Here is a 231221-nt window from a genome sequence, read left to right on the forward strand (position 1 = left end):
GGCCACCGTGGTCGGCGTGCATCTGAACCAGCGGCAGGACCGGCAGGTCGGTGTCACGTGACGGTCTCTTCCGGGCCCGGCGGCGGCGGCGGCCTTGGGGGTCTCCGGTCTCCCCGCGTGGTTTCCCGCTGGTCCTGGTCTTTCCTTCTCTCCCGTCCTCGCCCCCGCGGCGGCGCGGCCCGGCACCCGCACACTTACCCACGCGTCGCGGGCTCGGCCCGGGGCGCTGCAGACCCCCACCCCCGGCCGTGTGCGCCCTCGTGGTCCCGGCCACCCTCCCGCCCGCGGGCGCCTGGGAGCCCGGCCCTCGGCGCTGAAGTTTGGCTCCGCGAACGCACGCCCGTGGGGTGGAGAGCGGCCCCGTTTCCTAGTGGCCGCCAGCCGGCAGCCACTGAAAGACACGACCTTTCAGAATGTCACTGGGGCCGCAGGAGGTGGAGGAGGGGAGGCGTTTCCTTGGGGTGCGCTCAGCAGGTTATGTATGGCCTCTCTCCACCCCCGGGCCCGCGGTTGGTCCTGCGGTGTTTAAATGCTAATAAGACTTTATCCCACGATAAAGAAGCTTTCCTGCATCCGCCTTCGTGCCTTTGGCCTAGGTAATTTGGTGAGATGCTTGTATGTTCTGTTGGTTTTTTTTATCCTTATTGTTGAAAGCAATACACGTGTCCCTTTTCTCCCCTATTGACCCCTTCTAGCCCGTCCCTGCCCCCCCCTCCCCCCCCGCCCCCGGCCTTCGCCTCACTATTGTCTGTGTCCATGGGAGATGTATGTATATGTATGTATGTATGTATGTGTGTATACATACACACATATATACACACACAAGTTCTAGGTTGATCTCCATGAAAACTAGATTCTGTGAACGTTAACGATGCCAGCCTCCAAATTTTCTTTTTTTTGGTACTTACATCCCTAGAAATAATACCCTGACTTGCTGATCACTGGCCTGACCGACCATTCTGTGTCTCTCTGCTCATTCTTTCTTTCTTATTCAAGTTAGTAAACGCTTAATGACTGATCGCCAGGAACTTCTGGGAAACAAAGATAAGGAAGCAAAGCCGCCCCTGAGACAGACTAACTGATTGAAAACAGCGCTGCTTGTTGAGTGTGGGAACCGGAACTAGGGGGTTGGTGAACTCTCAGAGGACACCTGGGCGCGGGTATTGGTAGAACCTAGTTTGCCAGGGGTGAAAGCAATGACCCGAATCAATAGTAAAGTCACTGCTTGCATTGGACTGTGCTGTGTGCTCAGTATTCAGATATGAAGCAGATGAGGGCTTTGTCCTCCGGGTTCACAATCCACGGAAATCAGAGGAGGGGAAGCCTGTGAAGATACAAGAATTGTGTGGAGGAGGGAATGGGGTGATTAATGATGAAAGGGCATGGAAGAGACTAGAGATTTGGGGTTCTAAAGGGGTAGCTTTTGTAATAGAGGCAGGAATCTTCCTCCCAAGAAGGAAGAAGATGGTGATCCCAAGAAAAATTGAGAGGGAGTAGAGTGTGTCAGATATAGCTCAGATGTCAGTGAACATGGAATTTCAGTGTCAGGTAGGGCTGGATTATTAGAGCTTGGCTCTGAAACCTAGCCACACACCCGATGTTCCTGGAAAGTTTTTACAATGCAGCTGAGGCTGGGCCCTACTCCAGGCCTATTAAATCAGAATCTCTTGGGGATGGGGATTCTGCTTAGATATGTTTTGTTTATTGATTTTAGAGAGGAAGGAAGAGGGGGAGAGAGATAGAAACATCAGTGATGAGAGAGAATCATTGATCGGCTGCCTCCTGCACGCCCCACACTGCGGATGGAGCCCGAAACCCCCGAGCAAGTGCCCTGATCTGGATTGAAACTCAGCCACCAAGCCACACCAGCTGGGCTTAAGTATGTTTTAAAAGCGACCCAGTCCTAGCCTGTTTGGCTTAGTGGATAGAGCGTCAGCCTTCGGACTGAAGGGTCCTGGGTTCTATCCGGTCAAGGGCACATGCAGGGGTTTTGGGCTCAGTCCCCAGTAGGGGGCCTGCAAAAGGCAGCCAATCATGATTCTCCCTCATCGTTGATGTTTATCTCTTTCTCCTCCCTTTCTCTCTGAAATCAGCAAAAGTAATATTTAAAAAGAAATAAAAGTGACCCAGAGGATTCTAGCAGGCAGTCAGGGTTAAGAAACCCTGGCTGCCTGCTAGAGTGGAAGAACAGGTAGATTTAGATATTTGGAAGTTAGAGATGAAGAAAAGATTGACCAGAATAACCTGTGTTTATCTTATCTTACGTCCAATTATTCATGTGGGCTTACTTTCTAGCAGTGGGGAAGAGTTAGCCAAATGATTGACATGGTGGATATGTAAGAAGGTTCAAGGAAGCAAGAAATAAATAATGACTATTGTTTCTTGACTGTCTACTACACACCAGGCACTGTACCAAGCATTTTATATACATTACTAGAGGCCCGGTGCACAAAAATTTGTGCACTTGGGGGGTGAGGGGGGTTCCTCAGCCCGGCCTATGCCCTCTTGCAGTCTGGGACCCCTAGGAAGATGTCCACCTGCTGGCTTAGGCCCGCTCCCTGGGGGATCGGGCCCAAGCTGGCAGTCAGACATCCCTCTGGCAGCCGGGAGCCCTTGGGGAATGTCCACTTACCAGCAGGGAGCAGACCTAAGTTGCAGACCTTAGTGCTGCTGAGGAGGCAGGAGAGGCTCCCACCACCACCGCTGTACTGGCAGCCATCAGCCTGGCTTGTGGCTGAGCAGAGCTCCCCCTGTGGGAGCGCACTGACCACCAGGGGACAGCTCCTGCATTGAGCATCTGCCCCCTGGTGGTCAGTGTGTATCATAGTGACCAGTCATTCCCAGTCATTCTGCTGTTAAAGTCAATTTGCATATTACCCTTTTATTATATAGATCTTTCATCCTCGTGGGAACCCTGCAAAACAAGTAGTACTGCCCTGACCAGTTTGACTCAATGGATAGAGCATCGGCCTGCGGACTCAAGGGTCCCAGGTTCGATTCCGGTCAAGGGCATGTGCCTTGGTTGCGGGCACATACCCGGTGGGGAGTGTGCAGGAGGCAGCTGGTCGATGTTTCTAACTCTCTATTCCTCTCCCTTCCTCTCTGTAAAAAATCAATAAAAAATATATTTTAAAACACACACACACACACACAAACAAGTAGTACTTACGTGAGGAGCCAGAGTTCTAGGTGTTAGAATTGGAATAGTGGAGAAGCCTTAGTGGTTAGTAAGTGAGGTGGTTCGTAAGGTAGTTAAGTGGACCTCACAGGAAAGATGTGGGAGGCGGACAGCACATTGAAACTTGGAGGAAGATAGCAAATGATGGATTCAAGAGCAAGATCCTAAGCATGTACTCAAGTCTCTGAAAAGGGTAGGATCTCAGACAGTTGTGGAGGGATTACAGTGGAAGGTGTGAGCTTTGGGGGTGGGGTGGTGTGAGGAGCACAGGATCGGAAGAATTGGGGAGGGAGGAGTGGAATGAGCACTTCCATTTCTGTCTCTGGAGGTCTTGCCAAGGGTTCAGGGATCAAGAAAGTTGGTTTTCAGTTGAATTATTAGTCTTAGGACCCTCTACTCCTCATAATAGGGAATGAAGCTCTAGGCCTCGAGGTCCAGCAAGTAGATACTTGGTGAAAGTCTCTTAAATAGACATCATAATAATGAAAAAAAACATTCAGACCCCTGCCCCTTCCCCATTAATTCTGCCTCACAAGGCTGCTATTAGAAACTTATTAGAGCATTTTTGACCTGTGACTATAAAATGTTATTTATTAGTCATGACTGGATTGATGCTTTAAAAAGTCTCATCTTTGGTGCCAGATCCATGTTCTTTAGTACTTATCAAAGTAACTACCATTGATGGGCCTTTAATTTTTCCTCTGATAGTAGCATTCTATTTTTTTTCCTTCTCTCTCTGTTATGTAATTGATTAGTAATTCTGTATAATTTTTACTTTTTCTCTTTGTATACTAGAAGCTGGGTTTTTTACTTTTTTGCATCTACCTTATAGCTTGTTCATATTTTAGCAATCTTTTTTTTTTCTTTGATGTTTTCTCAGCTAGGAAAATTGCTAACAGGGAAGTAGTTCACAGAGTTACTCTAATGATTCTTATCAAATATTTTAAGTGTCATATATCAATTAAAAGTTTTAAAATTCAACATAGTGACAGTTTTTCTTTTTTAATTGTTATTTCCATTTAAATTTTCTATACTCAGTCTTCAGCAATTTCTTAAAAAATGGTCAATAGTCATTTAAGTGATAACGTTATAGCATACTCCAAGATTAATTTGATGGTTTCTTTATTACATTTTACATTTATAGAGAAAGTTAAAGGAGTAGTTGGATATTTGGCATCCGAAAGTTTTAAGTGTATTTTGGTAACACTGTTATTTGGTTTTGAATGTAACAAGGATGGGAACCACCTGTTCAGGGTGCTACTGAAATCTGTTTCTTACATTTTTAGAGGCTTCGTGACGGAGTGATCAGAGACATTGAGAGGCAAAATCGGAAAAAAGAAAACATTCGTCTTTTGGGAGAACAGATTCTTTTGACTGAACAACTTGAAACCGAAAGAGAGAAGATGTTATTGGCAAAGGATCTCAAATAACATGACTTGAAATGAATGTGAAATATTGATGGGACAGATAGTGTTGAATGTGTATGTGCATGTGAGTGTGTTGATGGAGAATAGCTTAGTAAGATTTTCAACCTTTTTTTGGTCACTGTCCTTTTAAACTCAGTCAAGGAAAAGGACAATGAATTATACTAAATTATTACTTTAAAAGTTCATTATATCTGAGTAGGGAATCGGGCAGACACTCTCCTGACGAGTTTTTGTTTGTGTAATCCTGATAAAGGCCTTTTTTAGCTTGGTCAGAGCTTAGGATTGTTACGAAAGCACTTCTGACCCTCTGAGAAAGAAGGGATGGATAGTAACATCCACCTAGGTAGTTTGATAAGTCGCCATGATGATGAAGCGACAAGAACCTCTACCTCAGAAGGACTGGAGGAGGGTGAAGTGGAGGGGGAGACTCTCCTGATTGTCGAATCGGAGGACCAGGCATCAGTGGACTTGTCTCATGATCAGAGTGGGGATTCCCTCAACAGTGATGAAGGAGATGTGTCCTGGATGGAGGAGCAGCTGTCCTACTTCTGTGACAAATGCCAAAAATGGATACCAGCCAGTAAGGAGCTTCTCGATTCCTTTGATCTGTCAGTTTCTGTGTGTTTGTTTTTCTAACCCATGGGGGGAAAAGAATGTAAAATAGACCTAAATAAAAAGATAATTATTATATTTTTAGTTTAGTTGATTAACTACAAATTTATATAAAACAGACACATTTATACTTATAAAAATTACTGTTGATATTTATCACATTGTTAAAATAAAGTTTTTGATGGTAACCCAATAAAGACTAGAAAATTGGATATCCTGTGTTACTTTAAAAAATTAGCCAGATTTTTCTAATAAGGCTATGTTAAGACTTTGGGGCCCAGTGTAGAATTAAAGTTCAAGTTCATAAAAATTACTCTTAGTATTTAACTTACATGGAAAATTCCTGCTATGGTAGGCTGAAGTAAGGCCAGAATTAGCAGATTAAAGTGTTTTGTGCTCTTTTTTCCTAGGATCATTCTTGTTTTCTCTTGTTGGCCTCTCTGATCTGCTGGCAAGAGATAGATACACACACATGCTCCCCTGATACTTTAATTTTTCAACTCAGTCTTTTCACCTGCTAGCTTCCTAGTTCTCAAGGAAGATATGCTTTGCCAGTCATCATGAGTCTTACCACAACAGGGTTTTCCTGTTAGGCAGAGACTAGTAAAGACGTATGCACTAGACTAGAGGAATTCTTTGTGTAATAGAATTTGTAACTAGGTAATTGTGAAGTGGGTTATTTTCTGGTATATGGAAATGTTTTTGCCAAAGATTCAACTATTCAGATTAATAGTTACTACTAACACATAACTTTTCACAGAAAACAAATCTAGACTTCATTATAGGTAGTTTTTGTTTGTGAGGTGTCTCTTTCTGCTTATTAATTCAGGGTCCTGCCTGAAAATCTCAGCGGCTTTCTCCTTGTCCTGACGGTATACATCTTAACCTGCCCTTTACGATTATGCCCCTGCTAACTTCTTTAGCCTCTCTCTCTAGTATCCTATTATCCTCACACATAAACAGACCTTTGCTGTTAGGGTGAGCTTTTAATTCTCTACAAACAAGTCTCTCTCATCCCTGTGACTCAGCACATTTTAATTTTCTTTCTGGAATATTCATCTCTAGTCTCCATGCCCTTCCCCCCCCCCCCCACACACACACAAGCACCTCTCTTCCTCTGGCTAATTCTAGTCATCCTATAGAACCCACTTTTTCTAGCTCTCCTATCTTCCCAGTATGGGCCGGGCATTCCTTTTATGTGCCCTCACATTGCCCTTACTACTGCAGTGGTTTTCATGTCTTCCAGAGCATGTGTCACTTTAAAAAATGCAGACCCCGGCTCCACTTCAGAGATTGATTTATTTCATGTGGGGTAAGCCAAGACATTAAAACAAAACCATTCTGATGTACAGTGAGGATGGAGAACCACTGTGCTGTTGTGATTACCTATTTCCTCATGTTTCCCCTACAGAATTTGTAAACTGAGAGCAGTTACTATGCCTGTCTTGGGCATAGTATTCCCAGTACCTAGCCCAGTGCCTGATACTCGGTGGGAGCTAAGGTATTTTTTGAAAGACTGTGTGAAGAGACCTGTAGGAGTCTGGAATGTTAACAGTTGGAAAATCTAGTGAGCAATAATAACTGCTTTTTCCAATATCTTTCTTCTAAAAGTTGGGAACCAATGATCTTCATGGGAATACATTGATGTTGGAAGAATAAAAATCTCTATTCCCTTCCCTGCCTCCTTCTATCATGAACTGGCTGAAATAAAGGAAAAACAGTATGGGAAACTTAAAATCTGATTGCTAAATGAATTAAACCTTTGAGTTACCCTCTTCTTAGATAAACCTATGATATACTTTTTTGTTTTTCTCCTAGGTCAGCTGAGGGAACAGCTCAGTTACCTTAAGGGTGATAATTTCTTTAGGTTTACTTGTTCCGATTGCTCAGAAGATGGCAAGGAGCAGTATGAAAGGCTGAAGCTAACATGGCAGCAAGTGAGTAAAGGCTCTTCCTATAGAATTCAGGAGGTTGGTCCTCCAAGGAATTTATTGGAATATCTACAAAAAGAGGAACTTATATGAGATTTTGAGCTGTTTGGAGGGTCACTTTTTATTTCCCCATCAAAATTATATATTGAATGTGTGGAGAAAGGAGTTCTTGGACGGGACTCACTGCTAACTTTGAATTGGGTTTGAGATTCTTAAAAACTTCACACACGATATCATTTTTATCTATAATACTAAATTTTGATTTTAATTGAAAATGAGGGTCACATTTTTCTGGCAGCCTTTTCTTGAACAATGAAACCATTTTAAAAATTGTAAAGATGGGCACATAGGAAATAAATTTGGAAGACATGGTTGATTGCAGAAACCAACATAATCCACTTTTCTGCATTTGAATGCAAACCTATATGAATATTTTTTGTTTGATGAATACTTATGTCTGCTTTTTAAAAAATCCTCACCCTATTAATTTAGACAGGAAGGGAGAGAGAGAATCATCAATCTGTTGCCTCCCGCATCTTAACTGGCGATCAAACCCACACAATCTAGGTATGTGCCCTGACTGGGAATTGAACCCACAATCTTTTGGTGCCCAGGACAGCACTCCAGTCAACAGCCACCCGGCCAGGGCCCTATGTCTACTTTTAACCATCTTCAGTACCAATACCATAATCCAACTATATAGTCTGAATAATAGCTTTTTATTGATCTTTGGTTATATTAATTTTTTGGTTTGTTTTTATATTAATACTAGTATATCTATAGTAGGCACAATGTACATATAGTCTTTAAGCTCTAAAAATGAATGAATTATGCATATTTTATGTTTATTGATTCAACAAATTTTGAGTGCGTGGAAACTACTGTGATGAACAAGACAGCTATAAACCCTGCCCCTGGTGTGACATTCTAGACATTTATTTTAGATTGTAAGCAGACAAATAAGTTAGTTACCCATAGCCCTTTTTTGCTGTGAAGGAAATGAACAGGGTAATGAGAAAAATTGTAGATTATACCATCTAGGCCACTTCAGGTGTTCCTTGTAAATTGTAGTTGCTTTAGCAGCCTTAGATGTCTTAGTTATCAGAGCTTTATTAGATAGCTCGTCATGAAATCTGTCATTGCTGAATGGAGAGAGTGAGTCTTTGACTTATCTGAAAATGTTTGAGTAGAAAATGAAGTTTGTATTGAGGATATAGTTTCATGAATATTGTAATTCCAATATTTTTCTCGAAGCATACATGAGATCTGCCTCTATCCAAGGTCAGGTTAATATTAATAGGTTATTCTGATGTGTGCATATGTAGGCAGATTTGCATTTGCCTGCAGGTAGCTTTTCAAAAGCTATAATATGGAAGAGAAAATATATGTATTTTTGTTATTTTCAAGAATGTGAGTTTTCTGTGAAGGTTCTTTTTAAAAGAAAAAGTAGTTTTTTATTGTATTGCTCAGAATATGTAATATTGGCTCAGTTTGCACATTTAGTTAAACTAACATCCCTTGAAAATTATTTTTTACTTCCAAAGACACATTGATGGTAGATAATACTGGTCTGATTAAATCATAACTTAGATCAGACACATCTGGTTCTTGGCAAGCTACTGATCAGTGTTTCTGTTGCATCTTAAAAACTCAGTCTCATTAAAGAGCTGAAAGAGACTCAGTTGATCTTGAGTAGATTCCATTGATGCCACCAAATACTGGTTATAGATATATTGGAATGTGAATTTTCTCTGTGTTTTTTTAAATCTTAAACTTTGTATTTGTTGATTTATCAAAGGAATAAATAGAAATGCTTGCTTGTATTACAAAATACCAACAGAAGTCTGGTCTCCTGACTAAAAGGCCTCTTTCTCCCATGCCCTCTTTCTCTCTCCTGCCCTCCTCTTTGGTGGCTTCTGAACAACAGTTTGAAATGCAGGAGAAATTTTATCATGTGCTTGGGAAGGAGAGTGTATTTTTTACATTCTTGTCCTGGACAGTTATCCTTACCTTGCAGGTAAAGAAAGAGACCATGTTGGTTTTTCAAGATGCTTGTGAAGTGCCTGCTGTGGCTGTGCCAGCCCTGGGCTAAGCCCTGGGATGCACTGATTCACAGGGCTAGCTTGGTCTGAGAGTGGGAGAGCAGAAAATTGAACTGGGATTCATTCTTTTAGATTATAAATTCCAGGACAGGAGGAAAACTATGTCCTTTATATATTGAATTTGTAGTTTCCTCAGAAAATATTGTGATAATAGATAAAAGTTGTTTTCAAGTAAGTATGTGAATTTTAACTTTTTAAAGTCATGAAATGTTTCATATATTAAAAAAAATAGTATCAGAAGTAAGTAAATTAATAGATACTTCTGTATTTACCACTGAGATTAACAGTGAATACTGTTTCTGGGTTACTCTGGGAGTCTGAGAGCGGCCAGAAGTTCACTTCATTCTTTCCTTAAAGTATTTCTTGAACAGTAACTTTTAAAAATTGAGGTAATATATACATAGCGTAAACGTTTAAAGTTTTAAGCATTTTTAAGTGTACAATTCAGTGGTATGAAGTATATTCACATTGTTTGGCAATCATCACCACTATCCATTTCCAGAATTTTCTTTTTTTTTAAATTAAATCTTTATTGTTCAGATTATTACAGTTGTTCCTCTTTTTTCCCCCCATAGCTCCCCTCCACCCGGTTCCCACCCAACCCTCTGCCCTTACCCCGCACCCCCCCCCCCCCCACTGTCCTCATCCGTAGGTGCACGATTTTTGTCCAGTCTCTTCCCGCATCTCCCACATCTGAATTATGGCACCCCCATAATTCAGATGTTGGTACGCTTGAAGTTGTCCCAGAGGCTCCTTACACTATCTTCATATTTTTGGATTCTTTTTTCTTTTTGTTTTTCCGGTTGGGTGTTTTTTGCTTCGTATTTCAAATCTTTGACTTGATTCTTGCAATCCTCTAGTCTGCTGTTGGTACTCTGTATAATATTCTCTATTTCAGTCAGTGTATGCTTAACACATTGTATGTGGGAAACGTATTTATACGTTTATCCGAACTCTTTATCCGAGTTCCTTTCTTGCTCCAATTTTTGGAGTTGCTGTATGTCTAATTTATCAGATTGCAACTTCGTTTCCAAAGGGATGGCCATTGTGATTTTAATTTATTTCCTAACTATTGTCAAAAGTCACCGATTTTGAGGAAAGGGTTTTGAGTCAGCTGCCCAAAGAATTGGAATCTGGTAATGAAAATAGCAGAAGACTTCATTGGGAAGCTTATGGAAGGCTCAACTCACATTTAAGAAAGTCCTTTCCTTTCAAGTCTGAAGTTTGGGGCTCACAACCTATTTTTCCCCCTCTTCTACCCTAATTTTTTTAAAATTGAATTTATTGGGGTGATATTGGTTAATAAAAATTATATAGGTTTCAGGTGTACAGTTCTACAATACATCATCTGTGTATGGTATTCTGTGTTACCACCCCAGGTCAAGTCTCCTTCCATCACCATTTATCCCATCTTCTACCCTTTCCCCCACAAGAATAGTCAGTCCACTCCTTTTCTATGCCCCTGATTCTATTATAATTACTAGTTCATTCTGTTCATCAGATTATTTATTCACTTGATTGTTAGATTCACTTGTTGATAGATGTGTATTTGTTGTTCATAATTTGTATCTTTACCTTTTTCTTCTTCTTCCTCTTCTTAAAGGATACCTTTCAGCATTTCATATAATACTGGTTTGGTGGTGATGAACTTCTTTAGCTTTTTTTTTATCTGTGAAGCTCTTTATCTGACCTTCAATTCTGAATGATAGCTTTTCTGGGTAAAGTAATATTGGTTGTAGGTTCTTGGTATTCATCACCTTGAATATTTCTTGCCACTCCCTTCTGGCCTGCAAAGTTTCTGTTGAGAAATCAGCTGACAGTCATATGGGTATTCCCTTGTAGGTAACTGAGTTTCTTTCTCTTGCTGCTTTTAAGATTCTCTCTTTGTCTTTTGCTCTTGGCATTTTAATGATGTGTCTTGGTGTGGTCCTCTTTGGATTCCTTTTGTTTGGGGTTCTCTGCACTTCCTGGACTTGTAAGTCTATTTCTTTCACCAGGTGGGGGAAGTTTTCTGTCATTATTTCTTCAAATAGGTTTTCAATATCTTGCTCTCTCTCTTCTTCTGGCACCCCCATAATTCAGATGTTGGTATGCTTGAAGTTGTCCCAGAGGCTCCTTACACTATCTTCATATTTTTGGATTCTTTTTTCTTTTTCTTTTTCTTTTTTTTTTTAAAATTAAATCTTTATTGTTCAGATTATTACATTTGTTCCTCTTTTTTCCCCCCCATAACTCCCTCCTCCCAGTTCCCGCCCCACCCTCCGCCCTCACTCCCCACCCACTGTCCTCATCCATAGGTGCACGATTTTTGTCCAGTCTCTTCCCGCATCTCCCACACCCCTTTCCCCCCCAAGAATAGTCAGTCCATTCCCTTTCTATGTCCCTGATTCTATTATAATCACCAGTTCATTCTGTTCATCAGATTATTTATTCACTTGATTCTTAGATTCACTTGTTGATAGATGTATATTTGTTGTTCATAATTTGTATCTTTACCTTTTTCTTCCTCTTCCTCTTCTTAAAGGATACCTTTCAGCATTTCATATAATCCTGGTTTGGTGGTGATGAACTCCTTAGCTTTTCCTTATCTGTGAAGCTCTTTATCTGACCTTCAATTCTGAATGATAGCTTTGCTGGGTAAAGTAATCTTGGTTGTAGGTTCTTGGTATTCATCACTTTGAATATTTCTTGCCACTCCCTTCTGGCCTGCAAAGTTTCTGTTGAGAAATCAGCTGACAGTCGTATGGGTATTCCCTTGTAGGTAACTGAGTTTCTTTCTCTTGCTGTTTTTAAGATTCTCTCTTTATCTTTTGCTCTTGGCATTTTAATTATGATGTGTCTTGGTGTGGACCTCTTTGGATTCCTTTTGTTTGGGGTTCTCCGCGCTTCTTGGACCTGTAAGTCCATTTCTTTCACCAGGTGGGGGAAGTTTTCTGTCATTATTTCTTCAAATAGGTTTTCAATATCTTGCTCTCTCTCATCTTCTGGCACCCCTATAATTCTGATGTTGGTACGCTTGAAGCTGTCCCAGAGGCTCCTTACACTATCCTCGCATTTTTGGATTCTTTTTTCATTTTGCTTTTCCGGTTGGGTGTTTTTTGCTTCCTCGCATTTCAAATCATTGACTTGATTCTTGTGCTCCTCTGGTCTGCTGTCGGGAGTCTGTATAATATTCGTTATTTCAGTCCGTGTATGCTTAATTTCTAGTTGGTTCCCCAATATAAGATCGAGGGTCTCATTAGTTTTCTTGTAGATCTCATTAAGTTTATCGGCGGCTTCTAAACAGTTCTTGAGAGACCTTAAAAGTGTGGTTCTGAACTCTATATCTTCCATTGACAATTTTGTCCTGTTTCTTTGTCTCCGCATTTTGTTATGCTTCCTTGGTGCACCCCCTAGTGGTCTTTGTTCGCAGTCTTATAGTTAAACCTTGTTGTAGCTAATACCAGGGAGGGTTTGACCTCCAGGCCAAGTGGTTATGAGAATCAGCTGTGTCAGCAGTGAGAGAACTTCTGTCCTCTAGGGAGGTGCTAATCTGGCGTTTGCCTGAGGCTATCTGGCAAATGCCTCTGTGCAGGGCTTGGGCGGGGCGGGTCGCACGGGATCAACAGGGTGGGCCGGAGAGAGCAGTTATGGCGGCTCTCAGTCCTGTCCCCAGGGGCTCTGCCTGAGTCCCAGCACCTGCTGCAAAGCTCGGAGAGAAAGCTGCACTCGCTCTGACCGAAGCCAGACAGTCCCGCTTCTCCCGTTTGAGTCTGGGTCCCTAAAGACTCGCCTGTATCTGGAGCTCAGAGTCTGCGACTCCCTCCCGATTGAAAACGCCAACCGCGCCCTCCGCCGCCAGCCCGCTCCACGCACTCCGCACCTCAGAATTTGACTTCAGCACTGTGCCTCCTCTGAGTGTCCGTATGCGTTTCTCTTTCCTCCTAGTTGTAGGACTTCCACTCAGCCAGCGTTCCTGTGGTTCTGGGTGATGTCCCTTCCGTTTTTTGGTTTCACTTTTGAAGTAGTTGTTCAAAGCAGCAAACTCCGGCGTTAACCTATGCCGCCATCTTGGTTCTCCTCTGGATTCTTTTTTCTTTTTGTTTTTCTGGTTGGGTGTTTTTTGCTTCTTCGTATTTCAAATCTTTGACTTGATTCTTGCAATCCTCTAGTCTGCTGTTGGTACTCTGTATAATATTCTTTATTTCAGTCAGTGTATGCTTAACACATTGTATGTGGGAAACGTATTTATATGTTTTACGTATTTATACGTTCTACCAGTGTAGTAGAGCGCGGGACACGTATTAATACGTTTTTTATAGACTAGCGGTAGAATGCGGGTAACGTATAAATACATAAACTAAAGTTATCGTAATTTTACTGAACGTTGCCATTTGCGCAAAAAATTAGCAAAAATGGCCCGCGCCACCTGTTAACGCACGATAAAAACTACCTGCAAACAATGTGTTAATTTCTAGTTGGTCCTTTTTCATATTCTCGAGGGTCTCAATAGATTTCTTGAGGGTATCACTAAATTTATTGGCAGTTTCTAGAAAATTCTTGAAAAACCTTATAACCATGGTTTTGAACTCTATATCCAGTAGTTTGCTTTCCTCCATTTCTGTCATTTGTGACCTGTTTCTTTGTCTCCGCATTTTGGCAGCTTCCCTGTGTTGATAGAGTGGCTTTCTGTGCTAGGTGTCCTATAAGGCCCAGTGGCTCAGCCTCCACAATTACCTGAGGTGGACACTCTTGGTGCACTCCTTTGTGGGCTTTGTGCACAGTCTTGTAGTTAAGCCTTGGTTGTTGTTGGGATCACTGGGAGGAATTGACCTCCAGGCTAATTGGCTGTGAGAATCAGCTGTGTCTGCAGTGGAGAACTTCTGTGCTGGAGACACCCTTCTGGGACAAGACTTGCTTCAGTGGGGCTTTGGTGCTCACTGAGTCTGTCCCCTTAGTGTGTCCCTTATGGGTCTGAGGAGTTGTAATCTGGATGGTCCCACTCTGACCACTGGGTACACTGGCTCTTGGATCTCTAAGGAGGTGCTAATTTAGCCTCTGCCTGAGGCTACCCAGCAGGAGCTATGGAGAGATCTGCAGATTCCTCTTCTTTGTTTGGGGTTTGGAGGTGCCCAGATGAGGCCCAGCTGTGAAGCAGTGCAAGCTGATGTGGGGCCTTGGGCCTTCTTTTGGAAGTTCTGGGTCTCTCTGACCCAGCTGCAGTTTGTTAGGTAATTTTCAGATTGCAAAGGGCCAGGCCTTTCATATGCAAAAGCCTCTGCGCACAGCTTGGGTGGGACAGGGTCTCAGGGGATCAACAGGGCAGAGCAAGCAGCTATGGCTGCTCCTCAGTCCTACCCTAAGAGGCCCCGAGTCTCAGTGTCCCAGTAATCGCTGCAAGTACCTCTAAGAGAAAGCTGCCCTTGAGTTCCAACTGATGCCAGACAGTCCAGTTTCTCACCGTATGAGTCTGGGTCCCCAGAGACTTGCCTGGAACTGGAGTTCAGAGCAGTCGGGAGCTTGAGACTCCCTCCCTATTGAAAAAGACAACCGTGTCCTCAGTTGCCAGCCCTTTCCATGTGCGCCTCCATACCTCTGCACTTTACTTCCGCACCTCCTCTGAGTCTCCGTGTGCTTTTCTCTCTCCTTCTAGTTGTAGAATTTCCACTCAGCCAGCCTTCCTGTGGTTCTGGATGATGTCTGTTTTGTCTTTGAGTTGTATTTTTGAATTGCGAGGCAGCAATTCCCCGTGTTTACCTATGCCGCCATCTTGGTTTCTCCTCCAGAATTTTCTTATCTTCCCAAACTGAAATTCCATATCCATTAAATAGTAACTCCTCATGAACAATTACTGCTTTTTGGTTGACCCAATGCAAAAATCAGTGAAAGAATTTGAAAAATCTGTTCATGGGGTTAATTATTTGTTAGGCCATCTGCAAGTTTTACAAGTTTAAGGATGGCAGAAACTGAAACTCAGTGGAAACAGCAGAATTGCCTTCATAAGGCATAAGTCTTCTCGTGGTACCATTGGGAGTTATGCTGTGGACCCAGATGATGGGGCATGAATTGCACTTTATTAGATTCCTTACAGCTTCAGGACACTCCTTATGGAAATAATTATTTAAGGATTAAAATTTTTTTCAAATATATATATATATTCATTATTGATAGTATTACAGATGTCTCCCATTTGTCCCCTCTTTACCCCCCTCCTCCCAGTTCTTAAAACCCCCCCAGGTCTTCACCATCCTAAAAAAATATTTTTATTGATTTTAGAGAAGAAGGGAGAGGGAAAGAAAGATAAGCATATCAATGATGAGAGATAATCATTAATCAGCTGCCTCCTGCACGCCCCCTACCGGGCATTGAGCCCACAACCTGGATATGTGCCCTGACTGGGAGTCTTAACTGTAACCACCTGGTTCATAGGTTGACACACTCAACCATTGAGCCACACCTGCCAGGCAGGATTTTTATCTTCTTCTCTTTAGATCAGTGATTCCCAAAGTGGGCGCTACTGCCCCCTGGTGGGTGCTGTAGCCATCCAGGGGGCGATGATGGCCACAGGTGCATTTGTTTTAACTTTTTTTGTATTACCTTTCTATTCTGAGTTCAATAAATAGTTTCATAATTTCAAACTTCAATGTTTCTAATTTACACCTTTCTTTACTATATTTTACGAAAAAGGTAGAAACATTAATACATATATCTTTCTGTTTAATTGCTATTAAAATTTTTAAAAAATTAATTTCCAGGGGGCGCTGAGTAATATTTTTTCTGGAAAGGGGGCGGTAGGCCAAATAAGTTTGGGAACCACTGCTTTAGATTCTCTGTCCCCTTTTCAATTTCATTGGCCCAAAATTAGTCATTATTTTTACTAGATTGAATTCATGGTTTTGAATAGCTTGTATAGTTTTGTTCATTTACATAAAATTACATAATTACAAAATTACATGTAGACACAAAAAGGAATGTTTGAAAGGACAGTCACTGAAAATGTTAAAAGTTATTATTTCTTTTAATATATTTTTATTGATTTCAGAGAAGGAAAGAGAGGGAGAGAGAGATAGAAATATCAATGATGAAAGAATCATTGATTGGCTGCCCCCTGCATGCCCCACACTGGGGGTCGAGCCTGCAACCCAGGCATGTACTCTCCTCCGTGACCTGGATGCTCAACCACTAAGCCACGCTGTCCGGGCTGATTATTTCTTGATTGTGGATTTAAAGTGATCTTTACGTACTTCTTTTCTCTTTTTTCTATTATTGAAGTCTTTTACAATGAGCATGTGTTATTTATAGTCCTAGAAAATACTTCCCCATTCGGGGCCATGAATTTATTATCTGTAAAATAACCAGGTTGTTCTAGGTTAGGAGTTTTCAGATTGAACTCTGGGGAGTGAGCCCTTTGAGAAGGGGCAGAGCAGCCAGGCCTTTCAGGTCTCTGCCCCTTGTTGATTGCTGATTTCATTTGAAGAAAGGTTTCCACAGCTAAAATAGATTAAATACTGAGTAGATGGTGTGTCACATTATTTTCAGCTCTGAAATTCTGAGTCATTTGTTTCTGCCCTCTAAAGAGCTTAGAAAATATATATGCAGGGATGATTTTCAAAATATTCAATAGAGTTAGCACTGTTGGTCAAGATGCTGGCTGGAGTAGATACGTGGAGGCCTTGTGATGGCCAGTAGTTAACACTTTTGTTAGTTCTGCATTGTGGAGGATGGAGGGGTACTGGGCTGGGGGTTCACCCCAGGACAGTGGTTATCTACACTAATAAAAGAGAAAATTGGTGTACGGCGCTACCCTTTTCATTGGCTAATCAGGGCTATATGCAAATTAACTGCCAACAAGATGGCGGCTAATTTGCATATGTAGGCACAATGCAGGGAGGCGAAAGGGAAAGCAGGAAGAAGCCCCCTGCCACCGACAGTGATCGGAAACCCAGGGGGGAGCTAAGAGCTGGGGGGCAGGGCAAAGGCGGCCCTGGGTCCGCCTTTGCCCTGCCCCCCAGCCATGATTGGAGAATCAGGTGCCTTTTCCACCCTGGCCAGCGATAGCAGGAAGTAGGGGTGGAGCCAGCGATGGGAGCTGGGCACGGTCGAAGCTGGCAGTCCCGGGAGCTAGGGGTCCCTTGCCTGGGCCTAAAGCGAAGCCCACGATCGCGGGGCCACTGCAGCTGCGGGTCCCCGCTGCCCAGGCCGGACGCCTAGGCCAGAGGCGTTAGGCCTGGGCAGGGGCGGAGCCTGCAACCGCGGAGAGCTGGGGGTCCCCTGCCCAGGCCTGACACCTCTGCCGCAGGCCTCAGGCCTGGTCAAGGGGCCGATCCGGTGATTGGTGATCAGAGGGTGATGAGGGTCAACTCCTCTGGCTGAGGCATCAGGCCTGGGTGAGGGTCGGAGCTGGGGATTGGGGGGATATGATGGTCCCCTTGCCTAGGCCTGAAGCCTGGGTCAGAGGCATCAGGCTTGAGCGGGGGGGTGGAGCAAGCGATCAGAGGGAGATGGGGGTCCTCTGCCCAGGCATGATTCCTGGGCCAGAGGCCTCAGGCCTGGGCGGGGGTCAGAGCCAGTGATCGGGGGGAGATGGGGCTCCCCTGTCCAAGCCTGACATCTCTGGCGGAGGCGTCAGGCCTGGGCAAGGGGCCGATCAGGCGATCGGAGGGTGATGGGGGTCTACGTCTCTGGCCGAGGCATCAGGCCTGGGCAAGGGGCAGAGCCAGCAATCGGAGGGGTCTGGGGGTCCCCTGCCCATGCCTGACGCCTGGGCCAGAGGCATCAGGCCTGTGCTGGGGGCAGAACCAGTGATGGGGGGAAATGAGGGTCCCCTGCCCAGGCCTGATGCCTCTGTCAGAGGCATCAGGCCTGGGCAAGGGGCCGATCCTGCGATTGGAGGGTGATGGGGGTCAACGCCTGAGGGCTCCCAGTATGTGAGAGGGGGCAGGCTGGGCTGAGGGACACTCCCCACCCCCCCACACACACACACCCAGTGCACGAATTTCGCGCACCGGGCCCCTAGTTTATCATAATCAGCCAACCACACATCAGCCCTGCGCATGTAACACGTAAAGAAAGACTGCACATAACTAAGTGGATGAGTCAGACTCATCTGAGAGCAAAAAGGAAAGTAAAATTCTATACTGAGAATATTCCAAGATATTATCCTTCCTTTTCCCCCTCTGTTCTCCAGCATTACTATTTAGGATATAACAACAAATTTTCTCCCTCAAGATTAACACCCTTAATCATGCTTCTGTCCCAGTCCTTGTTTGGTTTGTTTTTCAGGTTGTCATGTTGGCAATGTACAACTTGTCTCTGGAAGGAAGTGGACGTCAAGGTTATTTCAGGTGGAAAGAGGATATCTGTGCTTTTATTGAGAAACATTGGACTTTTTTACTAGGGAATAGGTAATGTGATTTTTAAAAAAATCTTATACTTGAACAAAGATATAAAGAATGAATATAAGATGTGTGCCAGCCTAGTGCAGCCCTCTAGAGCAGCAATTTTCAACCTTTTTTATCTCATGGCACACACAAACTAATTACAAAAATTTTGCAGCACACAAAAAAATACATTTTTGCCAGTCTGACAAAAAAAGAGAAAAGGTATAATTTTGATTTATTCACACTGGACAGCTATTGTTGTCTTTGCTATTGCCATTTTTTTTTTATTTGACAATCTAAGGGAAAAGAGGTCAGTGCCCCTGACGAAATAAGGTATTGCATGTTTTAAAAATTCTTGTGGCACATATGTAATACATTCAACAATAAAGAATTATTTTGAAAAATAAAAATAAAAATGCTTGTGGCACACTGGTTGAAAATCACTGCTCTAGAGAATTAGAGTATGCATTTGCTTGTGGCAATTACAGAGAATTTTGTAATCCAGAAAATGTTCCTTTTTTAAGTTAAAAAACTTGTTTATGAAAAATCAAAGTGAAAGTATATACTATTAAAAGTGTAGTCACTCATCCTATTTCGAGAAGTAACTTGATTTATACTGAGCATTAGGAGATTTTGAAGAGGTTTGTAGAACGTTAAAAAATAGTTTGATTAAATGAGGCTGTTTAATAGTTGAGTGAGTAACTATTTAATTGGAGGAGATAGCATTATTACTATCCTTTTAAAATCATTGCCTTATCAGAAGAAAAATAATGGCAGTTATTGACTGCGCCCATTTATATTTCTTTTCATTAATAGAGTCATTAGTTTGTATTTATTTTTATTAACTAGAAGGGAGAAACAGTTTTATACTTTTTGGTATGACAGTGCTTAGCAAGATCTAGATACGTTATACATATGGCTTAGTCATTCATTCCTCTTTTCACTTTAATAGTTTTTTTTTTTGTTTGTTTGTTTTTTTTGCTGCTAAGTGCACTCCTCCGTGGTGGCTGTTTTAGTTCATCAGACTTAGCGATGTCAGTGCACAGATATTGAGACCATATGGTGTCTTTTTGTTTGCTTGTGTTTTTTTTAGAGAAGGAGGAAAAGGGGGTAGAGAGAGAAATATACATTAATCGGTAATCTGTAGCCTTCTCTATGCGCCCCGACTGGGGATTGATCCTGCAACCTGGTTATGTTCCCTGATTGGGAATTAAACCTGACCTTCTTGTATATGGGACAATGCTCCAACCAACTGAGCCACACTGGCCAGGGCTTGAGACCATATGTTTTAACTAAATGTTCATGTGAATCTACTAAGATTTTTATTGCTATCCTTATTGCTATTTAGAGATTAACGAGTTTACAATTGGATTGGTCAGTTCTGTTTGAGATTCTGATTGTTAATTGCCATTTATGGGATTCATAAATCTTGCATATAGGGTCAGTGTAGACAAGATAGGTAAAGGCTCTGATCACAGCAGGTCAGAGCAGGGAGTTTGTACATGTCCTCTCTCTGAACCCACTACAGCCTCTATTTCCTCTGGTGCTGAGAAGTCACAGCTCTGCTAATGCTGCTAGGAAATCAGGGAAGGCATTTAAAAGGAGGGACAACATTCTGAAGGCTTGCTCTGAGGAAAAAATAGAATAGATTCAGTACATTTTTACAAAAGAAGTTATTTTTGTTCTTGAGTAATTTTAGTGGTACTAAGAAAAGAATTGACAGTATAACTGGTTCTTAAAGGAAATCTGTTGTCTTAGTTCAATGATTTAGCACTATTTGTGGGACTTAATACATCCCATTTATAAGGGACAAAAAAGAAAAAAAACGGATAAAATTAGATCTTGGAATGTTTTCATGATCTCAGTGCTGCTCTGTTTAATGGATTATCTTCTGGAAGAACTTGGATTTAAATTGCCTGTTTTTAAGGATATTGCCGTTATTTTAACAGAAGTTGTTAGTGTCATTTGTTCATTTCTAGAGCCTGTTCTTTTTAATATGTTTACCGAAAGGCATTAATTACTTTCCAGCTGCTGTGTAGTTTAACCATTGACACTAGTAGTTTGGGCCATAATAATGTGTCACTTGAATTGTCATTTACTTATTTAAAATTATAATTTACTTACTTAAAAAATACATTCACTTTAAAAAGAAACTTCACACCACCTTGGTGAGCAAAAAATAATATAATTTGCCATAAATACAATGAAACTATAAAAATAAATGCACTAAAAATAAAACAATGCCATTAAGTTGTAGCTGGAGCCCATGGCCTATTGAGTCAATCTGAGACCTTCTTTCTTGATCAAAAGGGGTGGGTACATGTGTTAGAATTTCAAGCAATAAACTTTCTCCTTGATCTAACCAGAAGGAGAAAGAGAAGGAAAAATTACTCTGATTCCTTGCCACTCAGTTTCCTGCCCAGTGCTGACCTTTACTTTGAGAACTCTGCTTTATTTTATTTTGTTTTTGTTTTTGTCTTTTTTTTCTGTTTGTGTTTCTTTTTTTTGGTCTTTTTTGTTTTGTTGTTGTTGTTATTGGGAACTCTGCTTTAAACATCAGTGATTGGAAAGTCACCTGAAGCTGCTCCCTGATGTGATTACCATGTGCTCAGATGTCTCTGTATATGAACATACACAGAGTTACTACACCCTAGAGGACCACACTGCAAAAGAGCACTTGCAGTCATACTTTTTTTATAACTACTAAAGATTTTAATTCTGCTATCCATAGACCAGTGATGGCGAACCTATGACACGCGTGTCAGAGGTGACACGCGAACTCATTTTTTTGGTTAATTTTTCTTTGTTAAATGGCATTTAAATATATAAAATAAATATCAAAAATATAAGTCTTTGTTTTACTATGGTTGCAAATATCAAAAAATTTCTATATGTGACACGGCACCAGAGTTAAGTTAGGGTTTTTCAAAATGCTGACACGCTGAGCTCAAAAGGTTCGCCATCACTGCCATAGACCATATTTTAAATTCCTAACAATGATACCGTTTCTTATTTGCCGTAAGAGCTAAGCGAATAGCCCTGGCCTGTGTGGCTCACTTGGTTGAAGCATTGTCTGGTGCACCAGAAGGTTGGAGGTTCGATTTCCGGGCACATACTTAGGTTGCAGGTTTGATCCTCGGTTAGGGCACATGCAGGAGGCAGCCAACCAATTGATGTATCTCTCTCACATCGGTCTTTCTCTCTCTCAAATCAATTTTTTTTTAAAAAAGAGCTAAGCAAATAGTATACTGTGTAATGAAGTTCTGAATTTGAATACATTTTCTTCCAGATATTTATAGGATTTGCTTTTATGCCTTTAATTTTTATTAAAGTTTAAGTGTGTAAAGGATTATTTAGGGTCAACCTAAATAACTTTATGTACTTATTGTAGAAACAAAAAGTATACAAAAGCTTTATTAATTACTATAGTTTAATTGCCATTGTGTGATCATTTAATTTGCTTTTACAATCCTAGCCTTGAATTCTTCCAGAAGATATAACTTTGATTATACCTTTGAAGAATAATTTGAATGCTTTATTCTGTTATCATATTTCATTGATTTTAAGATGCATAATAGTTCAAATTTTGATTTCTCTGACAGCTGGATATATCTTACAAGTAGTGATGATGTGTCAAAATTTGATAGTTTCCTTTCTTGTACATAAAATGATATATCTTAAAATCAGTAGATCTTATATTTGATGAAATATGAGACAGCACATTCGTAGTATTTAAAATTCAAAAAAATTATATATGACGATTCTGGGGAGATGGCAAAGTAGGAAGCACCAGAAATCTGTCTCCCTACTTAGAAAACGATTGGAATTGTAGAATCTGTCTGATATAACTATTTTGGAATTTTGGAGTCTGTTGAAGACTTGCAACTTCCAGGGGAAGGTTTGTACAGTAAATTGCTGTTAATTTTAATCACTTTCAACTCAGCACTGTAGCTTCTGCCTCTCCCACGCCTTTCAGCCTGTAGTAGGCAGCAATGTGCATGCTCTTAGAGCAGCTTGCACACAACTTATGGGAGCCAGGGTATACAAAAAGAACACTCCTCCAAGTATTGTGATCTGTGCTCTGGTCACTGATTGCTGCTGCTGATCATAAGGTTGCAGACAAAGGTGGGCAGCCATTGTTGCCCCTTCCCTATTGTGGCCAGCCCCTTTCCCTCTGGCTGAACCAACTTTACGGGATTAACAGGCTGGTGCCTTCTTCTCTCCCCTTTATTTTTCTCTTTGTTCTCCTTTTGGAGTAGACATTGAAGGCTAAGATGTTCAAAAGCAACTACATTTATATATACAGAGAAAATTAGAAAGTCACTACATGTGCTCAGGGGAAGGTGCAAGTTCAGAAATGACCCAAGAAGACCTTATACAACTCATACTGATATTTGGCACAGGGAAACAGCCCACAACAGTAAAAAAACAAACTTTGGGGAAGGATAGTGATCTAATTTCCAGAGTTACTACATTATTAAGTTAAATTTTCAATTAAAAATTAGAAAGAATACAAAGAAACAACAAAAGGTATGGCCCATTCAAGGGAAAATAAATAAACCAACCAGGACTTCCTTAAGAAGACCTAATGGATCTATGAAGGAAAGACTTTAAAACAACTGTCTTAAAGATGCTCAAAGAACTAAAGGAAGATGGGGAGAAAGTCTAGAAAACATTGTATGAACAAAATAGGAATATCAATAAAAAGGTAGAAAACCTAAAAAGAAATTCTGGAACTGGAAAGTACAATACTGTAATGAAATATTCACTGGAGGGATTAAAAGGCAGATTTGAGCAAGCAGAAAAAGATTTAGTGAACTTGAGGATGGGTCAATGGGAATTATAAGATCTGAGGAAAAGGAAAAAGATCAAAGAGAAGTGAACAGAGCCTACGGGACCTGTGGGACACTACCAACTGGACTAACATACTCATTGTGTGAGAAAGCAAGTAGAATGGCTTCCCCCTTGATCATATTCTTTGGGCAAGAAGAGGGGGCTTGGAAAGTTAGAAGAAGTTGAGTGGAGGAGACCAAAGGAGTTAGTGCTTGTGACCAGAACATTGCCAGTGAAAGCTAGGGTGTTATTTGCCCCATCACAGACAGTGCTTATGCCTATTAAAGTTTTTTCTTCTGTGTGTTCTAGTACATCTTTGTTCCTAAGAATACTTTTTTCTTTTGCCTCCTAGCAATATTTTGAAACTGTTAGTCTGGCCTTCTTACGAAAGTATTTCTGGTGATTGACGTATGTTTTCAAGGTGGAAATAAAACAGTTGCCTTTGAAAGAATTTTCAACAGGAAGAATCTGAATAGTTGACATTTAACATATTTAAAAATTTTTGTTATATACATTCTTTTTTTTGGCAGAGTTATTCCCCCAAAGTTCAGTTCTTTCTTTGTGGAACACACAATATAATTTTATTCCCACTCTGCTGTGTAAAGGCCAATAGGAACAGAGTGAGAGATGCATCTGATACCTGGGTAGAATGAACTATTTACCATGGCTAATGATTCTCCTGCATGCATTCTTGAGAGCTGTATTTAATTCACATATAAAAGCAGCTTGTTTAATTAAAATTATAGAACTTGGTATTCATGATGATTGTAATCAGAATTGTTTTATAAGCTTTGTTTGAATTATGTCATTTAATCCCCACAACGACCTAGTGAGGTAAGTTCTATGATCCTAATTTTAAAGATGAGGAAACTGAGGCAGCTAGGAAGTGGTAGAGGCAGGATTTGAAGCCAGACAGACCTCAGAGCCTCTCTTAACTTACGTTCCTTCAAATTTCTCAGGTTCAGAGCATATCGTAGGCCAGGAGTCATAGAGTATACATAGAGTGTATTTTCTATATAATGATAGAATTTTTTAAAAAATCATTTTTAAATTCTTGGACTCTCCAGGAAAAAAACTTCGACCTGGTGGAGCACAGTAGCAGGTTGCCTCAGCGTGGGAAGTCCTATGTACTTCCGTTCAGGTGCTCAGGAATTCGGAGAACCAGGATGGTGGAAACTTGTTCACAACAAGCCCCCGACAATGAAACCTGAAGGAGAGAAGTTGTCTGCCTCTGCTTTGAAAGTAAAAGGTACTGCTGTGAGAGCAGTGTAGGAGGTGCTAGCCAGCCCAAAGCCGTAAGGGTGAGCTCAGGAGATAATCCCACTTTACCAGGCATAGCTCATCTGCTGTGGAAGGACTCTGCTTGGCAGTTTTATGTGACACATTTTTTGTATCCTGTAAATAAATACTAAATAAAAATGGGATAATTTCCTAATTAAGTTACCAGTTTTAATAAATTTCCTTTAATATCTGAAAGGTTCTCTAGTTTAACCTGATTTCGTTTTTAAACTTTTTATTATGGAAAAATTTTTAAATGTGCAAATGTGCAGAGAATAATATAATGAATCCCCACATACCTTTCACCTCATTTCAACAGCTAACTGCTGGCAATCTCATTTTATCTAGACCAGGGGTGAGCAATGTCCAGCCCTCAAGTCGTATAAGGCCCACTTAATCATTTGGCCTGGCCTTGCCAAGGCATTAGGGGTGAGTTAATTAAATGTTTGACCAAATATAGCAGGCTAATTTTTAAGTTGATACTTTTGTATGGCCCATGAATGATGTTATAAATATCCAAATGGCCCTTGACATAAAAAGGTTCCCCACTCCTGATCTAGACCCATAGTACTTTCCCCCAACCCTCTACCCATCCCACCCTTGGATTCTTTAGGAGCAATCCTAGGTACCAACATAGCATTCTTAAAAATGTCAGTATGTATCTCTACATGGTGTGAACTCTTTCTTTTTTGTAGTCTAACCATAATACCATTTTCACAATTTTAAGAGAATTAATAGTAATTCTTTACTGTCATACATTGGTCTGATTTTTTTGAATCTAAAAAGGTTTTAATGAGCTTTTACATTTAAAAAATATATAATTGGAAAGAAAGTCAGGTAGGATTGAAGGATATAAGGTCTGGAAGTTGCTCCTCTGCACCCACCCCTTCCTGCAGTTTCACTTTCCAGAGTAACCACTGTTGACTCTTGTGAATGCATTTAGAAATCGTCTGAACATTTAAGCATTTTCTTATTTTTTTAAAAGAAAAACTGTAAATGGACTCACAATACTTATTCTCCATTTTTCCCTCCACTTACCAGTATACCTTGGATATCTTTCCATAGCAGTACATGCAGATCTGCCTGCCTTTCTTTCTTTCTTTCTCTCTTTCTTTCTTTCTTCTTTCTTTCTTTCTTCTTTCTTTCTTTCTTTCTTTCTTCTTTCTTTCTTTCTTTCTTTCTTTCTTTCTTTCTTTCTTTCTTTCTTTCTTTCTCTCTCTCTCTCTCTCCCTCCCTCCCTCCCCTCCCTCCCTCCCTCCCTCCCTCCCTCTCTCCCTCCCTCCCTCCCTTCCTCCCTCCCTCCCTCCCTCCCTCCCTCCCTCCCTCCCTCTCTTTCTTTCTTTCTAATTAATTTCAGAGAGGAAGGGACAGAGAGAGAGAGACAGAAACATCAATGATGAAGAGACTCATTGACTGGCTTCCTCCTGCATGGTACCCACTGGGAATCGAGCCCACAACCCGGGCATGTGTCCTGACCAGGAATCGAACCAGGACCTCCTGGTTCATAGGTCAATGCTCAACCATTGAGCCACGCTGGCCAGGCTGCCATGTTTTCTTTTATTTCATTGCATTCCATTGAATGGCTATATGATAATTTATTAAACCCCTGTTGATGGACATTTTGGTTATTTCTAGAACCTTTTATTGTTGTTATTTTAAACAACAATATGGCCCTAGCCGGTTTGGCTCAGTGGATAGAGTGTTGGCCTGCGGACTGGAGGGTCCCAGGTTCGATTCCAGTCAAGGGCACATGTCTTGGTTGTGGGCTCAGTTCCCAGTAGGGGATGTGCAGGAGGCAGCTGATCAATGATTCTCATCATTGATGTTTCTATCTCTCTCTCTTCCTCTCCCTTCCTCTCTGAAATCAATAAAAATGTATTTAAAAAATAAATAAACAACAATATAATTGTACAGTTTTGTGTGCATGTGCAAATTTTTGTGTAATTCCTGGAAGTGTGTTACTGTATTAAATGCATGCTCATTCAAAACTTTAATCAGTATTGCCAGGCTACCTTCCAAAAAGTTGTAATAAAATTTACGTGCTGGTATGAAAATGTTCACTTCCCCATATACTTGCTGAGCATTATCAGAATTTTAATGCTTACCTATTCCAGTTGGTGGAAGATAGTGTTTAATTGTTTAAATTTTCATTATAATTTTTTTTCTTGTTAAGAGATGTCTAAGTCCTCATTTAAGGCAGGGAGGGAGAGAGAGAAAAATATTGATGTGAGAGAGAAACATCGATTGGTTGCCTCCCATATGGTCCAGGGCTGAACACGAAACATGGTCATGTACCCTGACCGGGAATCTAACCGGTGACCTTTCAGTGCATGGGACCACGACACACCCACCAGGGCAAACATTCCTCTATTTTGAATGTGGTAGTACGTTTACAATAATAAATTAGTAAAAGAAACTAAAGTTGATTGGTTATTTAAAAATTGAGGTATTTATTCTTTTCCATCAGCCTCAAAACCAACTTTAGATCCCATCATTACTGTCGAGGGACTTAGAAAGCGGGCAAGTCGCAATCCTGTGGAATCAGCCATGGAATTAAAAGAGAAAAGATGTCGCACTCAGGAAGCGAAAGACATTAGAAGAGCCCAGAAGGAAGCTGCTGGCTTTCTTGACAGGAGCACTTCTTCGACCCCTGTAAAGTTCATAAGCCGGGGCCGCAGGCCAGATGTGATTCTAGAAAAAGGAGAAGTGATCGACTTCTCATCCTTGAGCTCCTCGGACCGCACTCCACTGACTAGCCCGTCTCCATCTCCCTCTCTGGATTTCTCTGCCCCCGGGACCCCTGCCTCTCACTCAGCCACGCCCAGCTTGCTTTCAGAAGCAGATCTGATTCCAGATGTGATGCCACCACAAGCCTTGTTTCACGGTAAGTCTTGCCTTTCATGGGTCTTTATTTTATGCCTGGCCCATGATATGAAAGTGTATGTTTTCACCTTGTGTGCGGTGTGCTCTATTTCTTTTGTCCTGTTTTATACTTCCACAGATGACGATGAGTTGGAAGGTGATGGAGTCATAGACCCAGGGATGGAGTATGTCCCGCCCCCTGCTGGGCCAGCAGCTTCTGGGACAGTGCCTGGGGGCAGGAAGAAGGTCAGAGTACCTGCACATATAAAGCAGGAGGAAGAGAGTGAGGAGGAAAAACCTGACAGGATGGACATTGACAGTGAAGACACAGATTCCAACACATCTTTGCAAACAAGGGCTCGAGAAAAGAGGAAGCCACAGCTGGAGAAGGACAGGAAACCCAAAGGGCCCAAGTACACCCCTGTTAGCATCTATGAGGAGAAGCTGCTCCTGAAGAGGCTGGAAGCTTGTCCCAGTGCCGTTGCCATGACACCAGAAGCTCGGAGACTGAAGCGTAAACTGATTGTCAGACAAGCAAAAAGGGATAGGGGATTACCACTTTTTGACTTGGATCAAGTTGTTAATGCTGCTCTTCTGTTAGTTGATGGGATTTATGGAGCCAAAGAAGGAGTTTCTAGGCTTCCAGCTGGCCAAGCCACATACAGAACCACCTGTCAGGACTTCAGAATCCTTGACCGGTACCAGGTGAGCTAACACACATGCTAAAGTGGAGGTGGGGCAGGCAGCACCAGGGAGTGGGCACAATTAGGCAGTGACTGTTCAAGTCCTGAGTAATTTTGGGAGAGAGAATAAAACAGCAAGAGAGAAAAATAGAAAAATTGCTGGGCTTTATTTTTTGAAATTGTTCAGTATGAATACCTCTTAATTCAGCTGGGTTATTTTCCTCTTTGGGCATTTCAGGCAGAACCTAGACATTTTCTTTGTATCATGTAGTCCCTAAGGGTAGCCGTACATGGTTTGTGTCATGACTTTGATTGATAGTTTTGTTGAGAACATAAGTGTACCAGACCCTGTGCTGAGCAGGATCTGAAAACATGTAACCATCTGTGGGTTAGAAGACAGCCTGGAGACATAGCAGCCAGGGGAGCAGTGTGGTGTCAGCGTGGCTCAAAGTGACTCAGTGGAACCCAAGGCTAAGTGTGCTCCTGGAACAATGAATTCCACTCAGAGCTGCCAGAACACACCTTCACACAGCAGGAATGAGAGGTCTTAGATTCCCTGTATCTGTGCTAGCACTGCTCTTAACCAGCCTCTTACTAGTAAGCTAACTGAGCTGTAAAGTGAAAACTTGTTTTTTATTTACTTTTCTTTGATTACAGGTGAGGTTACAACTGTAATCATGTTCCCTCCTTGTTTCTCTGAGAATTGCCTATTGGATTCTTTGCACATTTTTCTGTTTTGTTGTTCTTTGGCAACTAAAGTGGGCTCTTCTCTTTGTTGCCATTGTTCTGGTATTATTCAGTGTGTACCCTGTGTGGGGTTTTTTGTTTCATTGTGCTCAGCATTTGGTGTGTGGGCCCTTTGAATTTGAAAGTCCTTGAGTTCTGGAAAGTCTTCTTAATTTCCTATCTTCTGTTTTTTCTGGTTTGTCTTTTCAGAGCACTGCTATTAGGACAAGGGTTAGCAGACTTTTTCTGTAAGGAGTCAGATAGTAAATAGTTTCTGCTTTGCAAGCCACACAGTCTCAGTTGCAACTATTTAACATTGCTGTTGTAGTATGAAAGCAGCACAGGTAAGATATAATGAATGGGCATGGCTGTGCTCCAATAAAACTTTATTTACCAAAACAGGCTGGATTTGGCATATGGGCTGTAGTTCGCCCATGACCCCTACTCCAAATGGATCCCCTTAATTTTCTTTTTTTCTCCTATTCCTCATCTTTTCTGGGAAGTAGTAACCTGCCTGCCTGCACCTTAGGAGCCAAGTAAGGGAGGCCAGGAGCCGACCATTCAGCTGGAAAATTTCCATTAAGTGACCCTGTTTTAAGACAGTACTTCCACCCTTGGCTGTGCCAGGGCCCCTGTGTCCAGAATCTTTCTCCTTTGAGCTTCTGCAGAGTCTAGTCTTCTGCCCATGAAAGGGAAGATCATTTTTGGATATGGGCAGTGGGGGCTTTAACCTCTGAAGTAAAGGACTCTGAGCTTTAGTAGGACCTGGCCTTTCCTATTGCTGCCCTTGCCTGAGGCTCTGAGCTGCAAATCCTGCTGCTCCTGGCCTGGCCTCCCTGCTGCTTTAGGTTTTGTCTCTCAAGTCCACGTCATTTGGCACTTTTTCATATGCTTTTGTTGCCATCATCTGTTCGTTTGTTCTTTGTTCTCATGAGCTTTTCTTTTTAATATCTATACTTTATTTTTTAATTATGAAATGTGTCATACCCATAGAAGAATGCCCAAGGAGAATGCATGGAACATATGAGTATAGCTTAGAGAGTAATAAAATAAATGCCTGTGCTTCTAGCTCCTGGGTTTAGAAACAGCATTACAAACACCTGAGAAGTCTGTACACTGCCTGCTTCCCCCCAGAGGAAGTCATTCTCTTACTTATTGTTAATCATTCTTCTACTTTTTTAATGACTATATCCCTAAACACTATACTTTTATTTTTTAAAAAATGAAGTGGGAAACACTTAGCTGTGGAAGGAAATTACCTCTTAGATGAAGGTTTCCAGAAGATAAAGCTGAGTAGTCTGTGGGTGGTTATTGTAGATAAACTGTGTCCCACAAAAGGATATATTGAAGTCCTAACTCCTGCTACAGGTGAATGTGACTTACTGAGAAATAGGCCCCTATACATATAATTAATTAAGATGAGATCATGCTGGAGTAGGGTGGGCCCTTAATGCAATATGACCAGTGTTCTTACAAGAGATGAGACACAGAGACAGACACAGGAGGGAATACCATGTGACAAGGCAAAGTGCTAGGTCCACAGCCAAGGGATGCCAACGATTGCTGGCAACACCAGAAGCCAGGAGAAAGGCACGGGACAGTCTGTCCCCCAGAGTGTTCAGAGAGCATGGCCCTGCCGACACCTTGACTTCTGACTTCCAGCCTCCAGAACTGAGGGAATAAATTCCTGTTGTTTTGAGTCACCCTATGGATACAACAGCTCCAGGAAACTCATACAGTTATGTTCTGGCTGCACCTTCCATGAGCCCCTCCTGGAGAAGTCAGTGGTCAAGAACATTAGGGAGTGGTCAGTGGTCAAGGTCAACACCTGAGCTGCAGCGTATACCAGGGAACGTGACAGAAGTCTGGGCCATGGCAGTGGGGTCCTCTGCATTTCCTGTCTGGGCTGACATGCTTCCTTCCAACTTGTAGGTAGATCAGCAGTTATTTGTGGGGCAAGTATCCTCAGCTGATGCAGGGAGTAGAGTGTCAGAGAACTTGGTGAAGACAAGCAGGGCAGCTGCGATTCTGGGCTACTTCTCCTTAGGGTTAAAAGATGGTCCAGTAGTGGGCAGGGATTCTCATAGCCTTTGTGTTCCGTCTTCCCTCTCACTTTTTGACTTCTCCCAAATTGGGTTGGGGAAGGGAACCAACAAGCCACCTAGCTCCCCATTTTGTTTAGAACCAGAGGTTTGGAGAAGCTCATTTAACATTTTCCAAACTTATTTGACTTTGGGACCTCCCCCCTCCCCCAACCATTTTGTCATTCAACTAACATTGAGTACCTCATATATGCCAAGCACTGTTCTCTTGGGCAATACTGCAGTGAATTAAGACAGATAAGGTTCCCCACCCTTATGGAGTTGCCACCAGCGAGCATCGAGGTGACAGAACTAACTCCCTTAACAAACAGGATCACTTCCCACAAGGTGAGTCTGCAGTGAGATGGAAGAGCAGAGGGCAGCAGCCACTTCGGACAGGGTAGTTAGGGATGGTCTTTCTGTAGAGGGAACACTTGAACCAAGTTCTGATCCACAAGGAGGAGCTGGGCTGAGGAAGGTTCAGGGCAGAAGACTCAGGCACAGGACCTAAGGCAGGAGTTCGTTTGGTGTCTGAGGCTGGAACATAGTGATGGAGGAGGGCGATGATGGGAGATGAGGCCACAGAGGTAACAGGGCCAGATCCTGCAGGTCACGGCAAGGAGTTTGAATTGTATTATGAACTTATAGTGGAAAGCCAGATAGGAGCTTTCCTCAAGGGAGGTGAATTTAGTTTTTAAAAGGAGAATCTGGCTGTGTGGAGAATGGATGATATGGGGTAAGAGTGGCAGGCAGCAGGGAGACTGATAGGAGGCACTGGTAGTGATCTGGACAGAAATTGAGGGTGGTTTAGATTTGGGAAAGCAGTGGCAATGGAAAGAAGTTGGGGTCCTGTATAATATCCACAGAGTTCCACAGAACTCACCTTGAGACATTGAGTGGATAGTCTTTCGCGGGCTAGTGGTTCAATCGCTGGTGTTTCAGTTGTCTATTGCTGCATACAAATCATCCCAAAACTTCGTGGCTTAAAACAGTGACTATTTAATATTTCTTCTGATTCTCTGGGTCAGCTGGGCTCAATTGGGTGGTTCTTCTGTGGCTGTGTTTAGTTGAGAGCTGGGTCAGGACTGGAATGAACAGGACGGCTTCTCTTCCTCCAGAGCCTGTGTCTGTGGCCTCCAGTCGCTCAGTGGTCCAGCCTGGACACCATGGCAGCTGGACTCCGGGAGGGGAAAAGTGGAAGCTGCCAGTCCCCTTTAGGCCTGGGCTCAAAAGTCCCAGAATGTTACTTCTGCCACTTTCTGATTGGTCAGTCACAAGCCCACCAGATTCATGGGGAGGGGAAATTGACTCTGCCTTGTGATAGGAGGAGCCATGTGTACCCAGAGGTGGGGAAGAACTGTTGGGGCCATATTTGGAAACTGTATTACACAGCTTTCAATTTCACTTTGAAACTTAAAGTCCTGGAAGAATTTCAAAGTTGGCTTTTGAAAGTTTTGGTGTCCAGTTTGGTAAGATCATAAGAGAAAATTATAAAAGAAGAAATTTTTGCTCTTCTTCCAACAAAGTTATTTTCTAGGCTAAGAGCAAACTGATTCTACAAAAACAACTCAAGTTTCTAAACTTTATCCATTCCTTGGCAAACTACTTTATAAGTGTGCCTTTTAATCTTCCATTTGAACTCTTTGCTATAAAACCCTAATTGCACATGTTCTGTTACTACATGACTGCGGGCCCTGGAGCAGCACTCGCTGAAGAACAGACATCTCCGATGAGACTCCCAGGGCCAAACCTACCTGTTCAGTTAGGACACCTGCCTAAGGAGCAAAGACAAACCACATCCTCCTTGAACCTCTGGTAGGGCCGCTCCACTATGGTGATTTGTTTTAGGGATGATAATCTGTACGGTCCTACTTTTGTCAAATTTACTCAATGGAATGGAGACATATTTTAATAAATCCATATATAAGTATTGCAATAATTGGTCCCCATGGCTGTTTGGGTAACAAACTAAACTCATAAAACCCGACCCCGGTATATATGTTACCTTCATGTCACTGGTGCTGGTTAATATTTGATGAATTGACTGAAAGTGTAATATAGATAAAATGAAACCTATAGAAGCTATAAATCCTGTGCTCAATCCTGCATTTCACTCAATTAAATGACTTTAAACATTTTAAAATTACTTAAAAAATTTTTAAATTATTTTTATTTGATTTTTTGTTAATCCTCATCTGAGGATATTTTTTCCATTGATTTTTGGAGAGTGGAAAGGAGTGGGAGAGAGACAGAGAAACATTGGTGTGAGAAAGACATGTTGGTTGCCTCCCGCACATGAGGCCAGGGATCAAGCTAACAACCGAGGTACTTGCCCGTGATCGGAATTGAACCCAGGACCCTTGATTTTTTGGGCTGATGCTCTATCCACTGAGCCAAACTGGCTAGGGCTAATTATTTTAATTTGAAACTATTACAACAAGGATGAATTTTTCATGTCTTATTTTATACAATGACTTTGTTTTTAATCCTCACCCAAGGATATTTTTCCATTGATTTTTTTTTAGAGAGTGGAAGAGAGAGGGAAAGACAGAGAGAAATATCAGTGTGAGAGAAACACATCGATTGGTTGCCTCCTGCACATGCCCTGACCAGGGCCCAAGCTGGGGAGGGGCCTGCAACCAAGGTATGTGCCCTTGATCAGAATCAAAGCCCGGACCCTTCGGTTCAGAGGCTGATGTTCTACCCACTGAGCCAAACCGCCTAGGGCACAATGAAATTTTTTTTTAATGAGCTTTTCAAATATGTGATGTAAAAAGACCTTTCCAATACATAAAAATGTCATAAGTACTAATTATCTGTGGGAATTAAACCAATCTTTTGAATAATTTTGTTTTTATATAACCAGTGTTTCTTTCTCATAGACTGCCCTGCCATCCAGGAAAGGATTTCGGCACCAAACCACCAAGTTTTTGTACCGTTTGGTAGGATCAGAAGATTTGGCTGTGGACCAGAGTATTATCAGCCCTTACACTTCTCGGATCTTGAAACCGTACATCAGGTATATGGAGAAGAGCATGATGTTGAGTGTGTCATGAGAAGTAATGTTTGTGGTTTCTGCACTTCGTCTCTCTGCCGGAGTGAAGAAATACCAAAACCTGTGAGCAGGAGTCATCAAGGGCTGAGTCTGTGCTCTGTGTCTAGCTCAGCCTTGACTTGTTTCAACTGTACTTGTTTGCAGAAAGGATGGCCCTTTGGTAAAAACATAAAAAGCAAGGATAAGTTAACTCTGTTAGATATCATTATGATGATCATATTTATTGTTTCATTTAAAATTTTAAAGTTGTATATATTTAGTAGTCTGTGAAATAAAAAAATAGCAGCGATGTCTCCATCTGACCTATGCCTAGACTGGATGTTGGGACAGTTTCTAATGATGAGTCTAGGGCGGGTGAGGAAGCTTTTCCCTGCCAAGGGCCATTTGGATATTTATAACATCATTTTCGGGCCATACAAATTATCAACTTAAAAACTAGCCTGCTGTATTTGGTCAAACATTTAATTAACTCACCCCTAATGCCTTGGCAGGGCCAGACCAAATGATTTCGGGGGCCTTATATGGCCATTCCCCACTCCTGGCTAGGCTGTGCCACAAAGCTGAGCTGACAAGAGAGGCCCCCAGTGCTATCTTGGATGTGGTGACAGAGCACATGGTCTCCGTTGACGATACTTGTTCTGCAGCTCGTAGTCACCTGCTCCCTGCACAGCACTGCCTCCCAGGCAGACACGTGGACAGGCAGTGTGGAGCCTGCTCTGCTTCCCCTGGCACTAGTGGTCCGCAGCTGCCCTGGCAGGGTTGGATCTCCCCTGCCCTGGACTCTGTCTTGGTCAGAGCACTCAGAGGGTTAAATTAGGATGCTCTTTGTTTCCTCACTCTGTTCATAACCCTCGCCAGCACCAGTAGAGTTCCTGGCGGGTACAGAGGGGTTTCGTCTGACAAATGTTGAAAGAGTAAATTTTAAATTTATACCAAAAAGTCCTGTAGCTGTTGTCAAGCTAGTTGCCATATAAAGTAGTGCAAATTAACTCAAAATTTCAAGCAGATCAGAGTTTGCATGAATCAAATGGCTAGGAATAATATTGAGTATTTTTTTTACTTGAATTTGTTTATTTTCTGTGGTACTGGAGGCGCGATTATGAAACAAAACCACCCAAACTGCAGCTCCTGTCACAGATTCGTTCCCACCTGCACAGAAATGACCCTCACTGGATGCCGGAGCCCGATGCACCTCTCGATTACTGCTATGTCCGGCCAAATCACATCCCAACGATCAACTCTATGTGTCAGGAGTTTTTCTGGCCTGGTATGTTCCCCCTTCTCAAACTGGGCAGATGGGTTTTCAATAGAATACATTTTAATGATTTTTTAAATTAGTGTATGTCATGTAACCCTAACATTTTTACTTATGATTTTATTCAGTTTGTGTCTACTAATATAGAAATATTAAAATATAAATATCTCTTTCTTTTCTAAGGTCAAGGGAAAGCCTGCATTTAAATTAATAAACAGTGTTTTTGTTTGTTTCTCTTCCCTGTTTGTCTCTGCTTCCAGAATAAAAGATTCATCCTGTTTGCTTCTACATATGTTTAGATATCAGGTAATATCTATCAGCCAAACACAGACTGGTAGCGGGGCATTTGGATACTTTTGAATTTGCTTAATAATTCTGTATGCTTTGCTTACTTAGCTGTTCCTTAGAAAATATTAGTAGAGCCAAAAGGTGTTTTTAAAAAGCCAAATACCCCAATCATAGACTTTAACCCAATATGACTTGTCATTTTATCAGCCTTAATATACTAACTGTCTCTAATGACCAGAGCCATCAATTAAAGAAGAGCATTTTCATTGCTAAATATAAACACACTTTTTGTGGATCTGCTTTACCACTATGCTTTGAAATATAAAGTGGGAAATACGTCTCCAGATGTTAGATAAGATTCATTGGGATGAGAGCTTTGTGATCTTTTGTCTGGCAATCATGTAGTAGTGCGTGTGGTGGCAGAGCTGCGCGTGCTCTTTTGAGAGTGTATGGGGGCTGAAAGGAACATTCTGGGAGCATTTACTATTTCCTTCCTGTACACTAGGTGACTTTCATACGCTATGCAAGGACTCATTTTTTATTTAACCTTTTTATTGTAAAATGTAGAGTTTGTACAAAAGAGCTTATAAATTGAATATGTCTGAGGTAAAGAATACAATGATATGGACACTCTCATGGGATCTTTCCTCCAACTCTGTGAGGCGGTCTAGGGACTTTCACCTTAAACATGTAGAAACTAAGTCCAAGACTTTAGCGATGTGCCCACTGATACACATGGCCAAGGAGCCTGAGCTCAAAACAGGTGTGTTCAGTTCTGACCCTGTTCACTCTGCTACCCCCCCACCCCCCATCCTGCCTCTCCTTCTTTTAACAAGTACTTAGAAAAGATGGTGTTAAGTTTGGTATATTCTAAAATGCACTTTTAATTTTATGATCTGAATGTGTGGTATCTATGATAGTATCTTTGTCTCATTTTGTTTTGTGGGTTTTTTTTAGCATACAGGTGTAGCTGCAAGTACAGACTGAACAGCTTGGTGTTCATTAGTTTCAAAAGGCACATGGTGTGAATCTGATTGTTTCTTTTCTTTAGGCATTGACCTTTCTGAGTGCCTGCAGTATCCAGACTTCAGTGTTGTCGTCCTGTATAAAAAAGTTATCATTGCTTTTGGCTTCATGGTTCCTGACGTGAAGTACAACGAAGCTTACATTTCATTTCTGTTTGTCCATCCTGAATGGAGAAGAGCAGGGATTGCAACTTTCATGATTTATCATCTGATTCAGGTATGTATTCTGTGTTCATCTTCTACCCACTAGCTTCTGGGCCAGTGATGGCGAACCTTTTGAGCTCGGCATGTCAGCATTTTGAAAAATGTCGGGGTCCAACCCCAGCAGGTCGAGGGGTTCCCAAAGGTGTGGACAGAGTTGGCGAAGAAGGAATGACACAACAGCATTCAGTTGATCAGCAGCCTAGCCAGGTTCTCTAGTCAGGTTCTCCAGCCAGGTTCTGTCTTTATTCTCCTGTTACATCTGTATTTATACCAGTTGATTTTAATCCTATCCATTCTATTCCAAAGGTTAGGGCGTTTGTTATCTCCATTCCAAGGTCACTACTCTATTGTTCTGTTAAGCTACAAGGAAGTAACTGAAGGAGATTATCCTAAGTAAAGATTATGTAGCTTAAGCGTGATTGTTCATAGTTAAAGTGATTAACTAACTACCGGCCTGGCACTTAGTTAAGGGGTTTTACTGATTTATTCCCTTCCTTAGTCCTGTTAATCCCTAACTCCAGGGAAAAATCTCCACCTGGGGAAACAACCTTTTTCGGAGAGGTGACCCTGGTTAAAACACATAGCGCTAAGAAGGAGAGCAAACATATTAAGAACAACATGCCATATACGCCAGGTCCCTTGAAACATATGCTGTGCAGATGTTTCTTCCCTGCAGCGACTGTGTCAAGCGGCAAGGATGGACTGGCTTCCAGCAGAAAAACCCTAACTTAACTCTGGTGCCATGTCACATATAGAAATTTTTTTATATTTGCAACCATAGTAAAACAAAGACTTATATTTTTGATATTTATTTTATATATTTAAATGCCATTTAACAAAGAAAAATCAACCAAAAAAATGAGTTCACGTGTCACCTCTGACACACGTGTCATAGGTTCGCCATCACTGTTCTGGGCTCTTTGGAGGGAATTGGAGGAGGGGTGAATCTGAGCGGGGCCCTCCCAGCACAGCCCAATGGAATATGAGACCAAGTGACAGAAAGCCAGTCACCATCATTTGTGAGGTTATTAAAACACACAGACAAAAATCTTCACCTCTCTAAAATAAGATTGCTATTTATTTTTTTATTTTTTGTTAATCCTCATCCAAGGATATTTTTTCCATTGAATTTTAGAGAGAGTGGAAGGGAGGGAGGAAGGGGGAAAGACAGAGAGAGAGAGCATCAGTGTGAGAGAGACACATTGATTGGTTGCCTTTCTGCAAGCAGTGGCATCAAACCTGCAATCCAGGTACATGCCCTTGACCGGGAATCAAACCTGTGACCTTTAGAAACATAGGCTGACGCTCTAACCACTGAGTAGCACCATCCAGGGCTAAGATTGCTATTTAGACCCAGGTTTTAAAGAAGCCAGTTTGTAAATATGTGTAGTAAATAAAATGAGACAATGCCAAAGGGAAAGCATGAAGCACTTGTACTATCCATGTTGGTAATGCTGCTGCTCTTAGGATCAGCACCGCCGCGACGCCGACCTGGAGATGGAGCTATGATTTTTAGTTTTAATCAGTACCGCCACGACGCCGACATGGAGATGGAGCTATGATCTTTAGTTTTAAGCGGTTTAAAATATTTTAGCCAAGCTGTATCAGTCAGTAGTACATAGTCTGTAATTCTTGATTGTTTTTCATTTTACCATCACTTTATAACCTGGTATGAACCTTCAAAGACTTGATTTTAATAACGAATTATAATTCATCCTTTGATATATCTGGATCATCTTTGAAGAAAGTATACCATATACTTATATACTAACATCAGAAAAACATGCGAAGATTTTTGTTTTCACCCAGAATTTTCTGGTAACTTTTATTTAGAAACCAACTGGTATGGGCAATTTTGTGTTACTGGTCAAGATTCCTTTTTGGTTTTGGATTTTTTTTTTATTGAGGTATAATTGACATACAACGTTATATTAATTTCAGGTGTATAACATAATGATTTAATTTTTGTATATGCTGCAAAATGATCACTACATTAAGTTTAGTTACCATCCATCACCATACATATTTTAAAAATTTTGTTTTTCTTGTGATGAGAACTTTTAAGGGTTACTCTCTTAGCAGCTATCAAATATGCAGTGTAGTATTATTAGCTATAGTTGCCATGCTGCACATTACATCTCATGACTTATTTATGTTGTAACTGGGAGTTGGTACCTTTTGATTCCCTTCACCCATTTTGTCCACCCTCTACTTCCCCCCATCTTGGCAACCACCAGTCTGTGTTCTGTATCTGTAAGCTTGGTTTTCAGGATTCCTTTTAAATAGAGGATGGAATTGATAAAATATTTATCCACTTTTTAATGAGACTTGCTCAGTAATTCCCAAGTGTTGGCCAGAACCTTGAGAACCATCTTCTAGAAATTGCTTTCTCTCACCTCTCTCAGCGGTTAATATGTGCTACCTGTATTGTCTTGGACTGAGACCTTCTCAGTGATTTCTACCACACCCCCCTTTTCTCTGCCCACTTCACTCGCAGAATTAGCCTCTACTCTGTGTTCTCCTTCTAGCCTACCAGACTGCCTGCAGGATTTGTGCCTTTCCCTTCACTGCCAAGGGCTGGGGGCAGGCAGGGGTGACAGTTTGATGTGTCTGCTTGACACAGGCCTGGCCTGGTCAGTCCACACAGAGCATTTCCTGGGTTGGAGGAAGAGTGTTCATCTTCGTTTGCAGGTATTTAGCCCACAGCCAAAGCCCACAGCCCAGGCCCAGACACAGTCTCCCTCAGTCAGTAGCACTCAGTGATGGCCTTGGTCAGACTGTGCTTATTTGCAGTGGAAAGAACACTGGCCTTACCTCAGCACACGTTCTTGTCCTTGGTGTACTAGACGCAGATGTGAGTTCAACAGAGAATGGAAGGTAGCCGTCTGCCTTTGACAGAGTTCTTAATTCAGGCCTTGGGGGAACCATGGACTATGAAGTCTTAAGAACCCTATCAACTTCAGTATTTCGGTGCCTTCTTCACAAAAAGAAGTTCTTTATTTATATTACTTTTGGGCTGCTTCAGTCTGTGTACCTAATTACAGAATCTAAGGACTTGCCTTGTATTGGGAGAACGATTATTACTCTTTTCTCCTAGGAGTGGGCGATGGTAAGTATAGAAATCTCAGTTCTGAGAAGTGAATTCTGTCACTTTGGGAGGGGTGGGAGGTGGACTTTAGGATTTTGAAGGTCTGTATAGATTCTTCAGGTTTTATAATTAAATGTAAGTCCTAATATTTCATATTTGGTCACATAATTTAACATCTAGTTGTTAAAAGCAGAACTTACTTTTTCACTGTTTCTTCAAAATTTTCATGGAGTTTGGTATAAGTATGTTTGACATGTAAATGTAATTGAATTATAAATAATACAGTTGGTAATGAAATATCTCCCTTGGCCCTTTGCTTCAGAGAGAAAAGAATACTCAGCATGCCATCCGTTTCCTCGGTGTTGACGAATGCTTCAGGGGATGTTTTGATCAGTGGCAAAGTGTCATTCGGTTTCCAGCTGTTGCCAGGTGTTGCGAAGTCTCAGCTTCAGTCCCTGACATCTCTGGTTTCCAAAACCATCTACCTCCTCTTAGAAGAGTTTCTTCACCTACTCATTTCCCTCGGGCGTTCTCCTTTTCATCTTGTATTTTTCCGCTCTCTTGACAGACCTGCATGGGCAAGGATGTCACTCTGCACGTCTCAGCAAGCAACCCAGCAATGCTGCTGTACCAGAAGTTTGGATTCAAGACTGAGGAATATGTTTTAGATTTCTATGATAAGTATTACCCCTTGGAGAGCACCGAGTGTAAACATGCGTTCTTTCTGAGGCTCCGACGCTGATGGGACTTGAATAGAGCTCTTCACAGAGAAACACATATGCTTCTACAGACAGGTCTTCACATAGACCTTACTCATTTCACTGTGAGTCTAATCTCTGCGGTTAGACATTCATCCAAACTCTCAGCGAAGATGAGGAAAGAGGTGGGCGGTAAAATCGCTGTGTCCAGTCCTTTCTGGAGAGGCCTTCAACCCACATCTTGGGACTCCACAGTTAACTAACACTGAGATGCTGCTGTCCTCCTTCCATCAGACAGTTTGTAAGATTAAAAGTATCTAAACTGATACTCTTGGTGAGAGAGAATTCGTCTGTCCTAATTTAAAGAATGAGCAAATGTGATCGCTGTCAAAGATTCATGCCGAGTCCTGGGATGATGAGAGATTATGAAATGGTTACATAAAGGGATGCCAACCCTTTTCCCAGACTTGATGTGTTGTCATTGAACCCAGCAGGACTTTAAGTCACTGAGGTTCTGTTGTCGCTCTCTGACTTTGGTCACAGTCAAAATAAACTAAATGTTGTCTCTATACATTACTTCGCCTGTTCTGTTAGCATCTCACACCAGCGGTTGGCCTGGGAGTGGAGGGTCTCAGCCTCCCTCTGCCTGTGAAGTTGGTTTGGTGTTGGAGTGGATGAGCAGCCTGGATGGAGGTGTGCAATGGAGGTGTGCTGGGAGCAGACCTGTATGGTCTGCAGGACTAGGCTGTTTGGTGTGTGGGGTGTTGTTTATTTTTTCATTTATTCACAAAGTATTTACTAATAGTTAATACATCCCAGACATTTTGATGGTATTTGGAAGGTTAACATGATAAAAGTGAGTTCTCAGAATGCTCAGGTTAAGAGAGAATCATAAAAATGGGGAAATTATAGATGACCCCCTGAAAATTGGCATGAAATGTGTAACTCGTAAAGGCATTGCTCCCAGGGATACATTTGATACGAATTTCTTGGATTACACACTTCTGCCTAAAAGAGAATTTTTCCCCCAAAACATTAACACTGCATGTGTCGAGTTAATAGGTTTACAAAAGAAAAAGCATTTCCTTGAGCAGTTTACAGTTAAACAGCTTTTAAAAAAAATTTATCTTTATTGTTAAAAGTATTACACATCCCCCCTCCCCCAGACTCCCTTCACTTCGCTATTGTCTTTGTCCATGGGTTATGTACATATGCATATAAGTTATTTGGTTAATCTCTTCCCGCTGCCACCCTACTCTTCCCTCAGATTCCTCAGTCTGTTCCATGCTTCCATGTCTCTAGATCTGTTTTGTTTGTCACTTTATTTTGTTCATTATATTCCACCCATGAGTGTGATACTTTTTCTGACTGGCTTATTTCACTTAGCATAATACTCTCCAAGTCTCTCCATGCTATCTCAAAGGGTAAGAGAGCCTTCTTTTTCACAGCTGCATAGTATTCCATTGTGTACCACATCTTTTTTAATCCACTTATCTGATGGGCACTTGGGCTGTTTCTGGAACTTAGGTATTGTAAATAGCACTGCTATGAACATAGGGGTGCATATATTCTTTCTGGTTGGTGTTTCAGGATTTTTAGGATATCTGGGTCAAATGGCAGTTCTATTTTTTAACTTTTTGAGGAAACTTCCTATTGTTTTCCATAGTGGCTATACCAGTCTGCATTTCCACCAGCAATGTACTAGTGTTCCCTTTTCTCCAACACTTGTCATTTGTTTATTTGTTGATGATAGCCATTCTGGCAAGTGTGAGGTGATATCTCATTGTCATTTTAATTTGATGATTAGTGACTTTCAGCATTTTTTCATGTGTCTCTTGGCAATCCGTATGTCTTCTTTGGAGAAGTGTCTGTTTAGGTCCTTTCCAATTTTTAATTGGATTGTTTGTCTTTCTTTTGTTAAGTTGTATGAGTTCTTTATATATTTTGGAAATTAAGCCCTTATCAGACATATCATTGCCAAATATGTTCTCCCATACAATGGGATCTCTTTTCATTTTGTTGATGGTTTATTTTGCTGTGCAGAAGCTTGTTATTTTTATATAGTCTTATTTGTTTATTTTTTCCTTTATTTCCCTTGCCCTAGGAGATGTATCAGCAAACATGTTTCTATGAGAGGTGTTTGAGATTTTGCTGCCTATGGTTTTTTTCTAACAACTTACATTTAAATCTTTTCTCCATTTTGAGTTTATTCTTGTGTATGGTATAAGTTATGATCTAGTTTAATTTCTTTGCATGTACCTGTCCAATTTCCCCAACACCATTTATTGAAGATACTGTCTTTACTCCATTGTATGCTCTTGCAAATGGCTTTCTAGATGTGAAGAGGAAAGCTGTCCAGGCTTCCTGGCGGGAGTTGCTTTTAGAGCTCAGTCAGCAATGCCTGTTCTACACTGAGCACTGAGCTCAAGTAGAGCCTGGTGTGTTAAGCAGGTCTTTCACATCTGTCACCCTTCAGTAAGATGCCGGCAAGTATTACAGCATTCCCACTGCCACTGCAGGGCATAGCAGCAGTGTCGTGGGAAAGTGGAGGTACTTCAGTCTGGGGCCAGTTACTCAGTGTCTTATAGGTTGTGCATCTCAACATTTACCAGAGCTATGTGATAACAAAAAGAATAAGTAATATCTTTGCTATCTATCGCTACATAAGAAACCACCACAAAATCTAGTGGTTTAACACCATACCAGTTTATTATCTTGGAACCTGTGGGTTTTCTGGGCAGTTCTCTCCACATGGTGCCGGCTGGGTCACTGGGGCAGCTGCCATCACCTGGGAGCGCAGATGGAGGTGCTGGCCAGGGATATTGATTCTCTCCCAGGTGGGTCTTTTGGAATGGTGGCTGGGTTTCAGGAAGGAGCATTCTTCCAACATTCCAGGAGAACAAACCCCAATTGCAAGTGCTTGTCAGGCCTTTGCTTATAACGTGCTTACTACTGACCCATTGGCTGGGGCCAGTCACCTGCCCAAGCTTCTAGTCCACGTGGGAGCGCTTCAAAAGGGACAAATACCAGGATATGTGGTTCATGAAGGGCGCCACCAAAGTGCAGTCGACCACAAAAGGCCATTACAGAAAAGTCATCTAAAGCGCTAACACCGCCCCAGTCAGTTTGGCTCAATGGATAGAGCATCGGCCTGTGGACCAAAGGATCCCAGGTTTGATTGTGGCTAAGGGCACATGCCTGAGTTTCGGGCTTGATCCCCACCCCAGTACAGGGCGTGCAGGAGGCAGCCAATCAATGATTCTCTCTCATCATTGATGTTTCTCTCTCCCTCCCCCTTCCTCTCTGAAATCAATAAAAATTTAAATAAATAAATAAAGCTCTAACACCTAGATGGCATCTGCCCAGCTTAGAATAGTTCCCCTTTGGGGCCTCTGGGTAGGCCATTGCTGGTGGACACCTTATTCATGCTGGGAATTTTAGTGAGTGTGCGTGCAGCCGTGGGCAAACTACGGCCCGCGGATCCGGCCCGTTTGAAATGAATAAAACTAAAAAAAAAAAGACTGTACCCTTTTATGTAATGATGTTTACTTTGAATTTATATTAGTTCACACAAACACTCCATCCATGCTTTTGTTCCGGCCCTCCGGTCCAGTTTAAGAACCCATGTGGCCCTCGAGTCAAATAGTTTGCCCACCCCTGGTCTAGTGTCTCTAATCATGCAGGAGCTCTGGGGTGGCCACGGTCTTTTGTATTTTATTTTGTTTCTGGGTTAGTCTTAAAGAGAAATGGAACAGAAAGCATGAGACTGTTGCAGACAGACGTGAGGTGAGAGGCCTCGCTCTCCCTGAGGCCTGGTTGTGGTTCCTCCTCAGAATCTGAAAAGACACCTCCTTACACCCATCCCATTCTCATAGTAAGTGGCCTCTCTCCCCTTTTAAAGTTTTATTGAGATAAAATTTGCATACTATAAAATTTACTAATTTTAAATGTACAGTGCAATGATTTTTTTAGTGGATTATTACAGAGTTGTGTAACCGTCATCCAATCCAGTGTTAAAAACATGTGCCCAGAAAGATCCTGGTGCTCCTTTGCAGTCAATCCCCATTCCCACCCCCAGTCCTAGGTAACCACTAATCTGTGTTCTCTCTGTAGATTTGCCTTTTGTAGACACATCAACATGTCAAAGGACCTGTTTTTGCTTTACCTCAAGTTGGTTTCTGTTACTAGCTACCAAAGAGGCTTCTCTAACCCAGAAGAGCCAATCACTGTGGGTATATGGGTATAAAGCTTCCAAGGCCTTTTATGCACACAAGTCCTTGCATATACCAACTTTTTTCCATATACTAATTTTTAAAAAAATATATTTTATTGATTTTTTACAGAGAGGAAGGGAGAGGGATAGAGAGTTAGAAACATCGATGAGAGAGAAACATTGATCAGCTGCTTCCTGCACACTCCCTACTGGGGATGTGCCTGCAACCAAGGTACATGCCCTTGACTGGAATTGAACCTGGGACCCTTGAGTCCGCAGCCCGACGCTCTATCCACTGAGCCAAACCGGTTAGGGCTCCATATACTAATCTTTAAAATGAATTGTGATCATACTGTATATTTTGTTCTCTTATATGTATAATTTTTTAAGTGATCATAGCATTCCAAGTTATCAAACATTTTTTATGTATATTTTTATTGATTTCAGAGAGAGAGAGAGAGGTAGAAACATCAATGATGAGAGAGAATCATTGACTGGCTGCCTCCTGCCCGCCCCCTCCTGGGGGTGGAGCCCGCAACCTCAGTATGTGCCCTGACCAGGAATTGAACCATGACCTTCTGATTCATGGTCCATGCTCAACCATTGAGCCACACTGGTCGGGCATTGATTTTCTCTCTTAATCATCGTAGAGATCCTTCCAGGTCAAAAAGCATAGGTTTAGCTTACTTTTAAACAGAGCTGCAGAACATTCCATAGGTGTATAAGTATCACAATTTCTTCCACCATCCCCCCATTGATGGATAATCTGCCAGTTTCCCACTTGGAGTGACTACAAGCAAGGAATCAAAAACCATCCTTATACATATAGCCCATAGCATTTGTGCTGAGTACTCTGAGTCACTTCTGAAATTAGACTTCAAACAGAGTCAAGTAGCAACACAAATTCCTCCAGTCCATAATGTTCAGAGCTCCTGCAGAGGGAGTAAGGCTGGTCTCCAGGGACCATTGGCTCACACCTCATGTCCAGTAGCCCCTCACACCTCACGTCCAGTAGCATGCAGGCCTGGCATTTTCCAGAGCAGGACCGAAACATCTTCTAGGAAGCTGGCCACACCACATTTCTCTTTCAACACGAACAGACTGTTGAGACCTGTCTGCTATCTTCTAGCAGATGCCTCATCTTTATATGGCAGATGAGTCCAACATTACCACCTGTTGACCGAACTTCACACATCCCTTCTCAGCTAGTTCACGGGTGTCTGCTAATTATATACTTTAGAAAGGTTTTGTTAGAAATTTTAGGCAGAGCCCAGGCTTCTGTAGGTGGGACTACAGATGGTCCACAAGCAGCCAGTTGCAGGCTTAGGTGGAGTCAACTTATATGACAAATAATTTGAGATCATAATTTTGATCTTCAAATGAGGCACAATGCCTTACACCAGGAATAATAGTTAACATTCATGGAATATTGTTTCATGTCAGGCACTGAATTAAACACTTTTACATAAACCAACCTCATTTAATTTCCTCCACAACTCTGTTGTATAATCCTGGTCTGTTACCTATTGCCACGGTAATTCTGCATAAAACCATGCCAAAAATTGTGGCGTAATATAGCCACCAATTTTTTGCTTATGATTCTGTGAGTGAATAATTTAGGCTGAGCAGTCCTTCTGGTCTCATCTGGGCACCCTCATGGGTCTGTGGTCAGCTGCAGGTCAACTAGGGAGTTCAGCTTCTGGTAGTTGGCTGGCTGATAGTAACATTTTAAAATGAGACCAATTATTAGAAACTTCCAGTTATGGAAAAAAAAACAACTACCAATGAAGTGAAGAAGGGCAGCTACTGTCTAAAAGGGTGCAGCCCCACTTCTCCCTCTCCTAGTGGAGACCTCGAGTGCACTGTCTTAGTAATGATTTGGGAGCAGTAGTGTTAGGTGCCTGCAATATCACTAGAAGACTTCTAGTTCAACAAGTTGGTCAGCAGGATATAAGCAGACAGTTAACTGCAATCTGAATGACTCACACTCGAGAACTTTACACCCCAGGTTTTCAACATAATTTCCAAGAGAACAATAAACTCACAGGCTGAGAGAGAAGGTCATGAGTCAGGACTGGACCAAGACTAGGAAAGTATGTAACAAACCATCTCACATGGCTTGGTGTCTCATCTCTTCATCACCTTTCACAGCTGGGGAAACCAATTCACTAGATTATGTGGTGAAGTCAGATGGACCAGTCTCCTTCCCAGTGGTGGTAGCATCTGGGTACAACTGTATAGTTTTCTTTCTGCACTAATTTCATGGGTTTGTTTCCATGGAGAATACATTGGGGCTCTCTTATTCATATATATATGTATATTTACATATATTTTATTTATTTCAGAGAGGAAGGGACCTATGAATCAGGAGGTCAGGAATCGAACCTTGATCTGGTTCCTAGGTCAATGCTCAACCACTGAGCCGCACCAGCCGGACAATTTCTGCAAAAAGTGTCATTGGGATTTTGAAAGGGACTGTGCTGACTGTAGATCACTCTGGGTAGTATTAACATCTTAACAATATTGTCTTCTAATCCAAGAACATGAAATGTCTTCCCACTCACTTATGTCTTCTTTAGTTTCTTTTAGCGGTGCTTGGTACTTTCAGTGCACAAACTTTCGTCTCCTCGGTTAAGTCCTAAGTGTTTTATTCTTTCTGAAGCTACTGTAAATGGGATTATTCTTTTACTTTCCTTTTCAGATTGTCCATTGTTAGTGTATAGAAATGCAGTTGGTATTTGTGTGTTTGTTTTGTATACTGCTCTAGCTCTTGTGTGTTTTTTTTTAATAAATTTTTATTGATTTCAGAGAGGAAGGGAAAGGGAGAGAGAGAAACATCAATGATGAGAGAGAATCACTGATTAGCTGCCTCCTGCACGCCCCCTTCTGGGGTTAGAGCCACAACCCGAGCATGTGCCCTTGACTGTAATCGAATCCGGGACCCTTCAGTCCGCAGGCCATCCACTGAGCCAAACCGGCTAGGGCTCTATCTCTTGCTTTTAAAAAATGTCTGCATTGAGACTTTTCCACACAATCAATGTTTACACAAACCTCATCATACCCTGGATAGCATTTCACGGTATGGATATTCTAGCCTGTTTTTGTACCTGAGCGGAGAATAGTTTTAAAGTAGTACCCACTTAATTACCTCTATTTTGCCTCTTGGCCCACAAAGACTTTTAAGAAAAAATTTGTCAAAACCCATTCTAGAACACACTTGGCCAGTTTCCCATTGAAAGGACAGTTGAGTTGTTTTCAACACAATGCTATTATAAACAACTAGAGGCCTGGTGCATGAAAATTCGTGCACTTGGGGGAGTGGTTCTCAGCTCGGCCTGCACCCTCTCAGGGGATGCCCACCTGCCGGCTTAGGCCCCGCGGGGAGCCTAAGCCATAATCGGACATCCTTAGCACTGCTGCAGAGGTGGGAGAGGCTCCCTCCACTGCCGCTGTGCTGGCCAGCCATGAGCCGGCTTCTGGCTGAGCGGCACTCCCCCTGTAGAAGCGCACTGACCACCAGGGGGCAGTTCCTGTGTTGAGCGGCTGCCTTCTGGTGGTCAGTGCGCATCATAACAACTGGTCGTTCCTGGTAGTTCTAGGGTCAATTTGCATATTACCCTTTTTTTATATAGGATGCTTCTCTAACATTCTCTTCGCTGATTTGCCCTCAGATAGATCAATAGGGTAAATCTCTGGCAGAGGAATAACTGCTAGATCAGGGAATACATTTTAATTTTTGATAGTGAACCCCAAATGGACCTGGAAAAAACCACAGCCATTTTCCTCTCATCAGGAGTGCCTCTTTCCCTACATGTTTACAATGTGAATTCTTGATTTTTTAATTTACCAGCTCTCAAAAAGCAACAACACAGTTCTTTATAGTAAGGTAATAGAGCCTTTGTCATATGAGTAGCAAATATTTTTTCCATGTTAGTTGTTTGAAAAACTTTTAAAATAAATATTTCTCCCTAAATATCTGTATATAAATGTAGCAGTTGTTTCCTTTATGTCTCCTGGGTTTAATGTCTTACTTAGATCTCTTCTTGAAGATGATTTTTTTTTTTAAAATGCTCGAGTTTTCTTCTGGTACTTTTATGTTTTTAAAAGTACTTTCATCCATCTGGAATTGACTTTGGTGTAAGGAGTAAGGTATGGCTCCAGCTGGCACTCAGCTGTCCCAAAGCCATTTATTGAATAATCCATCTTTTTCCCCCACTGCTTTGAAATGCCACCTTTCCATATGTATTTGGCTCTATTTTTGGGCTCTCTAATTTGTCCCATTGATCTAGCTGTAAATTCATATGCTATTTCAAACTTCTTTAATTAAGTATAGTTTTATAATGCTTTTTATTATTTGAAAGAATAGTTTCTCCCTATTAGCCTTCTTTGTAGGATTTTCTTAGCTTTTCTTGCATATTTTACTTTTCACATGAACTTTAGAATCATCTTGTGTAATTAAAAAGTAGATCTTTTCATTGACTTTGCATTAAGTTCTTAGATAAATTTAAGGAGGAAAAGTATAATATTGGTTTTTCCTATTTGAAAATAGGGTATTCATTCAATTAAAAAAATTCTTTGCTAATGGTTTTGGTTCATATAAATTCATTTTAATTGAGTTTATTCCTAGGTATTCTATCTTTTGTGCACTGTAAATGAGATTTTTCTTCTATTATATTATTCTAATAGGTTTTTTGCACATGAAAAAATGATTTCTTTGCATATTAAATTTGCAATTAGCCACATTACTGAAATTTCTTATTTCTGTTCATTTTTCAGTTGACTCTCTTGCATTTCTCAGATATACAGTTGCATTGCCTGCAAGTAACAATTTTACTTTCTCCTAAAAATTAATTACATGTGTACTTTTACTACAGGATTTCATTGCAGGGCCATGTAAGGAGCTCCTAGTTCTGTCCTCCTAGAAGTCTATGTCTACAGCTGGGATATACCAGCTTCAAATGGCTCTTCTCTCCATTCTGGGCCCCAGTGGCTGATTTCCTACAAGCATAAAGCTTAGCAGAAAGGAGTTTTAAGCAAAGGAATGACAGGATCATATCTGGGGTTAGGAAAACCACCCTGGCCAGAGTGAACAGACTACCTAAAAGGACCGGCAGAGTGTGCAGAAGACTGGTAAACAGACCAGCACAGCCCTCATGATGAGAGGACCCAGCAGCTGGGACGTGGGCAGAGGCCAAACCTGAGGGAGATCAAGGAGGTAGAATTTGCTAAAGTTGTTATTACATGTCACATATTAGCACTTGAAGCCCAGCTGTCCTAGGATCATTTCCCATCACTTACAGATGGAGGAACTGGAGCTCAGAGCAGTAATGTGCCTAGGTCTCCTGGCTAGCAGATGATGATACCAACATTGGGCTTGGCTGTTAAACCCCTGCGTGACACTAGAGGGCAAGAGAAGGAGCCACTGAGGGCTGGGGGTTTTGGAGGCTGCCACCCAGCAGGAGAGCCAGCAGGAGAGCCAGCAGGAGCAGGGAGGAGATCTGGGGCCAGGGAGGAAGATTTCCACTCTGGATATGCAGTGTGGACAGTCTGACAGACAGTGGGGTCTCTACCAGGTACTGAGACACCCATCCTTTCTGCAGCCCTGAGGGTGGCTAACTTAAGATTAGGTGTCATTCAAGTTCAACAGTGGGAGCTGAAGTTCTCCACAACAGGCCATTCATTCCCCCTGCAACATGCCCTGGGCGCTGCTCCATCTGCCACACTGACCTTTCTCATGGCACCTGCCTGACCGCTCTGCCACTTGCTATCTGGGAGACTGTGGCCAAGTTTTTTAACCTTTCTATGCCTCAGTCTCCTCATCTGTAGAGTGTGTATGTTAATGGTACCTCCCTCAAAAGGTTGTTATGAGGATTAAATGAATTAATATTAACGCACGTGTAAGTGCTATTTAAGTCTTTGTTAAGTAAATAAATACAATGAGAGAATTTTGTATGGGATGTACTATGAGTATTATAGAAGGACAGTTTTATTTGGGGGTCGGAATGATGTCAAGAAAGATGATTTTGGGGTGCCTCTTACCTGAACTTCCTTGCTATGGGCCAGGTAGACCCAGAATTCATCTCTCCTTGACAGTCTATGGGGAAGTAGGCCATTTTATGATTCTAATTTTTTAGTTCCTTCTCCCACTAACAGCTATGTCAGGTCTTTTGTAATCATTTTTTTCTTGTGTGATATATTTTTATCATTAAAAAAGCTTTTTATGAGGCATATAAACTCAGAAAAGCATATTGTAAGTGTACATTGCAATGAATATTCCCAAATTGAACACACCCTGTCATCAGATCAAGACACAGAGCTTGGTCAGCCCCTCCCAGTCACTCCCACCCCCAGGGTCACCACTGTCTGAGTGGACATCTGACTGCGTGGATGTACTCTGCCTGTTGTCACACTTGATATAAATGGAATCCCATGCCAGCTCTGGCTTTTTGGGCTCCACACTACGTAGGTGAGATACATTCATGCTGCTGAGTGTAGCAAGAGTGTGTGTATTCTCATTGTGTGAATGTTTCTGTCACATATTTTCATTGCTATAAAAGATTGTTGTGTGAATAAACCACGATTTACTTATCCATCCTTCTATTGATGGACATTTGAGTTGTTTCTAGCTGGAGGATGGTACAAACAGATACAGAGAACATTCTTTGGGTGGTTCCATGCACTCATTTTTCTTACTATATCAGAGAGTCTGGGTGGAAATGGTGCCAAACAGATTTCCAAGGTGGTTGTACCAATTTACACCTGCCTGGAATTAGTTAACTTTAAGAGGTTGGACCTTTCTTTAATAGTTCCTATATTTGAGTAATTCAAATGAGTCCTGGGATGGCTTATGGTGATCCCAACTGTCTTCATTTTCAATAGAGGATTGTAAAATGGTGCTCAAGGAATATACTTTGCTTTTCATTTACTAACGTTAAAGAGAGAAGTTAATTTATTTACCCAAAGACCCAGAGAACAATGGAGACTAGTATTCTTAAGTCACTCTTCACTTTGTTAAGTATCTGTTAATTAACAGCATGCTGGTCAAGATCTGGGGCTCTGGAGCAAGCCTCTCAGGTGTAGGGGCTGGCTGCCCCACCGGCTCGCCGGGCATCCCAGTGCACGGGATTTGACCCCTGTGCCTCTGTGTCCATTGTAAAATGGGTATACAATAGTGCTTACTTCATAGGATGGTTAAATGAGATTTTCTATGTGAGATCCTTAAAATAAGACATGACACACAATAAATGCTCAATAAACATTAGTGGTGGTTGTTTTGGTATCCTCAAAAGTGGATCAATAATTTAAAATAAGAATCAAGGCAAAATGTATTAAAACAATGCTGTTAGCTTCTGTGCTTATTAACACATGGACCTCTCCTAGTGAGAAGCCAGGTATGCAGAAACACCACCTGAGAGAGCAAACACAGTGGGTTGTGAGAAGCCAAGTCGCCACACTAAGGCTCAAGTTCAAGACTGGAGCATAGCTTCTCACTCACCCCAGTACAGATGGTGGGCCCCTCGTGTAACTGAAACTAAGGCTTGGCTGCCTGCTGCCACAAAAACCAAACTCATGAGAGATGCTGGTGAAAAAGGAAAAAGGTTTATTCAAGTGCTGGACACCCGAGAAGATTGGCGACTCTTGTCACAAAGCCCAACTTAACATCTCAGTGTAGGCAGAGGTTTTTTTATTTTGTTTTGTTTTTTAATATATCTTTATTGATTTCAGAGAGGAAGAGAGAGATAGAAACATCAATGATGAGAGGGAATCATTGATTGGCTGCCTCCTGCACGCCCCCTACTGGGGACCAAGCCTGCAACCTGGATATGTGCCCTTGATGGGAATCAAACCCTGGACCCTTCAGTCCGCAGGCTGACGCTCTATCCACTGAGCCAAACCAGCTAGGGCGGCAGAGGTTTTTTTTAAGGAGAGAAAGGCAAAGCAGAACAAAGAAATAAAGGGGTAGGAGGGCAAAAAGTTCTCTATGTGCAGGTCAGCACCGTCAATTCTGATTAGGACCTCAAAACTGGTCAAGTGATGGTCTGATGTGCATCGCCCTGGTCTTCATCATCCCGGTTCTACATTTGAAGGTCAGCAAATCTGAAACTGGGATGACTGAAGGTCAGAGTCTGCATCTTCTGAAGTTAGTTCTAGGATTCTTATACAAACATGCTGTTTATCTACAAGCTACATATTATAGAGTCAGCATTTACAGAAACAGTGTCAAAAGAATGGTGGTGTGGCTTACAAATCCCCACTGTTACACAGGTCTGGTGAGCAGCTTGTGTCAGCCAACTGCTGGTTAGGGGAGAAAGAAGGCCGCTGCAGGCAGGTCTGGCCTTGAGGTGTGACCAAAGGATCACAGGAGCAGAGCAGAACAAACAAGAAGATTAACAAGACCTCAGTCAGCTCAGATTTTTATGGTAGGAAGGCGCCGAAAAGAATTCCATTGTAGCAGAGAACAGTATCTGACATTTTAAGTGATAATCCCAAGGCATCAAGAAAAAGACAAATATTGTCAACTATAATTAAAAATAAATTAAGAAAAGAAAGAAAAAGCCAAATAACATTCTCTACCCCCTGTCTAGAAAGTAAACAATAAGTATTTTTTCCTGATAAAGAGTATTTAGGGTTCTTCAACATTTTAAGAGGAGAAAAAGAGATGTAGGCTAAACTTTAGATTAGGGTACTTAAAAATCATAACACAATTGCAAAGTGAGGTTCTTATTTGAATCTTGATTCTCTTTAAAAATCTGCTAAACTGCTAGATGAAATAGCAGAGGAAGAGAAGGGTTCAAAACAAAAGGAATTTTATCTATTGCATAAGAGAGTCTGAATCTGAACAGCTCACTATTTTAGAGTAGGATCTGGGGTTAAAAGGTTGGCCAGCAAATAGAATAGAGCAGGCACATGAAATATATGAAGAGCATAGAGTAATGAGTTCCTCACCCCTAAAGAGTTTCTCTTTAAATGGTAAGGGGGCCGAAACCAGTTTGGCTTAGTGGATAGAGCGTCGGCCTACAGACTGAAAGGTCCCGGGTTCGATTCCGGTCAAGGGCATGTACCTGGGTTGCGGGCATATCCCCAGTAGGAGATGTGCAGGAGGCAGCTGATCGATGTTTCTCTCTCATCGATGTTTCTAACTCTCTATCTCTCTCCCTTCCTCTCTGTAAAAAATCAATAAAATATATTTTAAAAAATAAATAAAATAAATGGTAAGGGGGAGAGAGCAAAAGCTAGAGCAAGAATGAAAGAAAGAGCATATTACAAGATATTTCTAGTTCTCCATTTCCACATTGGGAAAAAATGCGCAAGCTCCTACAGGTAGGTATGAGAAAAGCACCCTGAGTGGAAACATGTTAGCAAAGGTAGATTAGCACCACCTATTAGAATACTAGGGGCCCAGTGCATGAATTTGTGCACCTTGAAAGGAATTGTGGGCCGAGAGGCTGCGGTGGGCACAAGGGCAGGTCTTGGCCCATCCTTTGCACCCCCACCTGGCCCCTCCTGCCGTGGCCGCCTGGTCCCTTGTCTGCCTGCAGCCCTGCTGCCATGGCTCCCACGCACTGATGGCACCCCCCCTGCTTGCACCCGCTGATGGTGCAAAACGATTGGGGCCAGCAGCGGGTGTAAGCGGAGCAGGTGCCGGCAATGGGTGTGAGCCGCGGCTGCCAGCCCCGATCGCCCCTCAGGAGCAGGGGGAGATGGAGAAGCCCTGAGGGGCGATCGGGGCAGCAACCGCTGCTCACACATGCTAATAGCACTGAGCTATTGGGGCCAGCGCCAGGCGCTGGCAGCAGGTGTGAGTGGCAACTGGCGCTGGCAGCGGGTGCGAGCAGGGCCAGCACTGGCAGCAGGTGCGAGTGCCGGGCAGGACTGTGACACATGGGAGCAAAGAATTTTCAGTAACCACCAGAGGCTTGCCCTGATGACAGTGACTGGTGCCCCACCTTGGTCTGGTGCCCCCACTCATTTGCTCCACCATCCCGCTGCAGCCGACGCCCTCCATGTTCCATGCTCTGCCATCTGCTGCCGACACCCGCCATGTTCTGTGCATGCCCCCTGGTGGTCAGCACACGTCATAGCAACCGGTTGGTTGGTCCACCGTTCAGTCTATTTGCATATTAGGGTTTTATATGTAGAGATATAGGTTTGAAATATTGTACTATTTCAAACCCAGGTTTCCTTTCACTTTTTTCATACTTATCTTTCATTATACAAGTACTGAATTCAATTTTCTACCTATATCCACAGATATTCTGTTCCACTCCTGAATAATTGTCTTTTAAAAAGTCTGCTAGCGACGGAGCAACTAAGATGGCGGCATAGGTAAACACCGGGAAATTATCGCCTCATACAACAATTGAAAATTACCGCAAAGGACTGAGCAAACATCATCCAGAAAAACAGGAAGGCTGGCTGAGTGTAAATTCCACAACTAGAAGGAAAGAAAAACACGCTGAGAGCCAGAGGCGCTGCGGAGGTGAAGTGCAGAGGTACGGCGGCGCGCGCGCGCGTGAGGAAAGGGGGTGGCGCCTGAGGACGCGGCTGTCTTTTTGAATCACAAACTCCCGACGGCTCTGAACTCCGGTTCCGGGAAGTCTCTGGGGACCCAGGTCTCATACGGGGAGAAGCTGGTCTGTCCGGCAGCGAGTGAACTTGAGGGCGGCTTTCCCTCAGAGGTGCTTGCAGCCGTTACCGGAACACTGAGACGCGCGACTCCGGCGGAGAATCGGCCATGGCCGCTTTCTCTGCCCTCTGACTCCCTGAGACCCCGCCCCACCCAGGCTGCGGCAGAGGCTTTTGCATGTGAATGTACCTAACTGCAGCCCAGCCAGGCAGACCCGGAACTTCCAAGAGAAGGCCCAAGGCCCCGCAGCGGCTTGCATTGCTTCACAGCTGAGCCTCTTCGTGGCTCCTGCTGTGTGGCCTCAGGCAGAGGCTGAATTACCACCTCCTTAGATCCAGGAGCCACTGTACCCAGTGGTCAGAGGTTACCAGACTGCAACTCCTCAGATCCATAAGGGACACACTCAGGGAGCAGACTCAGTGAGCACCAAAGCCCCACTGAAGCAAGTCTTGCCCCAGAAGGGTGTCTTCAGCACAGAAGTTCTCCCACTTTAGACACAGCTGATTCTCACAGCCAATTGGCCTGGAGGTCAATTCCTCCCAGTGATTCTACAACAACCAAGGCACCAAGAGTGCACCAAGAGTGTCCACCCCAGGTAACTGGGGAGGCTGAGCTACTGGGCCCTACAGGACACCTGGCGCACAGGGCCACTCTATCAACACAGGGAAGCTGCCAAAATGCGGAGACAAAGAAACAGGTCACAAATGGCAGAAATGGAGGAAAGCAAATGATTGGATATAGAGTTTAAGGCCACGGTTATAAGGTTTTTCAAGAATTTTATGGAAACCGCCGATAAATTTAATGAATCCCTCAATAAGTATAGGGAGACCATGGAGGACATGAAAAAGGACCAACTAGAAATTAAGCATACACTGACTGAAATAAAGAATAATTTACAGAGATCCAGCAGCAGAAAAGAGGATCCCAAGAATCAAGTCAAAGATTTGAAATACAAAGAAACAAAAAATACCCAACCGAAAAAGAAAAAAGAAAAGAGATTCCAAAAATATGAAGATAGTGTAAGGAACCTCTGGGACAACTTCAAGTGTACCAACATCAGAATTATAGGGGTACCAGAAGGAGAGAGAGGGCAAGATATTGAAAACCTTTTTGAAGAAATAATGACAGAAAACTTCCCCTACCTGGTGAAAGAAATGGACTTACAAGTCCAGGAAGCGCAGAGAACCCCAAACAAAAGGAATCCAAGGAGGACCACACCAAGACACATCATAATTAAAATGCCAAGAGCAAAAGATAAAGAGAGAATCTTAAAAGCAGCAAGAGAAAGACAGTTACCTACAAGGGAGTACCCATACGACTGTCAGCTGATTTCTCAACAGAAACCATGCAGGCCAGAAGAGAGTGGCAAGAAATATTCAAAGTGATGAATAGCAAGAACCTGCAACCAAGATTACTTTATCCAGCAAAGCTATCATTCAGAATAGAAGGTCAGATAAAGAGCTTCACGGATAAGAAAAAGCTAAAGGAGTTCATCACCACCAAACCAGCATTATATGAAATGCTGAAAGGTATTCTTTAAGAAGAGGAAGAAGAAAAAGGAACTCTTACCATTTGCCACAGCATGGATGGAACTTGAGAGCGGATAAATACCACAGGATCTCACTTCATTTGTGGAATATAATGAACAACATAAGCTGATGAACAAGGACTGATCCAGAGACGGAGAGGCATTGATTGGACTGTCGGGACTTGGAGGGAAGGTAGGGGAGGGTGGGGGTAAGGGGGAAAGATCAACCAAAGGACTTATATGCAAGCATATAGGCCTAACCAATGGACATGGACAACGGGGGGGTGAGGGCATGAGCAGGGGTGGGGGGGGTGGGGGGTAGAGGGTAACGTGGGGACAAGGACACATATGTAATATCTTAATCAATAAAAAATATATTAAAAAAAAAAAAAAAGTCTGCTAGCCCTAGCTGGTTTGGCTCAGTGGCTAGAGCATTGGCCTGTGGACTAGAGGGTCCAGGGTTTGATTCTGGTTATGGGCATGTACCTTGGTTACAGGGTCCTCCCTGGCCTGGGCCCTGATGCAGGAGGCAACCAATCAATGTGTTTCTGTCACATCGATGTTTCTCTCTGTCTTTCCCTCTCTCTTCCACTCTCCCTAAAAATCAGTGGAAAAATATCCTCATTTGAAGATTAACAACAACAACAAAAAAAGCTGCTCCAGAGTGTGGAATCTCCGAGAGAAGGGAGGAGGAGCAGGAGGGGTTGGACAGGTGGGAGGTAATCAACCAAAAACCTTGTATGCATATATGTATAACCCGTGGACACAGACAATAGGGTAGTGAAGGATGGGGGTGAGAGGGGCAGGTTAGAGGGGGTTAATGGGGGGGGGGAAGGGGACATATGTAATACTTTCAACAGTAAAGATGAAAAAAAAGTCAATACTTAAATAGAGTACAAAGAGGCTGAAAATAATATAGGATAAGTGGGTGGCATTACTTGTAAAAAATATAAAAGTAAAAATAAAAAGCTGCTCCAAAAGAAAAAATTAAGAAAATATGTAATGTATTTTTTAAATTTTTCCATCAAAATTGCTTTAAAATATGAAAAAGAAAAGGGAGGAAGGGAAGAAGAAAGGAAAAAAGAAAGTAGAAAAAAAATAGTAATGTATTTTACAAGAATGTTAATCCAGAATATTATTTAGGAAGTTTTTGCCATATGGAGGAGTAGGGGTTGAGGCTGTCAGCAACCTAGAACTCTTTGATGAGTTTGTTGCTGAGATCTGTGGGTAAACAAGTGTTGGATCGTCAGGGACCCCGGTGTGGTCACTGAGGATCGCCCTGCCTGTGCCACACATCTGTAGCCATGTTGCTAACCTCCAGGTACCAGATCAGCACCCACGTCACTGTATTATCTATACTAATAAAAGGGTAGTATGCTAATTAGACCGGGCTGACCGTCCATCTTCTGGATGTCTGACTTCCTTCCAGACAAAGCCATCTTGGTGGGGGCTGAGGCAGAAGCCATTAGGGGTGATCAGGCCAGCAGGGGAGAGCAGTTGGGGGCGAGATCAGGCCGGCAGGGGAGGGCAGTTGGGGGCGAGATCAGGCTGGCAGGGGAGGCAGTTGGGGGTGATGAAGGCCAGCAGGGGAGCAGTTAGGCGTCAATCAGGTTGGCAGGGGAGTGGTAGGGGGTGATCAGGCTGGCAGGCAGAAGTGGTTAGGGGCAATCAGGCAGGCAGGCAGGCAAGTGGTTGGGAGCCAGCAGTCCTGGATTGTGAGAGGCATGTCTGACTGCCGGTTTAGGCCCCACCCGACATGGATCGGGCCTAAACTGGCAGTCGGACATCCCCCGAGGGGTCCCAGATTGGAGAGGGTGCAGGCTGGGCTGAGGGACAACCCTCCCTCCCCGCACAAATTTTGTGCACCAGGCCTCTAGTGAAGAATAAAGAGAATAATGGATGAAGGTGCTCTCGCTTCATGTAGGAAACTAAAAGAGGCAAGGAAACAGATTTGCTTGTGGAATGATGCTCTGCACAGGCAGGGCAAGCAAATGGCAATTTTACTTGTTTATTTATTTACTTCAATTTATTTTTCAGTCACAGTTTAAATTTGATATTACTTTGTGTTAGTTTCAGGTGTACAAGCATAATGGTTAGACAATCATATACTTTATAAAGTGGTTCCCCTGATATTTCAAGTGCCCACCTGGCACCATACGTAGTTATTACAGTATTATTGACTATATTCCCTATGCTGTACTTTACATCCCCGGAACTATTTTGTGACGACCAATGTGTAGTTCTTAATCCCTTTATCACCCAGGCCCTCAAACCCCCTTCCCTCTGGCAATTCTTTCAGAGAAGTGCACAGAACCCTAATATTGTTGTACAATTGTGTCCCCTTATCTGCAGGGTATATATGTCCCAAGACCCCCAGTGGATGCCTGAAACTGAACCTTATATGTACTATGTGTATGGACCCTTTAAGTATTTCTGGGGCCAGGCCTACATTTGCACAATGGCAGGACTCTGCCATGGATAGCTTGAGCACCTTTTTGCTAATTGATTCCGGCTGCACCTAATCAACTTAGCTAAGAACTTGAATTTCAAAATGGTCAAATAGATCTTTATTAGAGCTTTTATAGTTCACATCCAAGGTGATGGGCCGCTGTGACACAAACCTCCATTTCCCCTTCTGTGCAATGGGTACACGCCCTCAAGGTGGTAGGAAGAAGAGGCCACTCTGTTGTTAATGTGGAGAGGTCCTGTAGGAGAGGGCCTAGGAAGCCAGACCTGGGCAATGCTCCTTTGTGGGTGTGCCCCAGAAACTTCTGCTCCTGCCTTGCTCACTGTGAGGCTCTGGGTGATTCACCAGGTAAATCTGGGAGCAGCACCGAGGGTCCAGCCCATCTTCCCAGACACGCAAGATCCCAGGTACCGTTCGTTCTTCAAGTATTGGTGTCTTCAGCCAAAGTTCCTGGGCTCTGGCCGCAAACCGTGGGAGAGTGGAGCACCCGCTGGCTCCTTTCTGTGGGGCATCGTTAGGGCATTAGTCACCTAGGGAAGCCCTCGAGCATTTGTTTAGTTAATGTAGCAACAAGAAATGTTCCATGCTGGCAACTTGGGTATTTCAAACTGTCACCTCCAGAAAGCCTCATGGAGCCATTGCCCTTGACTCAAAAGGACAGTGGCCCTGAAAGCATAATGCCAGAACGTGGGCGGCCTGCCTGGCTCTGCTGCTTCGGATAAGCACAGAAAAAGATACTCTCTATTTCAAAAGCCCTCCCGAAGTTATCTGGGCTCAGGATGTCACTCCCTGGTCACACCTAGATTCTTGACTGATTTATTAAGTTCTCTGGGGAAAGGTTTTTCTCTCTTATTTGCTTGGCTCCTGTTCAGAGATGGTTACAAGAAGTGTGTGAAGACCTGGAGGCTCCAGTCACATGTGGCCCCCAGAGCTGCTTCAGCAGTTTCACGGAGCCCGAGGAGCGGGGCTGGGCTGGGGTGAGCCATTTACCTAAAGGTTTGGACACATGGGCAAGTTGAGGGCAATGCTGAACATTCCCAGAGATCAGGCAACAGGGAGTGTTGGGGACTGTGGTGAGCTGGAGAATGCTTGCCCCTTCGAGAGCAGCCCATGCCCCTCTTGCTAACGCTGCCTTGTGGGAATAAGTGCCCAGCTCCAGCAGAGCTTTTGATTTGTCACGCCCAGACAGCATGGCTCAGTGGTCGAGCATCAACCTATGAACCAGCAGGTCAAAATTCAATTCCTGATCAGGGCATATGCCTGGGTTGAAGGCTCCATCCCCAGTAAGGGGCGTGCAGGAGGCAGTCGGTCAATGATTCTCTCTCATCATTGATGTTTCTCTCTTTCCCTCTCTCTTCTCTCTGAAATCAATAAAAAAAATATTTTTTTAAAAAGAAGGGTGTTCTAGCACATGTTACAACATGGACAACCTTGAGGACATTATGCTATGAGAAATAAGCCGGTCACAGAAAGACAGACACTGTATGATTCAACTTATGTGAGGTACTGTACTTAGATTTGTCTAATTCTTAGAAATTCTACAGAAAGTATAGTGGTTGCCAGGCACTGGGGGAGCTAGTGTTTATTGGGGAGTTTCAGTTTGACAAGATGAAGAGCTCTGGAGATGGCTGGTCATGATGGTTGCACAACATCGTGAGTGTATTTAATACCATTGAATTATATACTTAAAATGGTTAAGATGTAAATTTTATGTGTATTATACATTTAAAAAATTGGAAAAAAATTAAGTATAGTGCAGGCTGAACAAAACTTGACTTTGGGCTCAGCCGAGCCAGCTTATAGTGTGTCCCCTGTGATCCTGCACAGCAGCCCGCCCACTGGATCCACTTCCCTGCCCAGCCAGCTCTGCACAGTCCCAGGGGCTGGGCACACCTGGGTTTGAATCTGGCTCTGCTTCTTACCAGTCACGAGATGTCAGGTACTTCTATGGGCAGGTTGGTGTTATAAAAGCTTTGTGTGCTCGTGTTTGCTTCTTACTGAAGGTTTCTGGAGGCAGTGACCTCAAATGCCTCAGCCCAAATGCCCTGGATTCACTGGTCCAGGTGTGACATTTGTTGCTGATTGGAATACGCCTGAAGGAAACTAAAGTCAGCTCAGTTCCTCACCGTAGGAACTGGTTACCAACACACTGATTTGAAACGGTTCTTTAGAATTACCGACTCTCTTTGAGCCTGTGCTTAACAATTTAAAAGGAGGGCAGCATAATCTCCAAGGCAGGCTGAAGGCAGATGTTCAATGGGGCCAAATGCAGCATTGTGAAAAAAAGAGGAGGGAGAGGATGTGATAGCAAAACAATTTTTAATTAATTTCCCTTCACAGTTTTCTTTTATTAATTTTTTTTTAATTTTAGAGAGCGAGGAAGGGAAAGGAATAAAGGGACAGAAACATCGATGAGAGAGAGACATAAATTGGCTGCCTCCTGCAGGCCCCCTACTGGGGATCAAGGCCGAAATCCGGGCATGTGCCCTAACTGGGAATCGAACCTAGGACCTCTTGGTCCATGGGACGTTCAATCCACTAAGCCACACCCACCAGGCACAGTTTTCTTACAGAGTTTAAAATTTTCCTCGTTTCCTGACGGTTTCCAGCTGACTTTCTTTTTCTGACCGTGTAAAATTTAGTAAAAGCAAATTAGAACCTTTTAGGTAAAAGTAAATTTTTGAGTTATATTCTTAAAATGTCCATCTCTTCTTGGACAGACATTGGGGATTTGAAACAAGTCAGTGTGCAGGGTCCCAGTCCTCAAGAAGATTACAGTCTAGAGCAGTGGTTCTCAACCTTGGCGGCACATTAGAATCACCTGGGAATCTTTTTAAAATCCTGATTTCTGGGCCTCATCCTCCGGAAATTCTGTTTCTTTGTTACTAATATTGTGGCCCCACCCCATAACAAAGAAACAGAATTTCCGGAGGATGAGGCCCAGAAATCAGGATTTTAAAAAGATTCCCAGGTGATTCTAATGTGCAGCCAAGGTTGAGAACCACTGGTCGGCAAACCGCGGCTCACGAGCCACCTGCAGCAATTTGGCCCCTTGAGTGTGGCTCTTCCACAAAATACCACGTGCGGGCGCGCACGTACAGTGTGATTGAAACTTCGTGGCCCATGCGCAGAAGTTGGTATTTTGTGGAAGAGCCACACTCAAGGGGCCAAAGAATCACGTGGCTCGCGAGCCGCAGTTTGCCGACCACTGGTCTAGAGGAAAGACGGAAAATGAGATGTAATTGTTTTAGCAAGAGGGTGTGATGAGGGCTACCAGGATGGGTAAGTGACCTAGCTGGAGGAGAGAGGTCAGGAAGAGTGTCTGCTGGAGAGGCTGCTGGAGCTAACCAGGAGTTAGTCCGGAGAGTCCGTGGGAGTCGGGAGGTGGAGAAGTGCACGGGGAAGAAACTCGTGCCTGCGGTGTAAGGCCCCAAATCAGGGCCCAATATTAGGGGCTGCTTTGACATCCGGTGAAAACTGGGGAAGCCTCAGATGCCCTAACCACACGTCCCCCTCCACACTGCTCCCAGGTCCCCTTGCAAAACAACCCTCCTTGTCAAAGGGACCAGTCACAGTTCCTTTCGGTTTCCTGTCAGCCCCTGGAATTGTTCAAACAAGCCAACCGCATTCTCCTGCCTGAGCCAGAGGTCACCCCAACTTTTTGATGCTGCAAAGTCAACCTCCTCGGGAAATTGGTTGTTCACTCTGTTTCCCAGTGCAGCCCTGTGTGGCCCTGCCGAGCGCTGGTGTCCTCCTCGCTGGCCTGTCAGTGTATGTGACCAATAAGCTTATCAATCCCACCTGTCCAGTGCCCTGTGTGTACTTGGCCATGCCCATCACTGTTGCTGGAGATTTGCCCAAATCGGGGGGGGGGGTCTCTCCCCTCCTCGGCTCTTGTCACATTCACGAGAAAGAATTCAGATGAGTGACAGAAAGCAGTGTTGAAGCAAAGCAGGCAAATTTATTAAGGAAGCGAAGCAACTGAATTTATTAAGAATACAGTTGGCGGGCCGAAACCGGTTTGGCTCAGTGGATAGAGCATCAGCCTGCGGACTGAAAGGTCCCAGGTTCGATTCCGGTCAAGGGCATGTACCTGGGTTGCGGGCACATCCCCAGTAGGAGATGTGCAGGAGGCGGCTGATCGATGTTTCTCTCCCATCGATGTTTCTAAATCTCTGTCTCTCCCCCTTCTTCTCTGTAAAAAAATCAATAAAATATATTTTTAAAAAAAAAGAATACAGTTGGCGAAAGATGGCTGCTGCTGCGGCCGGTGTGGGCCGGCTAGAGGAAGAAGCATTGCGGGAAAAGGAACGGCTGAAGGCCCTGCGGGAGAAAACCGGGCACAAGGACAAGGAAGATGCAGAGCCAAAGACCAAGCAGCTTAGAGAAGGGGAGGAGGAGGGTGAGAAGCACAGGGAACTCAGGCTGTGGAACTACGTCCCCGAGGATGAGGACGAGGACCTGAAGAGGAGGAGGGTGCCCCAGGCCAAGCCCGTGGCAGTGGAAGAGAAGGTGAGGGAGCAACTGGAGGCCGCCAAGCCCAAGCCAGTCATTGAGGAAGTGGACCTGGCCAACCTCGCACCCCGGAAGCCTGACTGGGACCTCAAGAGAGACGTAGCCAAGAAGCTGGAGAAGCTGGAAAAGCAGACCCAGAGGGCCATCGCCGAGCTGATCCGTGAGAGGCTGAAAGGCCAGGAGGACAGCCTGGCCTCTGCAGTGGACGCCACCAATGACCAAGAGGCCTGGGACTCCGACTGAGGCCTGCCCCGTGGGAGGAAGGTGTTGGACAGGGTGGGGGCTGAGCTGGCCATCACTTCCCGTTTGCCTTCAGAGCAGTGGCTCCCCACCCCATCAGGGGGAGCCCGCCATGCGGAGAGCCAGCTCCTTGTCTCCCGAGCAGCTCTGCGGGCCTGTGCACGTATGTGTGCATGTATATATTGTGGACTTTTTTTTCTGTAAATAGAAATAAGCAGACCCCTGTGGAAAAAAAAAAAAGAATACAGTTGGCATAAAGCACAAGCAGGCAACTCAGCTTGGGTTTTATACCTTCCTCCACTGGATGTCTTGGGCAACAGACTAGATTTCAAAGTCCCCCTTTTACATTGTTGTAGTTTTTCACAGAATTTATGAGACCATCTGGTGATTTTATTGACTGCTGACTTCTTTGTTCAGGAGTGAGATCAACTCCCCTCTCCACCCCTTCCCCTTCCTCCTGCCCTAGCAGCTATCTATCCTGCCTGACAGAACCAGAGGGCAGAATCCCTCCCCCAGCATCGGCATGACAGGAAGTGATGAAAACAATGCGCATTGGGATGTGCACGGAGAGTCACAAATCTACATGGCTAGAGGATCTGGGGGGGCCAGAGCATGGGGTGGCTGCTAAGGAAGCGGGCCAAGACCAGCTCATGAAAGTCCTCGTATCTCCACGAGCCTCTGGAGGGTGTTGAACAAGGATGAGAACTGGCCACATCTGAGTTTTTGCTGTTGTTGTTTTCTTTTTTTTAAAATATATTTTATTGATTTTTTACAGAGAGGAAGGGAGAGGGATAGAGAGTTAGAAACACTGATGGGAGAGAAACATCAATTCAGCTGCCTCCTGCACACTCCCTACTGGGGATGTGCCCGCAACCAAGGTACATGCCTTTGACCGGAATCGAACCTGGGACCCTTCAGTCTGCTGGCCGATGCTCTATCCACTGAGCCAAACCGGTTAGGGCGTTGTTGTTTTCTTTTTAAATATTTTTATTGATCAGAGAGGAAGGGGGGGGGAGAGAGAGAGAGAGAGAAACATCAGTGATGAGAGAGAATCATTGATTGGCTGTAACCTGCAACCTGGGCATGTGCTCTGACTAGGAATCGAACTGACCTCCCAGTTCATAGGTCTACACTCAACAACTGAGCCATTCCGGCCGGGCTGAGTTTTAATTAGTTGACTCTGGTCAGTGTGTGGGCTGGGTTTGAAGGAGATGAGATTAGAGGCAGCAAGTCTGATTAGAGAGCTACTGCAGATGTCCAGGTAAGAGCCGATAAGCATCTCAATTAGGACCGGGAGTGTGGGATGGAGAGGAAAAGAGCTCCTCAGAAAGTGTTTATGACAGAAAATGTAGTCCATTTGGCCCCATGTAATCAAAAGGCAGCAAATATGCACAAAACCCATTAGTGAATGAAGGAATATTAATCAGTCTCTTGATGGGTCCCGGAAGGACTGTAGGGTGAGGCTGTGCAGGGTGATACTCCCCAAGGGCAGCCAGCCCGAAAATGAGTGAAGGCTGTGGGCCCACCTAGCACTCCAAAGAGATCCGAGACAAAGATACGCCCCCCACCCCAGGCAGTTTACAACTTCTATGTGTAAACCACATGCAAACTGCTGATTCAGGCTGGGCGTGCTGAGTTTTGAAAAGGCAAAATGCCTTCTCTCTGTTTTCTCACATGAGATAAGAGTTGGCCTTTTTAGAACAAAAAAAAACCAACACCCAACAACTTTCATTTCTTCCCTTTGGGCAAAATTAACCTTCAAGCATGTTGACTAAAGTGTGAATCAACCAACGGGTTCAAATTTAGGATTTTCCTTTAGCAAGACTAGGGAGTGTTACCAGGTCCCTCTGGACTGTGATGTCAAGAGAAAATTTAGAAGGATGAGAAACTCAATGAATGAAACACTATAAAACTTTGTGTCAGTGGTTCTCAGCCTTGCCTCATAAACATCTGGGGAGCTTTTAAAAATTCTTGCTGAAACCGGTTTGGCTCAGTGGATAGAGCGTCGACCTGCGGACTGAAGGGTCCCAGGTTCGATTCCGGTCAAGGGCATGTGCCTGGGTTGTGGGCACATCCCCAGTAGGGGGTGTACAGGAGGCAGCTGATCGATGTTTCTTTCTCATCGATGTTTCTGACTCTCTATCTCTCTCCCTTCCTCTCTGTAAAAAATCAATAAAATATATTTAAAAAAATAAAATAAAATAAAAATTCTTGAACCCAACTCCATACCCAGAGGTTGGGGTACAGTTAGAGGGGCGAGGCCCCAGCAGCTGCATTTATGTTATCTTCTTCAGAAGAGCTGTAAGGGAGGTGCCTGCAAGGTGCTTAGCTCAGGCACTGATGGAAGAGAAAAGCATATTGTGAAACCAGCAAGGGATATTTTACATTTTTACATTGAAGGACTGTTAAAATCACAAAGTTTGCCCTAGCTGGTTTGGTCCAGCGAATAGAGCATCGGTCTTCGGACCGAAGGGTCCCGGGTTCAATTCCGGTAGGTCAAGAGCACATGCTGGGTTGCGGGTTCGATCCCCAGTGTGGGACATGCAAGAGGCAGCCAATCAGTGATTCTCTCTTTTCATTGATGTTTCTACTTCTCTCTCCCTCTCCCTTCCTCTCTGAAATCAATAAAAATATATTAAAAAAAAAAAAAGGTTTAACAAATTTCCTCCGTGATGTTGGCTTTGACTACCCCACAGACCCCGTGAGCAACTGAAGATTTTGTGGCCTTCCAGAAAATAGCAATCGACCAGGTTGGGTGGCTAAGTTGCTTAGAGTATCATCCTGTGCACCAAAGGGTTGCGGGTTCGATTCCTGGTCAGGGCACATATCTAGGTTATAAATTCAATCCTCAGTTGGGGTGTGTGTGTGTGTGCAGAAGGCAACCGATAGATGTTTCTCTCTCTTGCTCTCTCCCTCTTTTCCTCTCTCTCTAAAGTCAATAAAAACATATCCTCATGTGAGGATTAAAAAAACAAGCATTCTCAAATGCAAGAAGCGTTTGTTTGAGCCCCTTCCCCCTTGGATGATCCAGACATACTGTGGGAATTCTGAAACCCACCTAACCACCTGGAAGCCTCAGAATTGCTCAAATTTTCCCACGGTGGAAATGGACAAACAATGTGGCTTCCTCAGCCCAAATTTACTTACCTTGTCCTCCACTTCCCAAGACACTGGAAATATGCACTACAGTAGTATGAGGACCCTCAGAAGTAGATTGCTGGAAACAGGAATGATCACACAGGGACACACCAGTGCCTCTGGAGAGAACCAGGTTAAAGATGGTTGTAAGGAAAAATGCTTCATTATAACACACCATCCTACATATTGACTGCCATTCTTAATCCTTTTATCCTTCCACTAGAGGCCCGGTGCACGGATTCATGCACAGGTGGGGTCCCTCGGCCTAGCCTGTGGGGGTGGGGCCAAAACCGGCTCTCCAACATCCCCTGAGGGGTCCCGGATTGCTAGAGGGCAGTTTTTGGGTGACACACCCAGGAATTGGGCTCCCTCCTTTTTGGTTCCAGGTGCGTCACCTGAGAACCACAGCTGTCACCTGAGAACCATAGCTGCCAAGTCACTGCAGCTCAGCAGCTCCTGTGTTGAGCGTCTGCCCCCCGGGTGGTCAGTGTGCGTCATAGCTACCTGTCAGACAGTCTAACGGTCGGATGGTTGCTTAGGCTTTTATATATATAGATGTCCTCATAAAAACCCCCACTGTGATCTCCTTTAGAAAGCTGCTGGTTATAATGAAACCAGGCAGAGACGAAGTCCACTAGAGCAGATTGCACTAAAAACAATCTGCTGTAATTACTGTGCTCCATAATCATCTTCTTCCAAGAAGCTGAGCTGATAATCATTTGCAGACATGACCTCATTTATCTATATGACAAACCTATCCATAGGTGGGGTATTATCATCCCATTACGCCTTTTGCACTTAGGACTGTCTCAAGATCACCTGGGAAATTGGCCGTAAAGATGAGACTGGGAACTGTGTGCTGCAATTTTCGCTTTCGTTCTGGGCCTGTTAGAGCTTGCTGCCACGAGCTGCAAGGAGCAGGAGACAGTGGGGAAAATGCGTATGCATGTTGCCGTCCAAGTGTGAAAACAGCAATATCCACGCCTGTGTGCTCGAACACTCTCCAAAAAAGGAACCGGAAAAGATTCTAACACGTCACTGAAAGAAACCATAGAATATCTCTGACTAACACACATGCCGAAAGCACGTGGGTCTCCCAAGTGTTACACTGTGAAAATAAAAGCGGGGGAAAGATAGATGAATAAAAAAAAAATCATGAAATCCAGAAACATTCCTGTTAACAAAACAGTGCGGAAACGGAAGAAAGTTTCCTTCTGGAGCCTCCACTGCCAGAGGTGCTACAATACTCACGCATGAGAGGGACTCAAAGCCAGGGAAGAAATACATAGAAATGATTTCCTTTTCAGGACATCTAATTTTAATCTCCATTTCACTGCAATCTTCTTCCTATTTGGTGTGTCATTCAGTGACACCAAGAATCTGAAGAGCCTCCGGGTCGTCTCAGTTCATGCATAAACCCTCAACACATGTGATGTACTCATGACCCTATGTGGTGGACATAAATAACTACCTTGAGCTGAAAATACCCTGGCCTATTGTTAATGTGAAGCTAATTCCTAAATCAGAAAAGTTAGTTAACTAGAACTATAATAGAACACGGTTTTAAAATACAACTGGAAGCATCTCGAATGCATCAAGTTAAGAGTTTGGTTTCCACCTGGCCCAGTGATGGCGACGCTGTCCTAACCCACCTTCAAGACTTCAGGGCGTCTTGTGGAGTGAGATGGAGCACTAGGCCTGGCTGGGGGGACAGGCACTGCACACGGCCTGGGTGACCTTGCACAAACCACCGACCCTAAGCCTCGAATTTTCTTTTCTTCTTTTTTTTAATATTTTATTGATTTTTTACAGAGAGGAAAGGAAAGGGATAGAGAGTCAGAAACATTGATGAGAGAGAAATATCAATCAGCTGCCTCCTGCAACCAAGGTACATGCCCTTGACTGGAATCGAACCTGGAACCCTTCAGTCCGCAGGCCGACGCTCTATCCACTGAGCAAAACCAGTCAGGGCTCGAATTTTCATTGTAAAGGAAAAGGGCCAAAGCAGAAGACCCCAGAAGCCTCTTCCTTGGGCTCACGCCTGCTCATACATGAATTTGCTGGATTAAACTGTTCACTTTGGGGGGCAGTCTGTGTCCCCCTTTGTGATACGGACCTCAGCAGAGCCAGAGACTTGTCTGACTGAACTTTGTGCACCAGAAGAACGTTAAAGACCTTTCAGCACTCACTACATTTTCATGAATATTTCTTTACTTCATCATTTCCCCAATGAGACTGTGAGCGTCTTGGGTGCAGGAGCAGGGTCCCTCCCCTTTGAATCTCAGCAGCCTGGCTGAGCAGGACACAGTCCGCACCCAACCCATGGCTGTGAGCTGTCCATAGGTTAGAGCATGCTACTGAACTAATATAAATATATAACAAATATGCCAAACTACTATAAATGTAATATAAATGAATATAATTGTGGGAGATATATTTGTTTTTTAAATTAACCTACGTAAAAATTTATAATCTAAGATGGCCTTTGTGTTTCTTTTAAATAAGTTCTTTAAAATCTTGTTTCCAGGCAAAAAGAAAATGAATTTGGTATCAATGAATTTAAACAGGCAAGATAACAGGAGCCATTCATATTTTATTTTTAGTAGAATTTTGAACTCCAAGGAATTAAAAATATATCATATAAATAAGACTGAATTAGCTTTTGTAACAATTTTGAGCAATAAATTGAAGAAAGATAGAAAAGGTAACAACTTAATATCTGACCCCTTGTTGGAGCTCATAAATCAATCCCATAACTCTAAATTTTCAATTCAGTGATTTTTTTCCTGGTGTCTGTCTTTCTTAAAGATAATCACTTTATAGTCAACAGCACACATCCTTTTCATTTTGTAAAGCCACAGTCCAACAGAACCCCAGAATGTCAAGTGTACAAAACAGGAAACTTTCTGGTGAAAGTTCTGATTTTTAATAATCTGAATTTTGCCTGGCTGGTGTGGTTCAGTGGTTGAGCATAGACCTATGAACCAGGAGGTCACAGTTCAATTCCTGGTCCGGGCAAATGCCTGGGTTATGGGCTCAATCCCCAGTAGGGGGCATGCGGGAGGCAGCCACTCAACGATTCTCTCTCACCATTGATGTTTGTATCTCTCTCCCTCTTCCTTCCTCTCTCTGAAATCAATACAAATATATATATTTTTTTAAATCCGAGTTTTCTAGTTAGCTAAACAACCAATGGCCTGCCTGGGCAACAACAGTCTCCTCTGTTCCATTCCTAAAGCGCATCAAAAGTCTCCCAACAGTCCCCGGAGTCACCTGCCTATCTCATCATTCTTATCTTTCCATTTCAAGGTTTCAACCAAGTCTTGCGGATTTGGAGTAACAAGTTCTGAGGACATAAGGAGATACAATGACACCAAAGGCAGTGAGGAGCTGCTGGAGGTTTACAAGTAGCTCAGGTGAGTGGTCAGATCTCTGTGAGATAACAGGAGCCCAGAAAATTGAAAGGTGAGCAGCCTTCTGAAGGCCAGGACACTGGCTAAGAAACTCTTGCCTTACTCCAGGGAGAACGGATAAGGGACCAAAGCTACTGCCAGAGGGATGTCTGATTGCCATCTTAGGCCCAATCCCCCGGGGAGCAGGCTTAAGCCAGCAGGTGGTCATCCCCCGAGGGGTCCCAGACTGCAAGAGGGCACAGGCCGGGCTGAGGGACACCTGGTGCAAATTTTTGTGCACCGGGCCTCTAGAGTGTGTGTGTGTGTGTGTGTGTGTGTGTGTGTGTGTATACATATATATATATGTATATTGACCTCAGAGAGAAAGGGAGAGGGAGAGAGAGGTGCTTTAATGATGAGAACCATCAATCGGCTGCCTCCTGCACACCCCACAATGGGGATCGAGTCTGCAACCCGGGCATATGCCTTGACCGGGAATTGAACGGACGACCTCCTGGTTCCTGGGTCAATGCCCAACCACTGAGCCACACCCAGCCAGGCTCAAATATTATATTTTAATTAGAGACCCAATGCATGAAATTCATGCAAGGGGCTCAGCCTGCCAAGCCCTGGCTGCCTCGGCCCTTGCAGCCTAGCTGCCTCACAGCCCTGGCTGCCTCGAGGCCCCATGACCCCACCCACTGGTCATTCTGGAGGGTCATACTGCCGTCTGGTCTAATTAGCATATTAGCTCTTTATTATATAGGATGCTGTTAAAATTAATTCCAAAGAACGATATGCAACTTACATCTATTATATCTTCACTTATTTACTTTTTAATGTAGTTATTGCCTGGTACCCCCCCCCCTTCCTGGAAATTATAAGCCCCTGAGAAAGTAGACACTCTGCCTTGTTTTATTGCCAAATCCTCAGTGCCTAGAACAGTGCCAGGCAAATAGTATTTGCTCAATATTTCTCTCTCTCTCTCTCTCTCTTTTTTTTTTTTTTTTGCTAAGAAAATGTATTCAGTTTTGTAAAACTAAGATTTAAAAGGATTTACTCTGACTATGGAAGACAGTATGGAGTTTCCTCAAAAAACTAAAAATGGAACTCCCATTTGACCCCGTGATCCCACTTCTAGGACTATATCCCAAGAAAACAGAAACATCAATCAGAAAGGATATATGCACCCATATGTTCATAGCAGCACAATTCACCATAGCTAAGATCTGGAAACAGCCTAAATGCCCATCAGTAGATGAATGGATTAGAAAACTGTGGTACACCTACATGACAGAATACTATGCTGCTGTAAAAAAGATGGAATTCTTACCATTTGCAACAGCATGGATGGAACTGGAGAGCATTATGCTAAGTGAAATAAGCCAGTCAATGAAGGAAAAATACCACATGATCTCACTCATTCATGGATAATAAAGACCATTATAAACTTATGAACAAAAATAGATACAGAGGCAGAGCTGCCTCGAACAGACTGTCAAACTACAGCGGGAAGGCTGGGAGGGTTGGGGGGCAGGACGGGGGGTGGGGGGGAGGGGGTAAGAGATCAACCGAAGGACTTGTATGCATGCATATAAGCATAACCAATGGACATAAGACACTGGGGGGTAGGGGAGGCCAGGGGATTGGCAAGGGCGGGGAAAAAAAGGAGACATATGTAATACTCTTTGTAATACTTTAAGCAATAAATAATTTTTTTAAAAAAGGATTAACTCTGGATGAAAAGAAATCAGGAACTGGGCCAATTTAAAACTATAATAATAATCATGTTGATGAGTATGGTGATATTTATTGAGAAATTACTATATGTCAGGCCACTGTTCTAATGGCTTAAATATATGGACCCATTAAATCCTTACATGACTCACTGAAGGTAGATTAAAAAATTTCCCCCAAGTCAGCCAGTTGGTGAGTGGCAGTCCAACTTGGACAGCCTAATTCTAGAACTTGGGCTGTTCACCATAACTGGTGATATAGCTGCCATGGTTAGTCTGAAAACTAGTATCTTCCACCTAATTACTCCCCTGAGATTGATATACACAGACAAACTGAGCTGGCTTTTTTGTCTAACTCTCTCCAGAATGTTCTATCTAGACATTTAACTCATTCAACAGTCATTTTTTTCAATTACCCCATTTTGCAGGGGGGGAAATTCCTGAACAGATAGCAGATTTCCTACACCCAGAGTTATTTCATTTGGATACTATGGTGTTTATAAGGGCCACATTGTTGGTTACCTCAAATATGGCTCCACATGTGAAATGCTTTCCATTTCAGCCCACCATCTTAAGATGTTCATAAATATAAGCTTTAATGGGGGCAAGGGCTTTGTTTTGTTAATGCTGTAAACAAACAATGTGGGCACATAATAAACCCTCAATAAATATGAATGAATGAATCAAATCATGCTCTGAGAATCCTTGTACATTATGTTAACCCCCCCCAATAACTATGTTAATTATCTGTGTTTGATTTTAGAACAGTAAATTATCATAGATTATAAGAATATGAGTCATTATCTTCTTCAATGATATCCATTCTTAAAACACAATTAAATGGTTCACTCTCACAAATATTTGGAAAGATGCAAAATCAACAAATTTCTCTGAGGCCTTGGCTACCCAAGTTGTTTAGAAAGAAGACTGGCCTCTGGGCAACTGAACCCTGACTTTTTAAAAAATATATATATTTTTATTGATTTCAGAGAGGAAGGGAGATAGAGAAACAACAATGATGAGAGAAAATCATTGATCAGCTGCCTCCTGCACGCCCCCTACTGGGGATCGAGCCCACAACCCAGGTATGTGTCCTTGACTGGAATCAAACCTGGGATCTTTCAGTCCACAGGCCAACAATCTATCCACTGAGCCAAACCAGCTAGGGCTAAATCCTAACTTTTGAGAAGTTGGCCTGCTCCCATTCTCCACCTGAATTATCAGAAGGGCCTAGGGAGGGAAAGGAATGGATCACTGTGTTTAGGGCGCCCCCTGATGTTCAATGATGTTGAGACTGCTTGGAAAACAGGGGCAGGGCTTTCAGTGGATGAGTGTTATTTGGTCAAAGGTCAGGAACTACCCAGGGCACTTTCATTCCTAGATAGGACCTTAGAGGTGATTAGTTCAAGCTGACATTAGAAATGGGGAAACTGGCGCCCAAAGAAGTCAAATGTCTCATCCATGGTCACTCAGCTGGTTAAATCTCAAACAGGAAAGAAGCTGTATTCCCTGACCCACACCTCCCATCAAAGGAAACTAAACTCATAATTCCAGTCTCTTCACCCTTTTTACATTTATTTTTTTGAAAAATTTTAATATATACATCCTAATTGTTGACAGTATTACAAATGTCTCCCTTACTCCCTCTCCACCCCCAGGTCTTCACCTTATTGTCCATCTCCATGGGCTATGCCAGCGGTTGGCAAACTGCGGCTCCCAAGCCACATGCAGCTCTTTGGCCCCTTGAGTGTGGCTCTTCCACAAAATACCATGTGCGGGCATGCACGTAGAGTGCGATTGAAACTTCGTGGCCCATGCACAGAAGTCGGTATTTTGTGGAAGAGCCACACTCAAGGGGCCAAAGAGCCACATGTGGCTCATGAGCCGCAGTTTGCCGACCACTGGGCTATGCATATAAGTAGGGGTGCATAGGGGAGCATATAATCTGATTGATGTCTCGGAGGGTTTAGAATATACAGTGGGGCCTTGACTTAAGAGTGTCCCGACTAACGAGTTTTTTGAGATACCAGCTGTCTCTCCACCGATTTTTTGCATTGAGTTGATAGAGTAATTTGAGTTAACGAGCTCCTTAACGAGCTCGGTCTCCGAACGAATTAAACTCGTAAGTCAAGGCCCCACTGTATTCCTAGAAGTGGAATCACTGGGCCAAATGGCAGTTCCAGTTCTAATTTTTTGAGGAAATTCCATACTGTTTTCCATAGTGGCTGCATTTCCACCAGCAGTGACCTAGTGTTCCCTTTTCTCCACATCCTCACCAGCACTTGTTTATTGGAGATAGCCATTCTGGCAGGTGTGAGGTGATATCTCATTGTGGTTTAAATTTGCATTACTCTAATGATTAGTGACCTTGAGCATTTTTTCATGTCTTTTGGCCATTTGTATGTCCTCTTTGGAGAAGTGTCTATTCAGGTCCTCTGCCCATTTTTTAAGTTGGATTGTCTCTCTTTTGTTCTGAGTACTTTATATATTTTGGAGATTAAACCCTTATAAGATGTATCATTGGCAAATATGTTCTCTCATACAGTGGGTTCCCTTTTCATTTTTTTTAAAAAAAATGTTTTATTGATTTTTTAAGAGAGGGAGAGGGATAGAGTTAGAAACATCGATGAGAGAGAAACATCGATCAGCTGCCTCCTGCACACCCCCTACTGAGGATGTGTCCGCAACCAAGGTACATGCCCTTGACCGGAATCGAACCTGGGACCCTTTAGTCCACGGGCCAACACTCTATCCACTGAGCCAAACCGGTTAGGGCTCCCTTTTCATTTTGATGGTGGTTTCTTTTGCTGTGCAGAAACTTTTTATTTATTTATTTATATTTTTTTTATTGACTTCTGAGAGAAAGGGGGGGTGGACATCAATGATGAGAATCATTGACCAGCTGCCTCCAGCAGGTCCCCTACTGGGGATTGAGCCCACAACCCAGGCATGTGCCCTTGGCCGGAATCGAACCTGGGACCCTTCAGTCTGCAGGCCAATGCTCTATCCACTGAGCCAAACCAGCTAGGGCAGAAGCTTTTTATTTTGATGTAGTCCCATTTATTTTTTCCTTTGTTTCTCTTGCCCTAGCAGATGTATCAGCAAAATGCTTCAAAAGATGTCTGAGATTTTACTGCCTATGTTTTCTTCTAGGATATTTATGGTTTCATGGCTTACATTTAAGTCTTTTATCCATTTTGAGTTTATTCTTGTATATGGTGTAAGTTGGTGGTCTAGTCTCATCTTTTTGCACGTGTCCAGTTTTCCCAACCACCATTTGCTGAAGAGACTGTCTTTACTCCATTGTATGTTCTTGCCTCTTTTGTCAAATAATTGACCGTAGTGGTGTGATCAATTTCTAGGGTCTCTGTTCTGTTCCATTGATCTGTGTCTGTTCTTGTGTCAGTACCAGGCTGTTTTGATTATAATGACTTTGTAATATAGTTTGGTATCCGGCATTGTGGTCCCTATTCCCCTCTCACAGGAAGTCAGACAGCCCCTCATCTTGGAAGTCTTCCTTGGTCTCTTATCACCAGCATCCTGTGATCCCTGACTTTCACATACAGGAAGCATCACTGGACACTTAAACATGCATGTCCCTGCATTGATCCTTTGAACTTCTCTGTGTTAACAGCTAATTTCTAGGTGGGAGAGAGACCTGAGAAGGTTCTAAATAAAACAGGCACTTTTCCAGGGCCAGGGCTAAATTGAAATTCACTACAAACCAGACAGCCTGAGGGCAAGAGAAGGAAATGGATCCATCCTGCAAGAGCTAAGAAGAAATTTTAGAAAATTCTCATCTCTTCCTGGTTCTCTGGGACACAGTAGAAATTTTCTTGGTCTTCCTAGAGAAGGAGTAAGTTTCGGAAAGCCTATGTAAGGTAGAGAAGTGAGAGGTGTCCAGGTGGAAATGCCCTCCCACCAGTGAAGCGGGGCTTGCTCTCCAGCACCTCAGTTGAGGGTGTCCCCAGATGGCAGCAGCACAGCTCAGGACGGACAGATTGACTGACTGACTGAATGAATAAATAAATAAAAGACCCAGAGACTGACTGACTGACTAAATAAATAAATAATAAATAAATAAATAAATAAATAAATAAAAGACCCAGAGAGCCCTAACCAGTTGAGTGGATAGAGCTTTGGCCTGTGGACTGAAGGGTCCCCATTTAATTCTGGTCAAGGACACATGCCCGGTTGTGGGCTGGATCCCCAGTAGGGGGTCCTGGAGCAGGCAGTTGATGAATTAGTCTCATCATTGATGTTTCTATCTCCTCGCTCTCTCCATTCCTATCTGAAATCAATAAAAACATATTAAAAAAAAAAAAAGACCCATAGAGCCAAGCCAAGGAGCTATGGCCTAAGAGGTCCTCTTCCCTAGAAGATAAAGGAGTTTGCCTATAATTTCAGGGACTCCAAAGGAGGAATAAGGTCCCAGGTCACCGGCAGTGGAGTGTTTGGGTTGACGACTCGTGCCCTGATGAACCCCCGGGGAGAAGGCTGCACCCCTCCCATCTTCCTTCTCGCCTCGGGTGTAAATGAAGTTAAAAGGGCATGTGACCTGGACGAGACCGCATCCCTCCGGCGCTCACGGAATACCGGGAACAGGTTACAACCCACAGCAGGAGCTGGGAATGGACGGCCGAAGCCCCTCCGCCCCGCATCAACTCCAGAATCGGAAAAGCAGCCTCCGCTCACGTCACTTCCGCGCGCCGAGGGGCGGGGCCGGATGCGGAAGACACTGAAGGCGCCACTGGGAAGTGTAGTCTTTTAGGCAAGGCGTTAGAGAGGGGTCGGGCACAACGGAGTACTACGGCCATGGCCCTGTACATGTTTTGTGAACGTGGTTTGAAGAATAAAAAGTAGAAATCTAGGTGCCACACTGGTTATTCTCCAGGGACAGGAGTAAGTTGTCCGCAGCGATCCCTCGGAAGCCAACAGGAGCGCGGGCCAGCTGCGCGCTCCGGCCGTGCCGAGCATCCTGGGGGGTGGGGCGTGGTCCCGGCGCCGTGGCGGATTCTGGGTAGTGTAGTCCGCCCGCGTGGCTGGAGCCGGTCCCCAGCTGGTGGCTGGATTGACCCCTTGTTCTTCGGTGGCGCAGGTGAGTGAGGCTCCCGCGGCACCTTTGCCTCACCGTGCCCTTCCCTGCTCCGGAAGGTGGGCCTAAAAACGTTGCTGTGAGCCGGGGCTGCGGATGGTGCCGTGGGCGGGCGAGGAGGTAGTGATGGGGACGTGCTGTCGTGGCTCAGGCCGTGCGCTACCGGATGTCTTATTTGGGGGTGTGGGCGCGCATCCCCGACGTGAGTGAAGCTCAACCTTGAAGCCCAGTGATGGTGGGTGCTGAGCTAAGGCCTTTCGTCCTAGGGTTCCTGTGGGTTGCGACATGTTTGGCCTTGGCCGAAATACGGGTATTGGGAGAGGGGGGTCTCTCATGCCACAAGTCCCTGGGTTTCGGGGAGTTGAGTTACTAGGCTCTGGGGGTCCTAACATTTCCCAGGTGGTGGAGTGGGGGCTGCCATTGGGGTTTTGGTGGGTGAGGGCTGAGAGTCTCGCATCGATTCTCCCTCTCCGTTTTGCTGAGGCGGGGTGCGGGGTCCCTGGCTCGGACTAGGTGTTGGAATGGCCATTTGGGCGCGATCTTAGGGTCTCAAATCGGCAGGTCACCCCTGGGCTCGGGCCTTGGAAGCAGTGGGGCTGGAGGCCACTGGGCAAGTTTTTCAGAGATGCGGAGGACTGTCACTGATCCCAGGAATCATGAATTCCCCCATCTCTTATGTGGCCAGGCTTTGGGACTTTAAGTTTCATCTTAACTTTTTATTACAGAAAATTTCAAGACAGAAGTAGATAGAACTTCATAGACCCATCACCCAGATTCAGTGCTTATCACCTCTTGATCATTCTTGATTTCATCTCAGAATGACACCCTGAGAACCCTTATAATCCATAGTGGTTTCTTATCACCCAGAGCCACATTTCATCCAGGCTCTGTGACTTTATAGCTGTGTCCCCTTGGGCAACAGACTGCCCTCACTTGTGCCTCAATTTTCTTATCTGTGAAATGAAGGTAGCAAATCCGTACTCCATTGGGTTGGGGAGGTAGAATGAGGTAAAACTTGTGCAGGGCCTGGAACAGCCTCTGGTATATACGTATATGCTAAGTGCCTGGTAGGTGTTAACTTTCCTTATTAGAGCAAAGGTGAGAGAGGGTCAGCTCAGGGCCAGCGCCAGTAGCAGGTCTGAGCTGGCAGCGTTCACAGCCCACAGACCAGCTCTCTCCCCAGCAAGCTGCCCACCGTCGTTTCGAATGTGACAGCTCCATTCTTCATGCCTGTAAGGAAGAGGAAGCCCTACCCTGCTGGGTCTTAAGGGTTTCCAGTGACGCTCCTGAATCTTTTTGTTCTTGTTCTGCCGCCACTACGTCTCCTGCCGGCCCAGAGGGGAATTCCTAGTGGGCAAAGGGAGGCTTCTGGGCTCTGGCAGCCCAGCTTCAGGTAGGGTCCTGCTTGCCTTTTGCATGCTGAAGGGTTTTCTTTGCTCACCTTTGACATCCAGAGATCAGAGCCCCAGCTGGTTTCCCCAGGAAACGAGGCCTGCAGTAAGAGTGACAGTTTTCACAGGGACTGATCTTCAGACCTGGGGCCCTTATTCATGACCTCTCAGTCCTGGCCCAGCATTTCTTCCCTCGGCATTTGTTCAGACTGCTCACTTCAGAGCTTGTCTGCTTGTGAAGTTGTCAACATTCTGCTCTTTTTCCATCCGGTACCCTCACTTACTCTTTTCCCCTGCTAGACTGGTTTGCAGCAAATTGTCCTAGCATTTCACCTTAAATACTTCAGTAGGTATCTCTAACACAGAAGGTCTTCTTTTTTTTTTTTTTTTAATATATTTTATTGATTTTTTTACAGAGAGGAAGGGAGAGAGATAGAGAGCTAGAAACATCGGTGAGAGAGAAACATTGATCAGCTGCCTCCTGCACATCTCCTACTGGGGATGTGCCCGCAACCAACGTACATGCCCTTGACCGGAATCGAACCTGGGACCCTTCAGTCCGCAGGCCGACGCTCTATCCACTGAGCCAAACCAGTTTCGGCAGAAGGTCTTCTTAATTTAAGGGAACCACAGTCTAATTGTTATACACAACAGAATTAATATTTGTTTCCCTGGTTGTTTAAATTTTTTTTTCTTGTCAGGAGTGGAAGAGGAAGACATTTCTGGAATCTAACATGCTGGTTTTCTCTGTCTCTGACTCTCTTTCCTCCCATTTCTTCTGATCTGGTTGGTTAATAGCTGCAGCTGCTACCAGTGATGCAAGCTGGGTCTCTTGAGTTTTCCTTGCCTCTTTCTTCTTTCCAAACCTCCCTCCCTTTTGCTTGGCTGTTGTATCCTCTCAATTCTGCCTAAGTGGTACCCCTTAGTTCCTCCTTCCTTTCCTTTGTCTCTACTCCTGCACTACCCTAGCTTCCTGTCTCTTCTCCACCTTCTTGCCTGTTTCTCCCCCTCCCCCCACTTTCTCTTAAATTGGGCTTCTAAAGCATAAATATAGTCATGCACTGCTTAATGGTGGGGATATGTCCTGAGAAGTGTGCGGGCAGGAGATGTTGTCATTGTGTGAGCATTATAGAGTGTACTTACACACACCTAGATGATATACTAGTAAGCCTAAAGATGGGAAGTAAAAATGGTGGTTAGCAGGGTGTCAGGGTGAGGAGGGAGTTAACTGTTTAATGGTTACAGAGTTTTAGTGTGGGATGATGAATGATTTCTGGAGATGGATAGTGGTGATGGTTGTACAACAATGTGAATACACTTAATCCTACAGAAATGTACACATAATGTACACATGTGCCGGCCAGGGCATATGCCTGGGCTCGATCCCCAGTCATGGGTGTACAGGAGAGAGCCAGTCAATGGTTCTCTCTCATCATTGTTTCTGTCTCTCCCTCCCTCTCACTTCCTCTCTGAAATCAGTAATAATATTAAAAAATTAAAAATGATAAAAAAATAGTAAAATTTTTGTTTTGTATACTTATGGTAATAATTAAAAAAACCTACAGATGTCTGCACTCTGCCTATGCTGTGTTTTACCGGTAGGTGCCTATTCCCCCCAGGTCGTCCTCCCTGTCCACGTTGTGGCTTCCTCTCTCCCTTTGCTCTCAGTGTCCTCTTCTCTGCTTCCTTTATCTGGAATACCTAGCACTTTTCTCTTGTGATTCTGGCCCATCCTTCAAGACCAAGTTCTTAGGACTCTCTCATGAAATGTTTCTCTTTTTAAAACTTTTTTTTCTTTATTGATTAAGGCATTACATATGTGACCTATCCCTCCATTGCCCTCCCTCTCCCCCCGCCCCACACCTCCCCACGCATGCCCTAACCCCGCAAGTGTCTGTGTCTATTGGTTATGCTTATATGCAATCTCTCCCCCTTCCCCCCACCCTCCCCTGCCTTCCCTCTGGGGTATGAAATCTTTCTTGATATATGTATTCCAGTGTGCCCTCCATTTTGAAAAAAATATTACGGATATGAGTAGAACTGGGCAGGGGGGTGAGAATGGGATGTAGAAATGAATTTGTAGATTGAGTGGCCAAGAAGGTCTGCCCTGAGCATCTACAGTGTGGGGCTGTAAATTTGCTGTTATCCACATTTCACAGGTGAGAAAATTAAGGCACTAGTTGATGGCAGAGTTGGGCCCCGAACCCAGGCTGTGTGATTCAAGTCCCTGCTCTTCATCACTTCCTGCTTGTGCCTCTCAGGCCTGAGAAGGCTGAGGGGCCATGGAGTTCAGGGGAAGGACTGAGTTGTAGTTTAGTCTGTGCCATTATTGAATTACTAGTATGTGAACTTCAGTCACTCAGAAGCTTCAATATTTTGTTGTTGTTAATCCTCACCTGAGGATATTTTCCCTTTGATTTTTAGAGAGACTGGAAGGGAGGGGGAGAGATAGAGAGAAACATCGATGTGAGAGAGAGACATCAATTGGTTGCCTCCCGCACAAGCCCCGACTGGGACCGGACATCGAGCCTGCAACTGAGGTACGTGCCCTTGACCAGAATCGAACCCAGGACCCTTCAATCTGAGGGCTGATGCTCTATCCACTGAGCCAAACCAGCTAGGGCCAGAAGCTTCAATATTGATTCACTTGGTTATGCTATTTAATTTTTTAAATTCTTAAAACTCAGAAAGCCTTTCATGTTTTACTATTGTTTAATTTTTATATGCTGTCTGCTCTTCTGTCTGCCTAGATTTAAAGTTTCTGAAAGTTAGGGACTTTTTTTGTTACAAATACAGGGTGTCTCAAAAAATGTATATACACTTTAACAGCTGATAGCTCAATTTTGAAAATGAAATGTATTTTAATAAACACGGCCTTTATACAAAGTGTGTATATACATTTTTTGGGGGGGGGGATACCCTATATTCTCCAAACAGTTCACCCAGGGTTTTGAATGTGTAGATTCACAAGTGCTGCTTGCTGGATAGCCACAGAGGTTTAAAGGTTTTGGAACACTGGCACCAGGGTCGCAGTCAAAGGTAGGATTTAGATATCTCTCCTGCCTCCCCCAGGGACGCCTTCTCCCTGCCCATTACCGTGAGCCATGGGCAAGGCTGGCTCCTTGGTGAGCAGGGCTGTGTTTTGTTTTACAGGCACACATGGCATTCAGGGATGTGGCTGTGGATTTCACCCAGGAAGAGTGGATGCTGCTGAGCCCTGCTCAGAGGTCCCTGTACAGGGAGGTGATGCTGGAAAACTACAGCAACCTGGTCTCACTGGGTAAGCCTGGCATCTCTTAGGACCCCCATGCATGCTGCTGGGCCTTTTAGGATCTGCTTGAAGCAGCCATCTTGCCTTCTGACTTGGCCCTTGAGTCCATAACCTACAGCCACCTTGTTTTCTTTCTCTGTGAGCAGGAATTCCATTTTCTAAACCAAAACTCATCACCCAGCTGGAGCAAGGGAAGGAAACCTGGAGAGAGGAGAGAAAATGCCCACCAGCCACTTGTCCAGGTGAGCGGGGAACTGGGCAAATGGATCATAGAGCTGCGTGTGGGCAGCTTGGGGTGGGGGAGAGGAGGCATTGCTCAGGGGTAGGGAGGGAAGACTTACGCCTACCTCCCCGGCCACTGTTTGCATTGCCTGGCACAGCCGCCTCCCTTCCAGACCTTCATCCTTACCCTAGGGCAGGCTCTCCTGGTGTGTCTTCCTCCACTAGAAGCCTTTCTCCCTCCTCCTGAGTTTCCCTCTCTACCTCACTCAGTTCTCTTCATATTCATGGACTTCTTTCTCGTTACTTTTTTTTTTTTTAAAGATCAAGCAAGAATGTGGAAAAAATCTGAGTGAGCAAAAGAAATAAGGCAAGCCCAGGGAGAGGGAGGAAGGCTAAAACTCCAACCAAGAAATTGAAATTGAATTCTTAAAAAACTGTGAGCCAAAAGTAGATTTTACATTTTTAAATAGTTACATAAGTATATGATATCCTCAGTTTTATACTTCTTACCCTCAAAGCTTAAAATTATTTGCTATCTGACCATTTAAGAAAAAGCTTGCCGACCTGTGCTCTAAGGAATTACGATATACAGCCCTAACTTTTCTATCCTACTTATTATGTAAAAATGTAAGAACATTGTAATTGCACAGTTCCGTTTACCCCTTTCCCCAACATTCTTTATTCTGTAGTTCTTATTTGTATTACGCTTACATACATTGTAAATTCCCTAATACGATATGTATTTTTTTAATCAAGAAGAAATTATTTTATATGCATTCAGATAATTTACCATTTTCTGTACTCTTCATTTTCTTTCTGGAGATCTGAGTTTCCACCTGGCATCATTTTTCTTTAGCCTAAATAACTTGTTTAACATTCCTTGTGCAGGTGGCACTATATTTACTTACGTTTTGTTTTTCTGAATGTTGACATCTCCTACTTAAGAAGTACTATAAGAAGAAAATTTTTCTTTTACATTGATTTCTGGGGAAAACTCATTTATATTAATTATAGAAATTATCAGGGATTGAACTGATCAGGAGCTCAGCAAGGAGCGTCTCTTAAGGCTGTTTATGTGCCCATTGCTGTCGACCTGCTGCATTATGGCACAAAGAAATCTTCCAGCCCTGGCCGGTTTGGCTCCGTGGATGGAGCGTCGGCCTGCGGACTGAAGGGTCCCGGGTTTGGTTCCGGTCAAGGGCATGTGCCTTGGCTGCAGGCACATCCCCAGTGGGGGGCGTGCAGAAGGCAGCTGATCGATGTTTCTCGCTCATCGATGTTTTTGGCTCTATGTCCCTCTCCCTTCCTCTCTGTAAAAAATCAATAGAGTATATTTAAAAAAAAAAAAAAGAAATCTTCTAATAAACATTCGTTAGTGAGTGGGAAAACTAGTTTAGGCATCTCATACACAATCTCTCTAGCCACTTTTTTTTTTTTTTTTCTTTTTCAGAAATTAAAGTACTTTATTGTACTTGGCATTCCTACACATGATGTGAATTCAAAGACTGAAAACATTAAGGGAATATAATTAAAATTCATAAGGCTTAGCCATAAAAATAATTTTTTTTTTTTTTAAATATATTTTATTGATTTTCTACAGAGAGGAAGGGAGAGAGATAGAAAGTCAGAAACATCGATGAGAGAGAAACATCGATCAGCTGCCTCCTGCACATCTCCAACTGGGGATATGCCCGCAACCCAGGTACATGCCCCCGACCGGTATCGAACCTGGGACCCTTCAGTCCGCAGGCCGACGCTCCATCCACTGAGCCAAACCGGTTTCGGCAAAATAATTTTAATGTTAGAATTATCTGTAACAAATATTTCAAGAAAATATATCAGAATATAAACACAATAAAATATCATTTTAGCTTTCTCCTCTGCTTAAGTGGAAGTTAACATAGAAAGTTGTTCCAAAATGCTTGCATGTATTTGACATGACCTCAAAAACATGTAATCAAACATGAAAAGTGAGACTGATAGAACTGTGGGCACTACACATCAGGAACAAAACTCATGAATCTTTCTATTCCTAATGATTTCTAAAATCTAACTTCCCATTTTCAAGGGCAAGTTTACTCAAAAGAGAATAAACAGGTCAGCTATACAACACTTACAGCCTTTATTGATAGGTTGTAGCCATTATGCCCAAATTCAGCCATCAATTACAACTTCATTTCCCATCCACAATTAATGAGAATATATTTTACTTCAAATGGGACATATAGGCAGAGTGCCAAAAGTTAAAGTATAACCTTAAAGTCTTAAATTCACACTTCAAATATCAAAAGAAGCAATTCCCAAATCATGAAAACATGATGAAGTAACTACACATAAAAAAAAAACACATTTAAGTCATTTCACTTTTTCTTGTATATAGTGAAAACAGATGTATTTATAACTTCAGACTTCAGAAAGCATACTTCATAAAGTCATTATTCATTTAAAATAGACAAATGTTTATAAAGAACATTTAAATTTCATAGTTGCTTATAAAATAGTACTTGAAAGGTTGACCTATATTAGGAAACAAGAGTCCTGACAAGAGAGATGGTAAACTACAAATATAAAATATACCACAATGTTAAAAGCCTCACAGTACACTATAGGAAAATCAATAAAGATAACTTCATCTTTCTGGGGGCAAATGTATTTAGCATTACAAATTCAAATGTAAATTTTATATATGAATTCAAGAAGGAACACATTTAAACAGTGCATTGCCACATAATCACCATCTATTTTGTGTTAAACAATAAAAATGATGTACTTTTTGAACATGTGTACATCAAAACCAAAAGGTTATTTTTTACTTTTTCCTTTACTGGCAATTTTGGATGCATTTTTAGGTTTTGGTTCCCAGAGGGCATTTTTCACAAATCTTGAAGCTGTACCTTTGTCCAACTTGGCAGCCTTCTTCTTGTCAGCTATTTCCTTGACTCTGTTCATGTACACTCTGATTCTTTCCAATTCCTGCTTTACTGGGTGTTCCTTAGGATTAACTCCCTGAGTTGCCAAATAAACCCAAAACATTGAATTTAATGTGTAAGCAGAAACTAAATCCACTTTTGCTTGTTCAAGTGGGTCCAACTTCTGCAACAACTCATTTCTAGAAACAGACATCATGGTCTTCAGCATGTCATCTACAGCACCAATGGAATTCTCAAATGCTGATAAATACTCATGGATTTCTGCTGGATAGTCTTCATTAATTTCTTCTTCTGCCATTATGACCTGCCACGCCGTCTTCCGGAAAGCAGTCGGGCGGCGATTCTAGCCACTTTTTTGTGCTGCTTCTTACGCTAGGAGTTCTCCAGTCTAAATGACTGTTCTCTCAATCTATCCCTTTGTCTTCATAGGGAAAGACATGGCATTTCCACATGGGTCCTCTGGTTAGAGATCTCTCGGTCACCGAAAATACTTGCGGACCCAGGTTATATAAGTGTGGGTGGTTGTGAGTTAGAAGATGGTTGTAGTGAGGGGGGAGACCGTTGCATCTTGGCCCTATTTACAGATCTGAAACTGCCTGTGATGCTTTTACAGTCTGACACATAGAATAGGTTCAGGAATGGGTTTTCTGGATTGTAGCGGAAATTGGAAGATGTGATGGGCTGGAAAAGGATCATGTAAAGGAAGGTCTTGTTTGGGTAGCACTTAAATTTTAAGCATTCTGAAGAACAGGGAATTGAGTCTCTCCATCAGAATCACTGGTGTTACCCTCCTGAGTCTCAGTTCTGCCTCCGACTCTTCTCTCTGCAGGAGAAGCAAAGCCAGAGCTCCACCTCTGTGCTTTCTGCCCTCCGGGTTTCTCTAGTCAGAAGTTCCACGTGCAGCACATGCTGTGTAGTCATCCCCCCTGGATCTTCCCATGCTTGTGTGCAGAAAATCACATCCAGCCGGGGGATCTGTGCCAGGGGGACCAGATAAAGCAGCAACAAACCTCTGATCCAGATTGCTGGGGTGATAAAGCAGAAGGTCAAGAAAGAGAAGGCCCCAAGCCTTCATTTGGAAAGACAGAGAAAAAAGCTTTAACAGCATCATCCAAGCCACCCCAAAGGCAGCCAGTCAGCTCTAGGAATGGCATCAGAGGGGCGGAAACAGAGGCCACCCCTGCTCAGGCAGAGAATTCTGAGGAAACAGACAAATTATTGAAGAGGATAGAAGTCTTAGGATTTGGAACAGTCAATTGTGGAGAATGTGGACTGGGCTTCAGCAAGATGACAAACCTGCTTAGTCACCAGAGGATACACTCAGGGGAGAAGCCATATGTGTGTGGGGTGTGTGAGAAGGGCTTTAGTCTAAAGAAAAGCCTTGCCAGGCACCAGAAGGCACACTCGGGGGAGAAACCTGTTGTGTGCAGAGAGTGTGGACGAGGATTTAACCGGAAGTCAACACTCATCATACACGAGAGGACACACTCAGGTGAAAAGCCTTACATGTGCAGTGAATGTGGGCGAGGCTTTAGTCAGAAGTCAAACCTCATCATACACCAGAGGACGCACTCGGGGGAGAAGCCCTATGTGTGCCGGGAGTGTGGGAAAGGCTTTAGCCAGAAGTCAGCTGTCGTTAGACACCAGAGGACACACTTAGAGGAGAAGACCATCGTGTGCAGTGATTGCGGACTAGGCTTCAGTGATAGGTCAAACCTCATCTCACACCAGAGAACGCACTCAGGGGAGAAGCCTTATGCCTGCAAGGAATGTGGGCGATGCTTTAGGCAGAGGACGACCCTTGTCAACCACCAGAGGACACACTCAAAGGAAAAGCCTTATGTGTGTGGAGTGTGTGGGCACAGCTTTAGCCAGAATTCAACCCTCATCTCACATAGGCGGACGCACACCGGGGAGAAGCCTTATGTGTGTGGGGTTTGTGGGCGAGGCTTTAGCCTGAAGTCACACCTCAACAGACACCAGAACATACACTCAGGGGATAAGCCCATCGTGTGCAAGGATTGTGGGCGAGGCTTCAGCCAGCAATCGAATCTCATCAGACACCAGAGGACACACTCAGGGGAAAAGCCCATGGTGTGTGAGGAGTGCGGGCGAGGCTTCAGCCAGAAGTCAAACCTCATTGCACACCAGAGGACACACTCAGGGGAAAAGCCATATGTGTGCAGAGAGTGTGGGCGGGGCTTTAGTCACCAGGCAGGTCTCATCAGGCACAAGAGGAAACACTCGAGGGAGAAGCCTTACATGTGCAAGCAGTGCGGACTAGGCTTCAGCAGTAAGTCAGCTTTACTCACCCATAAATGGGCACATTCAAAAGAGAAGCCCTGTGTATGCAGAGTATGTGGCCAAGGCTTTATCCAAAAGTCATACCTCATCTTACATCAGATGACACACCAGGAGGAGAAGCCTTAGGTGTGCAAGACATGTGGGTGAGGCTCACCTCAACAGACACAGGAGAATGAAATCTCTCCACCACAAACTGCCACTCCAGACTGACAGACCTATTGAGCAATCTTCCGACCTGTTACACTCTCTTTAAGAGTGAAAATGCTGGTGAGGACTAAATACTCAACATTTTTACACTTTGATGAAATGGTATAGAAAAATGCATTCCATAAGTGGTCAGAGGACATTTGGCTTCATTTACTTTCTTCACACTAAGTCTTCATGTTTTGTGGCCTTCTATTCTAATAAACGTTGCTTCTTTACAACTCTCTTACCTTAGCCTTGTACCTCATTTACTCATCTATAAAAATAGGGAATCGGGAGTGGTACAGATAATCTTGAATTCCTAAGTCCACTGTTCTACAAGAATTCAATTCCTTGGAAGACATAAGAACTGGGTCACTAGTATATTTATTAGAAAGTCTAGTCCCGTACATAGGGAGAAAATTTAGGAACTGTATTCAGACATTTCAGGGGGGAGGGGGGGAACCTTCCAGGTTTCTTCCAGAGAATGTGGCTTCCTCTGGAGCCCACCTGCATCTGGAGCTGCCTCTTCTCTTGGCTGCTGTGACAGCTCCCCTTCTGGAAATCTCTCGCCTCTTAGCTCTCAAAGGTCTATTGCTGTCTTTGCTAAACCATCTCCTAACCACCTTTCCTGCTTTTTGTCAGGCTTTCGTCCCTACTTCTCCCATTATGGAGCCTCCTTAATAATACACTGTCCCCAGCACTCCAATCCCAGGGGGTCTTTCCATTTTGACCAAACAATTCCTTAGTGTCACAGCCTGGGGTATCCAATCACACCCATCTGAGACCACCCTTAACGGTACCACCTTATTGGCACTCTAACAATATAATGGTCTTTAACCATGTTCTGTGCTCGGCCCTCCAATAACATAAGACTCTTAAAGCCACACTCCAAAATTAGTTGTGTAATACGAGGATTTAGAACTTAACAGTCGTGCTCCTCAGCACTCCATCTTAGACTTGTCTAAGGTCCCTTAAGCCATACACTCAGTAGTTTTCCAATTACAAGGCTAAAGATATTCAACCATGTTTAAAGATTGTTAATCATACCTCCTCCATTGTGTTTAAGTCCAATGGTTTTGCCCAAAATAAGTGGCCTTTAAGGTAAGGATCATTTCAAGGATGTGGGAGTAATACCTTTCAGAAAGGAAGGGAAAGGGAGAGAGAGAAATATCAATGATGAGAGAGAATCATTGATCGGCTGCCTCCTGCACACCCCCTACTGGGGATCTAGCCCGAAACTCAGGCATGTGCCTTTGACCGGAATCGAACCCGAGACCCTTCAGTCTGTAGGCCGACGCTCTATCCACTGAGCCAAACCAGCTAGGGCTAGGACTGACTTTTCTAACTAACTCAAAACCTTGAAGCCGTAATGAAAATAGGTCAAGGTTGGCTACAGAAAAATAAATTCTGCAAGGTAGCCCACACCTTCAGCCAAAATAAAATACAAACTGGAGGGAAATACTGTAGTCCATATCACAGAGAGATCTGCACAATGTTACTAGACATGGAGCTTTAAAATTAATGGTGGAGCCGGAGCGGGAGGAAGAAGGAATTCAGCTTTGCCTGAGAACAATCAAGTTCTTAACCACCCTCCTTATTTTAGCAATGGCAGAGAGTGAGGCCCGTGCTTACCACGAGCAGGCTCCATTTTCAAACTTATCAACAGAGTAGTGGGCAAAAGAGTGGTTAACAGCCCTAGCAGGTTTGGCTCAGTGGATAGAGCATCAGCCGTGGACTGAAGGGCCTTGGGTTCATTTCCGGTCAAGGGCACCCACCTGAGTTGCAGATGGATCCCTGGCCCTGTTTGGGGAGCATGTGGGAGGCAACCAATCGAAGTATCTCTTTCACATTGATGTTTCTCTCTCCCTCTTTCCCCTCCCTGCCTCCCTTCCATTCTCTCTAAAAATCAGTGGAAAAATATCCTGGGATGAGGATTAACAACAAAAAATAATAAAGTTCATAATCAACTGACTAAGGAAGTGAGATCATCCTAGCCAGTGGTCGGCAAACTCATTAGTCAACAGAGCCAAATATCAATAGTACAATGATTGAAATTTCTTTTGAGAGCCAAATTTTTTAAACTTAAACTATATAGGTAGGTACACTGTTATTAACTTAATTAGGGTGCTCCTAAGGCTTAGGAAGAGCCACACTCAAGGGGCCAAAAAGCCGCATGTGGCTTGCGAGCCGCAGTTTGCCGACCACGGTCTAGGTGGCCTAGCTGGGCCCGAGTCAACCAGTTGAAAGGCTTTAAATGCAGAACTGAGACTTCTCTGGAGAAGGAATTCCCTGGTGGGCAGGGAATTTGATCCAATTAAACACACATTCTCTTCCATTTACAAATAGTCTCAGCATCTGTTTCCGGAGAGCCCAGCCTGGGACCAGCTCTATGGTTAAAGGCACCAGCGTCCCCTATGGGTTCGTTTGTCCATCCAAAGGTATTTTGTCCAGTGATTTTTAGAGAGTGGGAGGGAGACTCACATTGTGAGCCTACCATTGCACTGGTTCCAAGCAATAATAAACATAGCTCAACTTCATTTATTTAAAAGATATAATAACTCTAAACAGATTGAAATGAAACCCAGGAATGGAATTCAGTAAGACTATGTTGTGTTTATCCCAGCAATGGAGGAGGTATGACTCAAAAACATATACTATCAATGTAATTTTCTAATGAGAAAAAATAAATTTATTTCAATGGGTGCTGAAAAATCCTTAACACAGTTTTGATTCCTGATATTTTAGTAACTTAGGAGTAAGTGGAAACTAAATTTGGCTACTGGGAAATTTACTTTCATGGATGTGGCTTGTATTACATTTCTATTACATAGTGCTGCTCTGGGCTCTAGAAGATACTCTGCCTCTATAGCATATGAAGAACATCTCCAAATCAATAAAAAACGGAGTAAGGAACTCAGTTGGCCCATAAACACGTGGGAACTCACTCACCTTGATGGTAAGGAAGGAATGGCAAATTCCAGGTCACGGAGCCCTGTGGGGACGTGGGACGAAGGCATAAAGCAGCAACCAGGCCTTGGGAGGAGATGGCAGTGGGTTCAGATGCAGGGAAGACACTGAGCCACCAACCACTGGACATTCAGCCCCGGGGACCAGGCCATCCCACCTGGAACCCTGAGCACCAACTGCAGCAGTGTCTGGTGCCCTAACCCAGCTTCCAAGAGTGATGGCCATTGTTTCACTGCTTTCTTCTAAATCTCGAACCCTGTGCAGTTTACCTTGCAGCCAACCCTGACTGATCCATAATGTAAGAGAACTCTGGGAGAGGTGGTCCCGGCTAAGCAAAGTCCATCCCCAGACACCAAACCAGAGGATCACACTCCATGGGTCTCTGCAGACACTGGTTATCCTTGCAGCGTCCTAACAAAGCCTGCCAAGGGTGTGCCAGGGGAAGACAGTGCGGCGCCACCCAACTCCACTGGGAGCTTGGATTCCAAGGACTATGCCTGTCCTCCCTATAGACAGCCACCGCTTCCAGGAAATAAAGTGCAGGTAGTGATAGCAACCACTTAACAAAGTCTGTTATTTATTGTGCTAAGTTAGTTATTTTATATTAATGAATATTCTTGTTATATACATTAAAAGAAACAATTTAGGGACTCCACGATTCAATCACCAAAGACTGAAATAACATTCTGAAAAAAGTAATAAGTCAAAATTAGGCATTCATGCAAGTACTTTATTTAAACCTTATTTGTCACCAAATTACAAGCCATAACAATAGGAATATCCACGAGTTCAACACAAGAAAAACATTTTTAATAAGCCAATCTGAAAAAGACAAATATCACATGATCTCACTTATTTGTGGAATCTAATGAACAAAATGAATTGACCAACAAAATAAGACCCAAAGCATAGAGACATGGAATAGACTGATATACCTTGATGTGGGGTTGGGGGGGACGAGAAAAGATAAACCAAAGACCTTATATACTTCTAGGCATAGCCCATGGACACAGGCACTAGAGTAGTAAAGACATGGGGGTGAGTAGGGTCTGGAAGAAGGGAGGCAAAGGAGGGGGGAAAATGGGAGTATCTGTAATGCTTTCAATAATAAAAGACATATTAAAAAAAGAAAAACATTTTTAAATAAACTCAGTCTTTATATACTAATTTGGAACCACCTACAAGACACATTAAGCAAAAGAACAAGATGGGACAGTGTGTAGTTCACTGCTATTTGTCTCACAAGAGGGGATATCACCAGACACTGATAATATATGTGTGTGTTATCTATATTTGTATTCATGCCTACTCTATATACCTGCACATGCATACACTACACACGGCTTATACAATCCTATACTGTTTCTGGAAAGACACAGTTGATACTACCACTGGCTACCTCTGCGGAGGGGAAGTGGGTGGCTGAGGGACAGGGATGGGAAGCAGATTTTTCACTACACAACACTTCATACTTTTTAGCTTTGAACTTTGTGCAATTATTATCTATTGAAAAAGAAATTCTAAAACAAGCAGCAATAAGACATGCATCAAGTTCATCACCATCACATTAGGAAATACCCATGCTTCCACTGTCATATAATTAAAAGACAAAAACATATGAGTTCATCTTAACCACAATTACCAAACCTCAAATACACATTTCAGAAGGAAACGAGCAAAGAACCGCCAGAGCTGGATGGTTTCTTTAAGTGAAGCTCCGTGGAGGCCCTAGCGTCTAATAGTCATCAAGGCCCAGCTTAGCAGCAAAGAGCGAGGTGATGAGGTCATCCCCAATTGTCAGAGCCAGGTCACGGGGCGTGTGGCCTCTAATATTCTTCTTTCGGATGCTTGCATTGCATCTGGGAAAGGAATGGGGGTGAACTGAAGGACATAGGCACTTGGACCTGGGCGCCTGGCTCTTCCTTGACACGGAGGCCAGTCCGGGAGCCTTCTGGCCCCACCTTCCCAATTCTGTCCCCAAGAGGCCACCATGACCCTGAGCCTCAAGGGTGGCTCTTAAACGGGTGGGACCTTTTGAGGGACTTCCTGATTTCAGATGTTCAATTGCCAATCCTGGATCTTGGTCCCCATTGCATCAAAGTCGTACAACTAAAGGTGTTTAAGAGGTGGGCAACATCTTAATTGCGTGTTTAAAAGCTCCTAATGGCCCTAGCTGGTTTGGCTCAGTGAATAGAATGCCAGCCTGCGGACTGAAGGGTACCGGGTTTGATTCCAGTCAAGGCACAGGCCTGGGTTGCGGGCTTGATCCCCAGTAGGGGGCATGCAGGAGGCAGCCAATCAATGATTCTCTCTCAGCATTGAAGTTTCTATCTCTCCCTCTCCCTTCCTCTCTGAAATCAAGAAAATATATTAACAACAAGCTCTAGTCCCAGAAGCCATGGTGAGTGGTGGCCTCCATTGACTGGATTAACTATATATTCAGGCGCCAGGACCCTCTGAAATCACCCCAGGTCAGCAGGGGGAGCACTGTGGCCCTCAGAAGTCTCCCCAAGCGGCCAGGGAACTTACCCCAGTAAAGCAGCGATACACTCCCTTCCTGCCATGCCAAGCAGAGTTGCTTCATGAAGAGCTGTATTTTGGTACCTGTTTGGAGAAAAAAATCACCCTGGCTAAAAAAAAACTGGAGAGGGAGCACATGACCAAAGGGGCCTTGGTTTCACCCACTGACCTCTTTAACAAATTGAGATAATCTCTTGAGTCTCCCCTCACTGCCGCTTCCCTTGGAGAAATACTGTGATGGTGGCTAAGCTGTGATGTTAGGTAGAAAGTGAAACGTCTATGGACACATTCATTTTTTATTATGTATTTTTAAAAATTTATCTGACACATTCATATCTTAAAGTGAGAAACCCCACAAAGATCTGGTTTATAGGTGATTTAACAAATGCTAATAAATACTATTTTAGTAAATTTCCTGCCAGAGTTTATGGAACATATTAGACACAGTCTCACCACTGGCTTGGACCTCTTGGGCATTGTCTGTATCAGCGGTCGCCAACTGGTGGTCCGTGGACCACTGGTGGTCTGTGAGGTCTGAAAGGTTGGCGACCACTACTGGTCTATATGATAATAACCTTTCAGGGCTGAGGCTACTATTCCTTTTTAATATATATATATATATATATATATATTTTAATTGATTTCAGAGAGGAAATGAGAGGGAGGGAGAGAGAGAAACATCAATGATGACAGAATTACTGATCAGCTGCCTCCTGCACACCCCCTACTGGGGATCGAGCCTGCAACCCAGGCACGTGCCCTGACCAGGAGTCAAACCATGACCTTTGGTTCAAAGGTAAACACTCAACCACTGAACCACACAGGCTGGGCGGAGGCTCCTATTTTTGTGTAGGAAAATGACTTTGGCTTCAGTGAGTTGGGTTTGTAGGCTATGAAAATAAACACCAATCTTAGAACCCACAGAGCAAGCTCTAGAGCAGTGATGGCGAACCTTCTGAGTTTGGCATGTCAGCATTTTGAAAAACCTTAACTCTGGTGCCGTGTCACATATAGAAATTTTTTGATATTTGCAATCATAGTAAAACAAAGACTTATATTTTTGATATTTATTTTATATATTTAAATGCCATTTAACAAAGAAAAATCAACCAAAAAATGAGTTTGTGTGTCACCTCTGACACGCGTGTCATAGGTTCGCCATCACTGCTCTAGAGCATATTTTGCTGCATGCCAGACTGTCTCTCCACCTTGCCTGGCCAGGTTTGGCCCAGAGAGAGAGCAGTGGATGCCTGAAATGGAGGATGGGGTGATACCTGCATTCTAGAACTCATGAAAGGATCCTGATCAGAGATGGCAGGAGTGATGGTACATGGGAGTCACGATTGGAGTAGAAAGGGGATGAACAATGGAAGTTCTGCATTTTCCCAGGCCTGCTCTTTCCCCTGATACCACCACTCCATCCCCTGCACCTGCAAATATACCTGCAGCCATCAATTTATCCCAAAGGAAAGAAAAATATGGTGACCTCTTCTCTGAAAAAGATAAATGGTGCCTCCAGAAAAAAATCAGGTAAGCAATTACCATGCCCAGAGGGGAGTCTTCCACTTGTCTCCATCTGAGAGCAGCTTCATCTACCCCCAAAACTCACCAGTTGACAAACTCCCCTCAAGTACACAGAATCCCATTCATTTAGCATATTCCCCATTTTAATATGGACAGACAACAAAGGACCACAGACATCTGAGAAAAACCAAAACATGCAACATAAATTTTTAAAAGATGAAATCTAATTGGTATCCTCAGAACGATTGAAGACAGTATCAGACAAAAATATGAGGCCATGAAGAAAAAACAAACACAGGGAGGCAGAAGGAAAACAACCATGTGATGACAACGGAAGAGATTGGAGTGATGCAGCTACAAGCCAATGAATGCCAAGAGTTGCTGGGACCTACAAAAAGCTAGGAGAAGGCAAGGATAATTCTTTCCTAGAGCCTTCAGAGAAAATATGACCTTCTGACACCTTGATTTCAGACTTCTGATCTCTGGAACTTTAAAAGAATAAATCTGTTGTTTTCAGCCAAGAAAAAAAGGAAGAAGAAACGATAAGAACAAAAAGTAGCTCTTAAAAAGTAAACATATGATTGTTGAAATCAAAAGTATTAAACAGGAGGGTTAAGAAAATCTCTTAGAAAAAGGGAGATAAAAGTATGGGAAAAAGATCCAGAGACGGAGAGGCATTGATTGGACTGTCGGGACTTGGAGGGAAGGTAGGGGAGGGTGGGGGTAAGGGGGAAAGATCAACCAAAGGACTTATATGCAAGCATATAGGCCTAATCAATGGACATGGACAACGGGGGGGTGAGGGCATGAGCGGGGGGGGGGGGTAGAGGGTAACGTGGGGACAAGGACACATATGTAATATCTTAATCAATAAAAAATATATTAAAAAAAAAAAGTATGGGAAAAAGTATATAAATAGGAGATCAATTCAAGAGGTCCACCATCAAACTAATAGGAATTCTAGAAGGAGAGAACAGAAAAAAATGGAGAGATAAAAGAAATCTCTCTTGAACTGAAGAAAAACATGACTTTTTAGACTTAAAAGGGCTAACTGGGTGAATGAAAAATGGCACATGAAAAAAAAGACACCCTTGTGAAACATCAAAGATAAATGTTTCTAGAAAGAACAAATAGGTCACAAATAAAAATTTGCTGTAAAATTTTCATGGCTATGTGGGATGCTAGAAAGTAAGAGAGCAAGGCTTTCTAAGACTTGAGGAAATTTTATTTTGAACACAAATTAATAGTAGTCAAAGTATTAATCAAGAGTGAAGACAAAAAAAGCCATTTTTAGGCCATTCGAGGACTCAGAAAGTTATTTCTACACACCCTTTCTGAAGAAGTTACCTGAGGCCACACTTTATCCTGACAAAGGTCAAAAGCAAGAAAGAGGAAAATGTGAACAATAACTACAGGTTAATTCCAATAAAATAAAAATCCCACAATGACCATTGTACAGCAGGGCTGGAAAGCTATCAGGCAAAATCCAAATAGAAAATGTACTCCAAGAAGAATGTCTCTAAGAAGAACGACACTGAAAAAGTAAGAAGTCAGACAGGATTATGAATTTGGTAACGCTATGTTCTTTTTCAAACCTTAAAAAAAACAGAGGCAATCATAAATTCCAGGAAAATTAAAGATACAAAAGTTATATGTTAGTCATAGTTTATGAAAGAATATGAAATGTGATAGGATTTTGAATAATTAATGGTGTGTAAAGAGAATCAATTTGGCATTTCTGGTAAGAAAATTTTACTTTGAGTGGCCTAGGGGTCATCATCTCAGATCCACAAAGAAGAAAATGTAATCACAACGTACCTCTTAATTCTTCAATGACCAATATTTATATAGCTATTACAGTGCAATTGCTCTTTGTGCTTCTCAGCTATTGAAATCAATGATTGGAATAAATTATAATTAGGATAACTAATCACAAGGAATAGAAGTCTTCATTATTTTAACACAAGAAAATATAACTGTGATCAGCCTTGTAAAAATAATAATAGAAATAAAATAGTAATAGAAATTGTGAGATGGAAGGGGAAGAAGAGGTAGAGGTAAAGATAGGGAGCAGTAATATACAGTTATATGCATTTATATACAAGGCAGTCAAGAGATACCATTGAAAGATAATGGTCAAGGCTCTGGCTGGGTAGCTCAGTTGGTTAGAACATCACCCTGATATGCCAAGGTTGTGGGTTTGATCCCTCGTCAGGGCACATACAAGAATCAACCAATGAATGCATAAATGAGTGGGACAACAAATCTCTCTCAAATAAATCTAAAAAAGATAGCAATCAAAATATGAGTTTAGAACATTATTTATAGCAGGAATTAATAAAAGAACCAAAAATAGTAATAGAATGATTAAAACATGAATATGGGGATAGAAATAATCAGGTGGGGTCAGTGAGCCAAATCATCATCTGGCATGGCAAGAATCAATAGATAATACCTAAGCATGATAAATCAGGAATTATCAGTTTAAGCATATTATTTAGTGACAGAAGTAGCTGACTCCCAGGAAAGTTAAAAAATATTTCAATGTAGCTCTAGCCAGTTTGGCTTGGTGGATAGAGCATCAGCCAGTGGACTTGAAGGGTCTTGGGTTCAATTCCTATCAAGGGCACATGACCAGGTTGCAGGCTCAATCCCCGGTTGGGGGATGCAGGAGGCAGCCGATCAATGATTCTCTCTCATCATTGATGTTTCTATCTCTCTCTCCCTCTCCCTTCCTCTCTGAAATAAAAAATATATATATCTAAACAACAACAACAAAATATTTCAATGTAGTTGTCCCTGGGGACAAGAAATGGGGATTAAGAAGTGAGGACATGATATTTCATTTACATAATAATCTCCAGGTCCCTCCATGCTGTTTCAAAGAGTAATAGATTCTTCTTTTTTTTACAGCTGCATAGTATTCCCTTGTGTAAATATACCATAGCTTTCCAGTCAGAGAAAGACAAATATCCATGATCTCTCTTATATGTGGAATCTAATGAACAAAACTAACTGATGAGTGAAATAGAACCGGAGGCATGGAAACATGAAACAAACTCAGAGGGAAGAGGGCAGGGGGCAGGAAGAGATTAATCAAAGAACTTATATGCAAAGATGCATTGCCCATGAACACAGAAAATAGGGTGGTGAAGGCCTAGGGCAGGGTGGGAACTGGGTGGAGGGCACAATGAGGATAAAAGGGAGGACATCCGTAATACTCTCAACAAAAAAGGTAAAAAATAAATTCAGCAAAAACAACAAAAAAAAGAAGTGAGGGCAGAGGAGTGCTAATCCCTTCTATAGGATTTGACTTTTCAATCATGTGCATGTCTTACTTTGACAAAATTAAAAAATTATTTGGCATGTAAGAATTGTTTTCAATAAACAAATACAAATTTTTTAAATCTTTCTGCCAGCCCAGATGGTGTGGTTTAGTGGTTGAGCATGACCCATAAACTAGGACAGTGATGGTGAACCTATGACACGCGTGTCAGAGGTGACACGCAAACTCATTTTTTTGGTTGATTTTTCTTTGTTAAATGGCATTTAGATATATAAAATAAATATCAAAAATATAAGTCTTTGTTTTACTATGGTTGCAAATATCAAAAAATTTCTATATGTGACACGGCACCAGAGTTAAGTTAGGGTTTTTCAAAATGCTGACACGCCGAGCTCAAAAGGTTCGCCATCACTGAACTAGGAGGTCACGGTTCAATTCCAGGTCAGGGCACATGCCCAGGTTGCAGGCTTGATCCCCAGTAGGGGGTGTGCAGGAGGTAGCCGATCAATGATTCTCTCTTATCATTGATGTTTCTCTCTCTTTCTCCCTTTCCCTTCCTCTCTCTGAAATCAATAAAAACATATTTTTAAAAAATCTTTCTGCCAGACTAATCATAAATAAGGAAATCTCACTTTGGAACAACCTCTCCAATAGTCCTCTGCACCTAAAGCAAGTCTGTTGCAGACTAATTCTGTGTCTCTGGTCCAAGGGGGTAGGTTTGGGTCCTTTTCTGACCACACCCTCTATTCTTCTACCTGGCTTTATTATCTGCAGCACTTATTCTCCGAAGTTACTTATTCATTTGCCTGTTTATTGTCTGCCTCCTCCACTAAACTATAAACTCCACGAGGGAAGGATTTTGTCGTCATCACTGCTGTATCTCCATTACCTAGAAGGTGACTGGCACACAGTAGGTGCTCAATAACCACTAGTGAAATGAAGACATCCATGAAAAGAATGAACAGACAAATTAAAGGAAGAAGTATTGCCTCCAAGGTTGAAGCCTATATGAGTTGCAAGAATTTCAGGTAAATATAACTATGACCCATACAGATGTGGAAGGGTAATCCTCTGATTTGGGCACCAGAATCTGAACTGTCCACTTAAATAGATGGCTCTCCATTTTCCAGAGTAAATGAGAAACTGAGTACTTTCACTGATTTTCACTGCAACAGCACTCCAAAAGCATCAAACACCCTAATGGTTCGAGATCTTATCTAGTTTTAAATCTTATCCTGCACATGACTTCTGTTACTTAAATAACTTATTTGGCCAAGGCTCCTGGTGTCAAGCAAATCTGAATGGTGTTTTTCCTCCTATTTTCCCAGAGGCAATAGATGGAAGTGTCAAAGCAATGTGCCTTATGCCAGAATTTCCAAAGGTTTGCCCATTGGTTCTACATAGTTTCTTCAAGTAACTAAGTTTTGGGGATCAGTCTTCATGATATCATCATCATCATCATCATCATCATCATCATCATCATTTTTATCAGGTCAACATAACTGACTTCTCAGGTACAGGAGGAAATCCCCAGTGTCCAATAGCATTATGAGGCCATTTCCTTACCAAGTGCCATGTTGGGCTGTCTCGTAAAAGCTCAATTCATATTAAAACATTGTGGATGGATCACAAGAATTCTCGTGTTTTCTATTCTAAGGCTTGTGGCCAATCATACTTTCAAAAGATATTAGCTTGTAAGAACATGTAATAAATAACTTCAAAATGCAATGGGTATTTAATTTTAAAGCGTGCCTTTAACATTTATGTAAAACTTTTTTGTACTCATTCAATAGAAACTTATCTGGCCACTGGGTAAAGCTAGCAATAGAACTACTGATCCTCAATATGTTAAGAACAGTCTTTATATCCTCACTACTCGAACTATGGTACCTGGACCAGTGGCATCCTCCTAGATCAACTGTATATGCATTTTAATAAGATCTTTGGGTGATTCATATGTGCAGTAAATTATGAGAAGCTCTTATCAAGTCCAACTTCTTAGAATTTGATATATTAAAAGACTATAACATGCCTTTTCTTAATTATGAAAACTCAGGCTTAGGAAGATTTGGTGATATCTATTAAGAGTAATAGAATATAGAACTTAAACTAACTTAAATTGTATTAACCAGTTCTAACACCTTTCACTCTGGGTTTCATCGTGCGGTCCATATTTCCCATTCTAAACCTGCTACCACTTATTAATGTCCAATTATTAGACTCTTCATAGGAACTACAAATACATGGTCTCATTTTCTCCTCCAACCAATTCTATGACAATAAGTATTATTATCTCTATTTTATGGATAAAAAGGCCTAGCAAGAAGAATATGCTCATTTTCTCTACATTTTGCTCTTGTCTGCTCTTCCCTGTCCTCTGTCACCACAGAGGAGACTATGTGCTCTCTCTCCAAGAGCGGAATGTCCAGCGCTCACCTTCTAAGTTTACACTTTTCATGAGGTCTATTGGATTACCTCTGCCTGGCTCTCAGTCATTCTGATCGTTTGTTCATCTATTCAGCACACATTTGAATGCCAGCCTGATGTCCCCATTTGTGCCAGGGCCAGGGTCCTCTCTCCAGGAGCTCAGGGTACCAGTTGTAAATGCAGGCAGAGGGGTACACAGCATGTGATGGGAGCACTGACAAAGGATGTCTCAGTCACACCAGTGACACCAATCTCCTCCGTATCTTCCAGCTTCCCTTCTCCCTAGTAGCATATGGCTTAACTGTTTGCCACTTCACCCCTCAGGTTCCTTGGGTCTTTATAAGACACTTACCATTTGAACTTAGATATGCCGATGGTGTCGCCACATTTCCCAAGTAGACATAATGATCGTCTTTCTTCACAACTCTCCCCAATCTGAGAGCAGAGTGTGTATTCTATTTACAGTTTAGTTTTGGAAAATGATGAATTGTGACTCTGTCAATTCTAATTTTGTATACTGCTCATCAAACAACTCAAATATGGAAAGTTAGGGGGAGAAGAGGGAGGAAGTGGAAAAGGGCATAGAGGGGATAAATGGTGACGGAAAAAATAAAATAAATATATGGAAGGTGTGCTAGGTGGAATACACCTCCTTGTCAGAACCCCATGCTTCAGAGTAGTTTGTGAGTTTGTTCCTCTGAATAGCGGTGTTCTCTCATCAGACCTTCTAGAACATGTTTTGTACAGTAGTTATAACTTTGTGTTCCTGGAATTTGTATTTTAAAGAAATTTTACTCTTAATGAACAAACAACTCAAACTGTTTATTCAAATCTAAGCATCATAGTGGATTAAGGTACATTCTCTTTGTAAATCTTGAATTACCTAACAGAACAAATCTCCACAGCTGAACCTCTAAGAAATAGACTGCGGGTTGCATTTTCTTCACCTGGAGCAGATTGAGAGATTAATTGTCTGAAACTCCCGTGAAGAAGGGCAGCTATTGTCCAAAGCAGACAACACTCCTCTGTGTCCTTCTCCCAGTGAGACCTTGAGTCTGTTTCTGAAGTCTGCGAAGAGGTATCAGCTTCGGTGGAGAATGTGTACCTGGCCTTTTCCTTCCTGTTGAATATGAGTTTATTCTCATAGAAATGATACAAACATGGTCAACAGAAACACTAGGGAGGGCCTCTGCTACCTGCCAACCTCCTTAATGGAAGTGACCTCATGTGGAAGCCAACAGGGCTGCTTCTCTCCACTAGCCAAACATGCCTGGGAGGGAAGGCGCATTTCAATCTGGGTGTGCTGAGGACAACGCACTGGGCCTCTTCTCCAGGATAGCCAGGTCTCCGACTGGCTTATACCTGAAGAGCAGTCGGGTGAATGGAAACTTGAGGTCATGTTCCTGGATCCACAGAGGTCCAGCTGTGGAGCAGAGGGCAGGCTGACCTAGGCCTAAATACTTCAAACCAACAAATATAAACCAGACTTGCATCATTTGGCTTCCAGTGGGAAAATGTGCTTTCCTCTATTGGCATAAACTGAAAAGGAAGAAGAGATCTCTGAGCTCTATATAGGGGGAAGGCATTCAGTCTAGCGTTCCTCCCTCCTTCCCATGTGAGCTAAATTCTGCTAATAGTACCCAGGAGCATGCAGTAAGAATGACAAAGGGCTATTATACACCCTTGAGACAGATGGCATAACCACAGACTTAGTAGAAATGCAATGAGATCACATGGATAAATGACATGGTGGGTTCAAATGGTGATGAAGCAAAAACAAAAACTGAAGAACACCAAAGAAAACCAGTAAATCTGTTGCCCGTCCAGAATAGTTTCATCCTCTTAGCTGGGTTTTTCATAAAGCTAGGACTCATCAGACTTAAGCATCAGCTCAAAATGTGCTCAATATATTTTTGTATTAACCATAACATACTTAAATGCTATAAGAAAAGATTATCTGAATTATACAAATATAAACTATACCTTCACACAAAACAAAGTAGTATTTTTATAGCTAATGATGATACAAGTGTGGGATAAAGAAGTTGACAGAGTATGATGAATGTGAACCCTACGAAAACTTAAGAAAGTAAACTCCAGCCATCAAATGTTTACACCAATGTGCCAAAATCCTGCTATAAAATAAAACTAAAAAGGGGGTCATGCCTACTGGTATAGTATAGCTGTCTTTTTGGCAAAGACTAATAAAAATGCACATCAAAAATTAAGAGGGATATATTTTGAATAAAAACACTAGAAGAAATTTTGAAACAGAGAAAAACAGAAGCAAAACTACTGAACTTTTGTCCCCTATGCTGGCTTGAGATACTCAGCAGTATGATTCACGGAGCTGGGCTTCGACCAGGGGTGGGCAAACTTTTTGACTCGAGGGCCACACGGGTTCTTAAACTGGACCGGAGGGCCGGAACAAAAGCATGGACGGAGTGTTTGTGTGAACTAATATAAACTCAAAGTAAACATCATTACATAAAAGAGTACGGTCTTTTTTTTTTTTTAGTTTTATTCATTTCAAACGGGCCGGATCCGGCCCGCGGGCCGTAGTTTGCCCACGGCTGGCTTCGACCCTGTCTTAATAATAATTCAGGAGGCAGTAATGTTAGACACCTGGGATGCCCCTCGAGACCTCTAGTTCAACAGCTTGGTCAGCAGGATAGGCAGTTAACAGGAAGGACCCATACTCAAGGAACTTTCCACCCCAGGTTTCCTACTATTTGCAAGAGAGCAACAGGAACACAGGCTGGGAGAGGTCAAGAGGCAGGACAGCACCAAGACTAGGACAGTAGGTAACAAAGTCATCACACATGACTTGGTATCACTCTGTCCTGCTTCACAGCTGGGGAAACCAAGGCACCAGGAGATTTTGTGGTGAACTCAGATGGACCCGTCTCCTCCCCAATGATGTTAACATATGAGACAACTGTATATCATTTTCTTTGTGCATTAACTTCATGGGTATATTCCTATGGGGCTCTCTTCTCTTACGGGCCTTAACAATTCAGATCATGACGAAAACATTGGTTAACACCCTAAGCACTAAGAACCTGCCAGCCCCACGATAGTATACATTCATGAATTAACAAAATGTACCGTCCTTTATAAAAGCTACTAAAATTTAGGCAATCCAAAGGTCCATTTTGAAGATTTCGTTCTATCCAGATTTAGAAAATATGGGCGGTTGAGTCTCTCACTAAGGCCACAATGGGTGCGGATGGTGCCTAAGTGGATGAAATTGCACAGGGCATGCATGTAGCTGATCCTGCTGCAGCAGAGCTCAAGGTACTGGCTGGCTGCCGCATGGCGCCAGAACTCTCCTCCATTGTGTCTCACTTACGGTCCCCACGGCCGCTCGAGGTCTGCTCCTCTCTGCACGAGGACTGGGATTGCTTCATGGTGCCTATTGATCACAGCCACGGTAATAACGGGTCGGTCTTCATTGTCACTGCAGTTGGGATCTGCTCCCTGCAGCACATGGAAAAGGACAAGCCTGCCACAAAACCCTGCACTCAGGAGCATCTAATCGCCTTCTTAGTCACTAACAAACATCCTTGATGGAACTAAACGGCTTTAAATCCACAGAGAAGGGAATCAGGAACCCCGAGACCCAACAAAGAACAGACAGAGCTGCCATGGCACTAGGGTGGTAAAACTTCTGTTTCCACATTGGGAGGAGTAGGCACCCAGACAACCTTGCTTCTTTAGGAAACATGACGGTCACACGGGATCTCACAGACCAGGGATTCTGTCCACCATCATGCACGTTATTTGGGCTTATATGCACTTTTCTGCCTATTTCTTTTGTCATAAAAACTAGCAACAGGTAACAACAATTCATGTAAAGCTTTGGACTCGCCATTTAATCCATTCCCAGCATTAAAAAATTTAACTGGCCCTGTGATAATCACAACATTGGACAGAACTTCCATCTGAAAGAGACAGAGATGAAACATAGGCTGGAACCCCCAGAGAGACTTGCTCTTCGGTTGCACTTACTTCATCAAGCAACTGTTCAATCACAGAGACTCTTCCTTCCCCTGTCGGTCCGACTTCCTTCAGCAGGAGCCTGTTTTCGGGCTGCAGCATTACAGAATGTGGTCATTTCCACTGCCGCAAAAATACTTTTACTGACAAGTCCCTCTTAACCAGGCTCAACCCTCGAGGTAAATGTTTCCTCTCCAGGGTTAAGTTCTGAGCCCCAGGGACAGGGGAGCATGAGCAGAGCGTGTGTGTGTGTGTGTGTGTGTGTGTGTGTGTGTGTGTGGTCTCCAACAGCCAGCAGGACTGAAAAAACCCACCTAATGTACATTTTCCTGGTCTTTGAAACACTGCCTTGATGAAGGACACCACACTCACATTGTTTTACATTATTAAAGACAGGGATGCAAGGAGAAATCTTACCAAAACCAAGAAACACCACACTAGTTTTATTATGACCATTTCTAGGAGAAGCAACCAGGTGAATCCTAAAATTTACTTTGCATGCTGGTATAAAGTGCTCAAAGTCAGCCTAAGTATGACAGTTCACAATACATGCACCTGAGGTGTGAGTGAACCAATAAAGTCAACCTCTTGCTTGGGGGGAAAATAACCTCCCTATCATCTACCTATCATCAGAAATCTGAAGACTTTATTATCATTATAGTTTCAAAATGCAGTGGAATTTATCTTTATATCATCTTTCCTTATGGAGAAAGGAGTGCAAATGCTGGCTACTGGAAGACTAAAGGAAGCAGTCTAGAAAGCAGGAGACATTACCTCTAGTAGGTTTCTGCCACTGGATCCCACCCAGGGGTGACTATGGGATAGTTCCGGGACCACCATTTCCCCGTTTATAGAGCGAAAGTAATGCCACCCCTCCCTGGCTCCCTGGAAGCCACGGGGATGAGGACACTGGCCAGGGCCTCTGAGCCTTTGGAAGAAGATGCAAGGTTCACCCTGTGTCCTCCCAGTGAGCAGCTCAGAACAAGATGCTCTAATCCATCGGAGGGCGGGGGCAGTTGTTTATACTGAATTCCATTCCTTATGGGGAAAAAATGTACTAGAATGTCAACTTCATGAGGTCTGAGACCTTTATGGCTTTTGTTTCTTTTCAACACCTAGAACTGCACCTAGAATAGATGTGCTCAAAAGTAATCACTGGATGAATGAACAGATGGTATAGCTTCTGTCACTTGTCCCCTAAATGAGAATGAGAAGATAAAGGCACATAACACTGGGGGATTCAGATCATGTACAGAATAAGTGGGTAGAATTTCCAAAATGGTAAAATTGTTATGAAGTTTATGGAATCCTATACTTCTCTTACACTTACTGACAATATTTCAAACTGGGAGAAGGTAGAGTACAAGGAATCATAAGCAATTAAGTTTACAACAATTCTCAGGTATTCTTCCCAAATTTATTAGTGTTTATGACACAAGATGAAGAGCAGAGTCCCTGCCTCCAGAGGAATCACAATGCAAGCTCGGCGGCAGGTTTGTGTGTCCTGAGGACCCTTCGGGCCTGGCTTAACTGAAAGTTGGAGGGCGTGACTGACCCTGTGTCCATCCCTACTTCCAGCTGGAGACCCAGGCTCTGGGCTTGTTGCCAAGTACCTCTGTTCTCTACTGCAGCCAGAGTACTGACTACAAGGTGAGGTGATGGACGGAGCAAGGACACCCACTGTCTCTTTCTGCAAAGCTCCCGCTGAAATTATTTAAACTCTACCAGCTGTGGAAACTCTGAAAGGATGCCATCAGTGGATCAGAGGATCAGAAATGGTGAGGAATCCAGAGATTGAAAGTTGATGGGATCTGACTGACAAGGAAACCTAACCAAAGAAAAAACCTGGGTGAAAACCAGGGTGAGTGTGTTTTCTTCAGGGAGCCCTGCGGATGCTCAAAGTTAATCAACAAGAAGGGTGGAAGCTGAGTGCTGGGCCACATCATGAGTGTGTCATTAGAGGGCCTTATTGTAAGTAGCTGAGATGGCTGGTGTCCTCCTCTCCAATGCAAGGACAGGAGGCTTTTGCTCTCTGCTTAAACCCTGATAGCTATTTTCCAGAGAGTTCATGATTTGCTTCACAGGCACCTCCTGGGAGCACTGGGGCCCAGGAAGGGCAGAGCCCCAACCTCTATGACAGACATAGGGAAGGGTCTGGAAGACAGCTCACACCGGAGTACTTCGCAGCACCACCCTCACCACCAGAGGAAAGGCCTTCTTGTACTTTCTCCTGCCCCTGCCCACAACCCTCCAGGGAAGCCTGCCCCAAGTATGCTCATCCACCCACACAGAGACTCCAGACCCACCCATGCTGGGCACCCATGCCAAGTGCTTGTGAGAATCAAACTAGCTCTTCATTTGTTAATGTGACCAGACAACCAAGGATCATCACATTTGAGACAAACCAAAAATAAGAACGAGAAAGATGGGCACACAGAACTGACACCATAGGAAGCAGAGGTGATTCAGGACACTGATGAGAATTTTTAAATAATTCTAATTAATCATCTTGAGATATTTTAAAGGATTCCAAAAAATCAATACAAACTGTCATGAAAAAAGGAACAAAAAATGAAAAAATATATTCTTCCATTAAACAAAAAATCTCAAAATAAAACATTAAGTAGACAGGCCAAAGAAGACATCTGTTAAGGACCAAGGGATACACATACTGTAAGCTGCTCCTTCCTTTCTTGAAATGTTCTGGTCTTGAAAGTCTTCGTCCTCTTGATTTTTTCAGTGGTATCTGAGGTGCTGTGGCAGTAGTCGCTCACTGGAATGACAAAGAGTTGTGGACCAAAATGATGCCCCCCAGCCTCTCCTACAGATATAGAACTAGAGTCTAGTGCAGGGGTGGGCAAACTTTTTGACTCAAGGGCCACAATGGGTTCTTAAACTGGACTGGAGGGCCGGAACAAAAGCATGGATGGAGTGTTTGTGTGAACTAATATAAATTCAAAGTAAACATCATTACATAAAAGGATACAGTCTTTTTTTTTTTTTTAGTTTTATTCATTTCAAACGGGCTGGATCCGGCCCATGGGCCGTAGTTTGCCCACGGCTGGTCTAGTGCCATGCCCCTCAAGAGGATAAAATAGATTTTGTAGAAATTTCTGTTTGATTAAATCTGGTACGAAGGATTCCGGTAGCCATTCATCTCAGTCTAGGACCAGAGAGGATGGGGGCGGGGGGGAGGAGAAGAATTGAAATGACTATAGTTTTTAGTCCCCAAAGAGCACTCCACCCCTGTTTATCTCCCTAAGCCTGTGAAAGACTTCGAAAGTCTCACCCCTGCCTTCAGGGAAGCCAGCGAAATAAAATGGCTGGCACATGAAAGTAAGACATATGGTTGGGCTGGCAAATTTTAAGCAATTCTGCCATCCTTGCCAAGTCAGTGTGTTCCTGGTCAATGGCTTTAAAATCAATGGAAGGACCCTAGCTGGTTTGGCTCAGTGGATAGAGTGTTGGCCTGCAGACTAAAGGGGCCCTGGTTGGGTTCTGGCCAAGGGCACATGCTCGGGTTGCGCGCTCAATCCCCAGTAGGGGGCATGCAAAAAGCAGGCAATTAATGATTCTCTCTCATCATTGATGTTTCTATCTCTCTCTCCCTCTCCCCTCCTCTCTGAAATCAATAAAATATATTTACAAAACCTATATAATAAAAGCCTAATATGCTAAGTGTCCAGTCGGCCAATTGGCCATTCAACTAATCAAAGCGTAATATGCTAATGATATGCTAACACCACTCAACCGCTGGCTATGACGTGCACTGACCACCAGGGGGCAGACGCTCCGACCAGTAGGTTAGCTTGCTGCTGGGGTCCGGCCGATCGGAACTGGGTGAGATGGACCGGACACACCCTAGAGCCCTCCCACGGTCCCTCTCTGGCTGGCCAAACTCCGCCGTCCCTCCCCGGCCCCAGTCATGCACTGGTGGGGTCCTTTGGCCTGGCCTACACCCTCTCGCAATCCAAGCTAAGGGACCCCCCCAGTGTCCGAATTTGGTGCACTGGGCCTCTAGTAAATAAATGAATAGTATCTACTGTACCAATGTTAATAGTAATGTACTTATAAAAAAATAATAAAATAAAATCAATGTAAGGGCACAACTTACCCAAGCTATACCTGCTGCCAAATATCCCATGACCACCCTCGGTGACAGTGCTCAGAAAGTGGTCGCTGAAATTCATCGCCTTACTCAGGTAAAAGTTCTGGCCAATAAAAAAATGCAAGCACCGTGATGATAAGGCTGCTGTGTCCTAACACCTCCCTGCCAACCTGTTCTTCTTTCTGTTAATGACAACTCTGTCCACACCTGGACATCCTTCCTACAACTCCCTCACACCCAGGATGTTCTGTTCATTCAGCCTCTTAAACAGGTCCTCAGTCTGGCCCCTCCTCTCGGTCATTACAGCCTCACACTGGGATAATCACAATAGCCTCCCAACAAGTTCCTGCCAGCCCACCTTCCACGTGGCTGCCCACTCACCCTTTTTATAAGTAACTGTGTCCTGACTCTGCTTAAAACCTTTCTGTGTCTTGGAATTAGGTGGCAGGGTGGGGAGGCTTAGGCTGTAGAATTTAAATCCTGGTTCTATCACTTACTAGATTAGGGACCTTGGAAGAAGCAAGTTGCTTAAACTTCTCTGAGCCTTTCAGTTCCCTCACCCACAAAGTGGAAATATTATGACCTGCCTCAAAGGGATGTTGTGAAAGTAAAATGAGGTGAAACAGATGTTTATAAAATGAGGATAGATAATACATAGGCCAGGCTTGAAATCCTGTATCCATCCTACCCTCACGTGGATGCCTGCTCCTGCCATAGGGAATCACCTGCTACTTTCTGAACACAAAGTGCAGGCTAAGAAAAAACAGTGAGCCTGGGCATATTTACTCCCCTTCTACTTGATAGATACCATGTTGTAGATGCTATTGGTGCCCACCCAGTTCCCCCTAACTGGTCAACTGCTGCATGGGTTGCTAACAGCTCACAGCTGACCCCGTTCTCCTGCCCTCAGTAGTTGGGTGCTGCTTTACCATAGGAGTTATGCCCCGCCCCTCCCTGCCTCAACTGGGGACAACTGTGTGGTGTCATTCACAATCCAGAGCTCCTCGTGGATCCAGCTAAAGCCAGACATTACTTGTGACCACTTGCTCATTTAGCTCCTTCCCCTGCCTTGTCCCAAGTCCTTCACTCCCCTTCTCCTGAAATACCTCCCTGACCTAAGCTCTGCTCTGGCCACACCAGAAACATGGCATTTAGTGCTTTACTTGGTTTCAAAGCGCTTTCATATGCATTATCTCTTGGATATGCCCAGCCTCCCAGTGAGGTAGGCAGGGCCCATGAATCTATCTTAATTTTAAAGACAGCCCTAACCGGTTTGGCTCAGTGGATGGAGCGTCGGCCTGCGGACTCAAGGGTCCCAGGTTCGATTCTGGTCAAGGGCATCCCCAGTGGGGGGTGTGCAGGAGGCAGCTGATAGATGTTTATCTCACATTGATGTTTCTAACTCTCTATCTCTCTCCCTTCCTCTCTGTAAAAAATCAATAAAATATATTTTAAAAAATAAAATAAAGACATTGTTAACACCCTGCTGGGGATGGCCAGGACCTAATAAATAGGAGTTCCTCTCCTTTTCCTTGCCTTCTTTACCCATCTTCTCAATCCACTGATTCTTCTTTTGTATATTTTGACTTCTTGTCCAATGACATTTAAAGTTGCCAATATCACTTACACACTTACAGGTTCTGTGGCAATGCCCCAGTCACCATATAAGAGGGCAGATCAAAGGAAACATGGCCACAGCAGTTGGTTTCTCTTTTATAGGCAAACAGGTCAGAGTACATGTCAGCAAACAGTTTGTCAGTCTTTTCCCAAAGCAGTTGTATCACAGACCTGCCATCAGATGTCAGTGAAAAGAAATAAGGCTGAAAATCACAGGCCAATCGGGTGGGTGACAGTTCCTGTTCTCACTGTATCACTATGTGCCCGAAAGCTGGCTTCTCTCAAGCTTAGCTCGGTTATTTATTCAATTCCATGAAAGTGTTGGCCTAATTCAAGTTCCATGATATTTGAAACTTTTCCTTTCTATGAATTACACAGAAACACTTCAATAAATCATAAGCCATAATTTACTAGTTCAGTCAATTCCCCAATAAATAACTTCTGAAGGTTTCACTTACCTTGTTTGAGACTTGAACATAATTCAGCCTGATGCTAACTTCATAGCCATCTTCATGGACAGTAGCAGAAAGAAGCTTTTAAAAAAAGTATTAGAGAGGAGTCACAACTGTGGGTATGGAACTCAGTGCCCTGAGCTACAACAAAGAGATTCTGAGATGTTAAACTGTAAATTTAATCAAATATTTAATTAACACAAAATAAGGCAAAAGAGATAAACTGAACAAAAACTAGATAATATAGGACACAAACAGCAAAATGGCAGACACAAAACTAGCCATATTTATAATTTCATTAATTATAAGTGAACTAAATAAATACTCCAATTAAAGAGCAGAGACTGCCAGAATGGATAAGGAAGCAAGATCCAAATTTACACAAGAGACATGCTTTAAGTTTAATCAAGCCCGATGGCTGGATGCCACCACCTTGGAAAAGGTGTCCTGGGGGCCAGGTCTTGGCAATCAAAGGCAATGTATTATAGTTGAGCATCTTTCTCTGTAAGCAGTGGGAGGGATTTAGATCAAACCAGAGATCAGCAAATGCTTTAAGGATCATATGGTAAATGTTTTAGGTTTTGTGGGCCATAGAGTGTCTGTCATGAATATTCAGCATTGCCATTGTAACACAAAAGCAGCTACAGAAAATAAGTAAATGAATGAGTATAGCTGTGATCCGATAAAACTTTAAAAAATTGGATGGCAGGCCAGAACTGTCCCATAGGCCATAGTTTGCAGACTGCTGGATTAGGCAAAAAAAACTAACAAACCATCAAAATAGATGATCAAAGGAAATTGAGCAATATTTGACCATGAAATAGTTTCAGTGTTGGACTTCTAGTGGCAGAGGAGCAGACAGGTTGATTTTCAAAGGTTCCTCTAGTCTCGTGACAGAGGAACAGGTCCTCTTACAAGGTGTCTCTTTACAACAGCAGATAAAGGGCATGGTGTTTGGGATCTGACAGACCTGCTTCAAAGCCTGAATCCCCCCGAGACCTAGCAGTGCGGTCCTAGGGAAGTCACCAAACCTCTCTGAGCCAGTGTCTCTGGGTGTCAGGTAGGGTTTGTTCTGATTATCTACTGCAGTGTAAAAAATCCCAGACTCAGATGCATCAAACAACTCCCATTTTTATATGTTCATGGATTCCAATGGGGCCCAGCAGCAATGGCTTGTTTTTGTTCTATACGTCTGAGGTCTCAGCTGCAAAGACTCACATGGCTAGAGGTGGCTTCATGTTTGGGAACTGGAATGACCTAAAGTCTCATCACTCACTGCCTGGCTCCTGAGCCGGGATGACTCGAGGACTGAATTCATCTGGAGCTGCAGACAGGTGCACCTAATGTGACCACGCCATGGGCTTGGGCTTCTCACAGCAGAATGGCTGGGCTTCAAGGAGTTGTGAGATGAGCATGCCAAGCGAGAGGAAGCCATGTGCCTACATAACCACACCTTGGGACTCCCAGAGCATCATTTCTGACATATCTTGTCCAACAGTCACAAGCCCACCAGACTCAAGGTGAGGAGATATAGATTCCATCTTCTAACGGGAAGACTGTCGAAGAATCTGTGGCCATGTTTTAAAAACTGCCACAGTGGTAATACTCCTACCCTGAAGGTTTGTTTTGAGGCCTAGAGATGATAAACATGATACAGATATTGTTATATGGTTAAATCTCATAATTACTATTGATAATATAGTGTACGGTTTAAGAAGACAATTTGGCTGGATTAAACTATTCTGGGTCACTTAGCTCTGACCATCAGGATTTCCACAGCATGTGGCATCTAAAAGCATGAGATGCTCACAATTTACTGTCTTAGGTCAGGTGCCCAGGAGCAGACCCTAGGACAAGACTCATGTGCAGGTGATTTATAAAGGCAGTGCCTGCAGGGGAGGATAATAAGGAAATGTAGAAAGCAGGACAGCAAAGGGAAAGGAGCCAAGCAAAGTACAATTTCAGGTGAAATTGGCGGAGGGTACTTCAGTCTGATCCCGTGGGACACTGTGAGGTGGAAGTTCCATTCAGAGTCCACTCACCTTTCCCATCCTGGGCTCGGCAATCAAGGCCCGGAATTCAGAGTTGTTCTGAGTATAAGCCCTGAGGTGAGCAGAGATGTGATCCAACTGTTTTCTCCAGTATCCTAAAGAAGAGGAGAAACCCATCCACATGGTTAATTCTTCTGAGGCTAAGAAACAAAATGCTGATGTGGATCGTGTATTCTCAGAAAGGTTGTTTTCCTTTGCCAAACTTTGTGATGGTTTTTACTTACTTGAACCTCAGCTATGTACTATAAGTTCTATTTTTGTTCCCAGCTCCTTTTTACACATGATTAATTATAGAATATTCTAGAATCTTAAAAGAACATATTTTGATTGTTGCACATTGGGTCTTTTTCTTTTATTCTTTTAAAATTATGTTTAAATTAACCATATTGAGATATAACATTAGTAAAATGCACCTACTTATATTAAATGTACAATTTGAGTCCTGGCCAGGTGACTCAGTTGGTTGTAGCTTCATTCTATACACCAAAGGGTTGCGGGTTTGATTTCTAGTGAGGGCACATATCTAGGTCGCAGGTTTAATCCCTAGTGGGGTTCATACAGCGGGCAAGCGATCAATGTTTCCGTCTCTCTCTCTTTCTCTCTCTCTCTCTCTCCCTCTCTCTCTAACAACAAATCCTGGGTGAGTATTAACATATATATATATTTTTTTATAACCTGTATATAAAATTTACAATTTGAGTTTGGCAAATGTATACATCCCCATTAATATGTTGAACACTTGAACATCTCAATTACAAAAGACAAGCAACCAAATTTAAAAATGGAAAAACGATCTGAATAGACATTTCTCCAGAGAAAAAATATAATGGCCAACAAGCACATGAAAAGACAATATCATTAGTCATCAGGGAAACATTAAGTAAAAGCACAATGAGGGACCACGTCACACCTACGAGGATGGCGACAATGAAAATATAGTAAGTGTTGGCAAAGATGTGAGAAATTAGAACCCTCATACAATCTGGGCAGAATGTAAAATAGTGCAGCCACTTTGGAAAGCAGTATGGAAATGTTAAACATAATTTTATCATTTGGCCCAGCAATTGCACTCCTATGTATATACCCAAGAGAAATGAAAACATGTCCACAGAAAAACTTATACATAAATGTTCACAGCAGTATTATTCATAATAACCAAAAGGTGAACAAAACTCAAATGTCCATTAACTGATAAATGAAACTACAAAATGTCATAAATCCTTATAATAGATTATTATTCAGCTATAAAAAAGAATGAAAACCTAAAACATGCCAAAATATGGATGAGCCTTGAAAACATTATACTAGGTGAAAGAAGTCAGTCACAAAAGACCATATATGCTTCCCATTTATATAAAATGTCCAGAACAGATAAAAGCACAGAGAGTGGATTCATAGTTGCCAAGCACTTGGGAGAGGAGATGTGGGAAGTGACCGCTTAAAGAGAATAGGGTTTACTTTGGTGTGACAAAAAGTTCTGGACATAGAGTGGTGACGGTTGTATAATATTACTAATGTACTAAAGGTTGCTGAATTGTACACTTTAAAATGGTTAAGAGGGTGAATTGTTATGTCAATGTTACCACAATAACATAAAGAGATAATAGCAAACAGCAATAACAACACAGGTTAACATTTCTGCCATAATAGTAGAAGTCCATGTGTGCTATTTAATTTATAAACTAGAAGAGGGGACTGTGAGTCAAAACATCACAATACTAAAAGTTAAAGGAAGAGCAGTTTAATTCAAATGAAAATTCCTTTTAAAAAGAAAAATAAAGGAACTTATTTCTTATATATAAAAATAAATCTAAAGGAATTTTTTTTTCTAGATTTTAAAATGGAGAGAGACATATGGCCAGGACCTGAAAGAGGCCTCTATTAACTGAGAGTAATCCCCAGCCAACAGCCAGCAAGAAAACTAGAACCTCAGTCCTACAACTGCAAGGAACTGAATTTGGCCAGTAACTTGAATCATCTTGGAAGCAGATTCTTTCCCAGAGCCTTCAGGAAGGAATGCAGCCCACCTACCACCTGGATTTCCACCTTGTAAAGAGAGCAAGCAGAAAACCCAGCCACACCATGCCCAGACTACTGACCAATAGAAATGTGAGCTAATAAACAGATATTGCTTTAAGCTGCTAAAAAAAAAAAAAAAAAAATCTAAAGGAAGAAAAATTGAGATTTTCTTTCAAAGAGTGAGTTCCCTCCTGACAAGAAAGCATATTTTTATCCTCACCTCTTCCTGGGCTGACGGCTGTAAGGAGAGGCTTATGGTCACTCATTTTCTCCTGCCTCTGCTGATGGGAAGCCATTTCCAGTTCCTTTTTTGCTATCAGGTTGCCAGATGGGTAGAACAGGCCAGTGGTCTGTGTACCTACATTCTTCTTAGTCCCATCATGTTTGGGTAAAGGAACATTCAGGGACTGCCAGGCAGATCGGGACTACAAGTGAGGCAGAAACATAAAATATTATAATTTTATTAATCCTTCATATTACCCTCGGAAAACAATTGTAATCAGAAGTAAAAGTATCTCAAAAAACAACTGTATTTTAACCTAAAAGAGGGTTTTCAGCCCTTGCCTCATCTTCCTTGCTTCTGTTTTCCCAGCAACTCCTAGCCCCATCTCCTTAGCCATTTACTGTCTCAAATTCAGCAAATCCACTGATGTTCCCTGTTCTGCCTGAGGCCTGAAAGATATCTATCTTCCCAGCCCTACACTTCATTAAAGCACAGACTTTACTATCCATCCACACCCAATCTCTGGGCACCAATATTTCCTGTGAAATAGTCCCCTGCGTCTGGACCTGAGGACATAAGAGAACCAACATATAAGGTTATGTAGGTTGTGCACTGCATCTAAAGGGGTACTAGTCACATAGTGGACATGATATATTTGCATATTTATTAGGATAATTTTTATGGTGGATAGAAAATGTCTTTCTAACAAAATTAGTATATTATAATCAATTTCCAACAGATGGCACTCAAGTGTCTTCAGGAAAGATCACATTTGCACAAAGGTGCCATGTAGACTATTGGTAGTCCCAGGATGTACAACCCAATTTGGATTAAGAAGGCTATGAATTTCCTAAAAATTAACACAAAGTTACTAAGTGCATGTGCATTCTCTCTAATAATTATTCATTCTTCTAATGAAGAGATAAGAAGAAACCTGAAGTACTCATATAGCTTATAGAGAAATTCATGAAAGGCTAACACAAAGCTGGTGAGTGTTTAAGTCCTTCTGAAAATAACCCTGTGAAATTTTCCTCAATCCATGTCCAGTTTTTATAAATGGAAAAAGCAATTTTATATACCTGATCTAAGTTTCTAAAATATAAAAGAGCCTTGGGGAAAGTTCTTGGTGTGCTACATAAGACATTCAAGAGAAGTATTTCCTCTCTCATATATTTTAAATCCACTTCTCCTAAAAGATATTATATCTATTGCCTTGCAAATGCAATTAGACTTCAATCTATTGTAAATAAATGATATTTGATTTCTGAAGAAATCACTCAAGTGTTTAAAACCCAAATTAATTAATTTTATTTCCACACCTAGTTGAAAAATCCATGTGAAAGGTCTAAATGTTTTGGCTCTCTTCCCCTGGGTTGATTCATAGAGAAAAGCACACAAATTCACTTACAACCTCTTCCCAGGCACCAGTTCTTACAGTGGAGGCCTCACCTCGGCAAAAGGGCCCGGTTCTCCAGCAGCTAGAGCCCGGCTGTTGTCCACACTAAGTTTTGCCAAGGACTTCAGGTAAATACCACAGGAGCCACAGAATCGGGCAGATGGGTGATTGTTGGCCCCACATTTGAGGCAAACAGAGAAGCAGGTAGCAACGACAGGCTAGAGGACAGAAAATATTTTTATAATTTCATTTATATAGGGTCATACTTTTCCCATATAAATTATTTCCATATCAGTCATTAAAATAATACATGCCCATACCCTCCATCCTTGCAATTCTATCTTTTAGAATAAATGTGTATTTTATCCTATGGATGAACAAGTACACAAAGAAGTGTATTCAAGACCATTCCCTGAAGGATTGTGATTTTGGAGAAAACTGGAAACAACCTAAATGTCCAGCAATAGAGTATGGCCTAACTATATCATGGTACATTCAGACAGTGGAATATTATGAAACTGCTGAAAAGAAGGAGGAGGTTACTAACTAGATCAGCCGTGGGCAAACTACGGCCCGCGGGCCGAATCCGGCCTGTTTGAAATGAATAAAACTAAAAAAAAAAAGACCGTACCCTTTTATGTAATGATGTTTACTTTGAATTTATATTAGTTCACACAAACACTCCATCCATGCTTTTGTTCCGGCCCTCCGGTCCAGTTTAAGAACCCATTGTGGCCCTCGAGTCAAAAAGTTTGCCCACCCCTAAACTACCACCAGTTTACTTACTAATGCATTGAATAGCTGAAAGAACAGCTCACATACTGGATAACAAAGATTGCTTCTAGGGAGAGGAGCTGTGAGACTGGGATGAGAAGAAAGACTAACCCTTCACTAAATGTTTTGTATTATTTACATGAAACACTCAGATAAATAATTTTGAGTGCTTTATTTAAAAGGTAAGCAGACAATTCATAAAAGAAAAAATAACAACAGTCAACAAATGAATGAAAAAGTTTAATCTCAAAGAAATACAAATTAAAACAGCAATGAGAGACCATTCTTGATTTAAGAGAATTAATCATCCTGGTCTCCAGATTCTTAGGTACTAGGACCCAAATCCCAAGGTGTGATTTTAGCAAGGTCGTGGAAGAGGGGGAGCCTGGCTCTTTCTAGGATTGGGGTGAGGGGCCCTGCACCAAGAAGCTCAGTGTTAAAATACCCACCGTGGCTCCACACCAGTCACAGAAGAAAGCACCTGGGCGGTTCTGACGACCGCATTTGGAGCAGGAAATGGTCTCCCCTTTCAGAGTGGGCGCAGGACCAGCTTTATCTCCACTGCACATGGACTAGTGAACACAAGGGCATTGACAGGCAGATTAATACTTCTCCAGTCTCCCTCCCACAGAAAAGAAAAAAGCCCCAAATCAACACCAGGCCTGGAAATAAGGTATTTCCGCCCAAAAGAGAAAAACTATCCTAAGCTTCACCAATTAATAAATTAGTACAAAGAGCATGCATTCCTTCACAGAGAGTTGATGGAACTGCTGTCTTACGCAACGTAATATTCTTCAGTATCTTTACTAGCAGAGGCAGCAAGCCTACTGTTGATTTACTATACCAACATTAACAAAAAAAGAGTGTAAGGACAGCTGAGCTACCTAAGGTGTCACCATTGAAGTTTATCTTCTATCATTTGGGGTTCTGGTTTTGATCTGGAAATGTGAATTCATTTTCCCCTCCTGACACATGTAAAGAATTACTTTGGGAAGGGAGATAGAATTGTTTCATAAGAATTTCTGAGACTTTGATAGATAGACCTATATTAGAATCTTTGCTCCTACTACTTGCTTGCATTGCCTAGTAAAAGGTTTTCTCATCAAACAACTAAAGATGATATTCTTCATCATTGCTACATAGTTACCTACTATGTGCAGGCACTTCTGCACACTGCCCCTATACCCTCACATCAGTTCGCACAACAGACCTGTGAGGCGGATGCCATAATCATCTCTGTTTTACAGAAAGGGAAACTGATGCACAGATAGGGAAAGACCTAAGATTTGAACCCAGGCCCTGACTTTTACCCATGACTCCACAAATCCTTTTCTTTCTTTTTTTTTTTTTTAATATATTTTATTGATTTTTTACAGAGAGGAAGGGAGAGAGATAGAGAGTTAGAAACATCGATGAGAGAGAAACATCGATCAGCTGCCTCCTGCACATCTCCCACTGGGGATATGCGCGCAACCCAGGTACATGCCCTTGACCGGAATCGAACCTGGGACCCTTCAGTCCGCAGGCCGACGCTCTATCCACTGAAACAAACCGGTTTTGGCCACAAATCCTTTTCAATACAACAGCTTTCTCACAGGTCTATGGGGGGGATCCCCGATGACTAGTGAAAATTAAACATGTAAGAACAGTTAGCACAGGGTCAAGCTCCCTAGGTCAGTTTCCTTCCCTTCTCATCTTTCTTTCCACTAGATCCTGATTTCTTTAAGGAAAAGGACTACCATTTCACATTTTTTCCCTACCAGCATAGTGCCTGGTACCTTAGCACATGAGAGTCATTTAAATAGTTACTAAATGAAGGAATAAATCAATGAATAATTGATTCAATCAATAACTAAACATGGTATGGTCATACCTTCCATGTATATTACTACTAAGAATGCATACACTAGGTAAATGCTTTCTAAGGGCAATTTTTCCTCAAACATCATTATTTCAGTTAACTTTATTTGCCCAGCTCTATCCTGCTTTTCTTCGGGGACTGTTCTGTTATCCTAAAACAGACAGAGGCCACAGCAGCCCCCAACATCCAGAGACTGAGCAGGAAGATCTTATCTGTGTACACTGACCCTCAGCCCATTTCTGTGAAGTAGAGGGAGATGCCTTGGGACAAATCGAAATAGAAACCCTTTGCACACTTTTGCTTCAGACTTAAGTTTCAATTTATCCTGTTAAAAGAGAGTTTTGATAAAACTTGCCGACCTGGGTTTCTAAATATAAAGCCTTCAGATCTTTTGCTTAAATACCTCTACTATTTAAGCGAATTTTAAAAATATATGTTTTTATTGATTTTAGAGAGAGAGAGGGAGGGAGGAAGAGAAAAGAGAGAGAAAAATATCAATATGAGAGAAAAATATGTATTATGCCCTGGAATCGAACCGGTGACCCTTTTGGTAAATGGGACCACGATCAACCAACCCAGACATACCAGCCAGGACAAGTGAATTTTTAAAAATATAACAATGCTTTAAAAAAAGAAAAGTAATCTTACCACATTCAAATTAATGCTGCTAAACAAAGAAAAGGCATACAGCTATCAGATTGAACATGCACTGTTCCTTTAATGGCACTTCAATGATAAATACTCTCATTGTGACATCGAAACCCTGATATACTATTCAAATAGAAATACAACTTTGAAAACAAACTCAATTTTGTAATTGTTCATGAAATAGTTTTGTTGATAAGTGAGACCCAGAAACAACTACATTACTGACATATCAATTTATTTTACTATTTATATAAGAAGTCTAAGATGCTTGAGAAAATAAATTTTTGGTTGGCAATTTACTTCAATCTATCTGTAAGATCACCCCAAGAATTCCAAAGAACTAGTTCTCTTTGTTTATGCTTTTCCAATCTCACTATTTTTCTCTCTGGTGCCTTGGAAAATTATAAAGTGAAATTTCATGATGGGAGAGTGACATACAGTCTGAAGACAAGTTAATTTAGAGAGAAACAGATATCAGTTAACAAAATCCTACCCTAAAATTGCATCTGATTTGATTTGGGAATAAGTGGGTTTTCTTATTCAATTTGTCAGCTCATTAGCATGTTTTTAGTCTCAGTTCTGAAAACACACACACACACATATTATAAAGTCATCTTTGAAAAAAACTATAGATTTTCCTTCTGGTAATGATGGTGTAAGACCATACCAAATGATTCCACACAGAAAAGAACTCTAAAATCTGCTCTTAATGCAAATATAGGCACTGGAGAATGAACAGAAGCAGATAGACTCTTGCAGCAAGTACTTACAGGAGGAAAGGGGGTTATACAAAGTTAGTTTCCTTTTAGCCTGGTGCTAAGGACAGTCCACATAGTGCATGTAAAAAGGTAGGAAATGTACTTCTGGTTAAGAAAACCAAAAGCCTGAAGCAGAGTAATATTTGGCTACTGAAGAGGTAGGGGGCTCTCAGAAAGAAGACAGAGAAGATATCCCCAAATTCTGTGTACTCACATCTCTTTTTTTTTTTTTTTTTAATATATTTTTATTGATTTTTTACAGAGAGGAAGGGAGAAAGATAGAGAGTTAGAAACATCGATGAGAGAGAAACACTGATCAGCTGCCTCCTGCACATCTCCTACTGGGGATGTGCCCACAACCCTGGTACATGCCCTTGACCGGAATCGAACCTGGGACCCTTCAGTCCGCAGGCTGACGCTCTATCCACTGAGCCAAACCGGTTTCGGCCTCACATCTCTTACTGACCTGTGAACACACATGCACAGAACATTCAATGCAGCTCAGCTAAAGATGAAATATATAAACAAAGACCAAACTTTCTGCTCCTCTCTCTCTCTCTTTCCCAAATAAAACATATTTATTGGACTTTTAGTATCTTGAGTAATTTTAAATTGTATCTAGCATTATACATGTTAACTTGTGGTTCTTTTGGATTCTATTACTATTCTCCGATAAAAAGTGTTCGGTTTGTTATTGTTTTTGTTTGTTTGTTTTGTTTTTATTTAGCAGACAATTATACACTGAGTGGCCAGATTATTATGACCAGCCAGATTATTATGACCACCCCATCAGTACTCCATTGACACTTCCAAAAATACTGGAATATTGAAAACTTCCTAAGCAAATACTCTCAAGGTTTTATTATTATTATTATTATTTGCATAACTAATTCACTTCATTGTACTGATGGGGTGGTCATAATAATCTGGCCGGTCATAATAATCTGGCCACTCAGTGTATATATAGATGCCTGATAATACCAAGTTTTGGTGAGGATATAGAGAAACTGGAACCTCCGTATTTTGCTGGTAGGAATGCAAAATAGTGTGGCAATTTTGGAAAAAAGTGTGGCAATATCTTATAAAATTAAACATGAACTTAGGTAGTATCCAGGAATCTTACTCCTCAGCATTTACCCAAGAGAAATGAAAACTACGTCTACACAAAATTTTGAACGTTAATGTTCACAGCAGCATTATTTATAATAGCCTGACACCAGAAATGAACACAAGTGCCCATTATTTGGTTAATAGTTGTATTATATCCATTCTGTGGAATAGTACTCAATGATCAAAGTTATTAATACATACAACAACATGAATGAACCTCAAAAACATTGTGCTAAGTCAAGAAAATAAAATACAAAAGAACTACATACTTCCGTAAAAGGTAAAACCACAGTGTCAAAAACGATCGGAATTTTCTGGGGGTAGTGATTAGTGCAGCTCAAATGAAAGGGGCATGAGAAAACTTTTTAGGGTAATGAAATTGTTGTATATCTTCATTGTGGTAGTTTAAATGATTATGTATAATTACTGACATTTATTAACCTGTATAATTAAAGTGAGTGAGTTATATTGAATATAAATTATGCCTCAATAAAAATTGTAACAAAAAGAATTCCTTCAAATCAACTAATCTTATATTGTCAGTAATTAGACACAACCTTAAAAGACATCTTGTTCAACTCCCCTGTTATGGGGTTAACAAGTGTCTCCTCCAAAGAGATATGTCGCAGTCCTAACCCCCAGCACTTCAGAATATGCACTTATTTGAAAATAGGATCTTTATAGAGGTAATCAAGTTAAAATGAGGTCATTATGGTGGTCAAAAGAGAAGTTTAGACACAGAGACAGACACACAGAGGCAAGAAAATGTGAAGACACACAGCGAGAAGGTGGCCATGTGGCTGAAGTGATTCATGTACCGGCCAAGGGAAGCTTGACGCTAGGAGAGAGGCATGTACAGTACTTTCCCTAGAGCTTCAGAGGAAGTGTGGTGTTGCCGACACCTTGATTTTGGACTTCTGTCCTCCAGAAATGTGAGATGATAAATTTCTGTTGTTTTAAGCCACTCAGTTTGTGGTGCTTTGTTTTAGCAACCGCAGAAAAACCAACACATCCCCATTTGATACTAACCATATTGGCCACGGTAATCATCACCCATTTGTCCAGTTTCCCAAGGAATCTCTCTTGAAAACAAATCCCCCAAAGTGTCAAGTTTTTCCCTTCTAAGTGGCTAGGAAATAGCGACTTCTTTTAGTATTGTTAGGCCAGGGCAAGAGTCACTTGGAAGTAATTTTTAAAGCCTCATCTTCATCAGAAATATTTTATAACATAAAACAGATCATCTAAACTGAACCCATTTGCTCTACTTAAGTTGCATACACTCCTATTCCTTCATCTTAAACGCTCGAATTAGGCTGGTAGGAAAGCCAGAAGTGGGTGCTGGCAGTGTTCTCAATTTCAAAAAATAGCATGGTACAGTTAAAGACATACCTGACTATAAATGAAAGTGAATGGATTCATTAACCAATGGCTGCTGCCAGCCTTCCATGCAAAGTTAGTAAATAAAATGGTAAGAAATTGTAGATTTTATTGAATCCCCATGAAGACTTTGAAAACAATTTTGTATTGGTAAATATATAAAGATCTCTTCACATTTGGAAACATTGCTTTCTGTTTACCATGAGAGGCTTTTTTGTTGCTGTTCTCTCTCCCTCCTCCCACCTCCTTCCTGCTCTGAAGATTATATTTATTCATTATCATTAACACTGAACCTTAGCAGCCACTAAATATAGGACAGGCACATGCAATCAACCTACCTCCTTTGATGAAGGCAGGGTGCTCTCACAGGTGAGGCAGTATTTCAGGTAAGGATGATTCCCTGTGCCACAGGTGCGACAGATTACCTTCTCCTTGAAAACAGAAAATACAAAATTCGTGTTCTTCTGAGCAAAAAACTGTGCAAACAGAGGCATGAAGCCACTTTAAGAACAAGATTAAAAGTCAACATTAATTGCAATGTTCAAGTTTAAATATATGAAGTAAAAAGTTGTCTAAGTTAGCTGTAGTGCAATTTGTCTTCTAAATCCATGTTCAGAGAACACATTTCTATGTATTCCTTTTTTTTTTAGGTTTTTTTTTTTCTCTCTCTCTCTTTTCCTTTTTTTCCCCAGTCCCTCCATCGCCCCTGATAGCTGTCCGCATGCTCTCTATGACTGTCACTATTTTGCTTGTTAGTTCATTTTGGTCATTAGATCCCACATTTTAATTATGTTAATTCTTCCTATCCATGAACACAGTATATGCTTCCACTTCTTTGTATTTTCTTCAATTTTTTTCTTCAGTGTCTTATAATTTTCCAACTACAGGTATTTTGCATCCTTAAGTTTATTCCTAGGTACTTTATTCTTTTTGAAACAATTGTGAATGGAATTTTTTTCTTAGTTTCCCTTTCTGATACTTCATTATTGATGTATAAAAAGCCAACTGATTTCTAGATATTTATTTTGTATTCTGCTACTTTCCTGAATTCATTTATCCATTCTAGAATGTTTTTGGTGGAATCTTTAGGGTTCTCTATGTACTGCATCATGTCATCTGCAAATAATGACAGTTTTACTTCCTCCTTTCCAATTTGGATGCCTTTTACTTCTTTTTCTTGTCTGATTGCTGTGGCTAGTACTGTATTGGTAAATATATAAAGTTCTCTCCACATTTAGAAACATTGCTTTCTGTTTACCATGAGAGGCTTGGTAATAAGACTGGTGAAAGCAGATATCCCTGTCTTGTTCCTGTTCTTAAGGGAAATGCTTTTAGTTTTTGCATATTAAGTCCGATGTTGGCTGTGGGTTTGTCATAAATGGCCTTTATTATATTGAGGTATGATGCCTCTATTCCCATTTTGCTGAGAGTTTTTTGTTTGTTTTTTTGTTAATCCTCACCCAAGGATATTTTTCCATTGATTTTTAGGGAGAGTATTAGAGGAAAAGACATCGATTAGTTGCCTTTTGCACAAGCCCCAACCAGGGCCCAAGGCAGGGAGGAGCCTGCAACCAAGGTACGTGCCCTTGAACGGAATCAAACCCAGGACCCTTTGGTCTGCAGGCCGATGCTCTATCCACTGAGCTGAACCAGCTAGGACTTGCTGAGAGTTTTTATCATTAATGGCTGCTGGATATATATTCTTCTTAACATGATAGATCCTGTTGATAAGTTAAACTTTCGGACAACATGCCTTTCCAAAAATTCGAGTGGATTTTGTTCACAGATATTGGCTTATCACTTGTTAGCCAATTCCATCAACTGAAGAAAGACAATTAATTGTTCAAACATTACTTTCTATATATTTTATTCATGTTTTTACAAAATCGCATTTCATTACCTTCAAGTGGAAGCCGGCCGGTGGTTGCATCTGCAGAGCAAGAGGAGCCTCACATACCACACAGAAGGAAGTGTTCATGGGCACCATGCTTCCACATTCTGCACACAAGCCCAACTGGGCAAAGAAAGAGATCAAGTTTGTCATGGGATGCAAAAACTGAAGGTATAAGTAGATCATAGAATGTAAGGTTTAATTTGCTTTTGTAAAAACATTTTTTTAGTAATTACCTCTATTCTTATTTTTTCATATGAAGATTAAAACCATGTTTATTTTAGAAAACAGAGATATAAAAAGAAAGAAAGAAGAAAGAAAGAAGAAAGAAAGAAAGAAAGAAAGAAAGAAAGAAAGAAAGAAAGAGGGAGGGAGGGAGGGAGGGAGGAAGGAAAGAAGGAAGGAAGGAAGGAAGGAAGGAAGGAAGGAAGGAAGGAAGGAAGGAAGGAAGGAAGGAAGGAAGGAAGGGAGGAAGGGAAGAAAGAAAGAAAGAAGAAAGAAAGAAAGAAAGAAAGAAAGAAAGAAGAAAGAAAGAAAGAAAGAAAGAAAGAAAGAAAGAATCCTCCAGCACAAAACAGTGATAAATCCTCTCTCCAAAAAAGCAATTAAAAAGTTGGTAAAATTGTTAAAAACAACCATTTCGGACTCAGAACATCAACCAAAGACAGACAACAGACTGAAAAGTACTTAAACTTCAAACAGGAACACTACAAGTCTGCGTGGTTCTTGCATGGGGCCACTCCTATCCCCGTCTGGCTTTATCGGCATGGTAGCTCCAGCAGGGCAAGGCAGGCTGTGAAAACCACAGGCTTTGTAACTATGGTGAACAGGGCTCACTTGATTTGGAGCACTTCTAAGGTTACAATCTCAGTGGCAAGCAAAGAGGGTGGGTCAGTGGCTCCACTATTTTGAGACTGTGGTTCTGTTTAGGGCAATCAATGAACCAGCAAGTAGCCAGGAATTTAACGGGTAGTTTGAGGAAGTAAGTCAACCATAGGGGAACAGTCAAGGTGTTGGTAAGGCCACGCTCTCTCTGAAGCTCTAGGGAAGGCACCATTCCACACCTCTCTCCTAGCTTCTGGTAGCCTCAAGCTTCCCTTGGCCTGTGGACGTATCACTCCAGTCAGCTCTCCACATACCTTTAGTTGATCGGAGGCTGTGTGCATGTGCAGCATAAACCAGAGTGGGTCCATGCCACCCACTCATCCCTGTCTATACATGGAGATACAATAGAGCTCAGCGTAAAGTAAAAGCTGGGGCAGATTTGAAAACAGCCTGAAGATGGAATGCTCTACCACATACCTTTAGTTGACGGAGGCTGTGTGCATGGCCAGAAATTGTGCTCAGATACCTCGATCTAGTAAGGCTTCCACTCTCTACTGATATATCCACTTATGACCATCTTTTATCCTTAGGATCTACCTTTTTTAAATGTTCATTTTTCACATTCATTGTCATTTCACAGATCCTTTTATTCCCCCCAAAAAACAAAAATATCAAGGAATCAAGGATGAATGTGTTTTGGTGAAGGTATTAATTTTTAGTAAGCCAACTATGTTTTCTAACTAACTGCAAATTTAGTAGTAAGATAATATGAATTATTATCAATACTTGGCTAAAACTTTTAAATTTAGATATACTAATTTATCTTTAGCCTATATAAACAGCTTCTTTGGACAAAATGATGTATTTTATGACTATATATAGGCTTATAATTAATACATCTGATTTATTTCTAGAATATAATTCCTTATTATACCCAGATTATGGACAGAAATATCACATAAGTAGGAAATTAATATCTATCCATTTATGCATCATTGAAACAATAAGATTTCACTCTTTTTGAGCCTGTGCTTCTACAAGGCCACACACCAAAAAAAAATTTTTTAAGTGGCATTGCAAGCAAGTTTTTTCATTCCTAAGTAAGGAGTCAGACAGTAAGAGTTTAACCTGCCAGTAATATTTTCAACAAGTATGTTTGTGGTTTGTGCATGCCAGGTACTATTCTACTGCTGCAAATAAAGATCAGATAACCCAATGAAAGAAACTTTTAAGGACTCTGCTGCTCACCTGAGCTCCTTCTGAGGGTGAGAGACGACAACCAAATACAGGTGGAACAGGAAAGCCACAATCTTGACAGAAGCGAACCAAGGGATCAGACGGGCGAAGGGCGAGGCACTGGGCACACCTACAACAGAAGAGGTTCCTGATTGGTCATGTACTGATGGGTTCACATTAAGAAGTCAGGTGAAAATCTAAAAGTGTTCAAGAATCTTTAAAAATGAAAAAAAGTAAAATACTCTCATGGGCTATGGAACAAGTTCTCTAGTCATTTTATTACAAAGTGGACTCAAGCTGGAACCACTGGTACCCTTCACCTATAGGCCATCTCACTTCCTGAATGCAGCTGAAGTTAGCAGCAGCCTAGAACCCACTTCTTGTGGGGTTCTGACTTGTCCTATCACATTGGATTGGCACTAGATTTGTGAGGATAAGCCAAGGGAATTCTAGTAATGTCTACATTGCACTTTTCTAACTTTCTACCTGAGCATTGAGCCCAGTCTGTGTGACTCTCTGGGGGTCACTGTCAGTTAAGCTCTGCCTTTGTCTCCACTCACCTGGTTAGAGTTCTAAGGCCCTGCCCCAGCAATATCTATCCCAGTTTCCTGGGCAGATGTATCCCATCATTTAGCCCTCACCAACCTACCTGGGTTCTGAATATCAGCCAAAGTGAGAGCATTGACAAAATTCAGCATTCTTTTATTATTAAAAGCATTGAATAAACTAGTAACAAAAGAAAACATCCTCAACATGCTAAAGATAACATACAAACACCCCAGAGCTAACATCATACTCAGTGGTGGATGACTGAAAGCTTTCCCCCTATGACCCACATTCACTGTTTCTATTCAACATAGTATTGGAAGTTCTATACAGAGCAATGAGGCAAGAAAAAAATAAATAAAAGGCATTCAAACTAGAAAGAAAGAAGTAAAATTATCTCTGTTCATGGATGATAGGATCTTATATGTAGAAAACCCTAGAGAGTACACCTAATAAGAAAATTTAGAAAAGTGGTAGGATAAAAAAATCAACACACAAATATCTGTTGTATTCCTATGAACAATTTGAAAAGGAAATTAAGAAAACAATTCTATTTATAATAGTATCAGAAAGAATAAAATATTTAGGAATCAATTTAACCAAGGAGGTAAAAAACTTGTACAATGAAAGCTATAAAACTTCTCAGAAAGAAATTTTAAAAACATAAATAAAAGGATAGACATCCTGTATTCATGAATCAGAAGACTTACTATTAAGATGAAAATACTAACTAAAGCAATCTATAGATTCAATGCAATCCCTATTAAATTCTCAATGACTTTTTTTGCAGAAAGAAAACTTATCCTAAATTCATATGGAATCTCAAGCACTCTCAATAGTCAATACAGTCTTTAAAAAGAACAACAAAGTTGGATGACTCACACTTCCTGATTTCAAAATTTACTACAAAGCTAACTAATACATGAAGTATTGTTTTAACAGAAGAACAAACATATGGACAAATGGAATAGAATAGAGAGCCCAGAAATACCCAGTATACCTTTGCATATATGGTCAAATGATATTTGGTGAGGGTCTGAGCGCCATTCAATGGGGAAAGGACAGTCTTTCTGACAATGGTGCTACGAAAACTGGATATCCACATGCAAAAGAATGAAATTGGAACCCCACTTACAACATATACAAAAACTAACCCAAAGTGGATCAAAGACCTGAATGTCAGAGGTAAATCTATAAACCTCTTAGAAGAACTCATAAAGGACAAGCTTCATGACACTAGATTTGGCAATGATTTCTTAAATATGCCATCCAAAGCATAGGCAACAAAAGAAGAAATAGATGCCCGGCTGGCGAGGCTCAGTGATTGAGCGTTGACCTATGAACCAGGAAGTCACGGTTCAATTCCCAGTCAGGGTACATGCCCAGATTGCAGGCTTGACCCCCAGTGTAAGGCGTGCAGGAGTCAGCCAATCAATGATTCTCTCTCATCATTGATGTTTCTATTTCTCTCTCCTTCTCACTTCCTCTCTGAAATCAATAAAAATATTTAAAATTTTTAAATTTAACTTAAAAAAACCTTTTGTGTATCAAAGGACACTAACAAGGGAGTGAAAAGACAACCTACAAATGGGAGAAAATATTTCCAAATAATATATCTGATAAAGGATTAATGTCCAGAGTATATAAAGAACTCCTAAACTTAAAACTCAAACAACCTATTAGAAAATGCGCAAAAGACTTGAATAGACATTTCTCCCAAGAAAATATACAAATATCCAAGAAACACATGAAAAAAAGCTCAATATTACTTGCCATTCTGGAAATGTAAATCAAAACCACAATGAAATACCACTTTATACTCATTAGAATGACTATTATCAGAAAAATAAAAAATGAGTACCAGTGAGAGTCTGAAAAATTGAAACCCTTGTACATTTCTGATGAAAACGTGAAATGATGCAGCTGTTGTAGAAAACTGTTTGGAATTTCCTCAAAAAGTTAAACATAGAATTGCTACATAACCCAGAAACTCCACTCTTAGTCAAATACCCAAATGAATTGAGAGCAAGGATTCAAAACAGATACTTGTGCATCAATGTTCATAACAGCATTATTCAAATAGACAAACAGTGGAAATGATTCTATTAACAGATAAATGGATTAACAAACTGTGATATATACACACAATGAAATATTATTTATCTTTAACTAGAGGCCCAATGAACGAACTTGTGCAAGGGGCTCTGCCCTCACAGCCCCAGCTGCCTCGTTGGCTGTCCCGCCCACTGGTCGTTCCAGAAGGTCGTTCCAGAAGGCCGTTCCAGAAGGTTGTTCTTCCATCTGGCCTATTTAGCATATTAGCTCTTTATTACATAGGATAAGAAATGAAATTCTGATACATCCATGATAACATGGATGAACCTCGAAAACATTATCCTAAGTGAAATCAGACACAAAAGAACAAATGTCTGATTCCACCTACATGAGGTAAGTAGAATAGACAAAGTCATAAAATCAAAAAGTAGAACAGAGGTTACCAGAGACTGGAGAGAGGGAGTAATGAGGAGTTATTGTTTAATGGGAACGAGGTTCTGTTTAGAATGACAAAATAGTTCTGGAAATGGATAGTGAAGATGGTTGCACAACATTGTAGATGTACTTAATGCCATGAAATTTTACACTTAAAATGCTAAATTTTATTTATGTATATTTAAGCACAATAAAAAGTATAAAGGACCACAAAAATCATTATCTATATAATAAAAGCCTAAGCAACCATTATGGCGGAATGACTAGAACGACCGGTCACTATGATGCGCATTGACCATCAGGGGCAGACGCTCAATGCAGGAACTGCCCCCTGGTGGTCAGTGTACTCCCACAGGGGGAGCACCACTCAGCCAGAAGCCAGGCTCACAGCTGGCAAGCACAGCAGCGGTGGCGGGAGCCTCTCCCACCTCCACAGCAGTGCTAAGGAGCAGCGAGCCAAGCAGCAAGGAACAGAGAGCAGGCAAGCAGTAAGGAGCAAGGGGTCCCGGACATCCCCCAAGAGGTCCCAGACTGTGAGAGGGCGCAGACCGAGCTGAGGGACCCCCCTCCCCAGTGCACGACTTTCATGCAACGGGCCTCTAGTATAAAATAAAAGTAATAATGTATTATGGGTTCATAGTATTTGTAAAAGTAAAATGTATTTGTGTTTTGTGCATGCCAGGTACTATCAATAGCACAAAAGCTATTGATATTCAGTTATTGGAAATATACTGTCATAAGGTTCTTATGCTATATATTAAGTATTATAATATTACTTGAAGGTAAACTATGATAAGTTTAAAAAGTACACATACTATAAACTCTAGAGCAACCACTAAAAAAAGTTATTGCTAATAAACCAACAAAGGAGATAAAATGGAATCATAAAACATACCAATTAATCCAAAAGAAGGCAGAAAAAAAAGGCAACAAATAAAAAATAAGATAAACAGAAAACAAATAGCATGATGGCTGATTTAAATTCAAACATATCAATAAGTAAAATAAATAGGCTCTCAACATCTCAATTAAAATACAGGGATTACCATATATAATTTTTAACAAAGCAAGTCCTAAAACACCAAAAGATACATGATGCAAACATCTTGAGAAAAACGGAGTGGCACCAGAACAGGCATACACAGAAATAAATCCATGCCTTTATGGTCAATTAATATTTGACAAAAGAAGCAAGAAGATACAATGGGGTAAAGAGAGTCTCTTTAATAAATGGTGTTGGAAAAATTGGACAGATACATACATACAAATGAAAGTAGACCACCAACTTACACCATACACAAGAATAAACTCCAAATGGATAAAAGACTTCAATGTAAGTCACGAAACCATAAAAATCCTAGAACAAAATATAGGCAGTAAAATCTCAGACATCTTTCATAGTAATATTTTTGCTGATATGTTTCCTAGGGCAAGGGAAATACAAGAAAAAAATAAACAAATGGGACTTGCATAGAACTAAAAAGCTTCTGCATAGCAAAAGAAACCATCAATAAAATGAAAAGGGAACCCACAATAAGGGAGATGATATTAGCCAATGATATATCTGATAAGGGGTTAATTTCCAAACGATATAAAGAACTTATACAACTTAACACCAAGAAGGCAAACAATCCAATTAAAAGAAAAAGGGCAGGCCCTAACCGGTTTGGCTCGGTGGACAGAGTGTCGGCCTGCTGACTCAGGGGTCCTGGGTTCGATTCCGGTCAAGGGCATGTACCTTGGTTGCGGGCACATCCCCAGTGGGGGGTATGCAGGAGGCAGCTGATCGATGTTTCTCTCTCATCGATGTTTCTAGCTCTCTATCCCTCTCCCTTCCTCTCTGAAAAAAAAAAAAAAAAAAAAAAAGGGCAGGCCCATTGCACCCCACCCACGCGGGCCATTGGGCCGCTGGTCCCCACTATCCTCCCAGCCATTCTCACCTCCACCCTCATTCTCCATCAGGGTACCCCCTCACCGCCGGCCACCCCCCTGGCTCCGCTACACTCCCCCCTTGACCTCAGCGCCACTTCCCTTCAACTACACCCGCTTCCCACCCGCCCCACAAAAAAAAAAAAAAAAAAAAAAAGGGCAAAGGATCTAACTAGACACTTCTCCAAAGAGGACACACAGATGGCCAATAAATATATGAAAAAATGTTGAATGTCACTAATCATCTGAGAGATGCAAATTAAAACTACAATGAGCTATCACCTCACACCTGTTAGAATGGCTACCATCAATGAGTCAACAAACAACAAAGTGCTGGTGAGGATGTGGAGAAAAGGGAACCCTGGTTGGTGGGAATGCAGACTGGTGCAGCCACTGTGGAAAATAGCATGGAGTTTTCTCAAAAAATTAAAAATAGAACTGCCTTTTGACCCTGCATCCCATTTCTGAGAATATATCCTAAGAATTCTGAAACACCAATTCAAAAGAATATATGCACTCCTGTGTTCACAGCAGCCTTATCTACAATAGCCAAGATCTGGAAACAGCATAATGCCCATCGGTAGATGAGTGGATAAAAAAGCTGTGGTACATTTACACAATGGAATAGTATGTGGCTGTAAAAAAGAAGGAACTCTTACCCTTTGTGACAGCATGGATGGACCTGGAGATTATTATGCTGAGTGAAATAAGCCAGTCAGAGAAAGACAAATACCATATGATCTCACTTATATGTAGAATCTAATGAACAAAATAAACTGATGAACAAAATAGAAACAGAGGCATGGATACATGGAATAGACTGATAGCTATCAGGGGTAAGGAGGAAGGGGGTACTGGATGAAAGAAGGTGAAGGGATTAGCTAAAGAATATATATGCATAACCCATAAACTACACAACAGGGGGGTATGGCCAGGCAGGCAAAGGGGTGGGGTGAGGGGGAGTGGAAACATCTATAATCGTGTCAACCATAAACAGAAAAAAATGTTTAATACATGCAAAACATGGACAAATCTCAAAATAATTAAGCTGAGCCGAAACCGGTTTGGCTCAGTGGATAGAGCGTCGGCCTGGGGACTGAGGGGTCCCGGGTTCGATTCCGGTCAAGGGCATGTACCTGGGTTGCGGGCACATCCCCAGTGGGAGATGTGCGGGAGGCAGCTGGTCGATGTTTCTCTCTCATCGATGTTTCTAACTCTCTATCTCTCTCCCTTCCTCTCTGTGAAGAATCAATAAAATATATTTTTTAAAAATAATAATAATAATAATTAAGCTGAGTTAAAGAAGCTGGCAAAAAAGAAAAGTACATACAGAAACATTCTAGTTACATATGGAATGAAATGCAAACTAAGCTACGGTGACAAGAAGCAGATCAACAGTTGCCTGGGGATAAGGAAAGGCACAGGAGAGAAATTTCAAAAGGGTACACACTTTTGGAGGTAATAGATTTGTTTATTTTCTTACTGTGGTGATAGTTTCAGAGTTATATTCATATGTCAATTGTACTCATTAAATAAATGCAGTTTATTGTATGCCAATTATGCCTTTAAAATCTGTAAAAATTTAATAAAACACAGTTAGGGGTAAGCAAACACCATTATGTTCCATCCTTAAATTCTTTTTGACCATAATGTGTCGTAGAAGGATTTAAGAAACAGTAAAGAGAATGAGATTACTTACTTGAGAAAGTCTGTCTCCCTTTGAATTCTCATGATCTCTGTAGCTGTCAAACTCGGATGGCCAGTTATGTGTGCAAAACTAGGGAACTAAAAGTAAGAATATAACAGAATCTTGGTAAAAGCTGTGGTATAGTAAAATTTCACTACAAACTGTAATATTTTGTCTTACATCCAGCATCCACCCTTCAAAAATCAAGATTGGGGAAGTCATAGTTAATGATTATCCCAGTACCCACCATTAAAAAATTAAAGTGCTAGTCATAATCATATATGTATATTACATTAAAAACCATTAAAAACGTAAGTTTAGGCCTGGCTGGTGTGGCTCAGAGTGGTTAGAGTGTGGGCCCTGCACACTGAAAGGTCGGGGGTTCAATTCTTGGTCAAGGGCATGTACCTGGCTTGCAGGTTCATCCCCAGCTCTGGTTGGGATACATGTGGGAGGCAACCAATCCATGTATCTCCCTCACATTGATGTTTGTTTCTCTCTCTCTCTCTCTCTCTCTCTCTCTCCCCGCCTCTTTCCCCCACCCCCTTTTCTCCCTCATTCTTCCTCTAAAAAAATCAATGGAAAAAATATCCTTGGGTGAGGATTAACAAAAACACAAAAAAAAACATAAATTTACAAGAAAAGATATCTGAATTTACCATCAGACGGACCCGATTTCAGTATTTAAACCTAAGTTAGCTCTATTTTCTCAAAGATTATATCCCTAGGAAACTCAAAAGGACTCACCTAAAGAATAAATGCAGCAACTTTCTGCTGTTATCCACAAATATTTAACTCACTTCGACATACTTATTTAAGCATTCACTTTGTACCAGGTACTGTGCTTGATGCCAGGAGGGGGCTAGCACATGGCCTATCCTGGGACTCAGGTGGTTTTATGTGATCTGTATGTTCAAGTGGTAGGAGAATGGGACAGAAAGAAGTTTGGAGAAGGAACATGAAGGAAAGAAGCTAACAATTATTGAGGGTCTGACAGTAGTAAAATGTGCCTGGCCATTTTTGTAGCCATTTTCTCCTTGACACTTCACAATGACCTTATGATTTGAGTACGATTATCCCGTTTTATTTTATTCTTATAAAATTTTCTTTTGATAATTTCAAACTTACAGAAAAGTTGCAAGGATTATACAAATAACTCCTGTATAGCCAGTATAACCAACTGTTCATGTTAACATTTTGCCCAACTGCGCTCTCTCTCTCTCTCTCTCTCTCTCTCTACCATGGAGAATGAGTTGCAGTCATGATGCCCTGTCTCAAAATACTTCAGTGTGCATTTCCTATGAACAAGGATGCCCTCTTACCCAACAGAATTATCAAAACCAGAAAAATTAACAGTGACATAATACTATTATCTAACCCACAGATCTTTATTTAAATTTTATTAATTGTGCCAATAATGTCTTCACAACTATATTTTTCCTGGTGTAGGATTCAGTCTAGTATCATACTTTCATTCAGTTGTCATGTCTCTTTTGTCTCCTTTAATTTGGAATAGTTTCTCAGTCTGTCGTTTTTTTTAAAATATATTTTTATTGATTTCAGAGAAGGGGGGAGAGGGAGATAGAAACATCAATGATGGAGAGAGAAACCAAGATGGCGGCATAGGTAAACACCGGAGTTTGCTGCCTCGAACAACCACTTCAAAAATACAACTAAAAGATGGAACGGACATCATCCAGAATCACAGGAAGTCTGGCTGAGTGGAAGTTCTACAACTAGGAGGAAAGAGAAAAGCATACCGAGACTCAGAGGAGGCGCAGTGCTGAAGTAAAATACTAAGGCGCGGAGTGCATGCGGAGCTGGCTGACAGCTGAGGGCACGGTTGTCGTTTTCAATTGGGAGGGAGTCTCAGGCTCTGAGCTCCAGTTCCGGGTGAGTCTCTAGGGACCCAGACTCATACGGGAGAAGCGGGACTGTCTGGCATCGCTCAGAACCCTAGGGCAGCTTTCTCTCCGTGGGGCTTTCAGCGATTACTGGGACACTGAGGAGCAGAGCCTCTGAGGGCAAGACTGAGAGCAGCCATAATTGCTAACCCTGCCCTGTTGATCCCACGGGACCCGCCCCGCCCAAGCCCTGCAGGGAGACTTTTGCTGGATAGCCTCAGGCAAAGGCTAGATTAGCACCTCCCTAGAGATCCAGAAGCCAGGAAGCCCAGAGGTCAGAGTGGGACCATCCAGTTTGCAGCTCCATGGAACCATAAAAGACACACTCAGGGGGCAGACTCAGTGAGCACCAAAGCCCCATCGAAGCAAGTCTAGCCCCAGAGGGGTGTCTCCAGCACAGAAGTTCTCCCACTACAGACACAGCTGATTCTCACAGACAATTGGCCTGGAGGTCAATTCCTCACAGTGATAACTACAACAATCAAGGCTTAACTACAACAAGACTGTGCACAAAGCCCACAAGGGGGTGCACCAAGAGTGTCTACCTTGGGTAATTGGGACACTTAGCACAGAAAGGCACTCTATCAACACAGCGAAGCATAAAAAATGCCGAGACAAAGAAACAGGACACAAACGACAGAACTGGAGGAAAGCAAACTGTTGGATATAGAGTTCAAAACCACACTTTTAAGCCGAAACCGGTTTGGCTCAGTGGATAGAGCGTCGGCCTGCGGACTGAAAGGCCCCAGGTTCGATTCCGGTCAAGGGCATGTGCCTGGGTTGCGGGCATATCCCCAGTAGGAGATGTGCAGGAGGCAGCTGATCGATGTTCCTCTCTCATCGATGTTGCTAACTCTCTATCTCTCTCCCTTCCGCTCTGTAAAAAATCAATAAAATATATATATAAAAAAAAAACCCACACTTTTAAGATCTTTAAAGAACTGTCTAGAAGCCGCCGATAAATTTAATAAGGCCCTTGAAAAGACTGGTGAGACCGCCGATAAATGTAGTGAGATCTTCAAGAAATCTAATGAGACCCTCGATGTTGTGATAAAGAACCAACTAGAAATTAAGCATACACTGACTGAAATAAAGAATATTATACAGACTCCCAACAGCAGACCAGAGGGTCGCAAGAATCAAGTCAAAGATCTGAAATACAAAGAAGCAAAAAACACCCAACCGGAAAAGCAAAATGAAAAAAGAATCCGAAAATACGAAGATAGTGTAAGGAGCCTCTGGGACAGCTTCAAGCGTACCAACATCAGAATTATAGGGGTGCCAGAAGATGAGAGAGCGCAAGATATTGAAAACCTATTTGAAGAAATAATGACAGAAAACTTCCCCTACCTGGTGAAAGAAATAGACCTACAAGTCCAGGAAGCACAGAGAACCCCAAACAAAAGGAATCCAAAGAGGACCACACCAAGACACATCATAATTAAAATGCCAAGAGCAAAAGACAAAGAGAGAATTCTAAAAGCAGCGAGAGAAAGAAAATCAGTTACCTACAAGGGAGTACCCATACGACTGTCAGCTGATTTCTCAACAGAAACTTTGCAGGCCAGAAGGGAGTCGCAAGAAATATTCAAAGTGATGAATACCAAGAACCTACAACCAAGACTACTTTATCCAGCAAAGCTATCATTCAGAAGTGAAGGCCAGATAAAGAGCTTCACAGATAAGAAAAAGCTAAAGGAGTTCATCACCACCAAACCAGTATTATATGAAAGGTATCCTTTAAGAAGAGGAAGAAGAAGAAAAAGATACAAATTATGAACAACAAATACACATCTATCAACAAGTGAATCTAAAAGTCAAGTGAATAAATAATCTGATGAACAGTATGAACTGGTGATTGTAATAGAATCAGGGACATAGAAAGGGAATGGACTGACTATTCTTGGGGGGGGCAAGGGGTGTGGGGTGAGGGAAGAGATTGGACAATAATCGTGCACCTATGGATGAGGGCAGTGGGTGGGGAGTGAGGGTGGAGGGTGGGGTGGGAACTGGGTAGAGGGGAGTTATGGTGGGAAAAAAGAGTAACTAATGTAATAATCTGAACAATAAAGATTTAATTTAAAAAAAAGAAAGAAACATCAATGATGAATCATTGATTGGCTGCCTCCTGCATGCCCCCTACTGGGGACTGAGCCTGCATCATGATGGATAAAGACAGACTGAGGCCATAGCTGCTTTGGTTCAGTAGACAGAGCAACCTACGGACTGAAAGGTCTGGGTTTGATTCTGGTCAAGGGCACATGCTCGGGTTGTGAGCTTGATCCCTAGAAAACAGAGTGGGTGGGGAGAAGAAAGAAGCCAGGGGTTCTGGCTAAGTCACACCACGGCACTAGAAATTGGAAGTGAAGGAATGGGCTTAACCTTGAGATAAGGACAGTTAGTCTTCTAGGCCAGTGATTCTCCAACTGGACTGATCATCAAAGTCCTCCATGGAATCCATCCAGGCTTATGAAATCAGATTATCTAGAAGAATTTCAGGAGGAATAGCTGAGAATCTATACTAATAAAAGGGTAATATGCTAATTAGGACAGACGCCTTCTGGACATCCTTCCAGATGTCCTTACGGACAAAGCCACAGTGGCTGCCTGAGGCTCAGGCAAGTCACGGATGGTGGCTGCCGCTGCCAGGGCAGGTCCGAGGCTTAGGCAGCCACGGTAGCCGGCAGTGGGTGCAGCAGAGGCATGATGGGGGCGTCACCTTCTCCTAATCAGCACGGTCGCCTCCCCCAGAGGGAGGCCAGACTGTGGCTTCGGACCGCTCCCCCTGGGGAGCGGACCTAAGCCACAAGTAGGACATCCCCTGAGGGCTCCCAGACTGTGAGAAGGGGCAGGCGGGCTAAGGGACCCCCCCCCCCCCAGTGCACAAATTTTCATGCACCAGGCCTCTAGTCTGTATAAATAAATATATATAGTTACCCCTAGGTGTTCCTGATGTTCAACCAGGTTTGGAAAACATGCTTTTTAGCCACACACTGGGGATCGAGCCTGCAACCTGAGCATATGCCCTGACTGGAAATCTAACAAGTCATAGGTCGACACTCAACCACTGAGCCATGCTGGCTGGGCAGAAAACATGCTTTTTAATTTTATACTTGACTAGAGGCCCAGTGCATGAATTCATGCACCAGTGGCATCCCTCAGCCTGGCCTGCGGGATCGGGCCAAAACCAGCTCTCCGACATCCCCTGAGGGGTCCTGGATTGTGAGAGGATGCAGGCCAGGCCAAGGGACCCCACCGGAGCATGATCAGGGCTGGGGAGGGACATGGGAGGTTGGCCAGCCAGGGAGGGACCGAGGGAGAGCTCCGGGGCATCTCGGGCCCATCTCTCGCAGTTCCGATTGGCTGGACCCCAGCAGCAAGCTAACCTACCGGTTGGAGTGTCTACCCCCTGGTGGTCAGTGCACATCATAGTGACTGGTTAATCAGTCAACTGCCTGCCCCCTGGTGGTCAGTGCACACCATAGCGAGCAGTTGAGTAGCATATCATTAGCATATTACACTTTGATTGGTTGAACAAATGACCAGACAACTGGACACTTAGCATATTAGGCTTTCATTATATAGGACTAGAGGCCCGGTGCACAAAATTCATGCACGGGGGTGAGGGGGTGGTCCCTCAGCCTGGGCTGCACCCTCTCGCAATCTGGGACCCCTTGGGGGATGTCTGACTGCCGGTTTAGGCCCGATCCCACTGGGCCTAAACCGGCAGTCAGACATCCCCCATATAATCCAGGACCGCTGGCTCCTAACTGCTTGCCTGTCTGCCTGCCTCATCACCCCTAACCACCTCTGCCTGCCTGCCTGATCAGCCCTAACCACTCACCTGCCTGCCTGATCACCCCTAACCACTCTGCCTGCCTGCCTGATCGCCCGAACCACCTCTGCCTCGGCCCCTGCTGCAGCGGCTTCATCTGGAAGGATGTCCAGAATGACATCCAGAAGGTCATTCGGCTGTCGGGTCTAATTAGCATATTACGCTTTTATTATTATAGATTATAAGTGTGACCAGACTTGGAATCATGGGTACATAAGAAGCAGTTTGTGGCTGTATAAAAAATGTGACTCCATATATGCTCTACCTAGGGCTCAGATTGGAGGAAGAGAGAGCAAGAACTCTTGGGTTGCATTTAGATGCCAAAATTCTAACTTGGATTTTATAAACATTGAAAAATCAAATTGCTATAACAGTAGTAGTAGATGGCCACTAGTATAAGGGCATCTTTCTTGTATTATATGGTAAAAATGTATTGATATAGCTTTTATTTCTATTATAAATCACCTCCATCTTGTTTAAATCCAATGGGCAAATCCCTGTGCTTGTCTAATTCGAATCCCAGTAACATTTGACATAGATGACCACTGTCTTCTTCCAAAACCCTTTCTTCTCTTGGCTTTCTATGTTTGTTTGTTTTGCTTTCTTCCTACTTCTCAGGCTCTTCCTCTTCTACTCAACCTCTAAAGTCAAGGATTTTGTCTTGTGCTATCTTCTTTTTCTGGACAGCCTTATTTATTAATTATTGTATTTTTCATATGAACAACTATAAACCTACTTTTGCCCGCTCTGGTATAATAAATATTTCCACATATATGTATTTCTAGCCCTGGACTCTACCCCGGGTTTGAACTTGCATGGCCAACAGTGTATTTAACACCTCCATTTGAATTTTTTTAATTTAAGAGAAAGGGAGATAGATTTATTGTTCCACTTATTTATGCATTCATTGTTGCTTCTTGGTTTGCCCTAATGAGAAATCGAACCCATAACCTTGGCATATCAAGATGATGCTCTAACTGACTGAGCTACCTGGCCAGGGCCTCCACTTGAATTTCTAATGAGTCTTTGGACACCTGCTCCTCCCTCATCTTTCTCTCCATTAATGATACCATCACCTCCAGATGCTCAGGGCAGAACCTTGAGGTCACTCTTGACTCTTCCTTTCCCCTCATCTTACCTATCTAATCCCTGAGCCAAACCTGTCAGCTCTATCTCCAAAACCCTGGATTCCCACTGCCTCCTATGATCACCACTTGCACAACCTTGGTAGAAACCACCTTCATCTCTCATTTCTCCCAAATGATATTCTCCTCTGATTCCTCTACAGCCCAATCTCCACACTATGGCCAAAGAAAAAAACTTTTATTGCCCCCCTCTTCTTTCTTTTTTTTTAAATTTTAATTCAAAATTGATTTGAGAGAGCGAGAGAGGAAGGGAGAGGGAGAGAGAGATAGAAATATTGATGGGCTGCCTTCTGCTGGGGATTGAGCCTGCAAGTCGGTCATGTGCCCTGACCGGGAATCAAACTGGCGACCTCTCAGTGTATGAGACGAAGCTCAACCAACTGAGCCACACTGGCCAGAGCCCCCTTCTCTTCTTTTAAATGTAAATAAGATCATGTCTTACCAACCAAATGAATTCCCTTTATAATTAGAAAATCAAACTCCTTACAATGGGACTCACCCATAGCATCTGCTATTCCCAATCATGCCTTCCCATTAGAATCACTTGTGGGTGAATTTTAAAAATAAAACCATGCCCAAACCCCGTATCAGACCAATTAAATCAGAATTCCTGAGGTTGGCTTCCTGGGATTGGTTTGAAACCCCTCAGGTGATTCTCGTGTGCAGTGATGTTTGAGAACCACAGTTCTCCATGCTCCGGCCCCAGTCTACTTCTCGCACCCCATCTCTTACCTTGCTCTCCACACCAGCCTCCTTGCAATCCCCCCTTTTCTGTACTTGCTGCCAAGATCTTTACAGGGTTGGCTTGTGTTCATTTTGAAGGCTCAATTCAAATGTCATATTTTCAAGGAAGCCCTCTCTTATTACCCTGAATTAGAATACTGTCCTTCCTTCATGGTCATTCTCTATCCCAGTAGTTCTCAAACTTGAGTGTGTATCAGAAAAAGGGCTAATTAAAACAGATTAGTGGGCCCACTTCCCAAGTCCCTAAATCAGTAGACCTGGGGAGGGGCCTGAAAATTTGCATTTTTTTAAATTTTTATTTTTTTATTGATTTCAGAGAGGGAGGAAGGAAAAGGAAGAGAGAGATAGAAACATCATGATGAGAGAGAATCATTGATCAGCCGCCTCCTGCACGCTGCCCCCCCCTCCACTGGAGACTGAGCCTACAACTGGGCATTTGCCTGCCCCTGACCGGAATTGAACCCAGGACCCTTCAGTCCGATGCTCTACCCACTGTTCCAAACCAGCCAGGGCTGAAAATTTGCTCCCACGTGATATTGATGCTACTGGTCTGTGAGATCCACACTTTGAAAACCACTGCTCTATTCCATTACCCAGTGTTATCTTTTTCATTTTATTTATCCCAACTTAAAATTTTTTGTTTATTTACATATTTATTATCTGCCTACCCCCACCCCCAATAAAATATAAGTTCCATGAGCACAGGAGGCTTTCTTATCAAACACAGTGTCTCAGCTCTGAAACAGTTCCTGGCACGTGGTGAAAGGCTGAGAAACACTACCTCAAAGTATTTCACAGGAAACATTAAAAAGGCAGTAGGTGTTCAGTACTCCGAAGATTTTCCTTAGAAGTTACCTGGGGTGGATTTCTGGGTGGTCTAGAAACCGATTCTTCACGGTAAGGGGGCCTTTCCAGGTGGCTGTCTGAAAAGCAAAGATCTTTCAATGTTTTAGACTTAGTTCTTTCACCTACCTCGAGGTATACAAATACAACAAAAACATCGTTCTGTGAACAACTGTAATTATATATATAATCATGCGAATGTCTTCATAGTTGCAAAACTTTTTATAAGGGACCACTGTCATCACAGCCTTTCTTTAAAGTAGCAGCTACATAAAGATGACCCCACTCAGTTGAATTAGCACTGAGAAAGAAAAAATTAGCCCAGACTAAGAAAATTAAAATCTGCCCAGCTACATTCCAAAACATTTCACATCAGGCTAGAAAAATAGATAAACCCAACTGCAAGTTTATAGGAAATATTTCTCCCCAGAACACAGTGCAGCAGTAAAATGTCCTAAGAGCACGCCCTTTGAGTGACATTGTTTCTTACCTGCCAAGAAACTTCTCTAGAAATCAGGTTTTCAGAAACTGGTGTTTCAAAGCATCTCAGTAAGAATGAAACATCTGACTCTTGCCTGAGGACCTAAGTTACTTCGACATGGACAAGCAGCCTTAATTTCCAACTTGGTGCAGAGCTTCAGAGAAGGGTTTCTGAGCACAACGTCACATTTATCTTTGTTGTTTCCAAGATAAGAGAATACTGGTTCCCTTAGGCAGCCCACACCAGATAATGACCACTTCACATTCATCCCTGTTGTGCTTTGAGCCTTTCAAACACTCTGCTTTCATTTCCATTTCACACAAACTCCACTCTTCCCCCAATGTGGGGAGCCGGCATGGCCATGGCATACTCAGCCATGGGTCTCATCAGGGAGACAGCGTCCCACCGAGACCCAGCTTTCATTCTCTTATCTGTCTTTTCTCAATCCTTTCACCCCCCCCGCCCCCACTCAGGATCACCCTTGCCTGAGCTGGCATGGCACATAAGGCACGTTGGGGCTGAGTATGCCATGGCCGTGCCAGCTCCCCACACCCCAAACCCTCTACTATCTTTTCCTTTGTTTGGTGATACACCCCATGGATCCTCTTGTGTGTTGCAAGGAGTCATAAACCTGACTTTGTTGGACTCCTAGGTTAGCCCTCCTGGATAAGCCATTAGCTTAGATAGCATTAAAATTCAAATTATGGCTTTACTGTTCCAGTATTTCTTATTCCAACCCTTCTGCAGACAAAGTAAGTTATGAACCTGTTTGGGGTTTAGAAAACTAAATGTTAACCTCATCCTCTCATGTCATACCTAGATGTCTATGGTTAACATTCCAACCAGGTTTATGTTCAACATTCTTAGATTTCTTCCTTGGTTTTGGTGCAACAAATCCATTTTTCAATTCCTAGGAATGAAAACATTGCATGTTAGTCTCTTAATTAGGCCCACTTTAGAATGTGAACATTAAGTCACATGGTAGAGGCAGTGTCATAGCGTATACTTCTTACTTGAAAGGATTTACAAAGTGACTTCTGCCTCACCTTACTCTGGAAATGCACAGCTTTGTGTCTGAGCTGCTTGGCTGGCAGCATAAGCCCCACCAGATCAAGTGGTCAAGATGAGAGGCAGGTAGCAGCACACGTAGGCAGGATGTTGCCATCATGGGAGTCTGATAATGACCAGGGAACTACCAAATCCAGGCAGCAAAGACGGGGTGGGGTCAGACCAAGATAGGACTTACGTACAGTACCTGCCCACATACAGCCCTTAACACTCCTCTCTGGGCTTTCTTCTCTGTGGACTCAGTCTCTTATGCTTGTCCAAGCCTGTGCACCTGCTGACACATGTAGGCTCAGCCTCTGCTGGCTGGCCCTGCCCTGTGCAGATCCCTTCCCTGATCATACTTGAGACCCATGTTCTACTGACACCCACTGCTTTGGTTCCACAGCTTCCCCTCTGGCCTCTGGACCACTGTTGGGCTGAAGGGACTCCCCAGAAAACTTTATGTCACCCCCAACACGACCTCTGTGCCAGACTCTTTAGTTACTGCCTTTCCATGGGTTGGCCCATCTTCTGATCCTTGGATCTATCTCACTGAGGCCAACAACACAGGGTCTGAAGTTTCAAAAGTCATTTTTAGATAGGTCTCCTTCACTCCCCAAAGTGGGGCTTTGCAGCTGCTTGGGAATGAAGATTTCAACGTAACAGGAAGCTATACACACTGAGGGCTTCTCTACTAGTCTGGTGCATCTATTCAATAAATATACACTCACCGCCCTCTCCTACCTGGCCCTGTGCAAGGAATTGAGTACGACAGACGTACTCTCTGCCACCTTGAAGCTTACAGTGCAAGGGGATGATAGACAAGGAGCAAAGTAATCACATATTCACAGCATTTTATAAAAGGAGAAGGCCTGGGTGCTAGGGGAGCAGTGATAGAATACAGAAAACACAGTTTAGTTTGGCTGGAATATATACAGGGGAGTCACAAAGCAAGAAAGGATGACTTAGGACAGAAAGTGATCCTTTGGGATGCCAGCCTAAAGGTTTGTTACTTCAATAGGTAAGGGGGAGTCACTGAGGACACTAGAACATGGGCAATTCTGATAGGTAGGAAAATCTACAGGTGGACCAAAGCGGGGAAATCAGCAAAGATACTTTGCAATGGTTGATAATGACCAGGGTTGTGGGTAGAATGACTGTGGTGATGAAATAAAAGGGAAGATGTGACCACTGAGAAAGGAGGAACCAAGAACGTGGTGACTATCTGAATGTATTATAGTTTCATTACTTGCCTGCTTTGAAGAATCTTCGAGAATGTTTTCAACACTGTCTTCTGAAGAGGCCGCATTTGGTGGTTCATATTCCACCTGAAACATCTTTGTTACAATGCCACTCTGTCTGCAGTCTCTGAAAATTATTTTAAAAAGAAAAAGTCTGTGTATTACACAAATATTCCAAAAAAGCCGGATAGCAATTAAGATAACTCTATTGAAGTCCCTTAGCCTAGCTACTAAATTTAGTATATTTTAAATTGAAGGAATCAAAATATAACTTCTATAGTCTTTCTTTACATTATTCCCATTTAGATGATCTATTGCTTTGTAATAAACTGCTCCAAAACATACTGTTTTAAAACAAATCTGTGAGTTAACCAGGCTCAGCTAGATAGCTCTTGTCTGCAATCTCTCATGTGATTGCAGGCAGATATTGGCTGGGCGGGAGTCAACTGAAAGGTCAACTTGGCTGGATGTCCAAAATGGTCTCTTCCCTCATACTCACAGCCTAGGCTAGGATTTCAATTCTCATTCTCTCTCCCTCCACCCTTCCTTCCCTCCCTCCCTCCTCCCCTCCCTTACAGTATGGAAGTCAGGCTTCCTACACGGTGGCTGGCTTCACCCAGTGTTTATGTTCCAAGATAACAGAGCAGAAACTGCTACACTTTGTGATCTGGCCTCAGCATCATTTCTGAAACATTCTATTGGTCAAAAGTAAGTCATAGGACCAACCACTGGGAAGCATGGTTAATTTCTGGAGACTATCTACCATACTGACCATAAAGATTTTATACTTCAAGTCTCAAACTATTCTAAAACAAAGAATCAGGTTATCTGTATATCATTCCATGTGACTCAAGGGAATTTTCCTGTAGATAGCATAATATATGTTGCTGTGGTAGATTTAAACTGCTATTCCTCAAATGCTACCATGTTTCCAATTTATTCATAATATTTTATAATTAATCTTGTTCCTCTTTGATGCAAAAGAAGTTCCATAAGAAAGCCATGTAGAGGTGCCCATAACTAAAAACTGATGGTGATTTATTCTGAGCACCAGCAACTCACCTAACACTATTTTTTTTAATATATATTTTTATTGATTTCAGAGAGGAAGGCAGAGGGAGAGACAAAACATCATGATGAGAGAAACAGTGGGGATCAAGTCCACAACCCGGGCATGTGCCCTGACTGGGAACTGTACCAGTGACCTCTTGGAGCATGGGTTCATGCTGGGCTGGACTCCATCTTGACTGAAAAAATCCATCTTAGAGGCCTGACTATGACTCCTTGCTTTCAGTATCAAATTAATCTAACCACATCCTTAAAGAAAAGATTGTAAAAAACATTCTTCCTTAATATCATGTTCTGCAAAATGGTTGTTTTGTACAGGACCACTGAGTGGTCCACTGACCGTGGAAAACATCTTATGATTATCCAGGATCAACCACCAGATGGCAATCATGGGACAACTGACCTCAGCCTCATTCCCAAACCCTGCACCCACCCCTGGCCCCTATATGAGCATTCCACAAGAAACCTCAGGAAGCTCAACTTCTCTTTTCTGGTTGACTGCCCTGTGCACAAGCTCTTTTCAATAAACTCTATCTGCTTGATCTTGTACTGAGTTTAATGCACATTTCTATGACATTGAGACTCAAGAACCTGGCATTCAAGGTCCAGTAACAAGAAACCATGTGGCCCTAACCAGTTTGGCTCAGTGGATAGAATGTCAGCCTGCAGACTGAAGGGTCCCAGGTTCGATTCCGGGCAAGGGCATGTACCTTGGTTGCAGGCACATCCCCAGTAGGGGGTGTGCAGGAGGCAGCTGATCGATGTTTCTCTCTCATCCCATGCACCAAAAAGTCATCGGTTCCATCCCTAGTCAGGGCATATACCCAAGTTGCAGATTCCATCCCCAGTTGGGATGGGTACAGGAAGCATCTCTCTCTCTCTCTCTCTCTCTCTCTCCCTCCCTCCCTCCCTCCCTCCCTTTTCCCTTCTCTCTACAATCAATAAAAACATATACTTTTTAAAAAACATACACAATACTATATTTTATTATATTATACTATATTATAGAGGCAATGACTGCTGAAGTTGACATGTTTTCTTCTGCTTTTTTCTCTATATTTTTAAAGTATGAACATAATATAGTATAATTTTTATCCTAATTTTTTCACTTATATCATAAATATTTTCCTGTATCATTCAAAACTTCATGACCACAATTTGTCTCTCTCTCTTTTTTTAATCCTCATCGGAGGATATTTTCCCATTGATTTTTAGAGAGAGTGGGAGAGAGAGGGAAAGACAGAAATATCTATGTGAGAGAAACATCAATTGTTTGCCTCCTGCACAAGCCCCGACCACGGACCAGGCCAGGGAGGAGCCTGCAAACCATGTATGGGCCCTTGACCAGGATAGAACCCAAGACCCTTTGGTCCATAGGCCGACACTCTACCCACTGAGCCAAACCATCTCGGGCTAACGTCCTTTGTCTCTTTATTAAGAAACTAATTATCTTAAGTACCTAGAAACAGACTTGTATGAAGCAGTGTAATTTCCAGAAAGAACTATTTTATCACAAATGTATACAAGCACTAATTTTTCTTTTGTGAGGAAACCCAAATTATTTTTTATATAAATATTTTCTCTAAACTGAACACACCTGAAATACTAACACTGCTTTCAGAGTAAACAATTAGCAGGCACAGAGCAAGATGGTAAGAAGCATAAAGAAACACTTTATTTTTTAGACTCTTTAGAAGCTCTATTAATTCCTCCAAACTATATATTTGCCATTATATTAATACTTCATTTCACTACTACCTGCAGCTTCCAAAGGAGCCTGTCTTATAGCATTAGGTATGAGAGTACTATTTAGCTTGTTAATTTTTTTAAAATATATTTTATTGATTTTTTACAGAGAGGGAGAGAAACATCGATCAGCCTCCTCCTGCACACTTCCCACTGGGGATGTGCCCACAACCGAGGTACATGCCCTTGACCAGAATTGAACCTGGGACCCTTCAGTCCACAGGCCAATGCTCTATCCACTGAGCCAAACCGGCCACGGTGCTTGTTAATTTTTTAAAAATATTTTTATTGATGTCAGAGAGGAAGGGAGAGGGAGAGAGATAGAAACATCAATGATGAGAGAGAGATAGAAACATCAATGATGAGAGAGAATCACTGCACACCCTCTACTAGGGATGGAGCCCACAACCTGGGCATGTACCATTGACTGGAATTGAACCTGGGACCCTTCAGTCCACAGACTGACCCTCTATCCACTGAGCCAAACTGGCTAGAGCTAGCTTGTCAATTTTTAAAGATAATTAAGAAGACTTGTTTTGATAGAAGTGAGTTGACAAGTAGGAAAAAGCTACAAATGTCAATATTTAATAAAGAAGAATAATGTGTATTAGGGGTTTGTTTGATTTAATTTTTATTTTATTCTTTTTAAAAATTATCAAATTCCAAAACAATCTTTGGTGTAGAATTTGTAACTCTCCTCATGCAGTAGTTCAATCACCAGAGGAAGCCCTGATAATCTTTTTGAAAGCAGTACCTTGGCCAGCCAGTTGTTGAATTGGGGCCTAATAGTGTTCCAAAGATGTGGCCAAACCTGTCTTGCTGCACAAAATAATCCCCCTATCACAGACTTGCAAAGCAATTGAGTTTTTCTCTACAACACAAGGTTTCCAAATTAAGATGTGTTTCCATATTGGTAAAGTGATAAAAGTCACTGAATAGGAAAGAAAGGAATAAAGTAGCTAATATCCACAAATGGAAGAGACAGTAGCTTTCAAGGCCAATTAAATCAATACAACATAAAACAGAATGATCATGGTGGCTGTAGGCTATGTCCTGGGGAATAAAAGAAATATCCACTAAAAACAGTATTTTCTCTAGAGCCTGATGAATCTCTTCAGAGGTCCCAAACCCTGAAAAGGTTCCTGAAATTCCAATATAGAATTCAAAATAAAAACAGAATATTATTAATACACATAGCACTCCATTAAGCTGTACTCTCATGATTTCTGCACTCTACAGTATACCTCAGCAGAAGACAAAAGTTACAGATATATGCTGAAATTAAAATAATTTTTTTATGCCTTTCTAGTCCGGCACTAATTCCTACTGAAAGAAAGAAATAAAATTAAAACATCATTATTGTATAAAGTTATTTTAATCACCAGGCTCTTAACTTACTTAGAGACTGCAATAGCTTTAACTTGTATTTTTCCATCAGGCAGAGTAATAGGCTTTGTATACTTAAATGTAGTATTTTCACCATAACCAATTCTCTTTAGAAATTCAGGCTTACTGCCATCCAAGGTATAATATATGCTGACATCTGGGGTATCTGAAAAACCCAAAACAGGATAACTGCGATTAGCATTAAAGTACCAAGTCCCTGAATAATGCCAATGGGTCCGTTATTTAATGAGATTTTTAAATATATTGTAGAAATGAATACCAATAACAATAATTGAGCTCCTTCTCTATGCTAAGCACTGTGCCTTACATGAATAAACTCATTTCATCTGTACAATCCCATTAGATAAGCCCTATTTTATACCCACTTTATAGTTGAGGAAACTTGAGTCCCAGAGAGGTTAACAGCAGAGTTGTGATTTGACTCTTGGTAAGCTGAATCCATAGCCCACACTCTTGAACCACTATGCTATTCTGCATTTCCAATAGGGCATTAGTTCAAATAGAGTAGAGGTCTAATTTTAAAACTAGAACAGCCATTTAGAAAGCAGGAGCTATTTTTTCATTATTATTATTTTTTAGTATTGCTTAAGAAATGCTTTTATACTTGGACTTGGTAAATGATTCATTCCTACAACCTTAGAAAATTTATAAAGGTAATAAATTAATATAAATCTAGATTCAAAATGTCAAAAAATGATAGACAATTAAAGCTCTCCTTCCCACTCCCAATATCAGCTGCCCCAGGCAATCAATGGGATCTTGACTATCCTTTCAAAAATATTGTATATCAATACAAGCATAAATGTACGTGTTCTTAATTCACTTACTCTTTTTATACAAAGGTGGTATATCATACTCTGTTCCACACCTTTCTTTTTTTCATTTAACAATATATCTTGTATATTGTTCTATACTGGTACATAAAGAGTGACCTCAGTCTTTGTTATGGCTGTGTTGTATTCTCTCTTTATAGAGATGAACCACAATTTAACCAATCCCCTACAGATGGACATATGAATGTTTTCTTTTTCTTTCTTTTGCCATTACAAACACTGTAATGAATAACCTTGAAAACTCTTCTTTTTATAAGTATATTTGTAAAACATGTAGAACTAGCACTGTTGAGTCAAAAGGTATGTGCATTTGTAATTTTGGTTAATATTGCCAAACTTCCCCCCATAGAAGCTGAAACAACTTGCACTGCTACCAGCAATTCATGAAAGTGCCTGCTTACCCACACACCCATATCGTGTGCTATCAATTATTTTATTTTTACTAATCTGTTAGGTAAAATTAAAAAAGTATCTTGTTGTTTTAATTCACATTTCTTACATTTTGAGTAAGATTCATTCGCTCCTTCAACAAATACTTACCAAGTACCTATTATGTAGCAGACACTGTTCTAGACACTTGAGGATACCCCAGTCACCAAAGTCCCTGCTCTCATGGAGCTTCCATTTTAGGAAGGACACACAGACAGTAAACAAACAAAAATGATATACAATCTATTCAATGATAATTAGATGCAACGGAGTAATAAAGCAGGGGATAAGGTCTGCTCAGCAAGCAGGTGAAGGGGTAGGTAGAAGGATATTCTCACATGAGACACTTATATTTCCTTTCCTATAGAATGTCCTTTCACAACCTTGTTCATTTTTTATTGGGTTATTATTATTCTTTTTGTTACTGAATTATAGAACCTTTTATTTTTGAGACATTGTTAACGTTAGAGAATTTGGATACCCTATTATTCATATCCTCATTTGTCAATAAACATTCAATTTCTATGAGTCACGGGCACATATATTAAAATTTGTATTTTGCTTTGAAAATTTAAAAAATAATATTAGCTTTTAAGATAAAGGGAGACAGTATAATGTAATATATTCTTAGTTGGAACTCTTGGTCTAGGAAGCACAGGGTCATAACATAAAAACAGAAATAATTTTTTTTTTTTAATATATTTTATTGATTTTTTACAGAGAGGAAGGGAGAGAGATAGAGAGTTAGAAACATCGATGAGAGAGAAACATCGATCAGCTGCCTCCTGCACATCTCCCACTGGAGATATGCCCGCAACCCAGGCACATGCCCCTGACCGGAATCGAACCCGGGACCCTTCAGTCCGCAGGCCGACGCTCCATCCACTGAGCCAAACCGGTTTCGGCCAGAAATAATTTTTACACATATCACTTAAAAAAGTACATTGGAATCTCAATCTGTTTTAAACAAGTATTTGTTCATATGCTTTATCTATAAAACTTTCCCTCTTCCTTATAGTATACATATGTATATGTAAATATGTATGTGTGTATATATGTGCATATATACATATACTCACTTTTGGCATTAGTAGGAAATATTTTTTTGTTATAATAGCTAAGATTTATTTTTGTAATAATAATTACAAAATATTTTTTGTAATAATAGCTGATTTTATTTTTGTAATAACATCTAAGATTTATTTTGGCATTATTATATGCCAGACCCTGCATACCTCACATCAACTCATTTAAGCCTCACAATGGCTCTAAATAGATATTATTATCACTATCTTACAATGAGGAAACTGAGACTCAGAAAGGCTAACTAATATACCAAAAATTACTAGAGGTTGTCAAAGCCAGGATTCAAGCTCCCACATGAGTGGAAAGCCCGTGTTAGTATATCAAATTTATTATCCCAGCAAAATAATGAGCATCCTGGGAACATTTGGGGAAGCACTGGGACATCTTACCTTGGCCAAAGTGAGTCAAGGCATTGCTGCAATTAAGCACCTATACAAATGAAAGGGTAGTCAAAGCTAACCGCTTCCATCTAAATATACACCACTCTATAAACCATCAAGTATAAGTGTTGCAAATTTTGGAAGTTTTATAAACTTCTCAAGGTCCTGGTTATAGAAAACATACAAAGAAGAAAATCAACAACCAGATGAACATAAAGAGTATGACCACGTTATTTTAAAGCATTTCAAGTATGTTTTATTTTTACCTGATTTCATTTCCACAAGTGTATTGTTATCAATTTCATGGTTGGCTTTTCCAGGCTGAGGCACTCGCAGTGGTATGATCTGAGGAACACACACTGAACCAGCAGTCATTTTCCCTGCTTACATTTTTAAAAAAGTAGATGAAAATAAATTCCAATAGCCACATATATTTGAACACACATACTGAAGAGAAGTACCTCATTAAAATACAGTAAAGCTGTAAAAACTAAAGAGAATACTATTGCTATATCATCTAAAAATATTAGTCAACTTTTATTTGAAATAATTATTGCTTCAGCTGTATTTTTGCTATTGAGGTCTTCTGTGGAGTTTTGATTATCAGGTAAGTAAATTATTACCTTACTCCTGGGAAAAGAGCATGAATGAATGAGATGTTGGAAAGGAATTACTTTTTTAAATACATTTTTTAATTGATTTCAGAGAGGAAGAGAGAGGGAGAGAGATAGAGACCTCAATGATGAGAGAGAATCATTGATTGGCACACTCCACACTGGGGATCGAGCCTGCAACCTGGGCATGTGCCCTGACCAGGAATCGAACCATGACCTCCTGGTTCATAAGTGATGTGCAACCACTGAGCCACACCAGCTGGGCAAAGGGAATTATTTTAAACTAGAGGCCCGGTGATTGATTCGTGCACTGGTGGGGTCACTCAGCCTGGCCTGCGGGGATCAGGTCGAAACTGGCAGTTTGACATCCCCCGAGGGGGTCCCAGAGTGCGAGAGGGCACTTTGCAAAGTTGCTGTTGCTCGGCAGCTCCTGTGTTGAGCGTCTGCCCGCTGGTGGTCAGTGCGCATCATAGCTACCAGCAGGTCTGCCGGTCAGCCAGTGGGCCAGTCGCTTAGGCTTTTATATATATAGATGAGCGAATTAAATGAACACATCAGAACAGAGACCATGACTAATAATCTGGTCTGAGCTTTCTCTGAATCATTATCAGCCTTTCCTGCCTTTTATTCCTGTGCTACCTCTCTTGGCTTCAGGACAAGTCATCATGCCAGAGAAACAGAAGTAACTTTGTATGCAGCATGAAATGTTAATTTAGAGCCAGCTCTTTTGGGAAAGCTCCAGGTTCCAGGCCCTGCAGTTGTCACCAAGTAATTCTTGCATTTGAAAGCTGCAAAGAAACTTTAGAAGGATGACAGAGTATCAAACCTCAGCTGAAAGAAAGATGGCACCAATATAAAAAGTAGGCAACAAATACAAAAGTCTCCCACTCCATCTCTACATTTATAAATAAGTATGAGTGTGGAGGCCTTACTGACCTTTTCCCTGGGCAGTGTCATAATTTTTAATATGCGAAGGATTCAGGAGGAAAAAACAACCGACACCTTAATATAGCAACCATTTCCCATCACTTTTCACCCTATTCAAATTCCAATGATTATGGATAGATTTCACTCAACATATTCATTCCATTTTATTGTTTACTTATTGCACCATCACTCTATTATTTACAATTTTCCACATACTTATATAATCTTATTTATCAATTTGTGGGTGGGTTTTAAGGATATTACTAGTTTTGGTGGTTGCAATTCTAAGTAATGCTGCTCTGAATATCTTGAGGTTTTAGTTTTGTCACAGACAGTATTCCCAAAAATGATATAAACAAAGGGAGGAGTGAACTTAATGCCTGGTTACCATAGTTCCAGGGTAGAGGTCAAGAATTTTAGCTGTAAATACTGACAGATCACTAGCCCCTAGGAAAGAATGGCTGGAATTGGGACACTTGCTCAAACTCACATTTCCATTTATGTGAGAGGCAGTTAAAATAAAAATAGTTGAGCACTGCTGGTGTGGCTCAGTGGTTGAGCGTCACCTGATGGATTCCTGGTTAGGGCATATGCCCTGGTTGCGCGCTCTATCCCCAGTAGGGGGCGTGCAGGAGGCAGATGATCGATGTTTCTCTGTCGTCATCCATTTCTTCCTATCTCTCTCCCTCTCTCTAAAAATCAATAAAAACATATAAAGAAATAATATAAAATAAAAATACTTGAAAAATTACTTCAAAATAAAAATAGTTGTGGAGGGAATAATTCGCGCGCAGTAACTAGGAGCTGCCTTTGGAAGGCCGGGGCGGCGAGTGGGCCCCAAGAAAGGGATCGAGAAGTAGACCAAATCCAACAGGCCCAAATGGCATTGTGGGGAAAACAGCACCCTAAACCCCCAACTCCATCCACCCACTCTCCGCCGCTCAGATGAGGAACCCCGACGGGTCCCGGCCCCCGCCCATCGGGGGCCGTCAGAGACTCTCTCTTCCTTACCGCAGGATTGAGGGAGGTCCTCCTCCTCCTCTCCGCAGGATTGAGGGAGGTCCTCCTCTTCTCCGCAGGATTGAGGGAGGTCCTCCCCCACCTCCTTTTCCTCCTCCTCCTCCACCTCTTCCTCTATCAGCGGCCACCAAGACAGAATTAGGCCCTCCGAGGTACCTCCGCCGTCCCCGGCCGGGTGCTCCACCTCTCACTGCGGGGGTACCTCCGCCGTCCGCAGCGAGCTAGCCCACCTCTCACTGCCTCCTGCCTTCTCCTTGGTCAAGGTCTCGGTTACCACTGACGCTGCGAGCCTCGCCCCGCCTACTGAGAACCGAGCAGGCGATTGGCGGAAAAATGGCTTCCTAGCAACCAGCTCCACCCGTGACGTTTGACTGGGAAAGTGGTACCCGCAGGAACCGTAGGCGTCCGAGAACACGCCTTCTCAGAGGTTGGAAAATGCTAAAAAGTGGCGTCTCAACGCAGAATGAGGACAGGAAGCTCTTTCGCCCGACAGGCATTGACATTCTGGAAGCAAGAATAAGAGGATATAGGGGGGGAAAGGTTAAGAAAAAAGAGAAGAGGGTGTAGCGGCGCCCGTGAGTGAGGCGGAGCAGGCGCGGCGTGGTCACCTCAAGCCGACAGACAAGGAAGGACCGGCTGCGACACGAGGAAGAAGGCCCATCGCCCGGGCACCGCTGGTTGCCGGGCCGCTACGCGCTTCTCACCCCGCTGGTGTAGGAACCGCGTCCTCATGGCTGAGGTGAAGGTGAAGCTGCAGCCGCCCGACGCGGATCCAGTAGAAATAGAAAACAGGTAAGTCAGTGGGTGAGGCTCGGTTCCCGGCGGGTCATTTGGGCAGCCGGACCCTTTCTCCACGGACAGTCGAGAGATACCGGACAAGTTCAGTGAGCACGCAGGGAGAGGGTTGCCGGGTTTGGATCCCCTTCCCACCCTCCAAGAACAAAACTCTTAAAAAATTCCAAAGGAGTTTGACAGTTTACAACTTTGTGTAGCTGTCCCGATGCTGTTGGGGAAGTTGTGATGATGCACTACCTCCCTGTGTGAAGGTGATGGCGTTTTTACCTGCAGTGGTTCTCAACCTTCTGGCCCTTTAAATACAGTTCCTCATGTTGTGACCCAACCATAAAATTATTTTCGTTACTACTTCATAACTGTAATGTTGCTACTGTTATGAATCGTAATGTAAATATCTGATATGCAGGATGGTCTTAGGCGACCCCTGTGAAAGGGTCGTTCGACCGCCAAAGGGGTCGCGACCCACAGGTTGAGAACCGCTGAAAGGGCTTTCAGGGTGCATGTTCTGATCCAAAGTGGTTCTTGTCGCTGTGGGAACTCCCACGACTGGACGTTTGGGCAAAATTAGGGAGCAGTTTGTGATTACAAAGCAACATTAAACCACAAATGGTTTCCGTGCGGAATTTAAGTCAAGATTATTGTGGGGCACCTAAAGCCTCTCAATTTTGTAATTCACTAGCAGCGCACTACTATTGTTAGATTACCACATGGTTTTTAAAGAACCCAATTTTCTCAAGCTATTATGAATAACATACGAGGATCCCATGACAGTGTGGATATTTGGGCTTGTTTCTGTTTGGTAGGGATAATTCCCCAAACAGGCCCCAGTTGTGGTGAATTGTCATAAATGTTGGCTTCCCACCAGAAGTACCTGATTTGCCTCCTGCTTGCAGACTTATGGCTGCCCAATACCCTGTATCCTAACTTTGTGTACTTGCATCTGAGAAAATTGAAGCTACAGCGTTAATATTTTTTTCTGTGTTTTCATTTGACTTTTGTTCTAGTTTAGAATTCATATTAGTGAGGAAAAAAGTTTTTCTTAAATAATAATGTAAACATGTATTTTGAGAGCTTTGATTCAGAATCATCATAGAAACCCAGACTGTCTGCTAAATGTGAATACACCATTTCAAATTTTTCTGCTAGTTTCCCCCCACACACTAGAAATAAAAATGATATCATTAATGCCTTTGTTCCTAGGATTATAGAATTATGCCACCAGTTCCCTCATGGAATCACAGACCAAGTAATTCAAAATGAAATGCCTCATATAGAAGCTCAGCAGCGGGCAGTGGCAATCAATAGACTGTTGTCTATGGTAAGGTGAATCCAACTAGTTAATGTAATTACATTTTTAAGTTACCATTGTCATTGCTTCCTATTATTACTCATAAAAACATTGGAAGAGCCTGGCCAGTATGGCTCAGTAGTTGAGCATCAGCCTATGAACCAGGAGGTCACGGTTGGATTCCCAGTCGGGGCACATGTCCGGGTTGTGGGCTCAATCTCCAGTGTGGTGCATGCAGGAGGCAGCCAATGGATGAGTCTCCCCCATCATTGATGTTTCTATCTCTCTCTCTCTTCCTCTCTGAAATCAATAAATTTAAAAAATAAAACAAAAAATAAAAGCACTGTTATTTTAAAAAAAAAAAAACACACATTGGAAGGTGTGTTAGGTTGTGACTGATAAGATTCTAAACCAGGAAACAGCTCAGACTGCTTTATGTGTTAACCTAATTGCCAGTAAGATACATAAAGGCACATAGGCATAGTTTCTTCTGACCTTCTGTTTGCTTCCTGCTCCTGGTGTTGGCCATTCCCTATGAAACACATCCCCCTGATTTTTCCGTGAATCATCACAGAGCCAACTCATTAAGGTATCACTCTCCACAATCTCACCCTGAGCTTTCCAAGAGGCAGGAATGAGTCCAGTTAAATGTCAGCAGTGCTGGGCCCCTGGGAGGAAGTGCAGGCTCAGCTCCCAGTGATAGCAGTGGGTTTTTTTCAGTGAAGCCCTACCTATTCTTACCTTTTCTGTTTTCCTGGAGCCCTAATGTCATTCCCCTCTAGTGTCCTAGTGGTACCCCATGTTCTAAATCTACCTGTTTGTCCTTCCTTTCCCTTATCATCAAAATTCCCATGTCCTGAGAGCATTACAGTTGGTCTTAATAGCAATTAGGTAAAATATTTCTATACTAAGTAATCATCTGAAGGCTGGTTTCCTTTTTTTTAATTATTATTACTGATTTTTTTTTTTTTTTTAGAGGGAGGAAGGGAGAAAGAGAGAGAAACATCAGTTTGTTGTTCCACTTACTGATGCATTCATTGGTTGTTTCTTGTATGTGGTTTATCAGGACGACACTCTAACTAACTGAGCTACCTGGCCAGGGCTAAGGCTGATTTGCTTTTTTAAATCTACCAGCTTTGTTGGATTTCTAAGGGCTCTGGATATGGAGGTTTGAGTACAAGTAAACTTTCTGTTAAAATGTTCCCTTCAACCTACTAGTTCAGGGTTTGGCAAACTTTTTGTATAAAGAACCAGATAGTATATGTTTTAGGCTTTGCAGACCATTTGGTTTCTTTTATAATAGATAACTCTTCAAGAAAGTAGCTATGAAAAAAATAAAATTAAAAAAAAGAAAGTAGCTATGGTCCACACATAAAGAAATGGGCGTGGCTGTGTCCCAATAAAACTTTATTTATAAAAACAAGCAGTGAGCCAGATTGCTGACCCTTGTTTTAGCACCAGGAAAAAAAGGACTCTTGATGATTTCTAGTCATTTCATTATGATGAAGGTCTTCAGCTCCAGGAAAGATAGAGGAAGGGATGCTGGGAGGTTGTGGCAATAGAAAATGTTTTTGTCCTTTGACCACTCTTTCAGCCCTTTCCTTTCTGTCTGAAAATCATCCTCAGTACCTCCTTCTCTTACACTATCTCTGTGACTGACCCCACCTACTGCCAGTCCTGTTGGCTATAGGCTGTAGGCAGTGGTGCAGCTATTGAAGAATTTTAAGCAGGAGTAATTATCAATAAATCACAAGTTATTACTGATTTTGCCTCTTAAATAAATATCAAATTTGTCCCCCTATTTCCATTCCTACTACCCCTGCATGTGTTCTGGCTCTTGGCTTTTACCTGGACTATTACAGTGCATCCTAACTGGCTCTCCTGGCTCCATCTGCCTCAGAGCAAAGTCTGATGTGTCTTAAATATAGATCTGACCAAGTCACTTCCCCACCAGAAATACTTCTTCCAATGCGAGAGATTCAAATCAAAACTCATGAGTTGACCACAGTGAGCCTCTACCTTCCTTACCTATCTCCTCTTTTGCCATCATGTGTCTCAAAAGTTAGGTTTCAGAGGGACTGCATCAAGCTGTTGCATGTCTCAGGTCCTTTGCTCCTTTGTCTTCCCTGCTTAGAAGGCCCTTCTTCCCTTTCTTCACAGACTAACCCCTCATTATCCTCTAAGACTCAGCTCTGCTGTTGTCTCCAGGAAGCCTCCCTGAATCCCACATTAGGCCATAGCTTCTCTGGGAGCCCATCCCACCCATTACTTACCTCTATCTTAACGCCAGCCAGATGGTAGTGAAGTTAGGTGTATGATTCGCTTTTAGAATTCATGTTCGTACCCACAAACAACAGTACTGGTTCATTAAATGTTCGTAGATTGAGTTAAATGACTGAATTGAGCTTTGTGGTTCAGTTTTGCTACTTAGTGGGGACTGGGGAGGGAGGGTATTACTGTTCAGCCATATGTAAACCCATTTCCAAATCATTGGTCTGCCCAGTCTTAACATGGAAATGGGGCCTCTCTTAGCCACGTCTTCCCCGCACTGCCAGAAGCCCAGTGGTGCAGCCATCGGGGTGCTCCTAAGTTCAGACCCAAGGAAATTTAGAAGTACGTTAAGACATGTTTTATTTTACTTTTGACGTGTTACAGAAAAACAAAACTGCGGGTCTTTTATTCATTGGTTAACTCTTCTGCCTAATTTTCATGTAACAAATAGAAATCACACATATCAGTAAATGTCACCATTAACTTTGTAAAGTTTAATCATCGTGTTAAAAAATGTTTTTACATGTTAGTTTCTATTTGAACTTTATATTACGAAAATTATATTTTATTTGTATTATACTTATTTATATTTATTGAATTTGTTTTAGTTTGAATCATAATTTATTGAGGACAAGTGAACTTTCTGTTAAAATGTTCTAAAGATGCTTGTTTATAATTCTTTACACATTGATTATATAACCAAGCCAGGATCTAGCATATAAGTAATTGTTAGATATTAATATTTTAGAAAATGATGAGATAAAGAGCTAAATTTTAAAAAATGCACTGTATGTGATAGGGGAAAACTGAAATCTCAAGTTAAGAACTGACAAATAACTATGGGAGGTAGGACATTTAGTCTGTGTAAAATATTAAAGAATGCGTTAGCATTTGTCATTAGATTTGATGTATCTCCAAAGTAATTCAGTGCTATTTCCTATCTTTAAAAACTTTAGGGTCAGTTGGATCTCTTAAGGAGCAATACAGGCCTTCTGTATAGAATAAAGGATTCTCAGAATGCTGGGTAAGCACATATTCAAATCATTTTAAGAAAACTTTGATTATTACCAAAGTAATACCTGTTTTTGGAAGAAAGCCAATACAGAATTGCATAATGTAAACCTCTTGCATATCATCCCTGCCTCCTATCGTGAGTTCCATTTCCCGGAAATAACTGCTTATAATAATTTGGTATATATTTTTTCTTCTAGATATATAAATACATATAGATGATTATATATTTATATATAATCTCTCTCTTTTTCTTTTTTTAACAAAAATGGGATCATTCTATTCATACTGTCTTGCAACTTGTTTTTTTCACTTACTCTGTCTTGGACATCTTTTCATTATGGTACATACAGCCCTGTCTCATTCTTTTTAAGGTAAGTCTTTATTTTGGTAAATAAGTCAATGTGATGACCTTGTCTGCTAATTCATTGAAGTAGTCATGTAGATTATTAGATTATCCTGTACCTCTTTGCCTTTTTAATTCTACTTTATCCCCCTGCAGTAAAATGAAGGGATCAGATAACCAAGAAAAACTAGTATATCAGATCATAGAGGATGCAGGAAATAAAGGTAAGCATGTGAAGGAAGAAGCAGAAAAAACATTGACTTTGGACCAGATATAGGGACTGAGATTCTGTCTTCCCGGGGAATGGATCAGTGTCTGTGCTGCTACTTATGTAAAAAGGAGAGGAAAATAATATACTTCTATACGGGAGGGTTGGGGCGGGGCGGGGGGGTGGGGGGAGGGGGAGTCGGCTTACAGTTGTGAGTATGAGAAACAGTGTATTCTTGTATTGTTTATTAATTATTGTATTATTTTCCATATGAACAACTGTAAACCTACTTTTGCCCCACGCTGTACTATACATATGCTTGAAGGACACGTGGAATGATATCATTGTTGCCTCAAAGGAGGCAGGGATTAGATAACTGTGAGCAGGAATGGAAAGAAACTTCCTAATATTGAACCATGTGAACGTATTATCCAAAATAAATGAAAACTTAAGGTCCTTTTTTTAATCCTCTTTATATTTTGGAAGCCTTAGTTTCTTCTTCTTATCTGTAAATTGTGGCTAATAAAATCTCTGGTTTTTCAAAAAAGAAATGGAGAGATGTGTAGTGCAGTGTGGCAGTGTCTGATTAGGTCCCTCAACAGCTATTTAGTTTCTCTGACTTAATTGAAGAACTATATCTAAATAAGTAAGTTGCTGTTTATTACAATTTAGGATCTATTTGATTCCTTAGCTTTAACATTTATGATGTAATCTGAAGCCATTCTGTGTTGAAAAAAGTTCTTATCTCATTATGCCTCTGTATTGGGAAGAAAATATGGCAAAATATTTTTACATAATATTCCCTTTTCACATATAACATTCTTTCTTTGAAAGAAAAATTATACCTTCCTTTGCAGTCTGTTTAGTGGCTGTAAGAACTAGAATCTTCCTATTTTCCATCTCCTGACTATAGTGCTGTATAAATAATGGGCATAGATTGCAGCTGACTGTAGCCCAAACTTACGTTTGTCTTTTACATATATAATCCGATGTGAAATTTATAGAAAACAGAGAAGGGGTGCAGGAGGGAATGGAAGAAACAGTCAAGCACCACTTAACAAGGATAAGTTCTGAAAAATGCATAAAGTGATTTTATTGTCCTTGTGCAAATATCAAAGAGTTGATTTACACAAACATAGATGATATAAACCTATTACATACCTAAGCTATATGGTATGGCTTATTGCTCCTAAGCTACAAGCCTATACAGCATGTTACTGTATAAAACAACACAAGATTAAATCAAACAAAAGAGAAAAGATACAATCAAGAGACACAGTAAACCTGAGATGTATGAGACTAGGGATAGGAGAGGCTATTGCAGCATAGTTTTACAGCAAACTTTTTTTTATAAGTAGAAAGAACATACTCTAAATTCATGATTAAAAGTAAAGTATAGTAAATACGTAAACCAGTAAAATAGTCACTTATCAAGTATTATGTACTGTACATACTTGTATATGCTGTATTTTTATACAACTAGTAGGTTTGTTTATACCAGCACTACCACAAACACTTGAGTAATGAGTTGGGCTACAACATTAGGACACCCGATGGTAGAAATTTTCAGCTCTATTATAATCTTTTGGACCCACCAGGATACATGCAGTCCATCACTGCCTGAGATGTCAGTATGTAGCACATGACTGCATAAATTCAATAGCATTCAAGATTTTTCTTCCATTACAAAAGTGCCCTTTTCATTTGTTTTTAAAAAGGTTCACACTAGGATTCTAAGAAATTTCTATAGAAACTAGAACATATAACATATATTGTTTTAATATTTTTGTTACTTTATGTGAGATTTTTGCCTCTATGACACTTAATTTTTCCTATAGCTATGCCCTAGCAATATATAGATACCTATTTTGCTGGTTTTGGTATGAGATATAAGCAATGGGATTATAAACATAAATCCTATAGTTTTCAACTTATTTTATTTTACTTTCTTATAGGAATATGGAGCAGAGACATCCGGTATAAAAGTAATTTGCCATTAACAGAAATTAACAAAATTTTAAAGAATTTGGAAAGTAAAAAGCTTATCAAAGCTGTTAAGTCTGTAGCAGTGAGTAATTTTCTCTTTTCTTCCAAATGTTTATTATATATATTGCTCCAACTATATTTCAGGTTTTTATTGTTCTTTAAGCTGTGTTGTGATTTAAAACAACTGATCAAAACAAGATTTTTTAAAATTTAGCTCATAATTGGTTTGAAGATGCTACTTAGATATGTAACTTCTTACCCACTCAAAAATCTATAGCTAAAAAAAAAATAAAAAAAATAAATCTATAGCTAATTGACTCTATTCAGGAAAGAATTTTTAGAATCATGAACATTTTTCCTGGATTTTGTGATGTCTAAGAGAATTTACTTCATCCTGGTATATTAGATTACTCATTGAACAAATATCTACGTGTGCTTGCTATGTGTCAGGCACTGTTCTGGGTGCTTGCGATACATTAGTGAATAAGTCAGAGAAAGATCCCTGCCTTGGTGGATCATCTCTTCTAGCACATAGTGTTTCTCCTCCTGATCCCACCCTACCCATCACATCCTTCAGGGGCTCCATGCTCCAGAGCTGTGTCCACCAGGGACATCTGCTGCTGACCTCACTGGTTTTAGTATGAGAGGAGCCAAAATTCCCCTATATTAAAGTTTGCTTGAACACAAATTTCAGCATATAAGAATTTACTATTCATGCAAATTGATGCAGGCACTATGGAAAACACTATAGAGGTTCCTCTAAAAATTAAAAAAATGGAACTGCCTTATGACCCAGCAATTCTACTTCTGGGTATATATCCGAAGAAACCAAAAACACTAATTCAAAAGAATATATGCACCCCTATGCGCATCACATTATTTACAATAGCAAAGATATGGAAGCAACCTAGGTAGACTAGTGGATAAAAAAACAGTGGTAATAAAAATAAAAAAACCACAAAAAACACACAGTGGTAATATATATAATGGAATATTAGCCATAAGAAAGAATAGAATCTTACCATTTGGGACAGGCCTAGAGAGTATTATGCTAAGTGAAAGAAGGCAGAGAAAGACAAATATATGATTGTACTTATATGTGGAATCTAAAGAACAAAATACATGAATAAATAAAACTGAAACGGACTCACAGATACAGAGAATAAATTGATGGTTGCTAGAGGGGAGGGAGTTTGGAGGACTGGGTGAAAAGGAAAAGGGATTAAGAAGTACAGATTGATAGTTACAGAATAATCACAGAAATGTAAAGTATAGTATAGGGAATATAGTCAATAATGTAATAACTATGTATGATGCCAGGTGCGTACTTGAAATATCAGGGGATCACTTGTAGGGTATGTGATTATCTAACCACAAGGCTGTACACCTGAAACAAATATAAAATAATATTGAATGTCAACTGTAATTGAAAAATTAAATAAAATAAAAATCATCAGGTGAATAAAAAACATCAGGCCAAAGAAAAACGATTTGATATTCATTTGATTTTATTTATCAATGATATTTATGTCATACCACTCCCTAAGTTAGAATATTATTTCTGTTTCACATTTTTAATAGGTAAGTTCCAATATATACAGAAGTAAAGAACATAATATAATGAATCCCCACATACCCATCTCCTAGCTTCATTTCTACAATTCTCCTATATCTTTATTTTTAATAGCTTTATTGAGATATTTACATATTATAAAATTAATCCTCTTAAAGGGTATGATTCATTGGGTTTTAGTGTACTCAGAGGATTGTGCAGCCATCACACTCTTCTAATTTTAAAACATTTTCCTCACCCTAATCAGATAACCCTTGATCTGATGTGATAAGAAGGTCAGTTGATCCCTGTGATCTTTCTTCCAGTCTAATCATCAGAAAAACATCAGACCAAATCCCAGTTAAGGGCATCCTTGAGAATACCTGACCAGTAATTCTCAAAACTGGCAAGTTCATCGATAATGACACTTAAAAACTGTCACAACTAAAATTTGCCTCAGAAGACATGACAACTAAATCTAATGTGGTATCTTGGGGAGAAAAATGGACCAGAAAAAACTAAGGAAATATGAACACAGTGTAGATTTTAGTTCATAATAATATATCAATATTAGTTCGTTGTAACAAATGTACCCTATTAATGTAAGATGCTAATAATAGGGAAAACATCACAAGGTAAATGGAATTCTATACCATTTTCACAATAATTCTGTGAATCTAAAACTCTAAAATACAATGTTTTGAGCTTTTTTCACTTCTTAGTTTTGGGAGATTGTTAGCTTATAAGCACATCTTCTGTGCATGCTTTTTCCTAGGCCTCAAAGAAAAAGGTGTATATGCTCTATAACCTGCAGCCTGACCGGTCTGTGACTGGTGGAGCCTGGTACAGTGACCAGGATTTTGAATCTGAATTTGTAGAGGTGCTTAACCAACAGTGTTTTAAGTTCCTACAAACCAAGGTAAGGCATAATTGAGTAAACAATCATTTCTTTTTAAGTTTCTTCATAATGTTTAATTTTGTAGGTCTTGTTTTATAGGCATTAAATTGGTAATTTTTACTAAACAAAATATGTTCTGTTGATTTCACTTTGTATAAATTGTATTCAGAAAACAGTAGTGTTCTTGCTGAGATTTATGTGTCTATCCTTATAGGCAGAAACAGCCCGAGAAAGCAAACAGAATCCAATGATACAAAGAAATAGTTCATTTGCTTCATCACATGAAGTATGGAAATATATCTGTGAATTGGGGATCAGTAAGGTCAGAACTCAGTTTTTAATTTTAATCTTATTTTTAAAAACTTATTTATCATAGTGGTATAGTTTACAGTATATGCCAAACATATTTGACCCATACCCTTTTCTCAGGTGATAACCTGTGAATATTCTGCAGAACCCACTTTGAGAAAGTACTGTCCTGAGCCTGTTAGGCAAAGTTGGTCATTGCCATTGGCATTGTCGGAACTGTGTATTGGGGCTTGGGAAATAGTGCAGCAGAGCGGAGTCTGGTAGTACACTTCACTTTCAGAAGTTTGTTCTGACTTTCTCAGGCACATTTCAATATATGTGCCAAACAGTCATCACATCAGCTGTCATTTATTGGTATTTTCCTTCTTATGAGATATATGGTGGGATCGGCATATTTTTTGAAGACCTTTACATAAGGTCCTATACATAAGGAAACTGTGCTGAATGCTTTTCATGATCAAAGAAGAAATTCAAGTGAACATTTGGACAAGTCATTTTTCATTTCCCAGATTTTTCACTTATAAAAAAACTAGTGATTTTGACTAAAGACTGTTCTATATCTAAAGTACTTTCTGCTCAAGCATTTTATAAATCTCCATCCAGTTCTTGCCAAACTTGACTTTATAAGACGTCTAGGTTATACATTAAAGAGCAAAGATATCAAACTCAGTTTGAGGTACTCAGTTTTGTCCCTAGCATTTGAGTGGTTTGTGTTAACTTGAATCATTGTTCAGCCTCTTTGTGTTTTCGATGACTTGTTTTTAACTCCCTCCAAAAGAATGTGTCTTTGTCCTTTTTGTTTCCTTTTTAATATATCCCCTTTACAGGTAGAGTTGTCCATGGAGGACATTGAAACCATCTTGAATACACTCATATATGATGGGAAAGTGGAGATGACTATCATCGCTGCAAAGGAAGGCACAGTTGGCAGTGTAGACGGACACATGAAACTGTACAGAGCAGTCAATCCAATCATCCCCCCTACAGGCTTGGTCCGGACCCCCTGTGGACTCTGCCCGGTGAGTTCAAGAGGCTTCACATTACACTTGACTACCTCCAAGTGCAAATGCCACATAACGTACCAGCAAGCACACCCCAGTTCTCTGACTCTCAGGGTTGACCAAGAATTACTCAAACCTCCATGTAATCTTGATATTTAATGAACAAATCATTGCCTTACATAAGTGATCTGTGTTTTCTGCTCTTAGCCCTAAAATAGACAATTTTTGACAACTATTAATCATTTAACCTAAGTAGTGTGAGAAATGAGATTTGAGAACGTACCATAGTCAGATTTATAGTCAAGATTTATGTGATTTCATTTAATCCTCCTTATGTCCCTTTGAGCTACTGGTGTTATTTTCCCTTAAGTAGGAGGGAACTTAGGCTAAGAAAGACTTAAGAGCATGTAGCTTAGAAGTAACAACCAGGATTCAAACTCAGAGGTAATGTTCTGTCCCCTGCAATATGCCCAAGGTACTATTCATTCATTCATTCCCATATAGTTTATGAGTGCCAATTGTGTGCTATAGGGACTGCCCCAGCCCTCATCACATTAATATTCATGGGCTGCTAGTCTGTGTTTTATTTCATTACTAGAGACCCGATGCACGAAATTCATGCAAGAGTAGGCCTTCCTTCCCCCGGCTGCTGGCATCGGCTTCCCTCTGGTACTCAGGCCAAGGCTTCCCTCCAGGCGCCGGCAGGCACCCGGGACCCAGGCTTCCCTTGCAGCTCCAGCTTCGTTTGGAAGGACATCCGGTCTAATTAGCATATTATGCTTTTATTATTATAGATACTGGCCCTTTTCTATATATCTAAGCATTCTATGCCATGGTTTCAATTACTAGAAAAAAGGCTAGCATATTGGAAATTCTATTTGGCACCCTTCACAAAAACGAAAGTAGCTAAACAGGAAACATTTGGTTAGTCAAAACTAAGTCATTCTTAAGTATAGATCTCCCTTATATTCCTGTGGTACCCGCTGATAGCCTCTTCCCCAGTGGGCAGGTGAACATGGTCATCTTAATGCTGTAGTAAAAGGTTTCCCATTAAGTAACTTTATGATCACAGAGCAGGCCTAATTACAGTGTGTCCTTAAATACAGACCTAATCTCCTTCAATTTGAAAGTTTTGTTTTTAATAGTGCTTTAAGTAAATGGTTAGGTCTTGGATAGTTCATTAATAGAAATGTGAGTTATGGTTGACACTTAATTTTACTTTATTAGTGTTTTTTTTTTAAAAAAAAAAAAAACTTCAGTTTGAATATAAACATTTTTCTGTTTTAAAGGTTTTTGACGACTGCCATGAAGGTGGTGAGATTTCACCATCTAACTGTATTTACATGACAGAATGGCTTGAATTTTAATAGAGAGCTCGGAACTTTATGACATCTTTCAAATGAAGTTCCTTTGGGAGCAAGTAATTTAACTCATGATGGAACATCAAATTCCCTTGAAAGCAAACTTCACAATAATGGATACAGACTTACTGCTATGAAAATATATTTTTTAAATCTATGGAGACTAAATTTATATTGGTAGAGTAGCCACCAGAATATGAAGCAGGTAAGTGGAATCCATTCTTTAATAAAATACTTTGAAGTTCTGGAGGACAACATCTGAAGCTTTCAAGACTTGACTGTCCAAGAAAAAAGAAGCCAACAAATGCGTATTTACCAATGGATAATGGCTAGAGCCTAAAAATGCTTGTTTTGAAGCTATTTATTAAGGTCTTCATTGGAAATTGTTTATATCTGGTTCAGTATCACCATTTCTGTTTTCACAATGGTTCCACTGAGAAGAAATTAAAACGGGAAAGGCAGGAATAGCAGAGCAGTCTGTGCAAATTTGGGGCGTGAATGGAGAGGATAGTTGGAACATCCTTTTCCACATTCTGTTCCTTTTTATGTCAAATATCCTTGCCCTAGCTGGTTTGGCTCAGTGGATAGAGCACTGGCCTGCGGACTGATGGGTCCCAGGTTCGATTGTGGTCAAGGGCACATGCCTAGGTTGCAGGCTCAGACCCCAGTAGGGGGCGTGCAGGAGGCAGCTGATTAATTTTTCTCTCTCATCATTGATATTTCTATCTCTTCCTCCCCGAAATCAATAAAAATATTTTTTTTTTAAAAAGAAATATTCTTTTGGAGGATTGTGCCACTGCATTTACCTCAAACCTAAATGACTATTGTGAAGGATGTTTTCAGTCCATAAATATTAATTATTATCCTCATTCAAAAGGTTTTTTTTTCTCTAGACCTTCTTTGTTAAAGTCTTACAAGTTCACTCTGTGGCTAAGTTGTATTATTTAATAGAATTTTTCCTATATTATTATTATTTAAGTAACATTAAAACTAAAAATAATCCATTGCCCTCCACTCACACTTTATTTTGGGAAGGGGTACCATTCTTCTGTTCTTGTCCTGTTTTAGACTTGTTTCTTTTCCTTATTCTGTTCTAAAACTCATGTCTAAACTGAGCAGAAAGCCATTGTCATTGTCCTTAGTTCTAATACTACTTTCAGTTCCATTCTTTAGACATATAGAAAATACTAGCTTACTAGTATTCGATGTGTTGCACAGATGTTAGCTGGAGGGCTTTTTAGGTTCTCAGCTGTTGTATTTTCCCTTTTAACTCCATTTAAAAGTTTCTGTGTTGCCCTGGGCAGTGTAACTAAGTTGGTTGAACATCACCCTATACACAGAGAGGTCACCAGTTCAGTTTCCAGTAAGGGCACACGCCCAGGTTGCAGGCTTGATCTCCAGGGGGCAGGGGAATCTGATTGATGGCTCTCATCTATGTTTCTCCCTCTCCCTCTCTAAAAGCAATAAAAACATAAAATAAACGTGCCTGGCCTGTGTGTCTCAGTGTTTCAGTGTCAACCTAGAGGTCACGATTTGATTCCCGGTCAGGGCACATGCCCAGGTTGCAGGTTCAATCCCCAGGCAGGGGGCATGCTGGAGACAGCCAATCAATGATTCTCATCATTGATGTTTCCATCTCTCTCCCTTCCTTTCTGAAATCAATAAAAATATATTTTATAAAAAAGTTTCTGTGTCTAGGCCAAAAGTGTGATACCAAAGGAAAGGAATTCAAGCTCAGCTACTCCCGAGGCCTGAGTTCAAACACCAGTTTGGAGATATTCTTAAGTCAGGCGTGGGGAACATCCAGCAAGAGGGCTGTATAAGGTCCACAAAACCATTTGGTGTGGCCCTACCAAGGCAATTATGGGAGGGACTCGAAATTCAATAAATGTAGGAGTGTAAATTTATCAACATAAATGTATATTAAGTGAATGATGTTATAAATATCCATATGACCCTTAGCAAAAAAAAGGTTCCCCACTCCTGCTAAGTGGACAACCAGAGAGTTATTTTGAAATAAATGGGATTAGTAAAATCAGTTCAATAACCAATTTTTAAGAATCAAATTCTGTGGCCAGCTATACAGAATTGGCATTTGATGACACGAGCTTTTTAAAATAAGTATCACTTTAAGTATTGGATATATATAAGATAGAACCTGGGAACCTATAAACTACAGGTTTCTCTTCTATCCCCAGTGAGAGTTGGAATGGTAATATCTGTCCTTCCTGGGACCTGGCCTATGGGGAGCCGGCACAGCCATGGCATACTCAGCCCCAGGGTGCCTTATGTGCCATGCCAGCTCAGCCTGGTTCAGTGACCCTGAGGGGGGGGGGGGGTGAAAGGATTGAGAAAAGACAGACAAGAGAATGACAGTTGGGTCTCGGTGGGACGCTGCCTCCCTGATGAAGAGACAGCGCCAGCGCCCAAAAGCCGTGTCTTTATTTTATAGCAGATGCCACGAGGCAAAGTAGGGGCGTGATCAAGTTTTTACAGCATTCTCATGCGCTCCAACCCTAATCAACTACATGCACCTGAACTCCAGCACAAGGCACGTGGGGCCACATGTTTGGACCATATCAAGCTTACAACCACAGCGTTGGCTATGATTGTGCTGGGAGGACCCTGCCCTTCCAGCTGGGACTTGCACGTGGCAATGAGAGGACCCTGTCCTTTCATTAGTCCAAGGCTTGAACCTAGCCAAGACACTGTAGCTGCGCCCCATACTGGCCTATCACAGAGGCATAGTCTTATTTAATAAGCAAACGGAACTTGGAGGAGAATTAGCATTGGAGAGCAGGAACCAGTTTTAAATACAGACTTTGCATTATGTCTTGATTTTTTTTCCCAAAGATTTATTTTTAAAGCTTACAATCAATGGCTAAAACATAAAAGTATCCTTTGCCTCACTAGAATAAAGATTCTCTTTAAACATTTTTTTCATAGCATGTTTTAAATTCTGAAAATTAACTGAAGGAAAAAAGAGACAATTTAAAAATACAGCACCTTCGATGACAAATGTATATTTATATACAGGAGTAAACTTTGACCAAAACAAATAGTGAGGCTCTACACTCGTGACAACACCAAAACAAGTTGTGAGTGAAGTCCTAATCCTTACAGTTGATTTTCATTTAATATAAGGTCTTTTGCTCACCTGAGAATAGATATTCCCTGGAGTCTGGCAAGGCCTTGCTATGGTTAATAATGAGCTACTAGTATATATAGTCAAACATGAGAATCTGATTTGATGGCTTATTGATGGTTCTCATCGATGTTTCTCCCTCTCCCTCTCCAAAATCAATAAAAACATAAAATAAAATAAAGTTTCTGTCCAGCATGCCTGACTCAGCGTTTGAGTGTCGACCTGTGAACCAGGGGGTCACGGTTTGATTCCCAGTCAGGGCACATGCCCGGGCTGCGGACTTAACACAAATAGTTTATGTGGGATTCTTCCATGAAGCTTCTCTGATCTTAGTTTGGTGATGAGTAAGTTTTATGGACCCATGATTTTTACGTTAACCAACTAAGCAAACTAGTTAAGTAATTTCAAGTTGAGTCATATTAGATGGTGGGTCAGGGAAGAATATAAAATACAATGCCCTAGACTCCAGTGCTGTCCAGTTGAACTTCCTATAATAATGCGCTGATGGTTGTTTGAGGCAATATTTAGGATCGTAATAGGCAAAAATTGTTGAGAAATGAAAAGGTTTTTTTAAATATATATCATGATCAGAAGAAAAATGGGAAATGAAAGAAATCTAAAGAACCATGGGAGTTAAAAAGAACTCTACAGAATAAAAATTTGAGGAATGGAAGGATTATTTTAAAAAATAATTAAGACTGTAACAAAATCCAAATTGTTTCCATGATTTTATCTTTTGACATTATGTTCATTTCTCAGGCTTTATAGGGAATCTTTTAAGGCACCTGGCTAAGTTAATAGTTATGGCAGAGGCCACAAATGGATGGCTTGGACTTTGTGTGTTTGTAAATTTTTTATTTACACTGTACTTGCCAACTAATCCGTATGTACACGTAATTCATGTACATATGGAATATATATATATATATATATATATATATATATATATATTCCCTAAATATAAAAACCATTGTATAAAGTTTTTTCCTCAAAAAATCCAAAATTTGGCCACACCTTGCCACATTCCCACATGACATGAGTTCTCCACATAGTCCTTATCCTCCTAACTGTGGTCTTACACAAATAAAGTTGACTTCTCATACTCCCTGCCTAACCCTTGCAGATCCCTGCCTCTTAGCATCCTTATATTTCATTGTCTCTCAACCTGTTTGAAGGACCGGGGGTTGGGGGGCAAGGTGTCAAAGGTGAAGGCCCTAGTCTGGGTTTAATACAGCAGCTAGTGTTTTGAGCTCTAAGCCAGAACTCTAGACCTTTAGTCATGTTTTCTTTCTCCAACAAAACAAATTTTACTTTAAAGAGGAGGGGTACAACTCTTATACATCATACATCAAATTTATTTAGTTTTAATCTGGGCTGGAAATCAGGAAACCTGGGTTCCATTTGTGTCTTCCTCACTTTGGATGGTTAACATGTCCTTACGGTCCCTTGTCATAAGGAAAATACTGCTTTAATTCATAGCAATTTGGAAAGATATAGATTCTATGGAAAATGGAAATGCTACTTGTAACTTAGTTTGAACATTGAAACTTGTGTTTGTTTTTTAGGCATTTTTGATGATTTACCTATAATCTGATCATTGCTCTACTATATTGGTATGCAGAATAGTAGAAATCATTCTTTTTGTGCTGATACTTTCAGCATAGATTTTACCACATCAATCAGTTCGGGAAACTCCGTCATCTGAAAGTGGCCACGGTCAGTGAATTTGTAAAATTTGGCTTCCAAACTATCTGCCACTTCTTGTTGTTCCTTCCAGGGTAGGAAAGGATCATCAGTGGAGCCAAACTGCACAATGTGAGAGCAGTTGGCTTTGATCTTCTCCCACTGCCAGGGGCGGTTGAAGTAGCCTAAGGAGAAAAATATATATAACCTATTAGTGCCAATGGATAATTTCTATTCTAGCCATTCTGAAATATCTAGTGAAGACCGTAGTAGACACACAAAGAATCAGAACCTAAGTGGTTTTCAGATCTGTAGGGCTTGATATCATAGGTAAGTGTGAAAGGGAAGTATGGCTCATAGACAGTCAGCCTCAAGGGTTCAGTTCTAGACCATGGATTAGAAATGGTTACAACCTCTCAAAGTGCCAAAATTATAGCTAAAGATGGGTGGTAAATATTTTTCATGTGCCGTTAGATTTTTTTAAGCCTAACCAAAAGACAACACTGTTTTATAACCTGAACAAGCAGCCCTGTGACTAGAGGAAGGGCTCTTCTGGGGTTTCTGCCTTCAAACTTACCACTTGCACGCTCATTTTCATCCCCTAAGTCTGATGTGTATGCAGACACTAATACAATCGCATACACTCGATGTGTTTCTGCATACCTGAAGAGAGAGAAATGATGTCAGCTAATATTTAATGTTAAATCTGATCACCAAAAAGTCAGTTAACCACTTACCTCATTTGGTTTAGCTTACAAGAAGCATGTGCTATATGCTATTGGAGTTAATATGAGAAATAGTAAGGAAACTGCAGAACTACAAGCCCAATGGTTACTTGATGAGCTTCTACTCATTTTTCAAGGTAGTCCAAACCTCTTCTGCAATCCTTTCCCAATACACATAAAAGCGTAATCATTTTCTTCAGTGTGTGTAATCTACCATTAGTATGCATCAGCATTACTTGATTAACACATAGATTTCCAGGCTCAGTCCTAAAGTATGATTCAAAAGGTTGGGAAGCCCGGCAGGTGTGGCTCAGTGGTTGAGGGTCGGCCTAAGAACCAGGAGGTCACAGTTCGAATCACAGGGCACATGCCCAGATTGCAGGCTTGATCCCCAGTGGGGGATGTGCAAGAGGTAGCCAATCAATGATTCTCTTTCATCATTGATGTTTCTCTCCCTTTCTCTCTGAAATCAATAAAAATACATTTAAAAAATTTTTTAAAGGTTGGGAACAGGGCCCAGGAATCTGCATTTTAAGGCATGCCACCTCTCCTAACCCTATTTTAAGAAATATTGTAAATAGCAGAAATGTATCTCTTTTACCACACACTCCACATTGCATTGTATTACTAGTATTCAGTGTTATAGCTATCTCCCCAATGTAAACCATCAGCTCCTCAAGGGCACATCTGAACCTTGATCTTTGTGACCCTGCTGCCTAGTATAGTGCCTGGGAAACAGTTAACTATTTGCAGACATTTTCCTCAAAAACTAGGCTAAGGTAAGACAGAGAATAATAACAGTTTCAAAGAGCCATAGTGCCAGGAAAGATTTATGGTTGGTATTTTGTGCGTGAACCTAAACTTCTTTCCTCAACCTTTTGTTCTGAAAAATGTTCAAACCTACAGAAAAGTTAGAATTACAAGCACCTAGATTCATTAATTTTGCTACATTTCACCCTAAATCTTCAGCATGTATCCCTAAGACTAAGGCTATCCTCTTATACAACCACAGTACCACTATTACACTGAATAATTTAACATTGAAACATATTAACTCTATTTTCCCCCCAATTGTACCAAAATGATCTTTAAAACTGCTTTTTCAATTCTAGATCCAGTCAAAGATCATACAGTGCATTTGGTTTTCATGACAGTCACTTTAAAAATTTTTAAATATATTTTTATTGATTTCAGAGAGGGAGGGAGAGCGAGAAACATCAATGATGAGAGAGAATCATTGATTGGCTGCATCCTGCAAGCCCCACATGGGATCGAGCCCGCAACTGTGGGCATGTGCCATTGACCAGAATCGAACCTGGGACCCTTCAGTCTGCAGGCCAATGCTCTAGCCACTGAGCCAAACCAGCTAACGCTAAATGTTGTTTTCAATAACATCAACAGTTTTTAAAAATTTAGGGCAGTTGTCTTATACATTATCCCCTAACCTGAATTTACCTGTTTCCTCCCTGAGGTTAGACATTTTTGGCAAGAATACTACACAGGTGATGTTGTGAATCTCCCAGTTCATCCATCAGAGGCACCTGAAGCCTATTGGTGCCATTATTGCTGAGATTAACTTTTATTACTTGCTCTGAAGGCAGCAATTTTCAACCTTTTTTATCTCATGGCACACATAAACTAATTACTAAGATACTGTTGCACACAAAAAATACATACTTTTTGCCAATCTGACCCAAAAAAAGCATGATTTTGATTCATTATCACCTGATGGCTATTATGTTGGCTGTTTTGTGTCTTGTTTTTATCTGACAATCTCAGGAAAAAGAGATCAGTGCTCTTAACTAGTCAGGTATTGCATGTTTCAAAAATTCTTGTGGCACACCCGTGTGCCTGCTGTGGCACGCAAGTTGGTAATTGCTTAAGGGTGATATCCATCAAATCCTTCCATTGTAAAGACATTATTTCCCCTTTGTGATTAACAAGTAATGTGTGGGGTGGTCCTCTGTGTCACTGTCCATCCTCTACAATCCCCCATGGTTTTGTATCTATTTTTCTCTGCCTACTTTAACTTTAGAAGTTAGTTCTTGGAAGGTTGCTCACAATCCTGCAATAGGTTGCAGGGATCTTTAAAAGAAGGCACACCTTTATTAGCCAATAGCCTGAGAAAAATTCAGTTGGCCTTGAGTTGGTACAGATTTCGGCATAAAGGGATTTCTTCATTTTCCAGACAAGCCCTGGCAGCTTATAAACACTGACTATACCATAATTCTGTAGCTCCATATTGCAAAACATTATTATTCTTGTAGCTTTGATTAGTGTGGCTGAAAGGTTATGGAATTGGCAAAATTCTTTGACATGCAATTCATGTGACATCCCGAAGGACTGCTTGGGATGACACTAGATGAATAAAAACCACAATCCTTTGTCATTCAGCCTGGCAAATATGGAAGAAACCCAACCCGAACAGGCTTATTCTGCCAGCTAAGTCCCTAACCCCTAGGCCAGCGGTTCTCAACCTGTGGGTCGCAACCCCTTTGGGGGTCGAACGACCCTTTCACAGGGGTCACCTAAGACCATTGGAAAACACGTATATAATTACATATTGTTTTTGTGATTAATCACTATGCTTTAATTATGTTCAATTTGTAACAATGAAATTGGGGGTCACCACAACATGAGGAACTGTATTAAAGGGTCGCGGCATTAGGAAGGTTGAGAACCACTGCCCTAGGCATTACAACCCTAAAGGGAGAGATGTAATGTTCTTTGGTGATCATCAGGAACATGCCCATGAATCCTAAGGATGGGGGGGTTTAAGGAGAGAAGGAGTAACAGCCTCTAACCGCTAACAAATATTTACTCAACACCGACCATATGCCAGACACTCTTCTAGACAGTGGGGTTTTAGAGGCAGAGTGAACAAAGTCCACCCTCATTGATCTTACATCCTATTGGCAGGAGACAGACAAGAAATAAACAGGATATCAGATGGCGAAAAATTGTATAGATAATAAGGGAGATAATCTATAATAATAAAAGCATAATATGCTAATTAGACCGGACATCCTTCTAGACGAAGCCTTAGCAGCAGGGGCCGAGACAGAGGCGCCACCATGGTGGGTGGGGGCCAAGGAAGAGGCAACAGCAGTGATGGCAGAAGGGGACGAGCCCCTTGCACAAATTTTGTGCATCGGGCCTTTAGTAAGGTATAAAGGGAATAGGAGCCAGTGAAGTGAGGTGGTTGTTTCAAATGGAGTGATTAGAAGAGGCCTCACTGAAAGGGAATATTCGAGCAGAGCCTGAAGAGGAGGAGAAAACCGTGCAGGTATCTAGGGACAGAGTTCCAGGTAGAACAAGAGCAAGTACGGGCCTAAGGTAGGCGCACACTTAGCATGTTAAGGAACTACAATAAGGTCTGTAAACCAGGCTGGGGGCAGTGAAGGTAGAGATGACATCGGAGCTACTCAGAGCCTTAAAGGCCTAGGAGTTTTTCTGAAGGGATGGGCAGCAGCTGGGGATGGAGCCACTAATGTTTTTAAAAGATCACTGGGTCCCAGTAAAAAAAAAAAAAAAGATTTTAATCCACTAACCAAACCAGGAAGGATTACAATAAATTATGTTTCCCCTTTTGAGGTCAGCACTAGGTATTTCCTCTACAGTGGAAACCAGATATACACAAGGTATTTCCCAAGAAGACGGTTGGAGCCCACACAGGGTGATAATTCAACAAGGATCGCACCTCATGGCCGCGATGGCCCCGGAACTGTGGCCTATGATGATGGTCCTCTCGTCACAATGCAGCTCTGTCTCCATGAAGGGCAGCCAGATGCTCTCTCGAGCTGTAACTAAGGTTCAGGGTAAAGAAAGAGTCTGTCATTTGATAGGGACAGCTTTCATCTAATGCTACCCGCCTTTCTAATAGATGACTACTCAGCAGTTCACAACTTTAAAACTTCAGGATCGCCAAACCGGTTTGGCTCAGTGGATAGAGCATCGGCCTGCGGACTGAAAGGTTCCAGGTTCGATTCCGGTCAAGGGCATGTACCTTGGTTGCGGGCACATCCCCAGTAGGAGGTGTGCGGGAGGCAGCTGGTCGATGTTTCTCTCTCATTGATGTTTCTAACTCTCTATCCCTCTCCCTTCCTCTCTGTAAAAAATCAATAAAATATATTTTTAAAAAAACAAAAACTTCAGGATCACAGTGGCAATGGAGCCATTTTAATAGAGACAGTTGCATGTTGCTGTTGGAACGAAATCTGTAGTTTTGTTTTTATTTTTTACCATTTTCTTGTAAGAGGAGATAATAAATTATAGAACTCTGAAGTTTTAAATTTTCCAACTTAAAATAAAGGACAATGTTCTCTCTCAAATTTGTACATTATTTCTTTTCAAAACGGAAATTCCTAAGACAAGTCATAGCTAAACTCAGAACAAAAGTGTCATTGTCATATTTTTTAAATATTAGGATCTCATAGATGCTGTAAAATTTTATCCTATCTCTGCCTCAAGTGGAACACCCATAACTTTTGCCTGGAAATAATTGTTGATTTATAGAAGGGAAAGTCAAGTTGCTTGCAAAGTTAAAAATTAAATTTTACCAAGTCCGAATACTTTTATTTTTTTCCTTTTTTTTAATCCTCACCCAAGGATATGTTTTTATTGGTTTTAGAGAGAGAAGAAGTGGGGTGGGAGAAACATCAATCAGTAGCCTCCAATACATGCCTTGACCAGGGATTGACGGTATATGCCCTGACTGGGAATCCAGCCTCCAACCTGTAACCTTTTTTTGGTGTACAGGATGCTCCAGCCAATTGAGCCACCTGGACAGGGCCCAAGTGCTTTTCTTGGTCCTTACTAGAATTGTCTATTAATTTTTTTTATATACCCTCCTCCCCAAACTACTTGTGATCATTCATTCTTAGGTATATATTCTCTTAGGCTGCTCTACTTGTTCTCTACCAGGAAAATGCAAGATCAAAACCCAACAAGATGAAGCTATTACTCACTTGGGTCAGGCATATTTTTAGCCAAACACTGGAAACCAGGTATCTATGACATGAAGGGGAGAAAAAAAGCTATAATAAACAGCTTCATTACAACTAATACTTTGCTAATAAGAAATAAGACCAAAAAAAAAGAAATGAGACACCTGATATGATCATTATTCAATAAATGTTTGCTTATGTTATGAAATGAAGTGGGTTAAGCACTACAGGATTACATATGAATATACAATCCTTCTCATAAACGTCATGTGTCTGTTATTCTATATCTAGCCAGCTCTGTAGGTCTCTATATAGAAATGCTTATATCTGTAGAGAGGGTATGATTGAATGTGTTCTAGACAGAATGACCTGAAGCCAAACAGACTGTGTGCCAGGGAGCAGATAAAATGTGGAACAGAAGGTTGGAGATCCCATCCTCTTCGGCAGCTCCAGCCATGGTTTTCAGCCACAACCCAGGTATTTTATTCTAGAAACTTACTTCAGAGCTCTAGAGGTCAGCAACCCAGGAAGTAATCTTATTGTCTGGTTATGGAAGAGAGTTGAAAAAAACAACAAGGTGTACAAGACAACCTACAGTAGAATGCCATTTCTATAAAGCTCACAAAGAGGCCAAATTAAACAATATGTGTTTAAAAGATACATATAGAGGTTGCTAAAGTACTTTAAAAAGAGGAGTAAATGAAAATAAAATCAGGATGGCAGGGAAATGGGATGGGAGCACACAGATGGCTTCTATTGATAATGTTCTAGATTTTAGTTTGATGATGGATTCTCAGGAGGAAAAAACCATGCAGGTATCTAGAGACAGAGCGTTCCCGGTAGAACAAGAGGAAGCATGGGCATATACATTAGGATTCATAATTCACATACATGTCACATATATCCTTTGTATACATTCATTAATATTACATGTTGAATTTTAAAGAATCTGAGCCAGGGAGCAAAGGGAACAGCTGTAAAACTTTATGGGAACTTCCAAATCTGAACCAGCAGCAGATACAGGGAGGGGGAAGGGACTCGGTCTCTGCAGTTCCAGGAGGTGGTGCCTTGTACTCTTAACGGCTAAGCCCTCAGAGAAATCCTCCAGGGAGTTTTATCAAAGTGAAGAAGTATAGCAAAGGGGAGAAATGAAAATACACAGGGTTTGGGGTTGAGGAGGAATGGGGAGACACGTTCAAATTTCAGTCCTCCATCCCTTCCGTCCCCTCCAGCTCCAGGCTGATTTCCCAGCGCAGCGAGGCGTCTCTTACCTGATCCAGCCTCTTCTTCACCCAGCAATACCATCCGTTGGTCGCAATATCCACGCCTCCGTTCCCGGGAACAATTACCGCCTTGCAAGGAGAAGCCATGAACGCAGGTGAGCCAGAGTACCCCGGCTGCCGATCGTGCAGTGTTTAGAGCCCTTAAATGAGCCTGCACTGCGGCATTCTGGGGATTGTAGTTCTAGGGTGCCAATAGGGTAGTTCATTCACTCTAGCCTTCCTTACCCCACAGGGCACCCAATGGATATCACCTTTTACTTGCCTCTTACTGGTGCTCGCATTCCCTCCTCCCTCCCTTAATTAAGACAAGTTGTGACATACCCAGAATGTGTAATCTCTTTACTAGAATTATTGGTATTTCCACAGGAAAGTGTGCTTTTAGTTCCAAACATACAGAACACAGCCTATTAGTTGAGGATTCATGGAATCCTTATCATTTTTCCTTCTGATTTCAAAATAATTCTTAGTAGAATAGTCCATTTCAGCCCTGGTTTTTATTTTTTATTACTTTAAACGCGTCCTTTAAAAAGTTCCACAGGTTTTTTAGAGAATATGGATAACAATAACTTAAACCGATTTAGAGACTAGGGAAACTGAGATACCAATGAAATGGTTTACCTATTATAATATGGCAATCCTGAAATTTTAGGAACTGGTCCTATCTTATATATTCAAAGCTTATTGAATTGAAGTGGACAGAGTGTGTATTATGAATGGGAATGAAGAAGAAAGTACTTATTCGTTGCTCTTCCCATGGACTTACTCACTGTGCTCATCACATGTGTGTTAGCATCTGACATTGAGAAACACTCCAGCAGTTTATATTTTGAGCAGGTGCAAATAGATGATCAATGATACACTGCCGCAGTATGTCTAGAAAAGCAAGGCATACTTTTCTCTCTTGGATCTTAGACTCCAGATTTTTTTTAAAAGGTCAGTGTTATTTAACTTTAAATGTGAACTTATTCACTGAAGAAGAAATGAACTACTGATCCACACAACAACATGGATGAGTCTCAAAAGGATTATGTTGAGTGAAAGATGCCAAACAAAAGAGAGTATGTACCATATGATTCCATTTATTCAAAACTCAGAGAGTCCTTCCTTGTATCTATCATTTCTCAAATTCCTCCAGGTTAAAAATTCAATATGCCTAGGTACCATATTTTGGGGTAGTGTGTCCTGAACCCTATCAAAGGAGGGGCCAAGGATAACTCTAGCTTCAGGCTGAGTAACTGGGAGAATAGTGTCTCTAAGCGAAGTAGAAAATACAAGAGGCAAGTTAGTCTAGGGGGGAAATATGAATTTAGTTTAGGACATAACAAGATTGAGATACCCGAGAATATCAAGATATCCAGCATGTTGTTGAATATATGAATCTGATGTTACAGAAGTATAAGCCTAATATATAGAATGTAGATTATACACAATGTAGCATATCTCAGGAGAATTGTGGAAGATTTTGAAATAGTCAAAAGAGAAGTTTCTATGTAATACTGGGCATTTTTAAAAAGGACTCTATGGAGTGATGTGATCATTAGGAGATGTGTGTCTTTCTCTTTGACTAAACTGTTTTACAACTTTTGAGAAATAGAAATCAACTTTACAGGAATTGGATAATACAGTTGTTTTCTTTGCATAATAATGCAAATGTTTCCTGTTCACAACAATGAAAATGAATTTGGCATGGTAGACAGTATGTCTCTATAAATCAAAATTTTCTTTGAACCAATTTGAACATCCTTACTGGTCCACTTTTAAATGAATGAGTTATGTAGAAGCATTTTTTTTTTTAAAAAAAAATTGATTTTACAGAGAGAAAGGGAGAGGGATAGAGAGTTAGAAACATCAATGAGAGAGAAACATTGATCAGCTGCCTCTTGCACACTCCCTACTGAGGATGTGTCCACAACTAAGGTACATGCCCCTGACCAGAATTGAACCCGGGACCCTTGAGTCCACAGGTTGACGCTCTATCCACTCAGCCAAACCGGTTAGGGATGTAGAAGCTTTGACATGTTCTCATCTTATGTTTGTATGAGGGCCATGTTTCCTTTTTGAAACTTTTAACAATTTTGGAGGTTTCACCAACAGCCCAATGGATTCACCTGATAAAACCAGGGAAATCATGTTGCTGAAGAACATGAAATCAGATTAGTACATCTCTTAAAGGGGCTCTGTCTGATTGGCTTATGAAGATAAATACACTTATATAAATTACCTGTTCCTTAAATTCCCAGAAAATAAGGAAGTTAAACTTCTAATACTTTAAATGTGCTAGATTTTTTTTTTTTAAAAGAAGCCTTCTTACAGAAATTTCTAGTACAGAATCTAGGTGCAAGAATTAAAGCAAATCTTGGCCAAGTTATACTTAATGTTTGACTAACAAAACACACCTATGTCTTTCCTCAATGTAAAGTATAATACATGTATTTTATTTGAGCTCATTCCCTTACTGAGAGAATAATTAATTTGAATCTCCTAAATTTATAGAAGTGTAATGATCAAATGAACTAACATTACCCTTACATAATGTTTTAGGAACATGGAAATGTAAACTTGCTCAACAAAACCGAATAATTATTCTGACAAATTTTTTATATTAACAGTAATTGTTTCATAGTACATTGACTTAAATGAATTTTAAACCTCGTAATATCAAATCGAGCTAATTAATCGTAATTCTTGGATGCCTAGATATGTTCTAAGCATAATTTTAAGTTTATATAGTTTTGCTTAGTTTTACAGGCTACAGAGAGGCTATATATCTCTGGGTCAGATCTGCCGGAAGCCGGTCCACCCTTGCTGCTTGACACAGTTGCTGCAGGGAAGAAACATGTGCACAGCTTATGTTCCAAGGGACCTGGCGTATATGGCATATGTTTGCTCCCCCTCTTAGCGCTATGTGTTTTAAACAGGACCACCTCCACGAGAAAGGTTGTTTCCCCAGGTGAGGATTTTTCCCTGGAGTTAGGGATTAACAGGACTAAGGAAGAGAACAAATCAGTAAAACCCCCTAGTGTTACAGAAATACCATGTACTACTTATGAAGAACTTGGACTAAGGCTGTTGGCAATAAATTTGGGACTTGTTGGGCCCACATCCCCAGGGGTCTGCCCACCAGGGAAAGCACCAAAGCCTATATCCCTGGAGACCCACCGACACAGGGCAGTCCCAGGGAAGGCAAGCAGTGGGGCTGGGAGGACATAACCTTTACTGGGTAGGATAATCTCCTTCAGTCACTTCCTTGTAGCTTATCAGTAGAGCAGTGACCTTGGAATAGCCCTTATAATGGAACACAGAGATTAACCTAGACAAGATTAAAATCAACAGAACTAGATAGAGACAGGATTTTTGGCAAAGGTCAGATAAGAAACTATGGAAATAAAACAAGGAACTGTAGAAGGTTACCCAAAACATACCATGTGTGATTATAGAGGCATGCTTATAGGATCAAATGGTATAAATACAGATGTAACAGGACAATAAAGGGAGAACCTGGCTATGCTGATCAACTGAACACTGCTGTCTCCCTGTCATTCCTTCTCCGTCCACACCTTTGGGAACACCTGGACCTGCTGGGGCTGGACCCCAACACAGATCAATAAGCTTAACCTCGTTGTTGCCTCATATAAAAAGATGTAAAACCGTTTTGGTGCCTGTGGAAGTTGCGCTCTGCGTAGTTAGGAGGTTTACTTCGTCCTCTAAAGTGCTTGACTATGACAATCCCCAACTATTCACCGCCTCTAGGACGACAGGGATAGAAATGCCAAGAGGAGCTGTACTTCTAGTGCAGCCATCAGGGCGAGCGAGGAGGAAACCTTGTCACGCGACGAAGCAGAACCAAACCTGTGGAATTTATGATGAATCTTTTCTTTTTAATATTTTAAGGTTTTTTTTTGTTTTTGTTTTTTTTTTACACGTACAAAGAAATAGCATTCTGTCTTCAGGTAGATGTCTTGAATGACCCATTCATGCAAGTTCACTGACTCCACCTTAATGAAACCTAAGTCCTTGGTGTACTGATGTTAACACTGGCGGCACAGGTTGGACCGCTCCGGTTTGAGCAGACGCGTCAGGAACGAGAACCCTGCCCTAACCAGTTTGGCTCAGTGGCTAGAGCGTGGGCCTGCGTACTCAAGGGTCCCGGGTTCGATTCCGGTCAAGGGCATGTACCTTGGTTGTGGGCACACACCCAGTAGGGAATGTGCAGGAAGCAGCTGATGGATGTTTCTCTCTCATCGATGTTTCTTACTCCTATCCCTCTCTTCCTCTCTGTAAAAAATCAATAAAATATGTTTGGGGGGGGAAAAAGAACGAGAACCCTGACCGAATTTCCCCGGATGGCTCCAGTAGAGTGGCCGGTGACCCATCTTGCTCCCTCTGCAGCAACGAGGCAAAAGGCACGATGAATCTTAACTAGACCCAGAGACCTGCCTCCACACATGGGTGCGCGCGCAGGCGTCCCCACACTCACCGCCCCCACACTCCTTCCGCCCCGCCCCACCCTTTCCCGCGCACTGACGCCTCTTTCCGGCCGGCTTCAGTTTCCTGTGCGCAGGTCCACCCCTTCTCCCGGGGCCATACGTCATCGTTCTCGCTTCCCTGTAACTAAGGTGATGAGAGGAACTTCCCACTGAGGCGGGCGGATGTCATGTTGGATCAGAGAGTGCACCTGAGGCGTCCTGGCTGCGCCTAGAAAACAGTCCAGCTGGCGCCGGGGTTTTCTAAAGCGGAAACGTTTAGCGGTGAACGTGGAGAAAAGTATGTTCTGAGGAACTGCGGTTTTGTAGAGCGAGGCACGAGTGTCTTGCCCTTTTCCAAGATGGCGGCGCGGCTTCTCTGAATGTCTTGCTTCCGCTTGCCTGCCGGAGGAGGCGCTTTTTGATGGGCCCGTGGACGGCGCCGGGAGTGACGCACAGAGACGCTGACCAATCGACTTAGAGCTGAGCTGGACTTGGCGGTGGGAGCTGCTGCCGGTCTCTTGTAGGTGCGGACGGCTGCGGCCAGGTGGACGGCTACGGCCAGGTGAGTGGGGGACGCCGGAGGGGTCCGAGGTCTGAGGGCACAGGCGTGCAAGTGTAGGGGGCGAAGGGTTTGCTTCCGGGGTAAATCCTTTTCCCGGTGGGCAGAGGAACGGGGGCAATTGGTGATCCAGGGGTCTTCTGAGAGTGACGCTTTCCCCGCCAGGCCGGCTTTCCCCAGGCGGCAGGCCGGCTTCTGACTAGGGATGTCTCTGAAAGGAGGGGTGCGAAAGGACCCAGACTGCTTTTTCAGTTTTTGAACTCGCGCTTCGCGTGAAATGACTTCTGTTTCTTGATAGAGCTGAAACTAGAACACGGGACTTCTGACTGCCTTGGATTTAACCTTTGGTTAAACTTGGTTTCTGTGTCTTGAAAATATGCTTGGTGGATGGAGTAAGAGTGGTTCCGATTTTTTTTTTGTACGACACTTCTATCGGATCTTTCCAGCCCTTTCATATATTCATTCATTCATTCATTCATTCATTCAGCTGTTAATCTCTTCAGATCCCCTTCCCCTTTGAGAATTTTTTGTAAGCCATAGAACCATTTTCCTAGATGGTTCTAGATGCACAGCCATTGATGCACAGTATTTCGCATAAGTTTCAGAGGTTGTTTGAGCCTCAAGTTCTGGGTGGGTTTTGTGTCCATGGTTAAGAATCCATGCTGTACTGACACACTCAAAGGGCAGACTCCCTGAGCACCAAAGCCCACTGAAGCAAATCCTGCTTTGAAGGGTCAGTTTCTGCACAGCAGCACCTCTGCTGTAGTCACAGCAGGTCCTCGCAGTTGATCGGCCTGGAGGTCAATTCCTCCCAGTGATGCCAGCAGCAATCAAGGCTCAATTACAACAGGACAGTGCCCACACAGATGTACCTGGAGCACCCAGCTCAGGTGAACTGGGAGGCTGTGCCACTGAACCCTACAGGACACCTACTATACACGGCCACTCTACCAAGTCCAGGGCACGTAGCAGCTCTACCTAGTACATAGAAAGAAGCATAGGGAAGCAGCCAAAATTTGGAGACAAAGAAACCCCAAATGAAAGGACAGGAAACGTTTCCAGGAAAAAAATAAAAAACCTAAATGAAATGGAGGCAAGCAAGCTACCAGATACAGAGTTCAAACAATGGTTATAGGGATGCTGAAGAAACTTAGAACTTAAACAACATGAAAATGGACATGGAACCCTGCTGGTATGGCTAAGTGGTTGTGCATTGACCCATAAACCAAGAGGTCACCAGATGGATTCTAGGTAAGGGCACATGCCCATGGGTTGTGGGCTCGCTGCCAAGTAGGGGACTTAAAGGAGGCAGCTGATAGATGTTTCTCTCATTGATGTTTCTATCTCTCTATCCCTTTCCCTTCCTCTCTCTAAAATCAATAAAAACATAAGCAAAACAAAAACAGTCATGGAAACCATTCAAATGAGCCAGTCAGTGTGAAGGATACTTTTAGGGTCCCTGTAGAAGGAATGCACGAGGCCAAAAGGGCTAAAGAATTATGAGTTAACTAGAGGCCCGGTGCATGAAATTTGTGCATTAGGGGGAGGGGATCCCTCCTCTGGGTACTGACCTTTAGACCTCTTCACAATCGACATTCCCTTTTGTTTATACTACATTCCACTTGCTAAGACCATTATCTTTCCCCTCTGGACCTGCCCAGAGAATTCTCCACCCAAAAAAACCCACCCAGAGTCCTTTAAAGTCTCTGATTCCTCTTGTCTCTGGATGCTGGCACCATTTTGGTTTTCCAGATGACCTAATCTGCCTATTTAATAAAAGAGAAACATGGTAATTAGCCGTACCTCCACTACCCTCCCCATTGGCTAATCAGGGCGATATGCAAATTAACTGCCAGCCAAGATGGCGGCCGGCAGCCAGGCAGCTTGAAGTGAACATGAGGCTTGCTTGCTTCAGTGACGGAGGACTCCAACGTTCCCTACCTGCCGCTGCCGGCCTCTGAGCTTGCAGTTTGAAACATTGTTACAAATATAGAAGCTAAACAAAACCCTAGAAACCAGCTTTCAGCTAGCCGGGATCTCAGAGCTGGAGTTGAAACAGTGTTTCAATTATAGAACCCAAACAAACCAGATACCTGCTTTTAGCAGCCGAAGCCTAAGAGCTGGAGCCAAGCCTCAGAGCTAAAGCTGGCCCAGAATAAAAAAAGAGAAAAAAAGGAGCGGTTGGGAGCTTCAGTCACCCGCCAGCCTGAAAACAGCCCTCGGCCCCTCACCCAGACTGGCCAGGCATCCCAGTGGGGACCCCCACCCTGAAGGGTGTGTGACCAGCTGCAAACAGCCATCATCCCCTCATCCAGGCTGGCCAGGCACCCCAGTGGGGACCCCCACCCTGAAGGGTGTGTGACCAGCTGCAAACAGCCATCATCCCCTCACCCAGGCTGGCCAGGCACCACAGTGGGGATCCCCACCCTGAAGGGTGTGTGACCAGCTGCAAACAGCCATCATCCCCTCACCCAGGCTGGCCAGGCACCACAGTGGGGACCCCCACCCTGATCCAGGACACCCTTCAGGGCAAACCAGCCGGCCCCCACCCATGCACCAGGCCTTTATCCTATATAGTAAAAGGGTAATATGCCTCCCAGCACCCGGATCAGCGGAGCCGCGAGGCCTCCCGGCACTGGGATCAGTGTGACGAGGGCAGCGCCCAAACCCCCTGATTGCCCTGCGGCTCTGTGTGTGACAGGGGGCGGGGCCACAACCTCCCTATCCGCCCTGCTCTGTTCATGACAGGGGAAGGCACCCCAACCCCCTGATCAGCCCTGCTCTGTGCCTGATAGGGGGGAGCTCCCCAACCCCCTGATCCGCCCTACTCTGTGTGTGACAGGGGGTGGTGCCCCAACTCCCCTATCAGCCCTACTCTGTGAGTGACGGGGGGGCTCCTCAACCCCCTGATCTGCCCTGCTCTGTGCGTGACAGGGGGAGCTCCCCAACCCCCTGATGAACCCTGCTCTGTCGTGACAGGGGGAGCTCCCCAGCCCCCTGATCTGCCCTGCTCTGTGCGTGACAGGGGGAGCTCCCCAACCCCCTGATCGAACCTGCTCTGTGCGTGACAGGGTACGGAGCCCCAACCCCCCTGATGGGCCCTGCTCTGTGCGTGACAGGGGGCAGCGCCCCAACCCCCTGATTGGCCCTGCTCTGTGCGTGACGGGGTGGCGCCGCAACCTCCCTATCGACTCTGCCTTGAGTGTGACAGGGGGCGGTGCCCCAACCCCCCAATCGGCCCTACCCTGAGCATGACTGAGGGTGGCATCGCAACCTCCCGATCTTCCCTGCTCTGTGCATGACAATGGGTGGCACCCCAACTCCCCAATCAGCCCTGCTCTGAGCCCGACCAGGGGCTGCACCTAGGGATTGGGCCTGCCCTCTGCCACCCGGGAGCAGGCCTAAGCCAGCAGGTCGTTATCTCCTGAGGGGTCCCAGACTGCGAGAGGGCACAGGCTGGGCTGAGAGACCCTCCCCTCCCCCCGAGTGCACAAATTTTTGTGCACCGGGCCTCTAGTCTATATAATAAAAGCTTAAGCGACTGTTACGGCGGAACAACTGGAACAACAAGTTGCTATAATGCACACTGACCACCAGGGGCAGACGTTCAATGCAGGAGCTGCCCCCTAGTGGTCAGTGTGCTCCCACAGGGGGAGTGCTGCTCGGCCAGAAGCCAGGCTCACGGCTGTCGAGCGCAGCGCCAGTGGTGGGAGCCTCCCCTGCCCCCATGGCAGCGCTAAGGAGTAGCAAGCCAGGCTGTAAGCAGCAGCAAGCCAAGTTGTAAGGAGCAAGCAGGCAGGTGGTAAGGAGCAAGGGATCCTGGATTGTGAGAGGGATGTCCACCTGCCGGCTTGGGGAATTGGGCCTATGCCGGCAGGCAGACATTCCCGAAGGGTCCCGGGCTGAGAGAGGATGCCGGCTGGGCTGAAGGGCGCGCCCCCCTCCCCCCCCGCCCCATTCACGAATTTTGTGCACCAGGGAACTGATGTTTAGAATTCAATTATTTGATCAGACCTAACAGATACACTAACTGAAATGAAGAATAATTTATAGGTAATCAACAGTAGAGTAGATGAAGCCGAGAATCAGATCAGTGATTTGCAATATAAGGAAGCAAAAAACACCCAATCAGAATAGCAATAAGAAAAATAATCAAAAAAATGAAGATAGTGTAGGAAGCTTCTGGGATAACTTCTAGCATTCCACCATTCACATCATGAGTGTGCAAGGAGAAGAAGGAGAGCAAGAAGTTGAGAACCCATTTGAAAAAATGACAGAAAACTTCCCTAACCTGGTGAAGGAAATAGACATACAAGCCCAGGAAGCCAGAGAGTCCCAAAGAAGATGAGCCCAAAGAGGCCCGTACTGAGACACATCATAATTACAATGCAAAAGGTTAAGAGACAGATTCTTAAAAGCAGTAAGAGAAAATAAGTTAGTTACCTACAAGGGAGCTCACATAAAACTATCAGCTGATTTCTCAACAGAAACTTTGCAGGCCAGAAGGGGGTGGCAAGAAATATTTAAAGTGATGGACAGCAAGGACCTACAACCAAGATTACCCAGGAAAGTTGTCATTTAGAATTGAAGGACCTATAAAGAACTTTCTAGACAACAAAAAGCTAATGGAGTTCATTACCACTGAATCATTATTACATGAAATGTTAAACGTTCTTTAAAAAGAAGAAGAAAAAATAAATGACAAAAAATGTGAACAATAAAATGACAGTAAATATCTATCAAACAATTGAATCTAAAAAACAATAAACAAGCATGCAAAACAGAAACAGACTAATAGATACAGAGAACATTTTGATCATTGCCAGATAGGAGGGGGGCTAGGGGAATGGGTGAAAAAGTACAAATTGGTTGTTACAGAGTAGTCATAGGGATGTAAAGTACAGCATAGGGAATGTAGTCAATAATATTGTAATAGCTACATAGCGTGTCAGATGGGTGCTAGATATATCAGGGCAATCACTTCGTAAGTTACCTAAATGTCTAATCACAAGGTTATACACCTGAAACTAAAATAATATTGTATGTCAACCGTAACTGAAAAATAAAAAATGTCTTTTTGGTTTTTGTTAAATAATCCATGCTGTAGAAGAAGGCATGAGGGTGTTTAAATGCTTCCCTCCACGTCCCGTGTGGTTCAGGGTTCAGGATCTGGAAGAAGAGCCGCACACAAATGAAAGAGAAGAGACAAGAGATAATTTGGAAATATTGGGGTGCCGGGGTCCAGGCCCAGCGGTCCAGGGGTTCCAAAAGGTGTGGACGGAGTCGGCGAAGAATGTTTTACACGGAGACAGTGTTCAGAACTCTCTAGCTCTCTTTAGTTTCAGTGGATCTTTCTGTGCCTGGCTGAGGCCACAGAGATCCACGAGGCAAGCTGAGCCTTTATTTTATAGTCAGAGGTAAACAAGGTAGTGGTTACCATAGTTACACAGTTCTTGTGAGTTTCACTTGTTTTGGCCACTTCCTGCACTTCCCTCAGCCCATTAGCTTCCCAGATAAGATCTGGGAAGCGTTATAAGGTCAAGCCTAATTATGCTAAGAGGACTGTGCCCTCTAAGCTGGGACTTGTTTGTGACTTTCCCAACAGGTCAGTCCGCGGCTTAATCCTATATTGGCTCCCCACATGAGGGGAAGAGACAGTGGGCAACTGAGAGAACAGGTTTTAATATGTAGTTGCTTGAGGACATTGGATGGAGCCGGTACCTTTTAATAATGAACTGTTTTGAGAAGGGAAGTAGCCAGTGAAGCCTGTTGAGGTACTTGCTGAGAACTGTGATCTTAGAATTACATCCATTTGCCATCCAGGAAGCTGCAGACGTGCCTCCTGAGTACAGTGCTTCAGTTTCCCACTTTTGCCAGAAATAACAAATATATGCCATAGAGTTGCATGTGGAACAAATAGTTGGAATTTTTGTGGGTAGGTTATGTATAGTAGACTAATTCATTCGTTTTTTTAGCCATATATTACTATTATTTTCGTTCAAATCATTACAGTAAGGTGCTTCTTTTTTTAAAAAAATCAATAAAATATATTTTTTTTTTTAAAAAAAAAATATATTTTATTGATTTTTTTGCAGAGAGGAAGGGAGAGAGATAGAGAGTTAGAAACATCGATGAGAGAGAAACATTGATCAGCTGCCTCCAACACATCTCCCACTGGGGATGTGCCCGCAACCCAGGTACATGCCCTTGACCGGAATCGAACCTGGGACCTTTCAGTCCGCAGGCCGACGCTCTATCCACTGAGCCAAACCGGTTTCGGCAAGGCGCTTCTGATAATAACATGGAGACAGTTATTATTCAGCACTGTATGAAATGAGCACTAGAGGCCAGTAGTATTGTAGATTCTTTAATTTGCTTCCCCTTGAGGTGCTTGTTCTCTTAAACCTTAATAGCTGAGACGTGTGTTAGCCTAGATTTTAGGATGTAAACAGGATGTATAAAATATTTGATGGAGTTGGTATTATTGGGGCTTGAAAAGGTTAGTCTGAATGACTATTTTATTACTGGAATTTTTCAAGGCATGGGCATGAGCAACCATGGTGAGTAGAGAGGTCTTGGTGAGGAAGTCACTCAACATAATAGCAAACTTTCCTTTGTAATTTTGGTGATTCCAAGTAAGAATTCACTCAGAACTGGTGGCTGTTCCCATTATGAATTGGATTCCCACATCAATATCCAGTTCTTTCCTCCACAGGTAACAAAGGGAGGAGGGAAAAGGGCACAAAAACGAGATCACTTGGCATGTAAAATTTAGTAGTGTTTATTTTGGTAGAGCAAGGAAGGAAAGGGATTAGGGAGGAAGGTAGCTGGATGCTGAAACAGTTTGAGACTAACCCTTGGGCAAGGAGCTGAAATGATTGGCTGAGATGATGAGATGACATGAGGAGGTTTAAATACAGCTTAGAGATGATCAAATGATTGTAAACCTCCTGCTCCTTTTATTTTTTTTAAGTTTTAGAGAGGAGGGTTGAGGAAGGAACAGTAGTCAAAGATAACTGTGAAGTTAATCAGCTTTTGGGGGTCATCGGGAAGCAAGTGTTGTCATCCTACAGTGACAGTTTCTTCCAGACTTAGTGTTAAACATTGCGCTAGGGGGCTCTTTTTTTTTTTGTCTTTGAAGTTTAGTTGACAATTTCACATACAATTAAAATTTTATCTTCAGTTTCTTTTTAGACTATGGCAACGTATCTGGAGTTCATTCAGCAGAATGAAGAACGAGATGGTGTGCGTTTCAGTTGGAATGTGTGGCCTTCTAGCCGTCTCGAGGCTACAAGAATGGTTGTACCTCTGGCCTGTCTCCTTACACCTTTGAAAGAACGTCTAGACCTGCCCCCTGTACAGTATGAACCTGTGCTGTGCAGCAGACCAACTTGCAAAGCCATTCTCAACCCACTTTGGTATGAATTCATTTAAAAACTAGTAAATGATCAATACAGTAAATTATGACATTTCTGTGATTCTCATTTAAGTAATTGAATTTGGGCAAGGCATCAAATTTGAGATTAGTAGATGATGAGATTCTTTTTTTGTTTTAAACATGCTTTTTATTGATTCCAGAGAGGAATGGAGAGGTAGAGAGACAGAACATCAATGATGAGAAACAATCATTGATTGGTTGCCTCCTGCACACCCCCTACTGAGGATTGAACTCGAAACCTGGGCATGGGACCTGACCGTGACCTGTTTCATAGGTGGACCCCCAACCACTGAGCAACACTGGCTGGGCGATGGTGAGATTCTTAGTTGATGAATGCTTTTAGAAATCTCCCTGATACCCAGGCCAGGAAGCTCAGTTGGTTAGATCATTGTCCCGATCTGCCGAGGTTGCAGGTTTATCTCTGGTCAGGGCACATACAAGAATCAATCAATGAATGCAGAAGTAAGTAGAATAACATATGTTTCTCTCTCTCTCTCTCTCTCTCTCTCTCTCTCTCTCTCTCTCTCTCTCTCTCCTATTCTTCCCTTCCTCCCTCCCTTCCCCCACCCTTCCTCTCTCTCTCTCTCAAGATCAAATGAAAATTTAAAAATAAAGTGATCTCCCTGGCATAATACTTCAGATAAAATTAGAATTTATGAGGGAATGAGGTGGAAGTAGAGGGAAAGGATTTGAAATTCACTTTTTGGGGGCTGATTTTCAGTTTGTATTTAGGTCAATTTTAGATTTTTTTTTTAATATATTTTATTGATTTCTTACAGAAAGGAAGGGAGAGAGATAGAGAGTCAGAAACATCGATGAGAGAGAAACATCAATCAGCTGCCTCCTGCACACCTTCTACTGAGGATGTGCCCGGAATTGAACCTGGGACCTTTTAGTCCACAGGCCGACGCTCTATCCACTGAGCAAAACCAGTCAGGGCCAATTTTAGATTTTATTGGTGCCCTTTAAAGCATTAAAAAAAAAAATCAAAAAGCTTAGACAGTTTTCTCATACCTATTTAGTATAATGATGATATAATAGAAGAAATTTTAACTCTTGTTTGTTTATAAATTTTTATTTATTGATTGATTTTTAGAGAGAGAAACACACACACACACACACACACACACACAGACATGGATTTGTTGCTCCACCCACCCATGCATTCATTGGTTGCCTCTTTTATGTGACCTGACCAGAGATGGAACCCGCAACCTTGGTGTATCAGAATGACACTCTAATTAACTGAGCTACGGGTGAAATTTTAACTCTTAATGATTTTATTGTTAAGTATAAATTTTTGTGTCCCTGTGATATTTCTCTTAAATGTGGGTACTATTTGAAAGAATTTTTAAATAGGTGAAGAGTGTCATTAATATTCTTTAACAGATAAAATTCTTATATGAGGGAATGTTTTTTACTTCATCCCCTTGCTTTATGTAATGTGTCCACATATAGGATGTTGCTGCCTTCTTTTAAAATGATAGTCACTTATTGTTAATTTTCTAAATGTAGAAAGTGGAGCGGGGAGGCAACTAAAGTATCTTGAACCAATTCTAGGAATTTTATCAACTCAGAAGCATGTCTGCTCAACTTTGCTTCAAGTGAGCTAAGTGAAAGTCTGGGAAGTTTTTCCTTGTGTGAAATAAACTTTTTAGTATCAAAATTTAGTAGTTTCACATATCTGAACAATAAAGATGTTAGAAAAATTACTAAGACTATGTTCCAAGATAAAATGGCAAAAGGATATAAGCTATAATTCATATAAAGTATAACATTTTAAATATTATCTAGGAAATTGGAAAAGAAGAAAAAAGGACTTACTAATGTCTCATTACTGCTATTTGAAGGAAACCTTTGTTGTATTTAACAGCCAGAACTCTAACTGCAGTGAATGTGTTACATACCTTTATCCATACACCCATATAGAATCACGTCTGTGCAATTTACTAAACTTGAAGTTTACATTTGAATGCTTTCTACCTTAAAAATGAACATATTACCTAGTTGTGATATTTTTTTTTTCACAGTCAAGTTGATTATCGGGCAAAACTTTGGGCCTGTAATTTCTGTTTCCAAAGAAATCAGGTATGTGAATATTTTTTAAAGTATTTTCTTTGTTTGAATTGTACTACTCTGAAAAAAATCAAGTGATGTTGAATTGTGCCTTGGCAGGCAGCAATTTCTGCTAAACTCAAGGTGATAGCTCTAATAAGTTCTCTGTAGGCAGTGAATATGTTACCATAACTGAACAGATATGTTGTTTATATTTCATTTGACTTCAGTTTATTCTAATTGGATAGTGTACATTACTGAATTTCCATTTTCTGATCTTTCTAACTTTTAGGGTCCAAGTATCAGTGTTGAGCTTCTTTTGGCTTAAAAAATTTTAGATTACTAAACTAGAAGATGTTAGTTAATCACAAGAAAGACTCTTTAAAATGAATGTGCCTATCATGGAAATGTTCTAAAACTGGATTGTGGACATCATTGCACAATGCTGTACATTTATTAAAAGTCATTAAATTGTACATTTAAAATGGATGGTTTTTCTTGATATATAAACTGTACCACAATAAAGCTGTCAGAAAAAATTTGTGCCCAACATAATGTACAGTGCTGTAGTAGATCTTAAGGTATAAAAACATGCATTTATTTATTCATATATTTTATTGTAATTACAATTAGCAGTCTCTTTCTCAGGTATAGCAACAATAAGCCCGGGGATGAAAAGAATAATGTACAGTTGATGAGTAACTATAGGCTTGGAAACTATAAGTAGGTACCATTCCCAAATTATCTCCATGAGAGACTCAGAAGTATATACATTTTAAAAAATATATATTTTATTGATTTTAGAGAGGAAGGGAGAGGGAGAAAGAGATAGAAACATCAGGGATGAGAGAGAACCATTGATTGGCTGCCTTCTGCACGCCCTTACTGGGGATCAAGCCTGCAACCCAGGCATGTGCCCTTGACTGGAATCGATCCTGGAACCCTTCAGTCTGTAGGCTGACGTTCTATCCATTGAGCCAAACCAGCTAGGACTCCTAGTACATTCTGAATTGATATTTGTGTTTAATATAATTTATTGTGAAAATTCTAAGGTATCAAATGACAATGTCAACAGAGTAAAAAGGAGACCCATAGAATGGCTGAAAATATTTGTAAATCATATATCTAATAAGAGATTAATATCCAGAACTCCTAATACTCAAGAACAAAAAACTGTCAATCAATCCAATTCAAAAATGGGTAAAGAACTTGAATAGAGCCCTAACCGGTTTGACTCAGTGGACAGAGCTTCGGTCTGCGGACTGAAGGGTCCCAGGTTTGATTCCGGTCAAGGGCATGTACCTTGGTGGTGGGCACATCCCCAGTAGGAGGTGTGCAGAAGGCAGCTGATCGATGTTTCTCTCTCATCGATGTTTCTAACTCTCTCCCTCTCCCTCCCTCTCTGTGAAAAATCAATAATATATATATATCTTTTTTTTTTTTAAAGAATTTGAATAGATATTTCTCCAAAGAAGATATACAAGTGACCAATAAGCACCTGAAAAGATGCTTAATTATTAGAGATGCTTACCAAATGATGCAGCATTTCCACTTCTGGATATATACCCAAAATAATTGAAAGCAAGGTCTTGAAGAGATACTTGTACATCCATGTTCATAACAGCGTTTTCACAATAGCTAAAGAATAGAAGCAACCCAAGTAAATGGAAAAACACAATGTGGTGTAATGCATACAATGCAATATTTATCCTTAAAATGGAAATTCTGATATGTGCCACAACTTGGAAAAACCTTAAGGACATTATGCTAAATGAAATAAGTTAGTTAGAAAAGACAAAGACTGTATGAAACCATTTTGATGAGGTACTTGGAGTAGTCAAGTTCATAGTCACAAAGTAGAACTGTGGTTTCCAGGGGTTGCGGGGGGGGGGGGGGGGGTGGAGAATTGTTTAATAGATTCCAAGTCTCACTTTTTCAAGATGAAAAGTTCTGGAGATGGATGGTGAAGACAGTTGTACAACATTATAAATTATTTAAGATCACTGAACTGTACACTGAAAAAAGATAAAGATGGTGAAATTTATATGTATTTTACTATAATAAAAATTTTTTGGCGAAAATTCAACCTATAAACTATGAATTTAAAATGTTTGGAGGGAGTTTTAAAAACAAGAAATTGTTTGTGACATGTTAAGCACAAAAAGCAGGTCACAAAATTGTATATGTAGGACAACCTCAGTTGTGCATAAGTAGAAAAAGTCTGGAAGTAAAAATGCCAAGATGGCCCTAGCCAGTTTGGCTCAGTGGATAGAGCATCGGCCTGCGGACTGCAGGGTCCCAGGTTCAATTCCGGCCAAGGGCACATGCCCGGGTTGCGGGCTCGATCCCCAGTTGGGGGCGTGCAGGAGGCAGCCAATCAATGATTCTCTCTCATCATTGATGTTTGTATCTCTCTCTCCCTTTTCCTTCCTCTCTGAAATCAATAAAGAAATAATAAAAAATAAAAAAATGCCAAGATGTTGACAGTGACTGCCTCACAGTGATAGGATTGTGAGGGTTTTTTCTTTCTGTTTTCTTATATTTTCCTGTACTTTCCAATTTTTCTACAGCAAACATGTTTTACTTTATTGGTAACAGCTGAAATAATAAACCCAAATAAAAGCTTTGGTCTTCCGCATAGACCAGTGGTTCTCAACCTTGGCTGCACATTAGAATCACCTGGGAATCTTTTTAAAATCCTGATTTCTGGACTTCATCCTCCGGAAATTCTGTTTCTTTGTTACTAATGTTGTGGCCCCACCCCATAACAAAGAAACAGAATTTCCAGAGGATGAGGCCCAGAAATCAGGATTTTAAAAAGGTTCCCAGGTGATTCTAATGTGCAGCCAAGGTTGAGAACCACTGCATAGACTATTGATGAGACAGCTAAAGTCTCCGCCTTTAGTTTGCAGGACAATGGTTTTTGATGGTGTATTTTTTAATCATTTAGAAGTTATAATTAACCTACAGCTGCATTTAAAAATGTTATAATGAAATGTAAATATAAGGCATGGTTATAGACTTTAACTTCTGATTTTTGTATTTTAGTAATGTGCTTATTTTGTGTTTTCAGAATTAATATATTATCATTAACTATTATTATAAATGGGAAATAAAAGGTATAACATACAAATTTTTCAGCCCTAATAAAACATGGCTTTGTTTTCATCTCTTCAGTTTCCTCCAGCTTACACAGGCATATCTGAGGTGAATCAGCCTGCTGAATTGATGCCCCAGTTTTCTACAATTGAGTACATGATACAGGTTTGTTGCACATTTAATGTTAAATATTGAGATTCTCTTGAAATGCTTTATCTTCCATGTGGAGTTAAAGTTGTGAGGGCAGCAAGATTCTAAACATTAAGTTATGGTTCGTGTGCACTTTCTGACATTTTCAGGTCTTGGGAGAAGGCTATAAAAAAGAGGTAGCACTGAATAAATTCAAACCCTGTCCTTTACAGCCTTCTCCATTTCAGTTGATGGTACTTTATCTTCTAGTTGTTCAGCTTAAAAACCTTAGATTTACCCTTGACTTTCTCTCTCATCCGTATCTAATCCATTAGGAAATCCCATTGGGTCTATATTCAAAATTTATCCAGAATCCATCCACTTTTCTCCCACTGCTGCTATCCTGGGCCAGCCACCACCTCTCACTTGAATTACTGGGGCATTCTCTAACTCTCCTTCCATGTGTTACCCTTGTCCAGAGTAACAGATAGTGTCACAACCCTTTGTGAGCCAATTCTGTGTTACCACTCCGACCTCAGCTTTTGCTAGTTTCCTCATTCAGCCAGATGGGCCTCCTTGTCTTGCCTCCTAGCATGCCAGGAACAAGCATGCCGGCAACGCTCTGCCTGTGGGCCTTGCTCTCACTTGTGCTCAGGTGGACTCTTATCCTCCTCCCTCCCTGTCCTCCAGGTTTTTACTCAAATGTTACTTTTTTAATGAGACTGCCCTGACCTGCCATTTAATACTAGAACCAGCTCTTTACCTACACTCCTGGCATTTGCAATCCCCTTACCTTCTCCATTCCAGAAGGTTAGCTCCTTGAGTCTGGCAGGGATCTTTGCTGCTTTGGTTCACTGAGTTATCCCAGGACCTGGAACAATGTCTGATACTTAGAAGGCTTTCAAAAACATGGAATAATTTGTTAGGTACAAATAGTTTTTTCTTTTAGTTAGTTTTTTTTTTCAGTTTGTTTTAATAGGACCAGTTGTTAAATGATGTTTGTTTAGCTGTTCTAATCTCCGGACAGTAAATGTAGTTGAAGACTTGTTATTTACATACCTGATTTGACTTAAAAGAGCTGAATCTGTCTATTTGTATATTGATTACTATGCTGTTTTTCTCTGTATAAAGCGAGGTCCACAGTCTCCTCTAGTCTTCCTCTATGTGGTCGACACATGCCTAGAAGAAGAGGACCTTCAAGCACTCAAAGAATCTCTACAAATGTCTCTGAGTCTGCTTCCTCCAGACGCTCTGGTGGGTTTGATCACTTTTGGGAGGATGGTGCAGGTTCATGAACTCAGCTGTGAAGGAATCTCCAAAAGTTATGTCTTCCGAGGGACCAAGGATTTAACTGCAAAGCAGATACAGGTTTGTGCTTTAACTTGTACACAAGCAGGAGCAAAGTTTTTTTTTTAAAAAAACACATTTGTTTTTATTGATTTTACAGAGAGAGGGAGAGATAGAAACATTAATGAGAGATTGATTGGCTGCCTCCTGCATGCCCCTTACTGGGGATCGAGCCCACAATCTGTGGGCATGTGCCCTGACTGGAATCGATCTGGTGATCTCTTGGTTCATGAGTCAGTGCTCAACCACTGAGCCACACTGTCTGGGTGCAAGGGTATTTCTTAAAAATTAATTAGTCCTTTACTTTCAATGTTAGAGGAAATGAGTCTTTTTGGTTCTTTTTTAGGATATGCTTGGCCTGACCAAGCCTGCCATGCCCATGCAACAGGCAAGACCTGCTCAACCACAGGAGCACCCTTTTGTTTCGAGCAGGTGAGGTACCGATGTAGAGTGTTGCACATACAGTAGTTGGCATGCAGGGCAATCCACTCAAGGGAATAAAAATGTTAAAATTTTCAGTTTCTTATTTTTAGAGAGAAAAAGTCTGACCAATATTTAATGTTTAATAATGTGTTTAACACAGCAGTATCTGTGTATCATATGTAACTGAATTATAAATGTTTTTACATACATGTGTGGCAAGGTTGTTAGGAATGCTTTTCCTGTTAGCCTTGTATCATTACAAAGGGTTTGAGACCATTGTGCCCCTCCTCTTAAACACATGGCTGCTTCCTTTTTGATTCTTAGGAAAAACTGAAAAGGCTTCTGTTGGGTGTCCTCAAACCTGAAATCAGGCACTTACTTCACTTAGCTCCTTGAGTGTCTGGGGCTGCCCTGACTGGGTTAATATTCAGCAAACATGATAAAATACATTGCCTGGCCTGCTGGGGCCATTCTCTTATGCTGTTAAGAAACCAGTGTTACTCTGTATTACTCCCAAGGCTCAAGAGAAACACAAATTATGAATCTTCAGAATGATGAAGATTGTCCACATAATGAAACTTATGATTTGCACCTATTCAAATTGATTTTTTTTCATGTTACACATATATAAATTGCTATATATTAGGCTTTAAGATGTATTTTTCTTTAAAATATATTTTATTGATTTTTCACAGAGAGGAAGGGAGAGGGATAGAGAGTTAGAAACATCGATGAGAGAGGAACATCAATCAGCTGCCTCTTGCACACCCCCAACTGGGGATGTGCCCGCAACCAAGGTACATGCCCTTGACCGGAATCGAACCTGGGACCTTTCAGTCCGTAGGCCGACGCTTTATCCACTGAGCCAAACCGGTTAGGGTAAGATGTATTTTTGAATAAAATTGCTTTGAGTTTTTGTAGTTAGAGATAACTTGGAAGAAAAAAGTGTACGTTTTTTTATTCTGAATAATTATTTTGAAGAGCAGTAACTGTATTACTTAGGGCTGAAGACCAGAGTACGTTTTAAAACCAGATGGATGTGTCTATTCAAAATCATGCAGGTTTCTGCAGCCTGTTCACAAGATTGACATGAACCTCACTGACCTTCTCGGGGAGCTGCAGAGGGACCCATGGCCCGTAAATCAGGGGAAGAGACCTTTGCGATCCACTGGTGTTGCTTTGTCTATTGCTGTTGGCTTGTTGGAGGTAACTGAGAATTGACTGGACCCTTCAAACCATGCATACTCACTCTCAGAAGTCGCTTTCACACTGTGCGTGAGAATCAGTTGCAACCTAAGTCAGATGACTGTTAATTTATCAGAAAGTGCTTCACTTATTATTATCCACCTTGAAGACGCCCTCGATGTTTTAAAATTTACTAAGTTTTCATGAGAAACACACAGCAATTAGGGCAATGGGAAGTGTACACAACCTTTAGGTTGGAAGAGATATGGCTGCTTCTTTGCATTGTCATCTGTGTTATTCTGCAGTATTGGTATTCAGTATAGCTGATGAGAACTCACGTTTGTAGTATATTTTCAGGGAAACAGAAACATACTGGGGGTGGAGTTGTCTGCTTCTAAAATGCTGCCGTTTACTGTTTTAGGGCACTTTTCCAAACACCGGAGCCAGGATTATGTTGTTTACAGGGGGTCCCCCCACCCAAGGACCTGGAATGGTGGTTGGAGATGAATTAAAGGTTCCTATTCGTTCCTGGCATGATATTGAGAAAGATAATGCACGATTTATGAAGAAAGCAACCAAGGTAGGGGCTTCTGGATGCAGGCTGTAGTCGAGTTGTGGTAGCCCAGTGCTGGGTGTAGGCTCCTCCGAGTGGCAGCTACTTTGCTGAGGCCATGCTTCGTGGTCAGCAAGTTGCTCTTATTGGGATGACCTTGCAGATCTTGGCTGCTGTTAAATTACTGAGAACTTAGAGTGGGTGGCTTTAAAACTGCCAGAAATGTTTTGAGATTGAGAGCTCTCAATTATTTGGATTTTTTTTCTTTGTTCTTTTAAATATATCTTTATTGATTTCAGAGAGGAAGGGAGAGGGAGGGAGAGATAGAAATATCAATGATGAGAGAGAATCATTGATTGGCTGCCTCCTGCACGTCCCCTACTGGGGATCAAGCCCGAAACCCAGGCATGTGCCCTTGACCAGAATCGAACCTGGGACCCTTCAGTCTGCAGGCTGACACTCTATCCACTGAGCCAAACCAGTTAGGGCTATTTGGATGTTTTTTAAAAAACTATCTCCATATTCCTATATTTGATTATATCCCTTTGGTATAGTAAGGCATATCTGGTGAATAATTTTATTGTTTCCTAAAGCTGGTTTACCTTTCTTCACAGCACTATGAAATGCTTGCTAATAGAACTGCTACAAATGGCCACTGCATTGATATTTATGCTTGTGCCCTTGATCAAACTGGACTTTTGGAGATGAAATGCTGTGCAAATCTTACTGGGTATGTTGACAGCAAACACCTGGAAACGTGAGAGTGTTTATTTTAAGGAAAAAGAAATGTGTGATGCAACAATAGGAAAGGACAAGGCTGACTTAGTTAAGTATTCAGATAGGCCTAGGCTGTGGCTTCCATGCTGGGAAGGTGTGTGGGCCGCCTGGACAAAGAAAGAGTGGTGAAAAGTAAGTCTCGTGTTCACTACGGACAAATCTTTTATTTATTTATTTATTTATTTATTTATTTATTTATTTATTTATTTTTTAATTAAATCTTTATTGTTCAGATTATTACATTTGTTCCTCTTTTTTCCCCCCATAACTCCCCTCCTCCCAGTTCCCGCCCCACCATCCGCCCTCACTCCCCACCCACTGTCCTCATCCATAGGTGCACAATATTTGTCCAGTCTCTTCCCGCATCTCCCATACCCCTTTCTCCCCCAAGAATAGTCAGTCCATTCCCTTTCTATGTCCCTGATTCTATTATGATCACCAGATTATTTATTCACTTGATTCTTAGATTCACTTGTTGATAGATGCATGTTTGTTGTTCATAATTTGTATCTTTACCTTTTTCTTCCTCTTCCTCTTCTTAAAGGATACCTTTCAGCATTTCATATAATCCTGGTTTGGTGGTGATGAACTCCTTTAGCTTTTCCTTATCTGTGAAGCTCTTTATCTGACCTTCAGTTCTGAATGATAGCTTTGCTGGATAAAGTAATCTTGGTTGTAGGTTCTTGGTATTCATCACTTTGAATATTTCTTGCCATTCCCTTCTGGCCTGCAAAGTTTCTGTTGAGAAATCAGCTGACAGTCGTATGGGTATTCCCTGGTAGGTAACTGAGTTTCTTTCTCTTGCTGCTTTTAAGATTCTCTCTTTGTCTTTTGCTCTTGGCATTTTAATGATGATGTGTCTTGGTGTGGTCCTCTTTGGGTTCCTTTTGTTTGGGGTTCTCTGCGCTTCCTAGAGTTGTAAGTCTATTTCTTTCACCAGGTGGGGGAAGTTTTCTGTCATTATTTCTTCAAATAGGTTTTCAATATCTTGCTCTCTCTCATCTTCTGGCACCCCTATAATTCTGATGTTGGTACGCTTGAAGCTGTCCCAGAGGCTCCTTACACTATCTTCGTATTTTCGGATTCTTTTTTCATTTTGCTTTTCTGGTTGGGTGTTTTTTGCTTCTTCGCATTTCAAATATTTGCCTTGATTCTTGCGCTCCTCTGGTCTTCTGTTGGGAGTCTGTATAGTATTCGTTATTTCAGTCCGTGTATGCTTAATTTCTAGTTGGTTCTTTATCATAACATCGAGGGTCTCATTAGATTTCTTGAGGATCTCACTACATTTATCGACGGCTTCTAGACAGTTCTTAAGAGACCTTAAAAGTGTGGTTCTGAATTCAATATCCTCTATTGACAGCTTTGTCCTGTTTCTTTGTCTCCGCATTTTTTATGCTTTCTTGGTGCACCCCCTAGTGGTCTTTGTGCGCAGTCTTGTTGTAGTTAAGCCTTGATTGTTGTCGGCAATACCGGGGGTGATTTGACCTCCAGGCTAACTGGCAATGAGAGTCCGCTGTGTCTGCAGTGGGAGAGCTTCTGTGCTGGATCTCTAGGGCGGTGCTAATCTAGCCTTTGCCTGAGGCTATCTGGCAAATGGCTCTGTGCAGGGCTTGGGCGGGGCGGGTCCCCAGGGATCTACAGGGCTGGCCGGAGCAGTTATGGCTGCTCTCAGTTCCGTCCCTAGGGGCTCTGCCTCACAGAGTCCCAGCAACTGCTGCAAACCTCGGAGAGAAAGCTGCCTTAGAGTTCCGACCGAAGCCAGACAGTCCCGCTTCTCCCGTTTGAGTCTGGGTCCCTAGAGACTCGCCCGGATCTGGAGCTCAGAGTCTGAAACTCCCTCCCGATTGAAAACAACAACCGCGCCCTCCGCCTCCAGCCCGCTCCACGTGCACTCCGCACCTTAGTATTTCACTTCAGCACTGCGCCTCCTCTGAGTCTGGGTATGATATTCTCTTTCCTCCTAGTTGTAGAATTTCCACTCAGCCAGCCTTCCTGTGGTTCTGGATGATGTCTGTTCCATCTTTTAGTTGTTTTTTGAAGTGGTTGTTCGAGGCAGCAGTCTCCGGCGTTAACCTATGCCGCCATCTTGGTTTCTTCCCTACGGACAAATCTTTATCAGAGTAACTTCCTTTCTTTCTTAGAGTTGTTATTGATACTAGAGCAGGAAAGAAAGAAGCATGAAATATGTGGCCTTCAGCAAAGCACTTCCTTGTGAGAAGGGAAACTGGTCTGAATGCCAGAGCAATTAGGAGACCTTTCACCTGGCTTAGTGACCTTTCCTCGTGTCTATCACTGAGCACACGCTAAGCCTAGAGGGTGCATCGCAGGGTGCACTGACTTAGATCCTAAGTCCATAATGTGCGCACAGATCACAGTGTAGAGCCATGATTCTCAAAGTGCAGTGATGCCTGGCCAGCAACTTTCAAGGCTCCTGGGGACTGATTAGGAATGTATATCCTCAGGACTCATCCAGACCTGATTCAGGAACTGCGGAGGTGCAACGGGTGGTTTTATTAAAATATATTTTTATTGATTTCAGAGAGGAAAAGGGAGAGAGAAACATCAATGATGAGAGAGAATCATTAATTGGCTGCCTCCTGCACACCCCCTACTTCGGATAGAGCCTGCAACCCCGGCATGTGTCCTTGACCAGAATCGCACCCGGGACTCTTCAGTCTGCAGGCCAACGCTTTACCCACTGAGCCATACTGGCTAGGGCTGGCAGTCTGTTTTAAGCAGCTTTCCAGGGAATTCTGGTGCAGGTGAAAGTGAGCGAATCACTGATGCACAGCACTGATCTGAAGCTGGAGAATCACCTGAGAACTCGAAAAACTCTTCCCTTTGGATCTTGTTTCCAGAGATTCTGACTTGATTAGTGTGGGGTGTGGCCTGGACATCAGCATTTTTAAAGTTCCCTCAAGTGATTCTACTGAAGAGCAGAATTTGAGAACCACTGGTGTGGGCCTTTAATACTTGTGTGGCTGAGCACAGGCAGCATCAGCCCACCTGACAGCTTGTTAGGAACGCAGCATCTTGAGCAGTGGTTCTCAACCTTGGCTGCACATTAGAATCACCTGGGAACCTTTTTAAAATCCTGATTTCTGGGCCTCATCCTCCGGAAATTCTGTTTCTTTGTTATGGGGTGGGGCCACAACATTAGGAACAAAGAAACAGAATACCCGGAGGATGAGGCCCAGAAATCAGGATTTTAAAAAGATTCCCAGGTGATTCTAATGTGCAGCCAAGGTTGAGAACCACTGCCCTGACCTATTGACTCAGCCTTGTATTTGAATAAGATCCCAGGTGATTTGTATGCACAGGACAATTTGAGAAGCACTGGTGGAGGGCTGTGTGAGGGCCTATGATGCTGCTGGTCCTCACTGAGTAAAGACGCGAGGGAAGAAGATGGAACCCAAGTCACCTGAAGTTGTCTTGGAGAGCAGCAGACGTATTAGGTGACACTAGCTATATCAGAGAACCACATTTAATATGGTGAACTCCTACAGTGCCCTCAGGAGTTCCTGACTTGGAATAGCCACACAAAAGCTGTGGTGTATTTGTGAATATCCCTAAGTTTGTACACCAGAGTTTATGTGTATGTATGTTTCTTCTGTGGAGAGGAACCATCACTTCCATCAGATTTTCAGTAAGGTTTTTGACTCATGAATGAGTTTAGTATTTAGGTCACATCACCTTTTTAAAAAATATATATTGATTTCAGAGAGGAAGGGAGAGGAAGAGAGAGAGAGAAACATCAGTAATGAGAGGGAATCATTAATTGGCTGCCTCCTGCATGCCCCCTACTGGAGATCAAGCCTGGGACCCTTCAGTCCGCAGGCCGATGCTCTATCCATTGAGCCAAACTGGCTAGGGCTCACGTCATCTTTTGTATAAATATAGTATCAGGGAAGTGTGTTAGCAGTAACATTTCAAAAAAAGGATTTAGAAGTTTTAGTTGATAGCTCACCTAAAATGCGCCAACAGTTTGGGATGACTTCCAGCGAAGACAAGGTGATCCGACACTGTGCTATAGGAGTTGATTATCTACAAAGAAGATCATCGTCTTGATTTCGTTGGTGCTTGTCACACCTTATCTCGATTGTATCATCTTCCATTCTGAGCATTTCAGTTCAAAGGGGGTGTATAGAGGAACTGGAGATATTCAGAATGGAGCAGTGAGAGTGATGGAGATGGCCTGTAACTATGCCATATGGAGAATGATTGAAGGAGCTAGAAGACAGATGAGGTGTGAGAGCTATATTCAACAATTGCAGGCCTATTCAGTGGAGAAGGAATCAGATCTGTATGTGACCAAAGGGTAGAACTTGAACCAGGGTAGAAGCTGCTGGGAAACAGAATTTGACTCAGTGTAAAGGAAGACCTTTCTTAGCAGTCAGCACTGTCTAAGCATGGAATGGACTCCTCAGGAGGGCGTAAGCTGCCGATGCTGGAAGCGTCTGATCTGGATGATAACTTGGCAGGTGTTTTGGTAGAGGGTGGGTGTGAGTCAGTTTTAGGTTTGTGTGATTGTGACAGAAAACCCCAAACAGATTTTTCTCTCTCACTGGAGGTAGGCAGCAGGGCAGGTATATTGATTTTATCATTATCAGGGCTAAGGCTCCTGTGCTGCTCCACTACCTTAATGTGCTAGCTCTGGTTCAAGATAGTTGCTGGGCTCTAGCCATGTTATAACAGCAGGAAGGAGGAGGGTTGAAGAAGCACATGTCCCTTCCTGAAGGAACATCCCCACCTCCTTAAATCACAAAGGCCACTTCCAATAGGCAAAGCTGAGTCACAGCCAGATGCAAAGCAGTCTGGGAAACAGTCTTTATTCCAGGAAACCACGGATCCCATGATAATGAAGGTGGGGAGGGTGGATATTTGGGGCCAAATAGCAATCACTATCAGTGGAGGAGCTAGACACTGAAATAGCTGGACCAGATTATCTTGTATTCTTCCCTATTCTGAGATTCTGTTTATTTGGGGGAGGAGGAGCTTATATTTATTGGCCTTAAATTTTTTGATTTGTTAATCCTCACCCGAGAATATTTTCCCATTGAATTTTAGAGACAGTGGGAGGAAGGGGGAGAGACACAGAGAGAGAAACATCTATGTGAGACACATCAATTGGTTGCCTCCCACCATTGTGCAATGGGACTGGGGTGCTGGGGATCGAGCCTGCAACCCTTGACTGGGAAATGAACCCGGGACCCTTTAGTTCAAGGGCTGACACTCTACCCACTGAGCCAAACTGGCTAGGGCTTGAGATCCTATTTAATGCTGGAGGCATAATCTGCATCAAGCTGTGCTCATCTGCCCAAATAACATGAAATGCTGACTTTTTTTTCTAATATGTTTTTATTGATTTTAGAGAGCAAGGGAAGGGAGAGGGAGCGGGGAGAGAGAGAGAGAGCGAGGAAAACATCATTCTGCTGCCACCTGATCCAGTGCACAACCCTGGCATGTGCCCTGACTGGGAATCAAACCAGTGACCTTTTGGTGCATGTAATAATGCTCATCCAACTGAGCCACACCAGCTAGGGCGAAATACCAAAATTTTGAACACTGTTTTTCTGTAACTTCAAAAAGAGATGAATAGAGATATTTGCAAACTAGAAAACTAAGTCATGTAAAGCCAGGGGTTCACTGTTTTGAGGCATTGAATTAAAGTGAAAAGGATTTCCCACAGGCCTGGGTATTTTTCCATACCAAAGAATTGTGAGAAGAGTTGGGGATGTTTTCTCAGTAGATGACCTATTAAAACCTGCACCCTTGGGTTTATTGATTGGATGTTTGGGTTTTGTTTTGTTTTTACTTTTTATTTTGAAATAATTGTGGGTTCACAAATGGTTAAAAAATAGGACAAAGTAGTTCATCTGTCCACTCCCAGTGGTACCATCTTACATAAATATAGAGTTCAATGTCAGACTAGGAAATTGACATTGACACAATACAGTTAGCTCTATTACAGACCTTGGATTTCACCAGTTTTTACAAGCGTGTGTGTGTGTGTGTGTATAATTCTGAGATTTTGCCATGCCTATAGATTTGTATAACTGCCACAGTGATCGAGACACAGAACTATTCTAAAGTAGTCTTTTCTTTATGTTTTAAAAGTAGTGTCTTTTCTAAATACAAATTGAATTTTCTGTTTCCATTTAAGTTAGCGCTTTTATGAACATGGTTTCTTTTTTCCTTCCTTCCTCTTTAAATTCTTGTTTGTAAGTACTGAGGGAACATCTGAATGGCTTTCAGCCATTCTAAATACTAACTTTTTTTCTTTTCTAGAGGCTACATGGTGATGGGAGATTCTTTCAACACATCTCTCTTCAAGCAGACATTCCAAAGAATTTTTAGTAAAGACTTTAATGGGGATTTCCGAATGGCATTTGGTGCTACTTTAGAAGTAAAGGTACAGTAAACTGTTAAAACTTTAATGGAAGAATAGTGTTCTTACTTATTTAGTAGCCAGACTTGTGGAAACCCCAACCTGTGAGACACAGGTAAATTAAAAGGTTGTCAACAAGGTGTATTCATTCTATTCCTTTGTTTCCTTTTTAAAAAAATGTATCTTTATTGTTGAAAATATTACAGATGTCCCCTTTTTTCCTATCCCTTGGCTTCCTGAGGATGGCCTATAAATTAATGTTCTAAACCAGCCGTGGGCAAACTACAGCCCACGGGCCGGATCCGGCCCGTTTGAAATGAATAAAACTAAAAAAAAAAAAAAGACCGTACCCAGAGGCAGCCACACTGTGGAGCATTCCCCCAGCTGTCGGTACGGGTCACTGCATGCACAGAACCTTGGTTTATGTTCAGTGTCTGCCCGAAGTGAAGCCAGGGTGCTCTAAAATAGTGCAGTGTGTGTTTGGGTTTTGTTTTTCCATTAGGACTGATAGGGTCCTATATACTTGACTATAAATCATTGCAAAAACATTAAAAGGGGCTGTTAAAACATACGATTGAAATCAGTACTTTGAGAGTTGGAGATGATTGTTAAATCATCTTCGTTAAACTTCAAACAACGTTCTCAAATGTTTGAAGTTGTTTTTTTTTAATATGAAGAAGTATGGACTTTGCTAAAGTGAATTTCATTTAAAAAGTCTTAAGTGTCTTTGTTGGTCTTGTCATCATGTTGGAGTTCATGAATTAAGTGTTTTGTTTCTTTCCTTTTTTCCCCTTTTTCCCCCCACTGATTTTGAGAGTGTGTTTATTAAAGCTGGGGACAGTGAAATAAGGAAGGGCTAGGGATAGAAGAAGCAACCGTTGGGGCTGCTTTGGCTCTCTAGAAACGTTACAGGAAAGAAATGAACCCAGGTGGGGCTGCTTTGGCCCACGGGAAAGTCAGAGAAAAGGGGACAAGTTCAGGGGAGTTAGCCCGGGACGAGTTACTGCTCCCCATTGCTTCTATGTTTGCAAGTCTCTGGGGGACTCAAAGGGTTTGGGAGATGTACGCCTGAGAGGGAAGAGGTGTAAGCGTGCTCCTGAGAGGGAGAGCACCTGAATTAGTTATTTTTAAAGCAACGCAAAGCAGTATATGCACAGATTAGAAGTTGTAAATAATTATGACTATACACATGGAATTAGAAAAGAATGTAGTATTGTTAGTAGAATTGTACAATGTGTACAATGATTTCAGTGTTGAGTAACTGAAAATGTTGCATCAACTTTGGAACAAAGATAATACAGTTTCTAAGAGAGGATTTTTACCAGAGTTTTAATTAGATCACAGTGGCCCTGGAAAAGCTTGTAAGAGCATTCGTACCATGATCCATGTGGGATTTCCTCTTGGTGGAATGATAATGCTGCCACGTTTTTCCTCTAGGCTTTAGTGAGAGCAGGGTGGTTCTCAATGATTTCTAACTTTATACTCTTATTTAATTCTGTTTTAGACCTCTCGGGAACTGAAGATCGCAGGAGCCATTGGTCCTTGTGTATCTCTGAATGTGAAAGGACCATGTGTGTCAGAAAATGTAAGGAAAACTTTCTCCATTACCCTTACCTCCTGTGCCTGGGGATTAGCCCGTAAGAAATGTCGGAGTTTGATGACCTTGCCTTGTGTTACTTGTTTGGATGTGTCTGCTGCTGAGAGAAAGGCTAAAGATGCTCCAACTCTGAGAGGGGTTTTATTTCCACTTGCCTATCTGTCTAAAGCAGTGGTTCTCAACCTTCTGGCCCTTTAAATACAGTTCCTCATGTTGTGACCCAACCATAAAATTATTTTCATTGCTACTTCTTAACTGTAATGTTGCTACTGTTATGAATCGTAATGTAAATATCTGATATGCAGGATGGTCTTAGGCGACCCCTGTGAAAGGGTCGTTCGACCGCCAAAGGGGTCGAGACCCACAGGTTGAGAACCGCTGGGTCAGTGTGGAGGCGCCGAGAAGTTAAGTATCTTGCTCAGGGTTAGAGCTGATATGGAAGAGCTAGAGTGTAGGTCCCTCTGACCCACTACCCATGTTTGGGTCACTGGGTCAACGAATCACAAAGCATTATAGTTAGCACAAGGTAAGCGTTCAGCAAAATCCTTCAGTAATAAACCCCTATGCTTGTTGCTCTTAGAGATAATACCTTTGTCTCCCTTCTCACAGAGCATTTTGAGTTGATTGAGCAGTGGATGACACTTGTATATGCAGGCATTTGTGTTCCTTGAGTAAAAATTTCAAACATGCAGAGAAATGTAAAGAAAAGTATAATCAGAATCAGTAATTGTTAACTTTTTAAAAATATATATATTTTTTTATTGATTTCAGAGAGGAAGGGAGAGGGAGAGAGAGATAGAAACATCAATGATGAGAGAGAATCATTATAGTTCCTCTGATAAAAGCAGGGCAAATACTCATGTAAGGAATTTGAAAAAATGTACCTTTGGAGCTCTGCAGGGTTTGTGGCCATGTTGGGCCTTGGAGCTATAGGGGAAGAAAAAAGTTTTCTTAGCTTCATTGTCTGGGGCTCTGCAAATTAAACTGACAAAAGACCTGTTAACAAGTGGAAAACAAACAAGTTTATTAATATGTGTAACACACATATACATATCACACATATGTACTCAGTGATGAGTAACTCAAAGGGCTGGTTAGAACTTGGAACTAGTATCATCTTAACAAAAGAACAATAAATTTGTAGAAAAGTGACAAGACAGAGAAAAGGGACTTTGAGCTTTTAGGGTGTCAAATTGTGAAAAGTAGATATATGGGAGGAACTAATGGAAGGTAAGGTTATTTCAGCAAGGTTTGTTCTGTAGATTCCTCTGGGCTGATAAGCATCTAATCTTGTCTTCGGTGATTAAAAATCATTCTGCTGCCTGACTGTGATGTGGCTCAGCGGTTGAGCATCGACCTATGAACCAGGAGGTCACGGTTCAATTCCTGGTTGGGGCACATACCCATCCCCAGTGTGGGGCATACAGGAGGCAGCTGATCAATGATTCTCTCTTATCATTGATGTTTCTATCTCTCTCTCCCTTCCTCTTTGAAATCAATAAATAACATTTTAAAAAAATCTTTCTGCCCTTCCTGGTAGAGAGGGGAAGGCAGAGAGTTTTTCTGTGTCTGCTCTTTTTCAATTCTTCAGCTCAAAATAATCCTTGTATGAGAGTGGTATATTTTGGGGTGGCATACTCTGCACCCCTTGATTCCTCATTTGAAACTTTCAGAAATTTCATATATTAAAAATTGAGCTGGTAGGTATGGAGCGAAATTCGGGAAAATGGGTTAGCCAGGCAAGAAAGGCACGCAAGCTTCTTTTTCTTCTTTACCATTTTTCCTGGGTGTGGCTCTTTCAGCAGACGTTACCTGCTTTTGGAAATGCCACTAAAAGGGAAGACTAATATCCACGAATCCGTCCATTTTACAGTCTTGCTTCACTGACACTGATGAAACAGAGTTTGTTCCCTCCACTCTCCACCTTAGAGCTGCTATGTAATTTCACTTCAGAATCTTCCCTTTGCCCTCTGACCATTATTTCCCTGAGACTGCTGGTTCTGTGGCTAGGTACATAGGCTCCTGACATGGCTTTATATCAAGACCACACTGATATCAGCTCTACTCACCTGATAGTGTGCACTTCCGGTGGATTCAGAGTAACATAGAAGCAACATCATGGAGTGGAGTGCTCCACCCAGGAAAGATGGCCTCTGCGGTGTGGGAGAGGGACTCAGCACAGGAATCCTGGCAGCTGTCCCTTCAGCTCTCTCCTCAGAACCACAAACCCCAGTCTCTCCTCACGTGACTCTTGTCCGCTCTGCCCTCCCTCTGCTGGAGCTCAGAGTCACTTTAGAAACTTCCATTTGAAATGATGGCATGAACGTATACTCAAGATTCTATTGAAATGACAGCAAAGATATAATTAAAGTATCATGCAAATCAGTAGGTTGCAAATTGAGAGAGCATGTTATCGAGCATGTTATTTAAGGATTTTTTTAGAAAGTAGAAAGCAGAAGGGTCAATATGGTATCAAAGATGGTGGATTGATCATATGCACAAGCCTTCAAGTCCACCCCAGACCTCTAGAAATAACAGGACAGAGATGAGAATTTTAATAATGCTGCTGGATCGTAGAAGAACCCTGAAAGGGACATGGGATTGCATGAAGGAGGAAATTACAACCCGAAACACAGGAGTAAGAGGGTACCTGTGTTGGGTGGAAAGGGCTGTGAGGTGCTCCAGGGCTCTCTGGCATCTCACAGACAAAGGTAAGGGCCATGCAGGGAGGGGGCTTGTGTGAGGAGGAGGGGGTATCTGAAACGCTCATGCAGGGCCTCAAAGGTGGCAGTACATTAAAATCCAGTTGAACTGGGGGGACGTCAGCATGGACCTGAGCACCCCATCAATCCAGGACCTCAAGCCTCATATGACATTTCTCTCTTTGACAGCCTTTTAGCTATGTTCTGATCTCCATGAACTCCACCCTCATCTCTGTTGACTAAACATTAGCTCTTCTCAGTTTCCTTTCCTCCGCAGGAAGTTACCTAGAAAGTGGCCTTATCTCTGGGGACTCAAATTTATGCCTTGGGTGCATCAATTTCCATCATCCCTTCCACTTGCTCCTCTGTTTCCAAATCTCATGAATTTGCCCTTGAACCAGCAACTGCAAATACCAGCACCCCAGAGCTTTCTATAATCTGGGCCGGCTGGCTTTTCACAAACTGTCCCAGCTTGCCTCGGAGAAATACTTATTAAAATATTTTTGCAAGGAAAAAGAAAAAAGTGATATCATGACTCTTAATGCATAATCACATTACTTTCTAAACATGGCATTCCTTTTTCCTCTTTTTTTTTCATATTTTTATTGATTTCAGAGAGGGAGGGAGAGGGAAAGGGAGAGAGAAATATCAATGATAAGAGAGAATCATTGATCGGTTGCCTCCTGCATGCCACCTACTGGGGACCAAGCCCACAGCCTGGGCCTGTGACTTTGACCAGAATTGAACACAGGACCCTTTAGTCCGCAGGCCAATGCTCTATCCACTGAACCAAACCAGCTAGGGCCATGGCATTCCTCGTTTTGATGAGGTGTGTGAAAATGTGTAATACTCGCTATCTCTAGAATGATAGCATGTATGTTTCAGAGTCTAGTTATCTCAATAGGTGATTCTAGGTATCTTTGATACCTACAGCCTTTTCTTCCAGATGGCATGCTTAAAACAGTGATACTGCTCACATTTTAGTGAACCTCATATTTATCACTGGAGTCATTCAACTAGTCAATAAAAAGCAGTCTTCAGCCTGGCCGGTGTGGCTCGGTGGTTGAGCGTGGACCCATGAACCAGGAGGTCATGGTTTGATTCCCAGTCAAGGCACATACATGCCTCGTTTTAGGCTTGATCCTCAGTGAGGAGTGCAGGAGGCAGGTGATCAATGATTCTCATCATTGATGTTTCTCTCTCTCTCTCTCTCTCTCTCTGAAATTAATTTTTTAACAAAGCAGCCTTCATACCACTAAAATCTCAGTTCTTTTACCAAGAACTTATATGTAACTTTTGCACAAAGGAATTAGATTAAAAATGAATATTTAATAGCTAACATTCTGTAACTATTTCTTGTTCTAGTAATGATGAAAGAAGTGCATAAAACTTTCAAGCTAAGAAGATAGTTATTTTTCTTCTATTTTTCCCCAGCCATGGTTTGTTTCTTTCATTTGACTTTAGTGTTAGGTGCCAGAGTGTATGTATATGTGTTTGTACATGTAAATATACAGGTATATTTTGTGATTAATGAAAATTGATCAGAATACCAGTACAAAAAGCTCATAGGACTGTAAATATAAATGTTAAACCATATTATGATTCATAATTGTACTTTTTCAGTTAAATTTTCATTTGGAATGAGATACTCTAAGTGCCCTATCCTTTTCAGTGTCTGTGCTTCTTCATCAGCATTTAACAACAGGAGTAGCTTTTTTGTTTTGTTTTAATTCCTCTTCTCGCCCTTAGGAGCTTGGTGTCGGTGGCACGAGTCAGTGGAAAATCTGTGCCCTGGATGCCACATCTACACTTGGCATTTACTTTGAAGTAGTCAATCAGGTGAGTTGGATTTCTTCATGAATGTTTGTGTCTCGTTGTTGTGTTTTCTGATTTATTACAGGACTGGTGGCCTCTGGTTTCTTTCTGCACAGAGTGACGCTGCCCGTCTGGCAGGGCCTCTTTAATTCCCTCCAGTGTTTGTTCAGAGTTAGGCAGCAGATTGTTTTCCTCACTTTATTGTTGAACTGATAAGGTCTTTGAAGAGTAATGGCTTTTATCAGCCATTGTTATATTGGTGATTTTTTCTTTAATTCTTTTTATTAGTGAATTTTTGGGTGTGTTCTTTCCCCAATGTTTTATTTTTTAAAAGTTAAAACGTAAAAATTAAAAGAATTGTACAGCAAATATTCATATACCCACAACTTAGATCCCATAATTAACATTTACTGTATTTGCTTTGTCACATATTTACCTATTCATCAATCCACCTTATTTTTGATTCATTTCTAAGCAAATTGAGCAATCAATGTGTTTCATCCCCAAACATTTCAGTATGGATAACATTAACTTGATGTCAGTATTTATTTGAACTTGGTTCTTTTTTTATTGAGGTAAAAATTATAAAGAATGAAATGTACAAATCATAAGTATACCATTCAAAATTCAAGAACCTCACCACCACCATGTCAGTCATTTCAGGAAGAGCCCAATGGGCTCTGACTGTTGCGTTTGAGTCATGTCTATTACTGTAACGCAGTGTATGGCCTCTCACCCTGCAGCACAACGCCCCGATCCCCCAAGGAGGCCGAGGTGCCATCCAGTTTGTCACGCAGTATCAACACTCCAGCACCCAGAGACGCATCCGTGTGACTACCATTGCCCGAAAGTGAGCAGACCCAGTTTCCTTTCTGTTGAGCTACTGACCAATGTTTTGCCCTATGAAAGATAATTTGTCAATTAGATGAGCATCGCCCCATGCACCAAAAGGTCACCAGTTTGATTCCTGGTCAGGGCACATGCCTGGGTTGCAGGCTTGATCCTCAGTCCAGGGCATGCAAGAGGCAGCCAGTTGATGTTACTCTCTGTCTCCATCCCCTGCCCCCCTAGAATTAATTTAAGAAAGGACACGGACCGTCCTTTAAAAAATAATGTATCAAGGACTTCTTTGTCAATCGCATGATAAGGTGCTAACTCATTCATTTTAATGGCTGTTACATGGTTTGGATGGGATGTGCCACTCCTTTACTAAAGGCCATTTCAGGTTTTACCTTCCTTCCAGCAGTGCTGCCTTCATAGTTCTAGGTCTTTGTGTACATGAGTATTTCTTTCCAGTCATTTCATAGAAGTGGAATTTTGTATACTGCAAAACTACTTAAGTTAATTTGTGTTTTCCTTAGTAGTATAAGGAGAATACCCTGGCTTCTTATTAATAACTAGAGACCCGGTGCCCGAAATTCATGCACTCGGGCGGTGGAGAGGGGAGCTCCCGCAGCCCAGCCTGTGCCCTCTCACAGTCCAGGAGCCCTTGGGGGATATCTGACTGATAGCTCCCCACAGAGAGTGGGCGTAAGCCAGCATTCGGGCATCCTTAGCACTGCCACAGAGGCGGGAGAGGCTCCTACCACTGCCGCTGCACTCACCAGCCATGAGCCAGGCTTCTGGCTGAGCAGCACTCCCCCTGTGGGAGCACACTGACCACCAGGGGGCAGCTTCTGCGTTGAGCATCTGCCCCCTGGTGGTCAGTGTGCGTCATAGCGACTGGTCGTTCCACCGTTCAGTCAATTTGCATATTAGCCTTTTATTATATAGGATGGTATTACTAATCTTTAACATGCAAATATAGAGCAATATGTCACTTTTATATGTATTATTTCATTTATCAATGGGTTGATCACTTTCCCTGCTTATTGAGCAGATGTATTTCTTCTGTGATAGCCTTTGCCCATTTTATAAAACCTGTATTTTTCCTTGTTTATTGATTTGCAGGGACTCTCTGTATATTTTGTTTGTTGCTTATACCTGTTCCTGATCTATCTTTTGTCTTTTAGCTTTGTCCATATTGTCTTTATTCATATGGAAAACTTGTATATGTGCTCATTCTCTTTACCATGATGCCAGGGAAGACATTTTGTGAATTTGTAAAGACTTAGATTTTTGTAAGACTGAATTAGTGGAAGGAACACTGGTATCTTTTGGGTATCTATTTTCATGATGTCTTGTAGAATATTGGGAAGTTCTCTATAATTTTCTTTTGTACTATGGCCTTCAGAAATCACATGAGGGTAAAAGAAAATGAGTGTAAAACTGCTGTGATTCTTTACTGACAGTGCAGTTTGAATTTGTGTTGTTTTAGATGAAGGAACAGGACTTAGGTTTCTTTATCTTAGTGAGGCTGGCTTTCTGATCTCCTCAGTAATAAGCATGTATTAACTCTGGGATTGTCAGTTGGGCAGATGCACAGAGTCAGTTCAAACACATAGAAGCAGCATTTGACCAGGAGGCTGCAGCGGTCTTGATGGCCCGGCTGGGAGTCTTCCGAGCGGAGTCAGAGGAGGGGCCTGATATACTCCGGTGGCTGGACCGACAACTCATTCGACTGGTAAGTTGGGAACTATGGCACTAGGTTCCATCTTGGTCTCTCTCTACTTTTTTGTTTATTTTTTTTCCCCTTCTCTCTTTTTTTGTTTTTTGTTCATCCTCACCAGAGGATATTTTTTCCACCGATTTTTAAGAAAGAATGGAAGGGAGGTGGGAAGGTTAGAGAGAGAAAGGGGGAGGAACATTGATGTGAGAGAGACACATTGATTGGTTGCTTCCCGCACACACCCTGACCGGGGCTGGGGATCGAACCCTCGACCCTCCAGTCCGTGGGCTGACGCTCTAGCTGCTGAGCCACACCAGTCAGGGCTCTGCTCTACTTTTAGCAAACAAGGTCAACCAGAATTTATCAGTTGTTTACCTGGTAAATACCAAACACTGAACATTCTGAGAGTGATAAGTATTAAATAGGCATTTTTCCTCAAGGGCTTACATTACAGATGGGAAGAAACAACACGCACAGGACATTTAGAGAATGATGCAAATCTGTGTATTTGAGAATTGATTTAGATGAGTCACTGTGAATGCTGTGTTCTGTATTTTCGATCCAGATCTTGGAGATTTTTTATTTTTTCTGAAATAGGGGTCCATGGCCCAGTGAGTGTAGGGAGATGTTTAATGTGTCATTCTGGATCTAACCAGAAGAGTAAAACCACACAGTAATCTCAACAGGGAAAGGTTTATATCAAGAATTACTATCTTGGAACTGGAATAATGAAATAATGAGGGCTGTGTAGTAAGATGTGAAGAGAATGCAAAATAATATAGGAATAGCAGGTAAAAGGCACAGCCACTGCTTCAAGGCTGAGGTAGAGCACCCAAGGAAGAGCCCCCCCCCTACACCCCCTGCCCCCAGGCTTGTCTAGACCTAGGTGGGAGGGCATGGCCATGGTTCACTGGGTCTTAGGCAGAGAAGTGCCATGGTGTTGTGCCTAGAAATTCACCCTCTTGAACTAGATGAAAACCCACACTGGAGGCTGAGGAAAAGCTGTGGGGTAGCTGCTGGCTGCCATGTGCTCCAGGAGCCGGGCCTGGGGAAGCCATAATGCTGCTGCTGGGTTGAACACACGGGAACCTAGACGCAAACCCTTGCCTCCAGCACCCTCTCTGACAAAGCTCAGCACTGTGCCAGCTTGCAGAGGAAACGTTTTTAAAGAACCCAGGCAGAAAGGGTGAGTTTGTAGCCACGAGGCAATAAATCAGTAACTGTCATGCCTCATACTTTTACTGTCTTGGAAATTCACGGCAGGTATTTATGATCAGAGGCACTGAAAGCCCAGTAAAGAAACATATTTAACTTTGTTTAGCTCTTTGCCCTTGCTGTTTCACGGAACCATTTTTTTCCTCCAAGGAGTATCAACATTTCAAACACAATTTGAAACTTGAGCAAGTGGTTGGCTTTATGTGGAAAGTGAGCCATGAATCAAGTCTTTTAATAATGAGTGCGATAGTAGGAGAGAACAAGGCAAGGCAAGGCTTGCAAAGTGGAGGGCCCAAGCCTGTGGGAGATGGCTGTGCATTCAGCTTATGCTGGGGACATTGGCTAGAAGGCTGTCACAGAGGCCAGATCATGCAGTGGGGAGAGAGGCAGTGAAAGTGCAGCTTAATTATGTCTTCATTTTAAAGTTGTCATTGCCTTAACGTTAGAGAGAAAGGGAACTTAGGTGTGGTTCCCAAGCAGGGGAGTGATAGCAGATGATTCTTGTATTTACATTTACCAATGCCATACGAGGTAAATTTGGAAAGAGAAAAGACTGCACTATTAAGGAGACTGATGGAGGGGTTTGCAGGCTCAAGGGAGGCAAGACCAGGGTGGCAACAGTACAGTCAAAGTGGGAGAAGGTTTGGAATCGGAATGAATTCTAAAGAAAGAATTGATAAAACTTGGTGAAACTATATGTGAAATTAAAAAACAGAAAAATCAGCATTGACTCAAGTTGTAAGGGTGGGTTACTGCAAGAATGAAGGTGAGGTAGAAAAATAGAAAAGGAGAGCAGCATTAGAGTGGAGGAAGGTGAATCTATTTTTAGTGTAAGAGCTTAACTTATTTTTAATAGGCTCAATGAGAAATTGCGAAGTGTGTCCACGGAGAGCGATCCTGTAGTCAGGTGGAGGTCAGCACTGACCGTGGAGGAGGAATTTGGATGATATTGGTCTGGCTCTAGTGTTCATTTGTAGCTGAAGCAGTGAGGATGGGAGCAGGGGGCCAAGAACTAACTTCTAAGGAGCCCACAGTTGGAGTAGGAAGATTGGGGGCTGTTGAAGAAGGCAGAGGATTGGTTGGAGGGTTGAAGGAAAATAGGAAAATGCTATTTCAACTGCTGAAGGAGAAAGTTGCCAGGAGTGTGGGGAGTCACTTGGCTTGAGTGTTAGGGGTTCAGGAAGAGGAGAACTGCAAAGACATCAGATTTGGTGGGAAGAAGGTGAATGTCAGAGATGGGCTTTCTTTAAATGGGGGGCAGCCTGATTCTCTAATGGCCAGAGGAAATGTGTGAAATTAAGAGGAAATAAAGGCAGAAAGAGAAAACATTGTTCATAAATTTGCCTTTGAAAGGAAGAAAATTGAGTTACAGAGTGGTGGAACATCAAAGCTGATAGATCCCCACTGGGGCTGTGCCCGCAACCAAGGTACATGCCCTTGACCGGAATCAAACCTAGGACCCTTCAGTCCTCAGGCCAACGCTCTATCCACTGAGCCAAACCATTTAGAGCTTCATTTCTTTTTTTTTTTTTAATATATTTTATTGATTTTTTACAGAGAGGAAGGGAGAGAGATAGAGAGTTAGAAACATCGATGAGAGAAACACTGATCAGCTGCCTCCTGCACACTCCCTACTGGGGATGTGCCCGCAACCAGGGTACATGCCCTTGGCCGGAATCGAACCTGGGACCCTTGAGTCCACAGGCTGACGCTCTATCCACTAAGCCAGATCGGCCAGGGCTTGCTTGTTTGTTTTTAATGGAAGGGATGCCTGAGATCTCATCTAGCCTCTCACTAGTCAGAGTGGTGTTTGGACAGCCTGGCCTGGGTGCTGGTTAGAATGTAGGATCCCCAGTCCCTCCCCAGTCTGCCAAACCAGAATTTGCATTTTAACAACACTCGGGGATGTGTCTGCCTGTCGGTGGCTGCGAAGTGCTGGTCTGGGACTCACAGTCAGTCAGTGGCAGAGTTGAAATTGAAATGTAGCTCTTACTCCAAGGATTTTTCCAGGTGACACTGACTTAGGGCTTTCCTCCTGCTTTTTGCTGTTTTCTCTCAACAGTGTCAGAAGTTTGGACAGTATAACAAGGAAGATCCCACTTCTTTTAGGTTATCAGATTCCTTCTCTCTGTATCCTCAGGTAAGTAATATACATTTCTAAAATAGTAATAGAAGAATAAATTGTGATAGAAATAAAACTCGCTGTTCTCAGGGCAAAGTGAAGACTTGGTATGTTTTGTGACTCAGGTTACAGGAGATGAAGGTTGTTCACTTGTCTCTGTGAGAGGCAGTTCCTGAGCCCTACAGAAGACAGAGATGGCACGCAAAGAAGAGAAAATAACTGTATAAACTTTCATGGAAAGGCAAAACAGGATCGTTCTATAAGGCCCCAACAAATATCTCTAATTTGTAGAAGTTCTGGGTGGACAGTCATCTACCTCAGCAGCAAACAAACAAAAAAATGAAGCACATAGGAAGATGAATATAATAAAGGAGGCCATGTTAATATGACAGATGTTTAATGATATGTCCATGGTTATTATGCTGCATCATGACTAGGAGCAACAATAAGCAGCTTCTGTAAATAACTGCTTTTTGCAGAAACTAAGCATTTGGGAGCCATTGGACAAGGGAAAGGAGGGGTAGTGGGGGGAACCTAAAGCAGTTGTCAGAGATCTGGACATTCACCTTTTCTGAACCTTCATCCCCATTTTTAAATGAGGAAACTAGAGCTTAGTTCAGTGGGTGGCTGTGAGGATTACATGAGCTGAGGCCAGTCAAGTATTTAGGGCTTTGTAAACATGAGCCATGGCTCCACAGCTGGGGCCTGGGCCTTTCAGGTTAGGCTCCTCGCTGGTGCAGCTTTTCCAGCACTGGAAGCAAATTCAACTTTATTTCATCTTCCCTCAGAGACACCTTTATGAGGAATAAATTTGAAAAAAGCGGACCTAGATATCCAAATGTGCATTATCCTTTCAAATACTTGCTTTGGAAAGTGGACACAGTTTTCAATCATGAACTTGTATAGCTCTGACTCTTAGGGTTAAAAGGGGCTCAGAGGTCACCTCCCTCGACCCCTGGCCCAGGGTAGGGCTGTGTGGTACCTGATGTGTGCCTCTTCTCCGGCCTGTGCCCGAGCAGTTGAGGCTGAGCAGTGTTGTAGAAAGAGCCAGAATCAGGGCCAAGTTCCAGCACTGGCTCTGCTGCGCTGATCTTGGATGAGGTCCCAGACCCCTGTGAATGCTGGTTTCCTCTTTAAGAGGAAGGAGTTGGTCTGGAGTCTTTGTACAGCTGTGGAACCCTTCCTTCCAGAGGACTATCTTAAAAGCCAGTACATAAGCAGACAGGCTTGGGTGCTGCTCTAGTTTGCCCAGGCACCACCCGACCCACTGGGTCCCACCACAGTACTCCACCACCTTACTCCCAGGGCCTTGTGGTTTCGCTAAAACTCAGGAGCACACATAGTATGAAAACCACTGAATAAGTTGGTTTTAAGATCCCCTCTCTGGGGGCATCTAGGATAGAGGTCAAGAGCCCAGCCGCTGAAGCCAACGGTCTGAATTAGAGTCTGGCTCTGCCACTTAGCGGGTAGCCCTGGGCAAGTTGCCTACCTACCCCTTGGTTTCCTGATGTGTAAACTAGGGATGGTAAGAGAACCTACCTCATGGGCTTATTGGAAGGATTGCGTAATTCTTGTCAAGTGCTTTAAGCCTTGCACATAGGACGCATGGAACGTCAGCCGTGATAATCATTTAGGAACAATGCTTCAATATGTGGACTCTCGGGAGCGTTATAGTTCTCAAGGCAGCTGAGTTCCATGTTCTGGTAACTCTTCAGAGTGAGTTAAAAGTCTGCCCTCCACCTTCTAATTCTCAGGGTAAAGCACATACCTCTCCACCGTCATCATTTTGTCCCTCTCTCCTTTACATACCTCACTCTACATACTGGCCTGTGTCTGAGTTCTAACCTCTCATTTGCTGTTACTGTGACAAAGTCTCCTGCTGACCCTCCAGCCCCACCCCATTGTAGCAGTACTCGCCTGTACAGGGGCTCAAAACATGCTGCCCCAAATGTGCCTTTTCCCCACTGGACTGTGACCCCTTTAACAGCAAACATTCTGCCTCTGCAACCCAACCCAGTGACTCCAGAAATAATCGCTTTATCTTGCCCATTTTATGTGCAACCTTCGACACACCCAGAGATTTCCCCTACCCTTTAAAAATACTTTTCAAAAATTTTCTAATTGTTAAAAACACACAAAATTTACCATCTTAACCAATTTTATATATACTGTTTAGTATTAGCCATATTCACATTGCTGTGCAACAAATCTATAGACTTTTCATCTTGCAAAACAAAAGTGCTATACCCATTCAACAACTTCCATTTCCCTCTTCCCTCAGCCCCTGGTACCAGCATTTTTTTCTGTTTTATGAACCCAGAGGCCTTTTTCTTAAAGTCTGGGTTCTCCTGCTTCAGAGACCTAAAGCAAGTCTACTCTTGGTTGTCTAAGGTTACAGCTACATGCGTTTATCTTTTTTTCTTTGTGAATGCAGTTCATGTTCCATTTGAGAAGATCTCCGTTTCTTCAAGTGTTTAACAACAGTCCTGATGAGTCGTCGTACTACAGACACCATTTTGCCAGACAGGATCTGACCCAGTCCCTCATCATGATCCAGCCCATTCTCTACTCCTATTCGTTCCATGGACCACCAGAGGTAAGGTTTTACGTGAATGCCTTTCTCCCAGTTAATTTTAAAATGCTTATTTTTTGGTTATTAATTCACTTATTTTTAACAAATTTTAGCAATAGGCCATATGTTGGACAAAACACTAGTAATTTCACTGACATAAATAAATATTACATATCTACAGCTATAGTGTACCTATTTAAATTCAGGTGTCACTGCTCGTAAACAACATTCAGGGAATGATTAGCGAGTGATCACAGTGCATTGTTTACGGTAATTGGTTGTTTTGTCACATGGTGTGACTTTCTACAGCACTTTTTTTTTTTACTATTTATTTTATTGATTTTTTTACAGAGAGGAAGGGAGAGGGATAGAGAGTTAGAAACATCGATGAGAGAGAAACACCGATCAGCTGCCTCCTGCACACTCCTTACTGGGGATGTGCCCGCAACTAAGGTACATGCCCCTGGCCGGAATCAAACCTGGGACCCTTGAGTCCGCAGGCTGACACTCTATCCACTGAGCCAAACCGGTTAGGGTGGCACTTTTTAAAAAAAAAATACATTTTTATTGATTTCAGAGAGGAAGGAAGAGGAAGAGATAAAAACATCCATGATGAGAAAGAATCATGGATCAGCTGCCTCCTGAAAGTCTCCCACTGGGGTTCAAGCCCACAACCTGGGCATGTGCCCTTGACCAGAATTGAACCTGGGACCTTTCAGTTCGCAGGCTGATGCTCTATCCACTGAGCCAAACCGGCTAGGTCCCTACAGCACTTTGAACACGTGCTAGTGATGTACTTGCACTAAGCAATGCCCCGGCCGTGTGCATGTGCTTACTCTTGGTAACTGGTGAATGCATGCACTTACTAGACTTATTCAGTATAAATGTAAAATTACTGTAATATATATAGAAAACTTTTCTATGAAATTAAATTTTTCATACATACTTAGTTTTAATTCCACAAATATGTCTATATAAGTGAAAACAGGTACACGAACTAATTTGTCCATTTTTAAACATACACATTTGGAAAACCTACTTTATCATATAACGGACTTTTGGCTTTTTTTTTTAAATATTGATTTTTAGAAAGGAAGGGAGAGGGATAGAGAGATAGGAAGATCAATGAGAGAGGAACATCATCGATCAGCTGCCTCTTGCATGCGCCCCACTGGGGATCAAGCCCGAAACCGGGCATGTGCCCCAACTGGGGATCAAACCAGCGACCTCTTGGTTGCTGGGTCAACGTTCAACCTCTGAGCCACACCAGGCAGGCCAGACTTTTGGCTTAAACAGACACCCCCTTGCCTGAATTAGTCCATTGTATTGAAGCTTTACTGTATTTTTTTTTCTAGCAAATTTACTCATAGAGCAAAACTAAAAGAAAACTTTTGGGTCTATATAGTAGTTAAACATTATTTCTGAGTCTTAAATATATATATAGGAAAAAGTCACGGGCATGTAAAGCTATTATCTGTGGAAGGCAGGATTACAAGTGAAAAACTTAAAAAATGGGTAGGTACTTTTTTCATTGTGTTCAGATACTTTGACCCAGTAATTCCATGTCTTGTATTCTCTCTGAAGAATATATTCCTATATACAGAAAAGGCTTTGTTCAAAGAAATAGTAAATGAACCATTAGAATAGAAAATTTGAAAACAATCCAAATGCTCAATAGTAGGAAAAAAAGTAATCTAAGAAATATTCACAGTTTATGTAACATCATAAAATAGATACATCCTTATGTTAAAAATGTTACATGAAAAAAATTAAGATAGGGACTTTTCTAAATTACGTTTTCTAAAAAGTCCACAAGATTTACTAGTAAAAACTATATGGAAATAAACCAAACTATCAATATTTTTTGTCATTGGGTTCAGATTTCCTTTAATAAGTATAAGTTACTTTTATTATTGAAATGAAAATCATAAAAAAAATATATTTTGCAGTAAACTTTCCAAACTTGTATTAAAAGCTATGCTTTTTCATATAGCCATCCCTATGTGTCATCTGCAGTTGTAGTGGGTTTGAGAGAATGTGTCTCTGATAGATAAAATCCTTTGTCAGCATGAAACAGAATGTTTGGAATAACTTTTTGGTTCCTAGAGCAAAAGATGTCATCAATCTCCCTTCCCAACTGATGAGGGGTTGTTTGGAGCTTCTTTCTTTTACAAAGTTGAGACTTAGAACTGTTAAGTCAGGAAGCAGAAAGTGGGAATGACAAGAAGCTGCTGCGAGCCACTGCACCTGTGCCAGTGGTTGCTGTTTGGGCCATGTGGGGACCAGGGAAGACCAATGTCATCTCTCTCCCTTTTTCTTTAGCCAGTACTGTTGGACAGCAGCAGCATTCTAGCTGACAGAATTTTGCTGATGGATACTTTCTTCCAAATTGTCATTTATCTTGGTGAGGTAAGATGATATTTTAATTTCTTTTCTTACTATTGTTTTTACTTTATTAATTTTTGATTTTATGCATTTGCAACAAGAATCTGGGCTTAGGAAACCCATAGTTTATTATAATGAGTACAGTGGCTTTTATTCTAGTGAATAAAATCTTTTTTCAGGTCCCTGGGGTATTTGTATATTAGTAATTTCAATGATATTTGCTGTAAGTAAATCTCAGGTGGTCCTTTCAGATCACCATAAGTTATTGCTTTCTGAGTTGTCAGGCAAGATCTGTTACTTTTCCTCATTAAACTTATATGCACTATTACCCTTTCAGAGTTATGTTAGAGTTAGTAGTATACACGTGTTTGGGATTAAAGTTTTTATTTGAGATAACGTAGCGCAGTGAACCTTAGGCTGGGCCCGTGGGCCTCTAGGAGGACTATGGATGGCTTTTAGGACAGAGTCCATTTCTTCCTCAAGGTGGCTCATTCCCTAAGAAAGGGAATGGCTCCTCTGACGAAAATTCTTTAACTGAGCATTATATTCAGGGAGATACTCTTTTTCTTCTATTGTGCATTCTTTACCTACAGTAAGTTGCTTTGGTGGTTGACTTAACTTCCTAGTGTCTGTACATTAGAAATGATTTCAGATGTCCTGAAAACATACAAATTGTGTTTCAGAATTCTGTTAATAAATTAGAATTCATTTTCTAATACTAATGAGCATTGTATAACTTTAAACTTTTTTCAGCGTATTAACACCCAGTTTGCCAGTCACTTACCCACAGATAGTAAGCCATCAGTAATGGTCCTAGACCAAAGGCTGTTTGTGACCAGCTGCCTTTCCCACTGGTTCCTTTAAAAACAATAAGTTCATGCATTTATTGAGCACCTTCTGTTTGCAAGTGGTTGGTTCTAATGACAAAGACAATGTGACATCGTTCTCACCTTCCAAAGCTCTAAGTCTGCTGGTAGGTGGTGTTCTTATGACCCAAGTTAGCTTATGGTAATTTCCTCCATGCCACCAGTCAGTCAAAAAATTAGAAAATGGTACTGAAAATGGTACTAGAAAATGGTACTGAAAACTCTCAGAAGGGAGAAGAGGCTGCAGAAGGAAGCATCTAAAGAGAATTCTCTTTCTGATATCAGATTAACAGTTCATATATGAAAGCACTTCAGCTTATTTATAAAGATACTAGAGGCCTGGTGCACGACATTCGTGCACCTCAGCCCAGCCTGTGCCCTCTCACTGTCCGGGACCACTCGGGGGAAGTCTGCCTGCTGGCTTAGGTCAGTGCTTAACCACTGAGCAACACCGGCCAGGGAAAACTTGTTATTCTTCCTACCCCCCCTCAAAAAAATATATTTTATTGATTTCAGAGAGGAAGGGAGAGGGAGATAGAAGCATCAGTGATGAGAGAATCGTTGATTGGCTGCCTCCTGAACACCCCACACTGGGGATCGAGACTGCAACCTGGGCATTTGTCCTGACTGGGGATCAAACCATTACCTCCTGGTTCATAGGTCGATGCTTAACGATCGAGCCATGCTGGCTGTGCAAAACTTGTCATTCTTGATGTAAGGCTTCTTCACTGGAAGCAAGTTTGGGGGTGGAGAGGTGGTATTAGAATGTCAGAAGTGTCAAAGAAGGCTATTGTTCCAGTGTTTCCACAGTTTTGTTTGTTTTGGTGTAGACCATAGCCCAGTGGCGTAAAGCTGGGTACCAGGACATGCCTGAATATGAAAACTTCAAGCACCTTCTGCAGGCACCAGTGGATGATGCTCAAGAAATTCTGCAAGCGCGCTTCCCAATGCCACGTTACATTAACACAGAGCATGGAGGCAGTCAGGTTGGTTTTGGTATTCAGTTATTTTTATGATATATTTTTATGGCTATAAATTCAAATAGCATGGTTAATAATTTGTTTTTATGATACATTTTTATGGCAAATCCAAATAGTAGCATGATTAATATTTTATGTAGTAACATAAATTGACATGCAGATAAACTTCCAATAATGACTTCTTTTTAAATGAGCGGTCAGAATATGATAGTGTAAAAGTAGAGGATTGTCAAAATAAAATACATTTTGTGTTTCTGGAGCCCTAATAAATCAGCAGCTATTGGCCTTAAGCTAAAGAAATGGACTCCTGTGCAGTAAAAAATTTCTAACAAAAGAAATGTAAAATTTCCCCCCCCTAGTATACTAATATTAATGCCACTTTAATCTTTAAATCTTTTTTTTTTAAGGCTCGCTTCCTTTTGTCCAAAGTGAACCCATCTCAGACACACAATAACCTATATGCTTGGGGACAGGTAAGAAATTGTCAGGTATTTGGGGAAGTGGCCCGGCTACTTAAAAAAACAAACAAAAAAACCCCACTAGTTTCAAATTGGGTTCTTTTTGGCACAGAGACAGAATAACTTGGGAAATTTTCTGGGGGGGAAACTTTGAACACAGCTTGGGGTTTGGGGGTGTCTACCCAGTGTGGGATCCCTTTCTGCAGCACACAGCATAATATGACCGGTTCAGGCCCGAGGACAGAGCACCACAGTGTGGCCTCCATTGGCTCTCATAGACACAGCAGCATTGCCCCAAGTCCTCCCTCTCTTCCTTGGTCTTTTCTAAGAGGGCAAGGCAAAAGCATCACAAATGCTCACCATTGTTTCTTGTCCTCTTTACTTTTCAGCCTCTGGTTCCTTCTTTATCTAATTATTCCAACCATTTATGTCTTTCTCAAATGAGTCTTTTCTTTCCTTCTGTTTTCTTATAACATTTTTAAAATTAAACTTTTTTTGAGGTAATTGTAAATTTATATGCAGTGGTAAGAAATAATAGGGATTCCCTATACCCTTTACCCAATTTCCCCCAATGGTAACATCTCTTCCTCTACCTCTCCCTTCCTCTCACTGAAATCAATAAAAGCATGTCCTCAGGTGAAAATTTTTTTTAAAAGGCGCTAGTCTTTTGTTGGATTATGTGGTGTGTGTATATTTCTCTCACTTGTGCTTGTCTGTATATTCTCTTCACAGGGTCTTTCACAGAGCACACTTTAATTTTTATGAAATCCACTTTATCAGTTTTTCCTTTTATGGATTGTGCTTTTGGTATTAAGTCTAAGCATTCTTTGCCTAGCCTTAGATCCTGAAGATCTCCTGTGTTTGTTTTTCTAATTTTATGTTTATATTTTAGTCTATGACCAATTTTGAATTAATTTTAATATAAGATATGAGGTATAACTTTAATTTTTGCAAATGGATGTCTAATTGACCAAACACCATTTGTTGAAAAGGCTTACCTTTCTTCCACTGAATTGCTTGTATCTTTGTCAAAGATTAGTTGGGCATATTTGTGTGAGTCCATTTCTGGGTTTTTTGCTCTATTGCAAAAAACACTATTGATCTATGTTTCTCTCCCTCTACTAACACCACAAAATCTTGATTATATCTGTCTTGAAATCAGGTAGACTGATTTTCCCCCCTATTTTGTTCTTTTTCAGAATTGTCTTAGCTATTCTAGTTTCTTTGCTTTTACATATGAATTTTAGAATTATCTTGTCTATGTATGTAAAAAATCTTGTTGGGGTTTTGATATAATTTCATTAAACTTCTACATCAATTGGAAAGAATTGACATCTTTTTTTTTTTTTTTAAATATATTTTATTGATTTTTTACAGAGAGAAGGGAGAGAGATAGAGAGCTAGAAACATCGATGAGAGAGAAACATCGATCAGCTGCCTCCTGCACATCCCCCACTGGGGAAGCGCCCGCAACCCAGGTACATGCCCTTGACCGGAATCGAACCCGGGACCCCTCAGTCCGCAGGCCGACGCTCTATCCACTGAGCCAAACCGGCTTCGGCAAGAATTGACATCTTTACTACATTTTTTTAAAATATATTTTATTGATTTTTTATAGAGAGGAAGGGAGAGGGATAGAGAGTTAGAAACATCGATGAGAGAGAAACATCAGTTGGCTGCCTCCTATATGCCCCCTACTAGAGATTGAGCCTGTACCCCAGGCATGTGCCCTGATCAGGAATTGGACCTTGACCTCCTGGTTCATGGGCCAACACTCAACCACTGAGCAACACTGGCTGGGCACGTCTCTGGGACTCTGTGCGTAGACAACCATGCCACTTGCAAGTGGGGAGAGTATCTTTTCTTGTTCTATTGTCCATTTTCAATTTCATTGATTTCTACTTTAATCTTTATTTTCTTCCTTCTGCTTGTTTTATGTTTATTTTATTCATTTTCTAAGTTCTTGAAGTAGAAGCTTAGATTATTGACTTGAGACTTTCCTCTTCTCCATTGAATCCATTTAGTGCAGCCCCACGTCTGAGATGTATGAGGCAAACAGAAAACCCAGGGAATTCACCGCTGTGTTGCTCCTTGGATCCCAGGGTCCCTAATTTGTCTACTATCTTCTCTCGACCTTTCAGGGTCTTATGTTTGTTTTACATAAAATGTCCAGGGTTTTTAGTTATACCTAGAGGAAGGAATAGGGAAAGTACATCTATTTCTTCCCAGAAGTCTTTTTTAATTTAATTTTATTTTTATTTTTATTTTGTTAAATATATTTTATTGATTTTTTACAGAGAGGAAGGGAGAGAGATAGAGAGTTAGAAACATCGATGAGAGAGAAACATCGATCAGCTGCCTCCTGCACATCTCCTACTGGGGATGTGCCTGCAACCCAGGTACATGCCCTTGACCGGAATCAAACCTGGGACCTTTCAGTCCGCAAGCCGACGCTCTATCCACTGAGCCAAACCAGTTTTGACTCTTTTTTAATTTTAATCTTCCAAAATTTTCTAATTATAATAGTAGTACAGCCCAGCCGGGGTCACTCTGTGGTTGAGCATGGACCTATGAACCAGCAGGTCACGGTTCGATTACAAGTCAGGGCACATGCCCGGGTTGTGGGTTTGATCCCCCAAAGAGGGCATACAGGAGACAGCCAATTAATGATTCTCTCTCATCATTGATGTTCCTATCTCTCTCTCCCTTTCCCTTCCACTCTGAAATCAATAAAAATACATTAAAAATAATGGCAGTACAATTTTTTTAAAATATCTTTTATATATTTAGGTGATATAAAATGTGTATATCAGGTGTATATTTTTTTTCTTTTTTTAAAAAAAAATATATTTTATTGATTTCAGAGAGAGGAAGGGAGAGGGAGAGATAGAAACATCAATGAGAGAGAATCATTGATTGGCTGCATCCTGCACGCCCCCCACTGGGGATCAAGCCTGCAACTTGGGCATGCGCCCAGACCGGGAATCGAACCAGTGACCTCTTGGTTCATAGGCCAATGCTCAACCACTGAGCCACACCAGCCGGGCTCTTTCTTACTTTAAAAAAACAAAAAACAAATTTGGGGTCTTATTAGAAATCGGTATTTCTATTCAGTTCTTTCCCTTAACACTAAATAAATTGTAAGAATTTTCTGATAGTACAAATATCCATCTTTTTAATGAAGATACTGATTCACTCATTTGTGATTATACCATTAAAAAGCTTCTGTAGTAAGCAGGGCATTTAGGAGCATTGGACTAGGTGCTGTGGCAGAGTAGTGGGGAAGATAAAAGGCAGGGTGTGCAGGCCTCTAGGAGTCTATGCCTGGTGGGGAGCCAGACTCTGAATGAGTCATTAGAACTGTGGAGAGAGGGGAAGTAGAAGAGCATATGCTCAGAACTGTCTACTGGCAGGGTGGTGTGAGCCTAGCGGGTCAGGGGAGGGTTTTGTGAAGAATTGATGCTTCATTTGAATGAATTAGCTGGGCAGAGGATGGGGTTTGATGGGAGTTCACATAGCAGAGGGCAGCACTTATAAATGTTCTGAGTCCTTAATAATTCATGAATTCTAAATAGTTTTTAAGATACCTACCAATTAACCTTTATCATTAAATTTCAGGAGACGGGAGCACCCATCCTAACTGACGATGTTAGCTTGCAGGTATTCATGGATCATTTGAAGAAGCTGGCTGTCTCTAGTGCCTCTTAAGCTGGGCACGTGAGCTGGAAATTAAAGAAAACACTGTCCATTGTGTTCATTGTTGTTTATAAAAGCTTAATTGCATTCCTTTTACTTTTCTTGTGGATTAAAATAAATAATCAAAGGAAGTGTTGTATGTAACTCTTTATAATTTATTTGTATTATCTGTGCCTCTTTTCTTGCATTATAAAATTATAACGTCATATAATGTCATACATGTTTTGGTACTTATAAATGTTTATATGCTTTTTGTATTCTAACTTTACAGTCTATATAAAATCAAAGGTAATTATTTTGGCAACCTGTTTTGGTGAAAACCATAATGGTCAGAAAGGAAATAAATTTGAATGACTAAAGAAAGCACTGGCTAAAATAATGCTAATACAAATTTGATTTCCTGATGTCTGTGTGTGTATGTGTATTTTTTAAGTGACAGCCCCAAAAGATATTTCCTATGCTTAATCCTCATTTTCTGTCTGTTAACAGACAAAGGAAAAGTTTGAAATAAGTGAAGCTTTGTTGAGGTAGAGTGGCCTAGAGTGGCACTGTCCCTCACTCACAACATTCCCTGTAAACAGGCCTGCCGAGGTAGACATAAGGAGTGGCTCTAATAGAGTGACAACA

At 41.9% G+C, this 231221-nt stretch overlaps 9 protein-coding genes across 36 annotated transcripts in view; 6 read left to right on the forward strand and 3 right to left on the reverse strand.

The window, feature by feature from the left end:
• Nucleotides 1-4808, forward strand: part of LOC118662932 (protein PET117 homolog, mitochondrial) — a 4962-nt gene extending 154 nt beyond the window's left edge. The window contains exons 1-2 of the mRNA XM_036322017.1: nt 1-46; nt 4465-4808. The exon at nt 1-46 is cut by the window's left edge and continues 154 nt beyond it. Coding sequence (XP_036177910.1) covers nt 1-46; nt 4465-4608 — 190 coding nt within the window. The 3' untranslated portion in view covers nt 4609-4808. The remainder of the gene's footprint in view (nt 47-4464) is intronic.
• Nucleotides 4809-4890: 82 nt separating this feature from the next.
• Nucleotides 4891-41258, forward strand: KAT14 (lysine acetyltransferase 14). 14 transcript variants are annotated; one of them, XM_036322006.1, is made up of 11 exons: nt 4891-5185; nt 7036-7154; nt 18512-18633; nt 24510-24691; nt 27188-27604; nt 27722-28287; nt 33955-34091; nt 35216-35394; nt 36722-36912; nt 40308-40416; nt 40556-41258. In XM_036322006.1, exons 1-11 carry the CDS (start codon nt 4927-4929, stop codon nt 40639-40641), a joined length of 2367 nt encoding a protein of 788 aa, XP_036177899.1. In that variant the 5' UTR covers nt 4891-4926; the 3' UTR covers nt 40642-41258. The 14 variants fall into 14 exon arrangements, 12 of the variants coding, with proteins under 12 accessions (XP_036177899.1, XP_036177909.1, XP_036177897.1 ...); XM_036322016.1 differs by having other exon boundaries at nt 35219-35394; XM_036322009.1 differs by adding an exon at nt 6829-6937 and having other exon boundaries at nt 5046-5185; nt 18489-18633; nt 40308-41258.
• A 22445-nt stretch (nt 41259-63703) lies between these two features.
• Nucleotides 63704-64491, forward strand: LOC118663676 (coiled-coil domain-containing protein 12-like). The gene has a single exon (XM_036323521.1). It carries the CDS (start codon nt 63772-63774, stop codon nt 64276-64278), a length of 507 nt encoding a protein of 168 aa, XP_036179414.1. The 5' UTR covers nt 63704-63771; the 3' UTR covers nt 64279-64491.
• A 13218-nt stretch (nt 64492-77709) lies between these two features.
• Nucleotides 77710-88184, forward strand: ZNF133 (zinc finger protein 133). Its single transcript, XM_036323511.1, has 4 exons — nt 77710-77871; nt 82181-82307; nt 82445-82540; nt 86280-88184. Exons 1-4 carry the CDS (start codon nt 77869-77871, stop codon nt 87878-87880), a joined length of 1827 nt encoding a protein of 608 aa, XP_036179404.1. The 5' UTR covers nt 77710-77868; the 3' UTR covers nt 87881-88184.
• On the reverse strand, nt 85235-85782 carry LOC118663677 (nuclear nucleic acid-binding protein C1D-like). The gene has a single exon (XM_036323522.1). It carries the CDS (start codon nt 85746-85748, stop codon nt 85323-85325), a length of 426 nt encoding a protein of 141 aa, XP_036179415.1. The 5' UTR covers nt 85749-85782; the 3' UTR covers nt 85235-85322.
• Nucleotides 88185-91805: 3621 nt separating the features above from the next.
• DZANK1 (double zinc ribbon and ankyrin repeat domains 1) lies at nt 91806-154704 on the reverse strand. Of its 6 annotated transcripts, none has more exons than XM_036323506.1 (21): nt 154403-154704; nt 152117-152230; nt 149114-149267; nt 144914-145028; nt 143430-143523; nt 142145-142212; nt 133674-133759; nt 127022-127139; nt 124958-125071; nt 123396-123488; nt 117753-117875; nt 116583-116747; nt 115131-115335; nt 112883-112986; nt 110847-110921; nt 108778-108874; nt 107336-107436; nt 104676-104756; nt 104017-104144; nt 93437-93511; nt 91806-92766 (listed from the first exon to the last, which is right to left on the reverse strand). In XM_036323506.1, exons 2-21 carry the CDS (start codon nt 152223-152225, stop codon nt 92643-92645), a joined length of 2229 nt encoding a protein of 742 aa, XP_036179399.1. In that variant the 5' UTR covers nt 152226-152230; nt 154403-154704; the 3' UTR covers nt 91806-92642. The 6 variants fall into 6 exon arrangements, 5 of the variants coding, with proteins under 5 accessions (XP_036179399.1, XP_036179398.1, XP_036179402.1 ...); XM_036323505.1 differs by having other exon boundaries at nt 152117-152233; XM_036323509.1 differs by lacking the exon at nt 152117-152230.
• Nucleotides 154705-154810: 106 nt separating this feature from the next.
• On the forward strand, nt 154811-168922 carry POLR3F (RNA polymerase III subunit F). 8 transcript variants are annotated; one of them, XM_036323514.1, is made up of 10 exons: nt 154829-155203; nt 156407-156524; nt 159722-159789; nt 160130-160150; nt 160279-160346; nt 162286-162398; nt 164644-164787; nt 164981-165088; nt 165903-166094; nt 167366-168922. In XM_036323514.1, exons 1-10 carry the CDS (start codon nt 155142-155144, stop codon nt 167441-167443), a joined length of 972 nt encoding a protein of 323 aa, XP_036179407.1. In that variant the 5' UTR covers nt 154829-155141; the 3' UTR covers nt 167444-168922. The 8 variants fall into 8 exon arrangements, with proteins under 8 accessions (XP_036179411.1, XP_036179409.1, XP_036179410.1 ...); XM_036323512.1 differs by lacking the exon at nt 167366-168922 and having other exon boundaries at nt 154822-155203; nt 165903-167316; XM_036323515.1 differs by lacking the exon at nt 160130-160150 and having other exon boundaries at nt 154833-155203.
• Nucleotides 168923-170271: 1349 nt separating this feature from the next.
• On the reverse strand, nt 170272-179467 carry RBBP9 (RB binding protein 9, serine hydrolase). Its single transcript, XM_036323520.1, has 5 exons — nt 179208-179467; nt 177958-178000; nt 176691-176796; nt 172843-172928; nt 170272-172450 (listed from the first exon to the last, which is right to left on the reverse strand). Exons 1-5 carry the CDS (start codon nt 179304-179306, stop codon nt 172215-172217), a joined length of 570 nt encoding a protein of 189 aa, XP_036179413.1. The 5' UTR covers nt 179307-179467; the 3' UTR covers nt 170272-172214.
• Nucleotides 179468-183814: 4347 nt separating this feature from the next.
• SEC23B (SEC23 homolog B, COPII coat complex component) lies at nt 183815-231000 on the forward strand. Of its 3 annotated transcripts, none has more exons than XM_036322382.1 (20): nt 183816-184247; nt 191428-191662; nt 193713-193770; nt 196915-197001; nt 198097-198333; nt 198659-198744; nt 199797-199941; nt 200342-200500; nt 201088-201203; nt 207539-207662; nt 209143-209223; nt 213687-213776; nt 214496-214602; nt 216162-216315; nt 219578-219655; nt 222072-222233; nt 224532-224618; nt 226291-226446; nt 226848-226913; nt 230517-231000. In XM_036322382.1, exons 2-20 carry the CDS (start codon nt 191442-191444, stop codon nt 230604-230606), a joined length of 2304 nt encoding a protein of 767 aa, XP_036178275.1. In that variant the 5' UTR covers nt 183816-184247; nt 191428-191441; the 3' UTR covers nt 230607-231000. The 3 variants fall into 3 exon arrangements, with proteins under 3 accessions (XP_036178278.1, XP_036178275.1, XP_036178277.1); XM_036322384.1 differs by having other exon boundaries at nt 191439-191662; XM_036322385.1 differs by lacking the exon at nt 219578-219655 and having other exon boundaries at nt 183815-184247.
• The last annotated feature ends 221 nt before the right edge of the window (nt 231001-231221 follow it).

This window comes from Myotis myotis, unplaced genomic scaffold (assembly GCF_014108235.1).
Source record: "Myotis myotis isolate mMyoMyo1 unplaced genomic scaffold, mMyoMyo1.p scaffold_m19_p_9, whole genome shotgun sequence".
NCBI lineage: Eukaryota > Metazoa > Chordata > Mammalia > Chiroptera > Vespertilionidae > Myotis > Myotis myotis.

Bases quoted from the DNA above. Each gene is read 5' to 3' on its own strand.
- POLR3F (XM_036323512.1), top strand. From the start codon at position 155,142: ATGGCTGAGGTGAAGGTGAAGCTGCAGCCGCCCGACGCGGATCCAGTA. The intron at 160,347-162,285 runs GTAAGCATGTGA...ACTTTCTTATAG, and splicing joins AGAGGATGCAGGAAATAAAG to GAATATGGAGCAGAGACATC. The intron at 164,788-164,980 runs GTAAGGCATAAT...CTATCCTTATAG, and splicing joins TTAAGTTCCTACAAACCAAG to GCAGAAACAGCCCGAGAAAG.
- KAT14 (XM_036322004.1), top strand. From the start codon at position 4,927: ATGGATAGTAACATCCACCTAGGTAGTTTGATAAGTCGCCATGATGAT. The intron at 24,692-27,187 runs GTACTGCTGTGA...CTTTTCCATCAG, and splicing joins CTCTGCTTTGAAAGTAAAAG to CCTCAAAACCAACTTTAGAT. The intron at 36,913-40,307 runs GTATGTATTCTG...GCCCTTTGCTTC, and splicing joins TGATTTATCATCTGATTCAG to AGAGAGAAAAGAATACTCAG.
- LOC118663676 (XM_036323521.1), top strand. From the start codon at position 63,772: ATGGCTGCTGCTGCGGCCGGTGTGGGCCGGCTAGAGGAAGAAGCATTG.
- ZNF133 (XM_036323511.1), top strand. The intron at 82,308-82,444 runs GTAAGCCTGGCA...CTCTGTGAGCAG, and splicing joins CAGCAACCTGGTCTCACTGG to GAATTCCATTTTCTAAACCA. The intron at 82,541-86,279 runs GTGAGCGGGGAA...TTCTCTCTGCAG, and splicing joins CCCACCAGCCACTTGTCCAG to GAGAAGCAAAGCCAGAGCTC.
- DZANK1 (XM_036323506.1), bottom strand. From the start codon at position 152,225: ATGACTGCTGGTTCAGTGTGTGTTCCTCAGATCATACCACTGCGAGTG. The intron at 127,140-133,673 runs GTAAGTAATCTC...CTTCTGTTGTAG, and splicing joins AGGGAGACAGACTTTCTCAA to GTGTGCCCAGTGCCTCGCCC. The intron at 125,072-127,021 runs GTGAGCAGCAGA...TTCTTTGCCCAG, and splicing joins CACCCTCAGAAGGAGCTCAG to TTGGGCTTGTGTGCAGAATG.
- LOC118663677 (XM_036323522.1), bottom strand. From the start codon at position 85,748: ATGGCAGAAGAAGAAATTAATGAAGACTATCCAGCAGAAATCCATGAG.
- SEC23B (XM_036322382.1), top strand. From the start codon at position 191,442: ATGGCAACGTATCTGGAGTTCATTCAGCAGAATGAAGAACGAGATGGT. The intron at 216,316-219,577 runs GTAAGTTGGGAA...TTCTCTCAACAG, and splicing joins ACCGACAACTCATTCGACTG to TGTCAGAAGTTTGGACAGTA. The intron at 222,234-224,531 runs GTAAGGTTTTAC...CTTTTTCTTTAG, and splicing joins CGTTCCATGGACCACCAGAG to CCAGTACTGTTGGACAGCAG.
- RBBP9 (XM_036323520.1), bottom strand. From the start codon at position 179,306: ATGGCTTCTCCTTGCAAGGCGGTAATTGTTCCCGGGAACGGAGGCGTG. The intron at 172,929-176,690 runs GTGCGATCCTTG...CTCTCTCTTCAG, and splicing joins GGGGCCATCGCGGCCATGAG to GTATGCAGAAACACATCGAG. The intron at 172,451-172,842 runs GTAAGTTTGAAG...TTTTCTCCTTAG, and splicing joins TGAAAATGAGCGTGCAAGTG to GCTACTTCAACCGCCCCTGG.